This window comes from Onychostoma macrolepis, chromosome 02, assembly GCF_012432095.1.
Source record: "Onychostoma macrolepis isolate SWU-2019 chromosome 02, ASM1243209v1, whole genome shotgun sequence".
NCBI lineage: Eukaryota > Metazoa > Chordata > Actinopteri > Cypriniformes > Cyprinidae > Onychostoma > Onychostoma macrolepis.
Window position 1 is genome coordinate 13,957,981 of NC_081156.1, and position 252,270 is coordinate 14,210,250.

The following is a 252,270-nucleotide window of genomic DNA, read 5'->3' on the forward strand; positions in this document are numbered from 1 at the left end:
TCAAATATTGTTCACAAATCTGTCTAAATCTGTGTTAGTGAGCACTTCTCCTTTGCCGAGATACTCCATCCACCTCACAGGTGTGGCATATCAAGATGCTGATTAGATGCATGATTAGCATGATTATTGCACAGGTGTGCCTTAGGTTGGCCACAATAAAAGGCCACTCTAAAATGTGCAGTTTTACTGTATTGGGGTCCGGGGGGGTCCGAAAACCAGTCAGTATCTGGTGTGACCACCATTTGCCTCACGCAGTGCAACACATCTCCTTCGCATAGAGTTGATCGGGTTGTTGATTGTGGCCTGTGGAATGCTGGTCCACTCCTCTTCAATGGCTGTGCGAAGTTGCTGGATATTGGCAGGAACTGGAACACGCTGTCGTATACGCCGATCCAGAGCATCCCAAACATGCGCAGTGGGTGACATGTCTGGTGAGTATGCTGGCCATGCAAGAACTGGGATGTTTTCAGCTTCCAGGAATTGTGTACAGATCCTTGCAACATGGGGCCGTGCATTATCATGCTGCAACATGAGGTGATGGTCATGGATGAATGGCACAACAATGGGCCTCAGGATCTCGTCACAGTATCTCTGTGCATTCAAAATGCCATCAATAAAATGCACCTGTGTTCGTTGTCCATAACATAAGCCTTCCCACACCATAACCCCACCCAATTCATGGGCCACTCGATCCACAACGTTGACATCAGCAAACCGCTCACCCACACGACACCATACACGCTGTCTGCCATCTGCCCTGTATAGTGAAAACTGGGATTCATCATTGAAGGGAACACCTCTCCAAAGTGCCAGACGCCATCGAATGTGAGCATTTGCCCACTCAAGTCGGTTACGACGACGAACTGCAGTCAGGTCGAGACCCCGATGAGGACAACGAGCATGCAGATGAGCTTCCCTGAGACGGTTTCTGACAGTTTGTGCAGAAATTCTTTGGTTATGCAAACCGATTTTTGCAGCAGCTGTGCGGGTGGCTGGTCTCAGACGATCTTGGAGGTGAAGATGCTGGATGTGGAGGTCCTGGGCTGGTGTGGTTACACGTGGTCTGCGGTTGTGAGGCCGGTTGGATGTACTGCCAAATTCTCTAAAACGCCTTTGGAGACAGCTTATGGTAGAGAAATGAACGTTCAATTCACGGACAACAGCTCTGGTGGACATTCCTGCAGTCAGCATGTCAATTGCACGCTCCCTCAAAACTTGCGACATCTGTGGCATTGTGCTGTGTGATAAAACTGCACATTTTAGAGTGGCCTTTTATTGTGGCCAGCCTAAGGCACACCTGTGCAATAATCGTGCTGTCTAATAAGCATCTTGATATGCCACACCTGTGAGGTGGCTGGAGTATCTCGGCAAAGGAGAAGTGCTCACTAACACAGATTTAGACAGATTTGTGAACAATATTTGAGAGAAATAGGCCTTTTGTGTACATAGAAAAAGTCTTAGATCTTTGAGTTTAGCTCATGAAAAATGGGGGCAAAAACAAAAGTGTTGCGTTTATAATTTTGTTCAGTGTATATACAGTCATGGCCAAAAATATCGGCACCCTTGGTAAATATGATCAAAAAAGGCTGTGAAAATTAATCTGCATTGTTAATCCTTTTGATCTTTTATTTAAAGAATTCACAAAAATCTAACCTTTCATTGGATAATAAGAATTTAAAATGGGGGGAAATATCATTATGAAATAAATGTTTTTCTCTAATACACATTGGCCATAATTAACAGAACCCTTTTATTCAATAATTTTTGAAACCTCCATTTGCCAGTTTAACAGCTCTAAATTTTGTCCTATAATGCCTGATGAGGTTAGAGAACACCTGGCAAGAGATCAGAGACCATTCCTTCATCCAGAATCACACCAGACCCTTTAGATTCCCAGCTCCATGTTGGTGCTTCTTCTCTTCAGTTCACCCACTCATTTTCTATAGGGTTCAGGTCAGTGGACTGGAATGACCAGCAGAAGCTTGGTTTTGTGCTCAGTGCACACAACCCATTTTTGTGTTGTTTTTGAGGTTTGTGTTTGGATTATTGTATGGTTAGAAGATCCAAACATGGCCTGTTATAAGATTTCTAACAGAGTCAGTCACTTATTGATTTTTATCTGTTGGTATTTGATAGAATCCATGATGCCATGTGTCTAAACAAGATGTCCAGGACCTCCAGCAGAAATATAGGCCCACAACATCAAAAATACAGCATTATATTTAATTGTACACATGGGGTACTTTTTATCCCTGTATTCACCAAACCCATCTTGAGTGTTTGCTGCTAAAAAGCTAATTTTTTAGTTTCATCTGACCATAGAAGCCAGTCCCATTTGAAGTTCCAGTCGTGTCTGATAACTGAATATGCTGGAGTTTGTTTTTGGATGAGCGAGGAGAATTTTTCTTGAAACCCTCCAAAACAACATGTGGTGATGTAGGTGCTGTTTGACAATTTTTTTAAGGATTTCTGACCCCGAGACTCAACTATTTTCTGCAGTTCTCCAGCTGTGGTCCTTGGAGAGTCTTTAGCCACTCAAACTCTCCTTCTCACCGTGCATTAGGACGATATAGACACACGTCCTCTTCCAGGCAGTTTTGTAACATTTTATGTTGATTGAAAATTCTTAATTATTGCCCTGATGGTGGAGATGGGAATTTTCACTGCTCAAGTTCTTTTCTTAAAGCCACTTCACTAATTTGTGAAGCTCAATTATCTTTTGCTGCACACCATAAATATATTCTTTGGTTTTTCTCATTGTGATGGATGATTAAGGGAATTTGGGCTTTGTTTTCCCTCCTATTTATATTTCTGTGAAACAGGAAGCCATGGCTGGATAATTTCATGTTCATAATCACCCTGGAGTTCTCAAAATTGTGAATATGAATAGGAATATACTTCAGAGATATTTTACTCATAAGAATTTCTAGGGGTGCCAATAATTGTGTCCAATGTGTATTCGAGAAAACAATTTATTTCATAATATTTCCCCCCATTTTAAATTCTTATTACCCAATGAAAGGTTAGATTTTTGTGAATTTCTTTAAATAAAAGATCAAAAGGATTAACAATGCAGATTAATTTTCACAGCCTTCTTTGATCATATTTACCAAGGGTGCCAATAATTCTGACCACCACTATATATATATATATATATATATATACACAAATATATAAAGTGGCATAAATGGATAAGTAAAATTCTGTGTATAAATATTATCTTGTTCTCTTTTAGTTTTCCTAAGTTTACGATCAGTCAAAAAGCTTTTAGTTCTTGAGAAGAGTCAAGATGTGCTGACACTAAAATATTCAGCAGCTTTCAGCAAATTAAAAATTACTCAATTACGACTGCAGGTGTGTATGATAGAAATTATTTCCTTCCTAGTGCCATATGTAATAACAATTTGAAGTTTTAATATAAAACTTAAATTATACAAAAATATAATACTTTTTACTCTACCTGTGTGCAGCTCTCAGGAAATCAGTGATGTCCTCCATTTATCAATAAACACACTGTAACCCTGATTCAGTGAGTTTTTTTTTGTGTGTGTTTTTTTTATTATTATTATTTATTTACCAAGGGATAAAAAATAATATCAGATAAAAACAATAAGTAGCATTCATTTGGGTTACACTTTATTTCAATAGTCCACTTTAGACATTCTACTAACTAAAGTAACTTTGCAACTACATATCAACTACATGTCAACTAATTCTCATTAATTTGCAACTACATGTCTACTAACTCTCAGTAGGGTAGGTTTAGGGTTAGTAGAATAAGTTGACATATACTTTCAAAGTTTCTCATACTCAGAATGGTGTATGTTGTGGACCCATCAAAATAAAGTGTTAGAAGATATTAAGCAGACAGTCTACTATTACTCTAATGACTGCTAGCTGACATGTAGTTGCAAAGTTACTTACTGTTAGTATAATATCTAAAGTGGACTATCGAAATAAAGTGTTACCTTCATTTGTAAGGGAAATCATAGCTTTATCGTCTTTTTAGCAGTGAAATTTGGCTCGGTTCACCACTTGCCCATTCAGTTCTATTCACACATCACATCTCTATAACAGACAATATAATCACTAACTTATTATGAGAAAAGTGAATGAGGGTCTCCTCATAATTTGTCGTGTGTGACCTGGCTCCGGTTAGCCTGGTGCTCTGGGGTGTCTCTGTGTTGACTACAATGCCCATGACTGGCCGTTTGACTGACAGCTCCTGGGCAGATGAATCAGGCAGACTGTCACCCCGTATCAAAGCTGGGGCAGGTGCTGACTGAGACAGGCCAAGCATAGCATATAAGGCCAAAACTAAAATTAACTTTCTCAACACCCCTCTCAGCAGGCAGCCAGAGATGCGGACTTTGAAGAAGAAAATGAAGGGGGAAAGAGAGCGAGCCAAAAAAAAAAAAAGATGAACGAGAAGAATAGAGGAGGCACAGCGAGAAAAAACTGAGTAAATGGACTTAAGTTCCTGTGTGTGAGCAGCAGGCCTGTGGGTGTTGCAGGCGTATGAAGTTGAGTCAGCTCTCAGGTGGACTGTCAGAGTGATTGGGTCTGAATACATTAGACATGGTGAAATGAGAAAGATACCATGTCACATTGCTCAGCATGTGCATTTATTAGCTTTCAGCTGCATATAAACAGTGATGAACTGTTTCAATATCTGTGCACAGCCATTTGTTATGCTATCCTTTGGTTTAATACACACACACACATGCATATAATAAGTATGTATATATTATATATTTATTGCTGTTAGTGAGATATAGAGATTTACACTACCGTTCACATATATATAATTAATGAAATATTTTTTTTTTCTTTTTTACATTGATGATAATAAAAATTATTTCTTGAGCAACAAAAGAGAATAATTTTTGAAATATCATCTGACACTGAAGACTGAAGCTTTGCCATCACAGGGATAAATTACATTTTAAAATATATAAAAATATAAAACAGTCATTTTAAATTATAATAGTATTTCCCTCTATATTATTTTAAATAAATGCTTACTTGGTCCTAGTTTTGACTGGTAGTTTATATACCAATTTTCATTAGCACTTTGAATTTATTGCAATATAGCCTATAGTTCTCCTGTATACATGGCTGTCTATCTTCTTAAATTCATATCTGTTTAAGAAAAAAAAAAGAAAAGATTTATAGGTGTAATATAGGGTGAATTAAGGTAAATTGGGACATTTTTGTCCTAGTCATCTCAATGGCAAAAAGTCTTCCAATTTACCTGAATTCACCGATGTCAAGAACGATGTTCAGTATGATGGTAGTCTGTGTGTGTTATGAACAAAATAAAATGAAGATCATAAAATGAAACATTTAATGGCTAAAAATAGTGCAAGTGAGCCTTTGCTGTCTTATATAAACTCTTTCAAGATTCAGGATTCCCAGTAGCTACTAGTTGTCTCAAGTGAGTGTGTCCCTTCCAGCTAAACCAGCCCAGAGCTGCCCTTAATAATCAGCATATCTCAATGTTCTCTTCCCCTTTGGTCATGGAAATGAAGGTCAATAGAAAGAATCGCTGATTTATCTCATGTATCAAGGTTTCACAAGCATCTGCATTTTATCTCTTAACGCAAATAGCTGGACAAAGATCTCCATTGGGGAAAATGCTGTTAGGGTCCCATCAACAATCAGCCCAGGCAAGTCCTCTCAGATTTATTATGATGTTAAAATAATTAGTTCCCATTTCCTGCTTCAAAATCCATCTGAAAATGAAGAAATTCTCTTCGCATTCTTTGTTTCCTTTCTTTTTAAATTGTCAGTTCTATTCGTATTCAGTAGATCAAGGGTTATCAAACCATTCCTGGAGTCTTAAGTAAAATACGGTTTGTGGTTTTTCATGGTTTGTTCAACAGCATCAATTACAGTAACAACTCAAAACGATCTCAAAATGTAGTTTAGCCTTCTACTATTAGTAATAATAATAATAATAATAATAATAATAATAGGCTAGTTCTCAACTCTGGAGGTCCACTTTCCTGCAGAGTTTAGCTCCAACCTTATCAAACTCGCCATATTCTAAAAACCCATTACTAAGGAATTAATCGCTGAAAAAATGCCAATTGGTTTTTAGGACAGAACAGCATTATTCTGCTATCAGAGTAAACAACATCGTCAAAAAGAAGCACGAGCTCTTGTGTGATCTAAAAGAGAGAACGAGTGCTGCCTCCTAGCGGCTAAAAACGAAATACAATTATGAGCCAAAGTCTCCCTGAACAAGGGCCAACATCAGACTTGTCTCTTTTTTTATTTTTTTTAGAAAGTAAGAAAAATGGTGTAACAAAAACACTTTGTTGTCTGTAAACTGAACTAGCTGTTCATTGTGAAAGAATCTTCCACTACTTCCAATTACAACTCTCTGCTTCACTGTTCAGTCAGTCAGTTTAATTAGTGCAGTTGTCTCCTCCTCAGCACCTCTTGATGTATGCCTGATTCTATGGCTAATTATCTACTGTATTGATCACTGGAGACAACTGTCTATTCATTTCCAGCAGTGGAGAGCAGTTACTCTCCATTTGACATTCTCATTAGGATTCAGCAGGAGATATTTAGTGGGCTGATAACATCTCATTCAACAAAGGCAAGGCAGGGTTACATATGAGGAATTATGGCCTCTTCTGCTCATATGGACATGCTGGATGAAAACATTGATTCTTTAAGAGGCTGGGAGACGATTGTGTGGCATGGATTTCATCTGGAAGACTGGAGGAGACATGGAGTCATTAACAGAGTCGCCTATTTTGAGGTAATTACTTGAATTACATTTTGGCATTATTATTTTTTTAATCCCACAGATGTTCTGTTTTAAATAGAAGTGCTAAAATATCTGAATGCGATGGAGTAGTTAATGAACTGTTTTTGTGTCATGGGTGTCTCTGTGATACTATTAACAGAATACTTAGTTCATTATTTAATAGCTTTAACTAAAGATAAACTATAGCAGCTATATTTACTGATATTGACAATTTTCTGGTTATGGTTATACAATTATGGTTATTGGTTCTAACCATAACCCTATCAGGCACTACTAATTCATGACTTCAGATGGGTCTAAAGAATAGTACATAACAACACCATTAAATAATTATATTTCTTAAAAACATTTTTTTTTTTAATCTAATGAAAATAAATTTGGCAAAATATGCATTTTACTAGTCTTGCCACATTTGCAAAGTTTGGTTCCTGTACTAAAAACTATGCATTAATAATAATAATAATAATAATAATACATTTTTCTAAAAGGGCAAAATTGATCCAAATGCATTTTGATTGTTAATAAGAACATTATGTATCAATTTAAAAGGAAAAACATAGTTTTTGTATTTAAGAATAGTTTTAAATATTTTAGAAAATATTTTAATGTATTGTTTACATAAATTATTTGGCTTTTACAGCCATTCATGCTGAAGTGTTAAATTAAATAACAAGTAATTAATTTAATAATTGAGCTGTGTACAAAAGTACATTTAAAAAAAGTTATATCCCTTTAAAAACGATATATATATATATATATATATATATATATATATATATATATAGTTGTGTGATCTATATATATATATTATTATTTTTTAATCCCACAGATGTTCTGTTTTAAATAGAAGTGCTAAAATATCTGAACGCGATGGAGTAGTTAATGAACTGTTTTTGTGTCATGGGTGTCTCTGTGATACAATTAACAGAATACTTAGTTCATTATTTAATAGCTTTAACTAAAGATAAACTATAGCGTTGTATGTAAACAACACATTAAAATATTTTCTAAAATATTTAAAATATATTCTTAAAGTTTTTAAAGTTATTAGCACAGGAACCAAACTTAGCCAATGTGGCAAGGCTATTAATATATATATATATATATATATATATATATATATATATATATGTATATATATATATATGTATATATATATATATTATTATTTTTATTTATTTATTTATTTTATTTTTGCAAAATATGAATTTTAATAGCCTTGCCACATTGGCTAAGTTTGGTTCCTGTGCTAAAAACTTTAAAAACTTTAAGAATATATTTTAAATATTTTAGAAAATATTTTAATGTGTTGTTTACATAAATTATTTGGCTTTAAAAAGCCATTCATGCAGAAGTGAGATGTTCAAGAAATTCTTGAAATATAAGCCAAATTATTATTATTATTATTATTATTATTATCTTGTGTTGTTGTAGATTATTTAGTTATTGTGGCAGAACTTATTAGTGCATATCAATTTTCAAACAAAAATTTACAAAACAAACATAATCCATATTGGCATTGGTTGTAAACATGTTAGGTGGTGTTGGGTGATAGTAACTGTTAATAAATAAAAAAATAAACCATGAATTATTTGTTTAAAATGCAGTTTATTATTATTACTATTATTATGCTTGTTATTATTAATCAAGAACTTAATTTTTATTTGATAAGAATAAGAGGTTTTGTGAGAATGCCTCTGTTTCCGTGATCTCTGTGTGTGGTCACATCTGCTCTTTCATAGTAGAGCTGATATCTCAGCAGTGCACCGCTCTACTTTTCTTCATACTTTAGGCTGGTAATCAAGGCCAGAATATCAATAAAAGACTGGATGCAGTTAAAGCACGATGGGGGGCCATCTCCCCTTACCAGAAGGATTAAACTCAAAGCACTTGATGAAATGATAGTTGACAGTGTTATTGGGGTTCAGAGGTCTGTGAGGCAGGGTGCAGCGGGGCTGATAAATTGCCCCTTGCCGCCAGAGACAAATATAGACCAGCCTGCAGCTCCAAATGCACATGCCCCTCGCGTTTCTTCACGGATGTGTGTCTGTGTGCATGTGCATGACAGACATATTTCTGCACAGATCACAAATACTCCAAATAAAGTACAACAGGCCCTGTTTTCTGGAAATGAAAAGTTATACAAGCTTGACAGTGTTTGAAATCTCAAATTGTGGTAACCTGAGCAAATTTATGCAACTATGTCAACAAGATACTCTGGCTGCGATACTCAACTCGATATCCCTGTGAGGTCATCATAAGCATTCCATCTCTTAGCATGTGGCTCTAAGGGTCTGATCGCATCTGTACTCCAACCACCAAAACCAGGGCTCACCTACAGCCCTCAGCAGGCATCATGGAATGTGTGGATTTAAGGAGTCTCTTCACCGTAGCCCAGTTCATAAAGGCCAGATGTGACCACGGCCTGAAAGCTGGTGTCAGCAAGAATAAGAATTATGTCTTTTTTGAGGTGGAGATCCTGGACCCCAAGAGCAAGGCACAACTCTGCTACCTGGATAAGGTGCATTTTGCAGTGTTTTTTTTTTTTTTAATAGTATTATTAATGTACTATTATGGTATTTAATCATAATTTGGAATTAGTTTTATTTTCTAATTTTATTTTAATTTTAGATTTTGTGATTTTGTCAGTTTGTTTTTATTCATTTTTATTTCAGTTTGTCATTTTAGTACTTTAAATAAAAATTTGAAATGTTGCTTTGACAACTACACTGTAAAAAAAAAAAAAAGTTGAGCCAACTTAAAATTTTAAGGCAACCAGCTTCAGCAGATTTTTGAGTTTTCTCAACTTGTAGTTTTAATTTTATACAACACAAATTTTAGAATCTCCCACAAAAATAAGTTGAGCAAACTCAAAAATCTGCTGAAGCTGGTTGCCTTAAAATTTTAAGTTTTTTCAACGCTTTTTTTTTTTTTTTTACAGTGTAACTGATGTAAAATATGTTTTTTTTTTTTTTTTTATATTTATGTTTACATTTATATACATTTTCATTATTTTATTTGATTTTATTTCAGTTTTATTAAATTAACAAAATGTTTTTAATAGATTTAGTTTTAGCTTTTGATAATGATAACATTGGGTCAGAAATCATATGGGTAAACAAAGGCCTCTTTTGTGGGAGTTACAGCAGAGAAAAATTCTTAAACTTTCTCAGGTGGAGCCCAACGCCACTATCGCAGAGATCAAGACATTGTTGCACAAAATTTGTAAGTGTTTTTGTTTTTGCGCAATCAAAGACTAAATGATATGCTTATTCAAGCTGTGAAGCTTACATATGTAAAACGATACGAGCAAGCTTTTATAAAGATTACAAATCTTAAAATCCCTACAGACCCCAAGTTTTATCCATCAAGACAGGCACTGAAGCTACATCCAGGTAAAGTTTCCCATCCATCCATCAATTTTTATTTTATTTGTGTATTGCATTGCAGGTTCTAAAATGTTTGTTCAAAAATGTCCAAAGTAGAAAAATCTAGACGAATTAAAGCCTAGTAGCCAGATGCTTTTGCAATCTTAGATCTGCAACAGCTGTGGTGCACATGTGCACGTCTGCACTTCTCCTGACACATGTCAGGCATCATTTCACACCGGAGAAGGCATAAGTGAGAAAACTTCAGCTAGTTAACAATAACAACAAGAAAAGTTGTTTATTTTGGATTATTTATAAAAATATTTTATAATATTTGAACTGAGGCACATTTCTTTTGATATGTCTTAATATTATGACTGAGCTGATTGATTCTCAGAGGGAAAGGCCCTCAGTGATGATGATGTGCTGGAGGATCTACCGGTTGGCACGACCGCAACGATGTTCTTCCAGGACCTCGGCCCACAGTTAGGGTGGACTATGGTAAAGAAAGCAACTCATACATGTTCATTTAGATAACAGCAGCTCATATAGTGTGTATGACAGTAATTGTGTTTTTGTTGGGGGCTGATTGCAGGTGTTTCTGGCAGAGTGTTTCGGGCCGCTTTTCATTTACCTGCTGTTCTACTATCGGCTTCCATACATCTACGGGCACGAGTATGACTTCACCCAAAGTCCATTTAAAGTTGTCAAGTGAGTTCAGAGTGAAAAACCTTATTCAGATGATTTATGGACAGAATATTTAACACAGTAATATAAATCATTTCTATTTCTTAAAGAGATAGTTCACCCAAAAATGAAAATTTGATGTTTATCTGCTTACCCCCAGGGCATCCAAGATGTAGGTGACTTTGTTTCTTCAGTAGAACACAAACGAAGATTTTAACTCAAATCGTTGCAGTCTGTCAGTCCTATAATGCAAGTCAATGGGCACACAATCTTTGAGAGTAAAAAAAACATGCACAGACAAATCCAAATTAAACCCTGCGGCTCGTGACGATACATTGTTTCTATGCCAGAGCACATGCAGACGTCACGCCCGGGTGCCGTGCATGCGCTCAGGGCAGTTGGACATAGTGGTGTATTTGAGGTAAAAAATGATAAAAATACTGTTCAGTTTATCGCACAAACCGATCGTTTCGTGTCTTAGGACTTCAATGTATCGTCACGAGCCGCAGGGTTTAATTTGGATTTGTCTGTGCATGTTTTTTTTACTATCAAAGATTGTGTGCCCATTGACTTTCATTATAGGACTGACAGACTGCAACGGTTTGAGTTAAAAATCTTCGTTTGTGTTCTAGTGAAGAAACAAAGTCACTTACATCTTGGATGCCCTGGGGGTAAGCAGATAAACATCAAATTTTCATTTTTGGGTGAACTATCCCTTTAAAGGCATGATCAAACTATTGCATTCAGTTTTGTTGGTGCAACCTAATGTATTTCGATTGGTTCAGTGGTGTTAAACAGTATTTTTGACTTTAGATGTTACCGCATGAATCACATTTTTAAGTTTAAAAAAATTTAGCTCTTTTTTTTTTTTCAGTGTGAAATTAATATTGAATAATGTTCCAAAGGTGTAGCAAACCATTTGTGGTTTAATTATATTTGATCCTGCTGATACAGGCTGGCTAGCTGGTGCCACTCTCTTCATTACATTAAGAGGCTTGTGGAAACTATTTTTATCCATCGCTTTTCTGACGGAACGTTACCTTTACGCACCATCACGCTGGTACGTCTATATCTGTATTTTGTCATATGAAATTGTCACATTATTTCCTGTTTTGGCACATTAGCTAATGTGTCTGAAGTGCTTATGACATTGGCTTTAGTTCAGTGGTGTCAGTGAATCGTTGAGGAGCTTTGGGGGGAATATTTGGCTGCTTTCCATTAAGCGTCCTCTTGCTGGTTTAAATTATGCCCCTACAGTATCTTTCAACACGCTCAGAATACATATGCTTTGACCATATGGAAGAGTCGTTCAAAATATTGCCTGCACATGTGAATTCTAATCATGCAAATGAGCGAGCTTAAATGGAGTTAAACATAGCTAAAGTATAAAATTGAGGTTTGCGTTTAATATTAAGCAGTGACTGTGTGTTATATTAGACACGATCCTTACATGAATGAAAACTGTGATTCTGTAGCTCTGTCTGTATTACTGGGGATTTGGAGCATGGCAGGCGTATTACATCAACCATCCGCTCTACACCCCACCAAGTGAGTGCTCATTATGTCACACATTACATTAGTTTGTGAGCCTCATATTAACATCTGATTTGAACTTCTGTTTCTCTAGCCTATGGGAGACTTCAAATCTACTCTGCACTGGCAATGTTTTTGGTATGTACAGTATGTCAAAATCCCACCAGTCACAATAGTGACCGTAAAGAAGGATTTCATTTATAAAGCTCTAAAAATCTTACTGACTGATGTTTCAGTGTATTTCCTGCAAATATGGAAAAGCATAAAGGGTCTCAGTTACATATTTGCAGTTTCACCACTGTAAAAAAAAAAAAAAAACTTGAGCCAACTTAAAATTTTAAGGCAACCAGCTTCAGCAGATTTTTGAGTTTGCTCAAAACTTGCTTTTGAGTAGCACACAGCTGAACGTTTATTGTGACAACAAACATTGTTGTTTATTGTGACAACAAACACAAAAAATTATTTATGTGATCATCCACTCTGATAAGATGTCATGAATCCATGTTCACAGTGGTTCAACAACCAATAATAATGTTATTATTGTATTTTTTAACCGCTAGAGGACCAGATGTTACATAGTGTAGCTTTTATTTTTCATAGCTGTTTTTCTTCATCATCTCTTTGTTCATTTTATTCAGGTCTGTGAGTTTGGAAATTTCTCAGTTCATCTGATTTTGAATCGAATCAGCTGTAATGGTGAGTCCTAATAAAGATTCATCGCTGTAGTTGTGTGGGCGTAAACATGACCGAACAAGACAGACAATGAAACCTAGTGATTGTGATTAATTACCATTTCTTTGTTCCTTTCATAAAGGGCTGTGTGGGAGTCTGAAGTAAAATTATCTGTCACATTAATACTTTCTTCAGAGACTATGCATTCTCCTGACGGAATCCTTAGCTCTTAGCTATATTAGATATTTCTATTACCACATACATAACCGTATGCTCTTCTCAACACATCAACAGGGTCCAGGCCTACAGAGATTCCTTATCCCACAAATAATCCATTCACTTGGCTCTTTTTCTTCGTGTCCTGCCCAAACTACACATATGAGGTTTGTCAAGTTTACAAAATATCCTGTTTCATGTAAAAAAAAAAAAAAAGCAGTAAATGAGACATTTGGAATGTCTGAGGTTGTGTCCACACCTGTGGAGAGCACATGCATCTCAGAATGTGAAATGTTTCTGGATGAAGTATCCCTGTGAGGAATATTGTCTGTGTTTTGTGTAGTGATGTAAAATTGTAAATCTGTGTTTGTTTCCAGGTGGGATCATGGATCAGCTTCACAGTCATGACACAGTGTGTTCCAGGTAGACAGTATTCCAATGTCCGCAGCACACTACAATAAAGAGTCCAAGGCTGCATCTGAAATCGCATACTTTCCTAGGGCCTGCTATATAGTATAAGCAAAAAACAGCAGCACTTGTTTTGTTTAATTTAAGAAGAGCTTGCCTTAACAGGCCAATAAGAGACTAACTATTATTCTTCCTTTTAATTACACGACTGTCGTATTAAAAATGTCTACAAATGGCAAAAATTGATCCGAGATCAGGTAAAAACCAGCTCAATGAACTCGCATGATTCACGGGTTCACAGAGATCACCCCCAACGACAAACCATCAAAATTTAGACACATTTCAAAACAGTTGAGATGTAACGAAGCCTCGTTTACTGAAATCACATGACTTTGGCAGTTTTATATGCGCTCCGTGCTCTGAACCCCAGATACGAAACAAAGGATTCATGAAGCTTCATGAAGCAGTGCTTCGAAAGCGGCCTTCACTAATATAGAGAGTAGGCCTATGCAATTTCAGATACAGCCTATATGTCTAAGACCACAGTAAAAATCTGGGATTCAAAATCTAAACCTGGAAATAGACAAGTTATTTAAAGTTTAAAAACATAATAATATACATTGATGAACAATGAATGAGTTACATTTAATATTCTGCGTTATGTTAGACCACCACCAGTGGTCTCTGACCATTATATTTGATTGAGTATATATTTTGCTGCACCTGCCTGATAAAACTAGGAAATCTTTTATATTTCTGCAGTGGGAGTTTTTGCATTTTTGGGTTTTATTCAGATGACTATATGGGCTCGGGCAAAGCATAAAACCTACATGGAGCAATTCAAAGACTATCCTGACTTGAGAACGGCCATCATTCCACTCTTCTTCTAGATTTATTGGATGGAGGATGAACCTACGTGCACTTTTTTCATTGGATGCCTCACCAAACAACATATTATAAGCAGCAAAATAAGTCTATTGTTTCTCTGTTAAGATTGTGATGTACTCTCTGAAGTGTGAAATGGTAGTTACTAGTAATTACATTAATTATGAAGACAGGCTTACTGAGAACAGACTGGGGTTGTACTGCAAGTTTGAGCAAGATATACTACTACTTTTTGCAAACGTAAACATTAGCTTGACATCAGTGAGTCCTAATTGTGAAGGCCTTCAGACCACCAAGCAGAAAACATGGTGTACAGTGTGATACTGTTTTATTGATGTTGATTGTTCATTTTTGTATTCCATTAAAACATTTTGCAGGAGATATGTGAGTGTTTGTGTCATAAATAAAATGCTACTGAAGATTTTATTTCCCAGAAATAAGTGATCATCAGTTTCCAAATGTCATTATTTTCAAGACATGGTAAAATAACAATCTTACAGAATAGTGTCTGTCATTATAAGCTGCATTATTGCATATTAAAACTATTTACTGATGAATACAATTCAAAGACTGATTTTCACTGTCTACACCATGAGGACAACGTTTGCCTGGTTCACATGGTCAAGTTAGCCTGTCGATAGATGCCATCAGTATGTATTCACTGCATGCAAAAAATACCTCAAAAAACACCTGCAAGCCAAGCATAATGCTACAAAGTGAGCGCCAGCCAGCTGACCCTGTGAAAGAGTAATAATAAAAAGTAACTTTGATGGAATAATGCAATAATGATGCAAATTTGCATAAGTTTCAGGTTGTTCATTTGAGCTCATGCTGTTGATGTTCAAACAGTACAAAAGCAATGTATTATCAAAGTTATATTAGAATAAAGCATTTCATTGCGTGTGCACTCACAGGCACTGCTGTAACAGATGCGCTTTGATTTAGCATTCGAAAGATTTGAACAAACTTGAAAACTGCAACTGCAAGAAAGAAAAACACTAATATATACAAATGTATAAATATAGTAAATACATTTCAAATTGCATGGAAACCAAAAAGTAATTTTGTGTGCGCAAATTTGATATTATTAAGCATTTTATACAACTACTTTAAAGGGATAGTGTACACAAAAATCATTTACTCACACTCATGTCTATCAAAACATTTATTCATTTCTTTTTTCTGCACAAAACAAGTTAGTAACCAAACAGTTTTGTTTCTATTTATTATTGGAAATTTGTTTATTATTCACAATATCTTATGTTCCAAAGCACGATGCTCATAGGTTTGGATTAAGATGAGAGTGAGTAAATAATGACAGAATTTTCATTTTTGAGTAGACTATCACTTTAATATGTGGAGGTTTTCTTTCAGTGGGTGGAGACTGAGCTTTGGCTCAGAGTGCTGTAGACTGAGAGCAGATGTTAAAAAATGCTATATATTATGAAAAAAAAAACAATTCTATGACATTTGTACAACCTAAATGCAGTAGGTTTTGTGTATAAATACATATATAAAAGGCTTTAGGAACTTCATAAACAACATGGTGTAATGTGCTGTCAGCCATGAGTCCTTTTGAAGCATATGAGTTCATTTTAACTGTTTTTCGTCACAACTCTTTTTAGTGGCAAGACCTTTGTCTCTCGTCTCGGCACTGATGCTCTGAGCTGAGTATCATCTTCTCCTGACTGCTGCTTGGCAAAACTCACAAACACCTGTAAGGCAGTGAAACAGATGAGCTGTTAGTCCTGTCAGTCACATCTGCTGAGCAAATCGAATTCAATCTCAGCATGGGAATTTCAACCAATAATTCATTTCTAACGGAAGGTCCCTAGAGCACAGCAAGTCAATTTTACAGCATCAAGCTATTTTTCTTGTCTACAGTGAAAGTGAAATGCTAAAATAACTTAAAGTCTTAACATGCTGCTGACAGATGGTATGGATTGACGTGAAAGAGATTTGTTGCTTGAAGCTTTATCACAGCGCAACATGGTGACGAAGTTACCTGGTCTAATGTGGTCTGAGACACAGAGTAGTCCTCAATGTTCAGTCTCTCTTTGTTGGTCAACACCAGCTGGAAGACTCGTGCCAGTGAGGCGGCGGCGATTTCATATTGTAAAGTGTTGTAGTGTTTTTCTCGCTGTATACATCCAGGGAAGCTGCTTTCCATAAAGGACTCGGCTGGGATCAGGTCAGGAGGTATGCCTGCTTTTTCAGCTTTGATCTTCATCGTGACTACGTAGCCACCTCCAAACCTGTCCACAAGCACAATCAATATGAACAATACATGTAAAACTAAGCATGCACTTGTATTGTTGACCATTTCATGGACTAATGTTGTTTTGCATATCACCTTTCAAAGTTAAGAATTTAAGGCTGGAAGAACAATTTTGTTGATTTGTGATCATATGGAAACTGCATCCTTTACTTTAAATTATAAGACTTTCCAAAAGAACATACTCACTTGTATTTCAGATGCTGGATTGTGCCCAGACACTTAAACGTCCCATTGACCATGATGGCCAAGCGTGTACAAAGAGCTTCACACTCTTCCATACTGTAAATGCAAACAAAATGAATAAATAATGTTTGAATTTAATTTAAAATAATAATGAATATTTAATTCAAATAAAAATGATAAATATTTTGAGACAAAAAAAAAAATCATATTTATGTTTTAATTTTACTTAAAATAATAATGATTCATAATTTAAAATAAAAAATTGAGGCATTAGCATCAACTTGAGATATTTAAGTCACTAAAAAAATTATGAATGTCATAGCATTCATATAGGGGTTCCCAAACTTTTTTGTCAGCCAAATCACTTAGACATAAAATATATTACGTGATGAACCCCCTGAGATTTCAAGTTAATATTTTAATAATTTAACAACACATTTGAATGATGTTTACAGTTCTCGTGTTGGTTAATGGTCACATGACATGCGAGTAAACAAAATAATCTTTTTAGTAAGTGTTTTATTTAGATATTTGAAAATTATTTAGGGTTGCACGAATATGCCAAAAAATTATAATGTGTGATTATTTGGTGATTGTGAATTTGAACTGTGATGTGACATTTGATATGTAAATGTATCATATTGCAACTGATTTACTTTTATTTACTATGAACCAAGCCACTCTAAAAACACTATATTATAAGCTGTGTGCATGTAAATAAACACACTGACGCTCTACTAATTTTTATATTGCGACCTATTATTTGAAAATTGTGATTTAATAAGACCTATCACTATTTCAGTTTTATTTTGATTAATTGTGCAGTCCCGTTTGTGGATTTTAATGTTAAAATGTTAATGTTTCATCAACTGTTTCATTCAAAAACTCCAAGTGGTTCATGAACCCTGTTTGGGAAACTTTAAATTCTTGCCTGTGAGACGTCAAAACGACTGCCCTCCCATCACGGATGATACTCAGAATAGCGGTCCACAGGAAGCGACGGGAGTGAGGGTCCATTCCTGTGGTGGGCTCATCCTATATCCATTTACAGAATTAAATTACACCAATGTTTTTGTATTGCACAATGACACTGAGAACGCTTAGGAAAAACATACCAGGAGAACTAGAGGAGGACAGCCAATCATAGCAATAGCAGTTGACAGTTTCCTCTTGTTGCCCCCGCTGTAGGTACCAGCACAGTTTCCTGCATATTCAGACAGACCCAGCTTCTGAATCCCCCACTCAGCCACCTACAGAAAACATACAATCATACAGTACACAATAATAATGATTAGAACAGAATGCTTATCGGTAACAGCCTAACATAGTGTAGTTGTTTGTGTAAAATTAAGTGTGGAATTAACCTAAGGTTGTGTACTATTGTGTGTCATGTGTGTTGTGGTGGAATTTTTTGTTGGAGAGTGAAATGTTTTTTTTTGTTTGTTTTTTTAAGTGATAATGGAATTGTTATAAGGATTATTAAGATTTTATGCTCTCAAAATAATATGCTTATTTTGTAACCTGAAATGACAATGTCCTGAGCATGCTTATGCTTCTAGGAAGGTCAAGGATACTTTTAAACAACGTGCCTCAGAAATAACTGGAATGAGGATGTTTTATAATTCCAGTGGTCACGCTACGGCCATGCACCAACTTTATGCTTATCACAAGTTTAAATAGACTCTAAATGGACTCTAAGGTGATTAAACTGGGAAAACTTTCAGCTGCAAGCAAGGCCAGTATGAGTGTAACCTGCAGAACGCTGTAAAGCACGTGCAAGCCTTATGCAACTTGGTTATTTTAAACATGATCATCAAGGTATAAAAGCATGTATTTTTCTTGTCAGGGAGTTGCTCTGATGTGTCTGAAGCGACTCCCTGCCTGCCGCTAATAAATCTTATTACTGAAAAAATAAGCAGAGTTTCCAGTGCCTATAAAGGAACAGTTCACCCAAAATTGAAAATGTAGTCACCCATGGGCCATTCAAGATGTAGATGAGAATTTGGAGAAATTTAGCATTACATCACTTGCTCACCACTGGCATAGTTAGGGCCCTGGTGCAGATTGTTGCTTTTGGCCCCCCTCGTGGAAATCGTGATCTGAGATGATGGTGTGGGGTGTGTTAATGGGTGCCGTCAGAATGAGAGTCCAAATAGCTGATAAAAACATCACGATAATTCACAAGTAATCCACACAACTCCAGTCCATCAATAAATGTCTTGTGAAGTGACAGTGAAGTGATAGTGAAGCTGTGTGTTTGTAAACAAGATTTTGATGTGAGCGGACAACATGGGATGGACTTTATCAATGGAGGAAGCATTATTATAGTTTATAGACTCATATTTTGGCTAGAAGTGATGGTTTAAAGTTAAAATGATGGATGTTTCTTACAAACACACAGCTTTTCAGTTCACAACATGTTATTTGATGGACTGGAGTCATGTGGATTACTTGTGGATTATTGTGATTGTTTATAAACTGTTTGGACTCTCATTTTGACGGCACCCATTCACTGCAGATGAGCGAGTGATGAAATGCAAATTTCTCCAAATCTGTTCTGATGAAGAAACAAACTCATCTACATCTTCGATGGCCTGAGGGTGAGTACATTTTCAGCAAAATTTCATTTTAGAGTGAACTATTCCTTTAAGTCAGATTGAAAATTTCTTTGACCAAGGTGAATGAGGGTTCAGCCGTGAGACTTACTCTGCTAATATCAGATTCAGGGATCCCGCGGAGGCGAGCGTACAGGTGCAGGTGCTCCCTCCCCGTCAGCAGCTCGTCTATGGCGTCAAACTGAGGGCAGTAGCCCATATTCTGGTGCACATCCAGGATATTGGTGAGAATACTGAAGAAAAGCACAGTTCATGTTTAGCATTTGCATCCAATGCAGATACACAATTGTAATTGTAATTGTATATTACCTGTATCCAGCTACTGACGCCTCCCCTGAGGTCACATCTGTGTCTCCGGTCAGCATTTTAAAGGTTGTGGTTTTACCTGCACCATTTACACCAAGAAGACCAAAGCACTGCAGAAAACATTTAGGTTGATTCCCACATTACTGTTCAGTCATTCATTTCAATTGGAGCAACAGTATGGCTTAGAAATGATACACATAAAAGGTCTTTTCAGTGATACCTCTCCTGCTGGAACTCCTACACAGATTTTGTCCACTGCTGGTCGTTTTCTGCGTCTGTATGTCTAAGATGAGACCGTACTCTTTAGCATGGCAATAAGGGTAATTTAAAACGCTACAAATTAAACTCTGACATAGCTTACAAAATATGAAATGGATCCTTTTTATCTTAGTCATTTGAGGCGCTTTTGCACCGTGCTTTTCTAGGAACTATGAAAAGGTTCCTCCGGTGCGAAAGTGCCTCTGGTCTGGTCACTTACTTTTGACAAGTCTCGGATTAGAAGGATGTCATTCTTGTTTCCTCCTTTATAAATGCGCTCTCTCTCCTGAGCTACATCATTATCTTCATCTTTAACAGGACTCTTTCCATAGTCTGACGCCCTACACAAATTAGAAAAAAAATAATAGTTACCATCACATGCTGTTTTAAGATACAGTATAGTAAACACAAAGTAAAGCAATTAAATATTAAATAGATTAAAGGTAATTTTTTAATACTATTATTAATTTTTTTTGTAGCTGTAGAGTAAAAATCTGGACATAAATGACATGAAACTGAGCAGAATCTCAGAGAATATCAACAATGTATTTTTGTCCTCACCAGTGATCAAGAAAAAAATTGTACTGGATGAGCAGATTAAAGATGAAATAGACAAAACCCTCCACAGCCATACAGAAGAGATTCTTCCCCACAAAGTTCCATCTGAACGGATCCATGGAAAACTCCTCCCCTGTGCAAAACAGAATTTATTGTAAGGACAGCATCATGCAATTATACTTTTGGAGTCACCAGTGGCAGTTCTGCCTCACTTGTTACCATAGTTGTCCATATTAGCAGTGTTATTTAGCAATTTTTTGAGTAATATTAATGACACTACTGGGTCAGTAAGGTTTCTGGTAACACTTTAGGTATAAAGCCTTTATATATAATGCATTATAAAAGTATTTTTAATGCATTAGTTTGGTCTTGTAATGCACATTATAATGCATTGTATGATGTAACGATAATTTTTTATTCATTGTTACACCTTTAGAAAGCACAATTCGAACACAACTTCAAATATTATATTATCAATATATAATGCATTTTAACTTTGGTTACAATTATTTATAAATATATATATATATATATATATATATATATATACATACATACAGTATATATATACTGTATATATATACTGTATATATATATATATATATAAGATATGCATTACAACACACATTATGAATACCTTTGTAATACATTATACATTAAGGCTAAAAGTAAAGTTTTACCATTTTTTTAGACATTAATATTTTTATTCAGCAAGGACACATAAAATTAATTAAAAGTGGAAATCTTTACAAAGGCGTTACTGTTTCAAATAAATGCTTCTCTTTTCAACTTCAAATCATCAAATATTCCTGATTTTTTTTTTTTTTTTTTTACAAATGTTTTCAACATTGATAGTAATAAGAAATGTTTTTGAGCACCAAATCACCATATTATAATGATTTCTGAAGGATCATGTGACGACTAAAGTAATGGCTGCTGAAAACTTTGCATCACAATATATTCAAATAGCAAACAGTTATTTCAAATTGTAATGATACTTCACTATATTAATGCTTTTACTGTTTCATTGATCAAATAATGCAGTCTTAGTGAGAATAATATAATATAATATAATATAATATAATATAATATAAACAACAGGATAAGACTGTGACATTTTGATAAATCTTTGTGCTTCATAGGAGAAATGTTCTACAAATTTTGAGGCAAGAAGATGCAATTCAATTGGATTTAGACAAGTGAATATATGTTTTCTGCCGCAGAATTTTAGACATGCACTTTTTCATATACATGTTTAATTTTTTTAGAGATGGACTGGAGTATTTTTAGAAATGGCACTCAAATCCATTTAAAAAAATCTGAGGAGATACATTATGTCAATTTGAACAGACATGACAACAACTGTTGTTTAATAATTACGTATTGTTAATAGATAAACTTACCAAATCGGGCATAGACATCAGTCACAGCCTGGTTCATGGCCATATCAATGAGACCTCGGCCAAGACAGAAGTGAGGGAAGACCAGTAGCACCTTCTTCAACACCTCATTAAACATTAGCAGAGACTGAAGCATATGTGAAGAAAAAACACAAGCAATTACTACTAAATAAGAAACCCGAAAATTGTTACTTCATCTGTAAACATGGACTTTTACACAAAAAAATGTTTTGTTTTTTTTTTTTTTTCTGTGTACACTGAGGAAAAAAAAAAAAAAAAAATGATTAATTGAATTTACTAAAAAAAAATTAAGGTAAGTAGTTGCAATCAATTTATTTTAGCTACATTTAAATAAACAAATTTAGTTCAACTAAATTTGTTTATTTAAATGTAGCTAAAATAAATTGATTGCAACCACTTACCTTAAAGTGCCCCTATTATGGGTTATAAAAGGTTCATATTTTGGTTTTGGGAGTCCCCAACAACAGGTTGACATGCATGCAAGGTCAAAAAACACTTTCATTTTCTTATAATATGCATTTATTTTTACCATATTTGCTCAACGCCTCCCAAACGATTCACTCAACGATTCATTTTTCCAAACCCCTTTGTGTGATACTAATCTGCGGTGATTGGTCCGATTGGTCAATTTCATTTAAAGCAGCATTTGTGAGTGCAGTGCTGCTTTGTGTACAGCCATTACCAGGGAAACAGGTATTTTTAACGCTGCAAAAGCGGCACCTAGTGGCATAGAATGAATTTGCATTTTCATTCAGACCAACACGAAAATCAAGTTTTCCCAGGTCTACGTGCAACAAGTGGGTGGGCAATATGCCAATGTTTCATGCTGACATCAACATGAAACGGCTTGGGATTCATAACGAATCGATTCAATGATTCAGAATCGACTCTTTCTTTTGACAGACAACTTTACACACTGTGCACTTTCAGATTTATAACTTTGCAGGATGTTTTCATTCACTTAGAGCTGTATCATTTTTTTTCAGTGTAACTTTAAAGCATTACTGAGACTAAAAGGTACTAAATTATAATTTATCATTTAAATTTTAACAAAAACATATTTAAAAAAACAAATACCCTGTTGTTCTCAAAGAGCTCTAAGATGAAGGTGATGGCACTACTGTTGATACCAATGAAAAGGTTGATGCAGGAGAGGGACACATATGCCGTGCTGGGGACATTGAAAATGTAGGACATGGGGTACATCATGGGCGTCACTGACCACCTGCATATGGAAGAGTGAAAGAAAAATCACTGTTATGCTTAGCTGATTTTCTTCAAATGAGTTTGAACCTACATAAGCCACTGACTGACCCATAGAGACAAAGCAAAGCGACCAGCGCTGGCAGATTGGTTGGTGATGTGTAGCATTTCTTATCAAAACCCACGAAAATGCCCACAACCATTGCTGTGCTGATAGAGTAGTTTATCTGGCACAAACAAACGAAAGGGATGTGAGCAATCAAGCAGTAATCCAAACACATTTTACTATGACTAATTACTGACATTTCTCAGAACTGTCCTTGTTAACACACAACACTGATTAATCTCACCATGTCCCAGAAAAAGTTGGCGACCCAGTAGACCAGAGGGCTAACTCCACTAACAAACTGCAGATGCTTGGCCTTGGTGACACGCTCCTGAATGAGGTAGAGGATGAAGCTGGCTGGGATGAAGGACATGGCAAAGATGACGCAAATGGCCACCACTGCATCCACTGATGTGGTGAGACTGTCCAAAAGGAAAAGCAGCATTTTACTCACTACAAACAGACTTTATATGTTTTTCTTAAAAAACATTATCCATACACTTGTTTAGTATTTATATTTATGTATGAAAACAATTGAAACAATGTGTATCAGATTTCAGGGTTTCTGAATATCTGACTACATACTTTACTGTTCAAAAGTTTGGGGTCAGTGAGATTGATGTTTTTAAATACTGTAAAAATTAATACTCTTATTCAGCAAGGATGAATTAAATTGATAATTTAAAAAAATACAATGAAGATATGTATAATGTTGCAAAAAAACCATTTTAAAATAAATGAATTATATAAAAATATAAATTGTAATAATAATTCACAAAATTATTTTATGTATTTTTGATTAAATAAATGCAGCTTTGGTGATCATAAGAGACTCCTTTCAAAAAGATTAAAAAAAATTTACCTTTTAGTAAAATTTACTTTTACTTTGTACTTTTTGATTGATTGACAAGTGATTAGAATTACGAAACATGTAGGACATTCAAGGAAGATGATGTAAACTGGGCCTATTCGTCAAAAACATTTCTATGTGTCAACTGACACTCACACAGTGACCTCCGAGAGCTGCTCTTTGGTGAGGTTGAGCGGGTGGTTAATGGCAGTAATGCCGTACTCTGATGGATTGGCGTGAGGCGGCAGGTAAGCACGGAGAATGGCATTGTTTGCTACGTTCATGAAGGAGACCATGGCATGCCAGCCTTTGTTGCTATACCACACCTGTGACAAGGGAGCAAAATGTTAAGAATTTGATAGTTTGTTATATAATGCAATGACATTTAGACATTTTTAAGACTGTTTGGGACATTGCATTGTTAAATAGATGGTTTAACATACCTTAACATTGTACTCACTCTCCATGTAATGCAAGAACGTTCCTAATTCATTCATTGCTGAATTTGAATAGGGGCCCTAAGGATAAGATAGGCAATCATTCAACAGTGTATATGTTATGCAAGCAGAATAGAAAATAATATATTTAAATGCCTCTCATCAAAATCTCATTATCGTTTATGTGTAGTATACACAATATCATACCCCTGTAATATTCATCATCCGTCCAAGCTGGGAAAATACGGCCCTAATCTCCTCTGGATCAACGTCAAGAATCGGCAGTTGTCCACCAACAGAGAGACCACCATACCTGTGGGGGAAAAAAATTGATTTAATCAAGCAACATTTTACACTAGTGTATTTTTGTTGTACTGTAAATGCAGATGTATAAGATGCCTAACATTGCATAAACATTTTAGGATACAATTGAATGAAACTTTTTTTAGGGGAAATAGTCCCATTTAGGTTTTGTGACTGGTTATCCATCTCTTTTAATCTGTTTGTACTGTGCCTCTACTAATTCATTCTAAACGATCATGCAATACCACAATTAAAAGTACAAATTTCAATTTTCAGAAAATGCATAATTGCATAAAAATGCATAATTACAGAAAAATAGCTAAAAAATTAGCATGTCACACAAAAAAAGAAATTAACTGAAATCTTGAGACATTATGTAGAAAGAAATTCTTTGACTAAGATATGTGAGTTTTCAACAGCTATGTTAAAATTGACAACTGCTCAAATGTTTCATTTCAGCAATCACATCGAACATACAACTAAATAAAAAAGATAGAAACCTTACCTTTGTTCATTCACCCAATATTTGCTCTTCAAGCTACATATGAGGAAAAACAGCAGTCGTTATATAAAATGAAACGAATAGTGATACTACTAACACATTGTACCTTTTATAACAGCTCACCTGGTCTTGATGAGTTTGGGGTAAGTCTTCACTAAGTAGTCAGAGATGTTTTTGTTTGTCATGTCGAGCAAAATGTCCCCTGTTGGTGCTTTCCTCTACATCAGAGCAAAAAATAAATAAATACCACTAAACCAACTTCCCCCATAAGCACTATTAAACATTTCAGTTTCATCTTAGATGCTGACCTGGCGTGGCGGCAATCCTCCAGCTCCAGCCTGACAGACGGGCAGCATGGTGAGCTTTGTATCAGTGCTGCACTCACAGGAAGGGGAGGGGTTTCTTGTATCCCACTCGGGACTCAATAAGATGTTTTCGACCTCAGGAGACACTGGAGGAACCTCCCAATCAGAAGTTGTGTTTAGGCAGGTAAAGAGGTTCCTGTGCACACATATGTAAGTGTCCAACAGTGTATGCCTACTATTTTAAGTCTGCCAATAAAGAGTTCTTAGCTAAGAACTAAACCAGCCTGCTCCAACACAATATTACATTGTGTCAACACTGAGTTGACGCCAAGAAGTACAGGGGAAAAAAACTCACTCCAAAGGCTGATTTGCCATGCAGCGTGTTCCCATGCCAGGCTCCTTCAGCAATGTCTGTATGAAGTGCCTCATCTTTGGATGTGATGGCTGCTCATTACTGAGACACAGAAGAACAGTGAGGATTTCAATCACATCTCTCATGAAAACAAACAGACTACGGGTCAGATTCTGAGCACAGCACTCACCTGATGAAGGTAAACTGCGGTCCATACATCCATGGAGTGAGGGTCAGACTGGGATACTCTCCAAATGATGGGACAATCATAGTGAAGATCAAAGCAATAAGGACAAAACTGGCTGGCAAAACAATCTACAAAAAAGCAAAATGTAAAGAAAACATCTACTTTACATTACATTACATTACTGGCTACTTAATACTGTAAGTGGTAAGGACATTTTTTTAAATTAGTACTTTTATGTTCCACAGAAGAGACAAAGTCATACAGGTTTGGAACGACATGAGGGTGGGTAAATGATGGCAGAATGATCATTTTTGATTGATCTATCACTTGAACATGAATGAACACTGTGCAAATGGAAATGTCACCTTACCTGTGCAAGAAAATCTTTGTGACTGCGTGTGGCATGGTGATATCTCTTGACCAGAAGAGCGTGGAACTGCTTGAGCACTAGACTAAAGCCTTTAACCTGCTTGGAGGCTCTACCAGCACTGTTGTCAGACTCCAGTGGGTTTACACCATTAGCATCTGTAAACCAGACCAGATATAGATGTAACATTATTAGACCTTTGGCAAAAAATGCATAACTGGTCCAAAGCATTAAGTCTATATTTAGGCTGCTGGTTTGTCCCCACCTGGCTAATTAACCATTGACAACTGACCAGCACAAACTTTTAAACCAGAAAGCTTGCATTCGTTTCTTTAACAAGCAAGACCCTATCGCTTTACTAGCTTAACCAGGAACCATTTTCAGCCAATCAACCAGCACCATTGACTGGCGCATGAGCACTAATCAGTACAAACCAGTCTGGACCAACATGGAAATTAACACTGGTCTAGGCTGGACTGGTATCTGCCAGGAGCTACTGTATCTTAAGAAGCTTTAGCTCTACAAAAAGCATAGCACTTCAGTCCAATCCTTTATAGCGCCCTGTTAGCTTCTTAGCATGAGCGCTAAGTAAAGCTGAGATCTGGGATCTCAATTCACCTTCAACATTACTCGCAGCCTCTCTGCCTTTCCTCCGTTGTAGCATCCATTGCTCTGAGGGAGTAGGCGACCACACAGTCAAACAGTGTTATAAACTACTGGTTTATTAAAAATACAGGACAAAGATTTCTGTATTACATGTCAGTAATTGTGACTGTAAATATAATTAATATGAGGATATTCACCTGGTGTGACAGAGCTGTTGGCTGCCTCTCCGTCCGCTGTAACTTTCAGAAAGATCTAGATATACACAACACAGTTTCTTAAAACATCAGTGAGCACAAACTTATCTATAAAACTCTGCACAGAAACAAGCAGTGTTATTTTAGTATTATTTATATACAGTTATTGTATTTATTAATATTTTGTGTTAGCTTCTATTTTTTATTTTCAATTTTGTTATGTCTTTTTCATTTTATTTAACCTTTTTTAAATATTTCAATTTGGCTTTATTTTATTTTTATTTCAGTTTTAGTCATTTTAGTGCTTCAACTTACTCAACAATTTGATTTCAGCTATAGCTGCCAAAGAAACTTAGTTTTTAAAGTTTAAGTCTCATCTTAATATTAATTTAATATTTATAATGTAAGTTAAAAAACACTGGACACAACTGACTGCAACTGATTTAAACTTACACTGAAAATGCATAGATGCTGCTAATATCCATAAATGACTAACACAAACATTACAGCTATATAAATGTATAAAGTCTATTGACAGGTATCACTGATACTAATGGTTGCTAGCATAATGAATGAAATGTTGTCTAACCTCCTCTAGTGAGGTGTCAGATATGCCAAAGCTACTGAGGCCCATGTCACCCAACGTTTCCTCCAGTTCACGGAAAAGGCTGGCGTATGCACGAAATTTAAAACCTTTATTTGGCAGCAGATAGGTCATCTCCTGACCAATCATTTCAATCAGCTTCGCCTCAGGTACATGGTGATGAATCAGAGTAGTGATGCTCTCAACGTTCCCTGTGTAACGAGAAAGCAAAAAAGATTTGTTTTTAAAGAAATGAGACTAAAGTGGTTGTTATATCACTGTAAAAGTTGAGTTGTTAGTACACTGACCATCCAGTATTCTCTCAGGCTGTAATGCATGACTCTCCTCTTTATATCTGGTGCAGGTGGAGCAGGTGCAGGAGCACTCAGACGCACAGTCACACTCATTCTGAAGAGCACAGTCAAAGAGCTCTTAAGGAACAATCAAATCACACTTGTCCAACACAGTCCAAGCTTTTAAATGATATTTTTGGGGGTTTGCCTCTTCTTGTATTAGATAGACCTACTGTAGTTTTACATTCTGGGAAGAAAATGTGATTAATGTTTGCCAATACAAAAGTATGCAGTAGTTAAGCTGTTTTTTGGTAGCTTTATATACACCATAAAATCAAAATTAACAAATAACTCTAACCCTTATTTTTATGGAATGTTGCAGTATTTATTATAAATTTATAATAGATTTATTATAGATCTATCTGTGCATGTTTCACTTGAATATACAGTACATGGCAATTGGACAATAGAGAAGAAAGGATGATTGTTGTCCATTTGTGCTTTTGATGAAAATATTAAATGTGGTGTAAAATGGCACCTGATAATCAAGTTTTGAGATATGATTCATGTCTGCAGCAACTGTGCAACCAGTTATGTGGCAAACTTTATTAAATTCTGTGTTGCAAGCAGGACTAAAACCTGTGTTGTCCATATAAACACCATAATTTAGTGTGTCTGTATGCTATAGTAACAATGGTATCAAGATCCTGACAGTCAAAGCACTCCCAACAAGCACATTCAAAGCAAAGCTGTGGATTGTAAATACCATACATGAAAATACTACAAACTAGATAAAAGCATGTAAGCACTTTATTCTTAAGGCAAGGCACTACAGACAAAACCATTGTTTTTCAATGCATGAAGTTTTACTTGCGCATTTTGCTTCCTTAACATGTGTTCTTTCAAACTAGTGGAAAACATCCAAAATACACATTAAAGTTATTTTATTGCACTTTTTCTATTTTGTGTCAGCATATTTCAATTGCAATACAAATTTTTTAAAGGGTTTGTGTTTTTTCTCAAGCACTGAGTTAGAAATCTTCACTTCATGAGCACCATACAATGCCAAACACAGTTACAGTTTTATTTCTATCTATATTTTGATGGATTTCTGTGCTGGAAATGTATGCAAATGAGTGCATATTAAATTATATAATGCCTTATTTGAATATTTAAACCTAACATTTCAGAAAACTTGTAATACAAAACAGCTAATGTGCTTAATCATCAGGGGAAGTATGGTGATTTCCATTAGTTAAAATATACCCTATTCACTTGTGGTGTCTTGCCTTAATCACCAACATTGTGACCTTTCACAGAAGTCTCTCACCTCTTTTTTGCGCTGGTCTTTCATGCGACGCACCAGCGTGAGGTAGAAACCCACTCCAAAGCAGTTCTTCAGAAAGAGGGGAGAGCCACTGCAGTGTAGCTTCCCTTTAGAGATGATGGCCACTCTGTCACTCAACAGGTCTGCCTCGTCCATGTGATGAGTGGACAGTATTATTGTGCGTCCTGGATGAAGTGCATGTGTAAGAGACATGGGAGAGAGAAAGTGAATGATACTACGCTGCAAATAGAAAAAACACCTGCAAATTAAGAAAACAATTTCATCAATTTGACAACACACGCGCTGCAAATACTCACAACACAACCAAACAAAGAAACGTGCTGCAAATAAAATTCTTTATTTGGTTGTGTTGTGAGCATCTGCAGCACATGTGTCAAATTGATGAAGATGTTTTCTTGATTTGCTGGTGCTTTTTCTATTTGCATGTGTTTTCTGAAGCTGCAGCGCGTTGAGCTCTCTCGGCCACCGTATGATACAGATATTTAACAACATGAAGATCAGTTTTGTATCTTATTGCATGAGCAGCTGCACAGTGTAAATTGTTTTCTTGGCCAGAAGGTGGCAGTACCTGTTCGGTACTTGAGTAGCAGGTCCCAAATGGAGCGTCTGGAGTATGGATCCACTCCTGATGTTGGCTCATCCAGTATCACTACCTTAGAACCACCCACAAAAGCCATCGCCACAGACAGCTTCCTCTGCATACCCCCTATAGAGAGAGTCGAAACACAATTACAACACTGGCTTCATAGACATTAGTGCTGGATGTTTACTCTCTCACAAACAAACAATTACATACAGCAGGATAAAGCAGCAGGATAATTACACCACTGTTGAATTGTGCTATTGTTGTCTCATTTTTCATGTTTACTCTAGGAAAGCTTAGTTGCTTTATTTGCAACCCACATCAGCCCTAAAAAAGAAGCTTAACTTTAATGTACCCTGTCTCTCCTGCTTTTAAGTATCTGTCTTAAAAAACGCAGATCATCAGCAGGCAAACTTTAAGACCCCATAACAACAGATTACCAGATTATTGTGTCAGGTTCGCATTCAGACCCACCAGAGAGGTTCTGTGCTTCCTCATCTCGTTTATGAGGCAGTCCCAGGTCCTCCAGCATGTTCTCAACCTCCTGCATGGCCTCCTTGCGATCACGTCCCTTCAGCAGAGAGTAGAAGAGAATATGCTCTTCTACTGTCAGGCTGAGTGAAATAAAATAAAATATACATTTTTGAGGCAACCAGACTAGAGTATTTACAATATTACTTCCAAGCAAGATCACTCACTGATTGAAGAGGATGTTGTACTGTGGACACATGCCCAATGATTGACGTATGGCATCCATTTCTGTACGAATGTCTTTACCATATATGTAAGCCGTTCCAGAAGTGGGTGGAAACAACCCAGTTAATATGGACCTATGACAGTTGAAGTACACATGTGAGAAATGTGTCCAAATCACACAAAATAGATAGGATTTATGTTTCCATATCAATGACATTAAAGGATAAAAAGAAGGTAGGGACGCACAAGGTGGTGGTCTTTCCTGCCCCGTTGTGACCTAGGAAAGAAGTGATCTGGCCCTCATAGAAGTTCATGTTGAGACAGTCCACTGCAGGTCTTGAGTTCTTGAATACACCTTCACCAAGTCCTGCACTGACACTCCTATTAACAGACCTTCCGGCTCTGGCTCAAAGAATGGATTCCCTGCAGGAAAATAGGACACTAAATCAGACAGACAACTAACAACATAACAGGCTCAGGTTTATATACAGGTGCTATTGCTAGTGTGTCAATTAAAATCACAAGTAGATGAAGTTACTGATGCACAGTTCAAAGTAATTCAACATAATTACATGTAAACAATACAGGTTTTCCATTAGTACAAGACTATTTTTGCAGCAAAGTAGAAGATAGATAGATGGACAGATGGATGGATGGAATTTGAATTTGATCCATGAAATTTAAAAGGTATTCTCAATTCAAATTTAGCTGACATTCTTACCATCGTGCACAGGCTGTATCTCCTCCTGTTGAATCTCTTCCTGCGTTTTTAGCTGTTCCTCCCGCTCTCTCACTTTCTCCATCCTCTCTCGTTTCTCCCTGTGTTTGCATTGTTTGCTGCTGCGGGAACCATTGCATTCCCTGTGGTCCGGTGAAAGGTCACCATACTCCACATCTTCCTGCTTCTCCACATTGTTTACCACAGGCTTCTCAGGGCCTACAGTGACGTGGGTGAGTTCACAAAATGAATGTAATGTAGGCCCTGTTTACACCTGTATTTAATTCTGTAAACTTCTGATCAAATCATACAAGATGGATGTTAATATCAGCTGTAAACAATCGACCATACCTGGATCTGGAATCTGTGAGGGTTGAGGTGTCGGCTTCAGCCAATAAGAGGGCTGCAGTGGGAAATAAAAGGGCCGACCGATGCCATACTGGCCTGAAAAGCCAATGGTAAAAAGAAGTAAGCACACATACACACACATACACGCACATTCAAACGCATATTTTCTCTTAGGTTAGTAGCATTCAGTGCAATGATTTGAAAGAAACTGACCTGGAAAGACATTGTCGAGATACCAAGCCAAAAAAGCATAGACAACTGTATCCAATAGCATCATGCGAATGGAAGTGAAGAAGGAGTACTCGTCACCCTCTAGAGGACTTGTACGAATATTGTCCCACTGCAACCCCAGGCCTTGCTCCTCATAGCGGGACAGATACTCTGTCCCAAAACCAAAGGCCACTGGAGACAGAAAGCTCTGGAAAAGGAGGACCATTTCACAAAACATTAACTACAGACGAGCCATTTTGACCACTGAGATTATTTTCCAAATGTAAATAGTTTCTGAATTAAATAAGACTTCATGCTAATTACATTTATAGCAGTAGTTCTGAACCTCTACGTTGTCCAACACAATATTCGAAGGCTCCTCTGATATGGACTATTTCCCATATTTCTGCAGGAATTTTTTTCAAAGCTGCTTGTTTTCAAACTGGGAGTATTGATATATTAAATTAATTAACCACAATTATTTTGTTACTTTTCTTAGACTTTGATTATCTTAATAATAATTGATTAATTTAAATGTAAACTTTTAGTCATCTTAAGTCCCTCTTAGAAGTATGCTGAGGGCCCCTATTGGTGAAGAATCACTACTTTATAATGTTTTCAGTTACTTTGAATGCTGGCACTTGAGATTGGATCAATCAAAAAGAAGTGGAACAGCATAGTGGACTCACCACAGCTAACTTCATTTCCTTGGTAATGCGATCCTGCCAGGCGAAACAGAAGATGTGAGGGAGGTAGAGGGTGAAGTAGATGATGCCACTGCAAGCCGCAGCCAAGTTGGCCTTATTGAAGAACACACTCATCAAGAAACACTGCATAATAGTGGCCACAGTGAACGTGAGTAGAAACAGAAACAGGATGATGGGATCACTGTAATTCAGCACTTTGCCTACCTGAGGACAAAGACGCACAGAAATTAGGATACTCTTCTATTTGCAGTGTAAATAATTTTATTGTCACACATCTCTCTTTCTTTGTATTGCTACAAATGAGGTAGCAATACCAAAAATACAGGATATGGTCCATGCAATTTCTAAGAAATACTTTACAGAGAAAAAGAAGGCAGAGTGACAGATGAGATGACAGACATGTACTAACAACATACATCCAGCAGAGGTCACAATGCAACAAATCTGAGAAAGTTCAATTGACATGGTTTATCAGTCATCACATTTCTTCCTCACCATGATAATGCCAGTCAGCAGAGCAGTGCTGGTGGCCATTATGAGGAAGCTATCAATGAACCACGTGTACCAGATGACTCCATTAGAGACGCCTATGGCCTTCAGTGTCTCCTTCAGCCTCATCTCCTTCTCCAGCACGATGCTCTTCACTACCATGGACACTGAGTAGATCCAGGCCAGCACCATGAATATGGGGAAACAGCGGTTTAGAGTCAGCATGAACCTTGATATGAAACAAAACAAAAAAGTTCCATTGGACATTGGCATAGTTGCAAGGTTTCATTGAGAACTGTATGCCATGAAATAATGTGAATGGAGTCAAATGTGATCATTTCTTGACTTCATTCAAATGGACTTGAAGATGCCCAAAAATGAAAACTCTGTCATTATTTACACACCTTTTTGGCATTCTTTCTTCTGTGGAACATAAAAGAAGATATTTTAAAGAATGTTGGTAATCAAACAGTGTCAGGTCCCTTCGACTTCCACTGAATGTTGAAAAAAACATCCATTTTGGAATCAATGGGAATGGAAAGTGTTTGGCTACAAACATTATTTAAAACAGCTTTTGTGCTTGCAGAAGAAAGAAAGTCATACAGGTTTGGAACAACATGAAGGTAATTGATGGCAGCATTTTCATTTTTGGGTGGACTATCCCTCTAAGCAGGTATTATATTATGTGATAGGGTCAGTTAGCACTTTCTGGCCACATAATTTCAGCCATCACTCACATGTCATCCACATAGCAGGGGTAGGGCATCTGCTGCAGGTAAACACCTAAAGGCCAGTCATGACCTGTGTGTAACTTAAGTATTCCGTGTTCAATCATGTCCTGCAGGTAGGCAAAACCACCCCAAATGTAGCGATGGTCCTCCACAGGGTCTGCCCTTGGGCCAGGGTCCCAGTACCTAAGAGAAATGGAGGGAAACATTTATTTGGTGCTAATTCAAATAGTTTTAAACAAGAACACAAAATGTTTCTTGAGCTGACTAATAAAACTTTATAGAGTGTCATTGGGCTGCTCTGAGATGAAGATACTTAAAATTCAGCCTTCTAGCTCACTGGGAAGACCTCTATAAAAGTTAATGCAACTGTAAGCCTCTAAATGTGTACTTTCAGGGGGTTAGTGAGAAATATAAATATTCCAGCACCATGAAACTTTAGAGAGTGTCAGAGGGCTAGTTTGACAAAAATTTCAACCTCCTAGTTTACTGGGAAGGCTTCACAAGAAAGTCAAAGCCAAGAAGATTATTGCATACTTACAATAATGCTAATACTAAAAGCCTGAAAATGTTTTTCCACAATTCATAAAACACGCTTAAAATGAGTCCAAACTATTTCAATAGGAGTGGCAAAATCACAATTTGTAATTCAATTCACGTTGTTTGTTTATAGTGGCTGCACTTTGCATTATGCCCACATAATGAAAACACAATGAACCCACAGGCCCACAGTGTGATTCGATCCTTGGATATTTGTCTTGTTGTGTCAAAGGATGGCTACAGTGAGATCTAACCAGACTAACACCTGCAGGCATGTTTTGTGCTCCAGAGGGACTCTCAGTAATGAGTGGTGTCATTTTGCACGGCACAGCACACTGGAGCTCCACGTAGGATGTATGATTGTGCCTGCTCTTTCTCTTGCTCTAACAATAGTGTGTTGAGCAGTAACACCTTACATGAACAATTAAGAGAAGATCTTCTATTCTCTCCATACACAATCAATTTTATATAAAAACTGAATCAGAACATGTACTCTGAAAGATGAGACATGAACTTATAATGTAATGTTCCTTCAGTGTTCCCTCAACCCTGATCACATTAGAGTTAAAATAAGATTAGTTAAACATTTGCTTGCCATCCCTGAAGCCATAAAACCTCATTTTTACTATGATTTTGATGAGTAAGTCCTAAATTCCAAAATGATTTCTTTAAAATTGGCGATTGAGATGAATATTAAATAGATTCAGTTTGACTCTGCTTCAGTGGTTTAATGGTCTCCACCCAATCCTAAGGTACATAAGGAACAACCTTATTAGATCAGATGAACAATGAAGCTGAGGATGACCTCTCACCTGTCTTTGATTTTGTTGGTGCGTTCCACTGCATCAATGTCCATTCGGATCTTGAACTTGACGTGGCGGGGCAGTTCTGAGGTCCAGGGGTACATGTCTATGAAGACCAGACCTGCCCAGAACTTATTCTCCCCCAGCAGGTGCAGAGCCTGATGGGTCATCAGATTCTCATCCATGTGACCCACAAACTTATCCAGACTTATGCACTGTGAGGAAATGGAAAATAACATGCTTGAATGTTGACTCCTGTATGTTCTTGTGGTGGCATCAATACAAAGTACAGTGGATCATATATAGATGAACAAAAGATGCAGGACGAGTTATAAATATTAGTTTAATACTATTTTTTTAGTGTTTAAGTACAATTACTACTATTAGTACTATTTATTTATTGCTTTTTGAAGAAATATTGCACAATCAAGTGCTGATGTCCCACTTTTGTTATGAATATTCAGATTAATTAATAATGAACAAGTTCCATTTTAGACACAATATTGCCATTAATTTGTCTATGTTTGCTCCACCAACAAAAATAATTCTAAACAAAGCAACAGCAGACATTAGTGGTGTTTCGTTCGTGAATGAATCAGTGTTTTTAAACAAACCTGTCAAATGCATAATTGTATTGTTCTGAAGCAGTGCTTTTTTAAACGAATCTGTTGAGGGAATGATTGTTTCACTGCTGAATGAATCAGTGTTTTCAGAAAAAAACATCTTTTAAGTGAATAATTGTTTTGCTCCTGAATGAATCGGAGTTTTTAAACGAATCTGTTGAGGAAATGATTGTTTCACTGCTGAATGAATCAGTGTTTTCAGAAAAAAACATCTTTTAAGTGAATAATTGTTTTGCTCCTGAATGAATCAGTGTGTTTGAACAAATCTGCTGAGGGAATGATTGATTTGCTCTTGAATGAATCAGTATTTTTGAAATAATCTTTTGAGTGAATGATTGTTTTACTGCTAAATGAATCTGTGTTTTTGGACAAATCTGTTAACTGAATGATTATTTTGCTCATGAATGAATCAATGTTTTTTAACAAATTGGTTTACTAGTGTAACAATGCAACTGCAGAAAGAGTCACTGTAAAATCCCAACCATTAATGCACAGATTGACAGTCGGCCTAAAGTGGGCAAACACAGCAGCCAATCAGATTCAAAACCGGAACTAATAATGTTGTATAATAATGTGTATCTGCACATTGGTATGTAAGAATGTCACGCTTTCAAGAGCCAAAGCAGTTCTCCATGTAGCAGGCCTCTTGTTCTCAAAGCACTCCAATGACATGGGAAAATCACAGAGTCTGTGTTGGCTCTTCACTGGAGGACTGCTGTACAATAGCTGAGTGAACGGCTCGCTCTCACATCACATGCCACCGCACTGGAGGCGAGAGGCCTCCTACTTCATGCGCACTATATCTAATGGAGTCATTCACAGTAATGTACAATGCCACCAGAGGTCCCGAACAAACAACTGAATGGAAAGATTCAATGGGACCCCTGCAGGACTCACATGTTCTCAACACATTTCAATTGAAAAACACAACATTCACATTCAGAGGCACTCAGCTTGAGCTCATGGACTGAAAAACCACAAATAAACCAAAATTGAGAGAATACAATTATATTTCTTCAGTAACCAACAATCCCGTAGCTCGTCAAGGTAGCATTTGAGCAGGGCTGAAGAGTGACAGCTATAGCTAATAGGTTAAACGGGTAAGGCTTGTTTGTAAAGCACGAAGGCTCGCCGTTTCGGATGTAGATGAAGGGAGGCTGGGTCACCCTATGATAGCCCTCTCCCACCATTGCCGTCCCACTCCAATCAATTTGCGGGAAGAGGCCTCCAGCTTACGGGACAGGGGCCGGTCATGGCTGGGGAGGTGAGGTAACAGAGTGAAGCTGAGCGATTTGCCCCTCTTGTTTCTCAATGAAGCCCCCCGTCCACAAAAACAACACGGTGCTGGCAAAGGGTGGCTCTCCCACCCACTCCCCACTTAATCAAAGCCGCACAATAGAGAGGCCTGCATGCTGTTGACAGCTTGCTTGTTCTTTTCCCTTTCACCCATCTGGCCACGGTGGGCTCTATATAGCTGTGCTAAGTGGTCTTTCTTGTGGTGATGTGCTGAGAGCAATCTGCGCTCTGCAGAATGAGAGCTGTGGTGCTCAGAGCTAAAGAGCCTCATTCTGTCAAGTGAGGAAAAGATAGGCTGGTTTGTAGGGAGATGCTCTACACAAGGGCATCGCTAGACCTCACGGAAAGGGCTGGAGCCCCAAATCTGGACAGAGCTGAATGTTTTAGGGGCAAGGTTAAAGGATCGTAAATTTGACTCTATTTATGGATCATTAATAATACCAATATTTACCAATATTAATATATTACAGTGCTAAATAATATTCCTTTCACTCCTTTAATTTGTGTCATTCCTGCTTTCACTATCTAACTCCATTGGCTTTAGAATGAATCAGTTTTGTCAATGAATCTGTTGAGTGAAGGATTGTTTCGCTCTTGAAAATATCAGTGTTGACATAAATTAATCAGTGTTTTTGAATGAATCTGTTGAGTAAATAATTGTTTTGTTCCAGAATGAATTAGTGTTTTTGAATGAATCTGCTGAATGAATTATTGTTTTGATCTGGAATGCGTCAGTGTTTTTGAATGAATCTGTTGAGTAAATTATTGCTCTGATCTAGATTGAATTAGTGTTTTTGAACAAATCTATTAAGTAAATTATTGTTTTGATCCGCAATGAATCAGTGTTTTTGAACAAATCTGATGAGTAAATTATTGTTTTAATATAGAATGAATCAATGTTTTCGAACAAATCTGTTGCATACATTTTTGTTTTGTTCCAGAATGAATCAGTGTTTTTGAACAAATCTGTTGAGTAAATTATTGTTTTGATTTAGATTGAATCAGTGTTTTTTGAACAAATCTGTTGAATAAATTATGGTTTGATCTAGCATGAATCAGTGTTTCTGAACACGTCGGTTGAGTAAATTATTGTTTTAATTTCAAATGAATCAGTGTTTTTGAACAAATTTGAGTAAATTGTTTAATTCTAGAATGAATCAGTGTTTTGAACAAATCTGTTGAGTAAATTATTGTTTTAATATAGAATGAATCAGTGTTTTCGAACAAATCTGTTGCATACATTTTTGTTTTGTTCCAGAATTAATCAATTTTTTTGAACTAATCTGTTGAGTAAATTATTGTTTCGATCTAGCTTGAATCAGTGTTTCTGAACAAGTCTGTTGAGTAAATTATTGTTTTAATTTCAAATGAATCAGTGTTTTTGAACAAATTTGAGTAAATTGTTTAATTCTAGAATAAATCAATGTTTTTGAATGAATCTGTTGAATGGATTTTTGTTTTGTGCCAGAATGAATCAGTGTCTTTGTAAAATCTTTGGAACAAATGATTGTTTCACTCCAGTGTTTTTGAACAAATCAGTTTAATGAAAAAATCATCACCTACGGGTGGAACAACTGCAGAAAGAGTCATCATAATATATTACAGTGCTAAATAACATTCCTTTTGGTTTTCAATGCACACTCCACTTGTGGAAGTGTTTGTAAGCTGAAAAATGCTGAAACTGGTTTCAAACAAGATATGTTTGCATACAATGTTTGCATGTCATTCAGACTAATGTCATCTGGTTTGGTTCTAAAGGAAACGTAAGGTGGTTTAAAAGAGTACATTTGCTAAATGCCATTTTTTGTCACTTCTAACTAACTTGTCCCTAAACCTAAATTGAATTGATGACCGCTCTTACCTCACTGTACTGGTTGAACATCCGAATAGCCTGATCAGCCAGCCCAAAGACGTTTCTCCAGTCAAAGTTTGTCATGTTCATATATCTGTCCTGCTCTGGGCCATTGTGCAGAAAGTTAAGGATGTCTTTGGTGGAGAACTGTGTTTCTTTAAGACGCCTGTCCAAAAAGTCCATCACTGTGGGGTTTCTAAGTGTGTCCTGCAGTGGGTTGGAAAGAGAGAGACAGTTGTGAAACCACAATACATTTTTTTTTCTTTGATTAAAAGAAAGTAAAAAAAATGGCATTCATTTGAAATAAAATCTTTTGTAACATTATAAATGTTTTTATTATAACCTTTGATCAATGTAATGCATCCTTGCTTAATTTAATTTCTAATGAAAAATTCTTGCAGACCCCAAATATTTGAACTGTAGTGTATACAAATACAAAGACAATATTTAAGGATGAAATCACTTACAGATACATATCATGACATATAATAAAATATAACAACGTAACCCCATGAGAGATTACACAGAGACCAGAGGAGGACAGTGTATTGTATATTCAGGAGATTATTGGAATAATGTGGCATGTGAAGGGATAAAGGGAGGTGTGTGTGCATGTGTGTATGAGATGAAAAGAAACAGATACATTACCCGTATCATGTTCATTTGGACGCTGTTCTGAAAGAATTCCCAGAGCTGCGGTCCCACCTCTTCCCAGACCTTCGCCATTTTCTGCAACCTCTCTAGCTCCTCAAAAGTAGTGTTGGCCTGGAGAAAACATACACACACAAATTCATATGCATTGTCAGCATCATACTGTATGTGTACAGGGCACCTTAACCTGTCCACAGGGATGCACAATAACAAAACAACTGACTCAGCAATGTTCCAGCGCATTGAAACAAAAACAACTATCCAGATGGAAAAATATAAGTTTAGCCTTGACACACACAATGAATTGAAGCACACAATATGCTCTTTGGATAATCTCAAATAATGCTGGAGAACATGATATTCAGGTTTTGCACAAGTTTGTGGAGTTCACGCAGCTTGAGTGCTGCTGTCATTAAAGAAAAAGAGGGATCATTCAAATTCATTTGTAAATTCCACTTTTCACACAAATTGTTAAACTGATTAAGCAGAATACAAGCATTTTCAATGGTGGTCTCAGACTTTTTGTCCCCACTGTATGCCATATAAATATGTGGGATCAGTTACTGAAGTAACTATCAGTTACTTTTTTTCAGTAAGGTTGCATAAACTGATCAAAAGTGACAGAAAAGACATTTGATTGTATTTATTTGTATTTCATATAAATGTTGTTCTTTTGAACTTTCAAAGAATCTGGAAAATGTATCATGGTTTTGACAAAAATATTTAACAGTGCAACTGTTTTCAACAGTGATATTGATAAGAAACATTTCTTGAGCACCAAATCAGCATATTAGAATGATTTCTGAATCATTGTGACACTGAAAATTGGAGAAATGGCTGATGAAATTTCAGTTATGCCATCACAGGAATTAATGGCATTTTGAAATATATTAAAATAGAAAACTTCTACTTTAAATTGTAATAATATGTCACAATATTACAGCTTTTACTGTGTTTTTGATCAAATAAATGCATGGGGAGCATAATAGACTTCTTCTAAGAACATTTTACAAATCTTACAAGACTGTCTTACAAATCTTAAAAGCCAAATATCTGTATAAGTAGGTGGATATCTGTATCTTACACTTTTTAATATCTTTCTGACAGCTGGGGAGTCTGGGGTGTAGAGGATCTTCCCCATCACCAGAGGCTTCACTGAATTCCACATGATTTTCGTAAGAGGGTTCGACTCTAGGTTCTGCATCAATGCATTACAAAATGGAGCTGTGGGCCAAAGAGAGAGTGAAATAGAGAGAAATAGAGCAAGAAAAAGAGGAATTAGAACAAAGCAAAAGTGAAAGAGTGAAAAACAGTGAAACAGAAACAGAACAGACAGATCAACAGCTCTCACTTGCTGTCTTGTCATAGGTGTAGCTGTCGTGTCCTCTGGAGCTGTTGATGCCAAGGAAAGCCTTGTAGTTGTTGTCCTCATACCAATTAAAGGAGAAGACCCGGGTGATCTCACTCTCTGGGTATCCACAGAAGAGATCTGACACAGTGGACATCAGCTGACTGAAGGACGAGGGACCCCCGGACTGGAAGATGGAGTACATGACCCGCATCAAGTCCTGGGAGCTGGGCCTCTCCGCAAGCTATGAGAGGAAGGCCATTTTAGTAAATGTAAACTTTTACAGCCTGATTTTAAAAATAAACTCTACATAGAAGCTACAATATGTACAGATTAGTTTATTTATGGGCCTTAGATGCATCAAGGCATGAGAGCTCGAGGAAGGCAAGATTTTCAGTACAAGTCATATGATAATTTTATGATGCTTTAAAGAACTTTTTGACCTTGAGCTACCAACTACTTTCATTTTATGGGAAAAAACACATTTTAAACAACATGACATTAATAAATCCTGAGAGAATATTGTGTTAACTATTTATTTAATTATGCAAGCCATTATGACTGATAACACCACTCTTACGTGAGAAGACTTATAATATAAAGCTAAATATAAAGGACAAACACTACCATTCAGAAAATAATTATTTTTTTAAAGAAATTAATTTCATAGAAATAGTATTCATCAAAGTGATCAAAAGTGATAATAAAGTAGTGTAATGTTACAAAATATTTCTATTTCCTTAACAGTAAATATTGTTCTTTTAAACTTTCTATTCATCAAAATATACTGTTAAAATGTATCACGGTTTCCAGAAAATAATAAGCAACACAGCTGTTTGCAACATTAATAAAATAAAATTTAAAAAATGTTTCTTGAGCACCAATTCATAATGTTAGAATGATTTCTGATGGATCATGTGACACTGAAGACTGGAGTAATGGCTGCTTAAAATTCAGCTTTGCATCATAGGAATAAATATGCATTTGTTAAATATATATATATATATATATATATATATATATATATATATATATATAATTATAAAACAGTAATACAGTTACAGTATTTTAAATTGTAATAATAATAATATATATATATATATATATATATATATACTATATTAAATTCTAAAACAGCTACAGTATTTTAAATTGTAATAAAGTTGTAACAAAATTGTAATAATTGTAATAATAATTTACCAATGGTAGTGTACCTATTCATTCTTTATAATTAATATTTTAGAATAACTGAACAGTTTAGAATAATACCAAAATATTTTTGAATAAAACAGCCCTGCACACTTTTAAGGCAAGAGTTGTGTTTATGTCACCATATTGTTTGACCGGCCACGTCTGAACCTCTCTATCCAGCTTTACATGTTTTATTTGCCAGAAGCTATTCTCAATACACGACATGTGACAACCTAAAGATGCACATCCTTGAAGAGGATATACCTGAATAAACCCTAAGGCACAGTTGTGTCTGAATTTGGCATCCTGGAGGTAAAAATAAGGTAAGAACCTGAGGTTTGCAATTAATCCCATTTGAACTCAACCATGTGCATGAACAACTGGTAAACTCTGTATAGAAATAAATATTTTTTTTTGTCAACACAATGTCCAGTGTTGTTTTGAACCCCATTGATTTTCATTGTACTGACAAAACCAGATTCAACATTCTTCTTCAAATATCTTCTTTTGAGTTCCATAGAACAGATAAAATCATAGAGGTTTGACTCCGGACTGAACCACAAAGCCTATCAAACACTGCTCTCTCAAAATACGAGGCCAGCCGATTATCGGGGTGAACGTGAGATCCAGCGCTCTTCTGTGGGTCATGAACTCTAATGCACACCATGATAGCCAAAATAAGTCAAACCGGGTCAAGATACGTGACGAAGATTTCCATAGAGGCTTTCAGTATGAGGAATGAGTCATTGCTCAACTTCCACTAAACTAACACTTTACCTCCCTCCTTCCCATTCATACACATTCATACTGAGCGCAGATGGATTTATTGATGGGTGATAGCATTATTTGGCCAGGCTTTCTGTCACCCAAGCAAAAGGGAAAGAAATGTACTCCACCTACAGGATGTGACCTCAGTGGAATGTGCTTTCAACATATTTGTGAAACAGGAGTGATGATACACATGCATGTACATGCATGAACTGGTCATATAAACATTTTCTGTCCTCATAAAGCACACAAGATGAGGTTATGGTGATTTAATAACGAAACTGAGGTTGATGTGATAGACAAAAATGATCCGTAACACATATTTCCTAACGTCTCTCATGGAGCTTTCTGAAGAGCTGAAGGGAAGTGAGGAGCTTCCTGAATGCTAAAATAAGGGTCTTTAAAGGGGGAGAGGAACTGAGCTTTCTCAAGCAGCCATACCTCCTGAAGCTTGTCGGACAACGCTGAAAGCACTCGACCCCAGAACTGCAGGTCTATCCCGGTCATGTGGTTATCCAGCACCATGGGCAACTGAGCACAGACAGAAAGAGAGACATTTGAGTTCACATTAACCTTATTTATAACCAAAAATGTGCACAAACAAATGGAATGTAGCCAAATACTGATTTCATTCATTTGAGTACATAATTCTAAACGTTTTAATACCTTTACATTATGATTTAAATACTAAAATTAAAATACAGCACATATACACTACTGTTTTTTAAAGTAATCTTGTATACTCACCAAGGCTGCATTTATTTATTTAATCAAAATGACAGAAAAATAAAAAATAATGTGAGATATTATTGCAAAAATAACTGTTTTCTATTTGAATTATTATTTTTTATACGTAATATAATGTATTCCGGTCACACTTTATATTAGGTGGCCTTAACTACTGTGTACTTACATGTGTGTACGCAATAAGTGCATTGTACCAAATGATTAATTTAAATGTAAGTACATAGTATTACTAATATAAAGTGGGATCTGTATTCCTATTCAATTTATATTTTTATATCATTTTGATTTTGTTTTTTAATTTTTATATATTTTAAGGTATTCTTTTCCCTGTGATGGCAAAGCCTTTACTCCAGTCTTCAGTGTCACATTCTAATATGATGAGTTGGTGCTCAAGAAACATTTCTTATTATTATCAATATTGAAAACAGTTGTGCTGTTTAATATTTTTGTGGAAACTGATTTTGTTTTAGGAACTTCGATGAATAAAAATAAATCTTCTGTGACATACAGTAAATGTATAAATCAATTTAATGCATCCTTGTTGGACAACAATCTTAATTTATTTTGCAAACGGATGCTAAACACAATTTCTAGACTACACAGTGCCCTGAACATTTAATTGTTTCGAATATCTGTGTTTTGGAGAAAAAAGAAAAGTTCATTTTTTACTGCAAATGATTAACTGGTGCATGTTACTCCAAAGAGGGAAAAATATTTTCATAATCCTTCATCAAAATATAATAGCTTGCTCTTCCTCTGAAATGAGGCTTTTACAGGCAAATTGGTAATATTAAGCAAAAGCCAAAAAGCTATCTGAGCAATGTTCTTGATTTATTGTGGCACATAAGGTCCACTTTTCACCATCCAATCAAACACCCAAAGAATAAGCTCCCACCCTAAATGATTTTGTTTCAGTCTGAACTATACAGAAGTAAAATAGGTTGCGATCAGAGTCCCATGTTGACTTTAAAGCTTATGAAATTCTAAAGCAGATGAAAGCAAATATTTAATAATTGTGTTTAATCACTGTACAGTTATTTGGTGTCTAGGACACAATTAAAGAGAGATGCAAGATGAGCAGCAACTTATTCCCCAAACTTAAACATCATCACGAGACACAGCAAAACTGCATAAAGAACAGAAAACTGCTTCCTCAGCCGTCCTCATCACCAGAGGGAGTATCTTCTTTAATCTCATTAGTAAATGAGGCCAAGCAGTGTGTCATCATGCTAACGCTACCATCTGCTTCAATCTAACCCTGAGTAAACCTCACAGACAGAGAGAGAGAGAGAGACTTAGAAAGAGAAAGCTGATAAGTAGTGTTGTTTCAGCAGTGGTATTCATAGGCCTTCTAAAATCTAACAACAGGTAAGTAGGTCTGGCGCATGACCCACATATAGTTTAGTGCACCACCTGAGAACACTTATGATGTGTTTAGAACAGCTTTTCCGTAATTCCAAGCATGTGACACATCATGTGACATTACACTACACTACAGAGGAGAACATAGTGAATTACTGTAGAATCTAAGCTAAATATTTCCAATCGCAATGTTTTAAATAAACTTTCTCTGCAACAAAATTGACTGGTTTTAAAACAGAGAGTGCTGACCTCCGCAGTGTCCGTTAAGAGACATTTCAAAATCTAAGAAAAATTGATGAGCTGCTTTTTGGACCCGCAACTAGCTTTTAAACTGAAAATTTGAAACTGTAAATTTATTACATTTATATAATAACTATTCAATTTTATAACTACTCTATTATATTTAAAAATGTAAGTTATTTTAATGATAGTATAATTGAGTGTCAAATTATTTTTTTAAATCCGGTCAAAATATACACTATCATTCAAAAGTTTGATTAAAAATACAATAAAAGCAGTAATGCTGTAAAATTGCATTATACTCCTTCAAAAAACATTTTAATATCCTGATTCTGTGTTCAAAAGTTGTGCTGCTTAATATTTTTGTGGAAACCATTATAATTTTTCAGTATAGGGTCCAATTCCCACTGTTTACTAGTTGCCTAGTATATTAGTATGCTTATTATTAACATATTGGCTGTTTATTAGTTTGTATAAAGCACATATTTTGCATGACATTCCTAATACCTAAACTTAACAACTACCTTACTAACTATTGATAAGCAACATATTAGGAGTTTACTGAGGCAAAAGTCGTATTTAATGGTTTGTTAACAGCGAGAGTTTAATTTAATTGAATTACCTTAAAATAAGATTTTTATGATCGTTAGAATGTTCAAAAGAGCAGCCTTTTTTGTAATGCAATTTTTTTTATTACATTACAAATGTCTTTACAGTTATATTTTGATTAATTTAGCAGGTCTTTGGAAAGTTGTACCACAAACTTTCATGTCATTTTAAGTCACCCTTGCATTACTCTTGGTCATATTTTGGGACTGAATAACATCTCAGTCCACTAAACATAAGTATAACTGTGCAAAACAGCGAGTGTAAAGGAAAGCGTGATGACTGACCAGTCGTAAGAGCTTGATGAAGTCTATGTTGGCATACAGCACGTCTTCGATCTTCTGCAGCCTTTGCTGGGAAAGGGCACACATGGCATTGTGGACCCCATACAGCCCTCCACGACTGGGGAAGATGAGGAATCGCTCCAGAAGAGCCTGACTGCAGGCGATCTCTTTCAGAGTCAGATCTGGGACTCCATATGCAAACTAGAAACACAGGAGATGATTGTTAATGAAGAAGTAGTTCAGCATGTCCATGTTTTGGGAGAATTTGATGAAAAAGTCTTGAAATTTCTGACTTTTGACTGCAGAGTTTGGTATCTTGGTGAATCTGAGCACAATGTGAAACATTGCTAACATTGCTAACATTGCTAGTTGTTGTTTTCTTTGGTTATATTTGCTCTATATTTACTCTTGTTTTTATGATATTATCTCATTTTTGTTTCATAGAGTAGTACACTAGTTACAAGATCAAAAACAACTGTCTCAGCATGTTTTTACAGAAATAAGAAATAAATCTTCAGATGGCTTAAGATTTGGTCTGACTCATCAAAAAGTGTCTTAAATTTGTCTTGAAGCAATCATTCAAATACAGGCATTCGGAAATATCATCTGAAAGCAGAATAAATATGCTTTCCATTGATGTATGGTTTGTAATCGGACAATATTTGGCCGAGATACAACTATTTGAATATTTGGAATCTGAGGGGGCAAAAAAATCAAAATATTGAGAAAATCGCCTTTAAAAGTTGTCCAAATGAAGTAATTAGCAATGCATATTACTAATCAACAATTAAGTTTTGATATATTTACAGTAGGAAATTTACAAAAAATTTCCATGGAACATGATCTTTACTTAATATCCTAATGATTTTTGGCATAAAAGAAAAATCAATAGTTTTGACCCATACAATGTATTGTTGGCTATTGCTACAAATATACCTGTGCTACTTATGACTGGTTTTGTGGTCCAGGGTCGCATATATCTATACATTATTTATGGTGTGTTTCACAATACATTGAGATGCACTTAGGAAAGTGTAAGATCAAAGAAGCCTAAGTGTGCTTGAGTCAATCTTGAGTCAAAGAGTGCTTGAATCACTGAGACAATGGGCTACACCATAAATCAGTCTGTGTGTGAGAGGCCAGCGTGAAACAAAAGAAGACACACGTCACGAAGACACTGCCATACAAACTCAGGAAAGACTCTTAGTGGCTGTTAACACCACAAAACACCACATGAATCCACTAGATTTTGCTGGAAACATCTAGTAAATCCCCATAGGAGAGTTTGAGGATGTGACTGTGTGATAGGATTCTGCTTACAGTGGAAGCTGTTAAAGCATTTATGAAAACAAATGGCTCACAAGAGAAGGAAGCTAATGTGCTTTTTTAAAAGCAGTAGCCTAAAAAGCTAAATTTGCAGTAACGTACTTGCTCCACCCGCACTTGAGCATTTGTAAGATCATACACCACAGCCTCTGAAAGCCCAGCGTCCCGCAACAGGAATGACGTTAGGCCCTCATCGTCCTTCAGAATGTGCTCTACCTTCAGTCCTTTACCTGATGGCACGTGGAGGGAAATATGATTAAACAACACCGTACTGTGAGACTGTTAACATGAGTACATGAAGGAAAAAATAACATCATACATCAAACATCAAAACTAGATTTTTACATTGAAAATGTGAGAAAATGTGGATTTTGATGGATTTATTTTAAATCATCAAAAAAAAAAGGCCTTCTTAAACTAAATCCTTTAAAGCTTTACTTGAGATGCAAGTAAACAAATACAAATATTCACTTTTTTGTGGCCTAGATACATGGGCACAATGGAAGAATGCATTCCACTCCTTCTTAAATGAAGCACTCTTAACACTGCAGCAATGTGCTGACCAGCGTGTATAATGACTTTGACATATATTCATTTAGAGGACAAACTGTGCTGACAAAGTGCTTGAATGGATCACTTGATCACTGAATTCTTCACTGAAAGCTTTGTCACTCAACAGGACTCTGTGTTGAAAGGTCACGACATGAGAGTCGTGTGTGGAGAAAGTGCTGCTAGATTCAACTAACCAACGCCAGTTAAAGGTGTTCTGAGGTAAACTACAGGACTGTCGTTTTGGTTAACAATATGAAAAGAAATATTTTACAAATATTAAATTATGACATTAAAAAGGTGTAAATGATTATGCGATGACAGCTGGAAAAGTTTTTGGTCCTAGTTTAGGTCTTAATTGGTCCTTGAACATTTCTATCAATACTCCCATAAAAAAAGTTTGTGGTGTAAGACTTTTGATTTTTGTTTTGTTTTGTTTTCTTTTCTTTAGTACTTATAAAGCACATATTCTGCATAACCATATTCTACATCCTATAAAAATATAATAATAATAATAATAATAAAATATTTTTGAGCAGTGAATCAGCATATTAGAATGATTTCTGACAGATCATGTGAAATTGAAAAATGTGGCTGCTTTAAAAAAAAAAAAAACACACACAGGAATACATTACATTTTAAAATATATGATACAAAAAAGTGTAATAATATTAAAAAATAATTACTCCTTTTTACTGTGTTTTTGATAAAATAGCCTAAATGCAGCCTTGGTGAATATAAGAGACTTCCAAAAACATAAAAAATGTATAATAAAAATAAATAATAAATAAATAAATCTTACTGACCCCAAACTTCTGAACGGTAACGTTAGTGAAATTATATTAAAAAGAGCAGCCAGGATATTTAACTAAATTTCACCTCATGTTCCACAGTAGAAGGAAAGTCATACAGATTCCATATGACATGAGAAATCATTTCCCTCTGATTTTCTGGCTAAAGCCTCACTCACACCAAGAACGATAACTAAAGATAACTATAAAGATAACAATATTAGCGTCCACACCAGCGAATGCTATCATCTGTTTATTATTCTAAACGCACGCTCATCTGCCGCTTTAAATTCTCGAGCTCGTTACAGCAGGATGGATTCTGATTGGCTAACAATGTTTGTATAGTTCTGGGAATGATTCCAACGATATCGTTTATCTTTAGCTGTGGTGTGCATAGACATATTTATTATGTCTATGGTGGTGTGGACTCTGCTATTCTTTAATATTGAGAGTGATTTTTAAACTACTTGGTCTCATGGCATAAACGTACCAATAAGTACATACAGTTTCCAAAAGAAATGAACACTAAAGGCAGTAAAACTCCGACGCTTTTTATTCCTTTTCACACAAATTTACTGAGTTTCGATTAATAAAGCGTAATTTTCGCACAATTACTTGAAGAATATCATGTTATTGACTTCAAGACAATATTAATATGCTGGGAGATTTTAAAACTGATACTTTTGAATGTGATTTTTCTCCAATGAGGGGGCGGAACATTTGGCAAATTACGCTACGGCACTTACCGTATTGACCCGAATATAAGATGATGTTTTTTTCTTGGAAATACATCTGAAAAAACGCGGTCGGGTCTAGACTTTGACATGTCAGTAATAAACCCACTACAATAGGTGGCGCCAAAAACGCATAAAATTATTGTGCCATGAAATATGTAATATGTCGTGACTGTCATGTTAGCCTGATGGGAACAAACTTCCTCTGTAAGTGATTTTAAAACATAAGACAGTACCCAGATTTGAAGACTACAATAAGATTTCACTTCTACTGTTAATAAAATTGAAAATTGAGATGAATAGCTTAAATGTTATATAATTCATATGGGCTACCTGTTATTTCAATGGTATATCAAAAAGTGTATATTTCCAATGTTATTGTTGGTACATTTAACCAGTATTTACCATACTTTCAAAACAAAAATTAAAATAGGAAAAATATGCAGTTTGAAAATAATTTAAGAAAAAAATGTTTTACAGAGAGAGAGAAAAAAAACAAGATTTGGTTTTCAAAAAGCCTAATCAGGGTTGTCTTATATTCGGGACAATACGGTATATTATTGCACTGGTTGGCTATTAACTGCGAGCAGACAGAGAATCCCTGCGACCAGGGATTTTTTCACGAAATTTTGCAAAAAAAGAAGCTCAAAGTCGCGTATAATACGCAGACTTGGCAACTGTGATTCTGAACCGCCGCAATACGTACCTGAAGCTAATAATAAAATCGTACCTAATAAAAACGTGCCAGGGTTTACGTTTTGAAACCGTGTTTTAGCGCCACTCAGTGGACATTTCTCTATGAAACTGCGGCAAAACATGCAGCAGGGTACGTAAAAACGGTCTCGCTAAAAAGTGCACCCAGGTACATTTATGCCATGAGACCAGGTTGTTTTTAAAACTATATCTTTCTCGTTATCTTTTGTTATCATCCTTGGCGTTAACTCACGGCTAGAACTATATTTGACAGGACAGACAAAATATGCTGATATGAGAATGTGTCCTTTTAAAAAAATCACGATCACTAGACATTTTCCTAAAATTCCTCTCCATATATTAAGATAGATTTAGGTTTGCCCTGGACTAGTCATTAGAGGGAGCAGGAAAAGGAAACAGGTATGAGGGGAGTGGAAGTACAAGAGAGGAAATGCCCACTCTCTCCATCCATCACTCAGATCCATTAAAGAGGTCCCATCAGTTCCTCTGAGGGCCGGGTTAATGGGTCAGACAGCAGACGCTCCCCTGCCCTACATACCTGCCACCAGCGCAGGATTGGTGCGCAGTGTCTCCATGAAGTTGCTCAAGATGGTGGCTTCATGCCACAGACGGCTGAGCTGACGGAACTCAGTGTCGTTGAACAGCAGCTTCTGTGAATCTTGGTAAAACCGTGCCAGTCTAAAGAGGATAGAAAGAAATGAGCTACAACAATAAGCTGAAACTTGGATTCAAACTAACTTAGTCCATTAAAAACAAACATCTCCCAACATTTTATGGTATGAACTCTAATAGGATAAGACTAAATTTACAATCCCAACTGTTGGTTATCGAGCTGTTTGACAGTCTGCAAAACTCCTCTACACAGGAAAAGTCATTTTTCTTCCAAACTGAATTGTGTCAGAGGAATATCTCTGGACGCCTACAACACAAAATGTGCAAGATAGGAAAATCTTCCAGATTTCAGATGTGAAGGAGCGTCTGACTCACATGGAGTTGTGGTAGTTGGAAACGACCCCAGGCGACTCTCCTCGAGTTTGATGGCGAAAACATGGGTTATTAGCATTGCAGAAAATCCCTTGAATCCAAGGCAGGATTCCCGTTGAGGGCATAGCCTTGTTGGGAAAATGACCTACATTTACAGATATGATGAGTAAGTCCTCAGGCACCTCACATAGATGCTAATGAACTTTCAAGCTGTGTTGTTTTTCTGAATACCATTATCAATAGCTGACTCAGAGTGTGAAATTGTACAACCTAAAGTAACGATACTATAATGTGTTTTCTTACATTCATGTTGGCGATACAGAGGATTGGCTTTTCGTAGCCACACAAGTCCAATGAATAAAAACACAGGCCACAGAATCTCAACCAGGAAGCGAATCTGTGTGCACATGACAAGAGAGCAGTTTATTCAGAAACACGTCAGCTTAGGTTACTTTATTTATAGCTGCAAGTAAATTTGTTTTGCAGTAAAATGACAGTGACATCCATCCTTGACACATAATTTCAAAACACATTTACGAACATAATACAACACAACAAAATAACATTATACATGATACAAGTGCTCAAAACTCCATCATCCTACAGCTTATTTAGAACAGTTAGAACAGTGGCAACAAAGCTGTTTTTATACCTCTTTGTTTTACACACTGTGACTAAAAATTTCCGTCCAGAGGGAAAAAGCTCACTGTGCAAAGGGTGGGAGTTATCATTTAAAATAGAATTAGCCATTCGCTGTAACTGTTTGGTACAGTATACAGGGATGCTGACTCTGATTCACCAACCAATCGACTAGACTATTTAACTATATGGTTTAAGGAATTTCTCGCTTTTAAGGATATGTGACCAACCCATGCAACCAAAGAAAAGGACAAAAATGATTTAATAAAAGCAGGATAATTCGGTCGATATGGAAGTGTGATAGATTTTTAAACAATACAAGCGCTGGTGACCTTTTTTACACACAGCTGCGCAATTAGCTTCAAAGTTCAGTTTTGCATCAAGTCCCAAGGTATTTACAGGATTGCACATACTCAATAGTCTGACCTTTAACCTTTTTTGTTGAGGCGAGTGTCAGATCTGAATATAGTAATGGCAAAAATAGGGATGTACAATAGCAATATGATAATTATTTTGGCCAAAATTAAAAATCTATACTATTTTGTCTAAATAATTTGAAAACACTGAATATTAAAGTCTTTTTTAATTTAAGCATCAACATGATAAAGTATAGTATGACAACTGGATATTTAGGTACGCCTATTCATTTGAATAAATGTATTCAGTAACATTGTTATTAAATTATAATGTTGTAAAAGATTGACTTGAGCAATAAAATGAGCATTAGATGCTGGTCTAACTGGAAAAATAGGCAAAATGTAAACTTTAACATCTAACAGCAGCTGAAAAAAATCTTTAACATCGCGAATAACCGAATTGATGCCAATATATCAATGTATCATCCCTGGAATTAAGCCATATTGTAAAGTGTTGCTTTAATGTTAAACAAACAATAGCAGAGGTTTACAAATGCACTTTTAAAACACTCAGCTTCAGGGTTTTATATTTGGTTTTGTGTGGTATGTCACACCTCATTGCCTAAATCCTGCACTCGGAACCAAATTTCTGAGGTTTGCATCTCATGATATAAACAGAGTGCTCTAAATATAAGCTGTTTTCAGGCTTTAGAAACTACAGCCCTCGATGATGACTGTTTTGTGTCCCAGTGAATGGGTTAATTGTACCTTTTGTCTCTTGCGGAGCGTCCAGTTCTTCCAGAGCAGCAGACGGATCTGGCTGCCTGTGTTCATGGCTCCAACTTAACCCCGTGTAGGGGTCAATAAGCTGCAACAAACCTGCCAACACATCACATACTTCACCCTCACAATCATACTAAAAGAAAACTCGCAGAGCTGGTGTACAGAAATTCAAGTGACAGATGAATGTCATTAGCATTGTACTGTAGAGCTGTGCACATGTGGCCATGCAATCAGATTTCAGACAGCTAGTCCTCATTAATGAAAACAGCTGTTTTAGTGAAATGTTGCTTGGAGACTTTGTTTGTTAGTCATGTGAAATTGGGTCACAAATCTTTAAAGGAAAATATGGGCCTAGCATTGAACCACTGAACTATTTTGAGCCACAGCAATGACTACTACAGCAGGACCAAAACAGCACAGCAATCACAGACAGAGCTGTTATTATGTCCGTTAGACGTCTAATTTTCCACAGTAATCTTTTAACACAAACACTGATTAAAGCTCTTTCAGTTCAGGTTCAGATACAAATGTCTCATCTTACCGAGTCTCTTTTGATAGACATACTGCACAAACTATTGATCTTAATAGTTAAATGAATATCAAATAATTAAAAACATAACATTTAAATGGCAATATTCTCCACAAAGGCCAGTAACTTTAACCCTTCACGAATGTACAGTACTGTTCAGAAAGATGTGTTAATGTTTTTGAAAGTCTCTTATTCTCACCAAAGCTACATTTATTTGACCAAACAATATTACTATGTAAATGATCTGTTTTCTTATTCCTGTGGTTGCAAAGCTGAATTTTCAGCAGTCATTACTTCAGTCTTCAGTGTCACGTGGTATTTTATAAATCATTCTAGATTTGCTACTCAAAAAACTATCTATTATTATGTTGAAAACAGTTGTGCTGCTTAATGTTTTTTTGTGAAAGCCATTATTCATTTTTAAATAAATAGAAAGTTCAAAAGAACAGCCTTTATTTGAAACTTGTAGTAACATAAATGTCTTTCCTGTCACTTTTGATTAAATTACTGAATATAAGTATTAAAAAAGACACAATAAAATCTTTTTGATTTTGACCAAACAAATCATGATTTAAATCGGTAACATAACTGTATAACTTATAACTGAGAGTTTGCTTTCAGTAAGCTCCTAATTTGCTGCTAATTAATAGTAAGGTAGTTGTTATGTTTAGGTATTGGGAAAGGTTAGGGATCTAGAATATGGTCGTGCAGAAAAAGGCATTAAAATGTGTTCTACAAGTGCTAATAAACAGTTAACATCCCAGTAATATACATGCTAATAAGCAGCTAGTTAATAGTGAATAGTGTTCCCTTAAAACAAATGGTACACTTACCTCAGTGCTGAAGAAATATGAGTTCCTTATCATTCACGAATAAAAGTACATAATTACAGTCCATGATAGTCGCTGAAACACAACAGCCAAACTTGCTGCTTCTGACTGACTCAACTAATCTGATCGGCTTAATCTGCAGGGTTAACATGGCCATCAGCAAAGCCCTCCATTTTAAAAACTACTGTTTTTTACACGTACATGTGGGAGATTGTGGAAGGCATTTCGGAATATTGATGGCGTGTGTTGTTATATTGTGTATTCTGGACATTTGGAGACTGTGTGTTATATTTGAGGTCTTCTGTTTAAGTGTTGTGTGTGTTTGTTGGATGAGTCCTGAGCAGCTCAGTGCTGGAGCTCAGGTGGCATGGCTAATTAGGGATGAGGAGGGAGAGCCTGTCATGGACAGTTTCAGCCAAACAGGGATGGAGGACAACAGGCAAGAACACCCTCTGCAATCAGGACACGGAGTAGAAAGTGCGGCCTCCCCCAAAATAACCTCTGGCGTGAAGTATTAAACGCTCACCTGATTACAGTACAAATTTAATTTAGCATGCTTGCTAAAGCAGGAATTCTGGTACTGTTATTTATTTATTTTAAGTATTAAACATAATTCTTCCACTATGATTTAAAATTGTGTTTTTATTTATTTATTATTATTTTTTAAATAGGTGTACTATTACTTTTCTAAGTGATCAAGCATACAATTTTTATCTGGCAGATGAAAAACGGAAGGAAATCATGGTGTATTCAGTATTATTAATATTCTGAATGAGCTTTTATTTTTATATTTTCAGTTATTTTAATTTTGTGTCTTAGTAATGTTTTTTTATATTTCATTATATATTATACTAATAAAATATTATACTAATATCACTATATTCATATTACTATTGAGCTTTAAATTAATTTCAGTTTTTTTAATTTCAGTAAGCTGAAACATTTCTAACTTTCCTTTTAGTTTTCTTAATTTATTATCTAATATATATAAGTTCTAAATTAAAGTTTTTCATCCAATATTAATATTTCAATGCAAACCATTTTTAATAATAAGTTTCAGTTAGCAATAACAACACTTGGAGGGACTGGAACCACATTTAGTCTTTTACACTTGAATGGACAAAACATGACAGAAAAAAAGAGCAGAAAACCGTTTTAACTAAACATTTAATCTGCAAACATGTTGCATGACTTCAGGAACTGTTGGTATAGATGTATGTTTATGGCAGCAGGTTATGTGTAAAAATGTAAACAAATGCATATATAACTCTGAAATAAAACAGAAACAGATGCACTTTCGCAGCCTAAAACACACACAAGCAGGAGTGATTCCAAGAGACGAACTATATAACAAATATAACAGCCAGCAGTGACTGCATTACATCATGCAAGAGCAGTGATGAATGTATGTTAAAACGTTAGGCTTAGCAAGTGCATCAAAATGAGCAAGTTGGCATGAATTTACAGACAATACTATACACATTCCTTTTGAGTTTATACAATTAATACACAGAACTTTTGATTTTATTAACACATTAATATAGCTGATTATTTACTGATATAGAAGTGTCTCGTCTTATCACAGTGAAGGAGATAATAAGAATAAGACACATTTGGCATAAACGTTCAGAAATGACATCCGAAAATAACATAAAAGAGTGCTCACTTATGGATAAGCGAATGTCACAAATGTTTTGGACCTCTGCTGATATTTCTGGCTCAAATAGTAGCTTAAAGAGACAAAATTTCATGGAGATGTTTCACCTCTCTCCTAATATTTTTGCCCTTTCTCAAAGGGATATTAAAACAATTTTCATATATACAGTATGGCACAAAAATGACAGTTTACATACAAATACATACACATAAAGTCGTAGACGGATCTACTAGACTATTACAATTGACCTTGTGAGGCCTGTGGAGGAATCAGTCACTTTCTGAGTGTCACATATAGGATACTGTACCAAGCGAAACAAGAGATCTGTTCAACAGGGCTTTTTTTTTTTTTTTTTAAACAAAATGGGCCTCTCGGTGCTCTAGCTCCTCCATACGGCGACTGCGTCTCTGATAGAGAGGTTTGGCGTCTGTAGGGCTGAGCTCCTCTGCGCTGGAGCTTGGAGATTGAGGCGGAGAGAGTGTGGCGGGGCTGATGGAGTCGCTCTCTGACAGTCCTTCCTCTGCTCCCGATACAGCTCTCATCACTGTTGTAACGGTCGGCTTGGCTGTTAGAGCGATACTCACTGAAGTTGTTGGTGTGGTTGGGGGAGTCGTGACGGCTGTGTAGACTGTCGAAACTGTTGATGTGACCGCTGTTGTAAATATGGTAATGGCTGTTGTGTATATAGCTCCTGTGGTAGTGGTTGTTGCTGTTGAAACGGTTTTTGCCAGCGAGTCAAATGGCCTCATTTGGCTTACTGATGGAGGTCTATAGAATGTTCCGGGAGGGGGTTTCAGTGTCCGTGGCGCTCGGAAGGTTATCGGAGCCCCGCTGGACTGGCTTGTACCATCTTTTCTACTGGCGCTGCTTTGGGGTACAACACTAATTTCTGATGGTTTTGGCACACCAGAGGATGGCAGGTTGGCCACTATCATTGCAGTTCTGGGCGTCACATCATAATGCCTGTACTGTCTGTCCCAGGTCCTCCTCAGCGTCTGTGTGTCGATGAAGGGGTTTCTGTAATAGTTGGTGAGGCGTGGTGTCGTAGGCTTTTCCGGTTCAGTGGTCTCCTGAATGGCAGCCGGCGAGTGTTCACGCTCCTCTGTGTTGCGACTGTTGCGCTCGTTGAGCAGTCGCTCCACAGGCATGCTGATGGGCCGAGATGCTGGCTTGGTGCGCTGAGGACGTAGTTGCACCACTTGGCTGCTGGCACCAGGCTGGCTGAACACAGATGTGGATTTCTGCACGTCTACAGGAGCTGAGCCAACCCCATTGACATCTGAGCATTCACCTGCTGATAAGAAAAATACGTTTGAACTTAATTTATAGAAATGATTAATTCAGAAGAGACATCAAAAAATTACCCTAAAAATCTGCCTACAATTTTTGCATTTCCAGGTCAGTTTTGACTAACTGAAACATAAACTTATAAAACAGTCAATACTTCATATTTTTCAACTAAAACCATATTGTATCTGATCCACAACTTCCCATTAATGAGTTCATACGCAAAACTTTCAGTGATCGTGATCTCTATTTGGGACAAAAAAATTCCTTTGAACTTATAACTCATAATATCTGTACAAAACAGTCCACATTTATGAAATATACATTATTTCTTTTAACAAAACCACATCAGTATTACTTAAGAATATTTAAAAAAATATATATATAAATTTTTCTTGAATAAACTTTCACATTCAAATGAAAAATATGATCTATTTTTCATGCTACCATGGCTGATTTCATGTTAACTTTAATATCAAAGATGAGCAGAGACAATCATACTAACCAGGTGTTTGCGCTTTATCATCCCCTGTCTTTATCTCCTTCACTTCCTCCATCAGCTGTGCAGAGGTAATCACAGACGAGTGTCTCTTGTAGACTTTTGCACTCTGTATGAAGGATAAACAGATCAGAATCATATTTTTTTTTTAAATAAATAAATAAAAGGTCCAGCTTTCATTCTCTGGCCCAGCTCACCTCTTTGATATCCATGAGAGATCGGGAGTGGCGGCTGAGTGCTGGCTGTGGTGCTGTCGGACTGGTGGGAGAGACAGGGCTCAGGGGGACATCAAAGATCAACTGGTGGTGCCTGATGAGCAGGTCCACCATGCGGGCCTGGTGGGGGTAGTCAACCAGAGAGGACAGTGACACTTCCGCCTCCAACTGCCTGGGCTTGATGAGTGTGGGACCGAAGATGATACCTAGGTTACTAGCGGTCATCTTGTTCTCCTCAGCTTGCTCTGACACTCTGTAGAACAATGAGTGATAAATTATATTTCACTCTCACTAAGGACATCAAGCAACAAGCAAAAAAAAAACATCCCAATAACAGATTCCTGCTTCTTTGCTATATAAGCTTTTTAAACACGCTTTGGTTCATGGTTTGTGTTAGCGTACCTGTGCAGATGGGTGATGAGGAACTGCAGGGTTCTGTAGTGAGCCGCAGGAAGCTGGCGAAGGAGGTCTCTGATTTTGAAGAGGACTCTTTTAAGCTCAATACTGAGGCACAGCTTCTCTCCTGGTGATTTCTCTTTAGTCGAGTCAGTCTCGTCCATGTTCTGAGTCTCTTTTGCCAGCCCGATGATATCGTTATAATACCGATACAGAATCAATGGCTCTGGCAGCTGAAAGACAATTGAATTATTTTTTAGACAGTGTCAAATCATCAAAATGTGAAGAGCAATGGAACCCTATAGAGTGCAACAGCTTTGGCAATGCTGCCAGTTTTGGCAATGCTGTGATTCACCTCGTAGCTGGTTGCTTTGGTTCATGGCTTATAACTCTATAACAAAGAAAAAATTCCTATGTGAAAAATACTTCCGAAACCAAAAAGCGGGCGGACACTGTTGCACTCTATTATGTCAAGTTTCATTTAGACATGATGAAACTGGGATTATTTGTCCCACCACACCTGTCTCAGGTAAAGCTTGAGCACGTTGCTTATGTCATGTGGGTGGAGGTCAGAAAGCTCCACTAAGTCCTTTCCATTCTCAAAGGCCTGGCACAGCTTTTCCACACGAGACTTCGCCCCATTCACCCGATAAATGCCCTTGAAATGAACCGAAAGTAGGCGTCACTCACAAAATTACTCACAAACATTGAATTACATCAAATTCCTTTGAGTTGCATCTCGATTCTTCACCTTAATATTCAAGGCACGACTCTCGATTTCTGAGGTGCATTTTTTGATGATGAAGGGGATGCCGTCAGGACTGTTCTTAGCTACTTGGGCGAAGTCAATCCCGAACAGGTGCAGTCTGCCCTGGAGCTTCTTATGACCACACTGAATGGCAAGAGTCTCCAGGCATTTCTTATGACAGGCCAAAGAGCACTATGTAAAAAGAGATCAGGGAATGACAACCTGCTCTATTGAACAATGTGAACAGAACAGATGTGGGTGCTGATGACGATGACCGTACCTCTTCACATTCAGCCCCGTGAAACACCACCAGCCCGTCACACTCTCTGCATTTGGAAGGTGCTCGCAGTTTCCGCAGCTTGTGAGTTTGTGCCGCTTTTGACATCAGAGCATTACGAAAAGGGCCGGGAGAACTGGCCGTTTCCATCACCATTTCAGCAAGGCCTGAGACAAGAAAAAACATGTGCTTTAATAGCTAAAAACAAAACAAAAAAATAAAGTTCTGGTGTGGCCGCAGGATCATCAAGAGTCTTAAATGTGAGTTGGGATGGGAATTGACTCTTGCATTCCTATTTAATTAATGGTTCTTTTGAGGAAGCATGGCCTTCTCTCCAGTTCCTCAAATGCATTTCCCTACTTTTAACATTTGTTTACATTCAGCAATTATTATGGAGATGTAACACTTTAGGTGGAGAGACAGGAACTGCCACTTGTGGCATTTTGCCCATGTCAACACCCAGCCCATCTGCGCAGCTGCACTGAAAGCAAAAACATGGGTGCGAGCAATTCAGCACTTGCATAATAAACACAAATCTGTGGTGTCACCACACATCTATGAACACAGACACTCACAATCACACTATTCAGTCAGTACTACCAACCATTATCTAATGGTGAGGGAGGTTCCCTCTCATCCAGGTCATCTGCAGAAGACATGGTACCAGTTGAGGGAGTTCTGGGAAGCCTGCGTTTGAAATCCCCTGTAAAACGAACACATACATAAACACACATTAGATACTTCCGTCCTGCAGAGCACTTCTCCATCCTGTCCACTGAGAACTAGGTCAACCATTTTACAAGCAAAACTAACAAACGTGCCTAAACTAGCAATATTTTTAGAGGAAACTCTTTTTTGGATTAAACACGTTGCACTCGACAATAAGAATGGCTGATGCAACTGGCCAGAGTAAAACATTTAAGGACATCTGAAAAACTTGCCTGATTAGGCCAGTGCTGACATTCTCATGTCCTAACAATCTGTTGATCACATTCATGTTTTTATGCCTGCTTTTTCTTTGATGTTGTGAACATTTTTGTTTTGTACATTCTGTTCAAGTCTGCTAATGTAAATATGTTACTATCTAGCTAGCTGGCTAATGTAGAGGAGTCTTCGTGGGATGCATGATTTATAGCTGTCACAACATCTGTAGAATTTCCAGTAATTACTGCACATAATAAATTATGTTTAAAGTTGTTTAATAAAAAATATATTTTAAAACTTGTTAATGTTGGCAAATAAAATACAGCAGTAGTAGTATATTGTTTAATGCCAGCACAGAAGGCTATTTTTGGCAAGAACAATAGAACAATCAAATAATATAGAAATATATAGAAAATAATCTAGAATAAAAAACATAGAAAATAAACACTGATATAACCCAGGGGTCAACTGATACTGAAAAGACATCAAATTGACGTCAAGAAAGAAGTCTGACTTTGATTTGATGTAAATTGAACATCAAACATATTGGCCTACGTATACATTAAACCAATTTCGGTGTGGGATTAACTTCCTATTGTGAAATGCGTTGCAGGATGCTATGTGTTGACACAGAAAAAGTACCTGGACTAGCTGTGGGGGAGTCCATTGAGCGAGACTCACTGCTTCCTCCGGCACTCTCTGAGTCACTGCACATTCCTCCTCCACCAGCACTACTTGAGCTCCAGGCCCGCTGGGAGCCCTGCGTCCTTAACACTACAACACACAGAATTAACCTCAGAATTACCTTTCGTCTTTCATCTAGGAAATCTCTATTCCTAAAACTGAGGGAGAAAATCCTGCGTGTGTTAGGACTTAGGAGAATCAGTCTGTCTACATGTTTCATTCAGTTCAGAGTTCTCATCTCCCAAAAACATGAGAATTTTGCTTATGAGCTTGATTTTTGTCATCTAGTCTGGATGCTGCATTAAATGTGAGCTCAGGCTATAATCCAGCAGCCTGATGATGTCACAGCACAGGGGCTTTTTGGAAGCCGAGGGCCGATCTGGGTCTTGGGCCTTAATCCTGACTGCTGGCAGCTTTTGTCCAAGCTGTGGATGGCCAACGCTGGGTAAAAACCCACAGTGGACACGTCAAGCTATAAAACTAATAAGCTGTTCAGGATGCTGAAGCTTGCCAAACATATGTGCCTAATAGTGCCAAACATCTCAGGATCTTGTTTAAGTGGGAAGAAAATAAATGTCTGGGAGTTTTAGAGTCTAACAAATGCAGGTTATAGGGGCCTATGATTTCTGTGATGCAGAAAATGTAGACAGAATTGCGGAATCCAGTCATTAAAAACAGAACTGAATAACGCAGAATGTCACGGAATTTGCCAAATTTTGGATGGATGCATCAAAAGTAGGTAAACTACACTTAAATCAAAACGTGATATGGACTAGTGTCTGTGAATATTAAGCCGCAAAAATACTATTTAAATATGAATCCTCCATGTTCTGTGTGAATGAATGGCACAGACGCGCGGTTTTGTTTACTACACACATACTGAAGCGCGTGTGATGCTCGCAGTGTTTTCAGCCTCTGCTGCCTCAATATATGGGGACATGAACACTGAAACAATTTCTGAGAGTCACTTCATGAGCATTTCACCATTTCTTTTTAGTAAAACTATCGTCATACACAAACAGAAACCATTTTCAGCATGGAGACACAAATGACATACCCAAAATAAAAAGGTTCCTGCATGAGTCTTTCTTACTAGATACATAATCAACATATGTTCACAAAGTTTACTGTTCAAGAATCAGAATTACTCAGACTGTTATGATAATAAAGATATGTAAGCTCAAACATAAAAACAACAATAAAAATATTAAAAACATTTTTTAAATGTATAAAAAAAAATGTTGCTTGTAGGATATGATTTTAGAAACACAATGAAGCTAAAGCCACAAGCCTACTAATGCTTCATTTTAAATTTCAGAACATAATCTCTAAAACTGTGAATTTTATGAAACATTTTCTAAGACCATGTCATGTGTGTTTTTAGAGAAGGCTAATAAAATTGATTTATGACCCCTGTAAGAAGTGTTTATTACGTTTGAAATATGGATATTTTTCTAACAAAAACGCATGGATTTGCTACAGGAGGCCTTTATTCACCCTCCGGAGTCATGTGAGGCATGTTTTATTATGGATGCGCGCGCTTTATTTAATGTCTTTTGGACTGTGGAACAGAAACACCCGCTGACTGCAATGATAGAGCTTAGAAGAGCCAGGACAATTTTTCATATAACTCCGATTGGATTCATCTGAAAGAAGAAAGTATACACCAAGGATGCCTCGAGGGTGAGTAAAACACAGGCTAATTTTCATTTTTGGGTGAACTAACCCTTTAAAACATTATTTTTAAAGGAATATTTACCAGAGAAATTATTTACCAGAATTTATTTATCAGAAAAATGTAAATACACAACACACTATTTCTGAAAAAAAAAAAGAATACATCAAATAATAATAAATTATTAAATAATTATTTAAATACATAATTTTTAAATCAATTAAGTAAAGATGCTTTTGATTATTAATATTTAATTAAACCATTAAAATGGAATCCAAAAAATTAATAGAAAACAGAATTTGGTAAAAAAATAAAACTGAATTTGAGAAAAAAAATAATAATTCACAGGGCCTTAAAAATGTAATTTTGTTAAACTTTTAATAAATTGCTGTTTAATATTCTAAGTTTCATGATTTTAATTAATTAGACATGCTTTCTGATGAATAACATTTAATTTAAATCCAAACAATGGAAGTAGGGGAAGTCATTATTGCTTTTAGTGCAACAGTAACTGATCATTTTAAACCTACAAATTTTAGTTGCCAGACTAGATCCTTAGCGACTCTTACCTTGCATGTCTAAACTGCTATTGGACCGCCTCTCTGCGATCTTGGCCTTGCAGGGTTGTACGATACCCTCAACCCCATCTATGCTGTTGTTATCTGCAGAAGTTACAGAGCCTTGCGACAGGTTCCCATGGGATGAGCGGGTGCTGCTCTGAGACCTCTTATGAGGGGACATTCTAGAAAGGAAAGTCACTTGTTAAAACATGCTTTATTAAAATACTGCAGGCAAAACAGTCTGAGCAAAATCTCTGCTGGTTGTAAAATGGATTACTCAACAGGAAAACGTGAGATTTGAATGCACTGTAAAGACAGGTGATAGCACTGGCCAGTATGTTTGTACGTGGGTGTGATTCAGAGGTCAAGCTGAAAAGCAGAGTTTTACACGGGGCAGCGATTATGGACTGCAGAACTTCTGGATAAACAACACGCTATCACAGACCGTTGTTTCGTTCATCATTCTTCCTGAGGAAGATGCAAACAATGCAGCCTCTCTCTGGCCTGCACGGAAACTTGAGTGTGGACTTACCCCATTTTTGAGGAAGCTGTGATGTCCTGAGACAGAGACTCCAGCCACACACGCTCTTTAGGCAGGCTGCACACAAACTCAGAGTAGCGCTGGCCTGGCTCATACTTTTTGGCCTGTTCACTTAGAGCTTGGTAGTTGACTGACAGAGGCTGGGTCTGAGCCTGCTGCATCTGGAACCAGTTCACGGTCACCTGCGAGAGTTTTTGAGAATAGTCAGTATGCAATAATGGTATTTATTTTCATGGAGAAGGTCAAATGTTTGGGGTCAGTAAGATTTTTTTTTTTTCAGCAAGAATGCATTAAATTGATATAAAGTGACAGTGAATATAATTAAAATGTTACAAAAGATTTGTAATTTAAATAATAGCTGTTCTTTTGAAATTTATATCATGGTTTCCAAATAATATTAAGCAGCACAACTGTTTCCAGCATTAATAATAATAATAATAATAGTAAATGTTTCTTGAGCTGCAAATAGGCATATTTGAAGGATCATGTGACACTGAAGACTGGATTAATGGCTGCTGAAAATTCAACTTTGCCATCACAGGAATAAATTACATTTTTAAATATACTAAATTGAAAACAGTTATTTTAAACTGTAATAATATTTTAAAATTTTACTGTATTTTTGATTCAAAAACATTGAAAAATCTTACAGACCCAAAAACTTTTGAACTGTACTGTAGTGTTGTTGTGACGTGGATACAGACCGCTTTGAGGGTCAGGTCACACTGGAAGACCAGCTTCCGAATTTGAGCGAGGATCTCACTCTTAGCGTTTGACAGGCTGACCTTCTTCGCCTCTAGATCGGCCACACAGGCTTTATACTGCTCCTGCGCTTCCTGAGCCTAAATTCACCACAAAAACAGACAATCAGCCAAACAAAACAAAAGCATAGTGATTTTCCTAGCCTGTTTTAAGCTAAAGTGTGTAATTTCCGTGCCGCTAGTGGAACCAAACAGGACTGCAAAAATGTTTCATTTTGCTCACATTTGCTAAGGTGCGATGCTATGCAGTTGCTGGGTGTCTGGGTTGTAATAGCAACAGTAATGTTTAGATTATATGGCCTGATTTTCAGACAGTACATCAGACGTTAAGGAATATCAAACAAATTCCCGCAAACTCTGTTTCTCTCATCACCACTTTGATGCCCAATAAACAAGGTCAATAAACTCAAGGGTGTGTTTGTTTGTGCAGTCTGTGACCCTGTTGGAGTTGAATTTAGAGTTATAGTGCAGTTTCTGCAGTACCTTCTGTAGGGCCTCTTCCTCCACCCTCCGTTTTTTCTCCAGAGTCCTGCCTCCTGCTGTTGGCTGCTCCTCCTCGGTGCGGCTGGTGGAGCTGCGTGCCTTCTCGTACTCCTCCCTCTTCTGCACCTTCAGCAGCCGAGCCTTCTTCAAAGCGCTCTCAGCCTCGCTCTGAAAACATGTGGGTTATTAAGCACTACCGGTCGTGAAGAAACATTAGTGATAAAATTCAAAGAATTCAAATAATCACATATACCATTTTCTTTAGTTCTCTTTGCCATTGTTCCTTTATTTCTTTCCTCTGCCTGTCCAGATCGTTCTTGCGGGCCAGCAGTGGCTGTTGGTATAATGAGAATTTTGTGGAATTAAAGGAACTTATTTGTTAAATAGTTAGTTACAAGTGTACGGCAGATATAACTCATCATACCTGTATGAATTTGTTGGTTTGTAGAGCTGCAGCTGTTTGGAGCAGAACCTGATTGTACTCAATCTCATTTTTAAAGGCAGAGACATAAATATCCCGGAACGGCATAAAGTCCTTTAGATAAAGAAACACAGTCACACAATAATGTCACTTAAAGGCCTAAACTCAAATACACTACCATTCAAAAACTTGAGGATTGGTAAGATTTTTTTTTTATGATTTTGAAAGAAGGCTGAATTTTTATTTATTTATTTATTTTATATCAAAAATACATTAAAAAGAGCAATATTGTGAAATATTACTGAAATTCAAAATAACTATTTTCTATTTTAATATATTCTAAAATGTATTCCTATTCATCCTTGTGATGGCAAAATACTCTAGTCTTCAGTGTCAAATGAATCTCCAGAAATAATTTGGTGCATTTCTTCTTTTTTTTATTGTTGTTGAAAAGAGTTGTGCTGCTTAATATTTTTATGGAAACCATGAAAAAAAATTCAGGATTTGTTTTTAAATTAGAAAGATCAAAAGAACAGTATTTATTTGAAATAGGAATACATTATAAATGTCTTTACTCTCACTTTTAATTCATTTTACGTCCTTGTGAAATAAAAGTACTAATTTCTTTCAAACTATTTCCCCAAAAATTATCAAAACAAAAGACCATCACCTGCTGACTTGCCACTGCCTTTGCAGATTCTGCCATCTTGGCAAAGCTTTTGGCACATTCCATGTCTGTCAAATACAGAGACACCAAATGAAACACTGAAGTTCAACAATTGAGACAAAACAAAAGATCAGGCTTTAAGAATGGACTGACCCAGGCTGAGGCGTTTCTCCACCCAGGCCAGCACGTCTTTGGTGTATTTGGACCAGGCCTTGGCATAGAGCAAAGCCGACTCTACTCCACTGTCATTCTTCAGCAGAAGAAGGTCCACCTGCTCCACAGTGGACAGCTCTGGGGACAGAGCAGGATCTAGAAACACACACAGAACACCGCACATAAACACACATCCAAAAATTACACAAATGCTCCACACTGTTTAAAAAGATTGCTGAAAATGCATAGAGGTACCCTTTGAAGACATTTATATTTCCTCAACCATGTCTCTCCGCTCTCTAAAACTGTCATTTAAAATCTACTTTTATATGTTACCGCCCTACAGGGTTTATAGGCCAACAGTTACAAGGCAAATTTTACAAGTCATCTTTATTAAAGGCAGCGACAGCCCTGAAATGGGTGGCAAACTTGCTTTTAAGAGGAATAAATACTCTCCACCATCCCCTTGACTTAAAAGAAAAAGAGGTCTTTCTAAAACTGACACTAATCTGTGGTAGCATTAGATGTATGTACAGTACGATTTATTGCATGGCATGAGCGTGTGAGATCATCTCGTAAAATCTGTGCTTAACCTTTGTCAAATGCACTGACACGCAACTCAGCTGCGCCGAATCCAAGCACCCCACCCAATAAGCCACATGTGGTTCCCATTCCTCACTCAAACGTCCAAAAAACCCCCAAAGAATGTCAACCATTTGGCAAACAAGAAGAATGTTAGACTATATGAAAAACAACACAAGTGTGAAGGTACAGGGTGTGTACAGCTCTCTTGTCGATTATGACCTATGTCAGTACATCTCATCGGTCTCTCTGCTAGAACAACACCTTTCATGTGTGGTTTGTTTAACTAGAAAACTTTGTTGAAGTTTGTATTACTGTTGCTCTGAGGGACATAAAATATGTGATGAGATAGATTCTTTTCAACACCTCTTTGTGCTTTGTGATGAAAACCTTGATAGAAGGAGGCAAGACAAAGGAGAAGGTAAGGAAATCCATTTACCTGCCAGATCATTTTGATTGCAGCCTCCTGAATCTTCAGAGAGGTTTTCAAAAGACTAGAGGAGAAAAAGAGAAAGGCGTTTCACACGGGATGAGAAGTTTGATTACAGAGGTGAGGGATGAAAAGGTGCTTCTTTTGAGTGCTTCTCTTTTATCTTGTCTCTCAATTTCTCAGTTAATCAAACCTTGCTCTTTAAATCACAGGGGCCAGCCAGGTTTCATTATTTTCAAAAGCAGACTTCTCAACTTAAAGGGATAGTTCACCAAAAAAATCAAATGCCTCACACTGGTTCTAAAAACATGTTATCTATTTATTCTGTGGAACACAAAAATATAGAATGACGGTTCATAGTAACCACATCTGTCAAGTGCCAATAAGGACATAAAAATCATACACATGCCATAAAACTAGTCCATACAACTACTCACTTATTTTATTCAGCGAGGACACATTACATTGATCAAAAGTGACCTTAAAGACATGTATAATTTTACAAAAGGTTTCTATTTCAAATAGATGATGTTTGATCTTTCTATTCATCAAAGAATCCTGAAAAAATTGTATCACAGTTTTCTCAAAAATATTAAGCATAAAAATATTAAATATTAATATATTAATATTAAGCACCATTTATATAGACGTTTCTTGAGCACCAAACCACAGGAATAAATGTCATTTAAAAAAAAAAAAACGCAGCCTTGGTGAGCATAAGATACTTCTGTCAATTTTTTTTTTTTTTACAACATTTCAAATCTTACTGACACCAAACTTTTGGATGGTAATGTATTTCAAGTCTTCTGAAGCCATTTGATACTGTTGTTTATAAACAGAGAATACTGGCTTAAATGTCAGTCTGCTTTTCACATAAAGCTATTGTATGGCTCCAGAAGACATGGAGCACAGCATACAACTTTAATGGTGCTTTATATATTGGCAGACGTGGTCACTATGAACTGTTGTTGTATGGAAAAGAGCTGTGTGAAGAGCAAAACTATCCTTTTGTGTTCTACTGAACAAATAGCACACAGGTTAGGAACAACATGAGGATCAGTAAATAATGATTTTTTTTTAAATAAACTCTTTTTTCAAGGAACTTTTAAGGCAATGGAGGTGATTACTTACACGACTTCTTCTGGCTTGGGGGTACCCCAACCTGGAGCCACTGTCCACATCTCCCATAAGGAAGTCAGACACTCTGAAATGGAAAAGTAAGACAAGTCACTGCTGGTACACTGCACATAACATAACTTGAACATACATACGTTTACAAGTTTACTATATTATGGTGCTATTTTTCATCCCAAATAGATCAAGAATGTGAGCAGTATTAAGGGTTAGTTGATCCAAAAATGAAAATTCTGTCATCATTTACTCAACCTCACATCATTCCTAACCTGCAAGACTTCATCTTCAAACCACAAATTAAGGTATTTTTAATATTCTCTGATCATTTTGTATAACAACTTGAAAGCACATCAAATATGGTAAACAGAATGTCAAATTTACTTGCTTGACACGTAAGAACCAATAAGATTTGTTCTCGCATTTCACACAAGCCTGGTTAAGCTTCCGCTGACCATGTTTGATGTGCTCTATGTAGGGGTGGGCGATATGGCAAAAATATCATATCACGATTTTATCACGATTCTTTGTCATGTTGGTTTTACTACTTTGTCTGAGCAGTACAGCCAAACTAATTTCCCTATTATAAAGTCAAGGTAACAAAATAAAAAAAAAGAATGGTGGATATTTAGGCCAAAGTGGGCGAAGATAAAAATCTTTGTCATTATTTTATATTTGTTATTAAAAAATAAGAACAAAGATACACATTACAAATACACATAATATACAAATAAAACAAACAGTGCTTTATTTTCTTGTACAATAGGCATATTTAGCTGGATCATTCAAGAAATTGAATGAAAAAATATAACAATAACACACTATATTGATTGATTCCTATTAAAGTAACTGTATTATTATTATTTTTTTCAGTCAAGAGTAGCGAGTTTTTTTTTTTTTTTCTCTCTTTGTGTTTTGTTGTTTTAACATTAAAGAATACAAATTCTGTCATCTGTCTGTCAATTCTGGCATAGTGTTTTATTTTTATACCATCATTTACTCAAAATTAGTTTTAAACCTGAATGAGTTTCTTTCTTCTGCTGAAAAAAAATGCTTTTTTGGTAACACTTTACAATAAGGTGTCATTTATTAACATTATGTAATGTATTAACTAACATGAACAAACAATGAACAATGCATTTATTACAATATTTATTAATCTTTGTTAATGTTAGTTTATGAAAATACAGTTGTTCATTGTTTATTCATGTTAGTTCACAGTGCATTAACTAACGTTAACAAACACAACTTGTGATTTTAATAATGCATTAGTAAATGCTGAAATTAACGTTAACTAAGATTAATAAATTCTGTAGAAGTATTGTTCATTCTTAGTTCATGTTTACTAATGTTGTTAACTAATGAACCTTATTGTAAAGTGTTACCGCTTTTTTGAAGAATGTGGAAAACCAAACTGGTCCACAGTGACTTCCATAGTATTTTTTTTTTTGTCCTACTATCAAAGTCAAAGTGGACCAGCAACTGTTTGGTTACCCACGCTCTTCAAAATATCTTCTTTTGTGTTCAGCACTGGAAAGAAATTAATACAGGTTTGGGACAACACGTGAGTGAGTAAATAATGACAGGAATGGAATTTTTGGGTGAACTTATTTCTTTAATTACAGTCGGCTGCATGTTTAGTACTGTCCTTTTAAGTTTAAGACCTGCACGCATCTAATAAACAGGCCCGTATCCATTTCTCTCTCAACTGTTTACTTTCATTTTAGACATAACCTGTCTATATGTAAACCTTGTGTGTTTTGACAGTATTAGCTCAAAAGATAACTTAGTTCAGTAATCAGGCGCTGTTAGACAGGCTTTCTAGTGCACGCACTTCAGGTGTAACATTACGGGCTCAAAAAAAGGCACGTCGGACCAGCGCGCGAATTAAAAGCTTAACCGGCAAGGCATTAAAACACAAGCAAATTATGTACTTTTGTGATTGCGAATAAGTGCAGTGTTTCGTGAGTGTAACTCTACCGCTGAGTTAACACTGATGTGAATGTATGTTGCGCTGTACAGTATATTGATACGGTGGCGCCAGAACTGTAATTGACAGAATGTGCGCTGTAGCACGATACTACGATATTTCTTCAAAAGCAGATCGTGGAGACATTTTTATCGTCCACGATCAAAAATCGTCACATCGCACACACCTAGCTCTATGTATGTGTGTTGATCGATGTTTATACGTGAATTAACGGCTAAATTAAATCTGTTCATCATATATGATAAATCATGTCTCTTTGGTGGACTTTTTTAAACCTGGATTTATATGGATTATGATGTCTTTTTTGAAGTGTCAAAGTTGTGGTTGTGTGGACTTTCAAGGGAAGTACAGAAATCCCCAAGATTTATGTTTTGAGAATGAAAGAGACTTACGGGTTTGGAATGGCATGAGGATGAGTAATTGAATTTAAGTAACATTGCAACATGACACAAGTACATTTCATCAGCATTAAGAGAGTGACAACAGGATGCACAGCTGACGTATTCTGTAAAACTGGCCATGGAAAATAAAAGTAAGTCTGTACAGATGAAGAGCTTTCAGAATATACATATGACTACAGAAGGGAAGTCAATGGTACTCACACATTGCCAAAGGTGAATGCCAAAGTATCGATCGATGTGTGTATCTCGCCAAATATTGTGTCTTTGTTTTCTTTATTGACTTCCTTGACGTTCACGCCTGTGGGAAGTGATAAACCACATGAGAAGTGTGACCAAATGGCACAAAAGTCTGCAACAAAATTACAATTCTTAATAGATGATGATCAGCAGTAGAGGTGTAGACCTAAAGGTCACTGTGTTCGTGGAAATATGAATCACTCAACAGTGGACCACCACAGCTATCGAGGACTGATTAGTAACTACACTCTCGGATAATATAGAATTCATTCATTCCACATGAGAGTAATTTTAGACCGCTGTATAGTCAGACTCGTTCTGAACAATGAACAAGAAAAGGAACCTCTACAGGTTCTTCCTTAATTAGTGTAATGCTGCTTTGTTATCAGGTAGTGCTTCCCTTGAGTACAAAACAAATGCTGAATAGTTTGCATGTAAATAAATCAACAGATGCCTTTCTTCATAAACTAATTTCATTGTTTCAAAAATGTCTTGAGCTGATACAAGAGAAATTAACATCCTACTGATGTTAAATCTTAATTTAAAAAATCAGATATGTGACAGACAACAAGTAACGACTCCGAGAGACTATGAAACTTGCATTTACCAAGAGCTTCCTGTCTGCTAGCTGAGCCTCCCCTTTACAGGAAACACTGACAAAGCTTGAACTCTCAAAACATTCAGAGGACGTTCAAATAACTTTCGCCCAACTTACCAACTCCTTTAACTTGCACTTGCAGTCATATCCAGGTTCGTTATGGTAAAGCATAGATTAACGACAGGCAAAACCTGCCCAGAACTTCAGGAACTAATGCCACAGCCTAGTTCACAATGATTCAATGAAGCTTGACTTCCACTTTTCCCCCTCACATACAAGAAAAAGTGACGAGGCCAAAAAAAACCAACATCATCTGTAGTTTCCAGTTCCGCATGGGCGACTTTTTTGGTTTGATGTTACTCAAAACACAGCGACTGTCCACAGAGATGGGAATCCCCACCCTCAAATGCCACCCATACTCACAGCTACGAAGTGAGCAGAGGAGACGGCACTGAAGACGAGAGCGTGAGAGGTGCGTGGCTCCTGGTGCATGCCTCTCTGCTTCTGAATGCAGGCGGGCGGCTCAGTGGCCCCTGCAATGGAACGCTGACTTCTTCCTCAGGACATCCTGCAGTTCCACAACAATGCTTCCACTTCTGCCCCCTTCACAGCTCAAATACGGGAATGGCTACATTCAGAAAGCAGTTCTCTCAAAGAAAAACCCCCGAAAGCATTTTCTGCATCAATGTGAACTGTTTTTCTGAAAATAGCTAAGAATGATTCTTACCATATACTGGCAAAGTAACACATGCAGGTATCACTTTATCAGGTACAATGCGTCATAAGATGGGATAAAATACCTGAGATAACACAGTCTCCTCCAGATCAGAAGAAAAGACAAAAATACAGCGAGTCAGATGCCACTGACTCACTCTAGACAAGGGCGGGGGAAGAAAGAATTTCAATAACTTGAGACACTTGACACTTTTATTGCTGCGCCCCTGAGAGATTCTTCAGCAAAACTATGCAGCATTTTAAAAAACTGCACGGACTGAGCATGAATGGGGGGAAATATGTGCATCTGATTTCCTGAAGTTCATAACATTCCATCAGGAGAAAGACCGACGGCTGACATGGACGTAGAGTGTTAAATGCAAGCGTGAGTGGGAAGCACATGCTGGAATGTCGGTCTTACAGGTAACTTGAGGCAGGTATCTGAGGCGACTGGCCTTTCTTCTCAGCTTTCCCATTCAAACATAAAAGGCGAAGGCCTGAATCATGTCAGAAAAAGACAATCAGATTATTTTCCTCTGTTAAAGACTTCCCTTTGACAGAAACAATGACGAGTCTGGCCCTTTAAGGGACACATGGGAGCTCAGAGGGGTCACTGGCCCTCTAGTGGTTAAGGATGATACTCTAGTGACCACTTAAATCAATGCTGCCAAAGTGAAAACACAATGTTGTAAACAACTGGAAATTATGTGGATAACCAATAAGAAACACATTCACTCTGTCCGTGTAGCACAGAAATCATCTACTCCCTCTTTCGCAGCCGCAATCTGGATTGCAAACTGCACCAATGTACCACATGGACATTCCTGTGCTGCACTAGCCAGAAGAATTACCCTGTTATTTTAGACTTGGAAAACAAATATAATGCTATGAAACTTTAGAGTATATTTCACAATGCACTTTGTTTTATATATTACATAACCATGCAGTAATGTCTTTCTATTGTTTTTTACACGAAAGCAGTTTTTCTTCATTCTTGAAGTTGATAGATGCAAAACATAAGATTACATTATTCATAATCATAACACATGAATAAGAAGTCTGCCATCAATACAAACACACAACTCCACATTATATAACATTTGAGCTAAAAACTAGTTAAAACATTTGTCTTGATGCATTAAGCCACATTAAGCATTATCTCCTTTTGATTAATGCAACATGCAAAGTTTTTCTTCTTTTTAGAGATGATCTAAATATCTGTGGCTTGAAACAGATGAAACATGTCTGTTTTGCAGATCTATGAATGTTTTGCCTTCCACACCATGTAACTGAAAACTATTAATACATACACAAACAATGGACTTTTTTTTTAAAAAGACAAGATCAAATCTAATCTGTTGATTCTGAAGTGGGGCGGAGCAGAAGGGGGATGCTCACCTTTGACTTTGGCGATGACGGTGCCTGCAGCACCAAGAATTTCTGATGAGTTCAGTGCCTGGTGTTTGCCAATGACAGTCTTTAGCACGCGTACCAGCTCTCCAAGTCGCTCGTTGACCACGTGCTGTGAGCACTCTTGGTTTTCTGTGGGTGACAAACATACAAACAGAGACCACAATGTCATCAGCTCAACTTCCTCCACGCGTTTTGAAGATGCACAAATTTAAAAAAATATGGGTGCAGCAGCAACATCGAAAGGTTTGAAATTTTGAGTCTGTTTAAAGATACCCATGTGAAACCTCCTCAAAGTGCACATGAAGTGGCATGTGTGAGCGTGACACGTGTGCATCCTAACAGCACGCTTGTTCTGTGAAGGTGCAAGCCCCTGTGGTTAGAGACGACGAGCTGAATATGAGGCTGCGCTTTGGCTGAGATGCAGCACTGTGCACTCGAGAGATGGCCGACAGCAAGATAAGAAAAGAGACAAACACGACAGCAGCTATGCACGCCTATCAAGACATGTGTGATAACAGATTTTTTTTTTTTTTTTCTGTATATAAGTGACTGAGAGTGAGGTACTTCATTACTGCTGACTGCACTGCATTACTGCTGTCATGGGGATTAGAGAGTTTTGACTTGATTCTTTCCTGTTTTTGCATTAAATTGATCAAAAGTGCCATTTATAATGTTACACAATATTTACATTTCAACCAAATAAGGTTCTTTGGAAGTTTCTATTCGTCAAAGAATCCTGAAAAAAAAAAAAGTATGAAAAAATGTTTTAACAAAAATATTAGGAAGCACAATTGTTTTCAACATTTATTATTATTATTTTTATTTTTTTTGAGCACCAAATCAGCATATTAGAATAATTTCTGAAGGATCATGTGGCACTGAAGACTGGAGTAATGATGCTGAAAATTCAGCTTTGCCATCACAGGAATAAATTACATTTAAAAAAAAAAAAATTAAAATAGAGAAGTTATTCAAATGTTAAATTAAATTGTAAATGATATTTCATAACATAATTGTTTTGCTGTAGTTGGTTTTGACACTACATCCATATTTCAAAAATAAGCAGAAGTATGCAAACAACCTTAAAATCAACATGAAGCCCCTCTGAATGTTAATCCACTTCTGTAATGCAAATTCAATTGAAACAGGATATTAAACCAGCAAAAATGCAGGGTGGGACTCTGTTTTATCCATTGGGAATAGAAAAGTGGGCTTGCCATATTAGAATGGAAATGCTGGCTAATGCAATACCTAAAGAGCTATATTTATCTTTTAACCTCATAACATTCTAATCATCAAATATCAAAAGTCCATGCAGCCTAAATAAAGGTCAACTGTAGAGTAAATAAAGTGATCAACTTTGATTTCAAGGTGAGTTTAAAGGCTACCAAGCTTGCTATAACTAAATAACAAAATACTCATAAACTATTTTTTAAACCAAACTATTCACTAGTGCTTTCAAACGATTAATCGTGATTAATTGCATCCAAAATAAAAGTTTTTGTTTACATAATGTGTGTGTGTACTGTGTATATTCATTGTGTATATATAAATACACAAACATACTGTATATATTTTGAAAATATTTACATGTATATATTAATATTCATATAATTTATATTATATTATATAAAAAATATTTAATATATAAATAACATATTTTTCTGAAATATATACCTGCATGTGTGTGTAGTTTATATACATATAAATATACACATTACACACATATATTATGACAACAAAAACTTTCATTTTGGATGCGATTAATCGTTTGACAGCACTACTATTCACACAAAATTTGCTCAGTCTGAAAAAGGTTATGTGTGAATCAATAATTTAATTTCAAATATTAATTAAGACATTTTAACAAGTTTCAAAATATTATTATGCATGTTTTTCAAACTATAAATATTTAGACTCCATGCAAACAAATATGGGGATTATAAATGTCGTTTACATCATGCAAACCCATAAAAAAACACCACAATCTCTCTTGTTTGTATTAGGATAAAGTAGACGGTCGTTTGGCTGTGTGTAGCAGATGACTTCATTTCTAACTGAATGTTGTGAAGGCTTCGAAGAGCTTTGATAGCAGGAGCATCTGTTTTTTATCCTCTCTGTGCAGATGTACATCATGCCACAAGGATGAGACAGAAGCTTTATGAGTGCACAGTTACAAAGTGGAAGGTATGTGTGTGTTTGGCGGCAGAGACAGAGGATCACTTCTCCCACTATAAAGAAAAAGGAAGAAAAAAGTAGGAAGCACAAACTGTTGACAGTTAAGCATCTTCAGTTTATCATTCTGGTTAATTCCCCTCAGTGTGAAAACACATGGAAAAACACACGAGTAACAATGTCAGGGAAACAAAATCATGACCCTCAGTGTGGCGCCAAAATGATTAGTGGTGATGGGCTGTTTATTGCCTCATCACCTCTGCCGTGAATCTCCGTTATCTCTCCTCAATTCCATGAATCCATGTGCATGCAATGACTGCTCCGCCTATGGCATTAAGACTTCTGTTTAAATCAAGTCATTATGTAATGATTAACATTCATGATTGAGTCTTCATTGTGGGCGGGGCTACCCTGGGTCATGCTTCAGAAATCAAAACCAAGCAACCGACAAAATGTATCATCTCTTGGACAAAAAATCTGATTTTGTGGAAACATTTTTTGGAATTCTGGAGAAATAAAATGAACTAAAGGCAAAACAAAATTGGCCAAAAGATATTTAATAAACAAACATGTTATGGGCCAGATATTTGTAAAATTTCTAAAACTTTAATGATTAAAAATCAGAATTTAAGATACAAATTACCATTCTTTGAAATATTCTAATCTGTTTGCGGAATTCTCCCGGGGCAGATTTTGTGTGGGACTGTTTTTGTATTTTCCCACAACAAACAGATCCAACAGAAACTGTTAAATTTAAAGGGATAGGCCTAGTTCACCCAAAAATGAAAATTCTGTCTCCATCATGTTGTTCCAAACCCGTAAGACCTTCATTCATCTTCAGAACACAAATTAAGGTATTTTTGATGAAATCCGAGAGCTTTCTGACCCTACATAGACATCAACATAACTACCACGTTCAAGGCCCAGAAAGGTAGTAAGGACATTGTTGAAATGGTCCATGTGACATCAGTAGTTTAACCCTAATGTTATGAAGCTATGAGAATACTTTTTTGTTTGCAAAGAAAACAGAAATAATGACTTTATTCAACAGATTTCATCAAAAATATCTTAATTTGTGTTCCGAAGATGAACGAAGGTCTTGGGTTTGGAATGACATGAGGGTGAGTAATTGATGACAGAATTCTCATTTTTGGATGAACTGTCTCTTTAAAGTAAAAGTGAAATGTTTTGAACAAATCCAAAAAATTATACTGATTTATACAAGATACAGGAAGTGGGAAAAAGAAACAAGGCAAGGCACGCCCTCAAAGTATTACCCAAATGTAATTTATTTGTATACAAATAAAATATTTGTGTTATTTGTCTGTTCAGCCACAAAAATAAAATGCTTTACAGGTGCAAAGCTGGATAATTTTGGATTGGACGTGGCAACAGGGGTAAGCACCTTTCTATTGGCTGCTGCAACAAATGCAGCAAGGTGAAGTTTGAAGAGGAACAAAAATATATACAAAAAATTTTTTATGGCACCAGAACGAAACACATACATATACATATACATATATTTGTATAGACATCTATCTGTGGACTTTTGTGGGGGGGAGCAGGACAAAACTTGAAAATTACATGCAGGAACTGGACAAAACAGAACACATTTTTTTCTGGGAGTTGATGGGAGTGGAACTAATAATCCATTCCATCCAGGCCTCTATCTTGTGATTTAGGGCAAGAGACCAGTATTCACAAAAGCCCAAACTTAAAGTCATGTATTAAGGCCACTAAAAGATCCTCCATTATCACAGCAACACAATGACCTCCCTCCTCCACCTGGACGACCAGGTGCATGTCTTTGACCCGTCAGGATTAGAAGATTCCAGTGCGGTAAGAGGAGAGGAGGCTCTTGCCCCAGGGATACTCAAGAGTGTCCTCTCTCCTCTCTGACTTTGAAGTGTCCCTCAGACAAAAGGCCTCCATCAGAAGCCCCCACCCCAGCTCAGGTCTTCCCCTCACTGCCTTCCTAATTACTGGTGAGAGGTCAAGCAGCAGGTCACAGACCAAAATGCCTGCTCTGATCAAGCTCTTTTTTTAATGATGATGTTTTGCAGCCCAGTCTGAGAAGCACAATCGAAGTGCTTTTTGGTATTTAAAGATGTTTGATTTATCAAAGTGTGGCTTGACATGCAGGACAGGTCCGCATGAATGACAGGGACTGATCCACCCCCAAAAGACTGATGGAATGTTGCGTCCACCGAATGGGGCCCACCACACAGGGGACTATGTCATGTGTCAGAGCTGATTGGGGTCCCGGGATGTCTTCATGCCAGTGTAGCAACCGGTGTTCTCCAAATCCGCTCTCACTCTGTTATGAATAATGCATCATCTGGGCCCTCAAACACTTCAGTGGTGTCAAAACAATGGGATTTTAAAAAGTATGCATGAAAACTGCTCAGGGGGAACTGAGGGACATTGTTTCATTGGGGATACCGCCAGAGAGGCACACACGCATTGTTCGGGACGAGTCCCCTGCTGATGGCCCACCGTCCTGGGTCTATTTCACTCCGGGAGCTCCAGCAGCGAGTCGCCGTCCCTCCCACGCTCGGCCTGTGTGTTGGCCCAGCCACGCTTCACGCTCAGTCTCTTCATGTTTCACTTGTGCTCTTCGCCCGCCCCGCTGTCTCTGATCAGAGCTGTTTAACATAATCTCACCCAACTGCCAACAAGCCTCACACCGCAGTGTGAGAACGGCCCCTATCCCACATCTCAGTCCCATCAGCAAAAAAGTCAACACAGTTTCTCACGAACACACACACACGTCGCTGACTGGTCTGACACATTTTTTAGATCTCAGTTAAACTGACAGATGGATGTCTTCAAATGAAAATTGTGAACAAGATGTCCTTAGCTCACAGGGACAAAATGCAACAGGATGTTATTGAATTACAGACTTGAAGGTCCATCAAATTAATGACACACTGATCACAGGACTCATCTGACTTTGCTTAAGGTCTCTCTGAACTGCACTGAAATCCAAGCAGTGTTTGTGTCTTCAAATCATTATAATCAATCAGTCTCTATTGAACTGATACAACTGCTAGTTGATCGCACACTTTTCTGATTATAAACATATTTACGGAACATACTTAATTACCAAATTAAGATAAATTCAACATAAAGGAAAGTATAATATTGTAGTTAATATATATATATATATATATATATATATATATATATATATATATATTTAAAACATTCATTATTATTATTTATTATCTGAATAAATATAGACAATATTATAAAATCATTTAAATATTAATCTTCAGCTATTTATTAATAGAATAATATATAATAATTTCCTTAATATTTCATTACATGTATTTTTTAAAACTCTAGCAACAGAAGCAGCATTGAAATCGAATATTAAGTTCTGTGATTTCAAATCATTATAATTATCAAACTGAAAGAAGCAACTAAATCACACATTTTTCTGATAATAAATCGCACCTAACATTGAAACCTGCAATTATAAATATATTTGCACATTTATTCCCCAAACTAATATGGAATCAACATAATGAATAGAATAATATTGTAGCTAATATTAAACAAATAAATAGTTACAATTATTATTCAAATAATAATAAATAATAATTTAAATAACATTTGTTTAATGCCATTTTTAATGCTAGCAACAGAAAATGCAGATAAGGCGTTAAACGGTCCACATTAAATGCAGAAATTAATGTGTTCAATTTCCCAATCCTATCACTAACTATTTCCACACTAATGATATTTTGTGCTAGTCAATTAAACATCAGCTACATGTTAAAGGCTGCTACTGCCAGGAATGAAAACATCACACTTTTCCTGAGAAAATAGGTTGTACATTTTTTGTTCCAGCATATGTTCCAATTGTTTCCTTGAAAATTAGCTGTTTGACACAATGTCATAACACACTTCAAAGCTTTTACGCACAGCTGTTGGCATTTCCTCTGTTGCTAACAACAGGTGATCAATAGGCACGTCTCGACCTGCCTTAGCTGCGCATTGCCCAAAGTGGCATACGAGCTTAGCGACGCTCTGTTGTGATTCACCGGTGAGAAAACGGCTCTTGGTTTGCCGTTGTGCCTGTCAGCCTTCCTCACACCATACCACTTCTCTTTTATGGGAACAGAAAGAGCATTCTTTGAAGTGCAGGAAATTAGCAAAGACTGGAGTGTCCCATTAGCAAGTTAAGGTAAATAAACACAGCACTCTAAACCAATAAGTAACATTTTTATGATCAAATTCAGTTCAGTTACATATTTCATCCAACCAAACCAAAATAACCTCTATCGAGAGGCCTTCATCTGGCGTGTACCCCCAAAAAACACGGTCTTCATCCAGCACTAATGATGGCCCTGTAGTTTGCTAGGATTTCATGGGCCAACTGGCACATCCCCATGACCAATCTGCTGAACTGCAGCTGTAAATCCACACCCCAGGAAATGCTACCCAACCACAGGCCCACACAAAAACATCCCTCACCTTCAGTGGGAAAGTTACTGCCCAACAAATCTCTCTTCTCCACTTCACAAGCGCAGCGAGCCATTATATCGCCTACCACGGGGGCTTCGGCAATGGTGCCACCCGCAAATCTCTGTGAAGCAATCTCGTTACACGAGGGTGGGTGTCTTTTTTTTTTCACTTTTTCAATTTAGAGGGTTTTGTCCATATCCCCAGATTAACAGCACTACAATATGCCAAAGGGGCCTCTGTACCAAGACCTCCAACGGGCTGGTGCATTCACGAAAGCAATTCATCCACCAGGCCCAGCTATGAGAAAACGCTCTTTTTTATGCCTGAAACCTTGATTTGTTTTACATCTAATGTAATAAAAATAAATGAAATCCACCACCTGACTGGCCGTTTAAATTTTAAACCAGCAGGCGTTTTAAAAAAAATAATTTTTTAAGATCTGTACAAATAAAATTAATACTGTATGTCTATAAAGAACAAACCCATACAGTATCAAGAAATAAATAAAAATACATTAGCCAAAAATGAACATTTTGTCATCATTTACTCATTTACATAACGATTAGTTGTTAATGCAGTTAAACCACTCTCTTAGTGAAACTCACAAGGTACAAAAACACGTCTTGACTCGATTACAAATTTTGATACTGTCTCTCTGCACCATAGTGTCCCCACAAGGCCTGTGGTCTTGGGGAAACCCATAGATTACTGTCAAGAGAGTCATACTTCATGTACCAGTGATAGTACTCCTGCATATAAATGTGGTCGTCACTCCCAAAACTTAGCAGTGTGACTTGAGCTAATTTTAAACTAGAGATCGTTTTGCTTGGTTCTGCGTGGACTCAGTTCCCACGCTTAAGGGTTGAGAAAGTCTTAAAGGGGTCATATAATGCCATTTTTGTACAAGCTAATATGATTCTTTAGGGTCTAAATTGAAAGTTTGTAATATACTTTAATTAAAAATTCTCATTAGTATTGTAAGAAAACACTCATTTTACCTGCTCAAAAACAGCTCTGTTTTCAGCACACCGTTTTAGTGCGTGTGTTTTTAAATGCTAATGAGCTTTGCTCGCCCCGCCCCTCTGTTCTGTGGGGCGTTTTTGACACAACACACGTGGAGTGTTGCCTTGACAACAGTTGAGGGTATATTTTGAAGAATGGCAGCGGGAGTCTCTGAGGATACTGTGCAACCTTATCAATTCGAACCGGAGTCGGACCCGGAACAGGATGACGGCCCCGAAGAAGTTCGACAATTAAGGCTCGAACGGGACGTTTCTGAATGGTTGGTTAACGTAATGTCACTTTTATCCATTTTGTGTGTACTGTCAGGTAGAGTAGTGAGATACTGACGCTATGTTTACTGATACGTTAGTTCATTGACAGATTGATGTTACAGCTAATGGTCATGAAAAATAAATTCGGTAAATGTAGGCTTGTCAGTGATGCGTAACGTTATCTATGCAGTGTTAGGTACAACTCTCAGGGCGGAAACACTGATATGAGGTCACGGCAGGAATTTTTCATATTGAGAACGTCAGAATAGAAAACATGCATGTACCCTGAATGTAAACATTAGCCACATACATCGTGAAGCGTGCTAGCGATTTGCAAAGATTAATATAAAGATTAATATAAAGGTTAATTAAACGTTACACTCACTTCTTCTGGAGGTTCAGCAGGAACACGAATAGTTGGTACCGATTCTTTTTTCAGGAGCAGCTTCTTAGCAAAACCAGCTTTATACTGACCTTCATTTATAAAGCAGTCTGGTGAAAAATGATTCGCGCAAACATGAAAACATTGACGTTGCTCGTGGGGAATATTCCCTTCAAAAGCAAAACTCAGCCACTGTGTCTTCAGCGGTTCGGAGTTAGGAACATCAAAATGACTGCTGTGTTCATTATTGCACCCGAGAACAGAACACCACAATCGCTTAGACGCCATTCTGCTCATAGACAGCTCCAGCGTATGCTATGCAACAATGACGCGCGGACTATGATTGACAGCTTGCTCACGAGCAAGGGCGGGTCTGTGTTGAAACACTGCTGTCAATCAACCATCGTGGGAGGGGCGTCCGACCGTGCTTGATTTGAGACAGGATAAAACAAATAAGGAGATTAAAAAAAAAAACACTGGATGGATTTTTATCATTTTATGATGGTTGTGTACAGGCACTGCTAACACACATTTCAGTACAATCAACTTGTAAAAGTGCATGTACCATTATATGACCCCTTTAAAAAAAAAAAAAAAAAATCAATCTTTTGGACAGATTCAAAGGTTCACAAATACATTAAATTAAATTAAAACAGAGGTAAAATTGGAAAAAATATTTTAGATTTATTGATATTGTATGCCTAGTTCAGATACTATAAACACATTTTACTGAATTTATGTTTCTCATGACCTTTATAAATGAATGTAAAAATGTTATGCATTTCTTTGCAAATTAAAACTATGATTCTTATTTCATTTAAAGAAGAAGGACAAACAGCCAACCAATGTCTAGCATAGATGAAATGCTTCAATGCTGTATAAAAAGCCTCCCAAGATGCACCTCATGAAGTTAGTTGTGAAAATGACTCAACTGTGATTCAGCCTAGACAATGCGCAGTGAGTTTTTGGTTTCACCTTGTTTGGTCACTAGATAATACGCCATACTTCAATTTGTGTTATGTAATAGTTTTGATGACTTTACTATCATTCTAAACTGTGGGAATCATTAATAATAAAGAATGACTAGCTATGTCCGAATTTGTCACTGGTAGTGTAGTACACTTTAAAGGGGTGGTTTACTGCGATTTCACTTTTTTCATTTTAAATAGTGTGTAATGTTGCTGTTGGCGCATGAACAGTATCTGCAAAGTTGAGGCGCTGAAAGTTCAACGTAAGTGGAGATATTGTCTTTTAAAAATCAGGAAGTTTAATGCCTACAAAAACGACTCCTATGGGACTACAACGAGATACTTCCCGGGTTGCATACGTAAAAAACCCATCAAACCCCTCCCTCCGGAACATGCAAAAGAGGGGGCAAGGCCATGTTCTGCGGCTTTGTCGAAGAGGAAGAGTTATAGTGGAGACTTGTAGTCATGCCGTCAAAACCGTGTTATTTTCACCCAGCTGTCAGGTCTTCTGTGTTCGGGCTTCCTACGGACGCTGTAGTTCGTCAGCAATGGTTAAAATTTATGTTTGATCATGTTCCTGACAATTACAATCCTAATTTAGCTCTCTGTGCTGCGCATTTTACGGAAGACAGCTTCCAGAATCTACACGAGTTCAATGCCGGATTCACACAGAAACTATTACTAAAACATGGAGCAGTTACAACTTTAAAACCAGAGGCAACAGTTGTTGGGCCACAACCTGTAAGTAAGATTTAATAATTTTAAATGTATTTGCATGTATAATTTTAGATGTAATGTTTTAGTTTTATCAAGGATGTAAACAAATGCCAACGCTGGCTTTAGTAGCCAGTTAGTTAAATGCTATTTCGTGTGTCTTTGACAAACGCGTACAAACATTTTGGACCTGAATTTGTAATTATGTACTAATTTTGTAAATGTATTTTCCATGTATACTTTATGACGTAATTTTTTGATTTGATCAAGAACGTAAACACAAGCCAACGCTGTTTGGTTATAGTAGCCAGTTAGTTCGATGCTATTTTGTGTGTATAAGACAAACGTGTACAAACTTCAAAAATTGATATGTAATCACAACAGCAAACTTCCATTCAGAAACGTTTTGTAAGAGCCGTGCTTGCGGAAGTTCTGCTTGACTCTCTTCATTACCGCATTCTGGGTCTGATTCTGGCTCAAACTGATACGGCAATATTGACACCATTATTTACATTTGACCGGAGCACATGCGACTGTCGCCCGTGAAGGGAATGGGCGTGACGTTTCCGGACAATGTGCAGTACGCAGTTTAGCCAATCACAACACACCGGCCCAACTGACCAATCTGAGCCCATCGCCTGTTTCTGAGGGAGTGGTTTCATAGAATCAGGAAGTCAACCGGTCGTTCAAATGACAGAGGAGAAAGCAGCTTACAATAAAGGTGAAATATATGAAAAATAAGGTGTTTTTTTAACAAACGAAACACGAAGACATGTTATATTGCACCCCATAAACACAATCAAGCAAAGTAAAAAAAGCAGTAAACCACCCCTTTAAACAAGTAGCGTCAAACAAACAAAAAGTCAATTTCACCTCGAATCAATTCAGTACATATATAAAAAAAAAAAAAAAAAAAGCCAAACACTCTATCTGAAGTACATTAAAATCAGTCTACAGACCCAGAGCATGGAAGAATGAAAGACTTCCTGGCTGTTATCACAGCACTTTTCAACCTCAGAGCACTTAAGAGAAACTCTTCTTCACAACAGAACAGCACATTCTTTCAGCTACCCGCATGATGAGCGTCAACAGGCCACAATAAATACTTCCATTCGCTCTGGACGTGCTTCTCTAAAATCACAGAGGGAATTATTTGATATTTAGCCCTTCCAGTAAAAACATCCCACCCTTCTAAATGTTCAACTGTCACGGGAGTTCAACATTACACTAAAAACACCTCAATGTTGGATTCAAAGAAAAATCACACTAGGCTTGGCTTTCTGATGTGTTTTGACAAAGAAAACAACTAAAAGGGACCATTTCTGTGTTTAACTAGGAAAGATGTCGATCTGAAAGAAGGAAGGTACAAAACCATTTAACCATTTAAAAACAATTTGACTATGACAACTTTGAACTTCTTAAAAATTCCGCAGCTGCCAGAAAGTCAAACAACCACAACTGAGGTGAAAAGTGCCTTTGAAAACATTCAGAAATTTCGGTGAGGAAGAGTCATTTTTCATGTGTTGCTCACCTAACAACAGTCAATCGAAGGCACCATAGCAACAAGTGAACATTTGTTCTGAAGGAATGCGGGGTATGCAGGAGGAGGGGGCTTCATGGCGGAGGAGGAATCGCCAACGAGAAGAGTTTGGTCGCAGCGATCAAAGTGATGAGCCAAGCTCATAGTCGTCAACATAAACACTAACGTAAAAAGTACTGTGACTGCAGTTTTCTGATAAACACTTTACAACCCTCTAGTTTTGTAGCTTAAATTAACCACACTGTGGCTTCAAAAGCCTCGCATGTGACGTGCATTCAGACTGCAGAGCAAATAAGCACGCAGATGAGTTCCTGTAGCGTTCCTCCTGGCTGGCTTGTAGATCCTAGCTGGCGTAAAATAAAAGCCAGGGAGGCGAGGAGAGCTGTGATGATCAATCTCTGTGCAGACAGGATGAATCCATACATTTAGAGGGTCAGTGAGCATCTCCTCCACTGAGAGGGAACAGGGCAGAGGAAGAGTGGGGAGGTCAAAAGCATGTGCTTGTGGGAAGTGTCACCGGGCCGCTTGACAGAGGGTGGTGTGGAGAATCTCACTCATCAATACTTAACCAAACAGTTGAAATAAAAGCAGCCGGAATTCCATTTGGACTGTTAGAACCACTGGGAAACAGAATTAGCTGTTCATATTCATTCAAATATGCACCAAATCTTTATCCGGATTATTCATTCCATTTGTTTTGCTGGTATTTGTGTTTTTATTGTGGCCACCTGCCACATTTTCACAGTACTGATGTTATAATAGCATCTTTTAATAACGATTATGCTTTTTTATTCCCCCTTTACCAAATTCAGGTAATGCTTTGGCAATATATATAAAAGTATGTCATGCTAATTAAGCAATTTGAATTTGTGCGATTTCTTGTGAGAAATACAGGAAGTGTCTTTACAGTGTAGCGTGCTAGTGAGCTATTATCTGTCTGTCCAATCATTCATGACTCAAAACAACTGAATATTTGAGACTGCAGTCTGATTAAAGTGTACATGCTGGATGAAGTCAAGCAACAGTTATTTTATCTACACTACCATTTAAAAGTTTGGAGTCGGTAAGATTTCTTTTAATTTCTTTGAAAGAAGTCTTTTATGCTCACAATGCTGCATTTATATGATGGACATAAAGTAAAAACAATAATATTGTGAACTATTGTAATTTTACATAAATGTTAACATATTTTAAAATGTAATTCATTACTGTGTTTCAAAGCTAAATTTTCAGCAGCAATTACTCCAGTCTTCACTGTCACATGAATATTCAGAAATTATTATAATATGCTGATTTGGTGCTCAAGAAAAAAAAAAAAATCTCTTTATTATAAATGTTTAAAACAGTCGTTTTCAGAATTTTTCAGTAAATAGAAAGATCAAAAGAACAGCATTTATTTGAAATAGAACATTATACATTATACATACTACAGTTGAGTGCATTCTTGCTGAATAAAAAATATTATTGACCCCACACATTTTAATGGTAGTGTAGATCTGTGGTAGTGAAGACATTTTAAAAAGACGAATTACTGTTTTAATATAACCAAAATCCTTTACAGCGCTGCACATAAACATATTTAAGACAAAATAGAAAATATATAGCTACGACACTTGTTTTGCAGCTGACCACCATTTTAGGTTGTGAAGTGCTTTTTGCAAAGAAAAAAAAACAACAACAATAATTCCCTGCTGGGGGTGGGACAGTTTGACTATTCTTAGATGGGAAAGTATTTAAATATGTATATACCACAAACCATAATTGGGCAGTCACTATATATACTCCAGAGCTCTGTCATAAATGCTGTATTTACTATGGAAGACAACATAATAGTGGCTTTTCAAGCTTTCATCATAGCAACCGTTTCTCTAAAAGAATCTAACAGGAACATAATCTTCTAGCTGTTTCCAATAATGCAGAACAGGAACACATAGTTCTCCAAAAAGTACCTTGAAAAAGCAAACAGATATAACCAACAACAGGCTCAGTGTATCCTGTGCAGTCATATCTAATCAAGATGGGAGGGTGGTGGTGGTGGGGGGGGGGGGGTCTACCACAAGGAGGCAAATTTCAGAGATGCCTTGTGCAGCAGAAAAGAAACACTCTCAGCAGGATAGCCAGGAGTTTACCAGTGGCATCCTGACAGACGTGGCACTCCTCCAGTGATGGGAATGAGAAACACTAACACAGCCTACAAACCTTCGACATCAGCATGGACTGACCCATATGCACATTTAAAAGAAACTGAAACGTTATAAACAGCGATACCACAACAAAGCACTTTTAAAAGCAAGCATTAAATAGAACTTCACCTTTGGAGTGAAAAGCCTCCTTTAGGCTCAGGAGCACGTCAGAAAACTTGCGCACATCATTGACCAGCTGCATGATGTAGTCAGGGTCCCCTCCAGGGGCGGTGGTGGTGTGGTCCAGGCCCATAGCGTTGAGAGGGTTCGTCTTAGAGCTGCGGCCCATTTCTAGCGTTTTGTTGGACCTGGGGGACAGGCACCCAGGGATATTGGGCTGGGAGAGACGAGCACCGCTTGTCAAGCGCTTATTCCCACTGTTGCTGCCCTGACGGAACATTCCAGCAGCCGCTTCTGCCGATACTGAGCCGCCTCAGCCTCTGATCCAAGCGCCCTCCTGCCAGTGGAGAGCTGAAGGCACTGCAAGACAAAAAGCTGACGATCAATTAAAACAACATACGGGATAGCAGAGCCTAAGATAAGGGGCCTCATTTGTAAACAAATGTGCAGAATGATTCTAAATGTGAACAGTTTACCAAATGTTCCTATGAACGATTCATTAAATTCAAGCGCAATATGCAACAACTCAATGCCCAGAAATATCTATTTATTAAGCGGATAGTTCACCCAATAAAATTCTGTCATCATTTACTCACCCAAACAGTTGCTGGTTCCCATTGACCTCCATAGTATGGAAAAATACTGTTGATGTCGATGGGAACCAGAAACTAGGGCTGCTCGATTAATCGAAATGAAAACGCAATCGCGATTAGGCAAAAGCTGCGATTGTCATGTGCATCTTGTCAATGAAGCACGGTTCTGTGATCAGTAGTAAATCTCCATCCGAAGGTCAGAGGGCGCTCTCGCACGGAAACTCCAAATACTCCCCGCAGAAGAAACCCGGGAAATGCCTATAGCTGCAGCTGAATAAACAGAAAATGTAACTGCTTTCATTGATTCAAAGTGACTAATAAACACAGGACTAAGACAATATATGATTTATCTGAGCTATTATAATTATTATTATAATAAAGTATATAATAATGCAGTGCTAACCGACATAGCCTTTATCACTGCTTAGAATACTATAAAATATGTTGTGTGCCTTATTCTGTTTAAGAAGCCAAATCATCTCACAGAAGGATTTGTTTCAAACACTCGACTGACGTTATGAAGTGAGTTTGGAGTAAAAACATGTTATTAAATATGGTATTTTCATGTGTTTTCAGATGGAGCAGCATTTGTTATTACACAGAGCCGTAGTTCACTGAGAAGCTATGCAAACAGCTGTCATTATCGTAGAACAGCTACGATCGGTTACAAAACTGTTTGGTTACCCACATTCTTCAAAATATCTTCTTTTGTGTTCAGCAGAAGATAGAAATGTATACAGGTTTGTAACAACTTGAGGATGAGTAAACGATGACAGAATTTTCATTTTTGGGTTAGCTATTCCTTTAAGAAACTTTTTGAAAACAGTTTTTGCTGCTTAATATTTTTGTGGAAACAGTGCTATATTAGCATTTACAGTAAAAGTTTGAGGTAGATAAAAAAAAATGGAATTAATACTTTCATTCAGCAAGGATACACTAAATTCATCTAAAATGACAAAAAAAAACATTTCTATTTCAAATGAAATCTGTTCTTTTGAACTTTCTATTGAACAAAAAAATCATGAAACAAGTATCATGGTTTCCACAAAAATATTAAGCAGCACAACTATTTTCAACATTAATAATAATAAGAAACATTTCTTGAGCAGTGAATCTGCATATTAGAATAATATCTGAAGGATCATGTGACACTGACGACTGAAGTGATGGCTGCTGAAAATTCAGCAATAATATGCATGTAACAATGTTTTACAATATTAACGTGTTTACTGTATTTCAGATTAAATAAATGCAGCCTTGATGAAGATAAGAGGATTTTTTCAAAAACTTAAAAAAAAATAAAAAAATCATGTTAGATTAACTTAATTACTGTTATATGAGTGTGCAAAAAGTTTGCATGCATGCTCTTTATTTGGCATATGATAAGCAACCTAAAGTGGTAACTAGGGTGACCTATAACTTCTCATTGTTGTGGGTCCGAACAAGATACTGTACCTCAACCTAGATTGCTCCAGATGGATTAGGTCTGTGTTAAGTGAATTTTGATTTAGTTTGGATATAAAAAAACATGACCTAAAGGACACATTTCTGCTCACTTACATACTGAAAGGATAGGTTATGTTATAAATATATGTTATAAATTCATCAAAATATCAGGGTTGCCTAAGCAAACAGGAACTTTAATTTTAAAACCAGTTTCCACAGCTCCCAGAGGGCTCTCATTCCAGTTCTTCAGTATCACTATGATGATCCAGGAGGAACTAGAACTCAATCTCTCAGACTACCTGACCCCGTTATCTACGGCTGCATCTTCCATTCACATGTATTTCTTGCAATCAGGACTGTTTACTTGTGCACTATGATTACGTGACTGCCTTTGTCTACAGGTGACGCACGTCTGCCACAGAATGCGAGTAATGCACCGATCTTATCATTTAACAGGGGCTTGACACCTGTCACTCAAAACTAACCCTCTCGCCTGTGTTCAGTGCTACGTGAGGAAATGGACAGGAAAAAAAACACGGACACGAGGTGGAATATGGCCAATAAAAGATTTACGTCAAAATTAAATGTACAGATTTGGCTTGACAAGCTTGGCTCTTTAATAGTGCATAAAATAAGCATTAAAACACACTTGTGTATTATTAAAATCCTGTATTTTGATTAAGTGTGTAATTTTTGGACTATTAGGGAGCGCATATGATGTGACAAACCGAGTTTAATAACTAATACCTCTCAATACTGCAACTGTTCTCCACTTCATAGCCGCTTTACGTTACACTTTAGCGCTGCTAGCTAACCAGTTCACACATTAAAATCTTTAACAATTATTTGCTGTGTTTAGAGCGTCTCAAACGAGTGGTACTTACGTGAATAGTTCATGAAGAGCATCATACTGCAGAATTATTTAGTTTAATCCATTATAAATCCATCAAACAAGCTCAAAAGAGACGCTCGCAGACTGACCGCTCTTCACATCACAACTGACGAGAGAAAAACTTACTGAGGGACTGACTGACTCAAAACTTAAACACGTGACCTCAAAGCAAACTTCCTATTGGCTGGTGGAGTGCGGCAGAACAAGCCGCTTGTTTTCCTCGTCAAAATTACATGTGCTCCTCTGAGACTGGAGAAATGTACAGTAATAATAAAGGTGCTTTATTTCGTTTAGAGATAACAGTGAGTGAGATGTTGATCACATAGAGTGATATGTTAGGCATGACGTCAGCAAGGCTATATTATGATAAAAATGCATACTTTAATAAGTACATATATAGAGAGGTTTTTTTTTTTTTACCTCACTTTAACAAATAGTGTAATTATTCTATATTCTATATCTATCTATCTATCTATCTATCTATCTATCTATATATATATATATATATATATATATATATATACTGTATATGTATATACACACACACACACACACACACATACATACATACATACAAATGACCAAATACAGGCAGTGAAAGGAAAAGTAAAACGGAGGAATCATGAAAAAAAAACAATAATAAAAAAACCCCACTGATAAGTGTAGAATATATATATATATATATATATATATATAAATTAAACCACATATTTTATATCAAATTGTGGACTTTCTAATAAAAATAAATTTATATAATAATATCAATAAAATTGAATAAACGAGAGACATTGGCACAGAGAGGCGGATCCCATTATAACTAGAAATATGAAGTTTATCCTGATTAATTATTAATCACAACTCTAATCCACGTTTAACACTACAAAATAAAAACATTTCTAAAACAAAAGAAGCACGAATCAGAAACGTAGCGCCTTTGAAGAATGACGTGACTCTGCCGACACCTTGCGGTTGAAAGTTTCATTACCTGTATATTTACATCCGCGTGTATGATATTTCTGAGGTGTGTTTATGTGTGTTCGTATGAGCGTAGGTATGTGTAGACCTATATAAACTCCCATTTAACAGTCGTGTTTTGAAGAAACAGGAGGAAATCCACCGGGTGGGTCCTTCGCTGCCCGCCGTCGCTTCCTGATTGGTCTCGTATTGAACATGGCGGCTGTTAGTAAGTATCTGACAGCCGGCAATTCCTCCATCGCAGGTGCTTTGCTGTTCGCCGTGTACGTATTAAAACAGAGACTGTCTTCGGAAACCAATGGGTAAGATCATTGCTTCTTATGCCTGTAGCCATTTCTGTACCCGGTGCACTATATAACCTCTTCGACATTGAAATATCATTGACAATTCATTTATTCAGACGTTAACGTGCTTCTGGAAACGAGTTACATAGAAGGTCAATGTCATTGATTTCAAAGGTTGTTGTTTTCTTGTGCCTTACCCATGTGTTCATTTCTAGAGAGAAAGGGGCATCAAAACCACTGTTGGACAATGATGTATGTATATTCATTTATCTAAATCTAAGTAGAAATTTATATATATATATATATATATATACACACACACACACATATATATATATATATATATATATATATATATACACACACACATATATATATATATATATATATATATATATATATATATATATATATACACACACACACACATATACAGGTGCTGGTCATATAATTAGAATATCATCAAAAAGTTGATTTATTTCACTAATTCCATTCAAAAAGTGAAACTTGTATATTATATTCATTCATTACACACAGAATGAGAATATTTCAAATGTTTATTTCTTTTAATTTTGATGATTAGAGCTTACAGCTCATGAAAGTCAAAAATCAGTATCTCAAAATATTAGAATATTTACATTTGAGTTTGAATAAATGACCATCCCTACAGTATAAATTCTGGGTATCTCTTGTTCTTTGAAACCACAATAATGGGGAAGACTGCTGACTTGGCAATGATCCAGAAGACGAACATTGACACCCTTCACAAAGAGGGTAAGTCACAGAAGGTCATTACTGAAAGGTGTGGCTGTTTACAGAGTGCTGTATCAAAGCATATTAAATGCAAAGTTGATTGGAAGGAAGAATTTGGGTAGGAAAAGGTGCACAAGCAACAGGGATGACCGCAGGCTTGAGAATACAGTCAAGCAAAGCCGATTCAAACACTTGGGAGAGCTTCACAAGGAGAGAACTGAAGCTGGAGTCAGTGCATCAAGAGTCACCACGCCAGACGCCTTCAGGAAAAGGGCTACCAAGCCACTTCTGAACCAGAGACAACGCCAGAAGCATCTTAACTGGGCTGTGGAGAAAAGAACTGGACTGTTGCTCAGTGGTCCAAAGTCCTCTTTTCAGATGAAAGTAAATTTTACATTTCATTTGGAAATCAAGGTCCCAGAGTCTGAAGGAAGAGTGGAGAGGCACAGAATCCACGTTGCTTGAAGTCCAGTGTGAAGTTTCCACAGTCAGTGATGATTTGGGCTGCCATGTCATCTGCTGGTGTTGGTCCACTGTGTTTTCTGATGTCCACAGTCAACGCAGCCATCTACCAGGACATTTTAGAGCACTTCATGCTTCCTTCTGTTGACAAGCTTTATGGAGATGCTGATTTCATTTTCCAGCAGGACTTGGCACCTGCCCACACTGCCAAAGGTACCAAAAGCTGGTTCAATGACCATAGTGTTACTGTGCTTGATTGGCCAGCAAACTCGCCTGACCTGAACCCCATAGAGAATCTATGGGGTATTGTCAAGAGGAAGATGAGAGACACCAGACCCAACAATGCAGATGAGCTGAAGGCCACTATCAGAGCAACCTGGGCTCTCATAACACCTGAGCAGTGCCACAGACTGATCGACTCCATGCCACGCTGCATTGCTGCAGTAATTCAGGCAAAAGGAGCCCCAACTAAGTACTGAGTGATGTACATGCTCATACTTTTCATTTTCATACTTTTCAGTTGGCCACGATTTCTAAAAATCCTTTCTTTGTATTGGTCTTAAGTAATATTCTAATATTTTGAGATACTGATTTTTGACTTTCATGAGCTGTAAGCTCTAATCATCAAAATTAAAATAAATAAACATTTGAAATCTATCAGTCTATGTTTAATGAATGAATATAATATACAAGTTTCACTTTTTGAATGGAATTAGTTAAATAAATCAACTTTTTGATGATATTCTAATTATATGACCAGCACCTGTATATATATGAAGATGCTGTCCAGTGCTGTCATTTCATGTTTAATTTCATCTAAATAGAAAATTTTTATCAGGCTCCTATGTTTAGGTTCAGTAATTTTACACAATAACTGAACATAAATATAGGACCATGATAAAAATTCTAATTTTAGAAGAAAATTTCAGATGGCAATTAGAGACTTTTGCATCTGAACTCTTCATATACATATGTATATATTCACATTTTCAGAAGGATAGAAAGACTGACAAGGCTGCGGTGGACAAGGTGTTCTTCAGGCGCGTTTATCATATCATCAAAATCCTTTTGCCACAGACGTTTTGCAAAGAGGTCAGTGTATATTTCAGTTTCTGTATAATTCCACTGGCTACTTACAGTGGAATTGATCTAGGTCAAATACAAACTATTTTGTTACAGAATTGAAATAAACAGCTATATTTTTGGTTGTTTGCTCTCCCCAGTCAGGATATTTGCTTCTGATCGCTGTCATTCTCATGGCCAGAACCTATTGTGATGTCTGGATGATACATAATGGGACCATGATTGAGAGGTATTCAAGATGTTAGATCCTTGATCACATTTATCACGTGCTGTAAGATTACAGTCTCTTGTGCTGTGCATACTTCTCAAATAATTCCTTGATATTTGGGGATGTGTTTATATGCAAATACATCACATACATCTGATCTGATCTTCAATCATGATTATGAAAGTTTCTCAGTGGTATGATGATTTCTTCTGGGTGTCGTTGCCAGCAGAACATGCCAGATCACTTAAATGCTGTCTGTCCTGTTTTTCTTGTACTGTGTGTGGACTACAAGCACAAAATGACTGTTCTTCAATGTTTGTGTGTGTGTGTGTGTGTGTGTGGTTTGCAGTGCAATTATTGGACGTTCGACAACCGCTTTCAAAAGATACTTGGTCAACTTTATCACAGTCATGCCTTTTGTAAGTGGTCTAAACTTTGCACAGGGTTACAGTGTCCTATTTTACAAGTCGGTTGACAAGACATTATGCATATAGTTTGATAATATAATGTTTAATTCTCAGTATTAAATAAAAAAGGAATCATATCATCTCATAATATTAATAAAGGGATCATAACAGATCTGTTAGGGATCATATGTAACTAAAATGTAGTTAGTATACCATAAACAATAATTATGCATTAGTATAATTACATATGATTAAGTAACCATTGTTTTTCTGCAGCTGTAGGAATCTTTAACTCTGCACATTTCATACAAATTTATTTTCACACAGGTTCATTTAAAAGCCTATTTGTTTTGTGTTTTATGTGACACATCAGATATCTCTAGTGAATAACTTGTTAAAGCTGGGACTCAACGAACTGAAGCTGTGTTTCAGAGTGAGACTGACCAATCACCTTTACAATGACTACTTGACGTAAGTTATATTCATCAACCTAATGATGCTTAAATTGAATCCAGTGTATCATGTGTCTAGCGGATGTAAGCTATTTTCTTTGATTGTGCAAGATTCAATTAACTTTTTTAATTTGTTCAATTTATTAGCTGCTATAAGTTAATAACTATAAGAATAGCAGTGCAATATGTGCTAAACGAGTTGTGCTATAATCCTGTGTGTTTATGATTACGATAAGAAATTCAGTTAATATGAAACTATACCATTTTGCAACATAAAGGAGCATAACATACTGTTGTTTTGCAGCTAAAATAACTGGAAATGAATGACACCATAAGCCTATGAGCATAGGCACATGATGATATCAGATTTTCATGATTGATGAAGCTCACAATATCACGGTATTATCACGATATTGAAATAAGTTGCAAAGTGTTATACTAAAAATGGTATAACGGGTATAATAAAAGAACCCTACATTTTTGTGTATTGCTTTATATTGAAATGTTCTAAGTAAACACATGTTTCGAATAGATTTATATGCGAAAGAATTATAAAGAACAATAGGTAACACTTTACAATAAGGTCTCATTTGTAATGCATTAACTAACATTAACATTGAGAAATAGCTACTTTTTTTTTTTTTTTTTACATTATTTATTTAAGTTATGTTAAAGTTAGTTAAAAAATACAACTGAACTTTGATAGTTGTTAGCTCAGGTCCAATAAATATGCTAATGATGTTGTTGATTTGAATAATGTGTTATTATACATTAACTAATCAATTAACACTAAGATAAATAAATGATTTAGAAGTATTTTTCATTGTCAGTTTAAGTGCCTAAAGTCTATAGAGGACTATCATTACATTATACATTTCCTAGAATGCAATTATTACCTGTGTATTTAGTTTAGTATTCTGATTCAGTTTCCAATTCATCATTCTGTGGGTTGTGGCCAAATCCATTTCAAATTCACACTGAAATAACAGGCAACTTCAATTCTTAAATTATGGTTGAATTTGATGATTTGATCTTTACTAATTTAATGATATCTACTGCACTGCTGTTTTACAATACCATCTCTTCCAATAGGGGTTTCACGTACTATCAAATTGGCAACCTGGACAACCGTATTGCCAACCCAGACCAGCTGATAACTCAAGATGTGGAGAAATTCTGTAATAGTGTGGTTGACCTCTATTCCAACGTCAGCAAGGTAATCAGGAAAAAGCAAAGATTTTCCTATCATTCTGAACAATATATTAGGATGTCTTCAGTTTGAGCCTGCTTGATTCTTTTCCCTTTTCCTGCAGCCTCTACTGGACATATTGATCTACCTCTGCAAACTGAACACAGCCATTGGATCTCTTGTAAGCGTCTGTTTCATATAAATCACCAGCTAATTCAGCACCTCAGTCTCTGTAGTGTTTAGTTTGAAACCTCTGTCTGCTGATTTGTAGGGTCCAGCTAGTTTGCTGAGCTATCTGGTGTTCTCCGGTCTGCTCCTTACAAGGCTACGCAGGCCGATTGGCAAGATGACTGTAACAGAGCAGAGGTATGAGGGGGAGTACAGATACGTTAACTCTCGCCTCATCACTAACAGGTGTGTATGGGACTCCATCTCTTTGCCTGGCTGTTTGTCTCCTGATGTATTTTATGAAGGATGCATGATTTCTGTATATTGTTTCAGTGAGGAGATTGCATTCTACAATGGAAACAGGAGAGAAAAGCAAACTATTAATGGAACATTCCAGAAACTGGTGAGGAAAATAAAAATAGTTTTGATTTCCATTAACTAATTCGAACACAATGTTGGTGAAGCTTTCAATCAGACTTCTTGTTTCTTAGGTGGACCACTTGAGTCACTTCATACACTTTCGTTTCTCAATGGGTGTCATGGACAGCATCATAGCCAAATGTAAGCAGATATGGACAACTACTGTAGATGGCAGCAGAATCCACATGGATCACATTTAACCTTATTAAATGGATAGTTCACCCAAAAATGAAAATTCTGTCATTAATTACTTACATTTCAAACCCATAAGACCTTCATTCATCTTTGGAATACAAATTAAGATATTTTTGATGAAATACGAGAGCTTTCTGACCCTCCATAGACAGCAAGGGTACTACAACGGTCGAGGCACAGAAACGTACGAAGCTACGAGAATATTTTTGTGCGCAAAGAAAACAAAAATAACAATTTTATTCAACAATTCTTCTCATCCGAATCTCTCTGGTGCCATTACAGAGAGTATCGCAATGTATGCGTGTGATGCTGCTGACATAGAACGTCAGAATAATTGTTGAATAAAGTCTTTTTTTTTTGCACACAATAAAAGTATTCTCATAGCATCATATAGTTACGGTTGAGCCACTGATGTCACATGGACCATTTTAACAATATCCTTACTATGTTTCTGTGCTTTGACCATGGTAGTACCCTTACTGTCTATGGAGCGTCAGAGATCTTTCAGATTTCATCAAAAATATCTTAATTTGTGTTGCGAAGATGAACGAAAGCCTTACGGGTTTGGAACGACATGAGGGTGAGTAATTAATTACAGAATTTTCATTTTTGGGTGAACTAACCCTTTAACTGTTTTAAAGGGGTGGTTGACTGCATTTTTTCTAGACTTGATTGTTTATGAGGTGCAGTGTATCACGTCTTCATGCTTTGTTTTTGAATAACCATCTTATTTTTCATATATTTTACCTTTATTTTTACGCCGCTGTCTCCATTGTCATTTGGTTGACTTCCTGTTTCTATGATACCACTCCCTCCTTAATACGTAATGGGCTCAGATTGGTTAGCTGGCCCAGTGTATTGTGATTCGTTAACCGCGTGTTGCACGTTGTCTGGAAATGTTATGTCTCTTACCATTACGGGCAATAGTTGCATGTGCTCCGGTGGGAAAGTCGCGCAACATAGCCTTGCCCCCTTTGTAGCGTGTTTCCGGGGGCAGGGTTTGTGATATCACCAACCCGGTAAGTAGCGCGTTGTAGTCACTTCCAGTTGTAATTGTAGGCATTAAACACACTCTTCTTTAAAAGACAATATCTCCGTTTCCATTTAACTTTCAGCACCGTAACTTTACAGATATTGTTTATGCTCAAACAGCAACATTACACACTAACTAAAGTTTTAAAAAAAAGTGAAATCGCAATCAACCACCTCTTTAATGCATGTTTCTGTTCTTGCTGTGAGAGATTTATTTGTATATATTACCACAAATAATTGTTTTGTCTTCATAATCTTCAATCAAAATGTAATGTCCTCTGAAATATTTTATGTCAATAAGGACGATTTGATATAGGCCTATATACTGGCCTAGTATGAAAGGCTTATTGTTAAGATAAATATAAAGGCTCTTTTTCTGGAAAAACATTTTTCTGATTCTCCAGACATAGCCATGGTGGTGGGCTACCTGGTTATTAGCCGGCCGTTCCTGGACCTCACAAACCAGCGACATGTAAACAGCACATACTCTGAACGACTGGAAGTGAGTATGCATGAACACGTTCAGAAATTCGGTTTAATAAGGCTGATTTATTTGATTTTATTAAAGCAGTACCTGATATTTTTTATGGCAACAGTTCAAATTGTGTAAATCACTTTCACCATACACTGGCAATGTGCTACTGTTTGCAAATCCAGATAATATTTCACTTTTAATTACTGACCTTTGATCTCTTCAGATTTAATTGTCATCACTGGCTTTGTAAAATTGCTTTATTGGGTCAATAATGATTTCCTTAGATAAATGTTTGCACAGAAGATAGAAGTTCTTCTATGTTTGTTTTACGCTGCAGGACTACTACCAGAGTGGGCGGATGTTGATGAGCTTGGCGCAGGCCCTGGGAAGGATCGTCCTGGCAGGCAGAGAGATGACCAGACTGTCCGGGTGAGTGCTACATTCATTCTTTGCTTGTTTCTCTTGCCATCCATTATCTCTACCCTTATCAGTGCTCGCCTGCTGTCTGTCTTTCATCTGCTTGAGTATATGTGTGTTTATCTGGAGTGTGAATCCATTTATTAGGTTCACTGCACGGATCACAGAAATTCAGGAAGTCCTTAAGGAGCTGAATTCAGGCAGATATGAACGGACCATGGTGACACAGAGACTCAAAGGTTTGGACTATTGTGTGAAATGTGTTTTTCTTTTGTTTTAAGCATGAATTTGTGACATATGAAATGTCTCTGAATTAATATTAAATAAATGTTTGGTGTCTGTAATTTTTTGTTGTTGTTGTTGTTGTTTTTAAAACCAAAGCTGCATTTATGTAATCAAAAATACAGTAAAAACAGTAATAATGTGAAAAATGATTGCAATTTAAAATAACAGTTTTTAGAATGTAATTTATTCCTGTGATGGCAGCTGAATTTTCAGCAGTTACTACTTCAGTCTTCAGTGTCACATGATCTTTCAGAAATAATTCTAATATGCTGTATCTATCTATTTTCTATATTTATTTATTCTTTCTTTCTGTCTTTTTCCCAGATGATTTAGTAGAGAAAATCCCTCTTACTCCCGGGAGAGGTAAAATCATCATTGCAGACAACATTATCAAGTAAGCTATGTACTACACACTAAATTAACATCAACCAAGCCATCATAGTTAGCTTCTTAACATTTATGCATTCATGTAATCCTCAATTCCCATGGCCTGTTATTTTATTTTTTCTAAATGTAGACACCGTGTCTAACCCAGTGTATCATCAGTGTTTCAAATTGAGCCGTATCCTTTCATCCACAGGTTTGAACACATACCTTTAGCGACGCCCAATGGAGACATTCTTATTCGTGACTTGTCTTTTGAGGTTAGTGCTCCATAAATAAACTTTTCCTAGACTAAACTTGTTTTTTAGCTTGGAAAACAGGGTTTAGTAATCTGGTTTTGGTAATTACCACCTTCCCTTCTTACATAAAGGTGTCTTCTGGGACAAACGTGTTGGTCTGTGGGCCCAACGGCTGCGGGAAGAGTTCACTCTTCAGAGTGCTGGGAGAGGTTAGAGCTGTTCATCAGCACGAGTTTTTTGTGTTTTGTTTTGTTTTTTATTGTTTGCTGACATTGTTTCTTTGCTTTCACAGCTGTGGCCTCTATGTGGAGGACAACTCACAAAACCAGAGAGAGGGAAACTCTTCTATGTTCCTCAGGTGGGCCTGTTCACACTGAGGTCTTTCATGGCAGCCGGTTAAATGAGAAAATGTTCAGCTTTTCTCTTCCCTTTTGAAGGTTAATTTGTTTTTTTTATTTTCTTCAGAGGCCCTATATGACACTAGGTTCTCTTAGAGATCAGGTGATTTATCCTGACACACATGAAGACCAAAAAAAGAAAGGAACATCTGATCGGGTGAGTTTCATAATGAAATGGACATCAAAATATGTTATGTTATAAAGGGATAGTTCACTCAAAAATTAAAATTTTGTTATTCTTTAACCATAAGACCTTTGTTCATCAAAACACAAATGAAGATATCTTGAATAAAACTGAAGGGATTTAGGTTCCTTCACTGAAAGTCCATTCCACAAAAACTTGATTTAATGATTCAGAAAGTTCATAAAGAGATTACAAAAGAAATTAATATAAATCAAACAGTTTAATCCGAGTCTTTTGAAGAGACATGATCGCTTTATATGATGAACAGATTTAATTTAGGCTTTTATTCTCCTATAAACATTGATCAACAATCCACATACATGTAGAAAAAAAAGGAAGAAGGAAAAACCATACAGGGGGGTGAAAACTTTTTGAATGTGAAGATCAGGGTAAATTTAACTTATTTTGTCTTCTGAAAAAATATGATATTTAGGCAAAATGAGAAAAATGTACACATCTTCATTCTGTTCAAAAGTTTTCACCCCCCGGCTCTTAATGCATGGTTTTTCTTTCTGGAGCATCAGAGAGCGTTTTTATATGAGTCCCTCCGTGTGAAAAATGCTGGAAAACCAAATAATTTGTGGGACCTGAAGAACAGCAGGCAGTTTAACTGTTCAGGACAAACAAGGGACTCATGAACAAAAAAACACAGCTGTGGATCATTCAGGTAACAACACAGTATTAAGAATCAAGTGTATGTGAACTTTTGAACGGGGTCATTTTTATAAATTCAACTATTATTTTCTTTTGTGGACTATATATACAGTACACATCTTTTATATGAAATATCTTATTCAGGTCAGTACTCAATAAACAATAACATGCATTCTGTATGATCCCCCTTCTTTTAGTAAAATATTTAACATTTTGCCGATTCTGCAAGGTGTATGTAAACTTTTGACTTCAACTGTAAGTATAACTAAGTCAAAAAACATATAGACTATTTTTATGATGCTCTTTTTTTCCTTTTTGGAGCCTGATGGTCTACCTTCATTGTATGGAAAAGAACAACAAAGCTAAATGCCATCTTTTGTATTTCACAGAGGAAAAACATTTTTTGAATGACATAAAAAATGACCCATTTTTGGGTGAACTGTCCCTTTAAGAAATGTGCTTATTATTACATATTGTGTACTTGTGGTCAGGTGCTGAAGGAACATCTGGACAATGTCCAGCTGGGACATATCCTGGAGAGAGAGGGCAGCTGGGACAGTGTGCAGGACTGGATGGATGTCCTCAGTGGTGGAGAGAAGCAGAGGATGGCTGTAAGCTCTGATCTTCGCATTTGTTGATCATTCTCTATTTAGGATGAGACAGATATTAATGTAGCCTGTATTATATCCGAAAATCCACATTTTCTTTATTGAATTGCACAGATGGCTCGTCTGTTTTACCACAAGCCCCAGTTTGCTATTCTGGACGAGTGCACCAGTGCTGTGAGCGTGGATGTGGAGGACTTCATCTACAGCCACTGTCGAAAGGTAGTCAGATGTCGTCGTCTTATACACAATAAATGCAAAAATGTTAGCGTGAAAGAAGAAGAATTTGAGGCAAATGCTCATAACATACGGCTAGAGAAGTTACAACAGGTGCTCACCCCACCATGCTCGTTTTCTGTCAAACGTGAGAAGTCAGGAATGTATTTGTTGCTCCTGTGGGAGTTTGCTTTAGAAACATCTGTCTCCCTGAGCTCTGCTGGAATCATCTGTTTCCTCCTTTCAGGTTGGCATCACACTGTTCACAGTCTCCCACAGGAAATCACTATGGAAGCACCATGAGGTACAACTTTGCCCTTGTCTTTCATCATACAGTTTGCAGAATTCGTTAGAAAACCTCAAGTTATGCGCTGATTTTTTTATTTTTTTTTACAGTATTACTTGCACATGGATGGAAGAGGAAACTATGAGTTTAAACCCATCACGAAGGAAACGGTGGAGTTTGGATCATAATAATGACACTGGGCCTTATTCATGAGCCAATCTTTGCGTAAATCATTCGTAATGTTATTCTTAAATTGTTGCTTGTGAAAATTTGTGCAAGAATGATTTTACACAGAAATTCACACTCATGAATGAGGCCTATTGGTACTAAATGTGGATCTGAAGCAATATTATTGTGTACCTATTGAAATCATAACTCTTTATATTATAAGACGTTGAAATATAACGGCTTTTCTTCATCCGAGGGAAAGGATTGTAACTCTGTGGATAAATATCTCTCAGGGAGAGGTTACTGTGCACTATCTGAAAAGAGTTTTGTAAGGAATAAAATTGGGTTTGTTATCCCTTTTAGGAATCAAGCATTTGTAATATAAAAATCATGTTTTTTGTTGTGATATTGATTTGTGTTTTGAAACTGGAACGGTTACTGGCATATGTTGTTGCACACTGTTGCATGCCCCTGGTACAATAATTATAATACTATGGGAACTGTATTATTTAAGTGTAATGAGCTGTCTTTATGAATTTTATTTTATGGGAAATTTATTTTCCCTAATAATACATGTTTGAGAAGCTACTGGATACATTGTGCCTTACAGACCTGTTTTATTCATTTTACTGAATTACAGAACGTACAATGAAATATCTTGTGATATTGTTTTAAAAACAAGAAACTCTAAATTGATTTTAATGTCAGTTTGTTTTTCTTTAATTATTAGTTTTAATTTTACATTTGGTTTGAGATGGGGGTTTTTTAGGCTTTTTTCCCCCCCTTTTCATTTAGGATGGGTTACTGCTTTGGAAGGCATATATCACATGTACAATTGTTTGCATTTTAGTTACATCATGTTTCAGGTCAAAGTTTAAGTCTAGAACAGAAAAAAAAAAAACAAGACTTACATCTTTACCCTAGCTTACCACAAGAGTGAGCTACTGAGACCAGAATGCAACATTCTTCCGGGAGTGTCTGCCTGTTCCTTTTATTTCATGTTGTGTTGTGCAATCTGAACATGCTTTCTGGGCCATTGGGTTTTTTTGTTTAAAAATGGAAAACAAGGAATTGCTGCCTCAAAAAGAGCACGTTCTTCCTCATTTTTGTCCTTTTAAACAAGTCATAGGTCAATTAAGTTTAGTTGTGTTAGTGTTTAGTTTTCTCTTGTGAAGTTCCCAGACATTTAAAAAACAAAATCGCTTGCATTTAAAAAAATATATATATTTTATGAATCTTAAATATTTTTTCCACTAGATATAATACTGTATACACAAAGCAGCTAATACACATGTATTTCTGAAGAAAATAAATAATTCAATTTAATAAACAAATACAGTTGGATTCATCCATAACAAAAAGTAAAATCAAAGGTCCGATATGTACAACATATCGTGTAGTGTTAGCGTTTCATAGAAACCAGTCCAGTGCTGTACTGCAGGTGTGCTGCGCACACACAGGTTCCACTCAGCGCAAAAACGGTTACAGTCCAGCTGTACATCCCGTTCTGAGCTCAAACAGCAGAAATGTTGTATTCCTTTATGCCAGAGTCTATACTATGGTTTCCTTGGCCATCGATGTTTGTCTTCGTGCTCGTTTACAGCAAACCACGATCAGAACGATTACAGCAATGACAAAAGCCAGTATAATGAGCGCTGCTCCTCCGATCACAGCCAGTCCATACTCTATGGAAAAGAAAGAGGAATATTAAAATGATCATATTTTTACAAAACGGTCTATAATTCATTTTAATGCATTCTATTTAAGTGGAAAGCTTAGTTAGGTGGGATGTTGGTGTGTGATGTCAAAACAGCATTTGATAAACCAGTATAGAAGAGAGCAGTGCACATGAACCATGTAAAGTGTAATGGAAAATTATTTGGCAATTTTAAATTCACATAAGACACAGAATTTAAGTTATTGCACAGCTGTTGCTCAAATCCAGCTCGAAAAAAACAGTTCTCTGCTAGTTTGTATGGAAGGTCAATGATTTTTCTTTTGTTTTATTTTTTTAGCTTGAAAAGTGTGCCATGTTCATAAACATTTGGCAAACGTTTTCTACAAATTTAACAAAACTTTCAATTTAATAACTCTAAGAAAATAAATAAAATTATTAGTTCATAACGAAAAATGTATTTCATTATGAATTAATACTTTAATAAATTAGTTGATTTAAAAAAATAATAAAAAGCATTATTGACCCTGAAATAAAAGTTTCAATTTAATGACTTAAATGTCTTCAAAAAGTTATTCAATATTAAAATAATTTTTAAATTAAATATGTTCACAAATCTCAATCATCAATTTATAAATAGTGTATTTATAATAAATAGATAGATAAAGCATCACTGACCCTGAAATATTCTGAGTTTAGAAACTATTTGGAAAAACATTCAACAAAAGTTTCAATTTATTGACTAAATGTGACTCTTTAAATAGTTTTTAAATAGGTTTAAAATGTTTTAATTATGAATTAAAGTATTTTTATTAAATTAATAGATTCTATAAATGGAAATTGATGTTTGAAAACTCCTGGTGCAGAAACGGAGGTTCCCACACAACTGAATGGAGCCATTTCAGCACAGCTGTCGGCCCTGGTCAGTGTGAGTAATGGCAGTGTGTCATCCTCCCTCCTCTACTCAGTTTACTGAAACGGCCTCTTCATGCTTAACAACCTTCCTGTTTTCCATTACAATTCTAGACAGCTAAATCTTGGAGCAAAAGTTGAATCATTTGGAATACTTGAATACTCCTTTGCTGCCTTCCTCAGTCTCTAAAATGGGCGTAACACCCTAGTAAATGTTAAAAGTAAGCTGTCAATATTAGATAAGCTTACCCTCAATCAGACTCTTGTGCTCCTGTGGGGAGCATTTGGGGAGGCTCCACTCTCCGACCCTCTTGTCTCCTTTACGAGAGGGGATGTACGCCGCCACGCTGAAGCAGTAACTCTGATCCTCATCTAGACCATTAAACTCTGCTTTGCTCTCATCCACAGTTTGTATTTTCTGAAAACGAACCAGCCAACATGTACAGATTGCAATTCAGAGGGCATTTAAATAAACGCATGGCACGTAATCTTCAATAGTATCTATAGCTGGTAAATGTGCTCATACTCACTTTTCCTGTGCTTCCAGCCTTGTTGTATGCAATGTGATACTTGAGATTTTTCTTAAAGATGTCACGGATGTTCAGAGATCTGCCATCTTTGTGCAAAGCTGTGATGGGGTCTTGTATGATCAGCACAATCTTCTTGTTCTCATTCACTTTCAACTTAAACTCAGGTCTTCCAATTACAGCTACATGAAAAAGAAAACGATATTAAAGCAACTGCTTTAAATAAAAATTGGTTGAATTTCAAAGGAGGAAGTGTTGGACACTCACTGTCATTATAAGGACAGAACTTCTTTGATCTGGTGTATGGGGGCTCCACATAGTCAGAAGACCCCTGCAGAGACTCCGACAGGACATCAGCAGAATAAACCCCCTTTAGTTCTAGCTCATTAGTCAGGTCACACTCGGTCTCAGAGCTTCTAATGCAGTGAGGGTTTCTCTGTTTGTCCCTACCAACTCTGCAGAGAAAATTCATGTTGGTTAGAATCCAATCAATACATATTTACTTTACTTTGTGTTGAATTTCAATCATAAAATAACGTTAAAGGGAACAACACAAAGCAAGACTAACTGCTATGCCGTTTAAATTACACATTTCTGTACTTGCCTTGAAAATTCAACTGTGTATGTGTAGTTGACAGGTTTAGGTCCCCATGTTAGGATTGTTTTGAAATTGTAAGATGTCCATGAGACATTTGTTGCTTTGGTAAGCTTGCCCACTTCCAAAGATGCTAAATAGGACAGAGGACATCAGTCAAAACAATACAGTATCAAACGCATCATGTAGAGTTCGTGGTTTCAATTACGAACCAACCTTGAGATACAACAAAACTACAACTTATGCTACAGTGTGCCATGCCATTATGTAAATGTACGGTGCAATAGAATACTACATGCCTAACGTTACACAACAACACTATGAGTAAACAGTTCATATTTGGATTAGTTAACGGTTTAAAAAAAAAAACATCCCTAAAATCTTACCTGGGGATCCGTTTACGAGCGTAAGCCAGATAAGAAAAAGTGCCGAAAATATTACGGTCTTGCTTTCCATCGTTTGTGACAGCAAAGAGTCCAAATTAGTCGTAAAAAATGTAATCCAATTTATCCCTCTGAGGAGCGTTTGTCAATTAAATCTTCCAGCAGCCGCCTGTATTTATAGTGTGTGCGAGAGCCCTCGCGCTGCCAGCCACAGAGTGGACTCGTGATGAGTCATGAATGGCGCTCCGCCCCTTTCTTAACTTTGGGGTTTTGTCACTGGCTGGGCATCCATCGTAGCGCGCACCATATATGGTTATCCGGGTACCGGTTTAATGCAGATAATCTACAAATACAAGCACGTACTTTAAAACTTTTGACTAGAAGCTTGCCTGTGGCTTTTGCAATGTCATCATGTTATATTGTCATTAAATTTGTCATTGCTTATGTTGTTTTAGCTGCTTTTAGACTGTGCCGTGCCGGAGAATTAAAATTATACATTCATTATTTCAATATAGTTGTGTTTAACTATCAATCATCCAAACTCTGACATGGGAGATTTATTTGCATTTTAAGGTTTTGTCAGTTGTAATATAAAAAGTTGCTTTAAAAGTGAAGTTTATTTTCCTGTATTTATATTTTAAGAACTATACAAAGAATCATAATTTCCCATTCTAAATTAGGTTTTCTTAAAAAAGCTTTTTCTTCAGTCAGATGTTCCACTCTTGTGTGCCATCTTGTGGGGAAGATTCACTCTTAAGTAACTCTGTGGCAAAGAACATACCAGCCGAGCATGATTTGTGTAACCACAGTTCTGTGCTTGACTTGGGTTCATTATGAGCAAACAAAATTATAATGCTGGAAACTTCATATGCCTTTTGGGAAAAAAACAGAGGCGCTCCTTCTAGCTAACCCCTACAAATATTCTTTTTGCGTCAAGCCAGTCACTTGAATTTACAAGATTTAGGACAAAATATTTGAAGGTGGCCCCTTTCTTTCTTTATAAGAGGCTTTGTCAGACCACCCGACTGCCAGGAAAGCGATTTTGGCTGTACTTACTTAGCTGGTCAAAATCCAAAATAGGTATTAGGTGAATCTTCTTTTCAAAACATTACCTTTTTAAGATCAGATAAGGAGATAAAAATGGCACAACCGGCTATGATCGATGGAAATACTTGTGGATAATTAGTCAGATTTAAAACATTTAGCAACTCTGTTAATTTAGATCATGTGTTCTGTGAAGGAAAGGTTAGCAAACAGTTCATCGTTATCCTTCAGAGGAAATAGACGGCAGATGAGATCAATTTTGGCTACAACAAAGAGCTTTATGAACCTCTGCTTGTTAATAACACAGGCTTTATTGCCTAAAATAAGAAAAGGCTGCTATTGTCTAAAGGTCTCTGCTGTCATACATTCTCATATAAAGTCATCCATTCAAAGCATAATAACCAGTAAAATGTTCTACTGCTGCCAATATTATTAAACTCTGAGATTATTCATTCTGTTGATTATTAGGAGGCTACAAAGATAAACTCAATTCTAAATGACAGAAGATTAATTAGTTTATGTTAAGAGTTTACATCCTTTGACCTAGTTTAAATGTTTAGAGTAGTTGCAATGCCAATTTGTTTATTTATAAGTGTTAAACATCTGAAATACTTCAAATTGTTTGAGTAATATTGCAGTTTGCTTCCTGTGACTGTTTACTTAAAGTTTAAGTGGAAGTCCAGTCATTCCTAATGTGTGACATGTAGTATGAGATTGAGGCATCTTGACAGTCACGCACTAGAAAGAAACTGGCCAGGGCATATCATAAGAGCATGACATAATACCATACTTTGAGATGATGAAATGTCTGTCATCTGAACATGACAGGACATCGGTGAACAATAGTATTTAAACAATAGTAAAACATTATTAAAACAGTGTATACACTGTAAAAAAAAAAAGTTGAGCCAACTTAAAATTTTAAGGCAACCAGCTTCAGCAGATTTTTGAGTTTTCCCAGCTTCCCAACAAATTTTGAGAATCTCACACAAAAATAAGTTGAGCGAAAACTTTTTTTTTTTTTTAAAGTGCATATGTTTATACTTATGTAACTTTTCAGGAAAACACAAGATAAGAATGAAGATTATAACCTCATGATCATCTTTTTCACAAACATTTCACAAAGTTAACTTTTTTCATCAACTGCCAGTTGACATCATAAAGTTTAACAAGCTTTCAGTTTCATAATTGTTATTTTTCTCCCAGCAGTGACACTTGTCACATGTGTGGTCAGTTTCTTTCAGGGATTCTGTGTTTTTCCTCAGTTACTTAATTGTTGCATCAAGCAATCTAATAAAAGTCTTTTTTATGGTAAACAGAGGGTAAAAGATGACATAGGAATCTTGCATGTGTGATTACTAATGAATCAGTTTAATCTGGATTGTTAAATACTCTGTTTTCAATGCAAGAGATAATAGGATGTTGCCAGAATGATGCAACTGTGGCGGATGTCCGTTAATGTTCACGTAATGGAAATAACAGTTCCTTATAATAGGGTGCTTTACAATTTGTCTTATATTAAGAAGAAGGAAATGGAACCAATAATAGAATTAATCTGAAACGGCAATGAAAAAATAAATAAAATGTTAGGAAATTCAACAGTGATGACTGTGCATTTTGTGAAAGTGAAACCTCGCTTCTGACCGGTTGAATGAATGACACTAACACAACAAACATTCTAGTACCATCCTAATCAAAAATATGTATCATAGAATTAAATAAAATTTTAAATTGTTATAAATTCCAAACTCATAAATAAACATTGTGGCTTTCAGTTTCTCAGCAGTTTTACAAATTATGTTTTCAAAAAAAAGTACCGTAATTCCCTCATAACTGTATTAGATTCTTTATTTTTACAGCTGCTACTAATAGTGGCCAGTTTGGACTCTCCCTAAGTAATGTGTAGGCTATATCCAAAATCTTTCTTCTTGTGAGAAATTTCAGCTGTCTGTGTGGATTTTTGATGTCCCTATAATCTGTATCAGTCTCTAAATGCTTATTATATTTCATACTAATTTAGATCACTTGTGTGACCGAACCGAAGCATGATTTGAATGGTTTGATTCTATTTTTGAATAACAGAATAAGATTTTACTTAAATACAGAAAGTGTTTAATCATTGGGTTGGAGAGTATACTAAGCAAGTCCTCTTTTCCATGACTATACCGTTCTCAATGTCTGATCTCAATTATTTGGAAGGAGTAAGAATACCAGCCTTTATGGGCCGTCTGACTACCATTTTTGGGCATGGGCCTTATATGGAACTGGAGTGTGTCGTGCTTCTGTACAACAGTGTCACAGACTGAAATTTCAGCATAGTACAGAACAGACGAGATTTCCATTATACTACACATGCTTAACTAAAATCATGGTAGAATAAAGCATGTAAGCAGTGAGAGAAATCATAGTCATTGGCCAAAGCTTCCGAAACAAGGTCTTTTAAAATAAATAAACAAAAATATGGCTTGTTGAGGGAAGGTATGGAATTACTTTTCAATTGGTATTATACAAAACATATAATTTTTGCCTGGCAGAGAGTAACATGGGTATTCTCTCACTGCTTTTAAGGGCAGTCGTGGCCCAATGGTTATTGAGATGGACTCGTAACCCAAAGGTTGCAGGTTCAAGTCTCAGGTCTGGCAGGAATTGTTGGTGGGGGGAGTGCAGAGCACAAACTTGGAGTATAGGTTACCATACTTGGCCACATGTCACTTTCACTAAAAATATAATTTTATAAGCTGCATGACTAATTCTGAACTGTAGTAGAAAGGTTAATATTATGAGAATGCACAAAATTCTAGCTTAGCTACTGGTGAAGGATAGGGCAATTGTTTCTCTTCTTTGTTTTATAAGAAACATTTCAGTATCGAGAGTTCCAAGTGTATTGTACTGTCAACTTTTGTATAGTTGTAGCGCTAGTCATAATTTTAACACCAGGCATGCATCAATAGGATATTTTTTGCTTCCTGTTTCAAAAACTAATGCAAAGCAACAGACTTTAATGTATAGAGGAATGAAAATATGGAATGAATTGCCATCGGACATTACATGTTTTTTAATAAGTAAAATGAGGTTTAAAAAATCGTTAAAGAAATATTTAATGGTACAGTACTCAGTAAATTGTTGATCTTGATGTTCTGAATGAATTTTGGGTTTGTATGTTTTATTGTATTGGTTTTTATTGTTATGGATTAATGTAATTTAGTTTTTTACTTGTTGGACCCCAGGAAGAATAGCCACTAGCTTGGTAGTAAACCAGTAAAATTCTATTACTGAATAAAGAAAAACCATCTCCGTGTGTTAGAATTTGGAGTTTTACCAGCGACTGAATGTGAAAAATGCATGTGGGTGAGTTCATTCAGCGAGCACTACCTATTTCTGAAAATTGTTCATGTACTTTCTACTTTGAGTGTTAGTAATATCAGTGTTATATCAGTGTTAGTAATAACACATCATCAGTGTTAGTAATAAAGTATATATTATAAATAAATATCCCAGAAAGAGCACAGATAGAGTAACATCCAGTTCAATAATTAGGCTGTTTGCCAAGTTAACCCTATATAAGCCTTAAGGCTTATTAATGAAAAATAATGTTTCAGAACCATTCTTTTCCTTTAAGAGTCTCTTGACTAATACCCTTCTTTGTAGCTTGTCACAATCAGAAAAGTCTGCATGTCTTCAGAATGTTTCTAATCAAGTCTGTGATGATGACAGGTCAAATGAAGGCCTGACTAAATGCTATGTTTAGAAAGCTGTAAGTTACTCAACCCTCCACTGCTTGTCCTTCCGCTGTGTCCTTTTGTCAACTGGCTAAGGAGATTGGGCCACAAAGTCTAATCTTAAACTGACTGAAAAATAAAAAAGAGATCAATTTCTATTGTGTAATTTCATGCTGTGAGTTTGTCTCAACATAGTGCTCTTATGACAGCTCAATAGAACATTCTCAGACACCCCCTGACACTCTCCCTCCCAATCCCACCCCAGGAGACAGGCCTGTTAAAACACCCATCTATGCAGAGGAATTTAACTGTGGAGGGAGGAAATTACTACACCCCAGCTCTAGAAATCCCAGATGTCTCCCAGACTCCAACAAGTCGGCTTCTTATCCAGTATAAACACACTACACAGGTCACACGAGTAACTGATCTGATCAGACTAATACAAAGGATCCCCTTCCCTGGTTCAGGCCATTGTTACAGGCTGAGCCATCATCGTATTGACCGTAGGTCTGCCTTTATGATAACAGGAAACAGTGAACACGTGGCCAGAGCATTAGTTCAAATTCAGAGACGCTGAGAGGTTGTCTGTCCTCTACTGGCTCCAGGATATTACTGATTATACCTGTCAGCAGTGCCGGTCTGTTCTCCACACAGTGTTCTTTCCTCTAGATAGGGTTACAGCTGGCTGGTGACTGTCTACAATCTTTACGTCATTTAGCTGTCCAGTGTATGATAAAACATGGTTGTTAAGAGTCTTTACCTGTGCCATTCAGAATTGAACTGAGAATGCCTTTAACTTCCAGTTCAGTACCAGAATTTAAACTGAATTAAGCAAACAGAACGTATAGCACTGCGATTCAGATGGATGGATGGATCGATAATGAAAAGATTGACTGATGGATGCATGTATGATGGAAAGATTGACAGATGGATAGATGGATGAATGGATGGACTGAAAGATGGACAGATGGATGGACTGAAAGATGAATGGATGGGTGGATGGATGATGGATTGAATGATGAAAGGATGGATGAAAAGATTAACAGATGGATGGATGATGGAAAGATTGACAAATGAATGGATGGATGGATGGATAATGGAAAGATTTACAGATGGATAAATGGATGAAAGGATGGACTGAAAGATGAATGGATGGGTGGATGAATGATAGATTTAAAGATGAAAAGATGGTTGGATGGATGAAAAGATTGACTGATGGATGGATGATGGAAAGATTGACAAATGGATGGATGGATGGATGGATGGACGGATGGACGGATGGATAGATGGATGGATGAATGGATGGATGGATGGATGAAAAGATTGACAGATGGATGGATGGATGATGGAAAGATTGACAGATGGATAGATAGATGAAAGGATGGACTGAAAGACGGATGGATGGACTGAAAGATGAATGGATGGGTGGATGGATGATGGGTTGAATGATGAAAGGATGGTTGGACAGATGAAAAGATTGACAAATGGATGAATGGATTGGATGGATCATGGAAAGATTGACAGATGGATTGATGGATGAAAGGATGGACTGAAAGACAGATGGATGGACTGAAAGATGAATGAATGGGTGGATGGATGATGGATTGAATGATGAAAAGATGGATTGATGAAAAGATTGAAGATGAATGATAAAAAAAATGATGATGGGTGGAAAGATTGACAGATGGATGGATGGTAGATGGATGATAGATTGAAATATGGATGAATGAATGGATAAATAGATAGATGAAAAGATTGAAAGATGGGTGGATGAATGACTTTTGTTGAATAACAAAACACAGCATGAACTTTCTGGTAAAACTCTCTGCAAAGCAGCGCTAAGGAGTCTTAATCAATCCCTGCTGCAAATGAACAGCTTTTATTGCTGTCTACAAAAATTTACCAGCGTTATCACCAATCATTCAGCTCCACACCCAACTCAACTCCACACCCTTCATCTCATATATTTTTTTTTAGCAGAATCTGTTCATTCCTGCAAAGTGTGGTTCCAGTAAGTCTCCAACTATTTGGAAATGAAAATTAAACTACACTGATTTATAATGGAAATATGGGAAACTCCATTCGTTTACACTTAACATATAAAGTCAACTATTTAGAACAAGCCAGTAGGAACATCTGTCCTGGCCAGATTGATAAAAACAAATATACAAAAATATAGACATCTAAAAAAGTCCCTTTCTGAGTTTCCCATGCTCTCATGTGCATCGATCACACCCCTGCAGACTGGGAACCATTCCCATTTTACAAATGCTATGATCCGTTCACTCAAGGGACTGTTCTTTTAATAGGAAAAAACCATGCAGTACATGAAAGGGTAGAAAACTGCCTTTTTTCTGTATCTGCTCTGAACCTGCTAAACTGTTCTCAGAGTGGTTATGCAACAGCTCACATGAGGGGGGAGTCACTGATGAACTCGGGGGAAAAACACTGAGAAAAACACTGTCTGGTTCAACCTCCACATTCTACAACATTCCTTCTGACTCTCAGAGATAATGTGGAATTCTGGTCTCATCGTCATCAACATTCAGATGAGCCCACAATGCACTTTGTTACCGTAAAGAGTATGTTGTGCGGTTTGCATTTTGTAATGCATGTGTATAAGTGTGTATTAACACTTGACTTATCAGTCACTTCCCCTAGTTGTGACTTTTCACAAAAAATGTCATGCACACTGTTAGACATTTCTGTAATTTCCACAGTTATTTACTATATGGGTCATTCTACAGAAACGTCCACTTTTCTGTCCCTAGACTTTAAAGAAATATTACAATTGAAATACACATTAGGGTTACAATTTTTTTATATTTTAAAATGAAACAATATGTTATTTGAACAATTACATCTTCCTGAGCCATCAATGTGGCATTATTATTTTTTTATTAATTATATAGAATTCCAAGTACCACAAAACTGCTCGTCCCCACAGCCATGTACAGCAGGAAAGTGCTTTATTTTGAAGTCAAAAACAGGATTTTCTACCATTTAAAATACAAAAGTCTATTCATAACTATCAAATATATGATATAAATGGCATAATAAAACAAAATACCAAAAAAATATTATAAAATATATAATGAAAATCCCCTGGAGTTGTGTCACTGGTGTTACCGCTTAACAAAAGTCTTTTATTTTGGAATAAAAAAAAAACACACTGATGACATCACTCGACTTCCTCCTTCCTATTTTCTAAACATGTATGAAAAAAGGCTCATGTTTAGTCCACTGTTTCTTTTCAGTTATGATAAATTTTCTCATTTATCTCATGATTTCATATGAAGCTTTTAGTTGATGTCACTGGTGTGACCTATTTATTGTTAGGGAAATGTAAAAAAAACTATAATACAAATGGATTAAACTACTTAATTTAGTGAGTATACCATGATTGACAACATATGGCTTGATACCTTGCAGCAGACATTTTGTAAAATGCATTTTTCATGAAAATTGTCACTGGTGTTACCGTCACTGGTGTTACCTTCCTTATGGATAACACCAGTGACGATCAGTATATCAGCTCTAATGTATGTCACTGGTGTTACTGTCACTGGTGTTACTGAGTTACTGTACTGTTTTTGTCTGTCACATTAAATAAAACATAATCTCCTTATTTCTTGCATTTTCATTATTTTTCTGTAACTCTGACTACATGTGCTGAAATTTTTTTTTAGAAATAATATTTCATGAAAACTTTTAATATTGCTAAAAAAGTTAACACCAGTGACAAAAAATGATACATGTGGTCTTGAAATATTTGCAAAAAAAAGCTAAAAAAAAAAATTAAGCTGTCATTTATATGTATTCATAAAGTCAAAAGGTAATCTAATAATGTGGTCTAAGTTTAAATGTAAAAAAAATAAATACATTTTAAGACATTTTGCCATACGAAAAGTGGACGTTTCTGTAGAATGACCCATATATCATCCAGTATAATACTGAAAACAATATTATCCGTCTGCAATACCGGAGGCCGCACTTTCAGGACCGCAGTTGTAGGACCGCACTTCTAGGACCCTAGTTTTTTGTGACAGCGCCACCTACCGAGCCGGAGAACCGCAGTCCCAGGAACGCATTTCCAGGACCCTAGTTTTGGAGGACTGAAAAAAGTGCCACTAAGGCAGTATTTCCACCCAGTTTTAACTACATTAGAATTTTAGAGGTTTTTTTGAAGTTTTATTACACCCAAATACTACTTTCTTTATTGCAATTACACCTGGTTCCTAGGAATGTTGAGTAATTATTGGGTCTAAGTAGCATAATATAATAACTCAAGTAAAATAAACAAGGAATCATGGTATAGTCTTTTCAGTCACTAGATCAACCGCATTTTCAAGTACAGAGGGAAGACACAAGGATGACTCAGGGGTAGATTTAAGATTCTGTATATTTTATAAAATAATATATTACAACAGTTGAACTTGAACACACACAAAAACAAATTTGTTCATGACGTGAACCACATAGAAAGAACTTCATGGACGACGTCTTCACTGACTCCTGTGAGAAAGAGAGAGAAGTGAATGAAATAAGGAACATTTAGTTGAACATGTTCTACTCTCTAATTTTAAATTTCATATTTAAAAGATCTTAGTTACCACAGAGCACACACACATATACGATACAAAAATAATTCATTAATGTTCATAAGTATTACTGCATACTGTTCAAAGATTTGGAAAAAATGTATTTTGATGTTGTGGGAACAAAGGTTCATGTCAATAAAGCCCATCTGAACTGAGAAAAAAAATAATAGAGAGAGATGCAAGAAATCTGAATAGAAATAACACATTATTGACATGACTTTAAATATTTAAAGCACACGTTGTGATGTATGCAGCAGCACTACCTACCACCTGGATGCTCTCCCCTCTTTTCTCAGTTGTTTCTCTAGCACCCTATTCAATTCTTCCACTTCCCTGAAATAGTAAATGGAGAACATAATCACTGCTAGGTTAACAGAAATACTGTTAATGCTTAAAAAGGATACATTGGACATTGTGTAAAAGCAATTCCAATACTTGACCAATTTATTTATTCATCTTTTGTCATACTATTGCCTGCCCTGAGCTGTGTCCTTGAAAGCACTTCATATAGAGTACAGTACACAGTAAATGACACGATCTAACACGTGGTATTTTAACAGTCAATTATTATGATGGCCTCTCTGTTATGTCTGACTATTAAAATGTTATATGTCTCAACCAACATTATAAAACCATGTCAAAATGAATAGACGTACTCATAACATGTATTGTGGGGTAACATTAAACAGGCTGACTGTGAGCACATGACAGTTAAAACATTAAGATTATTTTAACTTAATTAATTAAAATGGAAAAACAATGAGTAATTAACAAGCTTTAAAACGAACGTGCTACAGTTTATTGTGCTGTCAATAAGTCAACACAGGCTTATCTGCAACAGTTTCGTTAAATGAATGTGCTAACAATTCATTTTACAGCATTAGAGGCTAATATATGATGGCTATGCATTCAAGACTATTTAGCAAATCATGATCACTTCGGCTATGTTAACTATCCAATGAAATGCATCACAATTGTTTTTAATGTTAAACAAATAAAAATTGATTCACATTTGATACTCACACTCTGACTGTCATCCATCTTCGCTGGTCCTCTAATTCGGTAGGTGGCGTTGTCACTAAAAACCTAGGGTCCTAGAAATGCGGTCCTGAAAATGCAGCCTCCGGTTTTGCAGGCAGATGCTACTCACTGAAAATTCCCTTTGCAGTAAATAACTGTAATACCCTGTGCATCATGGGAATTTTCTGTGACGTCAGACCCCACATACAGAGACTTACTGTATTTTTTTTAAAATTGCTGTATAGTACTGTAACGGTCTCTTTGGCGCCATTATACTGAGGTCGTTTTATTTTCCTAATTTCTTACATTTGTATTGACACAATTTGCCCTACACCGTGTCTACAACGCCAACAGCTTGGTACTGACTACTGGATGTGTTACATCGCTAATGATTGGAAAATCCGTTTGTACTTCGTGTCAGAAACAGCGCGAGCGCTTGGAGTACATCTGTACATCAGAAATATACCGGGGCATCACATTACTGTCCGCATCCACTGTAGATAATATATATAATGGGTTCTATATTGTTTTTTATCGAGTCGCGCCTCGCCGCGCCACTCGCGTCCGAGAAAGACAAAGAAGCAGCGGGCAGCGCCGCAGGTTTTTCCTGGGGATGAACCCGCGAGAGTGGAAGAGCTCCGGAGAACATCTGCACTGTGTGTCGATGCACCTTACGAGATAATAAGGCCAGCAAGCAAGGTAAAAATATATGTACGTTTGTCTGCGTGTTTGTGTCAGATTTTTGCACACCAGTTTACCTAACGTTAGTAACATTTACTCGTCAACATGGTGGTAACACATTTTACCATGGTAAACTGCGCCGTCGTTTCAAACGACTTTTGTCAGCTTATTGAATTAAGTTACCGAATTAAAATTGTTTTTAACGAGCAACGCTTATCTTATATTAACATTAGGTTAACTAATGTGAAATTTAGTTCAGGTGTTAGTAGTTAATGTTGGCCAGTAGCCTGAGAAAATAAAATCCTATGTTAGCTAAGTTAAGTTTCATGGCTAGCTGCCTTTCTAGTTTTAGAATTAGTTTGTTATAGTTTTTAATGGAATTTAAGATTTACTGCATTTTTTTGTATTTATGTTTTAAAGGCAACTGCAATGAAGCATCAAGAAAGACATGGACATGCCAGCCACCCTGAGACTGATAATTCATGGTAAGAGAACAACTATGTTTTTGAGAGATTTGTGTATTCTGTATGAGGTTTGCCTTTTAAAAGTGTGATATTTCTTCTACTTGTTTTTCAGAGAAGACATTTCTGTCAAAGTGGATGGTGAGCAAAGATGATGGCTACGTTTTGGAGCAGCACCTGGGTTTTGCAGATGGCTATGTATTCTTTGGCTGTTTGTCTTTTTTCCCCATTTTGTTTCTGTTGCCTAAAGATTCTTTGTGAGGATAAATCACAACATAATGCACTGCAAAACGTCCTAAGACAGGAGAAATGGTGAAGATGCACTGTTCCAGCACTGGAAGACTGTATTTTTATGTGTTATACATGCAATGTTTTAAATAAAGAATTTGATATTTTGTAATTATTGTGTCTGTTTTAATTGAATGCCAGTAGTACCTATGTAGAGTAAAAATAAAATGAATTCTATATAAAAATTATAAAATCTAATGAAATCTATATTAAAATGAATGAATTACAGTAGTATACTGATAAATCAAATACAGTTTGCTACTGTAAATTGTAATTACAGTAACTTACTGGCAACAGTGTTGCCAGTAAGTTACTGTAAAACCCTTTGAAATGTCTAACAGTGCAGAGAATAGTTAGCAGATCTAGCCCTGATTAATAAGGTTAAAGTTATAATGCTGATGCTTACATACAATGTGAAACTTACTCTTTCCTTAAAAGGTTGATATTAAGAAAAGATGAATATGGATGTGACATATTATGATAGCATTGTGTTTCTCAGAATGTACAGTATGTACAGTGTCTCATGACCAATTAAGATGATAAAGCATGTTTCAGGAGAAATAAAAATGTAAACTTCACACCATTTTGTGTTCTGTGGGAGACATTTAATGCAGAAATTCTAGCTGCTTGCATGCAATGAAAGTGGATCGTGACCAGACCAAACTGTTATTTCAAGTAACATTTCTCATTTTCATCTATTTTATCTGGTTGTATTAAAATAATATCTATATAGACATGGGAAAAACAAAAACTGATAACAGATGACAAAAACACACAACAAAATTCTTACCATAAGGCTTAAGCCTAGTCCCAGACTAATGTGTAAAGTGTAAAGAAACTTGGACTGACTGATCTTAAAATATATCAGTGCCATTGTTTTGTCTCAAGAATTTACACCAGTTATGTTTTCTAAGGCATGTTAATAAAAATTACTTAAATGTCCTAATTGATCTATGGCCTAATCCTGGCTTAGTCTAAACCCCGTCTGTGAAACTGGGCCTTAAAGTTTTAAAACTAAAACAAAAAAATAAAACCAACTAAAAACTAAAACAGTATTGCAATGATATTAAAACAACCCTGATGGTGACCAGAGGGTGTCAAGCTCTAAAAAAATCCCATAAATATGTCATAATTTATATTTCACAATTTCGGAGGTCATAGCATAATTGTGTGAAGGACAGAATAGTTGTTATACACTGAAAATGTACAGCTGTGGTCTCTATTAACTTTCATTGAATGTAGAAAAGCAGCATTGGCATTCTGCTGTAAATAACTGATTTTGTTTTGGGTGAGTAAGAAATCTGTGATATAACTTTCACAGTTTGTGTAATCATCTGCTGCACTTGAATTAGATTTACTAAAGATTTTATTCAAAGGAAGCTTTCAAGATCATTAAACACGTGAACCACATGCTCTGGTTCACTATGGGCCTCACTGAACAGAGCTGGTATTGTGCAGAGCAGATATATTTGCTGTGTTTTCTCATTCTGAAGTGATGAAATCCCGTTTTGGCTGGAATGTTCATGACTGATTATTCTCACAGTTATCAGTAGTTTTGTGTTGCTTTACTGATAAGTGCAATATTATTAGTGGCTTCTACCTTTCCCTGACCAGCTGGAAATCATCCTGTTTGCAAAACACGGTTGTCTCTTTTTGTTAAAGTCAATTCTTTCATAGACCCTGTTTGTACCTTGCTATGTGAGCGCCATCTTTTGGCTGTATGTACATGCTCATGCCAAGTTCTAATGCAAAGGTTAGTTTAATAATTGGTATGTCGTTTAAGAGATGACGATAAACAACTTAAATTCTTTTAAAATATTCAGGGATTAAAGTTGTTTGCTCTCAGGTTTTATCTGTAACGTGCCTGAGGACAGGACACTCAAGATGGTGTAATTCTGCCGTTAATCAGCAGGTGTCTCTGCAGATTCCCATCACCACAATTAAAGCAAACAAACGAAATACTGAAGAGATAGTCGCATCTGCATTGCAAAGAAAAGAATTCTCAACGCAAAGAATTTAAATGCATATAAAAACAGCCACATAAAATATATGAGTTGTAAAATAAATCTGTTTGTGTCCAAAAAAAAAGTGCTAAATAAAAAATTCAACTAGCATGTAGCTACACTACCATTGAAGAGTTTGGGTCAGTCCGATTTTTCAAGAAATGAACACTTTTATGGAGAAAGGATGCATTAAATTGATCAAAAGTGACAGTAAAGTAATTGATAATGCTACAAAATATTTCTTTTTCGATTGATAATCCAAATGTTTCTTGAGCAGCACATCAGCATTATAACGATTCCTGAAGGATCATATGACACTGAAGACTGGAGCACTGAGTTGCTGAAAATTCAGCTTTGCCATCACACATTACATTTTAAAATATATAAAAATTGAAAAAATTACTTTAAATTATAATAATATTTCACTATATTATACTGTTTTACTGTATTTTGATCAAATAAATACAGCCTTGGTGAGCATAAGAGCAAAACATTACAAAAATCTTATACCCAAATGGTTTGGTTGATAGTATAATGTAGATGGGCTGAAAGCCACACAATCTTTTTCTAAAGCTGATCAAGTAGTCTTTTTTGACTGATTTCCCCAAGCAACACTTTTAAAACATTGCTTTGTTTATTTCAGTGTTTAGTCCAGCTCAACAAAATTGATGGGGCTATCTTTTTGTTTGACCAATGGAGGACGAGGGGAATATTTAGGAAACCTGTTTAAAAACAACCATTTTTGCACTTCCATTTAGTGACACTATATAATAAAAACGAGTTTAGAAGAAGCAAACCACACAGAGATGTTGTAAATAAGGATAAAATGTCCATGTCATGTTCAGTGTACTATTCCCACAGCTAACATCTGACCGGAGAACCCAAAGGCCATAAACTTAAAATATTAAAGTTTAAGCAAACATACTTAAAAGAAACAGTGGAAACTGTTGTGCACTCACAGAAATCCTATCTGATGATTCATAAACCAAAATCTTCAACTGTCAGTCGTATATCTGTCCAGAGTACAAACCATCACAGTAAGCAGTGAGGGGACAAAGAGAAAGAAGAGTGACAAACAATTTCCAGCCTCGGTCCCTCGGCAGCTGTGGTGTCCAGCTGAACGCTGAGAGGAACTCTCTTTGGGCTATGAGTGGAAAGTACTAATCAAAAAACCCAATCCAACCTCATGTACTCGAAGCCAGGCCTGCTGTGATGTAAAGTATTTCACATACCATGTGTAAAGCCTGAATGAGATGACTCCTCAAACGGGTTGGAGATTGCAGAATGCTTGGCAGATGTACAGTCCAGCCTTTGTAACTGAAGAGGAGCAGCTCATGCCACAGGCATTAAAATATTTCAAGTTTCAAGTTACTTCAGTGTTTTCACAGACTGATCTCGTGGTTTGTGGAGCAAAATGATAGTGTTTTCTTTGAGACTGGCATTTTCAAGGCGTACATGAGCTCATACCTCTTAGTTTTTCCTTTATATCGTTTATCTGCTTCTTGTTTCACAGCAGAAAAACAGCATTAATGCAAAAATCCCTGATGAACGCAAAAGAAATGACTGTCTTCTGCTAAATGCTTTTCCATACAATACAAAAAAAATCTATCAGGTTCTGTTCAAGTCTTCAGCCAGCAGGGTCATTTTACATCATTTCTGAACTTCATTCTTAATGTTCATTTGAAATCTCAGCACAGTTTGTTTGTTGCAAGTTCAGTTCAAGTCAATTTATTAAAATGGAGTCATTTAAATAATAACATGCAATGCACTCTCATCACAACTCAAATAAGGATAGGATTTTTTCTATTATCATCTTGTATGAGTCAATTAGAACCTCTCGGGTCAGTCTATTATTAAGACCCTAATGAGACATGACGATGGTAAAAACAAAAATAAATATCTCACAAGAGAGAGAGAATAAGTGGTCTTCCCCAATAACATTTACGCTCGTTTTTTTAATGTAAATATGAGGTGGTAGGGAAACAAATTTTCTTGGGTAAACAGTTTTGTGAGAGAACATCCAAGTTTCTCGGGGTAACACAAAGGTTTTGCAAGAGTACACAAAGTATCTCAAGGAGAGATGCATACTTTGGCGAGAGAATGGAAAAATCTAATATTTTTCTAATTGTTATCATGAGGGGCTATTATATTCAGTGCATTTAAAGAGTTGATGCATCTACTTTTTAGCCAGAATAACAAAAAAATGGCCTTTGCTTAGTCCATTTTCTTTGTGATTTTAACATTACTAATAAGTTAGGACTTAAATGTTGTACACTAAAACCGGCAGGATATGATCATGTGATTGGTCATCAACAAAGCAACACACCCCATGGCACTACTTGCCCTTGTGTTGTATGACCGACTTTTTTTTTCTGTGGAATGCTAAAGATGATATTTTGAGGAACCAGTTTTGATTACCATTGGAAAAACCTATTCCAGAGAAGTCCGTCAAAGAATTTTCAATTTTGATAAAGCTATCCCTTTAAGTACAGGGAGCACAAGAGCAGTACATTTTGGTAGAAATTCTCAACAGCACACACTCGGAAAACCACTAACTTTTCTGTAATAGTCAAGCTCTTCCCAAAGCAGGTAGCAGCTTTGAAACTGCTTATGTGGAGTCACATTTGATACAAAGGGAACGTTGCTAGGGGAAACCTGTGCTGTTCTGTCAGATTGTCTAATTGAGTGCTGCATTATCAGAGCCAAATTCCACAGGCACACAAAGCAGGGATTATTCCCCGTCAGGGTGTTTGCGGGAAGAGGTGGGGGTTTGCTGCTTTTCTCACGAACCCTTTACACCGGCCAGTCCTTGTCCTCCATGCGTCATGACTGCTCTGAGATCAGCCAGACTGTGCTAGATGTGTTCTCACTCTACAGCTCTCGGTTTCCCTTTCCATGCCGACACAAGGCAGCATTCAGACTCGCTTATGCCCCTTTGTTCAAACGCAAGGGCTCATCTTTTCCAGGATGGATTAAGATATAAATCTGGTGGAGCTGATCAATGGCAAATTCATCTGATAAAAAAATGAAGTGAAAGCACAGAACAAAAATAAATAAATGTAAATATATAAATGTATTGAAATGTGTGAGAAAACATTTACATTTACATTACATTTAGACATTTAGCAGACGCTTTTATCCAAAGCGACTTGCATATTGTTGCTCTTTTGTTGGTTTTGATTGCTTCTATTGTCCTCATTTGTAAGCGCTATGACAAGTCTCGGTTAGCCTAACGCAGTACATGAAGCAAGTTTTTTTTTTTTTTTTTATTAAATGAAAGAAAACAAGTAGAATAGAAGGGGAAAAAAAACTAAACAAAAACAAAGCAAGCTAATTTTTCTAGGTAGAAAACCTACTGATAAACCTGAAAGACTTATTGATTTAATCAGAATGACAACAGACTTGACTGGAAAATTAAAAACTTTATTCATTTAAAAAAAAAAAAAAAAAAAAAGGAGCCATTCAACAGGACTGAGGTCTCTATTGAGTATTACTGGCAATAAATACAAGACAGTTGAGAAGAGGGGGACTGATCAAAAAGATACGAGTTGGTCTAAACATACAAAAGTCTATGGCACAATTTCAAAATGATTTAAAAAGCAGGAAGTAAAAAATATACTTAAAAAAAAAAAAAAAAAAAAGAGATTGTAGTTAATATGCCATGAATGACATTTGACAAACACACTGCTTCTCTAACCCATCTTGACTTTTAAAAAGGGCCAAACTTTTTTTAAAAAGGGCAAAACAATACTTATAGACTAGGGCTGGGCGATGTGTCGCATGCGCATCTCATCAGTAAATTTACCACTAATCAAGGAGCCGGCTTTACTGACGAGATGTGCATGCATATCGCATGAGATATATCGCCCAGCCCTACTATAGACTATAGTCTATTGTCTAACTAATAAAATACTGTATTATCAGAGGACCCGTGATCTAAGAAACATCCTCTTAACACGTTTCTTGTAATGTATAAAAAGGCTAGCGAGAGAAAAAAAACAACTCGCTCTGTTTATGCGAGGATCCAAAAATATTTATCTGTGCTGTAAGCTTGCAGTTTAATAGTCAATGCCGTGGGCTCTGTATTCCTCGTGGTAGTCTGCCTGGTACTCGTCTTGATATTCTCCTTGGTATTCAGCCTGGTAGTCGCTGTCGCTGATCTCAGAGCCGTTGGTGCCGGTGCCTTGGCTGCCGTTGCTGTGGATGGTGGGTTCGGTGGGGGAGGCACAGTATTTGGGATCATATATCTGTCTGCCCAGCCCGTACACGCTCATGCCCTTCTGAGAGGCCACCTTGTTGGTGCCCATCTGCAACGAGATGGTGGAATTGTCCAGTGGCTGGACAGCCAATTTCTGGTCAAAAATATCCCTCCTGGTGCCAGGGGCCAACATGCCAGCCTGAGGAAGAAGAAAGGATGAATAAAGTGAAAACTAAAGTTGGGAATCGAATGCCTAAAATGTCTTAAGGGGTGTCCAACCGTGCTCCCAGATGGACAATGTCCCACAGAATTTCATTCCATCCCAATTAAACACACCAGAACCAGCTAACCAAGCATCACTAGAAACTTCTAGGCAAGTATGTTTGGAGTAGAAAGGAGCAGAACGTTGGCCCACTAGGAGCAGGACAGAACAGCTATGTCCAATGGTCAAAATTTCCAAACCAAGCTTTAAACTGACAAATTTGCATGTTAAAAGTTCAACAAACTTGAATCCAACGTGAAATATGAATGGGGGAAATGTTTCACCTTACACATTCCTCGTGTGAAATTAAAGACTGCATGGATTCCTATTCAGATTACTTTATTTTGTCACTGTACAAAGGTATATGCGACCACACTGTTACTTTTGAAAGGTTACTCTTTACACATTGTTGCACACTCTTCCTCTCATGTCAAAGAAACCTGGGCTTCCATACCACCTCAGCAGTGCCACAAACTGATCACCTCCATGCCACGCCGAATTGAGGCAGTAATTAAAGCAAAAGGAGCCCCTACCAAGTATTGAGTACATATACAGTAAATAAGCATACTTTCCAGAAGGCCAACAATGCACTAAAAAATTTTTTTTATTGGTCTTATGAAGTATTCTAATTTGTAGAGATAGTGAATTGGTGGGTTTTTGTTAAATGTGAGCCTAAATCAATCACAATTAAAAGAACCAAAGACTTAAACTACTTCAGTCTGTGTGCATTGAATTTATTTAATACACGAGTTTCACAATTTGAGTTGAATTACTGAAATAAATGAACTTTTCCACGACATTCTAATATATTGAGATGCACCTGTATGAATGTGAATAAATTAAATCAAATCTAAATTAAATCTGTTCATCATATTAAGCAATCGTATCTCTTGATAAGACTGATTAAACCGTTCGATTGGAATTACAATGCCTTTCTGACCTTTTTAAACCTAAGTTTTACCTGGACTTTCAGGAGAGGAACAGAAACCTCTCAGATTTAATTACAAACATTTTAGTTTGCTTTTCAAAGATGAAGTCTTATGGGTTTAGAATGGCATGAGGTAAATGACAGAATTGACATTTTTGGGTGAATTATTCCTTTAAATACACACTCACCTGGCTTGCTCCTTTATTTGTGCCCATCTGCAAGCTGATTGTGGTTTGGTCAAAAGGCTTGTCTGCTTGAGTCTTTGGGTCATACAGATGTCTCCTGGTGCCATAAGCGGTCATCCCGGCCTGACTAGCACATTTATTTGTCCCCATCTAGCCATTGAGAAAACAAAGGATGTGTATCTATATACAAAACATGAGCGAGGGAATCTTACTAAAGACATCCCAAGAAAAAAAAAAAAAAAAGGTTTTAAAAGGTTTCCTAAAGCAACAACACATAGGACATTCCTCACCTGCAGCCCAATCACACATTGACCAGCCTTCAATTTCTCATCATCAAAGTTACGGGTTTGTTTGTCCGAATACTTTATGCCAATGCCAACTTTTGTGTCCATACCTTTGGTTTTTGCCTTTGAATGAAAGAACGAAAGTGGCATTATACCAGAAACTCCAAACATAAACATCCTTCTTTCATCATCTCCATTCATGATGTTTTGCACAAAACTCACCATGCTGGCCAGAGCAAGAAGTGTGGTCTGGACTTGAGTCATGTTCCCGTTCTCAAACAGATCATTGGCCTCAAAGATGTCATTAGGCTTCAGGCCATAAGCAAGAATGGCTTTGATGAAGTTGCCCAGGTTCTCAAGCTTCAGTGAAAAGAATAAGACAAGTGGCTTTGCTATTATAATTTTAGATTAGGAATAAAATTGACTTGAAATGAAAAAAAAAAACATTGAAACAATGCAATACATAAACAGGTCTTCCTTACCTTGTGCCAGTTAAGTTTGGAGTGGTTGGTTTTCTTAATGGATCCAGGCTGAAGTTTATTAATGAGCCTATGAGAAAGACCAAATATTACATCTTCTAGAGGAGACTCATCTTACAGTACATGGAATTTGTAGTGCACACTTACTACCATTCAAATGTTTAGGGTCAGTGAATTTATTTATTTTTTTCCAAAGTCCACAAGAATATTAATATCAAATACAGTTGAGGTCAAGTTTACATCCCCCCTTTCAGAAGCTGCAAAATGTTATTTTACCAAAATAAGAGGGATCATACAAAATGCATGTTAAGACTGGGGTGAAAACTGTTTGAATTTGAAGATCAGAGTAAATTTCATTTATTTTGGCTTCTGGGAAACATGTAGGTAACTATCTTCTTTAGCCTCTGAAGGGCAGTACTAAATGAAAAATATGACATTTAGGCAAAATAAGAAAAAAGTACACATCTCCATTCTGTGCAAAAGTTTTCACCCCCTCCCCCTCAATGAGCCTTTTAATTAACATTTTGCAGATTCTATAAAGGGGATGTAAACTTTCGACCTCAACTGTATTTAATGTTTTCAACACTGACAAGGAATGTTTCTTGAGCCGCAAATCAGCATAGCACAAAAATAAATTTAATAAATAAATTTATACATTCTAAAATGTATTCAAATAGAAAACAGGTTATTTGAAATTGTAACAATCTCTAACAATATAACAGTTTTTACTGTATTTTTGATCAATTAATTGCATTCTTTGTTAGCATAAAAGATTCCTTTAAAAAAAATAAAAATCTTTTGAAAAGGTAGGTGTATACCAAGATTACATCATGTCACAACATTTCTTCTCATTAAAAGGCTCTAAAGGAACATTGTGGAAAGTTAAGGGCAACAGCAAACAAAAGAAGGTGTGGACACCAGACTAGGTGGTTATAATATGAGCAACACATACTTTAAGCTTGGCAGAACTTCTTTGTTGTTATTTTTTTGGGTCTCATGCCTGAATATTAAAAATCACCCCATATTTTGGCATGTTGTCGGGTTACAATAAACAAGACAAAAGGTTACAGGTGGGCTGAAAGTCATTATTTAGAGCCAAACTAACACTCCAAATGTTTTGAACTCCTAATCAAGCTGAAACACACATCATGCTCACAGACTCACTCGCACAGTATGACGCCATCCTTCAACCCCATCTGGAAATTTTCTCCGATTGGCATACCCGTTACATCCTCAATCCAGTACCTCAGCTCCTCCTCCTTCTGCAGGTCGTACTTCTGAGCAATCTACAGGGACCAGAAAGAGAGACTGAAAACTCTTGCTTCCTTAAACAGTTTCTCCATATGTAATCCAAGGCCTGCCATGCAAAAGACACATTTATTCCAACAGGTCTCCATTCTTTCCATAAAGTAAATTTGGGGGTTTTAGAATCAGTATGAGACAATGTCATATTTCAATTTCAATTGCATACCTTTTTCCACTTACATGACATAATGAAAAGTAAAAGTACCACTAGATACGTTCACTGGTGAACCTAAATAACTGTCTGGAACTGAGAACATGTGCATTCAACTCGCATGGAAACTTTTGCACAGTTTCAATTCATGAATTCATAAACTTCCAAAACAAAGGGTTTTTGAGCATGCAGGTACTGTCATGTTTTAAGGTTAGCTTTGGAAATCATCTCCTCTTCATCTCTGGGTACTTTGTGCCAGACTAGAGCCAAGTGCAGTAAGATGGACAGGAAATTACAAAGCATTGCCCCATCTGTGAACTCAGAAGCAGATCCAGACACCTACCAGACCCCATTACTGTCATTCAGCAAACAGAAAAAAATTGAAAGAGCTTATCTTGTCTGCAAAAAAACCTCTAACGACAAGTAAATAGATACGTTTAATAACGTATAAATAAAAATAATGTATAAATGAAATCAAGTCACTTCGTGTTTGAATAAAAAGGTAGTCCTTCCTATCATTGTCACTTTAAGGTTAATTTCCTTCAACAGGTCTGGTCTTGAATCAATTGTAAATGAGTTGTAAAACATATTCCATCAACCAAACAAATGAGGATTGGCTCCTAACTTCAACTGAATGACATGCTGAATGTCTGAGGATCCAAAGAGGCGACAGGTTGGAGCATGTCTGTTTTACTGACAATCCTGTTGTCCCCTTTAAGAAATGTATGACAATTGGGAAGTTTCCTTTGTATAACAATTTTTTACAGACCTTAACATTCATAAAAATACACTTTCAAAAGGCACAAAGCTTCGACTGGCCCTTTTAAAAATTCTTCATAATAAGTGGACAAATAGAGCATAACAGTGGCCGCCCCTTGATTCAAGAGGCATGTTTTTCATTTATTTTCTCCACAGGCATTTCAATCAATTCTTTAATAAACTGTTCAAAGCCATGAACCAAACCAATCAACTATAACACTTCAAACACTTAAAAAGTTCAAAAAGATGTTACTGCAGAACACTAATAACTCCATTGATTTTAATAAATAATAAATTCTTCGGTTGCAGCCAAGCTCTTTTGCCTTCATTTCCATGGCAACAGCGATTTCCCTAATTACTAGTAGTTCTTTAATGGAATATCAGCAATTAAACTTTTTACATTGTAAAATTTAAATCTTTATACATTCTTCTTCGAACTCATTCTACCTAAAAAGAACACGAGAGGGATTTTCACTTTGGATACACAGCTGTTGTGATTTTTAAATTCAGCTGTCTGTCAACAATTGGACAACGGGAAATGGGTCTGTGACAGAAACAACAGCAAATCGGAGGGCCTTCCACGTGTCACTGAGTACAGCCATCATTCTTTAAAAGGTCTCCTGGTAGACATAATTGAACAACAGATGGATGACAAGCAGAACTTGAACTGAGGCCATATACCCCATTATTAAAGTGCTATTGCAAAGTCCCCTTAAACACAGAAAAAAAAAAAAAGAGAGTCATCACTTTTCACATGATGCCTCAGGTGTCACGGTTAACAATGTGGACATCCTTCAACACTTCTGCATAACACAACGTACACTGAAAACAAACCTCACCAGAGCACGACAAAGCTGAAAACAGTCAACCTGTATGTTTTATCAAAACTACCCTTGAGAGCTATGCCTTTATATGTTGCTTTTCACAGCAACCCCAAACACTTTCCAAACAATCTAAAATGAAATTTCCAAATATCTGTATAAATTATTCACAATAACTTGTTATCCTTGCATCAAAAGCCATTTATGACAGTGTAAAGATGGCAAATCAGATTACTTTTGCATATAAGAATGAGAGATGCCCAAAATACAAGTTGGTTATCAGACGTTATTAATGCTTTTAAGTTTACTATATTGGATAATTATTTATGCTCATTTTCCCTAATTTCACATTTAGATTACTTTTGTATCATCCAACTTAGTAAACACTGTTAAATGTAATCTACAGAAAATTTCAAAATTAACATTCATCTTTCATATACTGTACTTCATAATGCTGTGATGCCAAAATTCACTTGGTGCATTTAAAACCAGATAGATATTTTATTCTAGTATTTTTATTTTTCATTTAATTAAGACAAAATGTTGTGGAACTGTTATAATGGGCATCAAAATATTTATTGGCACTGGCCATGTTTAATTCAGGTGCACCCCGAGTTAAAGTATCTTCTCAACTTTTCATAATACTCAAAGAGTTTTCAGAGGACTCAAGCACCAGAACCATTACAATGGAAGAGAGAAATGACTTTAAAGCAACAGTACTCACCAGAGAGTATTTGCTGGAATAAAACAAGATATTTAATACTATAAAGGGCCAACAAAATTAAGTGGAGGCCCAAAAACCACATGCAGCAGCTTAGGTTGATGAGCGCAACAACATCTATGAATCCCTCTCAGTGTCCTTTATCATCTCTGGGTGCTCTGCTACTAGACATCGGTGGTGTCTTCACATCCAACTGTCCACTTGCAATTTTCTGCACAATAGAGCTTGTGTTCCTGAATGTGTACTAGAGCATTTAAAGAAAAAAAAAAAAACAAATGTAGGAGTGCATTGGTGCATTCTCTGACTTTCAGATAGAGCACATCGGCCCAGAGCAGACTGTAAACTTCCTGAAGACCGAGAAAACAGGGAGAACATCTGTATTTGGCCATGTGAGAACAACATGTTGGGAGTTCTGCTGGCCTAATGGACAAAGTCATGTGGAGGGCAAAAACAGTGCATAATAAAAAAAAGAGAAACACTTGCAGGAAGTATGTAAGGTACAGTATATTCAGCCAGAGCTATACAGAAAGGAAGGATCCTGTCTAAAATCCAGTTACACATTTGCTGGAGGAAAGAGCTGTAAAAAAGATCTAATACTGTGAGAGGACTTGGTGAACAGCACAGCTGTTTCTGCTGATCAATTAATTACCCTGTTGCTCTGGAAATGTCTAGCAGACCAAATAACGTGGCAGCGAGGTCTCAGATGTATATGTTTGCAGAACAACTGCTTTATATGACCACTAGTCCACTACATATTGAAACACTGAATAGCAAGGAGAACAGTCTACTCATTTATAGGCCTATATGAATTTACACTACAGTTCAAATCATTTTGATAAAGTATCGGCTTTAATCAGTAAGGATTCATTAAATTGATCAAAGTTACAGCAAAGATATTTATGTTAGATGTAAGATTTCTATTTCAAATAAATGACTATTCAAAGAAACCTGAAAAACATGAATCTTGGTTTCCACAAAAATATTAAAGGATTACTCCACCCCAAAATGAAAATGTTGTCTTTAAAATCACCTACCCCTTACTTGTGACTGTCCCATTGACTGCCAAGTAAATAACACCGTCAAGGCCCAGAAAAGTATTAAAGACATCATCAAAATAGTCCATCTGCCATCAGTGGTTCAGTCTGAAATTTATGAAGCGACGAGAATACTTTGTATGCAAAGAAAATAAAAATAACGACTTTATTCAACAATTCGTCTCCTCTGAGTTACCGTGGCGCCATTTTGGAGAATATCCACTGAACGCAACCGCGACGCTGTTCTGTGTCAGCCGCACCACACGGATAGGTCTTCTAGGTTTATTTACGCTTTGATTTGAACGAAAACAGCGTATCTGTGCGGTGCAGCTGACACAGAACAGCACACGCAGTTCGCGTTCAGCGGATATTCTCCAAAATGGCACTACGGTAACTCAGAGGAGACGAATTGTTGAATAAAGTCGTTATTTTTATTTTCTTTACATACAAAAAGTATTCTCGTCGCTTCATAAACTTCAGACTGAACCACTGATGGCAGATGGACTATTTTGTAGGGGTGTCCTCGACTAAGGATTTTCAGTGTCCAATCGGAATTTTTGAATCTTGCTGACAGTCGACTGATAGTCGAATCATATATTTGGGGGCGGGGCAAAATACATTACCAAGAATCAAATCAGACATTCGACAGTCTGTACTGACGTTAACACACAGGGAAAATGTGTAATGGACGCCTCGCAGATACAAATGGAGTGAATAATGTTTTATGTTTTGATTAAAAAATAGTTAACATTAAACATCAGCGAAACCCTAAGAATTCACAACATTTTTTACAATAGTGCTCTCATTATAACGTTATGTATATGAGAGTTATTAATGTTCTGCATTTCTGTTTTGAGCTGCGCGCGCTGAATGACCAGTAGAATTAATCATTTGATAGAAGGTTTTTAATCAATGGGATTTAACTAATTTATCTCATATAAAATACGCTTCATTAATTTATACAACATAATGTTAATATAACAACTTATAGGCTATATGCACAAAACGCCCCGATGCATGAACGTGTCTGAGCGGCTCTGAACTCCTTTTGTGGACGCGTTCTTGACGCAACAACGTGCAGAAACACAGAAACTAAACTCTAAAAATTCACAGCGTTTTATTATAGTGTTCTTACTATAATGTTATGTGTATATGGCAGTCCCAGTCATAGTTATTACTATTCTGGATAGTTGTTTGTCCTGCTCGCACTACGCACTGAAGAGATAATCACTGTTCAATAAAGCGCTTTACTGCAGCGACTCAACCAAATGCATCTTATACGAGATAAATAATATATACACGATATATATAAAACGGCTGAAATGTTTTTAAAATCACTTGTATCCTACCTGATCGAAAAAAATCCAGTCTTTCACTCTGCATCAGTTCGAGTCTTGTTAAAGTTTTAAATCCTTGCCACCAAGATGCTCCTCTGTCGGACACGGATTATGGAAAGTGAAACTTAAATCTATAGGGGTGATATTTAAATGTTTATTAAAGCTTTTTTTTCTTTTCGGATTCTTATTTACAGCATTATCATAATAAGCTGTATATCAACTTATTGGGAGAAAACCGGTAGTTCTATGTGAAATCAGACATTGAGCACCCCCATATAGCCAAAATGGATTGATCATAACACCCCGCGGATATTCAACTGTGAGATTGGGAGTCGAATCAGGCTCCTCGTATCGAAGCATCGAATCGTCGACTATTCGGGGTCACCCCTACTATTTTGACAATGTCTTTCATACTTTTCTGGGCCTTGACAGTGTTATTTACTTGGCAGTCAATGGGACAGTCACAAGCAGGGGCGAAGCCAGGGGGTGGCCGTGGCCACCACTGTCCTAAGCTTGGCCACCCCACTCACAACTGTCTTTTAAAATTCCGGCAGTTTAATGCCTACAAAAACGACTGGTAAGGGACTACAATGAGTTACTTCACGGGTCCATTACGTCAAGAACCCAGAATTTTACATAAACCCCGCCCCCAGGAACATGCAGCAAAGGGGGCGAGGCCATGCTGTGCTGCTTTAGAGAAGAGGAAGCTCTGCATCTCTCTCTCATTCAGATCATCAGCTCAGTGAATACACTTATTTTCACATACTGTAGCTATGAGAAGCGTTATACATGGCGGTTATACAAGTGTGCGGTTGCCGTACTGTATTGAAGCTTTAATCAGAATAAAACCGTATATTAAAAGCTACCAGAAGCAGTAGCATTTCCAAATAACAGTGTACCTAAAAGTATAAGACAACAACAAACAAAAAACTTAGGCCTACCATTAAAAGCCATGCTTGCACAGGTTCTGTGCGATCCTCTACACCAGTGGTTCTCAACCCGCGGCCCACCATGCTGAATCAGGGCCGGCGCCAAGGTGGGACATTCGTGGGCCGTGCCGAACGTGATCGATTTCGATTTTTAACCGGTAAAACAGCGCACATAAGAAAGCGATTGCACGCATTAGCAACTGCACGCGATCACGGATTGCAAAAAGAAACACCCATACGCTACTACGCAGCAATCATCCTTAATTACAGAAATGTGGCAAAACATCTCTCGAGAGAACCTCAGATTATTAAATTCGATATATATGCTTTCCATATTTGGATCAAGGCTACATTTCTGCAATGTCGCATGTCAAGTCACGCTTCCGTGCGCGTCTTACAGACTGCAACTTACAATCGCAACTTCATTGTGCTGTTACTCCTTTCGAGCAGAATTTCACAAAATTGGTCAGCTCCCGACAGCATCAGGTGTTTTATCAATGGGGAGTAGAATTATTTATTTATTTATTTAAATAAATGTAATCGCTTAGATACCATAATATTTAGGCTATAAATAACATTATAAATCTGGTTTGTTTGTATTGATGACATAATATGTAAATGACATGCGTGCGGCCCATGAGACTTGCACTTGGACCATAGTGCGGCCCAGTGGAAAAAAAGGTTGAGAACCACTGCTCTACACTAATATCCTCTGTCTCAATCAGGCTCAAACTGATAAGCAATATAGACGACGGCATTGTTTACAATACAACCGGAGCACATGCCACTGAGGTGAGGGGCGGGAAGTTCAGACACGCTCTAGAGGCGGTTTAGCCAATCACAACACACTGTGCCAGTTATCCAATCAGAGCCCATCGTGTATTTCTGAGGGAGGGGCTTCATAAAAGCAGGAAACGATCAGCGCGTTTAGAGGAGAAGGGACAGAGCGGTGTGGAATAAAGGTAAATTATGTGAAAAGTAATGCGTTTTTTAACAAAGCATTAACATGTTAGACTGCACCCCATAAACATGATCAAGCCTAGAAAAAAAAACAGACAACCACCCCTTTAAGTCATTAAAATTACTAAAAGGGATTAGTGCATTATGTATAGCATCACATTAAAAAAGTCTCTCAAATGCATTATGTACTAAAATATTGTGAAATTCAAGATCACAATACAAGGCAAAAGCTGATGTTTTTTTTGTTTTTTTTTGTAATTTAATGCACAAGCAAATATGAACACAGTGTACTTATACTAGAAAACATGCGCTATTTTTTATTTTTAATTTGTAAAGTACAAACGAAAATGAAACCATTTAGATGCATAAAATAACTTATTTTACATTCTGGCATTTAAGTGCTGTTGACCTTTTTTTTTTATTTTTCTATTTTTTATTAACCAATTCTTATTACTATCTGCATGTCTCATCAATGAGTATGCAATGATGGAGAACAAGCTTTTGGGGGTTTTGAGAACCAGAACCAAGCTGACTGAGACCCTTTATTAAAATACCTGGAGGTGGGGAAAAATACACAAGTTGTCATATTCTCTCAGCATTACTTGATCTAATTCACAAATATCTCAATTACAATTTAGTAGAAATTAATTGTATTCAGTTGTGTTTTAGGCACTAAAACAGTCCAATACTTTATAGTCAATCACATTTTTATATTGAAATAATGAAGATTTCTGTGCCACCCCAGACTGGTTGCTGGTGTAACCCTTTAAGCAGCTGTTTTCAACATTGATTAGAAGAAAAAAAAAAAAGAAGAAAAAAAAAATAAAAAAGTTTCTTGAGCAGCAAATCAGCATATTAGAATGATTTATAAAGGATTATGTGACACTAAAGACTGGAGTAATGATGCTGAAAATTCAGCTTTGCATCACAGAAATAAATATATTAAAACATAAAAATGATTTTAAAATCGCAATAGTATTTCACAATATTGTTGTTTTACTGTATTTTTGATCAAATAAATGCAGGGATTGGTGAGCTTAAGATACTTTTTTCAAAAACAAAGTAATAAATAATATTTTTTTTTAAATCCCAAATTTTTGAACCACATGTATTTGTGGTAACTTCATGTCTCTTGCATCACTCCACGGTCTCTCTTTTTCCTCACATTTCATCTCAAAACAATGCGTCACTCTAAGATACTTTATATATTTTATGTACTGTACAATATATTCTACATATTTAAATTAAAACATGACTGCAAATTAGTAAATTGTGATTTCAAAAGTTGACAATGAAACAATGAAACATTTAATGAAAAGTGGTACAAAATCAGAGAAAGTCCTGCCAAATCATACAATAAAGTAACTGTCAAGTATTAAATATGAGTTTAAGTAAACTACCTTCAAACACACACAAAACATAATGTCAGTAATGGAGTGTCCTACAGTAAGCTCTCTTCAGATATTTGCATGGCCCAGTTGAAATGCTAATGAAAGTCAGCTGGGGTCAAGTGTCCTCACACCTCTGCAGATGGCACAGGATTCAAGAAAGCATCACCCCACTGCGGTTTACATTGTTTATCAATCCTCCCACTCATTCTGACTAAACACACACACACACACTCTCTCTCTCTCTCTCTCTCTCTCTCTCTCTCTCACACACACTCTTCACGAGATACATAGTGTGATGGGAATACTGCTGAATAGGCTTAAAGTGACCAACCGCAGACACTAAAGGCCCTCTAGTGAGGGATGTGTTTTCTGTGTGCTTTTCGATGTGATATGCAATTAAGACAATGAGGAAGCTTGTAGCTTAATGGTTAAAGAGTTTGGCTAATAAAAGGAGTGTGAATGTAGAATTGATGTCCTTGAGCAACACCGTTCATCTCAGATGCACCAGATGGACGGTCATTAGTAGCCTATAGGTCACTTTGCACGGGGGAAAACATATGGCTTTAAATAAATAAATAAAATACTATACTTTCTAGAACTATAGGCTATGTTTGGGGCCTACACAGTTTCACAGACTTTTGATGTAATAAGTTCTGCTACCTTTGTGACAATAACGCACAGAATGGAATCTAAACATGAAGAAATAATTAAAAATAATATACAAAATATCAGTCACTGCAGATGGGGCACATTGCATTGCATTCAGAAGAAAAGCCTCAGTGTGATTTAGAGTGACGTTTTAACCCTCTTTTCCTGAGAAAACCCCCGTTTGTGTGTGCGCGCGCATGTACACAATATTAACAGTCCATTTGACAACGAACCATTTTTTCCCCCACAGAGGTTTTAACTAAGGAAGTAGGTAAAATTCAGTTATACAGCCATACTAGTTTAAATATCGTCCTAAAACGAATAAAAACGAAACTACGTTTTAAAAATCACAGATGCTGCACGCGCATCACCTCGACTAAAGTTTCCATAACACATTTCCACACAAATTAGAACAAATTACATCGCTAACATCACTAAACCTTTATTATACACACAATGTCGCTTATTTAGGCTGATAGTGTTATTGATTAATTGGTTTTACTGGTGGTTTTTTTTTTATTTTATTTTTTTAGTTTCTCTGTATAGAGAGCGGCAGCCTCGCTGCTTTCTCTCAAACTGGAGCTCCACCCAGAATTCAACAAAAGACCCCATGCCATGACCCACCAACACACCAGGCTGCAGGCAAGCTTTATCAGCCAGAATAACACACGGTAAACTTCATTTGCAGTGATAGAGTGTCAGGTTTTGTAACTTGAAAATGACAAACAGCATCTCAAACATGGCGTGAAAAGCGAAACACGTCGCGCGCACAAAAAAAAAAGAAAGTTTCATTCATTGATTAGTCAGTTAGTTAGTGCAACATGAAACATGGATTATTTCCAATTTCCTACTTTCTACGTGCAAAAGTATGAGCCTTCGTCTTTTATAAGCAATAAATGAGTAGTAAAACAAAAGGATGCATCGACCCTAAAACCAAAATCTTAGAAGTATCAAATCACAGGCATCAGGTGAAAAGGAAACACAATGGCTTTCTCTGAAAACCTACAGAAACAGTGCATTTGGCCATCAGAAGTACGTTTAGAACTAAATGATATGCGGCATTTTTGTTCCTGAACATGTCTGGAATGCTAGGCAGTTCATTCTAAAGTGAAAGAGTTACACTTTCATGCATTTGAATCCATGCATTTTAGTGCAATGCAAAGAAACAAACGCCATTTCGTCGTTTAACTGGCGTTGAAGTAAGTTACACAAACCGTAAAATCATTCAAACCTTACCTTACTTCTCACTTCAGCAGATAAACCATATGCAGGGCCCTTGTTGAACTGAGTCATTGTCTTTTATTTCACGCCGATTCGAAATAAGAAATAATCAGAGATCCCCCGGTTTCTAATTTGGCTACTCTTGTTCGAGAAAAGATGCTTTACACAACTTAAAAAAGACCACAGATACGTGTGTTTAGGCTAGTCAAATATGACTGCCCCAGCTGAGCGGATGCACTGAACTCTTTCTGTTCAGCAAAGTAATTAAAGAGCAGCAGAAGGTCTGCTGAGGTTGAGCGAGTTTACGAATTCTACTACGGCGAAGACTTCAGTTGTGAATATTAATTAGGTTACGTGACGCAGCATAGTGTACCTTCCTGATTGGCTAAAATGCAGATGTTAGTTTGTGGCGCTAGTGAAATGGCTAAGGTTATGAATATTAAGTAGATTGTGTGCTGTAAGCTACAGGAAGGTTACCAAGCAACTTCTGCTGACTCTATTAATATTCATGACCTTAGCCCTCACCGTAGTACGAAATCTTGTAATTATTAATTCCTTCAAAATATAATAAAACAGAATTATAAAATATAAATTAATGATATGTAGCAAAACTAATCATTGGAATAAAACAAATAGTCCAGAGAAACATTTAAAAATAATATGTTCGTTTGAAGCCCTGTTCATGATGCTACTTTTATTAGTAGGCTACCTGTGGTCAAAACAATAGAATATCATTCATTGTGAATCACTATTTGCATATTTAGGATGTTTAACACATGCTGAAAATATCTGAAGGTCGAGGCCTTGATTTTATTACTTTTTTTTTTTTTTTTTTGTGGAGTCCAGTCTCCTCACCATGTGTTTCCTGAGCCTCTGTGTCCCGAGACACTGCTGTCCATTAACAGGAAACAACAATAAAGACTCAATGCCAGAAAGAATTCATCCAAGATATTAAGCAAATTTCTCTCACCTTTTGAATTCCTCCTTGGTAATTTTTGGGTTCTGCATTCAATGCCACGTCATGTTATACTATAATTACTGTTATCATCATCTGAAATGTCTTTCACTTCTGAAGACGAAAGATGTTGTGTCAGTGCAGACATAAAAAAAAACTGTTTTCAGCCCCTCTGATTTATAATGAAAATGGAAAGTACCATCATGCTTCAAGACTTGCAATTAATTAAAGACAAGTCAAAACATGCATTCTAATGATATAGTGGGCTTGAGTTTAGCCCATCACTATAGTGATCAAACAAAGAAACTGTCGGAAAACAAGGTGTTTGCCATTGTAAGTGATTATTCCCAGACATTTGGTTTAAGACAGGAAAAGCACAAGACCTATTTCCACTTCATAACAGTACTGTGGTTAACCCTGAGCAATACTTTACTACTAATATTTGCATATGGGTTAGTATAGCATTTATATCTGTAATGTATGGAAGCCCATTTCCACCACATAAGAAAAAAATAATTATTATAAGATAGGAAGTCTAAAGTAGCTTTTTATGCAATAATTACTTATTTCAGTGTTCATGACTTAGTATGTTAGAAATTCAAGCTTATCATTTTTTAAAAATATCTTTAATGTATGACTTATCTCATAATTTCGACTTTGTCATAGTTATGTCACATTTTCTGTCATAATTTTGATTTTTTTTCATAAGACTTTTTATCTAATAATTTCAGCCTTTTATGTTATGTCACACATGCTCAATGGTTATTAATGTATTAATATGTTTAAACTCATTATAGTATTGCAGTTTTCCAGTAAATCAACAGGTTATACGAAAACCATTAATATTTCACTCAATGAGACGTGAAAAAGGGATGTTTTGTCAGCAACAGAAATTCCCCATGTTCCTGTGTCTCCGGTAAAAGTGTCTGGAGTGTTAATTTCACTTAGCCTCTGCAGCGAGCACTGAGTTGGCTATTAGTTCCCATTGTCCTATTATGTAACCCAGAGCTGATGAAGTGAGAAGAATATATTCTATTGCAATACACATTTAGATACAACATCCATTTTATTTTCCATGAGCAGAACTCTTCTGGGGCGAATGGTTCATCAAACAGGAATGCCTCGTTGCTCCATCCCTGAGGCACAACATGCAGACTCAACAACAACAACAAAAACAACAACTGTGCTTTAGAGGGGGATGGGAGGTTATTACCTGAAGCTGCAGGGCGAGACTAACCACTCTGCCCTAAACTTGCTCCATTATGCCTCTAAATACAAGAAACCCCCGGAGTGTTACTGTTGGAGTTGTTTTAAATAAGGTTAGGGTTTATTTTGTTTGGTAATAGATCTGGTTTAAGCTGAAGGTCAGGCTGAGGATTCAGGAAATTGAGGACAACAGGGCTGCCCTCGCTAAATATACAACATTCATTTAGCAATAGTGTCCTTTATCAACCACCCCTCTCATGGTCTAACACAAGCTCTTTTGCTACCAAGAAGAGAAAAAAGTTAGCCAGTTGGACATCTCACTCCATCTAGTGGTTTCTCTATGCCATGAAGTTAATTTAGGATTCAAAGAAAAAAAATTACACTGGGCAACTGCACACAAGAGAAGGCACTTACTGAGTTAATGTGGAGAGGGAGAAGGCTGTTGGATTTGCATTCGCAATCTCTCCGCCATTCTCCCCTAGATGAACACCTGAGATTCACAGAGCTCTTAAACCCTGCATTTATCCTCTTGTCCAGCTGTGTTCATGCACACTCTCCATGGCCAGTTCAACATGGGTCTTTCATAACGGAAAGGGTAAGTCTGATCATGCATTATATGTTGACTAAATAATTTTTTTAAGGACGCATGCAGTCATGCAGAGCTGTTGCAAGAGAAAATGAATTTGCTTGAACCAATGAATCTGACAAAGAAAATGATAAAGATAGCATGTCCTACTGCTTTGTTACCTGATTATTCGGCCCTTTTACTCCTACCGTGCATATATAGTGCACATACACACTCACATTTTTTTTTCTTCATCTCTGCATTTCTCCTCTCTTCTAGTTTGCTTCCAAAATCTAGCTGTCAAATACACCTGGCAATGCATATTAGTGTTGGCTCCTTGACAAATTGGTTTTGTTCCTCTTTTGTGAGTCACTTCAGATAAAAGCATGTTCTAATGTAACTGTACATTTCAATGAAACAGTAGAATTCAAATCTGACAAGGTCACGCCGGCTTGACTTTCTCCTACTATCAGTTACTAAAAGCACTGAAGCTTGATGCCTTTTTCAAGGGTACTAGGACAAAGCAGGGGAGTGGTCGTGTCCCAGTGGACCATAACAATGCCACATTGATCACACGCATTGATTTCCTGCTGTTTCATTTCGATCGGTGTCCATACTGCAGAAATGTATAGCCGGAGTAACATGTACACACTCCCCTCAGCCAGCATAGAAGTTAGTGTATGCAGCACAAACCCACACAATCAGCTGTTTCCTACGGGATGCCGAGATCTCTGGGACTCGGAAGCATTTCAGACTGCACAAAAGCCACGCGATGGAGCAATCTGAGACGTGTTTGAGTCGGCTGACCTCTGGATGGCTGTGCGGCTGTGTCAGCACATATGCAAATGCTTCTGTATACTGGGGGATTTGGCAGTAGAGAGGTACTGCGGCAGCTCAGGTGATGACTGGGGCTTTTATGTTCGCAACTGGTCTGGAGTAAGAAACATTTGATTTTGTTAAAGAGTGCTTGTGGGGTGGTGGGGGATCATTATGTGTCGGGCTGGGGGGTTTGTCAATGGGAGAGTTATTGCTGAACGTTCGCTGCCGTCTTGCTCTCGTCTTTTTCTTTCTCTCTCTAGGGCTCAGCAGGCATGGAGCCTCTCAGCCTGCAGGTGCTGGTGGTTGTAATAGGGAGCTTCTTGGGCTTCCAGTGGCTGTTCCACAGAGGTAGCCCTTGGGTGTCTGAGAAGCTCTGCAAAGGCTTCCTGAGGCTCAGCCCTACACATAGGACAGAGTGGAACTCCAGGTGTCAGATTTATCTTCTAAAAGCATGTGTTTTATTATGAACTCTTAACTAAAGTTGGAAGATCTAAAACTCTCACTGCTGTGTTTTTTTTTGTTTTCTCTTCTCAAAGGGCCGTCTCAACAGTACACGCCTTGGTTGTGGGACTTTTCTGTCTCTACATATATATCTTTGATGAACCTATCCAGAAAGACCCAGTCTGGTGAGGATTTGAACATGCAATCCATTACAAATGTGGCGGAACAAATTGTTATGCAACATAGTGTCGTTTATGTCTAGAAAGTACAGTCTGGACTTGATGTTTTTGGTGGACTCACAAACACTATTTTTTTCTTATCTAACCTCTAATTTGTGTTTACAGGGGAAATGCCTCACTGGTGAAGCTCAATGTGGCCGTTACCTCAGGCTACCTTATCTCAGGTGGGTGGAGGGCTAAGGATGTGATGCTATATTGATGCAAAAGTTCATACATGGTTTGAATACATTTCTTGCATGATGGGCATTTTTGTCATATTTGAATTACAATTTATTTTAATATTTTAATTTATGTTTCAGAGTAATCATTTATTATTATTTCTTCATCAAAATATATATAAAAACAATTCATTGCTTTTTATATTTCAGAGTGAATATTATAAACATTTATTGTTAAATACATACATGATTTATAATATGTATATATATAATTCAATACACCTATTTAATGATCATTTTTATTTCTGAATTAATTTTGGGGGTATAAAGTAAATACAATCGTCCTAATATCATAATAAAGAAAAAAGGCTGCATAAAGTGAAAAAGGAAATCATATTTAGTGTTTCGTCATGATATTTTAATATTTCATAGACTGAAACATTTTAAGAAAACAGTTTCACTGCTTCTTTAATTAGTAATTAATGATTTTTATAAAAACACTTTTGTTTATTGATTGCAAATATTGATTAAGATGTGTACATTAATGTATTTAAGGTCAAATGAAAATATGTTTTTGCTTTTAATTTGATGGATACACAAAGAAAATGTTTCTTTTTCAGATCTCCTGCTCATGTTTACTTCATGGGAGTCTATTGGAGAGAAATATTTTGTTTTACATCATTTTGCTGCTCTCTATGCATACTACTATGTGCTGGTAAGTTGTTTTCAGCTGGTCTGGTGTACTATTACTTCCTCAAGATCTCCATGGTTATTTTGTGGTCTTTTTTTATTTTATTTATTTATTTATTTTCTTCTGCAGAGTCAAGGGATATTGCCTTACTTTGCTAATTTCCGCCTGCTTTCAGAATTCTCCACCCCCTTCGTGAACCAGCGGTAAGTATTGCCTAAAAATCCATCTAAAAGCATTCAATGCAACTGTTACATGAGCTCATTTTCTAATTTCATTATTTTTGATGTTTTTCAGTTGGTTTTTTCACATTTTGGGCTACCACAAACTTTCCAAACCAAGTCTGGTCAATGGTGTTGCCATGGCATTTACGTTCTTCTTGGTGAGGATCGCAGTCATTCCAGGCTACTACAGCCATATGTACTCAGTCTTTGGTACGGATGACTTTTACCGGTTACCTCTGGGGGGCCGCAGTGCCTGGGTTATTTCCAGCGTGTCTTTGGATGTCATGAACATCATGTGGATGCGCAGAATCATCCGCGGATGTCTCAAAGTCCTTCGCTCGGCCTGGTCGAGAAAAACAGGAACTGAGATGGAAACTAGAAAAACAGACTGACGTGGAGATACAGACAGAAAATGAACACATCAGCACAAAAACTTTCCATCTCTTTCATGTCCAATCTGATGCTGGAGTGTAAATGCCGTATATGTTTTGTTATTCCTGCTGCTGTATTGCTGTGGCATCATAGTTGTGAGAAACCATTTATTGTTTTAATAATGACAGACATGCTCAACTGGAGGAATTCAATCATAGGCGCTCCTTTACATTTTAAGAAATCAGGTGATTAAGAGGCATGAGACTGATCACATGTACAATCAGGACAACAGTTGTGGTTGCACTATTTATTATAAAGCTGCTATTATGATCAACCAACTTGCCTTTATGAATGCAATTAACAAAGCAACAGCACAACTGAACTTCCACAAATATACACAGTGTGTGCCTGTAGACCATGATAAACAACTTTTTGATTACAATATGGATAGGGTTATTCAAATAGAGGAAATGGCCATTATAAATGTATAGTGGAAATGTTAAATGTATGGGTGAAAGGTCCTGCCTTTGCAGCTCAGCAGTGCAGGATATCTCAAGAAACCATGCATGTCTACATGTAATTATTGCATATATGGAGAACACTATGTATGGAGAGTATTATATATGTCTGGAATGGAAAACATATCGGGTGACACAATGTTATATAATATGTGTTTCTGAAAATCTATAACTTGATGCAGCCGTGTATAAGCTTTTTGCTTGTAATATGTGGTTTGTTGGTTGGATTTGGAATAATGACACTATTAGCCTATATAAGCTTCAATAAGTTAAGGCTTTTCAGGTTATTTATCATTATTTACTTAATAGTTATGTATGCGGTTAAAAATCAACAGTGATATGATTTTTGAAAGAAAAAAAGGTGTATGAGCTATTCCAACAGGAATGAATTTCTACAAATTCTGTGATGTCAAAAATGCTCATGTAAGTGACCAGAGATGCGTGTTTCTGTGGTGTGACAATGTTTTAATTTGAATAAACAACATGGTTTTAATATGTTATAGTGCATGAGATCGTAAGGTTGTAACAAAGCCAATTCTTTTATTTAAATTTTTTACTTACAGGGACAATTCACTTCCCTGATAGCACACGTAAGTCTCGGAGACGTCTATTTGACGTCTGTATTTACGTCTGCAAGATGTATTTTTTAGGGTGTTTGCTCATCTGAAATACGTCTATAGGACGTTTCCTTTTAGATGTCAAATAGACGTCTATTAGATGTCTTTAAGATGATTTAGAATGTATGTAAAACTGACATCTGAAAGACGTCTGTCAGACGTTTGTAGACAGCAGATACTTTCCAGATCAAGAGATCTTTAACAGACGTCTTGCAGACGTACGTGTGTTATCTGGGTTAGAAGCAGTTAATTTCACTCACTAGTGTTGTTTCGTTTGTGAACGAACGAATCTGTGTTTTTGAACAAATCTTTTTAAGTGAGTTGTTTCTCTTTCTCTGAATTGACTCATATTTTTCGTTCACTCTATCTTTCAAAACACGTGGCTGCTGAATAAACGACTCGATTCACTCACAACACTTGAAAAGTGAGTCACCTTCGAGAATGAATAAATAATAATAATAATAAATAATAATCAATTAATAAAGTAATTTAATTAAGTCCTGAACTACACTGAACAAATCTTTTTTTAGTGTGGATTGCCACTGGAAAAACTTCCCAAGGGAGCAATTGATGAAAAAGATTATATTCAGAATATTTAGTGAACATTTAATTAAATTAAATAATTAATTCATTTTGTACCTTCAACTAATTTACGCTAAACAATGTCATTATGAAATAAATGAAAATAAAAATCTAAACTCTCCAATACTCTAGGGGGCAGTGTGCATGTGGCCACATATACACACACACGGCGTGATGCATTCACCCAGAGCATTGTGGGATATGAGGCATGTTTCTAGTGAACGACATTGACAGTAGAGGTGGATGGTAAGTGTGCTCTACTGTTACATAGCGATTAATCTTTCATTAGCTATATCTTGCGCATGTGATTTTAACAAAGGGCAATATGAACAATCTGAACAGTTAAAAACGCTATATGGGCAGGCAGGTACATGATTTTATCTTATGCTTATGTCCTGTTCTATAAGTGTCTTGTGTAACTTTTGTTGCACAACTTATCAAAATCATAATTTTGTATTAATTGCTGCACATATCAATTGCATATCAATGGACTGGGGTAGAAAGGAAGACACATGTGGCTGTCAGATCTTCAGTGTATATTCACAGTGGCAGCAGTCAATCAGGTGCAATGTTACAGTTGCAACTACAAGACAAAAATGTGGACAAGTGATGCCACTCAAAGTCATGCTAGAACATGATAGTTGTGTTCAGTTGTTGACTTCAAGCATTTTATGTCCATTGTAAGATTTTATACATACTTGCATGCATATATAACATGCGTGTATATATGACAGTGAACAGTGTAAAATGTAAGGTCACTCAAAACTGACTGTGTTGTTTAATCTTTTTGTCTGGGAAGCTGATGGGAGACGCTATGTCCAGCCCTACAGTGAAGGCAGAGGGCATCATGGTGCCAGACTTTGGCAGCGCACCACCACAAGGCTGTCCGATGCATCGAGATGTTAATAAAAGTAAGACATCAGTACTCCAAATTCACTCCATTGTGTTGTGTTTTTATTTTTTTTACATAGGCAATAGGGCTGCAACTAATGATTATTTCTGATGTTATTTATTTAAAAATTAATTGTCATTTATTAAATAAAAATGAATAATTATTAAAAACAATGAACTTTTTTTTACATTAAAACTTTAATCCGTTATTTACAAAATCTTATTCTGTATCCTGACCAATGTTGTCCTCCAAACAATGTGCAGTTAAGGCAATGAAAACAAATATAGTGGCTATATCTATGTAGGCTATGCTATAAATTATGTAAAGGATTAAAGTATAAACATTACCTTCTAAAATACAAAATATTGATTACTTACCATTTTTAAAGTAGAAGTTAACGGTAATTTAAAAATCTTAATGTATGAGAGCACATTGTCCATAGAAATATGTCATTTGCTGCTGTAAAGAGATACAGTATCTCACAGAAGTGAGTACACCCCACACATTTTTGTAAATATTTTATTATATCTTTTTATGTGACAACACTGAAGAAATGACACTTTGCTACAATGTAAAGTAGTGAGTGTACAGCTTGTATAACAGTGTAAATTTGCTGTCCCCTCAAAATAACTCAACACACAGCCATTAATGTCTAAACCGCTGACCACAAAAGTGAGTACACCCCTAAGTGAAAGTGTCCAAATTGGGCCCAAAGTGTCAATATTTTGTGTGGCCACCATTATTTTCCAGCACTGCCTTAACCCTCTTGGGCATGGAGTTCACCAGAGCTTCACAGGTTGCCACTAAAGTCCACTTACACTCCTCCATGACGACATCATGGAGCTGGTGGATGTTAGAGATGCCCCACAGATGCTCAATGGGGTTTAGGTCTGGAGACATGCTTGGCCAGTCCATCACCTTTACTCTTAGCTTCTTTAGCAAGGCAGTGGTCGTCTTGGAGGTGTGTTTGGGGGTTGTTATGAAAAGATATAATAAAATATTTACAAAAATGTGTGGGGTGTACTCACTTCTGTGAGATACTGTATGATTGGCAGATGTTTTCCATTCCCATCGCACATATGCAATTAATTGATAATCAAATTGATTGTCAATTATTTTGATGATTAATCATCATCAATTTTATGCAGAGATCTTCTACCCTGGTCCTAGAGACCCACCATCCTGTAAAGTTTATTTCCAACCTGCTTCAATACACCTAAAATATGTGGATGTTCTCCTCAGTTTTCATCCTTACCATCTCCAACAGGTGCCCCTCCACCAGAATGTCCAATGCATCAGGCATCTGCACCTGCCAGCGATAAGCTGAAGAAAGCACCAGCACATCAGGACAGGGCTTATGAATTTGTAGAGTGTCCTATGAAAGCTGCCAATGGGGCTAAACCCACAATGTCTGACATCAATCCAGCAAACATGGTAATTTGCTACCTTGAAATTGGTTTTCTAATAATACCTAGAGATGCTTGGATGCACTGAGTTTCCGTTTTACACAATTGAGCTTCATTTATTTACTGTTCTCTATAGATGCCACCACCTAACCAGCAACCTTCAGCTGGTCAACCGTTTTCCCTTTCTGTTGTAAGAGAGGAATCTACCATCCCTCGTGGTGGATCTGAGCAGAAGTGGGTTTATCCCTCAGAGCAGATGTTCTGGAATGCCATGCTGAGGAAGGGGTGGGTTCCTCTTGAATAGAGCAATGGAGCTTTGTATATGTCCAATAATGATTCAGAAACATATAGTTTCATCAACTTTATTGCTTCATGACTCTTTAAACAGTTGGCGCTGGAACAATGGTGACATCAACCAGAAAGATATGACGAACATCATTAGGATTCACAACCAGAATAATGAGCAAGCCTGGCAGGAAATCCTGAGATGGGAGAAGCTCCATTCCAAGTAAGTCACGTTAAAGGAATAGTTCACCCTTAAATGCAAATTTGCAGAACATTTACTCACCCTCAGCCTCAGGCCATCCAAGATGTAGATGAGTTTGTTTCTTCATCAGAACAGATTTGGAGAAATTTTGCATTACATCACTTGATCACCGGTGGATCCTTTGCAGTGAATGGGTGCCGTCAGAATGAGTCCAAACAGCTGATAAAAAAAACATCACATCACAGTAATCCACATAACTTCAGCCCATCAGTTAACATCTAGTGAAGTGAAAGCTGTGTGTCCGGCTAAAATTTGGGTCCTCTGTCCATAATAGTGCTTTCTCCAGTGATAAGTTATCTGGTCTCTATCAGGAAAGAAATATGCACAGATCAAGTACTGTTTGTGAAAACAGCACAAAATGGCACTAATTTAATTACTATACTAATGTTGTTACTAATGTTGGTAGATTTAGATGCAAACAAACAAACAAAGGGAATTGACTTTTTCACTGGAGGAAGTGTTATGGATTATGGAGAGTTATTTTGGCCAAAAGCAACAGTTAAAATGCCTTAATGATGGTTTTGTTTCCTACACACAGCTATATAATCGTGTGGATTACTTGTGGATTATTGTGATGTTTTTTATCAGCTGTTTGGACTCTCATTCTGATGTTGCAGAGGATTCATTGGTGAGCAAGTGATGTAATGCTACATTTCTCCAAATCTGTTCTGCTTAAGAAACAAACTCTTCTACATCTTGAATGGCCTGAGGGTGAGTACATTTACAGCAAATTTGCATTTGAGTCAGTTACTGCTTTAATGTCAACTGTGTATCCTCACATGTCTCCAAGTAGATGAGTCCTGATGTTCTGCTGTTGTCCTCCACAGAGAATGCCCATGTGGACCTTCTCTTTTAAAGTTTGGTGGAAAAGCAAAAGACTTTTCACCCAGAGCCAGATTTCGCCACTGGATGGGGTAAGTGATGGTATCCCTTAATAAAACTTATTCTTGTTTTTTGCTTAAAATCTTTTTCTCCATAAATCTTATGTGATCATCTTCAGGAAAATATAAGTCGAATGGCAATTCAGTTATAAAAAGTTACTTTTGGTGTTCTGTGTTGTAGGCATGAGCTACCATTTGACAGGCATGACTGGATTATTGACCGGTGTGGAAAAGAGGTCAGATATGTGATAGACTACTATGATGGAGGTCCGGTGGCCAAGCACACTATCCTTGACGTGCGTCCAGCATTTGATTCCTTAGAAGCTGTTTGGGACCGTATGAAAGTGGCCTGGTGGCGTTGGACCTCCACATGAATTTTCTTTTGTGATCTTAAGGACATACTGGAACTGCTATTTATATAGCTTAATCAGTGGAAGCTTTTTTTTTTTTTGACAAGATGTTCTCATTGTTGTAAATGAATCGAGAATGACTTAACTCATTATATTCCTGTCGCGAAATTGGTGCGTGCATATATTCAAGACAATGATAATTGCAAAAACTGCTATAGTGGCACTGTGTGCAGTTGTAGTCATGCAACTAAAAAAGTAGCAGCAAAACATCTTTTAGTAGTGTTATGAAGGCAGGTGTGTGAAAATGAAATGTGAAGTATGACTTTAGAAACTAATGTTGACAGATACATTTTGCCGCCGCCTTTTATTTTAAATTATTTACAATGTTAACCATCCAAAATGACAGAATCCAACAACTGTGTAAATAGGCGGATACATGTTTTTGTTTTTCATTTACTGCTGCGTTCTTGCTTATCAATTATATTTATTTTTACCATGAAGTCAATTGTTAAAACAATTGTTGTGTCCATTATTATGGGGGAGGGTTTTGGAGGAATGTACCTCTAAAATGATGTTTAAAACAAAATATCAAGATGCAATAATTTACTCTAGAACTGAAATAAAATACAGTCAAACAAGACCATTTATCCCTGTTTTTGGCGTGTAAATTAACTTTCTTTAAAAGCTGTAATTTGTATTTGAGCTTCCCAGAAATTGCACTTTTGTGCAATGCTGCTATACAATAAAATCATCTATCAACGAGTATTAATTAACTTGTTATATATCACTATGTTGAAAAGTGATTTATGCACTACACGTTGTCAGGCGGAACTGTTTTTCTGTAGTAGCGTTTCTACACGGAATATGATAACGTAGTTCAATAGCAAACTGCTCAGATGTAAATGTTAAAATGTAAACACTTTAAATCATAATGTCGAGTTTTGTAGATGGACTGCAAAATGTCTAGGGAAGCGTATGATGAAATGTCCGTTTTATCCGCCATATACTGCGAACAGGACGAATTTGAGCTGTTAGAAGAGTCACGTGAGTCTTGCTTTATATATTTCAGTAATCTTTAGAGTTTATAACTCTTGACTTACTTTGCATGGTAATATGGTTTGTATCGTATTTACAATAAAGGTGTGGTAACTTGGTATTATTGTTATATAAAATACTGAAAGATTTAGAAAGCCTCTAACACAGTTTAAAGTAGATTTATATGATATTAGCTCTTTTGATGAAAAATACGGTGACTGTAGTGCATTTTTTTGTAACGTTATAATTTAAACTTGATGACCAAGTTATGCATAAAGAATATTGAGTAAATTGTATTATAAGGAGTTATAGTTGTCATATTTCCAGATTATAAACCGATTGTAATCCACAATATAAATGTAAAGAGATTCACAAAAATTTAACAATTCACCAATAAATAGAATGAGATCCACAAATATGTTAGAAGTTTCATAAAAAAAATAGGTAACACTTTATTTCGATAGTCCACTTTACTAACATTCTACTAACAGTAAGTAACTTTGCAACTACATGTCAACTAGCAGTCATTAGAGTATTAGTAGACTGTCTGCTTAATATCTTCTAACACTTTATTTGTATGTGTCCACAACATACTGACTATAAGAAACTTTGCATGTATATGTCAACTTATTCTACTAACCCTAAATCTAACCTAACAGTCTACACTGAGAGTTAGTAGAGAGTTATGTAGATGCAAATGAATGAGAATTAGTTGACATGTAGTTACAGTTATTTATATAGATAGTAGAGTGTCTAAAGTGGACTATCGAAATAGTGTAACCAAAAAATATATAGATCATCAGCAGTTCTAACTGCATAATTGTATTCCGTTCTGTTTAAACCTCATGTCATGTTATGTTTAAATGCAGCTGAGAGGGGAATCGTCTACCGCATACACACACTGATTGAAAGAAACAATGAGAAGACGCCACTAGCCCTTACGTTCCACATCTGTCCTGACTACCCTCACACCCCTCCAGATGTCAGCTTCACTTCCAGCCACTTATCAAGAAAACAGTGTCAAGACCTGAGGCTGCATTTACTGGAAACAGCACGATCACTTCCACCAGAGCCCATGGTCCATGACTTAATGCTGTGGCTTCAGGAAAACTTTTCCGATTTGATCAAAACATCATGCTGCGATTCAGCAGAGATCAGACCAGAATCCACAGAAGAAACCTGGACCGCTTTACTACATTTAGATCACATGAGGTCCAAAGCAAAATACATAAAACTGATCGAAAAATGGGCTTCAGAGCTGTGTCTCACTGGGAGACTCTTTACGGGGAAGCCGATATTGATTCTTCTGCAAGGAAGAAAGGAAAATATTAAAGTATGAGTACAAAATCATATAGAACATATTCCTAAACAGTAACATTTTCATTTTCCCAGACAGTTGATTCAGTAACTTATATAAATACCAAAGCCATCACTGGATTTTCTGGACATCAAATTAATTTCTCATGTGATTCCTGGCTGTTTATAGAGTATTTGATTTGGTTTTTCATTCTAATGATGACATAATATACATGCTAATCTGACTGTAGGAATACATCCACCTTCAGAAGACAGTTAAAGTTGATGTTGATTCTTCAGGGAAACGCTGTAAGGAAAAGATGATGAGTGTCTTGTGTGAGATTCCACAGCCAGAGAAGATAATGTAAGCATATACAATGCATACTTTTTAAACACATCTTTTTACATTTTGTATGATATTTTGTGTACTCTACTGTTAATTGTCACAGCTGACTTTTTTACGCACCTCCTTTTTTTTTTAGGATGTCTACATTTGAAGTAAAAGACATTTTATCACTTGACGACCTCAAAAGGGAGTTTGATCTTATTGGACTGACTGAGCTTTATAAGCAGTTTGTGTCCTCCCTCATCTGACAGGAAGCTGCTGTTTAACACTCTCTCTCTCCACTCGGTGGAGCCAGACTCAATTACTGTCTACAGCTCTTTGATGGAATCCCATCATAAAAGCATCATGCAGTTTTCTTCAGGAGCATACAATGTAAAATATGCTGTCTTGTATTCTCAGCTGAACTGTTACATATGACATGTCTCCTCATAGAGTTGGACAGGTGAAAATGTTCACATCAACAACATCAAAATAAAATGCAAAAATTACTTTTGGTTATTATCACTGAGGTGTACGACAAAATCTCAACCACCCATTTTAACCCTCTCAGTTGTAAATGCATGGTGTAAAGAGTTTCTTTTTTTATTATTATAATTAAATTGCCTGTTTTCTGTAAGTATATTTAGGAATAGTTCACCCAAAAATGAAAGTTGGCTGAAAATGCACTCACCGTCAGGTCATCCAAGATGTAGATGAGTTTGTTTCTTCATCAGAACAGATTTAGACAAATTGGTGAACAGGTGAATGGGTGCCATCAGAATAAGAGTTCAAAGAGCTGATAAAAACATCACAATTAATCCACACGACTCCAGTCAATCAATTAACATCTTGTGAAGTGGAAAGCTGTGTGTTTCTAAGAAACAAATTCATCATTAAGATGTTTTTAATTTTAAACTGTTGCTTCTGACTAAAATACAAGTCCATTTTTCATGGGAGGAAGCATTAATATGTATTACAGACTGCTAGTTTGCACAGAAGCAGCAATGTCTTAATAATGGATTTGTGCTCTGTTTAAACTCTCATTCCGACGGCACCCATTCACTGCAGTGGATCTTGAGCAAGTGATATAATGCTACATTTCTTTGATGACCTAAATTTTGAACAAATTTTCATTTTTGGATGAACTATTCCTTTAGGGTGGCATATCAGTGCTAATTTATTTTGCTTTATTCAAGTGTAATACAACTTTTTTCAATTGAGTAAAAAGATGAAATATGCATGAATTTAATGAAAGCAGCATTCAAGCGGCATGAACTATACACGTTTGTGTTAAACCTGTTGATCATATTCTCCAGCATGACTTGAGAAGATCTGAAGATTAGAAGTACATCATTTGACCATCTGTACAAAGAGTCACATTATCACACAGCGTCTCAAATTTATATATTTGATTAGTGACTTACAAATCTTAAAGGTGCTGTATGTAGGATTGACACCCAGTGGTTGAACTAGGTATTGCATTCCAAATTCAAAATATTGGAGACGGTTTTTTTCACCCGGCCCCTCCTCCTCAGACTTGACGCACAGGCAGGTTGCCAGATTAACGACACCAACAGGAACGAGCGCACATGCCGATGAATGAAATTAAATACGCTGTGTTTTCCGCCAACTGGCAACCCGGGGTGCCGAAATACAATTGGGTAAACTGGCAGTGGGCGGGTATCACAAACCATAACAAACACAGACATTCCGGGCCGGAATGCAGAATAACTGACTGTAGAATTGTTTTTCAGATAAACAAGTATGTTAACTTAGCATGTTTCTTAAATATCTGCAAACATGTTATGGTATTTTTATGCTTTAGTAGAGTCAAAATCCTACATACAGCACCTTTAAATATTTCTAATTAGTTGTACCTTTTTTTAATCTCATGTTTCAAATCTTTGGACCCCAAAGTAAGAGTGGTAGCAGATATGAAGTCCCCAGTTCTGTAGGGATATTGTTGAGATTTGAATTGCAATGGCAGAGTTAAAGCTCTAGGGGGCAAAAACAAGCTGTAGTTACTGCTTCAGTTTATTTAAGGCAAAATCAATGATCTTACCTGCTCCTCGCTGTAAGAACAAACACTAAGTACAAAGTTTTCTTCTTAATGTTAAGAATAGAACTCAGCGTGTTTCTTTAATACAATTAAGACAAAGTAAATCTTCGGTGTGAGGATGCTCTTTAAATTAAACTTGTAAATTGAATTTGGCACACTCAGTGACCTTAAAGACAGCTTTTGTACTTCAAACAAATTAAGACTCATCTTTTAATTTATGGTTACTTTTCTGCAGGTTAACAAGCGATCCGTTTTATAAGAGATTGGTTTTTCAACATCAACTTTAATTAGGCAAAAGGTATGAAGCAATTCTGTTTTTAGCTCTGTTTTTCATACACCCACATGCACACGTTGTATAGCTGGCTGTCATCTTATGTTTATCTTATACACATTGCGCAGACAGCTGTTGCCTAGGAGGGTCCAGGAGCAATTGACATGAAATTACTTTTTTTAAACATAATTAACAAGGCTTAATGAAAATCACCTCCTCGCCCTTTACAATGATCCACTCTGAACTATAAATTCACCTTGCCTGACCTTTTCCCTGACATGTTCTTACAAAACAACACTGCTTGTTAAATGTCATCCACTCAGTGGCATTTACTTGTATAAAACAGGGCTTTGATCCGGAGGAGAAGCACACTTTCCTACCTTTCCTAGGCCACGAGGCCATGCTCGGCGACCCCACGCACCTGTTACCGGTTGAATATTTTAATTACGGCCCATTAAAATGTACAAAGGTTAGGTTGAACTTAAAATTTATTGGCCAAATGACATTTTAATTTGGCAAATTAATGCTACATCTATGACTTTTGTTCTTTGCTTTTTCTGATCTGGCTAAAAGGGGCAATTTGGAATTCTATCCGACTGCTGAAGACTGGTTAAATCAATGCAGAGGCACGACTGAGACGAACCGATGCAGCCCTCCGTGTCCAACTTTACCCAGGTCGATGCAGTATGAACTCTTGTCACAAGCAGGCCCTCGACAGCAGATCTCATGTCACCCAAACCTTACGATTAGCCTCAGTCTGAATGATCACGCAACTTTAATTTCAAAAGAAACTTAATCACAGCGACACAGAAGGGTCATTCCTGCTATGCACTGCATTTTCATACAGCATATGCCTTAATATTGGATAATATATTAACATTTTTAAAGGAATGGGAATCATATTACTTTTCATTTAAATTTAATGTAATTAATTAAATCATAAATCATTTGGAGTGGTTTTAATTATTTTATTTTAATTTCACTAATTGTAACTGATTTTATTTGTTTATGTATCTACCATGTCACCATGGTGCTATACAACTTTTAACAAAAAAAAGAAAGAAAGAAAGAAATACTCTCTTTTTTTCTTTTTCTTTTTTGTTAAAAGTTGTATAGCACTTGGAGACCTATAGCACTTTTGTTATGTAAAGATATATTAGACAAAAAAGATGGAAAGTGAAACTGATGACAATTAAAGGAAAACAACAACAATAATAATAATCAAAACAATGTTTCCCCCAAAAAATATTTCTTTCTTTCTTTCAAACAAAGGTTTTTTTTTTTTTCTTCTTCTTTGTGGGGGAACATTGTTTTGATTTTATTATTATTATTATTATTATTACTACTTTCCATCTTCTTAGTCTCTATATCTTTATATAGCAAAGGTCTGGCCTTAATGACATTATCTTCCAGGAAGTGACATCATTATTGATAGGTAAGAAAACAACAGCACAAACTTAAGTGTGTATTGACCATTTATTTTGTGGTATCAGTTGGTTTTTCTCACTTTTTCTCACAACAGAAATGTCATCCTGTTTAATAACAGAAAACAGTGTGATATTAGCAAAGAAAGTTCAATTTTGTAAATTTTCTTGCAATTCTGTACATAATTAAGTCAAATTAAATAATATGAAGTGCCTGATCAGCATATTTCTGTTACCCTTTTATAGAAATATTTCTTTAAATAACATACATTTTTCAAGTAAGGCTGGCCGCACACTATAGGATCTTAAGGCCGATTTTAAGGCCGATTTGCACCCCCTCCCGATTCGCGGCTTGTCGCAAGCGATTTTTTTGTCCAAAAATCATCTATTGTGTGGTGTCATTACCATAGACCATAAAAAATTATTTATCTGTTCCCCATCTACACGGAGTGTCGCCGAACTCAAATCGTAAACATCAAACATGTTTGATATTTAGGACTCTTGATCGGGCTGCCTCTGACGTGATACCCGCGATAGCCAATAGGCGCGTTCGACTTGAAGCAGCGCTGCGCAGAATGATCAGTGTATGACAACAAAGTACCGCGAGAGCGATGCGAGAACAGATGGATCCTGATGCTTTCGAATCGCTCGGTACTTTGATGCCATACACTGATCATTCTGCGCAGCGCTGCTTCAAGTCCAAGCGTCACCTACAGGATGTTGCGTGCTTCTACAGCTGAAACTGGCAAACACATACATGCCATGAAAGCAGAGAACATCACCCATATTCTTTTGTATACTTTGTTTTTCACTGTGAAACAGAACACACACCAGCAGAGCCAGCGGACAACATTGTCCTCTATTTGTTTTTCTTCTAGTCACGTTTGATCTCGCGAGTCTCCGTGAGATCACGTGTCACTGTGTTCCTACAATCAACACGTGTGTGGTCTCGCAGTCTGGTTGAATCGTCTAGTGTGCTCGTTCAGAGGATTATAAGGTTAAAAATCGGTTAATGTGCAGCCAGTTTAACAGAGTTGAAGCGGGAATGACCCGTAAGTTATAATACACATTATAAAAGACAAATAAATGGATGAGGCTTAATAAAATTCTCTCGTGGATAATCATTTTTGACTCATGTTAACGCTCTGATCCCATCTGGTTGCAGAGGTGCACATCTGTCTTTACCTGGCATTAGCTTTGGATTCTCCATTATTGAGCTCATATTCCCAATTATCATAATGGCTGAGATGCACTAGCTTGTTTGCATGCAGAGACACACTCCTGAATAATGTGGCGCGTGAATGCAAGCCCCCTTTTTAATTAAACTGGAGTACTGAGGATGTTTTTTAGGTGAGAGATAAACCTGCTGTTAATTAAGTAAAAAAAGGAAGACAGAAATGAGAGTCTCGGGTGTGAAGCGAACACACAGGGAGGCTAAACGCAGGGTAATTTGAGGAATAGCTGCTGTCTGGGCAATTGTAATTAGTTTTGGCTGGGTTAAGAGATTTGGATAAATATTTAAATGTTGAATGTATCGAGAGAATCAGTATTTCATAACATGTTATCTTCTTTTTGTGTTTTAGCTTTAGACAGTTTGCTTGTATCGTTCTAGCCAGCATTTAGGGTAATGCAGATAGAAAATTGTCAATTAACGTGGTAAAACTTGTGTGAGTTGTGAGAAAACAGCAGAGGGCGCTGTTGTGCTGTTGAGCGCACGCAGAGCTCGAGAGTGATTTGTCTCACGACTTCTTCAGCATAACAAGCATTTGACATGGTGACAGACAGCTGGATTATATTTAACTCTCCTGAAGTTCAAGCGTAATAAAATAACCGCTAAGCCTTTAAACGTGTGCAACCACCTACAGGTCCTGTGACCGCCAGTTTGAGCCCGGATAACTGTGTAAAATCCGAAAGGTACACGTGTCAGGTTATCTGATTTTTGTGCATCTGTCTTCTCTCTCCATGTCTCTCTGCTCTTGTGATTCACTGCTAACCTTCTCAAATGCAGTGACGTGTGTGGAAATCACAGAGTCCTGACAAGCCATGCAGTGGAGAGCGCTCCAGATGGGCCCCGAGCAAACGTCCCCTTTGGGCTCCGGTGGCGCACCTATGTCTGTGTGCAGGGAATTCAATTAATTCTTTAAATCTCTCTCTCTTCCTGGAAGGTAGACTTGAGGACAAGTGACCTGACAGGGCTAATATCAGTGGAGAACCTCTCTGTCACTGGCTGGTGAAATCACGGTCGATCGAAAGCTGCTTGGTAGGTTTTTGTTACACAAGTTAATTGTGAATCTGACATGACTTGCTGAAGCGCTGTAATGTGTTTGACTGAAAGGTCTGTCCTCCTTACCTGTCATTTAGCAGGTTTTTGTCTGTTCAAACCAACTTCCCGCGCTCTAATTGCATGGCAGCCGCGTGGAGCATCCTGGGGTTAAGTGCCTCGCTCAAGGTCACGGTGGAAATCAGAACAGAGTCTTCTGTCAATAACTCTTCAGTTCACAGGTCACCTGTACCTGTTGTTAAATCTGCAAAATTACACTCTTTCCATCACAGAGCTTTAATAAGATATCACCAGTAGTCACACACTGCCAGACTTTTGATATTTGTCCCATTTAGACATGTACAGTAACCAATTCCAATTTAACATTAAAAAAAATAATTAAATGATTGCATAACAGCCACAGAAACCCCAAAGAAATGAGTGGAAATGCATTTTGATTTTGTGAACATAATATATGTCTATGCAAAAGTATAACATAGATTATTTCACACATAACATATCATGATTTCCACAAAAATATTTATCAGCACATAATGTTTTAAATGTTTTAATAATAAGACCACCAAATCAACATATTGGAATAATTTCTGAAGGATCATTTGACTGTATGTTTAAATTAAATGACTATTTAAAATATATTGAACTGCAAAAAAAAAAAAAAAAACTATTTTAAATGTTACCATATTACAATATGAATGTTACAATATTTCAAAATATATTTTTTTGATACATTTTTTTGATTAAATAAAAGCATAAGAGACTCATTTAAAAGCCTTTTTGACTGGTACTAGACTTTGTTAAAATTTTGACTGGTAGTGTAGTTGGTAAAATAAGCAGTTCGTATGCCTGTATATTACATTATGCATTTTGTGACTCTCAGATCAGACTTTAAACTGGCCAGTCAAACTGGAACTGTTGGTTTTCGGATTGTGTTGCCAGTTTTGTGTGTAACGTGCATCAGATGGTCAGTAAACAGGCTGTGGGCGGTTCATAGGCGTACAGTCTCAGACTATAATATACCTGAAACAGTCACTATTTACCCTCCATCTGTCCAACTGTGCTGTACTCAAAGATCTGGCCATTCTGAGGACTGTCCTACCTACAACACTGATGAGGATCTGGATGCTCTGCAGGACGGTGCAGATGGTCACATCTGATGCCTGTGGCTCGCTACACATCACGTCTGCTGGGTGATTATTGGCATTACGGCGGAGGTCAAAGCCAGGATGAGATACCAAAGAGACCCAGGTTATAAAGTCAATTACAGTGCAATCGGGACTAAAATCATTTTACCTCTGGCATGCTTTGTGGGGCTTCCACTCATATTTAGTGGCACTATTTCTGTATTCGTATTTCTCAAGAGAACGTTTTGATTATTTAGAATCCAAATGTGCTGTGACAACAGTTTGCCGTGCCTAAAGGCTAATTCACACTACTGCACCAGGAGACGGAGACTAAAGTGCAAAGTATATTTCAGTTTTGACGCAAAGAAAGTATGCTCCATTTAATTTGTAAACAAATACAGGCGCTCAACGTGTGCACTAGAATATTTCCAGCGTACAATTTCTCTCCAGAAGCTATCACCGATAAAATGGAGAAACTATTTAGTGCAACACCTTGAAAATGAAAACTGTCATCATTTGCTCACCCTCAAGATGTTCCAAACCTGTATGAATTTCTTTCCTCTTCTGAACACCAAAGTATTCTATAGTATTTTTTCTAGGAAGTCAATAGTCACTTTCACACATCTGGTACATTTCTGGTAAATTACCGTTAAGAAATCATGTGTGAACAGGACCTTTTCAAAAATATTGGTAAATTTGTTCTGAACGCAGAACAAGATTACTGATATGAATATGAACACGTACGACTTCAGAACATGCTAACTTAAGATGTCTACCCTGGGCCAATCATAACATTCTGATGCAAATGACGCATTTACTCCGCACTGTTTATGGAAGTCAAAGAAATATCCGAAGTCGTCTAATACGATGTCTCTGGGCCAAAAACAGCTGCAAAAATTTGAACGTTTGACACAAAAACATCAACAAAAACCCTAACCACGTATACCTCTCCGTGTTTACAAACACAACACTGGAAGGCGCAGCCATTTAGAGGTCATTTCTGATTAATAATGTAAGAATTTACCGGTATTTTGAAACAAATGTGTGAATGGTGCTTTACTGCTAAAAAGATGAAACGTCGTTGCTTGTGTGAGCAGTACATTTTTTAATTTACCGGTAAAGTCGTTCCGGTAATTTTATGTCAATTTACTGATATGTGTGAAAGGGGCTAATAACTTCAGTTAACTGATTACCCTCATTCTTAAAAATATATAAAGAAATAATAGGCCTACAAGTTTGGAACAGCTTGAGGGTGAGAAAATTTTAATTTTTGGGCAAACTATCTCTTTAAGTCACGTGTTCGAACAGAGCGCACATTGCACACGCAGTTAGAAAAATCGAAATGCACGTGTACAAACTATGCTGCACTATACATACACTAGCATACGTGTAAACAACAAAGTTTACTTTGTTATTAATTCGTTGAATTAATTTTTGTTGAATTAGCATGTTACCCAGTCAATGTTAAGGTAAGTTAAGAAATTTTGTTAAGGTTCCTATTAAGTTATAAAAAAAAACATAATTTTGGTGCGTTCTCTGAACGTTCAAAACAGCCAATTAAAAAAAATAAAATGTTTTTAAATAAATTTTTCTTAGGGAATGTTCCTTTTTATCATTCTACAAAAATGATGGGAACGTTAATTTTGAATGTTCTCTCAACATTCTAAAACAAGTAGCTAGGAACATTTAAAAAATGTTAGACAAACATTCAATTAAATAGAAAGATAATTCCGTGAACTTGCGTTAATATTACAGGAAAAACGTTTGTTCCAATAACTTTGACAGAAACTTGCCAGAATGTTAGCCAAAGTTCTGTGAGCATTCCCTGTTAGCTTGTTTCCGCCAAGTGAACATGTTCGGTCAGCGTTTGGTGGGTTGTGGAATGTCTGGGAAGTGACATTCTGTAATTTGGTGATTGTCACCGTTGGTCGGCGTCTGTCGTTGCAGTGTGAATTAGCCTTAAGAGGTTTGTGGTCGCAGCGCTCAAGAGCTTGGTTATAGCGTTGTGCATTTCCCACTCGTGAGTGTCCATGACTGAACGTGACCTTCTCTCCATGTTCTGATGAGACCGTTCATCATCACGGATCCCAGACACATTTCCAAACAGAGCTTTCCCCTCCATGTCTCCACACATGGCCCCTCTCGGGTCTCACAATAACACATCATTAAATCAGACGGGTTTAGTTTACTAGTGCAGCATTCTCCTAAAATGCTGTTTGTTAGATCTGCATGGTGTGCGGGGGATGGTGTGAACGTTTTCCTTCTGCCAAGTGCAAATAGGCAGTTTTGTCCGATATTTGCTGTTGGCAGGGTGTAAACAAAAAGCTGGTCCACGCTCCACAAGTTGTTAGGGGTGAGCGCCGGAAGTTTGTAGTTTTGTAAAATGTCATCCTCCGGCTTGGAAACAATTGGGGGAAAATTATGCTGGCTGCGGCTGACTCATCCTGCTGGAAAACAAGTGAGAAAACATATTTGCCGATGCCCTTGAAGATGACGATGTGTGCTGCCTAATTGCTGGGAAGAGGATAATTGAGCCACCTGCCAGCTTAATGGCACATTTTCACATGTGTCACCTCGTCTCTTTGAGATGCTCAAATACACACAAATTTGTCAGCATGCTGAAATTGCATAGCAGGCAGAACTTAAATAACTGCGTACTGTGATCAGAAACAATTACTTTTCGTTCCTGTGCCAGGGTCATTGTGGGAATGCGACGACTTTGATTCATTTCTGTCTGGCAGAAGTTTGTGGGTTTGGTTTAACGCGCCATCAAACCGGAATACACCCTGCCCTCCAAATCATTAACACTAACAAACTCCTCAAATTAGGATTCTTTCATTATTATCACATAAACAGTTTTCACTCCACTTGGACGAGATTGAGGCGCATCCCACACAGATTAAACTGACATGTGGAATTTACACAAGTCTATCTGAACAGTTGCAAAAGCTGTTGCTTTTTATATTTAGACTTTTAAAACCTATTTATTATTATTATTACTTTTGAATATTTGAAATGTTCAAAATATAATTTCTTAAAATATATATATATATATATATATATATATATATATATATATATATAAATTATTTGTTATGCAAATGCTACTTATAAAATTATTTGTTATGCTAAGGGAATGTTCCATTTTATCATTTTGAAAACATCATGAGAATGTTCATTTTGCAAGAAGCTAGTAACATTTAAAAATGTGAGGCAAATGTTAAATTAAAACAATTTAGAAAAAAACAAAAAAAAAACATTCCATGAATAATGTTTAAATAGTATAAAAATATCATTATTGTTACTTATACAGCTTTTACTTCAGGCCTAGACAAAACTGAGCCACATCCCACAGATGAAACTTGCATGTTGAATTTACACTCTTCTGTGAAGTCTATTTGAACAGCTGTAAAAGCTGTTGCTTTTTTATATTTAGACTTCGAAAACCTATTTATTATTATTATTAGTAGTATTATTAGTATAGTAGAATGAGCAAGGTGACATTATTTTTTAAGAGTTCCTCTACTGTAGTTCATTACGGTTTGAGATTTGAACCTTTGGGGAAAAGAAACTGTTGACTTTTTGAATAAGACCACTTTCTCCGTAGAGGCGTGTAATATATTAAATGCAAATACCACATGAAGGTGACTCACTAAAAGTAAATTTCACAGGTAGCAAATGTAAAAAAAGAAAAAAAAAATCATTTTCATATTTTTCCAGAACGCTTCATATGAAATAATCCTCTCAACTTTTTTCTTACACAACTTTCCATGCGGCTTGGATGCTGGAACTCGCATCCGTGATTGAATTACGTGATATATCCGCAATTACAGCAACAATGCCATTACAGACATACCTGGCAGCTGTTCATTATGACCAGCCCTTTACGGACAGGCCGCACTGACAGCGCAACATTGTATACCAGCAATGCAAATGTGCTTTTCTCATTACTCATAATGAGTTGGACCCCATGACCTCAGCATCATTTGAATATCGAATATCCCACAACAGACTGCAGTGTCCATTAATGCTGGATCTGGCTCGTACTGTAGGTGACAGAGCGCACATGTAGATTTGAATAACAGATGATCTAAGTGAGGAACAGATGATGCTCTTTCACTTTCTGGTGTGCTCAGGAGTTTTTTTGGCCGACAGGGAGAGACGAGTTTGAATCTGAAAACAGGTAGCACAGACGTCTGGAGGCGTTAACCACATGTTTGACTAAAGCGCTGATGCATACCTAAATTTTAATCATCAGCTACAAACAGCCCCCTAGATTTAATTCCGTCTTTAAAAAGAAAAAAACTAAGTGATTAACTGGTTTATTCAAGGACCATATAAACGAGGTAAATTATGCCAGCGATTGTCTCAAATAAGGCTTCTTGTACACATGATATGGTGGCAAATCCTTTTTGTTTGATTGTTTTAGACATTTGACTTGTCATACTTTAATTATGAAGAACAAGTATACTAACACAGCAATAGAAGGATTATCTGAAAATGTGATGTATTAATTGGGAGATTTGTTACTATTGGGAGACAAAAGACATTTGCATTATAAGACCAGTGTATTTTCTTGTAAAATAAAAGATAACATTACTCTTCATGTCTTTTTGGTGGATACTAAATTAAATTGTTCAAAAATCTTACCTTTAATAACTGCACTGATTTGAGGGTAAAAATACAACTGAAGTGGGGTGATCTCACGGTTAAGGATCTGTCCTGAGTTAGGTTCACCGGGGTTACAGGTTTAGTATGAAATAAACATGACTTTGGAATCAAACCATTACTGAGATTACAATCCTGCTGTATCACCGTTGTGCCTCTGACCGAGGCACTTAACCCCAGGTTCCTCCGAAGGGACTGTCCCTGCAATTAGTGCACTGCAAGTTACTTCAGATGAAAGCATCAGCTAAATGGCAAGAGTTTTTCTCTGTCCAGGCCGCAACTGTATCACAGCCCTGCCCCCTTCACTTTCCTTGAAAAGCACCTATTTCAACAATACAAGCTTTCCCTCAAAAACACCAATTTGTGCTCCCTCCGCTGAGTCGACTTTGTCTGTTTGAAAAGATGTTTCTCTCTCTCTTTTTTTTTTTAACCACCAAGCACTGGTAATCCCTTAGACAGACTATGTCTCACTTATTACCTACATGTTGCAGACAGACAAACAGACAGACAGACAGATAGACAGATAGATAGATAGATAGATAACCATCATTCCCCATTACAAAACAAAAGCACAAAGACACAGACATGCACTAACAAAATATGGATAACATTACTTCAAGAACATTTTATTAACTTTGCGAGAACCTTTACAGAATGTTTTGAGATTATTTATAGACTAAGAATGTTCTATGTGGAAAATGTTCTATCAACATTATTGCAAGAACATTTTACTTTGAGAGAACCATTCATGGAACAATTTCAGAATATTTAACAGTTCTAATAAGTTTTTATGTAGAAAATGTTGTGTTAACATGATTTATAGAAGCTCTTTAGTCTTCTATATTGCCTACATATAGATAGACAGACACAGAGGCAGCTAGATAGCTAGATAGATAGACAGACAGACACAGAGACAGCTAGAGATAGATAGATAGATAGATAGATAGATAGATAGATAGATCGATCGATCGATCGATCGATAGATAGATAGATAGATAGATAGATAGATAGATAGATAGATAGATAGATAGATAGATAGATAGATAGATCGATAGATAGATCGATAGATAGATAGATATTTCTAAAGAGTCTCACTTATTATCTACGTATAAATCGATAGATACAGTCTACTTCTCAGTCCAGCCTGCATCAAATCATCTTTCATGTATTATGTCTAATAATCATTCAGTAAGGACTTGGAAGCAAATTGAGAAATTTGCTGTTAATATCTGTATGTGTTGCTTTGGGGCAGAGTACAGTGCAGAATACTCCTGCATTTGTGTGCAAACACAAATACCAAATGTCATGTTTAATTAAAAGAAAGCTTCCGTGAACACACCAATGGATGGATGGAGATAGATGGCTATATAGGCTTTGATAATGAATAGAAATTGTAAGGATATGTGAGTTTTGGTAACATTGTTTTTAAACACACACAAAAGACACAATGAGCAGCATTTATACATAATATAATAATAAATCATTTTGTCACCTAAAACGACAATTTTATGACAGAAAACATCATGCACTATATGTGGTTAAGGATGAGCGAATGTTGCAATCTGAGGCGAGCCACACTTAACATGAACAGGTTCATCTCACTCTGTTGCCTGCCAGATATACTTGTATCATCTTTTTCATTAGCCACTGACCAGCACACCAGCACACCTCCACAACGCAACCCAGCTTATAGGTGTAAGAGTGTGAGAGACACTGATCAGACCAGCAGCACTGGCTTGAGAGTTAATTAGCTGAGCTGACCCTTAAATCATGTCACCACTGGAACAGTCAGATCTCAGCAAGAGTTTGTGCAGGAGATGCTACCTACTCATATTCAGTGTGATAAATCTAAATAAACCACACCCATCAAATCAATTAGTCTAAATTAGACTAAATAGACTACATAGAACTCAGATTAAAAGGTACAACATATTCATTTAAGTATTCAGATATGTTTTACGAAATAATGGCTTGTGTGATATAATAGCCATTTTTTATGGTTGCATGATGAGATGTTTCTGTCTCCTGATGGGGGGCTGGAGCACTGAATCACGCATACTGTCTCCTTGGGGTGCACACAGGATTTTATTCGATCACTCTTCCTTTCTACCTCTTTGTCTTGTGTGAGCTTTACAGTCAAAGTGAGACCCGCCATAATTATTCCAGTCCATCACGGGCCTGTGATAGCTGATCTTTTTTTATAGGCTTAATATAATTTACAGGCTTTAAAGCACACCCACAGGTGGCATATGTTAGATCTTGACTGTTGCAATCAAGCAGCGTGACATGTTGTGATTTAACAAGCTGTGGGAGGCTTGCGGGGCAAGGAGACAGAGAGGGAGGAAGAAATAAAAATGGATGTGAAAAATGGTGAGAAACGGTCGCTGTCAGTCGCTTTTGAGGAGCTGTTTGTCGGGAACTGTACTGGACTCTGTTGCATTTGTCTTCATAAACAGACACGATTTTTTTTATTTAAACAATAATTTCAGCTTTATTTTGTGTGCTTCTGTTGTAATCATCATCGGGGTTGTCACAGTTTACTGAATATTTCTCAGGGTGTGAAAGAAAAACTACAACATGCAAGAACATGTAACTCTTAAATATAAAAATGAAACAATTGAACGTTTTCAAAGTTATTGAAAAAAAAAGTTAATCAACCTGTCGTCACAATAAATAGGGTAAGCAGTTATACTGCTGTTGATTTAAGAAAGAAAAAAAAAACCTTTTAAAATGATAAAATCACATCCACCAGCATAGCTGTATTTCAAATAATTTTAACAACTTTTTAGTAACATTAAAAAAAATGACAAACAAGAAATCATAAATAATGATTTTAAATTTCAATTTAAAATAATTATAGTTAAATAATATACAACATATGTGGCAACTTGCCTCAATATCTATCTGTCTATCAATTAAAAAATAACAGTTCAATCATTCATACATTCATTCATTTAATTTTATTTACGGACTCAAGTTCCAATAGCAAAACAATAAAACAGACAGTGCAGAATACAAAACAATACAATACACTTAAAAAAGAAAGTTATAACAATGTTATCTCATAGGTGACTGGTCTTGCGCAGAATAAACCTAGGATTTGACAGCAACGTTATTAATAGCATTCTGTGAATCATCCAACCGACAAATACATTTATGCCGGAAAGGTCTGTACTCTTGCCTTACAAAATAGATCACTTGCACGGCTCCACGGTTTTTCAACAGAATCCCCATAAAATCATTGTAGGCAACCTGAAGCTCTTTTTTTAAACTTAACTCACAAAAGGATCAGTTTAAAAAGACTTACACTATGCTCATAAAAGGTTTATCTTTACCTGATCCGAACACATATAAAATTTGTTCGTATCAGGTAAGGATACACCTTTAGTTTGTCTTAGTTTGGAAGGCGGAATTCACAAAAAATCTTTATTTTGACTCGTTTTTGTATACAGACATTTGTATAAGACAGACTGATTTGAATTGCCTTTGTTTCACTCATGGATACAGTTATTTTAAACAAGAATAGTCAAACTGTCCTCTAGTTATACCGTTACTGTCAAAGAAGATGAACTCAGAAACCAGGAAAATGATCAAATAACAAAAGCAGGCCCACATACAGCCAAACAAAAGGAACAGAACTAAGTAAACCAATGTGCAACATCCAGGAAAGGACAAAAACTCACCAAGGAAATGCTAAGACTGAATTCGGAACTGCATCCTAGCATACTACTCTTACTTTTTTTTGCCATAGAAAGATATTATGAAATTAGTAAGAGTAGTATGGTGGTGTGCGGTTCTGAATTCAGCAGACGACTATGTGAAAAGACTAACAAGACACATGTGAAAACAATCAAGGATATAACATTATTACAAACTACAAGTCCATTTTACAAAATAAAAGCACAAAAACACAGAATACAAAATGGTAACACCAACCAAGTATGGATAACTTTCTAGTACAGAATATTTATCAATCTTAATATTATTTAGTGTGAAAAATGTTCCATTAACATGATTGCAAGAATGTTTTATTTGTAACTTTGAGAGAACCTTTTGAGAGCATTTATTAATACGGAAAATGGTTATATTAATGTTATTTCAAATACATTTGTATCTTTGAAATAACTTTTACAAACGTTTTGAGAATGTTTACCAGTCCTAATAATGTTCTATATGGAAAATGTTCTGTTAACGTAATTGCAAGAGCATTTTATTTGTAACTTTGAGAGAACCGTAACAGAACATTTTCAGAATGTTTATCAAGCTTAAAGTTACAGTAGAAAATGTTCTGTTAACGTTAAGGCAAGAATGTTTTATTTGTAACTTTGAGAGAACCCTTGTTTTCTGAATGTTTATAAAGCATAATAGCATTTTAAGTAGAAAAAGTTATATTAATATTAATGCATTTTATTGGTGACTTTACAAATAAAAACATGTTTTAAAAGAACCTTGACAAAATATTTTCTGGTAGCTGTTGTGAAAACTATTCATGATATAAATATTATAATCTCCAACTACTCACATGTATAGTACAAATAATATACAGCTGTTCTATAAGGCAATCACTAAAATGAAGCCAAGACCACTTCTTTTATGTCCTGAACACTGCTGAATACAAAGGACAGAGCAGTGTTGCACTTGATGCTGTGTGTGTGCCCAAGTAATTTTGTCCATAATTCAGAAATAGATGGTCAATGTCACTTCCTCCCATCTAGCACAGTGAGTTCTTTGACATTGTGTACCGCTGGGCAGAACTGCCTTGTGTCTGATGATGACACAGCCAGCAATAGAGCCCATAGACTACAGAGAATGAACGCCTGTGTGTGCCCAGGTGTCAGCCATGGTAAAGAGACCTTGAGCTCTTTGAGCCATTTGACTCTAAACTGTCGCACTTGGTGTGGGCTCTCTCTTGTCATTCCAGACAAACATATTGATTGAGAGTGGTGTGTTTGTGAGAGAAAGATCATTAGATAAGGCTTTCAGGAAAGTGGAGAGTTGGAGGGCTCTTTTTTCCCTTCCGCAGTTTAGCCTCTCGGTAAACTTGCTGCTAGAAATAGTGTCAATAAGAGTCAAAACAGTTGATTGTGACAAGACTGTGTAAATGTAGTACCATTGAGAGTCATGTGGTCAATAAAACCGGATCGATGCGTTGTGGAAAAGGGTCTTACAGCAAACTTTGCTTTCATCCCAATTTTACAGCCAGAATCCTAATGAAATCTTGTTTATAAAAACAACAGCGGCCCTGCCCTCAATTTTTTGAGCTCTGCTCAATTCATTCACAGAGAGCGTCCACTTGATTGGCATCCACATTTAGCCGAGAGAGCTGTTAGACATTCCCGTAGATCCGGCCTGAGTGAAGGAGACAAGTAGAAAGCTGTCGACTTGAAAAAACAACACGAAAGGAGTGAAAATGTTGTCTGTGCCCTGTGAGACTCCTAACTAGGGCTGGCATTGTCTGGAATGAGAGTAAGAGCGAGAGCTGGTGCTGGCATGTGATGGGCCGTGGCATCGAAACAAACGTGCCACATCCTCTGGAGGTCACACAACGGCCAGGAGGTCTTGAACTCTTTGTGTTCCATTTGTTTATTGTCCCTCTCGCTCATTTATCACAAACCCTGCCATTAAAGATTGTGCTTCGGGTCTCCGGTTTTCCACACTGCATATTTAGCACCAACAATGTTGGGATTTTTTTTTTTCTCAAGCATAAATGCAAAAAAAGGGAAAAGAAAAAATCAATTATTCATCTTATGATTTGCACTCCCTTCATCATTCCAGACTGGACGAGCTAATAATTCAGGATTTGACTTAGCCTGCAAATCACATTTTCATGGATTGTCAAAGTGGATTTAGGGGAGCGCCACACTCACAGTCTGCATGAATTCTAAGTAGGTTCTTCCCAGTCCAACATGAAAATCCTACATGCGAGGAGGGATATGTTTATCTTCTTACGTAATTCTGTAGACAAGAGAAGCATGATCCCACGCTTAATGCTTTTTAAATGCACTAAGCTTCACACGAGGTGGGAAGACCCTCCCTGAATGAAAACCATTCACATTTGAAGCTTGTTTGAAGTCAAGTCAGCTTTTATTGTCATTCAGTTATATGTGTATATGGTGAGTAATCTGAGTTAAACTGGGCAATTGAATTTTACATAAACGATTTCTCACTTATTAATTAATTATAAAGCAATAATGATCTCCTTCTTTCCTAATTGTTTTCTTTAATTTCTTTACATTCATGCCATCCATGATGTAGATGAGTTTGACTCTTTATCACTTTATCACACACCAATGGGTCCTTTGCAGTGAATGGGTGCCGTCAGAATGAGAGTCCAAATAATGACAAATAAAGCTGATTAAAAACACAATCACAATAATCCACAAGTAATCCGCATGACTCTAGTCCATAAATTAACGTTTTGTGAAGTGAAAAGCTGTGTGTTGACAAATCCATCATTATGGGATTTTACCATTAAACCTTCGCTTCTTGCCAAAGTACAAGTCCATAATCCATAATAATGCTTCCTCCGGTGAAAAAGTCCATTCCCTCATCAAAATCCACCAACATATTTGTTTAGAATTGTCTGGACTGTTTTTGCTTGTAAACTGTGCTTGATATGTGCATATTTCTCTCTTGATTCAGACAAGACTTCTTTTTCACTGGAGAAACCAATATTATAGAATACTCATATTAGAAATTAAAAATGTCTTAATGAAGGATTAGTTTATTACAATCATGCAACATTTGGATTTATTGCATTACTTGTGGATTATAGTGGTGTGTTCATCAGCTGTTTGATCTCTCATTCTGACGGCACCCATTCACTGCAGAGAATCCATTGGTGAGGAACTAACTTATAACTAATATAAATTTAGTATTATTACATTTCTCCACATCTGTTTAAAAAAATTTAACCGGTTTCCCCAAAATCTGTCTGTCATCGTATTCTCGGTTGCAGCCAGTGTCCCAATTATATGTTGCTTTAAAAGGCTGTTGCTAAGAAAAAAAAAAGTAAATTTGCCATTCATTCCGAAAATGTGTAAACATCTCTATTTGATCAAGACGAGTTGACCGTCTTTGTCCTGGATAGAGGAGATCTACTACACATCTTCTCTTTTGATGCCCCCCGCCAACTCCCCTCTGCGAAAACCTCTTTTCCCCTTGATGGAGAGAGTGTATCACACCAACGCACTCCATGGACTTCCTCTCCTGCCAGTTTCACATTCACAGCTCCTGAGGAGCCCATCAACCTCTCACTGAGACCTAAGGCCCCTTAGCTAGTGTGACTTCACTTTGATCTGAAGAAAAGCCAGACTTACAGGAACTGCTCTGTTTGTCCTCTCTTTCCCAAAAAAAAGTCAACCCTTGTGTTTTGTTTGGGGTCAACCTCTGGACTATATATGTATGATGCTTATTATAGATAATATAATAAGTAATGCGTAGCAAATCAGCATATTAGAATGATTTCTGAAGGATTATAACACCTAACCTTACAAATTTTGAACATTAGTGTACATCGAACTTAAAAACAGTACAGTCAGTGAAAAACAGATCATGAGTATTCATCCTGATGACCAGTTGATCTTTGTGAGACTTTGAATTCACAGCGATCTGTGCTTTCCTTGGCCTTCCTTTTTCAGCAATCTGCAGAATATCCTTGCCACGTCTGGAGCGAGACAGTTAGGAGGAGTAAAGGTTGGATCCATTAAGGTGAGAGAGAAAGCAAGCAAAGGCCAGAATCTAATAGAGGCAGAAGCAGCCGCACAGAGCCATCTGCCTCCCTGGACTCGCCTGTCAAAGCCATCACGCTGCCGCATGCATGTACTACCTGCTCTGTAACGCGCTGTGGCGTTTCTAAGCCAGCTGATGCGTTTTGCACAGTGCATTTGAGAGGTAATAATGACATTAAAGCCATCGGGGAGCCGATCTATTTCAGCAGGCAGGGCAGGCTCCACTGTCATCTCCTATTTTCTGCCCAATTGACGGCAGAATCTCCAGGACCAGTTTCTATTTCGGGCCGCTGTCAGTCCTGTCGGCAGGAGACAGTTATGACCTAAACCAAAGCAATAGTGAGACTCTGACTGATTCCAAATCAGCACGGGGGAGCTGATCTGAGGATCAACAGGACAATGAGCTCTCTCAGAGACAGAATGAAGATGAGTCCTATTCACCCACAGACGCTGAATACTGATATGATCCATTTATCTGCCTGGGGTGCATTTCCCTCTGTTTTTTGGTTGGATGCTGGAATAGAAATAAGAATAAGCCATCGATGCATGACATCAGTGAAGGAATTCTTATGATTATTGTTCATGAATACCCTTCATCTCCAACTTTTTTTCCCCCTTAATGGGCTGCACACATTCACATAAGTAAACAGTCTGAGAAATATTTTAAAGTATTTTAAAATTGTATTATTAACATTATTTATAAGAATATTAATATTATTTATGCATTTAATGTTAAAATACTTGTATTGCAATACACAATAAAGTGCTATATAAATGCCTCATTCATTCATTCAATTAAAGTAAAGATTTTGCTTTTTTTTCTTAAAGGTGAAGTGTGTGATTCTGTGCTAACCAAATGGAATTGTAAAAAGAAAAAGAAAAAAAAGGTTTTCAACCATCTTTCCCAAACACTATAATGAAGTACACTTACAAGGCTCACAGTCTAATAAAAGCTTCAGGGATGCCATGTTGAGATCACATGATATGACTAGCCAAATACTATTGGATAGATAATTGACTATCTTCTCATAAAAATCTTTTTGTGTTATTCTGCATCCTATGTAAACCTGTTTCCACTTCAGGAGTAAAATAAATGTGACGTAAAGATATTAAGTTGAGAAATAAAGTCACATTGTGAGATACAGACATAATTATTAGAAATAAAGTTGCAACTGACCCTTCGCAGGGAGTTTGACTGACAGGCGATCTGACCTATCATAATGTCGAATCTGTCATATTTGTCAAACCAGACAGGAGAGTAGATTAACATTGGTGGGCTTGAACTTGAACAATAGTGTGCATTGACATCTTTCTGTGGTTGAAACAATATGCCTTTCTTATGTTCATTCATGTTTGTTTTGTGCTATAGCTAGTAAATATGAAAAGATGATCAGTTCACGTGCCACTTGAACTGAGGCACTACAGCGATCTGTAACGACACATTAAAGAGTCACAAATGGTATTTATTGTTTGAATTTCTTTAAAAAATGACAAAATTTAATAGCAGAGACTTTTTTTCACCAAAAGTGACCTGCTCTGTCTTGTCTGTCAGCGCATTGTCAGTTTTCTCTTTGCTCGGTGGTGCATTTTTCACTACGTGAAAGTGCCATGGCTTGTCGGAGATAGCAACAGTAATGAAGATGGGGGTGGGTGGGGGCCGGCAGTTCCTTGCGAAGGGTCAATTACAATTATATATATATATATATATATATATATATATATATACATACAGTGCCCTCCACTAATATTGGCACCCTTGATAAATATGAGCAAATGCGGCTGGGAAAATAAATCTGCATTGTTTATCCTTTTGATCTTTCACTCAAAATATTTACTAAATTCTAACCTATCATTGAAGTAAAACAATTGAAAGTGTGGAGAAAATCTCATGATGAAATAAATGTTTTTCTCCAATGAATGTTGGCCACAATTATTGGCGCCCCTAGACATTCTTATGAGTAAAATATCTCTGAAGTATATTCCCATTTATATTTACATTTTTTAGCACACCAGGGTGATTATGAACATGAAATTATCCAGCCATGACTTCCTGTTCCACAGGATTATAAATATGAGGAACACAAAGGCCAAATTCCCTAATCATCCATCACAAGGAGTAAAACTTAAGAATATAGTTCAGGGGGCGTATTACAGAAAGATCCTAACTTTAAAATCTTATCTTATCTGTTTGGTAACCATGGTAATTTCAGTTAGGACCACATTTAGGACAAAAGCTATTACAGAAAAGCATTTCCTAAGTGCGTTATCCTATCTTAACTACAGATAGGAAAGGGGTATTACAGAAACCTCCTAACTTGACAAAAAACCCTAAAAACTGTCTTAACTTTAGGACAACCCCACAGCTGTCCTAACTTCAAAATTATTTGAAAACCAACGGAAAAAACGCTTACAACTGTGCTGTCCGACAACGCTATTACATTTATTAATAGTTGAAAATGAAGAACGAAGATGTTTAATGGTAGAAAGACTCTTGGTTATATTTTGATGACAAAACACTTATAAGTAATTACAGACTGCCGCACAACATATTACAGTTAGCACAGGAACTGCAACCAGCATTATAGAGACCAACAAAAGTGTCACGGAGCATTATTTGTTGTAGTGCAAGTGACTAATGCCTTACGGTTTTTTGCAAAAGGCGATTTTCACAGTGAAGTAGCTTCTATTATTTTGTTTACCTCATCAGCAGTGTTGGTTGCTTGGTAACAGACCTGAGAGTGGATTGTCCAGCTTGATTATGCCATTTAAGATTTCCTAACTAGAGATAAGATACTATTTTGTAAAATAGGATAAGAATCCCAAATCAAGTTAAGATTTGCTTCTGTAATACGAATTTGCGAAAAATCCTAATTTAACATATCATATCTTAAGTTAAGACCTAAGATAAGAAATTTTCTGTAATACGCCCCCTGATGTGCAAAACAAGATTGTTGAGCATCACAAAATAGAAAGTGGCTGTAAGAAAAGAGATAAAGCATTGAAAATCCCCATTTCCACTATCAGGGTAATAATTAAGAATTTCCAATCAACTAAAGATGTTAAAAATCTGCCTGGAAGAGGAGGTGTGTCTATATCGTCCTAATGCACAGTGAGGAGGAGAGTTTGAGTGGCTGAAGACTCTCCAAGGACCACAGCTGGAGAATTGTAGAGATTAGTCGAGCCTTGGGGTCAGAAACCTAAAAAAACAAAAAAACATAATCAAACAGCCCCTACATCACCACATGTTGTTCGGGAGGGTTTTCCTAGCTCATCCAGAAACAAACAGCATATTCAGTTATCAGACACGACTGGAACTTCAAATGGGACTGGCTTCTATGGTCAGATGAAACTGAAAAAAGAGCTTTTTGGCAGCAAACACTCAAGATGGGTTTGGTGAACACAGGGATAAAAAAGTACCCCATGTCCACGGTTAAATATACTGCTGGATCTTTAATGTTGTGGGCCTGTTTTTCTGCCGGAGGTCCTGGACGTCTTGTTCAGATGCATGGCATCATGGATTCTATCAAATACCAACAGATAAAAAATCAAAACCTGACTGCCTCTGTTAGAAATCTTATAATGGGCCATGTTTGGATCTTCCACTATAGGACAACAATCCAAAATAAACAAAAAATGGGTCACTGTGCACAAAATGAATCTTTTACCATGGCTGTCCCTGTCCTCTGACCTAAACCCTGGAGAAAATGAGTGGGGTGAACTGAAGAGAAGAAGTACTAACATGGAGCTGGGAATCTGAAGGATCTGGAAAGATTCTGGATGAAGAAAATGGTCTCTGATCTCTTATCAGGTGTTCTCCAAACTCTTCAGGCATTATAGGAGAAAACTCAGAGCTTGGGTGCCAATAATTGTGGCCAACATGAACTAGATAAAGCATTTATTTCACAATGAGATCCCCCCACACTTTCAATTGTTTTACTTCAATGATAGGTTGGAATTTTGTGAATTTTTGGAATGAAAGATAAAAAGGATAAACAATGCAGATTCCGCCTTTGCTCATATTTACCAAGGGTTTCAATATTAGTGGAGGGCACTGCATATATATATATATATATATATATATATATATATATATATATAAATATATATATATATTTTTTGAGAAATCTAGAGAGCAGTGTATACTTCTCTGAGGAATATATATAAGAAAATGAAAAGTTCATTTGCAAAAGCAGATGACTCTAATGTTCAAAAATCCAATTAATATCAATCAAACTGCAGTTAGGTTGTTTTGATTAAATAATAATAACTAAAAATATACAGCTAACTAACACAATAAAAACATGATAACACAATAAAGATATATGATTTAAGAAAATTAATAAAAACGTTTTTGCAAATAAACTCTTCAAATATATATTAAAAATACAAAATCTGGTAGTAAATAAATGTCTAGTAAGCAACAGTGACGTTTTCTGCATCTTCACAAAACTTCCACTACATTCATTGTCTTCATGGTAAAATTGAGAGATAACACCTCGTGTTATGAATCAATTTTATAAAAATTGCCTCAAAGGAATTGATTCAGCTGAGAGGTACAGGAGACGCTTTTACTGAGATTTCACAGGGAGACATTCAATACATTTTGACAAGTAATCTGAGAAAATTTAACCTCAACAATGACAGATGCTCCCTAGAAATTTCTAAATAATTGTCTCAGGAACGGTTTTTACATTGAAACAACACTTTGCTCAATTGCCAATGACAAGTTGCTCTCAAATTATCGAACCTTTAGAAAACTGTCTTCCCAGTACCTTGGGACTTCTTTCAAAAGTTCTAGTTAAAGAGAGACGGCGCGAGACACAGGAAAGCACTATTGTGTGGGTCAACCTACATAAAGGTAGTGTTGAGTGGAAAATCGGAAACGACGTGCACCTGCGGTATACCTTGTGGGGCTTCAGCTTAGATCAGTGTCTCTGTGGCATGAGCTCTTTGACCTTTCCTGTGGTTTTGGGGAATGCATTGGGGCTCTGTCAGTGTCACTCACCAGCACTGCTGTCCACAACACTCTGGAAGTCCTGATGGTATAAATGTGCTTGTTGCTTTATAACCTTCCAGCAAAATTTACCATGTCTTTTTCTATATACTGCTCAGCAGATATAGTAGGTCACCCGGGGACTTTTTGCCTACTGTTTTATGAATACTGTGAATTTGGACATGCTACTCTTTTCTTATACTGTTTTTCACCTACTCTATAGTAGGGGAGTATGCATATTCAGATACAGTGTGTTACAACTGACCCCTCCTCTTGTTATGTTATTCAAGTGCAAAGGCTTATGGGTATTTCCATAGCCTTCATTTTTTGCATGATCATTTTGAGTTTAATGGTGCGTTCAAGTCCTCCTGGGAAGTTTGTATTTAAGAGTTGGCAAGATGTAATTTTGACGTCAGGTGCATTCAAGTCAATTTGGTTGGAGCAAGAAGCCGATGCACCTTTTCTACCAAAAATTCAACAAGATTTTAAATTCTGCTTCTACAAAATGATAAAGAACGTGCATCTGTGTTTTTGCTTTTTTGTGCATTTATTTAGTTTATGAAGGTGCTGTAAATTTAATTGTTATTCTATTGAAGCTATCGTATCATACTTTGTACTATCGGTTTTATTAGGTGCAGCTTAGATAGTTAATTAATTTCAACAAATTTACCATCAATACAAATTATGCATCCACTGCTTTTGACATGTTTTCTTACCCACAAGCACCCAAATAGGAAACTCTGGGCTTAAAGAAGTTTCTCAGTTGATATTACGACTTTGTGGTGGTGTTCATATGCTTTAACTAATAAATACTGAACAATCTTTTTGACATGACTTGAATGCACCATAAATACTTGAAATTCCTGTATTCTTAGCCAAAGAAGTTTAGGGATATACGTATTGGATACGTATTTGACCATTTAGGTAATTTATAATTAACGCTGTAAAGCCTGACATATGATTTTTTTTTTTTTTTTCATGGAACAGTTTATTCCATAATAATGTTTTTTTGTTTTGTTTTGTTTTTTTGATGAGTTTCACTTTTTAAACATTAAGCTTTTATGGCTCATACGGTATGATGCAGGAGAGTATGAAGCTCAAGGATAAAAACAATCTCTTCAGTCTGTTCAGAGGACCAAACTGAGCAAAAATATGCAATTTGATGCAGCCGCTGATATTTAAGTGGTTGAAAATAAGATGAAATTCTGTTATGTAAATCAATGAGATCTTTATAACAGTATAGCAGACTACAGTACATAAAATGCACAAATGTCAGTTGTCATACAATATTCCCCAATAAAATGTCTTAGTAAGATATTTAAATGCTTAGTTTTATGATCAAAGCTCTGCAGTTTTAATTGTGGTGGGAAAAACCTATAATAAGATATGTACAAATAAATGCTTCTCAAAAGCTTGATGTATTATATTTGATATTCACATTTTCAACATGATTTTTCTAAAAATGATGCATAGATAATCCAGTAAACCGAAGTTGCTTGAGTCCAGTAAGCAATAATCTTGAAATATTACTAACCATATAAAAGGACTTGGAATATCAAATATGACACAGTAGGCTTTAAACCCACAGTAAGTGTTAAAACCACTTGTTTTTATTAATGACTTTAGGAATTACTTTAAGATTTACAGTGATTGATGACTTTATTAAACTATAGTTACAACAGCAATAAATAAATAATTTTACATTCAAATAATTTATTTGATCTGAGATTTGTGGCATTTAAGAATTTGATCATTTTCTTTGTTTTTAGCACTATAACTTTTTAGCACTATAACTTCTAGCACTATAACTAGGCATCTGCACCCCGTTATTAAACCCACCATAAAGCTGAATGGCTTCCAAACTCCAAACAGTAGCACAGATGTGGGTGGTCCATGTGCTTTTCCAACCCTGTCCGTAAATCTGCATTAATACCTCCTCACCTGGGAGTGCTATTAAATACCGAGCTAAAGAGCACACTTACGGCTCTCTGTGCTATTCGCTGGCTCAACACAACACCAGCGAGAGGACGAGTAAATAACATACGATTTGCTTAAAACTCATTCTGTGGACCCAAATGGACCTGATGTGGCACATTATGAATAACTCATGCATTTCACATTGACTTTCCCAAACAGAAGCCTACAAATACAAACAATCATCTCACAGCGGTAAACAGCAGTGCACGATAAGGTCAGAGAGTGATTTTAGTGCCGATTTCTGTATTTGAGACAGAACAAAGCAAGAAAGAAGAAAGCCATACGCTTTAGAATCAATTCCGTTATTGAACTCTTAATTGTTTTAATCTTATTAAAACTCATTTTGCAAATCACTTAACCTCCTCCCTCTCATTCTCCCTACCTTCTTTTCTCAAACCTCTTGACTTCAATTAAATGTGATTGAAGAAGAGAAAAGGAAACTAGAGAAGGGAGATAACATTCTTTAATTGCTATCTCTCTTGTGTAATTACTCATATCAGACAAAGCATTATGATTCCGAAATGCTCCCCTGTGACTGCGTATCTACTTCAGACCAACCTGATTGACACAAGCAAATTTGCACAATGATTTTTGGTGTCTTTTTTCATCCAAACATGAGGTATTAATGGAATAGCAGGTCACAGCATCGTTGCTTTAATCATCACAACATTCCGAGTTGCTAATTAACTTTTTTTCTTCCTTGTCAGTGTTGGTAGATTTTAATCAGATAGTTATTTGTGGAGTTAAAAAATAATTTGCCTTCATCAGGCATGAATAAGAATCCAAACAAATTCCTCATTCAGACCGTTCACCTGGCCATGTTACTTATTACCGCTTGTGTAATTATATTACGTTATGTAAAGTTGCAATCAATTTCGACATCGTTTTTTTTTAATTCAGGAGACTAACAGGTTAAAATGTTCCCATACTTGAATTTAGCTGTTTTCAACCATGAATTGTAAATTATTCAACTTGAATCACTGCTAATCTTTTTCATAGTTATAAAAGACTGTAATATTCTTGTAGATATAGAAATGGTTTATTATGGAATTCATAATAGCCTAGTTCTTGGTCGTGACCCCCTTTTTTAACCTCATACTATATCTCTCCTCCCAAGAATCACAATATACAATAGATTGAACCTGTCACCTGCTTGCTTTGTTTAAATATATAGTCTTTTCAATGTAAAATATGCTAACCTTGATTCTTGAAATAACCTTGAAATATGAACCTTTTTCTTAAGTGAGAGTTTCTTAAGAAAAAATGAAATTAGCAATGTGCGGTGCAAATAATATTATTGGATAAGATTATAATAATTTAAGCTGCCTACGTATTTATTTATTGGTCATTATTGCAAAACGAATCCCTTCAGGGTGATAAAACAGCTGTATACAGTATATCACAAAGAGTGGATTTAAATATTAAACATTTCCCCCAGGTATTTATGAAACGTTCAGTATTTTCTGCTGAAAAATGTTTTGGTGTTTTGATAGATGGCCCTGTTCCTACAAGTCTCACCAAAACAATCCCCTGTTTAATATGCAATATTGCTTGATTTCTGGAGTGAAGTTGTGAAATTCTGCACTGACAGGTATGAGGGTTTGTCTATTCACACTCCACAGATATACTGCTTGATTCTGTCTGGTTGAGTGCTCAGTTTTTCTTCCCAAATATTCAATAACACTTTCATGAACCTTCTTGTTTTTATGAGTTTTTAAAATTCCAAATAAAGATGTTTTTGTTTTGGATAGTGATATGGGTTTTTGGTGCCAGCCTTGAGTACTCTTCACAGTGGTATGATAATAGGTTTTTAGACAGCCAAGAAAGGTTTATTGAAAATACCGGTATGTGGGACACTTAGAATGGTGCTTCAGCTCCAGTGTGTGATGAAATGTTTTAGACCTTTTTTATTGCTCCACCCAACAATGTACAGCCCTGAGGGTACTTCTGGAATCATGTGTTTTTGTTGATCTCAGGACCTGAAGCTGCTGCTAGATAGATTTTTTCTGCAGTGCATTCCAATCATCCAATAGTGCCCTGCAAAGTGGACTTAACACAGATTCCAAATCACACAGGGCATATACTCAAAGTCCCTTTAAGGCAAGTCATGTCACTCAGCGGCCATCTTTGAAATGTCTCTCGGGTATGCAAGTGCAGCTCCTATCTCTTTGAAATGGGAAACATCAAATTCTCCAAAACTGGTCGCCATGTTTACGATTAAATTTCATATTTGAAATCACCAATGAAATCTGACAACAACTGTATCATAAATATTGTTTATTTTGCTGAAATCATGTTGAAAAAAGCTTACTTCTCAGGCTAGACCCACCAGTGCGCATGCGCATTCAGGCGCACGTCTCAGAACGCCGACTGAGCAACCGGGACTTCTACATTTTTGGAGAGGTGCACGTCAGGTATGGCGTAGGTTACGGAGCAGGCCTGTGCGTCTCTGCGTAGGCTACGGCGTAGGTTCGACGCAGAAGTATAAATTGGGCTTAATGGCAGATGCAGTGATGCGCTGACTTTACCGATTAGCGATTAGCTCTCTGGCTCAGAAGGCGAGGCTTAGTTCGATAGAGCGGCCATATAGAGTGGGGGGACTGTGAGGTCACTTTGTAGGCGGATCGGCGGTTAGCATGAAACTGGTTCCTCGACAAAAAGCCAATAGGATTTTTCCATAGGCTTTTGGATAATCGCAAAAAATAAGCTCTATGTTCAATCATAGTTCATGAAACTTACACGTTTTGTCCATCAAGATAATCTTCACAAAATAATATTTTTTATATTTTGAAGCCTAAATAAAAGCGCCATAACTAAAAAGCTAAACTTAGGCTATAAACGAACTACAGCACCACAGTCGCTTGCCTTCAGCGTCACCACCACCACAATACCGACAACTTTCTCAAACTTATTTTTAACGTGTTCAGTGAAGGATTTACTCTGTATATGGATTTTAATCCACGCTACATGAACCGTTTCATATAAACTGGAATAAATACAAAACTAGAGCCAAACTAAAACTGAAATGAGACATTAGTAATAAATAGTATAGTGAATAAATGAAATAATCATAAAATTGCATTTTTCCCCATTCAAAGGGAGTGATACGTCTTGGGCATTCTATAGTCTTTGATATACTGTACAGGTGCTGGTCATATAATTAGAATATCATCAAAAAGTTGATTTAATTCACTAATTCCATTCAAAAAGTGAAACTTGTATATTATATTCATTCATTACACACAGACTGATATATTTCAAATGTTTATTTCTTTTAATTTTGATGATTATAACTGACAACTAAGGAAAATCCCAAATTCAGTATCTCAGAAAATTAGAATATTGTGAAAAGGTTCAATATTGAAGACACCTGGTGCCACACTCTAATCAGCTAATTAACTCAAGACACCTGCAAAGGCCTTTAAATGGTCTCTCAGTCTAGTTCTGTAGGCTGCACAATCATGAGGAAGACTGCTGACTTGACAGTTGTCCAAAAGACTACCGTTGACACATTGCACTAGGAGGGCAAGACACAAAAGGTCATTGCAAAAGAGGCTGGCTGTTCACAGAGCTCTGTGTCCAAGCACATTAATAGAGATGCGAAGGGAAGGAAAAGATGTGGTAGAAAAAAGTGTACAAGCAATAGGGATAACCGCACCCTGGAGAGGATTGTGAAACAAAACCCATTCAAAAATGTGGGGGAGATTCACAAAGAGTGGACTGCAGCTGGAGTCAGTGCTTCAAGAACCACTACGCACAGACGTATGCAAGACATGGGTTTCAGCTGTCGCATTCCTTGTGTCAAGCCACTCTTGAACAACAGACAGCGTCAGAAGCGTCTCGCCAGTCCAAAAAGGACTGGACTGCTGCTGAGTGGTCCAAAGTTATGTTCTCTGATGAAAGTAAATTTTGCATTTCCTTTGAAAATCAGGGTCCCAGAGTCTGGAGGAAGAGAGGAGAGGCACACAATCCACTTTGCTTGAGGTCCAGTCTAAAGTTTCCACAGTCAGTGATGGTTTGGGGTGCCATGTCATCTGCTGGTGTTGGTCCACTGTGTTTTCTGAGGTCCAAGGTCAACGCAGCCGTATACCAGGAAGTTTTAGAGCACTTTATGCTTCCTGCTGCTGACCAACTTTATGGAGATGCAGATTTCATTTTCCAACAGGACTTGGCACCTGCACATAGTGCCAAAGCAACCAGTATCTGGTTTAAGGACCATGGTATCCCTGTTCTTAATTGGCCAGCAAACTCGCTTGACCTTAACCCCATAGAAAATCTATGGGGTATTGTGAAGAGGAATATGCCAGACCCAACAATGCAGAAGAGCTGAAGGCCACTATCAGAGCAACCTGGGCTCTCATAACACCTGAGCAGTGCCACAGACTGATCGACTCCATGCCACGCCGCATTGCTGCAGTAATTCAGGCAAAAGGAGCCCCAACTAAGTATTGAGTGCTGTACATGCTCGTACTTTTCATGTTCATACTTTTCAGTTGGCCAAGATTTCTAAAAATCCTTTCTTTGCATTGGTCTTAAGTAATATTCAAATTTTCTGAGATACTGAATTTGGGATTTTCCTTAGTTGTCAGTTATAATCATCAAAATTAAAAGAAATAAACATTTGAAATATATCAGTCTGTGTGTAATGAATGAATATAATATACAAGTTTCACTTTTTGAATGGAATTAGTGAAATAAACATATTTTTCACATTTCACAAGTTTCACATTTTTGAATGGGTTTTGTTTCACAATCCTCTCCAGGGTGCGGTTATCCCTATTGCTTGTACACTTTTTTCTACCACATCTTTTCCTTCCCTTCGCATCTCTATTAATGTGCTTGGACACAGAGCTCTGTGAACAGCCAGCCTCTTTTGCAATGACATTTCCATCTCACGCTTGAGGTATTCGGCCAATCACAACACACTGGATAGCTGACCAATCAGAGCACGCCTCGCTTCTCAGAATGATGAGCTTTGTAAAAATCGGCGTGTTTCAGAAAGGTGGGGCTTAGAGGAGCAACAATAATGTACAGTATGTGGAAAATAATGTGTTTTTTGAACCTTAAACCGCATAAACACATTGCATTACACCAAATACAGAAAATAATGTTGTTTTTAGCAACGTCATATGACCCCTTTAATGCAGCCATCATCTTCTCATGGTGCAAACAGGAAATTAACTGCTCTGGACATGTGACAGTTTACACTAACCGTGTGAAAATGCACATATTTAATTAAGGCCCTTTATTTTTTCTATATTCGCAGGAAGTGCACTAAAACACTTCCTGCGAATGACCGGTGGGATTAAATGGGTTTTAATGCATAAAATGCAGCATATGATAGTATATGGTCTTTAATACTTCAACGCAAAAATAATTCTCTATTGCTCATTTCTCAGGAAAAACAAAACATGCATGTGTGTGTGGGAGGGTGTGTGTGTGTGTGTGTGTGTGTGTGAGAGAGAGAGTGTGAAAGGCTGCACACAAAGCCACTGAATGTGCTCATTATGGTCCTGGCCAGAGTGGCTCTCCTCCTTCTGCTCTGCTCAACCCTGGAACACAGTAACCTCATTCCTCAGCCTGCCCAACCTCCCTGCTAATGACTGCAGCTCGGCATTCTGGGAGACTGTGGACCACTGCCTTGCACTCATCACTATCATGTCATCAGCTTTTAATGAGTCATTTCTGCTCTGTTAGGAGAAATGACACCATTCTTTTCTGACAGCTCTCTGGGGGTCCATGTGAGACCATAACTAACAAGGATAAACAGCTGTCATTTGAATCTTCTTTCATTTGAACAACACTTGAGGACTCTGAGGTCCAATTTTCCGTTTAGTTCGTAATTATTTGAGTGCTGCAATTTAGCTGCTCACAGCCATCATTATGACACTTGACTGGATGCAGACTGAATGTATAGTAAAGTTCCTATTTGTGTATATCTTAATATAATATAATCTAATATAATATAATATATTTTTACCTTATATTCTCATAGTATGGCATTCGTACTATTTCAGTCTTCCCACTTAAAAATTTCATGTTTCATTGAATGCGTCACTGCTGTTTCTTTGTAATTAGCTGTGAAATGTCATTTCTGAGTGAATTTTTTTTGTACTTTTTTCAGTATTCATAGTTAATGTGATAAAGTGACTACACGCATCCACAAAAAAATCACCAGTTGGCTAAAACGCATTGGGAAAAAATTTGCCAGTTCTGAGAAAACATGTAGTATGATTTGTTTGCAGATGCCACTTGGTTTAATATTTTGCTATGTGATGCAATGAGATTCATACACTTTAAGTGGGAGTCCAAAAGTGTCCAAATAATTTTTGCAAACACTGCATACCAGTGGTAACCGGATGTTTTGGATTGTGGACATCATTCACTGAGACTTTATAATTATCTTCCATCAACCAGCCAGCTGGATTGTTGTCTGAAACTTTGGCTTGAGCCCTTGACCATCGAGTCAGTTTGTGCTATTTGTGAAACTATGAGGCCTGTCTCTGGAAGGCTGGCTGCCATCAATGGCAATTATCCCATCCCTCAGTGCGTATGATTGCCTCTGTGGAAACCTGAGGCTGCCTAGGATTCTGGGGTGAAAAGATTAAACCAGTTGCCATCTGCCCGTGTCAGGCTGCTTGTAATGAATGGATTTCTTTGTAAGTGCCCACAGTAGGTGCATATCAAGCCGTTATAAGTTTGATTGGATGTGAGATGCTTTCAAACTTTATATTTGGCCTTTTTTCTTGTTTAGTATAACCTGTCGAGGCAGTTGCATTATGTTCATCATATACAAAATCAAAACTTGGTAATCTGTTGTTGTTTTTTCTTTCTAAACTTTATAAATGCTTACACTAACAAAGAGTAAAATTATAAAAATCTCTTTCGTCATATGATAGTTTTAACAGAGCACAAAGGCATAAAGAGAAATCATTTTATGAGGCTGGATGCTATTACACCTGCGGTTCTAGAGAGAATTGCTGCCTAGTCAGCATCAGGTGGTGAAATGAATCTCCAAATGAAGAGTCAGCACTCCTTTTCCCCATTTAAATAATGTTTTCCTGCAATCTGTTTGTGCAAAGATAAGATCCCTGAAGTTGCAAAGACTGAAGTCTCAAAACAAAAGAGATATACTTTATAAAAGTTAAGACTCTGCCACACCCCCCTGAAATGGCTCATTTAAACACGCCCCCACATATCTACGTCATGATGTGGGGAGATTTGCAAAACACTGCCCAAATGTATAGGCAAAGAAAGAAGGCGGGACTATTGTTCTCGCTGTAGTGTTGTTGCTGCTGCTGCCATGTCATGGAGACGCTGTGTTTCATTGTGTAAGCGAAACTACTTTTTTTGGGCTTCCAAAAGAGGACACAACTAGAAATCAGTGGTTAAGTTGTATTTATAACACTGTTCCAGAACAGTTCAATCCAAATATTCGAGTGTGTACAGCACATTTTACGGATTACTATTTCCTGAACCTGGGAGTAGCCTGCCAGCTGTGCTCAAAGACTGTTTCTATAAAGTGGGGCAATTCCAACTTTGCAAGGACAGTCTGACGCTTCTGACTCACAGCCTGTAAGTATGTTTTCATATTATTTGCCACTGACTATTCAAATGCAAGTTTTGAGCTGTTTAGAGTAACGTTTGTTGTTTGTTGTTTCTCCAATCACAAATGCAGACATGGTAATGTTTAGGCGGCGCGATGCAACACGATGCGTAAAACGACAGTATAACTTATAAGTCATTATATAAGTCATTATAATCTGTAATTATGTGACCACTGGATGCAACAAATGCCTCGTTTGTAATGAGTTTTATTGTTTTAGTCTCGTCGCACCGGGACACAGCATCACAATACCGTAAGGGGCGTAACATTTCCATCTCACGCTTGAGGTATTCGGCCAATCACAACACACTGGATAGCTGACCAATCAGAGCACGCCTCGCTTCTCAGAATGATGAGCTTTGTAAAAATCGGCGTGTTTCAGAAAGGTGGGGCTTAGAGGAGCAACAATAATGTACAGTATGTGGAAAATAATGTGTTTTTTGAACCTTAAACCGCATAAACACATTGCATTACACCAAATACAGAAAATAATGTTGTTTTTAGCAACGTCATATGACCCCTTTAATGCAGCCATCATCTTCTCATGGTGCAAACAGGAAATTAACTGCTCTGGACATGTGACAGTTTACACTAACCGTGTGAAAATGCACATATTTAATTAAGGCCCTTTATTTTTTCTATATTCGCAGGAAGTGCACTAAAACACTTCCTGCGAATGACCGGTGGGATTAAATGGGTTTTAATGCATAAAATGCAGCATATGATAGTATATGGTCTTTAATACTTCAACGCAAAAATAATTCTCTATTGCTCATTTCTCAGGAAAAAACAAAAACATGCATGTGTGTGTGGGAGGGTGTGTGTGTGTGTGTGTGTGTGTGTGTGAGAGAGAGAGAGTGTGAAAGGCTGCACACAAAGCCACTGAATGTGCTCATTATGGTCCTGGCCAGAGTGGCTCTCCTCCTTCTGCTCTGCTCAACCCTGGAACACAGTAACCTCATTCCTCAGCCTGCCCAACCTCCCTGCTAATGACTGCAGCTCGGCATTCTGGGAGACTGTGGACCACTGCCTTGCACTCATCACTATCATGTCATCAGCTTTTAATGAGTCATTTCTGCTCTGTTAGGAGAAATGACACCATTCTTTTCTGACAGCTCTCTGGGGGTCCATGTGAGACCATAACTAACAAGGATAAACAGCTGTCATTTGAATCTTCTTTCATTTGAACAACACTTGAGGACTCTGAGGTCCAATTTTCCGTTTAGTTCGTAATTATTTGAGTGCTGCAATTTAGCTGCTCACAGCCATCATTATGACACTTGACTGGATGCAGACTGAATGTATAGTAAAGTTCCTATTTGTGTATATCTTAATATAATATAATCTAATATAATATAATATATTTTTACCTTATATTCTCATAGTATGGCATTCGTACTATTTCAGTCTTCCCACTTAAAAATTTCATGTTTCATTGAATGCGTCACTGCTGTTTCTTTGTAATTAGCTGTGAAATGTCATTTCTGAGTGAATTTTTTTTGTACTTTTTTCAGTATTCATAGTTAATGTGATAAAGTGACTACACGCATCCACAAAAAAATCACCAGTTGGCTAAAACGCATTGGGAAAAAATTTGCCAGTTCTGAGAAAACATGTAGTATGATTTGTTTGCAGATGCCACTTGGTTTAATATTTTGCTATGTGATGCAATGAGATTCATACACTTTAAGTGGGAGTCCAAAAGTGTCCAAATAATTTTTGCAAACACTGCATACCAGTGGTAACCGGATGTTTTGGATTGTGGACATCATTCACTGAGACTTTATAATTATCTTCCATCAACCAGCCAGCTGGATTGTTGTCTGAAACTTTGGCTTGAGCCCTTGACCATCGAGTCAGTTTGTGCTATTTGTGAAACTATGAGGCCTGTCTCTGGAAGGCTGGCTGCCATCAATGGCAATTATCCCATCCCTCAGTGCGTATGATTGCCTCTGTGGAAACCTGAGGCTGCCTAGGATTCTGGGGTGAAAAGATTAAACCAGTTGCCATCTGCCCGTGTCAGGCTGCTTGTAATGAATGGATTTCTTTGTAAGTGCCCACAGTAGGTGCATATCAAGCCGTTATAAGTTTGATTGGATGTGAGATGCTTTCAAACTTTATATTTGGCCTTTTTTCTTGTTTAGTATAACCTGTCGAGGCAGTTGCATTATGTTCATCATATACAAAATCAAAACTTGGTAATCTGTTGTTGTTTTTTCTTTCTAAACTTTATAAATGCTTACACTAACAAAGAGTAAAATTATAAAAAATCTCTTTCGTCATATGATAGTTTTAACAGAGCACAAAGGCATAAAGAGAAATCATTTTATGAGGCTGGATGCTATTACACCTGCGGTTCTAGAGAGAATTGCTGCCTAGTCAGCATCAGGTGGTGAAATGAATCTCCAAATGAAGAGTCAGCACTCCTTTTCCCCATTTAAATAATGTTTTCCTGCAATCTGTGTTTACATCACAGTGACCACAGAGGAACAAACTGGACAACACTGCAATGAAAAGATGCATAGAGCTCAGTTTTCTAGATGCAGTCTGCAGGGCCTTTTTATTTTTTCAAAATAACCCAGCTAACAGAGAACATTTGCAAAATTTGCTGGCAAGGTTCTCTCAAGGATATGAACACACGTTCTTTCAGTCTGGTCTTCTTTAATAATGTTCTCAAAAACCTGGCACCAAAATGATATTTATACATGGTTCATGAAACATCTTTTTTTTAAACGTTTCAGTTGGATACTCATCTTTGTCTTGGAATGTTCACAGAACATTCAGCAGTACCTTTTTCCATAATGTTTGCAAAATGATGAAGTGGAACGTTCAAATAACCGACATTTAAAAAACAGTTTCAACTGATTCAATTGTTTTGAATGTTCAGGGAACAGAAAACATTCTTAGAACATATATGTTGTTACCTTGGAATTACATTCAGAATATGATATAATTTTCTCTTGTCTGCAATATGCTTGCATGAAAGACCCATTTCGAAAAACTCTTCTGTCAAGTTTTGTTAGAAGTAGGAAAGGTTATTTAATTAATCCAAAATTTGAACATAATTCTGCACAGTGCAAGTTTATTCTTGCTGTTCCAAGCAAGAATAAATGCTATCATCTTAAAGTACATTGATGTTTTATGAAGAAATATGAACATAAAAAAGTTTTATGAGCATATATAAAAACCCCCTCCACAGCATAAAGCAGTAAAGCTTCAGATCAGACTTTCCCCCGATGGCTCCCGAGCTTTTGCAAAGAGAAACCAGAGTAACATCCTTGTACTGGTATAATGAAACATGTCGAGTGTATCTTGAGTGTGCTAATCAGTAGGCCACCATATGGATTTTTATTACAGAAACTTTAATTAACATTTAGCTCATCTGTGGCTTCATTAGTTCCCAGATGTCTCCCTGTATCTCTGCAGACCCCGTGGTGCTTGTGCTGCCGGTTGCAGGTGTTGTGAGTCTGGGTCCTTTTCCATGCCTGCGGCTGTGCGGATGCTGTGCTGGATCTGGAAGAAACGAGCCCTCACGGTATGTTTGTCTTATTTCCAGTCCCGTTTAATTTCTCTCTTTATCGTTCAGCACGCAGATGCGTATGTAAGAATTTCTTCCACACCATCTAGCTCATGCTCAGGGTGACATTAATGTACAGGCTTACCTGAGTTTAAGCCTAGGGCCCCCAGCCTGAGGGAGGGACCCAATGGTGCGGGAGAAAAGTATGACATATTAAAATTGATCACAACAATTTATAATGTGTTAGCAGCAGTGATGGATCCTGGCATAAGCGATATATAGACAGTGCTGGGCATCAGCGTTTTCTTTGGTGGTGCCACACACACACACACTAGCTAACTGTTTTAATACTGCAGCACGCTCTTTCTCTTCTGCTGCTATCTGCCTGCACTATAGAAATATGAAAAGCAGTCTGTCCATAAAAAAAAGAATCTCTTTGGCTGTTAAAAGCCCAAAATAATATGTGTACAAGTAGTCTAATGTCTTCTGAAGACTGCATTTATTTGATCAAAAATATTGTAAAAACTGTGAAATTGTAAAATATTATTACAACTGTTTTCTATTTTAATATATTTCAATATGAATAAAATGAAATAAAATAAATGTAATATGTATTGTAATATAGAACAATATATTGTTTGATTAATTTGCTGTTGCTTGCACATTCTGCACTTGTTTTCTGAAAGTTACGTAATTACACCAGTAGGTGGCGACAACTGACTGCCTTTATTTTTTTAATGTATGTATAACCAAGAAAAATATTTAATGAACTGGACATTTTAAATTTTCAGATAGACAACATCAGAAATAATGTTTTCATGAGATAATGAGTATGTTAACAAAACGTTAGAACCTTGTATTTTTTTTTTTACCTGGGAATTACATTTTGGATTGGATACAATTTTCTTTTGTCTAATATGCTTGCATGTATAACACTTCTGTCAAGCTCTGTTAAAATTAGAAATCATTATTTATTCCAAAATTTGAACATAATTTTTGCACAGTGCAAGTTTATTCTTGCTTTTAATAATAAGTTAAACCCCAAAGCGGCGACAAGTGACTGTCTTTTTTGAGTCAATTAATTATTCACTCAACTGATTCATTCAAAACTCTGATTTATTCAGGAACAAAACAAGTGGCTGGCTGCTTCTCGGTTCTAAAAAGGCAAGGACATTACCAAATGTCTGCCAGGATATTTTCCATTAAGTTTCATATCCTTTAACCCTAAAACACAACACAGTACAATACACAGTTCATGGGCAAAACACCTCTGAAAAATCAATACGGAAAATTCCTTCATATTACTGTACAGCACACTGTACCATATTTTTTCATTTAGAGTGTGGTACGAGAACACAAGGAAGATTGCATAAGAACACATACAGTATTTGAGAGCTGTTCTCTGTTTATACGAGTGAATCAACCACTCAAAAAAAAAAAATAAATAAATAAAATAAAAACAGTGGTTCATTCAGGAACTAAATACTATTACTGTGTGTAGCTCTATGATGGTTAATTTCTACTTTGGCTTTGTTTGGAACTATTTTCTTTAAGCAAAATAAGACTGCCTATACTGTGTCTAAAATGAAAATTACTTAACCACACTGTTGATACTATGGTGCTGTTGGTCTGAATATGATCATGGCTGTGATTATCTGCAGCACTGCTGATATTCAGAATAAAGCTTTTGCTCTGAATTTGCTCATATACTCTATAGAAATGTGCATGTAAGTAGTAGGTCATAGTCTGAATGCAGGTGTACAAGGTCCCCCATTATTTAAAGCCCCGTGGTATCTCTTAATGCAGCCTTGCCATATTGATCAGCTGTTAGAAATACAGTGGATTTTCTCCATTGAGCATCAAAATAAACACACACACATACAAGCTAAAGTTTCACTCTGAGGGACACATTACCGTTTCTTCCCACAGAAAAAGGGAAATGGCTGTGTCATTTACTTAAAGTGCATTTTTTAGAGGATAATGGTTTCCAGTTTAAATCACCCCCCCCCCCCCCCACCCCCCAGTTTGGTCTAAATCAAATAACACTCCTAATAGAATGAATGAATGAATGAATGAATGAATGAATGAATGAATGAATGAATAACATCACAATGAAAATTAAGGTCTTTCGAAGTGAATATTCCTGTCTTTAGAGTAAGCAAACTAAATTAAACCTTGACTAACAAAATGTTTTTAGTTTTTTTAAGTGAATATTCTACTTTCATATTTACTGTATTTACTGTATATATATATATATATATATATATACATATATGAAGAGTTCAGATGAAAAAGCCTCTAATTGCCGTCTGAAATATTCTTCTAAAATGAGCATTTTTATCAGGCCCCTATATTTGTTCAGTTATTTCACTTTAATTGCATAGAAAAGGACCTATATATTGCCATCAGAGTAAAATTACTGAACCTAAATATAGGAGCCTGAAGAAAATTCTCATTTTGGATGAAAATTTCAGATGGCACTTAGAGGCTTTTGCATCTGAACTCTTCATATGGTCTTTATTAAAAATAATAATAATAATCTTTTTATTTTATGTGGATGCCATTTTTTTTATTAATATTACAAGGATAGTTCACAAAAATTCTAATTCTGTCATCATTATTCACCCTCAAGTTGTTACAAACCTGTATGAGTTTCTTTCTTCTGATTAACACAAAAGAAGATATTGTAAAGAATGTTGGTAACCAAACAGTTGACTATAGCCATTGACTTTCATTGTATGGAAAAAATAAAATGGAACTTGTTGGCTATTGTCAACTGTTTAGTTACCAACATTCTTTCACAATATCTTCTTTTGTGTTCATCAGAAGAAAGAAATTTAGACAGGTTTAGAACAAGTGGAACCAAACCATAAATTGAGAAAAACTAACAAATTAGGCAAAAAAAAATTTTTTTTAAGTTGGTCCAAAGTATATATCTTTTTCAGTGTATGAACAGCTCCCCAACTTCTGTATACTACGTTCCACCCCACATCCTCCCATGGCAGGTGCTCTCATTCGGAATCACACCATGGAAACATCAGACCCACGTCGCCGTCGCCGGCACTCTTGGAAGGGGAATTGAGTTCAGCGCTTTGCCTTCTCGAGTGGAAGATGGAACGTCATATGCTATCAATGGACGAATTATGACAAAAGAGCCTCTGGTCGCGTTGGAGATGGCAGAGCTTCCCATCAGTGCAGTCTCTGTGGTATTTCCTCTATATGTGTCAGGAAGGTCACAGATGTGGTGCGGGCTGGATGCTTCTGAGAGCTTCCTCAAGCAAACACAATTTAGCATGGTGTCAGGGGCAGTGGCACAAAGCTGGCTGGATTAAGGGGCTGTCACACTCTGTCTCCCACAACAGGATAACAAGCAGTGTTCAAGCAGCTTCCCTCCGGGGGGTAACGGTGACCTGCCTCTTGGTGTGGGGGCCACAGATGTACGTGCGAACGCAAGCGCGCATGCAAGTACACATCAACTCTTTTTATATTACTCATTACACATGCACACTCCCAGGGAGCGTAACACACATCTTTATTTCTCTGCAATTCTCTGGTGTATTGTTTGTATGGAAATCATTATGTTGTGAACAGAGATGCAATTGCTCTCTTGTGGTTCTAATGAGTATTTAACACCAGTGGAGTTTATTTGACCTAACAATGCTACTGTATGCCTGACATGCAATTATACACAGGACCACTCGTCCTATGGGCGATATAAGCGGTTGCCACATTATGACAGATATAGAGCAAGAAATACACTAACAACAGTATAAATGCAACAAACCTGTATAATTTATTCATGCTGGAAACACATACAGACATTATAATAGTCTCAGGTTTTCATGAAAAAACCTGTTTTATGACTTGACTCTGTATGTATCTGTCTGCATGCTCTTAACGAGATGAAAAAATAAAACATTCAAAATTCTGTCATCATTTATTCATGTTGTTTCAAATCTGTATGACTTTCATAAAAGAAAAACACAAAAGAAAAAAGAAAAATGGCTCTGTTTTTATTGTCCAGACAGTGGAAGTTATTGGGGTCCAGTGTTGTTTTGGACCCCTCTGACTTCCCTATATGGAGAAAAGCAGCCGAAACATTTTTTTACAATATATTTATTTGCAAAAAAAGAAAAGAAAGTCATACAGGTTTGGAATGATTAGTGTTGTTATCGTTAACTAAATTATTAAATGTTTTCATTGATTGAAATGCAGAGAAGGTTATATATATACAGGTGCTGGTCATATAATTAGAATATCATTAAAAATGAAATAAGCATCTCCATAAAGCTTGTCAACGGAAGGAATCATGAAGTGCTCTAAAATTTCCTGGTAGATGGCTGCGTTGACTGTGGACTTCAGAAAGCACAGTGGACCAACACCAGCAGATGACATGGCAGCCCAAATCATCACTGACTGTGGAAACTTCACACTGGACTTCAAGCAACATGGATTCTGTGCCTCTCCACTCTTCCTTCAGACTCTGGGACCTTGATTTCCAAATGAAATGTAAAATTTACTTTCATCTGAAAAGAGGACTTTGGACCACTGAGCAACAGTCCAGTTCTTTTTCTCCACAGCCCAGGTAAGACGCTTCTGACGTTGTCTCTGTTTCAGAAGTGGCTTGGTAGCCCTTTTCCTGAAGACGTCTGAGCGTGGTGACTCTTGATGCACTGACTCCAGCTTCAGTTCTCTCCTTGTGAAGCTCTCCCAAGTGTTTGAATTGGCTTTGCTTGACTGTATTCTCAAGCCTGCGGTCATCCCTGTTGCTTGTGCACCTTTTCCTACCCAAATTCTTCCTTCCAATCAACTTTGCACTTAATATGCTTTGATACAGCACTCTGTAAACAGCCACACCTTTCAGTAATGACCTTCTGTGACTTAACCTCTTTGTGGAGGGTGTCAATGTTCGTCTTCTGGATCATTGCCAAGTCAGCAGTCTTCCCCATTATTGTGGTTTCAAAGAACAAGAGATACCCAGAATTTATACTGTAGGGATGGTCATTTATTCAAACTCAAATGTAAATATTCTAATATTTTGAGATACTGATTATTGACTTTCATGAGCTGTAAGCTCTAATCATCAAAATTAAAAGAAATAAACATTTGAAATATATCAGTATGTGTGTAATGAATGAATATAATATACAAGTTTCACTTTTTGAATGGAATAGGTGAAATAAATCAACTTTTTGATGATATTCTAATTATATGACCAGCACCTGTATATATGCTGTATATATTGGATTAAATATAGAAACTTTTTAACTTTCTTGCCTTGAAATACTAAAATTACTAAAACTGAAATGAAAATAACTTCAAGCTAAAAAGAAATATTTGACAAAAACCAAAAACATAAAATTGCTATAACTTAAACAAAAATGAACATGAAAAATATAAAAATAAAAGATATTTCAAAATATTAATAAATAAAATAATGTTTATGAACAATATTAAAATAATACTGGGGACGACATGCATAAATGAAGAATTTCCATTTTTTTGGGTGAATTATCCCTTCAAATGTTTTAAGCAATTTTCCTTTTAAGAAACGGTATCTGTCACATGAAAATATGAGTGAAATACAGAGCAATTAATTTCTAACAAAGACCTGCTCTGAAAAAAGTCTGTATATAGGCTAGTTATTATAATTGTATTTTTAAATGAATGTTTCAATATACATATTAATAAATACATATTATATTCAAAAGTTTATAGTATATTAAAATGTTGTGTTTCTATGTATAGGTTCTGTTTATTTTATTTAGTTTCAGTTTGTAATGAAATAATTTTTTCACATTGATTGCACACTTGTTTTTTTATGTGCAAGTATGTTTTAACTTATGGTCACTTCTGCATACAGTTCTGCAGTTGTTGTTGTTGTTTTTTTGTTTGTTTGTTTACATCCTCAATCTATTTACACCATTTTTTTTAAACATTAATTAATTTATTTATTTCTATATATTTTATAAGTATAATATTCCATGTGAACACTGTATAAGTGCTTTCTCTTGAAAACTTGTAACATTGTAGTGGTACTGTGGACATTTTTATATTATTTTACACAAGTTGGGTCCATTTTCATATTCTGGCCTTGAGCCTCACTAACCCTCTGTGTATACAGCAGTTGTAAAACAACAATGAAGTTTCAGACTCAGAGGAAAAGACTTTCAACAGCTACAAACATTTATTCCAACATTAATTCAAAGTCTTGGAATAACCTTCTTCAGTGGATGGCAACTTGTTTGGTACAAATGCCTCTTTTTTAAAACAAGGACAGACGGGGAGTCATTAATGGGAGCACACGTCCATTAGGCATCATATGCTGCTGAGCACAGTTCATGTGTGTGCGGTGAAGCCGTCTGCCCCTCCGCATTTGCCCTCTGTGACACCTTGTCAGGTTACAATGCACTTAAAATGAATTTTTGTGGTAGAACGAAGAAACCAGGCTCCTGTTTGTGAAGAACCATTCTCCAGAGACGTAGGCAGAGGTGAAGAGGTTAATGAGATTTATTTGTACAACAGTTTTTTTTAGCTGAAAGTCTCCATGGAAACTGCCTCAGTGTCACGCACCCATGGAGATAAAGACGTGTTTACATGTTGTAAATTATGAGACAAGACACGCCTCACCTAACTTTAAAAAATGTGCAAGAAAGTGTTTGTGGAACATGTTGTTAAATTCATCATTTTGTCATTTGTGCAGAGGCCACAAAGACACTGCTAACACAATCTGGACTATATATATATAGGCCTACCATAAAAGAAGCAAGCCTTGGGGATTTAAAATGTATTTTTAATAGGCATCAGTCATATAAATTATTATCTGTCGTGATGATATGACAGTGTGTGGGTCTTCACGGATAAATGATTCTGATATTTTCATATTTCTGAGCGTAGCTGGAAAGAGATCCACCTGGGACTCTGTTTTTTGTTTCACTTTTGAGGTCTTGAACTTTGCGTAAGTTTGAAGGTGTTTGTTTAAAATCTCACATTTACTATTGTTTATTGTATATTACTAATTAATTCATATCTGAAATTAGACATGATTTTTCAAAACTTCTAAATATATTTTAAATTGCCATTACATTTATGCATTGGCATATGCTTTAATCCAAAGTGATTTATATTTCCATGTAAGACAGTCATAAAAAAAAAAAAAAGTCATAATTTTCTTCCCTTCATGACATTCCAAACCTGTATGAATTTCTTTCTGCTACACAAGACAAAAGATTATATTTTTTAAGAACGTTTGGGAAAAACATATTATTGACTATTGAGCAGGGAGGAACAAGGAACACAGAGACGTAGAATAACTTAAATAAACAGTCTTTAATCAAATCCAACTGAGGCGAGGCAAGACAAGGCAAGGCTGGAACACAAGGAACATAACGAGTAGACCAGACCAAAACTAACTGAACAGACAGGAACTTAAATACAAGGGATAATTAACACACACAGCTGGACAAAATCATAATCAAACTAAACAAGGACAGGAAAATAACCAAATAAGGGCAAACAGGAACAAACACTGGGGTAAAACAAAACCAACACAGAACATAAACATGACAGGGTGATAGACACTGATAGATTACCATATTTGTATACAAAAAGTTGGAAATATTTGTTTTTAATTATTTGCTCACCAAGGCTGCATTTATTTGAGCAAAAATACAGTGAAAACAGTGATACTGTGAAATATTATTACAGTTTTAAATAACAGTAGTTGATCTTAATATAGGCCTTTAAAATATAGCATATTCCTATCATTGCAAAGCTGAATTTTCAGTAGTCATTACTCCAGTCTTAAGTGTCACATGAAATACATAGGCTACGTATTTGATGTTTTTATGTTTTTGTTAGTTTGTCCTGTCTTTAGTTATATCTGTGCAATCAGTTTCACCAGAGACAAATTGCTGGACATTCGGCAGTACACACCACCCGATATTTCACCGGTTTTCGATTATTCAGATGTTTTGCTGGACATAGTAGTCAGCAGAGCGGCGGCGCTGATCAAACGCAGGACACGCAGATGGGGGAAGCAAGCTGGCGCACTCGTGAATCTCAGACAGCGCGGATTTCAGACAGCACTGCCTAGCATCTATCTGGCGAATCTCGAGACTACAGAGGGTAGTCCGGACTGCTGAGCGAATCATTGGTACAACCCTCCCCACTCTCCAAGAACTGTACTTATCCAGAGTGAGCAAAAGGGCTGCCAAAATCACTCTGGACCCCTCACATCCAGCACACATCCTCTTTAAACTGTTACCGTCTGGTCGACGCTACAGAGCTCTGAGCGCCAGAACGACCAGACACAGAAACAGTTTCTTAAACAGTCAATAATTGTGGAACACACACTATTTATACATTTATACACTTATTTATCTAACACACATACTTAGCCTACATTTCAATTTGCACATAATTGAATGTGCAATATACCTGAACATTCAACTGTCTATTGTTATATACCTGTACATACAATTGTCAATTTGTATATTTGTATTCCTTATTTATTTGTTCTATTTTTTAATTCTTCTTTTTATTATCTGTTTTTTTTTTTTGTTCTGTCACTGTCATTCTGTTGCACTGTGGAAGCTTCTGTCACAAAAACAAATTACTTGTATGTGTAAACATACCTAGCAATGAAAGCTCATTCTGATTCATTCTAATACAATATAGCACTTTTAAACATTATTATAAATGTCCATGGCTTTAAGACTAAACACGCTCCCTGCTGAATTTCTCATCCTTGGAGCATTGAATTGGTTTCTGCAAGGAAAAGCAGCAATTACAGCTCAAGAATCACTTCCATTTTTAAGAGAGCACAAGAAACCATACAAACACTACCAACACTGCCCTTTCACTTCACTTGTCTGATGATGTAGAAATATTATATCAATTACCCCAAATTACATAATTTGTCTTGTGCCTAGAAAAACTTTTGACTTTTCTTCATCTGCTGTCTTCTACTGTATGTTAAAGCTCATCCATCAGGCAGGGTCAGGAGCGCAGTGAACACAGCCCATTATAGCAGAGCAGTGCATGGCAGGCCAGCGGAGGAAATCTCAACACTACTGTCCTGTCTGCAAGATGAGGTGGTGGCCTGCTGAAGGAAGCGGGGCGGAAATGTGAAGTGCCCTGACATTTCAACAGACACGTCTGAAATCACAAGCCGTCACTCCCAAAGGCCACTCGGCTCAACAAGACTGTGAGTGTAATATCTGTGTATTCACCTGGTAATGGTACTTTCTTTTCCTTTACATCGACTGATGTTTTCTTACAATAGAAGGGGAAGGTTTTTGTCAGAAGTTGTTAACCATAAACACCTGTGCGTTTTCCTTTTTTTAACCACAAAATCAGCACATTGCTGGTGATAAACGGCTGCTGGTGGTTTGTTGTCTTGGAGGTCACTCAGAAAAATAAAGCTGGATAATGCTACACCACAGGCCCAAAAACGACAAAGAGTAAGAGGACAAAGACACTGGAGCATCTAATTGGAATAAAGAATTGATTAATTTAACCAGCATTGAGAGAACCTATTCAATATGGGCCAGAGAAGAATGACGGCACAGAATCTAACTTAATCTTTAAAGGGAACTATTAAGCTTTTATTGAGCATTCTAATGAGATCTCTAATTAACATCTATAAGTAATTTCCAGGCTTGATATAATTTGATTCACAAGTGAAAAGTAATCACAAATTGCTCGGTGAAGTACTAAGTCCTTGTCAAGTTTCCGAACAGTAAAAAATCAAGTTAAAGGATTGACACAAAAATGAAAAATCTGTCATCATTTACCAGTGATGTTGTTGTTAATAAACTAAAAATAATTTTTGGTAATTGAATTAAAACTGAAATAAAATGCAAATATAATATTTTTTTTTAAAAATCTTGGCCTTGCCAACTGAAATGATTATGTTTAAGATGAAATACTAAAATAAGTAAAATTAAAACTGAAATAAAAAATAAAGATATAGTCAAATTTGTAATATTTTAAATATATTTTTAAATATAAAGAACATGAAAAATCTAAAAAAAAGCATGAAAACTAATTCAAATGATTAAATACAGTAATAGTGTAAAGCAATACTAAATTAACATTATCATTTACTCACCATCAAACCTGTATGACTTTCTTTCATCTGTAAAAACCTAAAGATGATGTTATTTTCACAACTCACAATTTTCAAAACTGTTTTGCACAGCTTTTGTCTATACTGAACATTTTATCAGAATGTGTATTTTGTCAGCTGAACAATTGTCATGTTGTTAAACTACAGTCAAATCTGTTGAACACACTGTACTTCTAAACCCCACAGTCTCATTTTCATTCCATCATTAATGAAATATGGCACTACCCCATAAGGTCTACATTGTTTTGGGCCTTATTTAGTAATCACATTACATATTAATTTTGTATTAACTGCACAGAAAATATATTTTATATACAGCCGTAATGCTTTCACAAAGCTGATGCACTAATAACAAGACTTGTATTGACCAAATGAGATTGAAAACAGCCAACATGTGGGTTTGAATTAAAAGCATGGGCAAACCGATACAAACTCAAGGAGGAATACAAGTTATATTACAAAAGGAAGTCCGATTCAAGGTCACAGGCAAATATATTAACTATTAAGAGAGGGTAAAAAGCATTCTCTATTAATATGAAATGAATATTGACAAAAGGGACTGTAACACAAAGACTCGGCTTGAAAATGGTCCTGTTTATGGTCCTGTTTGTGTCGTTATTACCCTTCCCGGTCCTCTGGGTGCATGCAGGCCTTCTGAGAATGTTGTAAAAGGCTTTAATCAACAGAGGCAAACAGATTGTAGTGATTACAGAGGGGTCAGCGGGTTCACCGTATCGAACAGTTCACCTGAGTTCAAGCTAAATTAGATGCACAGCGCTGTTTGAATAATTAAGGAAACGCTATATCAGGTAACCATGGCAGATCGAGCCCTGCAGTAAACCTAACGGTAACCACAGAGTCATGTATATTCACACTGTGAACTCTTAACAAAGCATTAGCTCTGCTTAGTTTCTGCAAGGTTCACAGAAATAGTGGACACCCGCAAGGACTGGCAGTTTTCCACAGACAGCCAAACTGGTGTTGGACAAGCGGAGGAGGGTTAGGTAAAGGTTATATGAAACACTATAGCCAGAAGGCCCACTTCTCTCATCAATAATCTGATTCAGTGACAAAGGACTGCAAGCTCCCAATTCACTTGGTGGCCAAGGCCCCAGAGGCAACAGTCACATGTGCTGGCTATTGGAAATCAATACAGGGTATATAATGATGCTCAGGCCAAGCTGTTACATTTGGTGCAGAAATGTGTAGTAAACAGCTTTTCATCTGTGGTCAGTTGAAGCAGATTTGCCCCCTCTGTCCAGAGAATGATTGCATTTTCCCAGTGGGCTCTCAGAACAGTGAAGTGTGATGATCTCACAGCAATCTGCAACATCGTTTAAAGGGTCACTGAGCTGCTACTGTTGAGCTGAACAGAAAGGGTCGCTCAAGTTGATATTTGGGCACTGAGGTATCCACGCTTTTTTCACTTGTTTTAAAGAAATAGTCCCCCTCCCTTTTAGAAAATGTAGATATTCACTAAAGAAAATAATATGCAGCACAAAACATCTTGTAGTACATTACTGATACCAAAAACAATAAGAAAAAAACATTTAAATAAAATGTATGTGTGATGTGTTACGCAGGGACGATGTAAATTTCATATAATGTGACCATTTACCTTTTTTCCCCCTTACAGTTAACCAATCAACAGGTTTTTACTGTGAATTTTTTCTTTAAAAATTACACATATGCCCTGACATGCAGTACCGGCAGCAATAAATTAGATATGGTCCTAAAATAAATTACAAAGTCTTGCATAAATAACACTGTCAGAATTCTGTAACAATGATTATGAATATATGTATGTATATATATATATGCGTGTGTATATGTGTGTGTAGATTCTCTATGGGGTTCAGGTCTGGTGAGTTTGCTGGCCAGTCAAGCACACCAACACCATGGTCATTTTACCAACTTTTGGTGCATTTGGCAGTGTGGGCAGGTGCCAAGTCCTGCTGGAAAATGAAATCAGCATCTTCAAAAAGCTAGTCAGCAGAAGGAAGCATGAAGTGCTCCAAAATTTCTTGGTAAACGGGTGAAGTGACTTTGGTTTTCAAACAACACAATGGACCAACACCAGCAGAAGACATTGCACCCCAAATCATCACAGACTGTGGAAACTTAACACTGGACTTCAAGCAACTTGGGCTATGAGCTTCTCCACCCTTCCTCCAGACTCTAGGACCTTGGTTTCCAAATGAAATACAAAACTTGCTCTCATCTGAAAAGAGGACTTTGGACCACTGGGCAACAGTCCAGTTCTTCTTCTCCTTAGCTCAGGTAAGACCCCTCTGACTTTGTCTGTGGTTCAGGAGTGGCTTAACAAGAGGAATACGACAACTGTAGCCAAATTCCTTGACACGTCTGTGTGTGGTGGCTCTTGATGCCTTGACCCCAGCCTCAGTCCATTCCTTGTGAAGTTCACCCAAATTCTTGAATCGATTTTGCTTGACAATCCTCATAAGGCTGTGGTTCTCTCGGTTGGTTGTGCATCTTTTTTTCCCACACTTTTTCCTTCCACTCAACATTCTGTTAACATACTTCGATACAGCACTCTGTGAACAGCCAGCTTCTTTGGCAATGAATGTTTGTGGCTTACCCTCCTTGTGAAGGGTGTCAATGATTGTCTTCTGGACAACTGTCAGATCAGTAGTCTTTCCCATGATTGTGTAGCCTAGTGAACCAAACTGAGAGACCATTTTGAAGGCTCAGGAAACCTTTGCAGGTGTTTTAAGTTGATTAGCTGATTGGCATGTGGGGCGTCGCACCTGTGGGGGATGTGGGTGTTTTAACACCCACACTTTTCCCGTGAGAGGGTTCAACACCCGCACTTTTTCTGCAGTTTTTCCGCAGTTTTGCACAAACGCCTTACAGCAGTTGCTCCTCCGTTTCTCTGGCCACTCTGTGTCTGCGCTCGCTGCGGCTGCCTCCTCTCCCCTCCCTCTCAAACATGACACCGGCTTTGAGTGTGACCGGCTGATGATTGGCTGTTCTGCCTTAAGTCCCGCCTCTCTTGGTGTGTTAGATTTATTGGTCAGCTTGTGCTGAGGAGGCGGGAACTTATGGTTATGGTTATTTACATCTCCCTTTTCCAGGTACTTTGAATGAGTGTTTATGCTTTCGAGGTTTAAATAAGCTTGATATGTGTTTGGGAAGATGTTCTGTTTATGTTTTGTTGACATGTCGAGTGTTTTCTGTATTATATTTCGTTTTTTAGACTAATGGTAATTGCTAATTGGGATATTGTTCAGCAGCTAGCTAAATTCGGTTATGTATGTGGCATGCAATGTATAAAGTAACTGTGATGAAGATGGCAGGGAATTGACGAGGAGGAGGGACAAATTGTCATTGTTAAGCAGTGTATTTATGAGTTTATTGCCAGTGCAATTGATTTTGATATTTTGAGCATTGTTTGTTAATAATTTAAAAATAATTTCCCCCTGGGATTATTAAAGTATTTCTGATTCTGATTCTTTAGCAAGACTACTGTTGTGTATTTTCACAACAGAGTTTTGATTTATTTTCTGTGTGTTCCAAGCAGTGATGGGAATAACGGCGTTATAAATAAACGGCGTTACTAATGGCGTAATTTTTTCAGTAAGGAGTAATCAAACGAATTACTGTTTCCTCCGTTATAACGCCATTACCGTTACTGACAATAAAATGAGGAGTTACTATATTATATTAGAATTTTATTTGTCAGTTCATCTGAATGGATGTGTGGTGTAGCTGTATTTGATGTACCATAAACTCTAGTGTGAAGGCGCAGGACTCGCCGTCGCTTTCTCTCACATACACGCACGCAAAGAAAGATACAGAGACAGAGAGTCTTTCATAACATGCAGAAGTGACGCGCTACATGTAAACGATATTCTTTGTTGTATTTTCCTGTCAAAATAACGGAGTTACTTTGGAATTCTTCAGCTTTTAAGAACTGCCGGTTTCTCTGGTAGTGGGCGGAACTAATGCGCAAACAACAATCTCATTGGCTGGCGCTCACCTATTATCGTCCCTGTTTTAATATCCAAAGTTATTTGACATTTGAACATTTTTTTTTTAAAGTAACGCAATAGTTACTTTGCCTGGTAATTAGTTACTTTTATAATGATGTAACTCAGCTACTAACTCATTTACTATTTGTGAGAAGTAACTAGTAACTATAACTAATTACTTTTTTAAAGTAACGTGCCCAACACTGGTTCCGAGTGTGTTTTTATACTTTTCTAGTATCACTCATTTAAATGGGAAGCTTTTTATATCTTGTATGTTATACCTTTTGTACCCTTCTGTCATTGTATTCATCGTTTTTATTGTTAACAAACAAACCACATCCATCCCCGCAGGGACGAGCAAGCTTTTCAAAAGTGCGGGGGATGGATGAACTTTTCCACGACATTCTAATTTATTGAGATGCACCTGTATATTAGGATGTGCATCTCCATAACTGAGACCGATGCATAGCCAACGATACGATACATGCATACGATAGATAGCCTACTATATGAAGCAGCTAGCGATGCGATAAGATTCACTCCTATTACGATGCAGTGCGATTCGATTTGATTCAGTTCAACACAATGCGATTCGATGCAATACGATGCAATGGAAACAAAATATGATCGCATTTATTTCTTTGGTTTAGACAGACAGCAAATCAAAAATTAACTTGTGTCTTCTGACTTCTAACGCCTCGAGGCCTTTTTCATAAAACAAGTTTACCAAATAGGCCAGGCTTATTTCAGTTAGTCTGACTCACTGTCAAATGATTTGGTTCCATAAAGCAAATTTAACAAAGATCAACCTCAGTCACTGTGGCTGCTGGAAAGCTAACCTGGGGTCCGTTCTTGGTACATCGGTAACTCAGTTAGCTGGATTTGATTGTTGACGATTTTGCTTGATCTTGGATCATTTGGTTCTTCCAAGCTCATGCTTGCTGTCATAGTAACAGGTCCAGAGCTTAAACCTGCTCAGGAGCAGGTTTATTTCATGTAAACAGGATTAGATTGCATCTTTTAAGCAGAATTGATACTTTATTGATTGCTACTTTATTACAAGAGTACCCTACTGGTCCAGGGACAATAATTTAAAAATAATAATAATTTAAAAATTAATTTGTCAGTTCATCTGAATGGATGTGTGGTGTAGCTGTATTTGATGTACCATAAACTCTAGTGTGAAGGCGCAGGACTCGCCGTCGCTTTCTCTCACATACACGCACGCAAAGAAAGATACAGAGACAGAGAGTCTTTCATAACATGCAGAAGTGACGCTACATGTAAACGATATTCTTTGTTGTATTTTCCTGTCAAAATAACGGAGTTACTTTGGAATTCTTCAGCTTTTAAGAACTGCAGGTTTCTCTGGTAGTAGGTGGAACTAATGCGCAAACAACAATCTCATTGGCTGGCGCTCACCTATTATCGTCCCTGTTTTAATATCCAAAGTTATTTGACATTTGAAATTTTTTTTTTTAAAGTAACGCAATAGTTACTTTGCCTGGTAATTAGTTACTTTTATAATGATGTAACTCAGCTACTAACTCATTTACTATTTGTGAGAAGTAACTAGTAACTATAACTAATTACTTTTTTAAAGTAACGTGCCCAACACTGGTTCCGAGTGTGTTTTTATACTTTTCTAGTATCACTCATTTAAATGGGAAGCTTTTTATATCTTGTATGTTATACCTTTTGTACCCTTCTGTCATTGTATTCATCGTTTTTATTGTTAACAAACAAACCACATCCATCCCCCGCAGGGACGTAGCAAGCTTTTCAAAAGTGCGGGGGATGGATGAACTTTTCCACGACATTCTAATTTATTGAGATGCACCTGTATATTAGGATGTGCATCTCCATAACTGAGACCGATGCATAGCCAGCGATACGATACATGCATACGATAGATAGCCTACTATATGAAGCAGCTAGCGATGCGATAAGATTCACTCTATTACGATGCAGTGCGATTCGATTTGATTCAGTTCAACACAATGCGATTCGATGCAATACGATGCAATGGAAAAAAATATGATCGCATTTATTTCTTTGGTTTAGACAGACAGCAAATCAAAAATTAACTTGTGTCTTCTGACTTCTAACGCCTCGAGGCCTTTTTCATAAAACAAGTTTACCAAATAGGCCAGGCTTATTTCAGTTAGTCTGACTCACTGTCAAATGATTTGGTTCCATAAAGCAAATTTAACAAAGATCAACCTCAGTCACTGTGGCTGCTGGAAAGCTAACCTGGGGTCCGTTCTTGGTACATCGGTAACTCAGTTAGCTGGATTTGATTGTTGACGATTTTGCTTGATCTTGGATCATTTGGTTCTTCCAAGCTCATGCTTGCTGTCATAGTAACAGGTCCGTAAGCTTAAACCTGCTCAGGAGCAGGTTTATTTCATGTAAACAGGATTAGATTGCATCTTTTTAAGCAGAATTGATACTTTATTGATTGCTACTTTATTACAAGAGTACCCTACTGGTCCAGGGACAATAATTTAAAATAATAATAATTTAAAAATTAATTTGAAAATAATATAATAATATAATATAACGATGTTGTGTAGTCTATAATACTATAGACACAGCCAGTTTTACTCATTGAAAGATTTATTAGTGATGAAATAATTGCTTTATAATTGTATTGGAGTCTTACACACATGCTATAAATTCTGAATCGTTAATTTGAGTGATGACAGCTATTATGGGAGTGGCTTGATGGAGCACAGGAGATGCAGATAACTGGATCTTTAATTAATAACAGCTTTAATTAATGCTGTCACATAAGAAATTTGCCTCAAAGATAAAATTAAATGAATTGCTAATTACAACATTGACATAAAAATGTAAAGCCTGTACAAATACTAGAAATCATGAATATAAATAATTGGTTAAAAAAAATTACAAATAAATTAAAAACAGTGCACATTTCATTTATCTATTAGGCTATAACATTTATGTAGTTTTGTTCGAATGGCTGTTTCCTTATAAAGGTCCAGAAATTGGTCAAGTTTTTCGTCAGGTGTCTTTTTTAATGAATTGATGTCATTAGGTTGCAGTCTTGCCGCCAGCCAATCGTTGCATTGCTGATCGTGGTTTCGAGGATCGATACATCTGCCCTTTTCGGGGAACACGAGAACGCGCAGTAATTTTAGATAACTTAATCCAGATATTTTAATCTAATACGCAAATTCGTTTGAAGAACCAAATTAGCCAGAGATCAGTTATCAGGATTAGAAGATCTGGAATCTTTAAAATCATCTCAGATGTAATAAACGACGTACGAAGAACGGGCCCCTGGTTCAGGACAGGAAAACTGTCAGGCTAAACTGAGCTCCTCACTGACCAATAGGAATGCAATGATATTACCACCGACTCTCTCACATACTATCATAGCAGCCTTTCTCTCTGGTTTTATAACAGCTGTAACTTTTATAGTTAGAACAGATATCATTAGAACATTACAATCTAACATTGCTCTTTAAAACATTACCAATCACTAAACTAAAAGTTAAAATGTAGACTTTTTATATTATTTAATGTTTATATTATTCTACTTAAGATCGCGTTGCAGTGTAAGGCTTACTGTATCATCAATTGCCATATCCCTTTGCACAGCCCGTGTGAAAAACGTGCTTTCTCCGCGTTATAATGCCGAAAAAGCAGAGGTTTTACCTGCAGACATTGATGATAAGGGCTATGGCAATTGATCATTCCAACGCGATCTAAGTTGAATCATAAACATTAAATATGTCTACATTCACACGTGAACTAAAACATGGCGGAATCTGACGCGGCGTGACGTAGGTACCCAAGCTCTATTGGGGAATCTTCCCATCCCTAATATATATATATACAGAAGTGGACAGTAACGAAGTAAATTTAAGTATTGTACTTAAGTACACTTTTGAGTATAGTGTACTTTACTTGAGTATTATTTTTTTCTGGAAACTTGCGACTTTAACTTCACTACATTTGAAAGACAAATATCGTACTTTTTACTCAACTACATTTATATCAAGGTCCCCAAGTATAAAGTCGTTATATTTAGCAGTTTTTACAGTGTGTGCATTTTCAGATTCTGAACCCTTTTTTCTGCGAAAATCCGGCCTGCGATCTGCCAGGACCTTCCTGTGTTGCCAAGTGTTACGGTATTTCTAAGCCTGAAGTTTTCCGCCTAGCTTTGAATGGACATTTGGTTGATTTTTTTTGCGCTAATAACCTCGGGATCTTCCCAGCTAAACTAATGTAAACGTCCGAGCTACTGCACAGCTAAAAGCGCTCTAAAAAGGCATGTGTTAACTCTTTAAAGCCCTTTGGAAAATTAACCATGTTTTTACTATAGTAACCATAACTATGGTATTTGCAGTAAAATCACAGTATCCACAAATTTACTATTATCTCACTATAGTAACCATATGCTATTTGTAGTAAAACTTCAGTAACCACAAATTTACCATAGTTTCATTATATTAACTATAGTTTGATTTTTGTAGTTAAACTATGGCAATACAAATGGTAGGCTAATATATCTGTCAAAAATCGCTGCCCTCACTTTACTAATATATATATATATATATATATATAGGCTATATATAAACTTAGGCCTACTGGTAAATTGCTGCTAAAAACTGGTCAGGGAAGTATATGAATCTGAACATTATTTTATTGTCAAAACACTGCAAATAAATGCTTTTTTTTTTTTTTTTCTGTGCAAACAAATGATCAAAAAGTAGGTTAAATGAAAACTTTGGAATCTAAACTGGGAATCAATAAGAATTGAAATCAATAAGCAGAATCAGAATCGGAATGGATAAAATTCAAACAATACCCAACCCTAGCCACATGTTGTGAAGTTCACTGATTTACACAAAGTATTTTCACTGAGTATTTTATGAACACTGATCAGTTGATGGCAAAATTCAAAAAGACGGTTCTTTGGTGGCCATACTGAGAGAGTATGAGCCAGTTTTCTGAAGAGACTAAAGGTTTGTTTTCTTTTCAATGTTTGCTTTGTTTGCCTAAAATGAACCATATCATAGACTTCAATATCTCTTTGAAAAAGAACTTTGTAACTTTTAAAAAAGTATTAAAATGGGTTCAATGTAGTTAATACTCCTGGTGTTAAATAAAAAAATAAAGATGATTATCTTCATTCAGTTGTTCCATTTCTATAGGTTTGGTAACATAAAAGCTCTTAATTCCAAAGATAATACAAGCTAATCAGTGTATTCAGTAGGTTGCATTAGTGGCATAAGGTATTGTAAGTATACAACAATGCGACAATAAAACAATGCATTTACTTTTTACTTTTGATACTTAAGTACTTTTAAAAACATGTACTTCCGTACTTTTACTTAAGTAAAAATTTGTCTTTACAACTTTCACTTGTAGTGGAGTAGTATTTGACCAGTAGTATCTGTACTTTCACTCAAGTAAGGAAGTTGTGTACTTTGTCCGCCTCTGTATATATATATACATACATATACATATATATTACACATATACATATTCATGATCACTGGGGGTGTGACACATTGATTGACCGAAGGAGAGAGCGGGGTGGTTATTCTCTCCGATCAAATGAACCTTAATGGTTTCAACCTCACCTGACCCCGCCCTTCATTAGTAATGGTTGTTAATCACTATTGACACCTGCTATAAACCATATTTATAAGCAGAGCTGGGTAGTAACTGATTACATGTTATCTGGATTACGTAATCAGATTCCAAAAATTAAGTACTTGTAATTAGAGTAAATTACATTTTAAAGTACTCATAATCAGACTACAGTTACGTTTTCATTGATTACATGATTACATATTATTCACACAATAGCAATAAATTATTAATCATTTATTGATTCTCTCTAATTCCTCTTTTTTATCTTTTAAATTTTCCTTTCTAAAATAGTCTACTGCTTATATATACTCAGAAAGCCCAGTTTTGTGGACATTCACTCTTAGACTAGTCATTAGTCAGGTGGCAACACAGCATTTGACCAATGAATTTACATTTAGTTTAGTTTCAACATTGCATCAACTACTGATGAACACATTCATTTTTATTTGAATGATCACTCAGTAAGTAATTTAACCATGTATTGTTATGTATTATTGAAAGGCTTTTGTCTTTCAAACTCATTAAAATGCACATTCTCGTTATTTCTTATTTGCAGACATTCTCAAACTTTTTGTCATCTGAGCATCTTTCACCTAATATATTTATTGTAAAGGGTGGTCAATCAGCAATTCTGTAAAAGACAATATCTCCCTTTGCATTGAACTTTGAGCATCATAACTTTGCAGATGTTGTTTATGCTCAAACAGCAACATTACACACTAACTAAAGTTAAAAAAGTAAAATCATAATCAATGATCCCTATAAGCACCCTTGAGATTTGAAAATAAATATTTTATAAGTAAGTATTGCATTTGCATGTTCACGGTTCTCTGACATTGGTTATATGGCATGCATGTAAACATAAAATATTTCTTCTTTTTTAGTAAGTTAATTATTTTGATTGTTATTTTAAGGTGATTTATTTTAATTACATGTTTGCCTTTCATTAAACTCACAAACCCGCTGCAGTTCCCTTACGAACCCCAGTTTGGGAAACCTTGATGTAATATAATGTTTAAAGTACACGATTGGTACACGATTATCCTGTTTAAATCAATGTGATAAACAAGTTATGTCAAAAGTAATCCAAAAGTAATCTGATTATATTACCTAAAATGTGTAATGTAATGGATTACGTTACTGACTACAATTTTTGTCATGTAATTTGTAATCGGTAACGGATTACAATTTGTAAGTAATCTACCCATCTCTCTTTATAATTAAAATCAAATATTCAAAGTAATGAACAAAATAAATTCCAAAGAGTTCAAAATGATATTCAATGAAATGCAATAAACTCAGAACTGAAACTGAACGATTCTTGTGTTGTTGTCTTGATTTAAACACTTCAAAATCATGATGCAAATCCAGCAAGATGTGATGCAGCATCCAAAGACTTCAGTGCATATTAACATAAACTTGAAAATATAGACAGAATACAAAAACAAATAAATCGTACACGGACTGGACTGCTGTGGACCGTAGGTCAGTGATAGGCATGTGTTCAGTGATATGGAAATCATATCCCATATTAAACAACATGTGTACCCCCCACCTCCCAAAAGAAAAAAAAACACGTTACAGGTTAATGTGGGCTCCAGCGCTCCTTACTGTTGTCTTTTCTGAGGTAAATCACATTACATTACTATTCACAAGATGTTTTATTGACAGTATAAATGCTTGGAACTATTTAATGTTTTGAAGTCTATCCATTATTTGTTGCGTGCCAGCCACCCACAAATCAAAATAAGTGTTTTGATACTTATAGCACAAATTGTGTCCTTTAAATTCTGTCAATTTTTATCATGAAATACAAACAATACATGTGTTTTTCCGCTCTTTAATGTGGCGTGAGATCATTCACCTCAGTTCAAGCGGCATGTGAATCAATCATCTTTTCACTTCTTTTTACTAGTTACTAGTTTGCAAACCTTATCACTCTTGGGATTAAATGATGAAGCATTATTTAATGTAATGTTGTAGGGTGTTTTTATTGTATTGTATTTTTGAGTGTCTGTTTGATAGTGAAGAGATGATATTGTAACCTTGTTTAGATATGAATTGTGTCTGACATTGTGACATTACAAACATGATTATATTTGTTTATAAATAATGGAACATTGTTTACTGGTAATATTGAACGGTGTCTTTTATTGGGTATTTGCGTCCTTGTTAGTCATGACGTATGAGTTGGTGATTGGTCCACATGTGTCGATTACATTCATTGGTGGCGACTGCTTTTAAATGTCATGTCTGTAATAGTATACATATGCTTGATGATGGTCAATAGACCGAAACGTTGCTGGTTCCTGTAATAAATTTGATAGTGTGCAGGATTTTACTTTTCATTTACTAATTACAGCACAAAATAAACATGAATGAATATCAGAAGACATGTTGAAAAAAATCTGAACGATTTAATAAAACAAATGTGACCCTGGACCACAAAACCAGTCTTAAGTCGCTGGGGTATATTTGTAGCAATAGCCAAAAATACATTGTATGGGTCAAAATGATAGATTTTTCTTTTATGCCAAAAATCATTAGTATATTAAGTAAAGATCATATTCCATGAAGATATTTTGTAAATGTACTACTGTAAATATATCAAAACGTCATTTTTGATTAGTAATATGCATTGCTAAGAATTAATTTGGACAACTTTAAAGGCGATTTTCTCAATATTTCAATTTTTTTGCACCCCCAGAGTCCAGATTTTCAAATAGTTGTATCTTGGCCAAATATTGTCTGGTTTTGTGGTCCAGGGTCACAAATGTCTTATGTAATCGATTTTGACAATTGTCAATGAAACAGCTTGTAAATACTCATAACAATCATAACATAACATTTACCTAAGAAATGCCAACAACTTCGCCAACATTGTTTTATTATTTTCATAAATCAGTCAGTTAACTGCACAGATGGTTGGAGTAGGTGGAATTTTCTCAATGATTAACTTTATTCATGCAATAAAACACAACTTTAATCTCACAATATTGACTTTATTCTGAAAATATTATGCCACTAAAATGCTGCCATACAATGCAAACACACTCTTGGCACAGCAGCCCAAAACTCAAAAGGACAAAAAGAACGTAAAAAACAAAAACAAAAAAACAGACAAACAAACAAACAAACAAACAAAAAAACCCACTATAATTAGCTAATTTAATTCTCTTGGCCTTTCTTTTGGCAAATTCATCCACAATGTCTTTGGTGTTTAATTTAAGGCTTTGTGTATTCTCACTGGAAAGAATGGCTATACTTTTGATAGCCTTTCCCTTTCAATAAAAGATAATTAAAATGTGCAGGTGTCACTGAAGCTAGATGTGATAAAGATGTGATCCATTCTTTTCAACTTACCAACTTCAAACCCTCACAATATTGTGGCCACAAATTATTAGAATACCAATTCCCTCTTTTAATTAAGGTCCCCCTCCGCGGGCCCCCAATCAGCCCAGACCCATATGTACGTGCATACCCAGATGCTGCCCCTGTTTCCATGATATTTCCAAGCACTGAAGCAGTTTTTAATAATCGTGTATTGTTTGCAGGATTTCCATAACGGTGGAAGTCCTTGATAATAATAATAATGCGGCTGTCTATGCTGCAGAAAACGATTTCTTTCTTTCTTGTTGTTTCTGATGAACATTTAATATCAGTCAGTCACCAAGATCGCTCTGAGTATGCTCGTCGGTTCGGCTGTGTCTCGGCTGTGTTCGGGTGGCTCCGTGAATAACAGACGCTCCTCCATTTTGCATAGTTACGCGTGTGTGTTGAAGGCTCCTCTGCTCCTGCGATCGGTATCACACCGTGAAGAACGTTTTCCCTGCAATGGACGGGTAAGACTGCGTTGTTTCAAGAATAAAAGAAAAAATTGCAAATTTTTAGAATAGCTAAAATTAATTCTGAAACGAATTTAATCACAATCTTAAGCATTCTGACAAGGCCGCTCGCGCAGACTGTTGATGCATAAACCAATGTTGGCTAATAATAACAAACGCATGCGAGCTCCGCAGATCATGTTTTACCGCTAAATAGATGCGATGTGTATACAGAATATCAAATTGCAGCCTTCTGAATAATTTAATATCAATCTGTGAATTGTTTCGTATTATGTGAACAACAGGGACGTGTAATGTAGTGTAGCTCCGCGGCTAACGGTACTGTTGCGCGTCGGGCGCGTCCGATTTCCTTTGTTTGAAATGTAACGGCCACTCATTCCATCCACGAGCTGAATATTAATCTGTCATTAATGAATATGACGTTATTATGCATAATTTGCTTTTCAACTCAGTTTTGCACAAGCATTATTAAGACTTATAGCAAACTGCTGACAATACTGTCCACACTTGAGGGTTCCTTAATATTACATTTTGTCTTGTTGTACTATTATACTATAATACTATAATATTTGCAACGTTAATTGAGAAATTAGTGTTAATGACATTCTGTTCAGTCGTGACATCGATGTGTATGTGATTTCGACAGTGTAACAAAACAAACAGCCCAGAATTTATCGGCATTTTTACATTTTCTCTTTACAGCATTGCAAGTGATGTTGCAGTTGGTGTGAAGGTAAGTGGGTTTTGGGGGTTGCTTGTCTTAATGTAATGTTAAGGTATTTTATAAAAATATATGAAATAAGTCTGACAGCTTAACCATGCATCCACACAGGTCGTATTACTTTGGTGGAATGTGAATAATGGAATGATGTAAAGTTATAATATGACTTATACAGCATTTTAATCATTTGAATGATTTACTGAATTTGCAGTGTACATCTGTGTCTTTCTAGAGAAGCTCAGATGAATTGCTGTCTGGCAGTCTGTACAACAGTCCAAACTCTTCAGTCACTGGTAAGAGGAGGAATAAAACTGTAAATTGATGGCAATCAGTATAGATTTTTTTGTGTGAAATTGATAACCGAAAACTAGGCCCACATGAGCACAAAAAAAGAAAACTCCATAGAAAGGCCAGAGATTTGAGAACTTTGTCATTCACAAAATTCTATATGCCCCTATTGCATATAAGTGTCTAGAATGAAGTGCCATTTTAAAGCAATAAGTCCTAGAAGCTGTGCCTTACAACTATTTTAGAACAGCTAAACCCCCTAAGCTGCTCTTAAATCACTACAATCCTTGGCTTTATGGGGCTTATTGCTTTTATAAAATGGTTGTATGTACCTGGCAAGGTTTCATAAAATATGCACACAGCAACAAAAATATAAAGATTTATTGATGATAAATAATAATTTGTCTGCCAACAAATGTAGTTCTTCAGAAAACATTTATCAACACAGCAACACTCAGATGTAGTGGCACAGTAATACACACCTGTGACCTTATTACAGGAGTGTTTAAAGAGCATTTTGTTACAGTTTCAAATGTGGCTCATCCAATCATAATCAAGGACAGGAACTGTCTGTCTATTAACGCACATTTTATCTAATCTAAATCCATTCTGTATAATTACATTTAGGGGTGTCTCTGACAAAGGATATACATAGTCGAATCAGAATTGTTGAATCTTGCTGATATTTGACTGATAGTCGAATCATATGTTTGGGGGAGGGGGGCAAAATACATTACATTCGACAGCCATAAATACTGAACTTAACACCCAGGGAAAATGTGTAACAGACGCCTTGCAGATGCAAACGGGGTAAATAATGTTTTATGTTTTAAAACATTAATAGATAGTTAACATTGGCTGGCCACATATCATGTTGCTTATTACTTATCAGAGCTGATGAAACCCAAGATTTGCACCAAATAAAACCAAATAATCCACACATAAGATGAACTCAACAGATGCAAGAAGTATTCGATGAAGCCCGTGTGCATTTACTCTTAAGTGTATAACGATTTTCACAGAGGAAATGAACAAATCCCGCTAATTTTGCCGGCTTTGAAGCATAGCCTACTGCCACGTAAAACTCCATGTGATCACATAAAGATGAGCTGCTGTGAAAACTGCTCAAACACAGCTAGTTTTATCCAGGCTCGGTTCCAGAATTAAATAGTGAGGATGCTTTAGAAAGTGTACTCTAGCTTTAATGCACGTAAATTTTCACACATATTTTTGTCCCGTCCATTGCTCTTTGAGTTTGAATCCCGCATAAATGTCGCATGTCATTCCTGAAACTTTGCAGCATGTATGTGGCCGAAAAATACAAGTAAAAAATTCTGAATGGATTATATATTGCCTAGAAAGCACACAAAGAGGACTCCATTTAAAATCACTAAAAGCTGTCCCTTGTCTTCGTGCGATTTAAAGTTTTGTTTATAATGAGAGGATTCGCAAGCTTGCACTGGACAAAAATAAACCTTTTCATTTTCTCTAGAGTGCAAACAAAGATATGCTTTGGATAGTTTACCAGATCTGTTTCTCCAATATGATAGTGAATAGATAATATCTCAAAATTTTCGGTGCCTATGTTCACAGCATCCAAAAATCAAATTAGAACCGGCTGAAATTTTTTACATTTTGTACCCTACCTGATTGAAAAAATCCAATTTGTCAATTTGAGTCTTCACGCATGTAAAAAATATTTAATAAAAGCTTCTTTCTTTTCACATTCTTATTTACAGCATTATCATAATAAGCTGCATATTAACTTATTGGGAGAAAATAGTTGAAATCAGACATTGAGCACCCCCGTGTAGCCAAAATGGCATGATTCTCGTTTCATAACACCTCTGCGAATATTTGACTCTGAGATTGGTAGTCAAATCAGGCTCATCCTGTCGAAGCATCAAATCTTCGACTGTTCGGGATTTATTCTTTAGTAAAATCAACATAGTGAATGTGGAATATGTGTGTATATATATGTGTATATATATACACACACACATATTAGGGCTGTGCAATTAATCGCATGCAATTGTCATTCGCATCTTGTCAGTAAAGCTGGCTCTGTGATTAGTAGTAAATGTCCTTCACGTGCTTTCAGATGGAGAGGCATTTAATACATCGCTGTAGTTCACTGACAAGCTATGCAATATTGCGTCCATAATCACAGGCGATTCATCTGTCTATTAAGTGCTGCTCCAGGCATTTATTACTACTACAATGACTAAACACATTTACAATGTTTTTAATTTGTCCTGCTACTGGTGTCTCTATTAAATGCATTTTCCCTCAATTTTCCCTATTAATTATAGCCATTCAACATTACAGTATAATTGAAAGCCATTATTTGTAACATTTAATAGGCTCTGAAATATACAGTGGGTACGGAAAGTATTCAGACCCCCTTAAATGTTTCACTCTTTGTTATATTGCAGCCATTTGCTAAAATCATTTAAGTTCTTTTTTTTTCCTCATTAATGTACACACAGCACCCCATATTGACAGAAAAATCTGAAAAAACTGAAATATCACATGGTCCTAAGTATTCAGACCCTTTGCTGTGACACTCATATATTTAACTCAGGTGCTGTCCATTTCTTCTGATCATCCTTGAGATGGTTCTACACCTTCATTTGAGTCCAGCTGTGTTTGATTATACTGATTGGACTTGATTAGGAAAGCCACACACCTGTCTATATAAGACCTTACAGCTCACAGTGCATGTCAGAGCAAATGAGAATCATGAGGTCAAAGGAACTGCCTGAAGAGCTCAGAGACAGAATTGTGGCAAGGCACAGATCTGGCCAAGGTTACAAAAAAATTTCTGCTGCACTTAAGGTTCCTAAGAGCACAGTGGCCTCCATAATCCTTAAATGGAAGGCGTTTGGGACGACCAGAACCCTTCCTAGAGCTGGCCGTCCGCCAAACTGAGCTATCGGGGAGAAGAGCCTTGGTGAGAGAGGTAAAGAAGAACCCAAAGATCACTGTGGCTGAGCTCCAGAGATGCAGTCGGGAGATGGGAGAAAGTTGTAGAAAGTCAACCATCACTGCAGCCCTCCACCAGTCGGGGCTTTATGGCAGAGTGGCCCGGAAGCCTCTCCTCAGTGCAAGACACATGAAAGCCCGCATGGAGTTTGCTAAAAACACCTGAATAAGATTCTCTGGTCTGATGAGACCAAGATAGAACTTTGGCCTTAATTCTAAGCGGTATGTGTGGAGAAAACCAGGCACTGCTCATCACCTGTCCAATACAGTCCCAACAGTGAAGCATGGTGGTGGCAGCATCATGCTGTGGGGTGTTTTTCAGCTGCAGGGACAGGACGACTGGTTGCAATCGAGGGAAAGATGAATGCGGCCAAGTACAGGGATATCCTGGACGAAAACCTTCTCCAGAGTGCTCAGGACCTCAGACTGGGCCAAGGTTTACCTTCCAACAAGACAATGACCCTAAGCACACAGCTAAAATAATGAAGGAGTGGCTTCACAACAACTCCGTGACTGTTCTTGAATGGCCCAGCCAGAGCCCTGACTTAAACCCAATTGAGCATCTCTGGAGAGACCTAAAATGGCTGTCCACCAACGTTTACCATCCAACCTGACAGAACTGGAGAGGATCTGCAAGGAGGAATGGCAGAGGATCCCCAAATCCAGGTGTGAAAAACTTGTTGCATCTTTCCCAAAAAGACTGGCTGTATTAGATCAAAAGGGTGCTTCTACTAAATACTGAGCAAAGGGTCTGAATACTTAGGACCATGTGATATTTCAGTTTTCTTTTTAATAAATCTGCAAAATGTCAACAATTCTGTGTTTTTCTGTCAATATGGGGTGCTGTGTGTACATTAATGAGGGGAAAAAAATGAACTTAAATGATTTTAGCAAATGGCTGCAATATAACAAAGAGTGAAAAATTTAAGGCGGTCTGAATACTTTCCGTACCCACTGTATAACAACATTTAATTTAAGTGATTTTAAAACAATCTTCACATAAACTATAAATTGTATATGCATAAACTATACAGATTATCTTTAGACTATTCAAGCTACAAAAGTTAATCGGCCTCTATAACAGTCCAATGGTTTCTCTTTTTCTTTTGTTCTTTGATTTACATCAATGACAGACTTCAGCAGGTTTCACTTTAAAATCAGCGCTGTCTCTTTAAAACCTGATGCACATGACGCAGATCTGTCACATCCGATTTTCTCCAAACTCTTTACCATCATTTAAGACTTTATAACTTACTTAAGACTGCATTTACGAGATAACTTGCCAAAAACGCACATTTTGACACAATTGTGTGTGTTGAAGCGCTACTGGTGCGCTGTATAAAGCGGCTCGGTGTAGGCTCAGCTGAACGCGCAGCCTTTCAAACTATATTTCACTGCACCGTTTAGGCGGCGAAACCCCAGGTATGTGTCACCACATACCTGGAAAAGATAATCTTCCGAAATGAAGCAGCAATATCTTCTCAGGTAAAAGTTATTAGAACCGTGTCTAGGGACAAGCTGGCCATCACACTGCTCTGACCTTATCAGCCCGTTTGGATCTTATTATTTGATTCGCTCTTGTTGCTTATGACAGAACAGCATCATGATGATCTTCTCTTTGCAAAAGATTGTTTTATTTGCTTATGTCAGAAACAGTTGAATCTCTTTAAAAACTGGCTGTTGTTTTCACTACATTGCATTGTAATATTTCGTAAAAAAGTTGTACCCGCCAACTGGCGACTGACACTGTTACATGTTTCTGCCAACGCCGATTTCTACTCTCATTTGGCGCTTGGTGTTAATTTTAGGCCCTGTATATATATATATATGAATAATTGACGAAGGGGCATTGAATTATTAGAAAAATAATGCGCGTCGTGGCCGTTACACCTCGGGTGTGCATTATTTTTCTAATAATTCAGCGGCCCAGAGTCAATTATTTCGCTTATACTACGGTTGCCACACATCAAGACATCGATCAGATGATAAATTTCCGGTTTTTCTACTTAAATCACTATTGTGAGTAGGATTATTTCTTTCGCATCTCATCCATCGCCTCCCTTGCTAATTCCAAAAGGTAATTTTAAACCTAGTAACAGAGGCTTGAGCCATTGATAGCAGACTAATGCAGTTAATACAGTTAATAACTAGGCCTAAGTTATGAGAGAGAAAGAGATTAATTAGCATTACCTCTGTGAGTCCGTGTCTCTCAATAGTGTTTGGCAGCAATGTCTCTCGTTATAATGAAACTTTAAGTTCATTCTCTTCACGAACAGTGGCGTTGTTGTTCCCTCGCTTGTGAGAAGTCATGTAGTTTTTAAGTTGTTCAACTATGTTACTGATAAAATCGTCAGAGTAGCGCTAACAACATTAGTGCTCATGTTAATGTGTGTGCAAACTGTATGTGCGTCTGTGAGGGAGAGAGAGCGGGAGAGATAGAGTATGTGCTTTCCGTACCATAATAAATTGTAATTTTGTGGCGTAATGATCTGTCGTTTACTATATTTATTTATTTGGCCAGTGTCGTTGTGGGTTTTGGTTCTTTTGCTGTAATGACCTTTGAAATAACTCAAATAATTTGGCGAAGTGATATGATCATGTAAGACCTGCCTGGAACTAGGTTCGCTGTGCTTTTCCTTGAAAATAATTGCACACCTTAGAACGTTCGTCAGCCAATCAGATTCAAGCATACAACGGCCCAAAAATACCCAAGATCAGTTCAAGTGTTTCTGTTTCCTTTTTATTCAATCACAGCGATAGCTGGATACCTTTGTCCTATTAGGGATTTCCTGGAGCATTTTGAGCTCTATTACATCTGTGATGCATATTTAGAGTTTCTGTGAGAGGGCACCCTCTGGTATTCAGTATGAATGAAACCGAGATTATATATGTTTAGGGCTCAGTAAAGCACACTTAGTCCTATTTTGGGCATAAACAGGAAAAATAATACTTCTCTCTAAAGAAATGTTAAGTGAACATATGATAATCCATGTTTTTCTCCAGTGTATAGAAGTGTACAGGAGATGTTTTTCCCCCCACTGTGGATGCACAAAAGGCTCATATTTCATATTAAAGACATTGACTCTTTTTGATTTTACATACCCCTTGATAAAAATTAAGACATTACTGTCAGAGATTTTGCATGTTAACAAGTAACCCTGCAGTTTTCTAGTAAAATAAAATGATTGTTGTTCTTATCTTATCATTGTTTCTTTATCCAATTGTCATATTTAAATTTTTTGTTAATTTGTTTTAAAAATCGCATTTTAAATTGCAAATCACAATTTTAACCAGAAAAATCGCAATTAGATTTCTCCCCCAAATCGTGCAGCCCTAATGCTCATGGTGTGAGATGCTGAAAAACATCAAGGGACAGCAAATTGGCCAAAATCATTTGACACACATACATAAAGCATTTTGTAAAACAAGTGCTAGCAGAATGCAAAATCACATTCAATGTGAAAGGACACCAAGTCATTTTTGCTTATTCACGAAATATTAACAAAATATGGAAAATTCAAACACTGTACATCTTTATTGATGATCATTTCCCCAGTTACTGGCAAATAATATATAGTTGGTCCAATTTGTTAAATTAAATATCATATAAACCATAAAAAAACAACTTTTGAAGTTCAGGTGTATTTCTGAATTATTTGACAGCTAATGGAAGTGACAGTAAGAAACTGAGGGTGGAGGACAGCATGGACAGCCCACCATCCAGAGTCATTCATATCCGGAAACTCCCCAATGAGGTTTCCGAGACTGAGGTCATCGCCCTGGGTTTGCCCTTTGGAAAGGTCACTAATATCCTGATGCTTAAAGGCAAAAATCAGGTATGTGATGGGGGATGGTGGTAAGGAACGTTCAACCAAGCTCCTTTTGTGATAGCAAAGAGAGAGATCTTCTGAATTTCAATTTAGTGTTTAAAATGTCTTGTTAAAGCTGTTTTTCAAATTGGGTGAACACCGTTTTTACTCATTCATTTGGAAAAAGAGCCTCTTTCTTCATTTTGAACACTTTCCCTCAATTAGGCATTTTTGGAACTAGGAACAGAGGAAGCAGCTGTTACCATGGTGAACTACTACACAGCTGTTACACCTCAAGTGCGTAATGTCCCAGTGTTCATTCAGTACTCCAACCACAAAGAGCTCAAGACTGACAGTGCGCTCAACCAGGTTAGAATATGCACTCCTTCTTGTTTAAATTTTTCAGAAGTAAAATTATATCAGCAACGGAAGTGTGTCATTAGTGTAGTTCTAGTCCTAATCGGTTCCCTTGCTTTCCTTCCAAAGCGAGCTCAGGCTGTGCTACAGGCGGTGTCCGCAGTCCAGGAGGGTGGCTCTCCAAGCTCGGCGGCTGGCGAGAGTGTGTTAACGCCTGCCCCCAGCCCAGTACTGCGAATAATCATCGACAACATGTTCTACCCAGTCACCCTGGACGTCCTCCAACAGGTCACTGGCCACAGCAAGCTTCCATCTGGAATAAACTGCAGTTTAAAAAAAACAGCCAAATGTATTTTTACACTCTCATGCCTCTGAATTAACAGGACTTTGCACTGATCTCTCTTAGATCTTCTCCAAGTTTGGGACCGTCATGAAGATAATCACATTTACCAAAAATAATCAGTTCCAGGCTCTTCTGCAGTTCAGTGACCCAGTAAATGCCCAGCAGGCCAAACTGGTGAGTGAACGAAGAGGAGGACTGAAACCACCGCAAACTCTATAAATGTGTAATGATGTGCCAAAGCACTGTTATGAGATTTTTAATGTGATGGTTATGGCCACAGGCAAATTATGATCCAGTCAAATGTTGGTTTAGTACCTTTCTTTCATTTATGTGATGAAATGACTGCAGTTGTCATTACTTGTAGAGGAGCGTTTTTATTACTTTGAGCCAGGGCCCTACATTATGCGCTGGCTGTAATTATTCTTATCCTTATTCACCCATGTCATAGAATAACAAATGTCTTGCTCTCATCCTCCGTCTCTCTTTTTCACTTCATTTCATTAAAGTCCTTGGATGGCCAGAACATATACAACTCCTGCTGCACTTTGCGCATCGACTTCTCCAAGCTGGTCAACCTGAACGTAAAATACAACAACGACAAAAGCCGGGATTACACCCGGCCCGAGCTGCCCGCAGGAGACGGTCAACCGCCCGTGGACCCGTCTGTGGCCGCCACTCTCAGCAAAGATTCCACCTCCCTGCTCGGTAAGTTAGAAAACGCTCTCACGTGTGCCTCAAACGCAGACGTTGCTCAATCACACCTTTAAGACCCATCTTCCCTGTCATTCTCTGACATGCATCATCATCTCCTGTCTGCATAGCTTCAGTTTCAGAGCAGGGTAGAGGTGTGAATGCTTCCCCTCTATTGTGATTCATGAGAGTTTTCTAGTTCTTAGTGGAAAATGGGTAAATGGTGCCTGAAATGCAATCCCGTCTAATTGATGTGCCATTCAAACACGTTGCTTTACGTTTTTGCCGCTTCCACGGCCCCCAGTCTGTGTTTGATCCCGTAAGACTTTGACTGTACACGTTCTCCTTAGGTACTCCCTCTGGAATGGTAACTTCCTACTCTAGTGGTGGAGGGTTTCCATCTTCTCTAGGTACCTATGCTTCCATTTACTTTCCTTTTTCCTTTTGATTTTCTAACCCTACTTGAATGCGCTCTTCCTTCTGAAGGACAGGGACTTTTCCAGTGCTGTCAGAATTGGCAGGGCTTTCATGTTGAAACCACCCCAACCATTTGTCCTGACTTGACATGCAGGATTCATAAACAGTGTCGCTATTTGTCAAAGCATAAATCTGAAGCTGCAACAATAAGCCCTTCCATTCTGCATTATGGGCCTGACGTAATAGATTGACACGCACACTAATTAGGGACCCGTATTTCAGACAGACTGGCAATCCAAACTGCCAAACACGAGTTCCCTTTAGCTAAAGCAGAGTGGCCTATTGAGCGGCTAACTACAGCGAGCAGAGAGGGCCCAAAAAGCAATTTGGTTCGGATATTGCTCTAGAGCGCCAGTCTGTATGAAATCGGTTCAGATAGCGATCTGCCTAGCGGCAGATATTGACTCTGGGATGTGGGTTTGCCCGAGGTGTGTGGTGTTGGCTGCGTAACTGGATGTGCTTGGTGTGGTGGGTGCAGACAGGTAGAATGCATGGCCACAGGGCAGATCCACCTGATATGCTGAGCTGTAGGCTCTTCTGGGCTGTGTGACCTGACATGGTCCTTCCTCTCTCCTCTTCTCTCTTTAGGGGCCATCAGCCCTCTGAGTGCAGCAGCGGCAGCGGCAGCAGCAGCAGGGAGGGTGGCGTTGTCTGGACATTCGGGACCTGGAGGAGTGCTCCTGGTCAGCAACCTCAACGAGGAGGTCAGTACACACACACACACACACACACACACACACACACACACACACACACATATCCCTGCTCTCTCTTCACAGTCTTTTCATTATGTCAATCAGGTCACCAGTACACTGTATGTCTCAGGTTTTATATGTTCAGTCCTCATCTGTTAAAGATCATTTTTGAGTTTGAGGGGCCTTAACATAACCTTCACGACATTTAGCAGCAGAGCAGTGTTAACATGCATGAAATGGTGTTGTGTTGTGATAGTACAACATAAAGAAGGATTCTTGGTGATGTCATAAGCCTTTTCAAATTTTTCAATAAATACTAGAGCTGTATAAAAACAAAATTTTAAAATGAATCTTTATCATCAATTGCAAGAACGTTTTTAAAATCAGAAGAGCATTTTAATACATGCCTGTTTTTAGTAAAAATATTTAAACCTCAACAGTTGCCCCGCATATGTGACCCTGGACCACAAAACCAGTCATAAGGGTCAATTTTTCGAAACTGAGATAATCTGAAATCTGAATAAATAAGCTTTCCATTGATGAATGGTTTAAGGTATGACAATATTTGACAGAGATACGACAATTTGAATATCTGAGGGTGCAAAACAATCAAAATATTGAGAAAATCGCCTTTAAAGTTGTCCAAATGAAGTTCTTAGCAATGCATATTACTAATCAAAAATTAAGTTTTGTTATATTTACAGTAGGAAATTTACAAAATATCTTCATGGAACATGATCTTTACTTAATGTCCTAATGATTTTTGGCATAAAAGAAAAATCTATAATTTTGACCCATACAGTGTATTTTTGGCTATTGCAACAAATATACCCCAGCGACTTAAGACTGGTTTTGTGGTCCAGGGTCACATATGTGCTTTCATTATTTAAATTTATACGTCATTTCAAAGCTTGCAATTGCATTATATTTGCTTTAAGCTGGGGGTGTTCGATATGACGATTTTTGTTTGTGGACTATAAAAATGTCTCCACGATCTGCTTTTGAAGAAATATTGTAGTATCGTGCTACAGCGCACATTCCATCAATTACAGTTCTGACGTGTCCGTCTCTATATACTGTACAACACGACATACAGCAGTAGAGTTACTCTGACAGGACACTGCACTTATTCACGATCGCAAAAGTACATTATTTGCATACAAGCCTTGCCGGGTTAAATGTTTCGTTCACGCACTGGTCTGACGTGCGCTTTTTCTGAGCGCATACACCAGAAGCACGCACGCTAAAAAGCCTGTCTAACAGCGCCTGGTTACTGAACTAAGTTATCTCTTGCGCTAATACTGTCAAAAGGTTTACATATAGACTTTACATATAGTTGGTTATGTCTAAAATTAAAGTAAACAGATTAAAGAAACAAATGCGTGCCTGTATATTAGATGCGTTCAGGTCTTAAAGGGACAGCCGACTGTCATTAAAGGGATAGTTCACCCTAAAATTTAATTTCTGTCATTATTTACTCACTCACATGTTGTCCCAAACCTGTATTAATTTCTTTCTTGTGCTTAACACAAAAGAAGATATTTTGAAGAATGTGGTTAACCAAACAGTTGCTCGTCCACATTGACTTTTATAGTAGGAAAAAAATCATGTGTAATTCACTGTGGACCAGCAACTGTTTGGTTTTCCACGTTCTTCAAAATAGCATTTATGTTCAGCAGAAGAAAGAAACTCACTCAGGTTTAAAACAACTTTGAGTAAATGATGGTATAAAAATAAAACACATTGACAGAATTGACAGACAGATGACAGAATTGTTATTTTTGGGTGAACTATTCCTTTAACGTTAATAAAACAACAAAACGCAAAGAGAAAAATCACTTACTACTCTTGACTGAAAAACTTTAATACAGTTGCTTTAGGAATCAGTCTATATAGTGTTTTATTATTATATTTCTTCATTCACACTAAATACACCTATTGTATCTGCAAATAAAGCACTGTTTGTTTTATTTGTATTTTATGTGTATTTGTAATGTCTATCTTTGTTATTATTATTTTAATAAGAAAGATAAAATAATGACAAAGATTTTTATCTTCACCCACTTTGGCCTAAATATCTTTTTTTTCTTTCTTTTTTTTGTTACCTTGAAAGGCTTTGTTTTTATAATAGGGAAATTAATTTGGCTGTAATGCTCAGATAACTTGCAAAGTAGTAAAACCAACATGACAAAGAATCGTGATAAAATTGTGAATTGTGATATTTCTAAACAAAATCGTGATATGATATTTTTTCCATATCGCCCACCCCTACTTTAAGCTGTAATGGCTCAAAATATTACATAATATACAAGTGTGAAAATAAAAGCATTAGTTCACCAAGAAATGGACATTCTGTCATCGTTTACTCATCCTAAAACTAAAAAAGCACACAAATGAAGACATTTTAATTATTCTCTCTTTATTTTTGTCCATCCATTGAAAGTCCACACAGCCGTATAATGCAAGTCTTCTGAATAGGGCTGCACGATTAATCGAATGCGATAGTCACGCGCATCTTGTCATTAAAGCCGGTTCTGTGATTAATAGTAAAGCTCCATCACCTGCTTTCAGATGGAGCAGCATTTACTATACAGAGCCGAAGTTCACTGACAAGCTACGCAAAATCCCGTTCTTAATCGCAGACGATATAATTGCACGATAATGAATTCGAAGATATTGTTCTGCGATTATGAAAGCTGTTTGCATAGCTTCTCAGTGAACTACGGCTCTGTGTAGTAAATGCTGCTCCATCTGAAAACACGCGAAAATACAACATTTAATAACTCAGTCACTTATTAACGTCAGTCGAGTGTTTGAAATAAATCCTTCTGTGAGATGATGTGGCTTCTTAAACAGAATAACACACGCAATATTTCATAGTATTCTAAGCAGGGCTCCATACTGCGACTAAAACGGTCGCATCTGCGACCAAAAATATTAATTTGCGAGTGAAGTTTTTGCTGAGGTTGCCATTGGCAACTATATATTTACATGTTATGACTTAAAAATTTGCATATGTAATGCCTTTTTTCCTGATGGTTTTGCAGTCACATCTTTTATGTTTACGTATTGAACAGACGATGCGAATCAAAGTTTTAGTGGAAAAAAAGACTTTCAAACAGCCCTTATCTCTGTTAAACGCAGCTCAGTTGTGCAGTGCGAGAGAGATCGAAATGACGGAGACGTGCAAGTAAAAGTGCAGAAAAGCAGTTCAAGCGGCAAGTGAACCCATATTTCTCTTTGCTACTATAGTACATAATGAACATGAATTAACATCAAAAGGTAGGCTATTTTATAAGAAAGCCTACAGTAGCTACAGCTTACTGAAATGCCTCAAATAAAAGCTCATTCAGTGTTTCAAACTGCGGAAAAAGTGTAAAGCTTGCAAACATTGCAACGTGTTAATACGTTTACATCAGAATAACCATTCGGCATCCATAAACTCATCAGTCAGCTAGAAAAATAACTATAAAGCATTTTGCTATATTAATGCACTATTGCATATTAATATTTTTACTTAACCTGTTGTCTACATGATTCAGCTCCTCCTATAAAATTGCATGTTACTAATTAAGAAAACAGACTGAATGTGTGAAAGACATCAACATTTATAGGATGCATTGAAGAGGAGCCCAAACTACACTCAGTGGACAAGTGATGCTTATGGTCCATGATATTGGTACAGATTCTGTGTAATGAGAAATTCTTTGTGACTGTATATCTCAAGTTGGAAAAGACATTTAGTTCCTAGGTCATCTACAAGATGGTTTAAAATGCTGATAAAGTCAAGAAAAGATGAGACATAACACATGGCAGTATGATTGAAATGTTCAAATGTAAAAAAAAAAAAAAAAAAAAGATAATAAAATGTTTATTCTGTGGCACCTAAAAAAAATTATTTGGCGCCTAAGTTTTTTTTTATGGGAGCCAATGGCTCCTTACTCAATTTGTTTGTCTGGAGCCCTGCTAAGCAGTGATAAAGGCTGTGTCAATTAGCATTGCATTATTATGTACTTTATTACAATACAATTTATAATTAGACGAACTCAGATAAATCATGTATTGTCATTAAGCCGCTTTTCCACCATCGTGTTGAACGCTTCTCTTTGCATAACAGTTCCATTCCGTGCCGATCCGAGCTGGCCGGTACGGTTAGGGTTTCGTTTTCCACTGCGGGGCTGATAACGGATCTCTTTGGAATGCAATTCAAATGCGTCAGTCGTTGCCGTGGTAACACAAGTGTTTACATATGATATGAGGTGTAAATAGCCACGGCGTTAAGCCGGGCTCACACTACAGGAGTTTTAAAATCCTAACCGATTATGAAATCTGTTTGCAGCACACACATAAGGAGAATCTTTGCAGATTATTTTCCCTCAAATCTTAAACATGCACACACTACAAAATTTGAAATTCGTGGCGCATCACACACTACAAGATATTATTAAGATTATCGTGCCAGAGGGAGCGCCTCACGTGATCTCACGCAGCAGCTCGTCAGCAATGTTTACATAATAGCTAGCGTACTAGCAGCTTTCTCTCACCTGGTATGTTAAAAACTGAGGCAATTTCACCCCAGCGCTTCTCTTTGTCCTTATCGGTTGTGATACGTGTTCGACATATTATACAGACAATCGTGTTACTACAAAACTTCAAGAAGCAGTTTCCTCCATCTCCACTATTCAATGGAGCCATACATCAGCTGTTTTGCGGTCTAGCATTGCCTGTTATAAGTGCTGACGTAATCATATAGCCGTCATCATCCCGATTTAAATCCTAAATATCAGACATGTTTGATATGATCGGGATGGCCCCGATTTGTGTGCTAGAAGATCGGGAGGTGCAAAGTTCTATCGGTGAACGCCTCACATTACCAGATAATCCGCGCCGAACATCGGGACCGATCGAGGTGCTCGACAAGACTCGACAATATCCGAACCCGATTCTCGGGAGGGGGAAATCGGGGCTAAATCGGGCAAAAAAATCCTGTAGTGTGAGCCAGGCATTATGGAGGATGATCAGAAATTTCTTTAGATTTTATTACTAATTTGTGTTTACATTGCTCACAATAGCGCGCTTAGCAAGCTACGGAGAAACTTGCGGCCAGGCAACAGACAAGTGACAGATCCAGAGTGGCAACGTCATACACACCAGTGTTAATTTTGACAGCAAATGTGGATTCAGTTTTAGTTACAGTCTTTTGACTAAAATGCCATTTAGTTTTAGTCATATTTTAGTCATCTGAATTGTTTTTAGTTTTAGTCAACTAAATCTACAGTAAATTTAGTCGGTTAAAATCTAATGGGTTTAGTTACAGTGCATTTATTAAGCATTTCTCTTAAATTTCTAAACTCATTATATAGGTTTGATATTAAGGTTTTATCATGACACACAACATGCCTTTGTTAAAATTAAATAAAACCACTTTATAACCGCTGTGCGTCGGGTGGTTCTTCGCCTCCACGTCGTGCAATCAAATTGTTTAATGCACAGCTCGCCATTGATTATCCCTTACTTGTTTACCATATTCTTCATTCTTTCAAGCAGACATATTTATTTCTATAAATAAATTTAGATTAATCTTTAGGGCTACTAAAGTGATTCAGTTAAGAGCAGTGAGCGATTTTCTGTCTTTCTTTTGTTGCTTGATTAACATCAATGACTCGGGCCAATAGTGATTAAATTAGGCTGCTGTCCCTTTAAAACCGGATGCAATGGATCATGGATTGCAATGTACTCATACACGTTCTCCCGACTGTTTATGTTCACTTAAGGCATAATCAACTGTTTACGTGAATACTCGTCAAAACGGACATTTCGACATTATTTTGTGTATTTCTCCGTTCATGCGACGTGAAAGAGTACTCATGCGCTGTGAGATGCGCATTCTGTGTGTGTATGCTTCAGTGTCTGCGCTCAGAAAACCAGACCGAATTGAGTTCTCTCTTGCGTCATCAGATTTATCCATATGCCTGCTCTTCTCTTACTCCCACATATTGACATTTTTTTACGTTTTATGTGCTGTGCAGCAAGTGTATTTTAGCTTATGTCCGGCCGGTTCATATGTTCGCATCTAACCTCCTATGCAGCAGATTTGTTCTGAATGAATCTCTTCCCAAATCGTCCCTCCCTAACATTTTCGTTTCGTTTTTATTCGTTGATGTAAATATCAATAAATTTACATCATAATTTTTGTCATTCAAATAGAGTTTTTGGTCGTTATCGTCTCGTTGTCGACAGTGGAAAAAAATTTTGTTGACGAAAATTATGAAAATTACGAAAATAATTTGTCAACGAAATTAACACTGACGCACACGCACTCTACCAGCACGGCTCAGCACGGTTGTCTGACCATGCCGAGAACGAATGAATGATGTGGTTGACGTTTGTTAGACGTGCATGTGAGACCCATGCTCATGTTCGAAAGTCTGGGCTCACGTTACAAAATTAAGCCACACCAGTGTCAGATGCAATATATGCAGTAGTATAATAGTGAACAAAGGAGGCAACACTAGTAATATAATGAAACATTTTACTAACAAAGCACAACATCTACCTCAAGCAATGCGCTGTATTTACTATGTCTCCCGGGTCCAGCTCCAACTGCAATTTGCGCGACACATTCACATCAAATGTTAATTCAGCGGTACAGTTACACTCACAAGACACTGCACTTATTCGCAATCACAAAAGTACATTATTTGCGTGTGCTTTAAAGCCTTGCCGGTTTAACATTTAATTTGCATGCTGTTCTGACATGCGCTTATTCAGAGCGCGTACACTGAAGCGTGTGTACACTAAAAGGCCAGTCAAACAGCACATGATTACTTAGTTATCGTCTGATTGCGCTAATACTGTCAAAAACACATATAAACATATACACACATAAAAAAAATAAATAATAATAATTAAAAAAAAACCTGCATATAAACACATCTATTTCTAAAGTGAAAGTAAACAGTTGAGAGAGAAATGGATCCGTGCAGGACTGGTCTTCAAGGGACAGAACTAAACATGCTGCCGTGCCGATTGTCATTAAAGGGATAGTTCACCCAAAAAATAAAATTCTTTATTTACTCACTGTCATGTTGTAACAAACCTGTATTAATTTTTATTCTTGTGCTGAACACAAAAGAAGATATTTTGAAGAATGTGGGTAACCAAACAGTTGCTGGTCCCCACTTGCTTTGATAGTAGGAATAAAAATATATATATATGGAAGTCACTGGGGACCAGCAACTGTTTGGTTTCCCACATTCTTCAAAATAACCTTTATGTTTAACAGAAGAAAGAAACTCATTCAGGTTTAAAACAACTTGAGAGTGAGTAAATGATGACACAATTTTCATTTATGGGTGAACTATTCCTTTAATGTTAATAAAATAAAACACAAAGAGAAAAATAACTCCCTGCTCCTGACTGAAGAACTTTAATACAGTTGCTAAAGTTCAGCAGTAATAAAATAACTTGAAATGTTCAACAACTTTTCACATATCTTTTTGCACCAAACAGTATCAATTAGTACCGGTATCGATAAGCGGTATCGTTATAAGTATTGATAAAATGTAAACGATACCCATCCCTACTAAAGACTTATGCAATCTCTCTGTCTACATTATGAAAACTGGTAAAACAAACGAAAATATTATAACAGTGAAATTCCTAGTTATTCTACTAATTCCAAATGGCAATAGCCTATTTCTCTGTTAAAACAAAAGTGGTTGAGTTAGTGCATTTATTCAGCAATCACAATCGCAAACAATATAGTAGAGATCTCATGACAGAAGACAGACCGGCTGAGTGACGCTTTCATTTAACTAAACTCCAGCTTGTTTGTCGGTGTTTTCAGATCATCATCTGCGGCACTTCTGCAATGAGGAGCGTGTGCATGCGCATGGTTGCCACCGGGCAGAAAGTGTATTCATGTAACAGCGAAGCTCTGATTCGGGGATTTGAACTCTTGATATTTGGCAACCGCACACATGAAAAAAGCTCGCATAGTAGAGGCGTGTAGAGCAGTCTGCAATAACATTTTGTCTCCTTTTTTGACCACAATTTTTTTTTTGAATACATTTTAGTCTCGTCTTATTTCGCCAATGAAATTGCATGTTGATATAGTTATCGTTTATTGACCTTATTATCATCTCGTCTTCATCTCATCTTAGTCATGGGAAAAAAGCTTGTCAACGAAAATTTTCGTCATAGTCTTCGTTAACGAAATTAACATTAGTTTACCTGGAAAATACTAGACAACTTTTTTTTTTTTTGACCCAATTTATAGCCTGGAAGCTCCAACACTAGTTGTGGAAAGTCAGAACCAATGTGCTGATTTTAGGCAGTCAGATTTCACAGAAACCACATAGTGTATGATGGGCAGTCATTTAGTGTATGGTGCCCAATGTTTTCCTGTAACCACTGACAAAGTCAGCAGGTGTGTGATGTCTAGGTTTTTTTTTGTTCAGATTTCAAAATTCTTGGAGTGAACTCCAGATGATTAACAAATTTCATTTAGGCCTTTTTATTTTTTTTCAATCTTTAGTCAGCTTACCTACACATAAAAACTCAACCTTGCTTGCTTCATGTGCCAGAACAAACCTCATTGGTTCTTACTTGTCAAGCCGGCATGGTTGAGCTTCTGTGTTTACCATATTTGATGAGCTCTATGTGTGGTGGTCAATGTTTATATGTGAATAAAAGTCTAAATTTAATCTGAAACAAAAACAACATGAGACTTGAGTAAATGATGGCAATTTTTTGGGTGAACCCGGTGTGTGTTTGTCACAGTACACTTTATGAAAAAAACCCAGCCCTACTAAATAGCCTACATCATCAGAGCTTCCTTCATGCCCAAAACCTTGTAATCACATTCCCATGTTAACTTTGCTCTTTTGCTAAATGTTTTGAAGTTGATTTCAAAGTCATTTCAGTCACTTTTCTAATGTGCATTAGATTGAGAATGATGCATTCAATCACACACAATGAACACTGAGTAGGTGACTTGTCTTGACATGACTTCAAGGTTGACCTGTGTCTCATTTCCATCCTCAGTGTATTTCATATATTATGTTCAATGTTATTTCAGTATATTTGCAGTTAGTAGTGAATTGATAGTGACTAGTAATGAATTAAAACATGTAGCTCTTTGTTCTCTATTGTGACAATTATACTTACAGAAATATACTGAAAGCATTCTCAGTAAGGTTTTCGTCAAAATGGAGGGTCTCTCTGCAGTCTCTCCTCTGTGCAAATTTTGATCACTGTCTCTCCTCTCTCTTTATCTCTCCCCCTCTCCCCTCTCTCTGGCTCTCTCTCTTTCCTCGCACCTTTTCACAAGCGCTCTGTCTGGAAGTAATATCTAACTGTCTTTTCTCTCTAAGCTGTATCTCTCTCTTCCTCTCCTGATGCTCCACTGCCTCTCTCTAAGCTATTCAAAGTTGGTATGAAACATGGTAGCCCCACCCGCCTCTCTCATTTCTCTCACACTCTCTCTCACTTTGATTTCTCTGTCTTTTTGAAGTGTCCCAGTAATTTCCCCATCATGGTTTTTGTTTTCCCAAACACTTGTGGGTTTGTGAAGTTTTCGACATGACGTGCTCTCTATTGATGCCATAACACTGCAAGGTGGTTTTCATGCCTACCCGCTGCATGGCCCCGCCCCTTTACAGCTATAGGCTGATGTTTTGTTTGTTTGTTATTTTTTCCCTTAACGCTTTCTCATACCGAATCCTTCCACGCGCTCTGCATGCTTTGTCCTTCTCACAGCGTTTCTGTGCTGCAGTTAGTCTTGAGTAAATGTGCCCTGCCCACGCTCGGTCTCGGGTGACTACGTTTGGCTCTGTTAAACATAGTCGGGGGAAGCAAAAGAAAAAAGAGAACCCTGCCATTTTCTGACCAAACTCCTGCATTTCCTATGTACTGACCTGTATATTATTTTTGTCCCCCCTTCCAACTTATTTTGTTCTTTTTTTTTTTTCTTTTTTTTTTCTTTTATCCCACGCTGCTTCCAACCCCTCCTCTTCCCTCTTCTCTCCTCTCCTGACTCCTCTGTGATTGGTTGGCCCTTTCTCTCCTGCAATCCTGTCTCCCCGCCCTCCACCCATTCATGCTTTGTGCCTGAACCAAAACAAATGTTCCTCCTCGGACCGACTTGCCCCAATTAACTGCCTTGACCCATGCTCCATGACCACCTCACCATTCTACGGGAAACCACCCTCCGTTATGGATGATCTGTTCATCTCCGCTCTACCTCGACTCTTCTCTCTTCCTGTCTTACGCTGCTTGCTCTTCTCTCCTTCTAAAGATGGTTACGCCCCAAAGTCTGTTTACCCTCTTCGGTATGTTATTGTTAGCAATCTACCTCTTTTTTGTTTATCTATTGTTAATTTAATTTCAGTTGTTTTATTTTCTCTTTCATTTACCATTTTAAGGGTTAGTTATTAATCTGGCACTAGTGTAACAACAGTTTCTTAGTTTTCCAATTTAATTTGTTTAGTTCTATGCCAAATTTCAAATGAAATAGTTTATTTTTGTTTTGTTTTTCCTTGGCTTTCGAAGCCTCTGTCTCTATCTTGCTCTATCTGTCTCTCTTCATGTACAGCTTATATTAATGCATGGTTGATTATTTTGCATGTAGGCTTTTGATTTTAACTTTGCCATATCACATGAGCTTGTTTTTGGAGGGCGTATCAAATAAGTTGTGTCTGTTAGAAACACTGTTTTGGACTCTTTGGTGTAGATAATTTGGAAGATTTGTACCATCATCTTCACCTTTCATGTCAGAACCGGAGCTTCTGAAGCACTAACTTGTCCTTCCTGGTTCACTCCTCTCCTCCTCCTCCTTCCCTCCCTCTTCCATCTGCCTCTTGCTTAACCGAAGGTGTCTACGGTGACGTGCAGCGCGTGAAGATCCTTTACAATAAGAAGGACAGTGCTCTAATCCAGATGTCTGATGGAAACCAAGCTCAGTTAGGTAAGCTGACAAGCTGTCCTTTTTGTGATTAACATGTACCGTTTTTATATCGAATTAAAGGGTTAGTTCACCCAAAAAAATAGCCTGTGTTTTACTCACCCTCGAGGCATCCTAGGTGTATACTTTCTTCTTTCAGACAACTCCAATCGGAGTTATATGAAAAATTGTCGCGGCTATTCCAAGTGTTATCATTGCAGTGGGTGGGTGTTTCTGTTGAACAGTCCAAAAGACGTCAAATAAAGTGCACGCATCCATAATAAAACGTGCCTCACATGGCTCCGGGGCATGAATAAAGGCCTGTAGCGAATTCATGATTTTTTGTAAGAAAAATATCCATATTTCAAATGTAATAAACACTTTTCTCTAACTTCATCTATCTGTCGTACGCAGAAGCCGTTCCGAGCGGATGACGAAGGACGTATGCGTCACGCGCGCGCCTCTGAGATATGCTGAGATATCCTCTGAGATATCTCGCGAGTTTGTTTACAGGAGCAAAAGAAGCAAAGTTTCCTTACTTTAGCAAAGGAAAACCAGTCTCCCCTTGGCTTATATCAAAATCCTCCGACATTTTTCTTTACAAATCCTTTGTACTTCTAGTTTGTGACTGGCGTTTTGTTTTGTTCTCTCTCCGCGTTCGTTACGCAACACCGATGTCCTACGTCATCCGCCTGAACGACTTCCGTTATGACAGTTAGATGAAGTGAGAGAGAAGTGTTTATTACGTTTGAAATATGGATATTTTTCTTACAAAAATGCATGGATTCGTTACAGGAGGCCTTTATTCACAACCCTGAGCCGCTTGAGGCACGTTTTATTACGGATGCGCGCACGCTTTATTTGACGTCTTTTGGACTGTTCAGCAGAAACACCCACCCACTGCAATGATAACGCTTGGAATAGTCACTACAATTTTTCATATAACTCCGATTGGATTTGTCTGAAAGAAGAAAGTATACACCTAGGATGCCTCGAGGGTGAGTAAAACACAGGCTAATGAAAGAGAAAGAACTCTCTGTCTTTATTATCTAGCCATGAGCCATCTGAACGGGCAGAAGATGTATGGCAAGATCATTCGTGTGACCCTCTCCAAGCACCAGACAGTACAGCTGCCCAGGGAGGGTTTAGATGATCAGGGCCTGACCAAGGACTTCACCAGTTCTCCTCTGCATCGCTTCAAGAAGCCTGGGTCCAAGAACTTCCAGAACATCTTCCCCCCCTCAGCAACTCTCCATCTCTCTAACATACCGTGAGTATGCAGGAGAACATCAGTCATAATGAATGCTAGTGGTGATTTTTCTGTATGTTTTGCCATTTTATTAATACATGTTGTGTCTTGTTCTGGGATCATAAATCTTGGACCAACTGCTGACCATCTTTTTAAATTAATTGTCAGTTTTTTCCCTGGCAGTGTCTTTCAGTTCAAGTCTGAGATTAAAATGCGGCTACCAAGGAAAATTTGTTTTCCTTTTTTATTGGTTCATGCATCATGATAACATTTTACCATTTACTCTGAGGAAATGCTAATAACTGCTTGTTTCCCCTCCAGTGAGAATGTGACAGAGGAGGATTTACGACTACTCTTCTCAAATTCCGGCGGTACAGTGAAAGCGTTCAAGTTTTTCCAGTAAGAACCCACTGGATTCTGTTTCTTAGTCATTTTTGTCTATGTTCACGATCCTCGGTATGACCGTCACTTACTTTTTATTATTATTTCTAGAGATCGCAAAATGGCTCTGCTGCAGATGTCCACGGTGGAGGAGGCGATTCAGGCACTCATTGACCTTCACAACTACGACATGGGCCGTGGCCACCGCCTGAGAGTCTCCTTCTCAAAGTCCACCATCTGAGGATCCCCTGGTGCTATGCCATCTTTCCTCTCTCTCCCCCAGGAGCCTCAAGTCGAATTCATTTTTACCAGTCATTCCTTAACATCATATCAAGAACTTCAATGAGAATGGCCCTTAAAGGAACACTCGCTCTGTATCTGCTCCTACTATTGTTTGTGTATGGCCAGCTGTTACTCTGTTTTAGGATGGATTGACAAAAATGTGCCTTACTTAGCAAAATAGCATCATCCCTTTGCTCCCGTTGTTACACATTATAGAGGTTTAGGCACATTACGTGTGATGATACAGAAAACGTAACCTTGCTTTGTTGTTTTGATGGGTTTTGAAAGTGATAGTTTTCACTCTTGCTCAATGTGGCCTCACCTTGTCATTTTTCAAAACCAATTCAATTCAAGCTTTGAAAGCTAGTCGGCTTGCTTTGATTCAAAGGCAAAAGCTCATTTTTTTATGATCTATTGAATTGAATCTGAACACGAGTAACTGAATTTGATGGAACATACTCCAAGTTGTAAATTATCTTGTGCATTTGTTTTATTTTGGGCTGTAGTGTTTTTTTTTTTCTTTGATCAGGCACCCAAGGTACTTTTTGTGATTGAAACCTGTGGTAAACAAAACACTGACAGTGGGGAGCGCAGTGTGTGACGTATAGTACCTGCTTTGATATTTCTCATTCACTTTTGCGTCAGTGAATTCTGTTACCCATTTTTTTAGATGAAAATCAGAGCATGTGCTGATGGATCTCGGCAGTTGCATGTGTCAGATTGACCATGTTTGATGTTGTGATGTCACATTAATGTAGGGACTGTTGGGACCAAAGTAAATGTGCCTTTAGTCTTACTTTATTCTGCATTGTACAAATGTTTTATTCAACCTCTGGAATATTTTTATCAATGGAGAAAAAAAAAAAAAATCAGACTTTCCAGCTGACATCACTCATATAAATGATCCTTAATTGTCCTTGATTGTGGTTGTATGAGAATCGTTCACTGATTCTACTGAAAAATGACGTTTTGTTTGTGGTCTAGGCCTGGGAAACAAAGGGGAGGAGGGTGTTCTGTACATTTTCTACATGAATTGAGTTTTTACATCTTTAGGAATGTAAAGTCCAGTATAGAAGTGGCACAATTAAAGGTTCTTTTTTCTACCAAGCTCGTGCTTGACGGTCCCTGTGTGGTGTAGTGCTTTTATCCTGTAGCATGCTGAATAAACTCTTCTCGCTCTGCATTCACCTCTGCCTCTCTGCTGTCTCTTCCTCTTCCTGTACTGTCCTCTGTATCTCACTTAGCTCTTTTTTTCTGATGCACTCTTTCCAGGGTGGAGAAATACTCACTTGACTTGGTATAAAAATACACCCTGGAAGTAAAACATGAAAACAATGTATCTTTGATTTTATTTGCAGCGATAATCTGTTTACTTTCCCATCCTGTTGTCATGTTTCTTCTCTATTTTCTCATGCTTATCCCCAGATCTGTCTGTCTACATATCCAACCTAGACATCAATGTGCATGCCATTTTCATGTCCCCATAAATTTTCTCCAAAAGTAGGGTGTTTGGGCAACAGATTGGTACCTGTGTTTAGTTGCATGTGGTACAATGGAGAAAAGGTGCTTACAGCCTTTCAGCATGCAGCTGATTGTGTGTTGAAGCAATTGATTGTCTGGTGGAGAAAGGACAATCAACTGGCACCGATTTGAGCAAAGACGCAAGGTACAAAAATTGCAGCTTGCACCATTTTTGTGAATTGGTATAAACATAGTAACAGTGCATTGCTAGAATCCCTCTGGGAGAGTGTTTCTTTTTTGGTAAGCATGCTATCTTTTTTTATAGAAAGAAAGCTTTTACAAAGTACAATGCCTTTGCTATAGTAAAACATGAAGCAGGTTCAGCATTTTGGGGTTGTGTTACCTTTAGGGTTGGGTGCTTAGCATAAAAATAAAAAAGTATTTTGGATTTTGCAACCTAGAACAGTGTGACAAGGCTGTTTCCACCAAATTTCATAGCACATGAAAACCGAACATAGAAAAGTAACTGAAAATGTGTCTCTATTGGTGAAGACATTGCTGGCATTTTTGCTGCAATTATGACAAAGCTGCCTGTTTTCATGTTCTATTAACAGAAGCTGGGAATATTGATATATTAAATTAATCACGATACATTATGTGATTCAAGAAGTTTCAAGAACGCCATTTTCTTCAGTAAAACAATTATTGTGGGGGGACATGATTTCTTTTGATTCTCATTTGAATTCAGATTAGATTTTAATTAATACATTACATGTATTGATAAGCTATGTACTGATGTGGCCCCTAATATGCGCCCCATATTATGTAATTTCCCTTTGTTTACTAGTTTAAAAGCCTTGTAAATGAAAAAGCAAAACATTTTTTATATATATTAAAATATTGTCTGAAGACTACATGTTTTAATTTCAACATTTTTGCAATAATAAATAGTTCCCTGTTAAAGTGCAAGGGTGCCAATATTGTTGGCCTCCACTGTAGTTATTTCTGCTCCAAAACATATTGGAACATTTGCTAATTTAAATTTCGGAATAAAAATGTGCTCTTTTGAATGTGCTAATTGAACTTAACCAGTCTACTCTAAATATCTGGCTTTTTCCTAAAGCTTTGGGATCTTGTTATTGTGTTGCGAATATTCTGGATGTCAAAGCTCCCTTGAGCAATCCAAGCCCACTCTGCTCATTGTGTTGTTGCAAGGCCATCTGTAACTCACCACGTAGCCTTTAATACTGTTCATGCCTGGAGAAAAAAAACAACAAAAAACTGCTGTTTCTCTCTGCTTTGAGAAAAGACTGCCAGAGAACAAGCTGTAGGCCCAATACAGGTCAGTTCAGAGATCATCAGGGCACAAAAAACTACTAGCATTGTTTGACTTGACAACTGATATGTTTTCCTTCAACAACTGATATAATTGTAGCACAGTTGTGGATGGTTATCGTGAGACTTCATGCAGTGCTAAATAGGAGCCTTTCAGTTGTACTGCGACAGATCGCATTTCCACGTGCCCAGTCTGGTTCAGAGCAGTTTCTCCACTGTAAGTACAGAAATAGTGTCATTGTCTTGCCCTTCCTTAGTCTTTGTAGGTCAAAATGATTTCCCAAGGAGAATTAAATATTTAGGAGAGACAAGTATGATCATTCCACTGTCTTTACTTTGGGAAATTGGCATTGGTATTAGAGGTTGCACTGGGTTTGAATTATTAAACAGCTCTCTGATACTCAGCAGATTTAATTAGCATAGCGTAATTATGACCCAAATGTCAACAGACTCCATGGTTCTCCATATATTAAATATATCTCCAACCGATCTCCATATATTACTCTATTTTTTCCTTTAATCACTTCATGTTATGTGTCAGTTTGACAGTTTCGCTCTTTCTCCAAGGTTTGTATCTCTAACGTGAATTGGAAAACAGCATTGGGCCATATACTAGCTGTGAAATTCAGGATTTAGAATAACCTTGAGGAAAACCTACAGCTCCTGTTCTTAAAGGGATAGTTCACTCAAAATGAAAAAAAAAAAAAATCTGTCATTGTTGTTCCAAGCCTGTTTGGCTTTCTTTCGTCAATGGAACACAATACTTTATTTTTCTTTGTTTAGAATATCTTGGCCACTATTTTCAATATCGTGAAATTGTATGTGGATTGGGGATAACACCCAGCAAACGTTACCTATAAACATTCTCAGAACTTTGGCTAATGTTCTTTCAGCAATGTTAATAGAATGGAATAGACTGTACACTTCAGCACAAAAATGTTATTTATGCATTGTTCATGGAATATTTATTTTTCCCGAAAAATATGAAACATTCCATTGTTAAAAAGAATATATATTTTTTCATTGTTCAGAGAACATTCACAAATAGGCCTACCATTTTCATAACATAATGAGAATGTTAGCAAATCATTCTTAGAATTTTTGTTAGCTGGGAAGCTGCAAAATAACAACAACAACAAAACATGTAGAAGTGCAATTCTCATAAAACTCATATTACAAGTCTTCTAAACTAGCTTTTTATAAGAAACACAATTGAACTTTGAATCCCACTATGCTGATTTTCTATATATATATATATATATATATATATATATATATATATATATATTTTTTTTAATGTAAACATGCACTATCCACCCTTTTCTTGCCGTAAAAATGGGCGCGGCCATTTGTAAATTCTATGGGTCTAGCTTCTGGTCTCATCCAGCTATTTTTAGCAGTACAAAACTGTTTGTTTTGCTGATTGATATTGAAAATGGCTGTGTCTTACCATATTATTTTAATGTATTATCTTATGAACACACTGGTTTGTAGTGCAAACAGTTTTACCGTTTACTGCACGTTATTCTTCTCGTTATTAGTCTCACCCATAGGCTTACTTCCGTGTTGAAGAAAAAGGTGGATAGACTTGATGGACTTCTTGTCAATCTTGTAATTTCTATCACATGATAGCGTTCAAAAACGCAGCGTTTAAGTTGAAGTTGAACATTTAAAAATACGTTTTAGATCTTGCATTTTCCCCCCAATCCAATGGGTGAGAATCAGTACCTTAGCGTCCTTTTTGAAGTTTGAAAGCTTTCATCTCAGTTTATTGCAATCGCATGGAAAGTCAAAGGTTCGGAATGGCATAAGTAAAAGTTGACAGAATTTTTTTTATTTATGTGTGAGCTACTTTAGAGCAGCTGTTGTTAGCGTGTTGTTGTATACATACAATATCGTTTAGGCAGCAAGGCGAACGCTTAATGTCCCATTTGTCAACGGTTCATGGCAGCAGCACAGTTTGTTTATTACAGAACAGCTCTGTCAGCGAGGACAGAACATGGTGTCACAGCTTAGCTCAGGGGCTCAGCAGAAAGCTGAAGCCTCTAAAATGACATCTTATTTTTTTTTATACCAACACTGACATAGTGCTGTAAAAAATAAGGAGCGGGAAAAATGTGCACTGGGCATTTATTCACAGATTAAAGCAGAATCTCTTAAATCACGGAATGAGGTAGTGATTTCCCAAATCAAATGGGCTTTTATCTATATGCAAATGACATGATGGCCTTCCTGCATTTCATTTTAATGACTCAAGAGGACGGCTCTAAGCTGCAGAGCATTCATAGTGGATGGGAGCTCACCACTGTCAATGTTTCAATTTCACTGTTCAGATCATTGAATTATACCATAGAGATTGAGATAGTGTTGTATGCTTATTGAAACAAAGACCGACTTGATTGGCTAGAACCTTCCTTTTGTAGGTCACTCTGAACTTTGGATAACTTTAAAACTAATTTAAGAATGGTTTAGTCAGGTTTGGTCTGTGATATATGATAGAAATCAACCCACCTACACTGATGCATAGAGAAAAAGAGATATGTTTTGGTGGGCTATTATTCATTCTAAGTGACTTCAGCTAATATTCAAGCGGTGGATAGTATTGTTATGCTGTGTACGCAGAACAGCAGACATTGTTTATCATCTTCTTTTTTTGTGTGTGTTTTATCTTTTGTAGAGAAATTGTTTCTTGTGAAAGAAATGTTATGCTAAAGGGAATAACCAGAACATCTGTCATGTCTCACAAACAGCTTTAATAACAGTAACTAGCAACTCGTAAGCAGTGTTGGGAAGGTTACTTTGGAAATGTAATAGGTTACAGATTACAAGTTACCCTACTTAAAATGTAATAAGCAGTGTAACTTTTCAATTACTTTATTAAAGTAATGTAACTGATTACATTTGATTACTTTTTGATTACTTTTCTAAATTTCTAATGTTTTCAGCTGTCAATCATTTTCAAACATGTAAAGCAGGCAGGGTTAACCTTACAGTAGTACTCAACACTGATTTCTGTCAGACTTTTGAAATCCTTCATCACTTGAATTAAGATTATATTTCAATTTTAAAGTAGACATTGGATGCAAAATTAACTTTTACATGGTGTTTGCATATAAATGTGTCTTAGCACTATTTAAAGGGACATGTCCCAAAATGAGTCGCTGTGAACAGAGCAAGGTAAAAAGGGTGTTGTTTTACACAAACACTGAGGAATTTTAATCAATGTATGTTGCAGACCTTTCATGAAGACCCTAAAGAATCATACCAACTTGTGGAAGATCAATGTCCCCTTTGAAGCACAGCCACCGCAAAATCAGACTTACTTTGAGATCATTCTGAGATTAAATACATATTTAAAATCATAACTAGAAATATTTTATTATCTATGATACTGTTTTTGAAATCAAATCTTTGCATAGCTATGACAGGAAACACTGGAATCTAACAACACCTTGGAAAAAACAGTTAATCTTTAAAAAATGAAGCATAGCTATACATAAACCCATATAGGAAGTTATCGAATAACCATGTTCTAAACTCCTGAAACATTGGTGTTTCATAATTTAGAGCAGTTACTGTAATTTATGAAAGAAATCAATTAAATCTGTATGTGGGAGTTTGTGTGAAAAAAATCAGATGTAACCTTTGTAATCCTTAACATTTACATAAGTAACTGTAATTTAATTTAAAAAAAAAAATTCTCAGTAACTGTAACTGATTACAATTACTTTTATTTTGTAATTCAATTACGTAATTCCATTACATGTAACTAGTTACTCCCCAACACTGCTTGTAAGCATGTTTAAGGACATACGTTGATTTATTTGTGGCGGCCCTCCACAATATCAAAACTGACCGCCACAAATAGATTTTTTCAAAAAGCTTTGACTTCGTTGAATAAACGAGCACTGCACGTTTCAAAAACGAAACACAGTGCTGGTGTTTTTAAATCACTGTATTTAATGTCTGATAAAGCAGCGTTTGTAAGCGGAGCGCTGCTTTGTGTACAGTTTTACCGTGGAAACTGCTATTTCTCCGCGCTCTAAAAGCGCCACCTGCTGGCAGAGAATGATTTTGCATATATACCGCCACAAATAGAGTGCAAATCTGTGGGAAACACTGTATGGCATTCTATATTTAGAGGTACATTTGACATCAACTAAACCTAACATTAACTCAGTATTTCTTCAGTGTACAATTTTTACTTACTGCAATTAAATGGATAGTTCACCCAAAAATATTCAGTCAATTACTCACCCTCAAGCTGTTCTAAAACTTGTATAAATTTCTTTCTCCTGCTCAAAACAAAAGAAGATATTTTGAAGAATGTTGGTAACCAAAGTTGCCGTTCCCTACTGACCTAAATAGCATTTCTTTTCCATACTATGGAAGTCAATGGGGTGGGGACCAGTAACTGGTTTCCAACATTCTTCAAAATGACTTCTTTTCCACAGGAGAAAGAAATGCATTCAGGGTTGGAACAGCCTGAGGTGAGTAAATGATGACAGAATTTATATTTTTGCATTGTGGATCATTTTGATATTTATATGTGGAAGTCTGACCTGTGTACACAAACAATATACATAATTGGTCAGAAACAGTATTTACATCTCATTGCATTGTTTCAGACTACTGAAAAGAAAACATCCAAAAATACACTTTTAAGTGCTTATTTTAATTTTGTCGATTAACGTCTGTAGATTTTAGTTACAATACATATCTTTAAAGGCTGTTTTCTCAATTATTTTAAGTTTGTTTTATTTGTTTGTTTGTTTATTGTTTATTTTTCTGGCTTTTGACAGTATTTTCTGATATATTGAGTGATAAAAAGATACCCCAAACCCCCTCTGCATAAACAAACAAACAAACAAACTAACTTTCTATTGTCAACAAAGTGAAACAATAATTTTGAACCTGGTTTTCTCAAGTGTATGAGATATTTCTATTCTGGAAATGTATGCAAATTAGTGCATATTTAAGAAGAATGCATAATTTGCTCATTTAAACAACATTTCAGAAAACCTGATATACAAAGAAGTTTGCAATTATTAATGTAACCAGTCAACAGTGTAAGTATGGCAATATCTATTAATTAAGCAGGACTACTGTTTTCAACATTGATATTAAAGGGATAGTTCACCCAAAAATGAAAATTCTGTTATTAATTACTCACCCTCATGTCATTCCAAACCCGTAAAAGACCTCCATTTATCTTCGGAACACAAATTAAGATATTTTTGATGCATCCCGTGAGCTCTCTGACCCTCCATAGACAGCAAGTGTCCTTACACGATCAAGACCCAGAAACGTAGCAAGGACATCAGTAAAATAATCCATGTGACATCAGGGGTTCAACCGTAATTTTATGAAGCTACGAGAATACTTTTTGTGCGCAAAAGAAAAAAAATAATGACTTTATTCAACAATTTGTCTACATGCATCACCCTGGCGCCATTTTGGAGAGTATCCACTGAATGTAAACAGCGTATCCTGTTCTGTGTCAGCTGGGTCATACGTTTTCTAAGATGTTTGCGCTTTGATCTGAACGAAAACCAGAGGTGTAAAATACTTGAGTAATTTTACTTGATTACTTTACTTAAGTATTATTCTGGGGGATTTGTACTTTATTCAAGTACAGTGTAAACTGACTACTTGTACATTTACTTGATTACATTTCTGAAGAAAAAACAGTACTTTTTACTCCTTACAATTTTATTTCATCTTGAAAAGTACATTACATTTATATTTTATGTTATGCACATTAAATATGGTAAACGGAAGCTCAAACATGTGTGCCTGATGTGAGAACCAATGATCATTGTTTTCATGCATCAAGCACACATATTCTACTTCACTTATGACTTTCATCAGGTAAATATCTGGCTTCAAAAGTTCACCATCAAATCTGAGGAAGCATATTGAGGTAGCAAAGTTGCATTTTCCCAAAAAATGTTTATTTGGAACGACATGAGGGTGATTGATCAATGACAAAATTTTCATTTTTGGGTGAACTATCCCTTTTATAAGAAATGTGTCTTGTGCAGTAAATCAGCATTTAAGAATTCTGAAGGATCGCGTGACTCTGAATTCTGGAATAATGGCTGATAAAAATTCAGCTGTGCCATCACAGGAATAAATTACATTTTAAAATATATTCAAATAGAAAACATTTATTTTAAATTGAAATATTTCACAATATTACTGTTTTTACTAGTGCTGTCAAACGATTAATCTCGATTAATCACATCCAAAATAAAAGTCTTTGTTTACATAATATGTGTAGGTACTGTGTGCATATTTATTATGTATATATAAAGACACACACATACAGCATTTATTTTGAAAATATTTATATGTATTTACATGTATATATTTATATTCATATAAATTATATTATATATAAATATATTTAATATATAAACAATAAATATACACAGTACACACATATATTATGTAAACAAAAACTTTTATTTTGGATGCGATTAATCACGATTAATCGTTTGACATCACTAGTTTTTACAGTATTTTTGATCAGCCATAATTAAATGTTATATTTTACAAAAGTTCTGCAACAATGAATGAATGACACATAAATTATCATAAAATGATATAACACAGTTGAAAGGCCCACCACATTTGTGTAACAGTACAATCAAATGTCTGAATATATTGTATTAAAGTCATTTAAGACTCATAACCCATAACAATTTACATAGAGTTGATGGTCAATTAATATACTATCAGTGTATGTGCTCTTGCCAATTAAGTACTGAAAAAAAAATCAGAGGTCATGTCCCTCATCAGTTTGTCTACCACTTATAATAATTAAATATCGTGATCCAGTTGTGGGAGTGCTGGAGACTTTCCAGAGAAAACACCCTGCACAGGTGGCTTGTCCAGTCCAGAAAGCCTTTGTGATATTATATCATTATATTATGGCAAAAATTATTTAATGAGTAAATGAATGAATCAGTCAGTGGACAAAAAAATGTAACAAATCACCCCTATATGAACACACAAAGAGAATTGCATGCCCAGTTCTGTTTTGTCCTCAACGTCTTACAAGATTTAAATTGTACAAGTGCCTTCAAAATCAGATTGGCAAAAAGAAAAAAAGAGGAAAATGTAAAATCTGCTCCAAAAGTATGGAGGAAAGGACAGGCAGGGGGTTATTGGCGTGAATGCTAGAAAATTGAACAGGGATTGTTTGCACCTCAGTAATGCTCGAGATGGAAAATTGAACATAATTTCGACTCGACTCTCAAGAAGGGGAGAGAGTTAAAAACACTGCATGTCGTGCGCTAGACTGAGCTTTTGTGCACCACACAAACCAAGTTGTGCCTCTCCTCCTCTGTGTAGGCTTCATTTACGTTTGATGATAAAAATAATAAGCAGAGAACTCCACGACTCGATGCAGATTCGATTAAAGACCTACTTATTTTTTGACAATAAACTTTTAGCGCTGTATCTCGCCGGTGACGCCGACTGCGAAAGAAAATCAAGTTTAACCCGATCAACAGATGATTCTCCCTATCCCTCATTTCGGGCTCATTTTGACAATGCTGTAAAAGCTATTTCATAGCCATTGTAAAAGTAGAGATCGATGGTGAGGGAGGATTGCCATCGGATCGTATCTCCTTTGGCCAACCAAAAAATCCAATTGATCTGCTGAAATCCGGGCTCAAAGAGAAGCACGAAAGCCTGCTTGCTCGCTCGCTTCTTTGCTCCGGCCGCCACTGCTGATAGGCTGTAGCTTAGAGACCATTTTATTCCCTTTTAAAGTAATCACCCCTATTACCATCTATCATTGCATTTGTCAGGGGAGCATCATTTAACATCTGCTTTCATTCACGCTCTGTGCAGGGAGACGGTTCTCCTGTGGAGAAGGCCTGAATGCGTCTGGCCCAGTCGGTCAGTCGGCCAGCCGGTCAGGACAGGAGGGAGAGAGACGGTTTCACTGACAACCTGCAGCTTTCGGTGTCTTCGTCGGAAAGGTTAACTGATGGGACGACCTGCAGCGCAAGCTCTTACCACCAGGGAAGGAAAACGAGAGGTCTGAAGGTATGGAGCCAGGCTCACAGTGGCTTTTACGGAGGCTGTGAAGCTGTAAGGATGTGCCAAGGCTTGGCAGGAAGGTGCATTCATGGGGAGAGCAGGCCAGGACCGGGCTCTGGCGTAATGGCTGACGAAATGAGATTAGCATTGGCCAGTGTTCCACAGACATCCTACCTCCACCAGTCTAATTGAATTAAAGCAGCAAACAAGAGTTTATATCTTTATGACTGGGAGGGAGCCACAGTATTGAAAACACTGACAAGGGCCATTGTTGTGTCCTGAATAGGATTGTTTGTGCTCGTGCAGCTGTGTGCATGTCGTGTACCATCCTGCCGTGCACTGTTTTCTCTCTTTTTTTTATTTATTTTAAATACACCTTCCCCACTGTGAGAATTGATAGGTATTCAAATCTACACAAACAATTCAAAATTTACATTCTCAAACATTCTCATTTGAAAGAAACTTTTATTAAGTTACATACTGCAGTTGAGTGAATAAAGAACTGCTTATTAAAAACAAGACAATACAGACAATAATTAAATGAAAAAGCAATGTAAATACCCAAGGACGGCTTTTGTTTCATTTTTCCTACTATAAGCATCCAAACTAAAACAACTAACTTGATTAAAAATGACAATTTTTAAAGACTATTTATAAATAACTTATTTTATAGATTTCTTTCTGACTTAAAGGGATAATTCACCCATAAATAAAAAATGTCACCATTCACCAGTGTTGTTGTTGTTGTTGTTGTTAATTAAAACTAAAAATAGGTTTTGTAATTTAAGTATAGCTAAAATAAAATCGAATATAAATATTAGATGAAAAACTTAGCAAATAACAGAAATAAGTATACTAAATTACACTAAAATCTATCAAAAAATACATAGAAATTTATCTATAAATATAAAAAATGAAATGTATTTTTAAAATGTATTTTAAATTCAAATGACAAAAATAAACAATTTACAATTTTATTAAATTTTTAATTTAATAATAATAATTATAAATTAATGTAAAATATTATATTAATTATATATATATAATACTAAAATAACACTGTGACCCCTATGTTGTTTTAAAAAAAAAAATTATTTGTTTTTTATTTTAACTTAAATACACCTTTGCCACTGTGAGAATTGATAGAATCAACACAACCTATTCAAATTTTACATGTGAAACTCATTTAAAATAAACTTATTACATTATTAAACTTGTTACATTTTGAAGTTCGAATAAACAACCGCCTATGAAAAACACGACAATACAGACAATAATTAAATAGAAAAAGCGAAGTAAATACCCAATAATGGCTTTTGTTTCATTTGTTTAGTTTTTTTTACTATACGCATCCCGGCCCGGCAGTGAAGCACCTAATCATTGGTGGCCGTGGCTCAGTGCTGTTGTCTCTCACCTCTTCAGTCTTTCATAGTGGAGAGAAATGAAAGGCTCTCTGCCAGCCTCCTGCCAATGCCAATTAGCCCAGGTCAGAGGTCATGAGTCTATACAGCACTCACCAGTGGCTGCCATTCGCTCCATGCTAATAGCTTTAATGATTATTGTCACATTCATGTCTGCAACTTTGCAGGTAACAGTGGTTGAGCATAGTCAAATTAGATTTGTCAAGGGGTAGGTCAAACCTGTAGACAATAGGACCGTCATGGGAATAACACATTCATTCTATTGCAATCAAAGCTAGTGAAAAGTTAGTAGCACTTGTACATTGGAAAAATGCTGGAAGATTGCCCTCAGAACAACATTGTGAATGTAAACAGACTTTAGGTAGATGATCTGACGAACTTGGCCTATTGGGTTTAATAATAAGTTGTTGTGCGGTTACTCAATGTTTCTAATGTAACATTCATAGCATGGTACCCTCTACTGGTTAGCTCATGAAATTTCTTCTTGAATTGCTAGGCCTAGTGTAGGATAGTGAAGGTGTTATTGGAATATTAATGTTTATATGGAGAAATCAGATTGTGGGGAGTTTTACAATGTTTTCTGTAAGATATTTATTAAAAAGGTAATTTGAAAGGACATTCATTGTTGATACCAGAAAGAACAAAGGAGTATTTGAGCAGGGAGAAAAAAAAGAAGTAAAAAAAAGTTTTTCTGCTCGTTTTTGGTGATTGAAATAAAGCTGAACTAAAGTAAACTATAAATATGAGATGAAAACCTGAACATTAGAAATGTTGCCTTGGCAACTAACTTAACTTGAGAAGTAAAGTTTACTAAAAAAAAAAAAAAAAAAAAAAAATCTAATAAAAACAAAACAAAAAAAGCATATAAAATGACTAAATCTGAAACAAAACAAAAAAACAGCTGAAAACAAAAATAATATAAATATATGGTAACACTTTCTATGAAGCCCATACTTACAATACATTATAAGGGTATTCTTAAGGCATTATAATGAATGCATAATGCATTATAAAAAAACCTTATAATATGTTATATCGTCTTATAAATAATCATAACAACAATTATAATACATTATAATGCTTACGCATTTGTGGTTATAACTTTTAAGATTATGATTATTTATAACACAATGAACACCATATTAAATCTAATTTACATTGATAATGGACTATATATCTTGACATTATTTAAGATCTGCTTAGTATCTTACTACAGTACATCTTGTAAGTGGTCAGGTGTGGAGTGTTATTTGAGTTTTCCCTGTGAGGCTAATATTTAATTTTGATGTGAGCTAGTTAGTAATTTCAACTGAAAAAAAAAAGAAGCAATGTTTATATGTTAGGTTACATTTTATTTTGATGGTCCCCTGTCTATTGACTATAAGCAACTTTGCAACTACATGTCAACTAACTCTCATTAGAGTATTAGTAGGCTTAGGTTAAGGTTAGGGTCGGTAGAATGTTGACGTACTTATACTTATACTTACAGTCAGTTTGTCTGTTGGGGAACCATGAAAATAAAGTGTTAGCATATATTTAGCAGACATACTACTAATACTCCAGTGACTGCTAGTTAACATGTAGTTGCAGAGTTACTTATCAACAGCTGTCTAAAGGGTACCATCAAAATAATCAAACTGATATTAAAATAAAAATAGTTTAAAGCAATCTGATCTGATATCTGATCTTATGGCTGTTCGAGAGAGAAAAAAAATATTACTATTATTATTACTATACTTATAAGTGGTCATTGATGGCTTTAAGTAAAGTAGCATAAGAAAGATGGCAAGATATGAGACTTATAATACATAATAACTATGATAAATATAATCCATTGTAGCTTAAGTGGATGCAACATGTTAACTGTGTGTTATAAATCATCATATTCTTAAAAGCTATAATCACTAATAAGTAAATATTATAATACATTAAAACTGTTCTAATGAATATTCATAAGATTATATAACACTTTTATAATGCATTATGCATTCATTATAATGCCTTAAAAATACCCTTATAATGTATTATAAATATGGGCTTCAAGTGTTACAAGATATATTATAAATTCAGTATTAATAAATGTTATAGTAGTATATGAATACTCAAATATGAAACAATCAAACAATGTATGATTATCTTTCTTCTGTGGGACAAAAGAAGATATTTTGGGAAACAGTGTCTTAGTGTTTTTTTCTCTCCATACAATAGAATCCAATGGTGACCAAAAATGTTTGGTTCCCCAAATTCTTCAAAAAATAGATAAATAATATATATATGTATGTATTGGGTTCCACAGAAGAAAGAAAATGACATGAGGGTAAGTAAGTGATTACAGAATTACATAAGCTATTAGAAAACCCTGTGAATGTTTGTAGAATTATGACATTATGATCACACCATTGCTTTTTATTAGAGGTTAGGTTGCAGATTTTTTTCTTTTCTTGTTCTCAACTTAAATAAGCACAGAGTACATCACACTCATGCAGATCTATAGATGTCAGAGAGGTAGAGCCCGTCTCTGTGTGCTTTTCAAAAAGACATGGACATTATGACAGAGCGGCAGCTTCCCGATGTCACATGTGGGCGTTACTGCGGAAAGGTCAATATTATTTTTCTAATATGGCACTTAGAAAGGGGAGCAGGAGGAGGAAAAGAGGGAGTGCTCTCGCTTGTCTTATTAACATTTATGAATAATTTAACCTGGCATGCCTGGCCAGGGTCCAGACACATCATTTCTTAATTGCAATCAGAGGGAGGAAGTACGTTGATGCACAGTGATGTATGAATGACAGGCGGAGGAAGAGATGCTGAGGAGGATTTAGCTTCAGCGCACGACTTACTGTAATAACTATCACACTTATATACTCGTTATTGACTTGATGCTGCGCGTATGGAAATATGATTTTGTCCTG

The 252,270-nt window shown here is 36.7% G+C and overlaps 10 protein-coding genes and 2 long non-coding RNA genes across 28 annotated transcripts; 7 read left to right on the top strand and 5 right to left on the bottom strand.

The window, feature by feature from the left end:
- The first annotated feature begins 6,600 nt into the window (after positions 1-6,600).
- On the top strand, positions 6,601-16,012 carry tecrl2b (trans-2,3-enoyl-CoA reductase-like 2b). The gene is made up of 13 exons (XM_058753804.1): positions 6,601-6,775; positions 9,255-9,305; positions 9,958-10,009; positions 10,135-10,179; positions 10,550-10,653; positions 10,748-10,863; positions 11,794-11,899; positions 12,315-12,387; positions 12,467-12,510; positions 13,011-13,068; positions 13,339-13,427; positions 13,638-13,683; positions 14,431-16,012. The coding sequence occupies exons 1-13, from the start codon at positions 6,638-6,640 to the stop codon at positions 14,556-14,558; spliced, it is 1,050 nt and encodes a 349-aa protein (XP_058609787.1). The 5' UTR covers positions 6,601-6,637; the 3' UTR covers positions 14,559-16,012.
- Positions 16,013-16,131: 119 nt separating this feature from the next.
- On the bottom strand, positions 16,132-55,204 carry abca4b (ATP-binding cassette, sub-family A (ABC1), member 4b). The gene is given in 52 exon segments (XM_058753794.1): positions 16,132-16,268; positions 16,559-16,808; positions 17,018-17,110; positions 17,946-18,049; positions 18,130-18,264; positions 19,721-19,862; positions 19,939-20,045; positions 20,156-20,218; positions 20,414-20,534; positions 20,755-20,884; positions 22,155-22,278; positions 23,250-23,397; positions 23,487-23,602; positions 23,726-23,903; positions 24,488-24,657; positions 24,775-24,849; positions 24,976-25,081; positions 25,577-25,609; positions 25,697-25,791; positions 25,882-26,074; positions 26,234-26,332; positions 26,421-26,545; positions 26,788-26,942; positions 27,403-27,456; positions 27,588-27,642; positions 28,174-28,379; positions 28,476-28,575; positions 29,791-29,972; positions 30,377-30,514; positions 30,866-31,005; positions 31,090-31,221; positions 31,334-31,430; positions 31,433-31,510; positions 31,809-32,024; positions 32,157-32,249; positions 32,367-32,571; positions 33,053-33,274; positions 33,566-33,788; positions 34,297-34,473; positions 35,640-35,845; positions 39,411-39,608; positions 40,050-40,166; positions 41,137-41,276; positions 41,404-41,644; positions 43,801-43,890; positions 46,602-46,799; positions 48,027-48,154; positions 51,251-51,390; positions 51,700-51,841; positions 52,000-52,093; positions 53,460-53,570; positions 54,837-55,204. Coding segments are annotated over 51 exon segments (6,960 nt in total). The 5' UTR covers positions 53,526-53,570; positions 54,837-55,204; the 3' UTR covers positions 16,132-16,148.
- Positions 55,205-55,983: 779 nt separating this feature from the next.
- arhgap29b (Rho GTPase activating protein 29b) lies at positions 55,984-91,186 on the bottom strand. 4 transcript variants are annotated; one of them, XM_058750971.1, is made up of 23 exons: positions 91,030-91,186; positions 88,116-88,466; positions 74,263-74,406; positions 71,517-71,613; positions 68,925-68,997; positions 67,803-67,857; positions 66,782-66,937; positions 66,632-66,696; positions 65,965-66,075; positions 65,794-65,874; positions 65,541-65,708; positions 65,001-65,138; positions 64,288-64,478; positions 63,765-63,937; positions 61,479-61,610; positions 60,517-60,615; positions 59,916-60,079; positions 59,639-59,827; positions 59,408-59,545; positions 58,894-59,120; positions 58,474-58,744; positions 58,283-58,385; positions 55,984-57,781 (listed from the first exon to the last, which is right to left on the bottom strand). In XM_058750971.1, the coding sequence occupies exons 2-23, from the start codon at positions 88,384-88,386 to the stop codon at positions 56,844-56,846; spliced, it is 3,984 nt and encodes a 1,327-aa protein (XP_058606954.1). In that variant the 5' UTR covers positions 88,387-88,466; positions 91,030-91,186; the 3' UTR covers positions 55,984-56,843. The 4 variants fall into 4 exon arrangements, with proteins under 4 accessions (XP_058606954.1, XP_058606945.1, XP_058606973.1 ...); XM_058750962.1 differs by having other exon boundaries at positions 55,984-57,784; XM_058750990.1 differs by lacking the exons at positions 74,263-74,406; positions 88,116-88,466; positions 91,030-91,186 and adding an exon at positions 72,574-74,205 and having other exon boundaries at positions 55,984-57,784.
- A 794-nt stretch (positions 91,187-91,980) lies between these two features.
- abcd3b (ATP-binding cassette, sub-family D (ALD), member 3b) lies at positions 91,981-103,880 on the top strand. Of its 2 annotated transcripts, none has more exons than XM_058759766.1 (24): positions 91,981-92,058; positions 92,137-92,314; positions 92,512-92,548; positions 94,505-94,603; positions 94,735-94,823; positions 95,152-95,221; positions 95,583-95,680; positions 96,754-96,877; positions 96,975-97,031; positions 97,122-97,264; positions 97,352-97,421; positions 97,510-97,579; positions 99,070-99,167; positions 99,478-99,569; positions 99,705-99,796; positions 100,167-100,236; positions 100,423-100,486; positions 100,597-100,674; positions 100,758-100,823; positions 100,931-101,020; positions 102,193-102,312; positions 102,424-102,528; positions 102,770-102,826; positions 102,919-103,880. In XM_058759766.1, exons 2-24 carry the CDS (start codon positions 92,208-92,210, stop codon positions 102,994-102,996), a joined length of 1,974 nt encoding a protein of 657 aa, XP_058615749.1. In that variant the 5' UTR covers positions 91,981-92,058; positions 92,137-92,207; the 3' UTR covers positions 102,997-103,880. The 2 variants fall into 2 exon arrangements, with proteins under 2 accessions (XP_058615749.1, XP_058615758.1); XM_058759775.1 differs by having other exon boundaries at positions 92,040-92,058; positions 92,143-92,314.
- A 392-nt stretch (positions 103,881-104,272) lies between these two features.
- Positions 104,273-107,262, bottom strand: f3b (coagulation factor IIIb). Its single transcript, XM_058759787.1, has 6 exons — positions 107,072-107,262; positions 106,695-106,818; positions 106,358-106,545; positions 106,094-106,272; positions 105,813-105,981; positions 104,273-104,661 (listed from the first exon to the last, which is right to left on the bottom strand). Exons 1-6 carry the CDS (start codon positions 107,139-107,141, stop codon positions 104,528-104,530), a joined length of 864 nt encoding a protein of 287 aa, XP_058615770.1. The 5' UTR covers positions 107,142-107,262; the 3' UTR covers positions 104,273-104,527.
- An 8,958-nt stretch (positions 107,263-116,220) lies between these two features.
- LOC131531437 (uncharacterized) lies at positions 116,221-117,584 on the bottom strand. The gene is made up of 3 exons (XR_009268694.1): positions 117,456-117,584; positions 116,700-116,765; positions 116,221-116,346 (listed from the first exon to the last, which is right to left on the bottom strand). It is a non-coding gene; the product is annotated as an uncharacterized LOC131531437 (long non-coding RNA).
- A 442-nt stretch (positions 117,585-118,026) lies between these two features.
- On the top strand, positions 118,027-118,956 carry LOC131531436 (uncharacterized). Its single transcript, XR_009268690.1, has 3 exons — positions 118,027-118,151; positions 118,554-118,618; positions 118,710-118,956. It is a non-coding gene; the product is annotated as an uncharacterized LOC131531436 (long non-coding RNA).
- Positions 118,957-124,326: 5,370 nt separating this feature from the next.
- Positions 124,327-138,850, bottom strand: cnn3b (calponin 3, acidic b). Of its 2 annotated transcripts, XM_058752141.1 has the most exons (7): positions 138,514-138,846; positions 128,386-128,507; positions 127,225-127,291; positions 126,965-127,102; positions 126,749-126,865; positions 126,462-126,608; positions 124,327-125,282 (listed from the first exon to the last, which is right to left on the bottom strand). In XM_058752141.1, exons 1-7 carry the CDS (start codon positions 138,568-138,570, stop codon positions 124,944-124,946), a joined length of 987 nt encoding a protein of 328 aa, XP_058608124.1. In that variant the 5' UTR covers positions 138,571-138,846; the 3' UTR covers positions 124,327-124,943. The 2 variants fall into 2 exon arrangements, with proteins under 2 accessions (XP_058608124.1, XP_058608116.1); XM_058752133.1 differs by having other exon boundaries at positions 126,749-127,102; positions 138,514-138,850.
- si:dkey-10f21.4 (Transmembrane protein 56-B-like) lies at positions 137,091-145,176 on the top strand. 9 transcript variants are annotated; one of them, XM_058752162.1, is made up of 9 exons: positions 137,454-137,544; positions 137,811-137,948; positions 141,197-141,254; positions 142,304-142,470; positions 142,580-142,669; positions 142,829-142,887; positions 143,502-143,596; positions 143,702-143,775; positions 143,867-145,176. In XM_058752162.1, exons 2-9 carry the CDS (start codon positions 137,893-137,895, stop codon positions 144,183-144,185), a joined length of 918 nt encoding a protein of 305 aa, XP_058608145.1. In that variant the 5' UTR covers positions 137,454-137,544; positions 137,811-137,892; the 3' UTR covers positions 144,186-145,176. The 9 variants fall into 9 exon arrangements, with proteins under 9 accessions (XP_058608154.1, XP_058608145.1, XP_058608184.1 ...); XM_058752171.1 differs by having other exon boundaries at positions 137,091-137,948; XM_058752201.1 differs by lacking the exon at positions 137,454-137,544 and having other exon boundaries at positions 137,878-137,948; positions 141,886-142,470.
- Positions 145,177-146,066: 890 nt separating this feature from the next.
- On the top strand, positions 146,067-150,598 carry LOC131524856 (holocytochrome c-type synthase). Of its 2 annotated transcripts, none has more exons than XM_058752223.1 (7): positions 146,067-146,128; positions 146,682-146,793; positions 148,042-148,208; positions 148,317-148,465; positions 148,569-148,688; positions 149,555-149,641; positions 149,790-150,598. In XM_058752223.1, the coding sequence occupies exons 1-7, from the start codon at positions 146,126-146,128 to the stop codon at positions 149,980-149,982; spliced, it is 831 nt and encodes a 276-aa protein (XP_058608206.1). In that variant the 5' UTR covers positions 146,067-146,125; the 3' UTR covers positions 149,983-150,598. The 2 variants fall into 2 exon arrangements, with proteins under 2 accessions (XP_058608206.1, XP_058608202.1); XM_058752219.1 differs by lacking the exon at positions 146,067-146,128 and adding an exon at positions 146,154-146,249.
- Positions 150,599-150,782: 184 nt separating this feature from the next.
- Positions 150,783-153,123, top strand: rwdd3 (RWD domain containing 3). The gene is made up of 4 exons (XM_058752235.1): positions 150,783-151,002; positions 151,863-152,326; positions 152,541-152,653; positions 152,772-153,123. The coding sequence occupies exons 1-4, from the start codon at positions 150,906-150,908 to the stop codon at positions 152,881-152,883; spliced, it is 786 nt and encodes a 261-aa protein (XP_058608218.1). The 5' UTR covers positions 150,783-150,905; the 3' UTR covers positions 152,884-153,123.
- A 60,610-nt stretch (positions 153,124-213,733) lies between these two features.
- Positions 213,734-238,273, top strand: ptbp2b (polypyrimidine tract binding protein 2b). 3 transcript variants are annotated; one of them, XM_058749714.1, is made up of 15 exons: positions 213,734-213,861; positions 214,567-214,597; positions 214,818-214,878; positions 221,522-221,694; positions 221,893-222,036; positions 222,154-222,312; positions 222,431-222,541; positions 222,874-223,072; positions 223,408-223,467; positions 224,123-224,238; positions 234,530-234,563; positions 235,106-235,198; positions 236,228-236,444; positions 236,745-236,822; positions 236,916-238,273. In XM_058749714.1, the coding sequence occupies exons 1-15, from the start codon at positions 213,854-213,856 to the stop codon at positions 237,043-237,045; spliced, it is 1,614 nt and encodes a 537-aa protein (XP_058605697.1). In that variant the 5' UTR covers positions 213,734-213,853; the 3' UTR covers positions 237,046-238,273. The 3 variants fall into 3 exon arrangements, with proteins under 3 accessions (XP_058605697.1, XP_058605703.1, XP_058605709.1); XM_058749726.1 differs by having other exon boundaries at positions 213,835-213,861; positions 214,797-214,878; XM_058749720.1 differs by lacking the exon at positions 223,408-223,467.
- The last annotated feature ends 13,997 nt before the right edge of the window (positions 238,274-252,270 follow it).

Excerpts from the sequence above, each read along its gene's own strand:
- f3b (XM_058759787.1), bottom strand. The coding sequence starts at position 107,141 with ATGGAAAGCAAGACCGTAATATTTTCGGCACTTTTTCTTATCTGGCTT. Across the intron at positions 106,819-107,071 it reads GCTCGTAAACGGATCCCCAG|CATCTTTGGAAGTGGGCAAG; the intron begins GTAAGATTTTAG and ends TGTCCTATTTAG. Across the intron at positions 106,273-106,357 it reads GTTCTGTCCTTATAATGACA|CTGTAATTGGAAGACCTGAG; the intron begins GTGAGTGTCCAA and ends TTTTTCATGTAG.
- tecrl2b (XM_058753804.1), top strand. The coding sequence starts at position 6,638 with ATGGCCTCTTCTGCTCATATGGACATGCTGGATGAAAACATTGATTCT. Across the intron at positions 10,864-11,793 it reads AGTCCATTTAAAGTTGTCAA|GCTGGCTAGCTGGTGCCACT; the intron begins GTGAGTTCAGAG and ends CTGCTGATACAG. Across the intron at positions 12,511-13,010 it reads CTGCACTGGCAATGTTTTTG|GTCTGTGAGTTTGGAAATTT; the intron begins GTATGTACAGTA and ends CATTTTATTCAG.
- arhgap29b (XM_058750962.1), bottom strand. The coding sequence starts at position 88,386 with ATGTTCCGTCAGGGCAGCAACAGTGGGAATAAGCGCTTGACAAGCGGT. Across the intron at positions 66,938-67,802 it reads CAATCAAAATGATCTGGCAG|ATCCTGCTCTGTCCCCAGAG; the intron begins GTAAATGGATTT and ends GTGTGTTTCTAG. Across the intron at positions 57,785-58,282 it reads TGATAAAGCGCAAACACCTG|CAGGTGAATGCTCAGATGTC; the intron begins GTTAGTATGATT and ends TTTTCTTATCAG.
- ptbp2b (XM_058749714.1), top strand. Across the intron at positions 222,542-222,873 it reads ATGCCCAGCAGGCCAAACTG|TCCTTGGATGGCCAGAACAT; the intron begins GTGAGTGAACGA and ends ATTTCATTAAAG. Across the intron at positions 223,073-223,407 it reads AGATTCCACCTCCCTGCTCG|GTACTCCCTCTGGAATGGTA; the intron begins GTAAGTTAGAAA and ends CGTTCTCCTTAG.
- si:dkey-10f21.4 (XM_058752155.1), top strand. The coding sequence starts at position 141,081 with ATGTGGAGAGGGAGAAGGCTGTTGGATTTGCATTCGCAATCTCTCCGC. Across the intron at positions 141,255-142,303 it reads GGTCTTTCATAACGGAAAGG|GGCTCAGCAGGCATGGAGCC; the intron begins GTAAGTCTGATC and ends TTCTCTCTCTAG. Across the intron at positions 142,888-143,501 it reads CTCAGGCTACCTTATCTCAG|ATCTCCTGCTCATGTTTACT; the intron begins GTGGGTGGAGGG and ends TTTCTTTTTCAG.
- rwdd3 (XM_058752235.1), top strand. The coding sequence starts at position 150,906 with ATGGACTGCAAAATGTCTAGGGAAGCGTATGATGAAATGTCCGTTTTA. Across the intron at positions 152,327-152,540 it reads GAAGAAAGGAAAATATTAAA|GAATACATCCACCTTCAGAA; the intron begins GTATGAGTACAA and ends ATCTGACTGTAG. Across the intron at positions 152,654-152,771 it reads CCACAGCCAGAGAAGATAAT|GATGTCTACATTTGAAGTAA; the intron begins GTAAGCATATAC and ends TTTTTTTTTTAG.
- abcd3b (XM_058759766.1), top strand. The coding sequence starts at position 92,208 with ATGGCGGCTGTTAGTAAGTATCTGACAGCCGGCAATTCCTCCATCGCA. Across the intron at positions 95,681-96,753 it reads CTTTACAATGACTACTTGAC|GGGTTTCACGTACTATCAAA; the intron begins GTAAGTTATATT and ends CTCTTCCAATAG. Across the intron at positions 102,313-102,423 it reads GAGAGAAGCAGAGGATGGCT|ATGGCTCGTCTGTTTTACCA; the intron begins GTAAGCTCTGAT and ends TGAATTGCACAG.
- cnn3b (XM_058752133.1), bottom strand. The coding sequence starts at position 138,570 with ATGACTCAGTTCAACAAGGGCCCTGCATATGGTTTATCTGCTGAAGTG. Across the intron at positions 128,508-138,513 it reads CTGCTGAAGTGAGAAGTAAG|ATTGCTCAGAAGTACGACCT; the intron begins GTAAGGTTTGAA and ends TGGTCCCTGTAG. Across the intron at positions 126,609-126,748 it reads AATGTGTGATTGGGCTGCAG|ATGGGGACAAATAAATGTGC; the intron begins GTGAGGAATGTC and ends CTCAATGGCTAG.
- LOC131524856 (XM_058752219.1), top strand. Across the intron at positions 148,466-148,568 it reads AATGCCATGCTGAGGAAGGG|TTGGCGCTGGAACAATGGTG; the intron begins GTGGGTTCCTCT and ends CTCTTTAAACAG. Across the intron at positions 148,689-149,554 it reads TGGGAGAAGCTCCATTCCAA|AGAATGCCCATGTGGACCTT; the intron begins GTAAGTCACGTT and ends TGTCCTCCACAG.